This window comes from Ahaetulla prasina, chromosome 1 (assembly GCF_028640845.1).
Source record: "Ahaetulla prasina isolate Xishuangbanna chromosome 1, ASM2864084v1, whole genome shotgun sequence".
Taxonomy (NCBI): domain Eukaryota; kingdom Metazoa; phylum Chordata; class Lepidosauria; order Squamata; family Colubridae; genus Ahaetulla; species Ahaetulla prasina.
In genome coordinates this window covers 83,229,608-83,517,965 of record NC_080539.1, presented here as the reverse complement: position 1 = coordinate 83,517,965, position 288,358 = coordinate 83,229,608, and the positions used below count along the sequence as shown (strand labels likewise).

The 288,358-nt window shown below is 38.6% G+C and overlaps 3 protein-coding genes across 7 annotated transcripts; 2 read left to right on the top strand and 1 right to left on the bottom strand.

The window, feature by feature from the left end:
* Window positions 1–69,716: 69,716 nt before the first annotated feature.
* On the top strand, window positions 69,717–194,288 carry SLC35F3 (solute carrier family 35 member F3). Of its 2 annotated transcripts, XM_058166309.1 has the most exons (8): window positions 69,717–70,068; window positions 70,878–71,104; window positions 178,893–179,217; window positions 184,273–184,492; window positions 187,754–187,879; window positions 190,692–190,884; window positions 191,948–192,037; window positions 193,552–194,288. In XM_058166309.1, exons 1-8 carry the CDS (start codon window positions 70,016–70,018, stop codon window positions 193,794–193,796), a joined length of 1,479 nt encoding a protein of 492 aa, XP_058022292.1. In that variant the 5' UTR covers window positions 69,717–70,015; the 3' UTR covers window positions 193,797–194,288. The 2 variants fall into 2 exon arrangements, with proteins under 2 accessions (XP_058022292.1, XP_058022302.1); XM_058166319.1 differs by lacking the exons at window positions 69,717–70,068; window positions 70,878–71,104 and adding an exon at window positions 170,342–170,580.
* Window positions 194,289–199,306: 5,018 nt separating this feature from the next.
* Window positions 199,307–205,144, top strand: LOC131189844 (cytochrome c oxidase assembly factor 6 homolog). Of its 4 annotated transcripts, XM_058166387.1 has the most exons (4): window positions 199,449–199,815; window positions 200,318–200,657; window positions 201,979–202,133; window positions 204,782–205,144. In XM_058166387.1, exons 3-4 carry the CDS (start codon window positions 201,990–201,992, stop codon window positions 204,875–204,877), a joined length of 240 nt encoding a protein of 79 aa, XP_058022370.1. In that variant the 5' UTR covers window positions 199,449–199,815; window positions 200,318–200,657; window positions 201,979–201,989; the 3' UTR covers window positions 204,878–205,144. The 4 variants fall into 4 exon arrangements, with proteins under 4 accessions (XP_058022380.1, XP_058022370.1, XP_058022351.1 ...); XM_058166397.1 differs by lacking the exons at window positions 199,449–199,815; window positions 200,318–200,657 and adding an exon at window positions 199,307–199,442; XM_058166368.1 differs by lacking the exon at window positions 200,318–200,657.
* Window positions 205,145–205,814: 670 nt separating this feature from the next.
* TARBP1 (TAR (HIV-1) RNA binding protein 1) lies at window positions 205,815–248,885 on the bottom strand. The gene is made up of 30 exons (XM_058166280.1): window positions 246,354–248,885; window positions 244,035–244,132; window positions 243,477–243,546; window positions 241,558–241,706; window positions 240,216–240,268; window positions 238,715–238,812; window positions 237,638–237,773; window positions 237,456–237,552; window positions 235,372–235,461; window positions 234,863–234,998; window positions 234,285–234,378; window positions 233,126–233,298; window positions 230,602–230,699; window positions 229,810–229,971; window positions 228,176–228,366; window positions 227,590–227,839; window positions 227,313–227,501; window positions 224,956–225,152; window positions 224,659–224,730; window positions 220,239–220,359; window positions 215,366–215,476; window positions 213,901–214,050; window positions 213,538–213,624; window positions 211,151–211,347; window positions 210,185–210,266; window positions 208,597–208,768; window positions 208,183–208,374; window positions 207,473–207,597; window positions 206,788–206,924; window positions 205,815–206,135 (listed from the first exon to the last, which is right to left on the bottom strand). The coding sequence occupies exons 1-30, from the start codon at window positions 247,234–247,236 to the stop codon at window positions 205,976–205,978; spliced, it is 4,770 nt and encodes a 1,589-aa protein (XP_058022263.1). The 5' UTR covers window positions 247,237–248,885; the 3' UTR covers window positions 205,815–205,975.
* Window positions 248,886–288,358: the final 39,473 nt, after the last annotated feature.

Genomic DNA, 288,358 nt, shown 5'->3' with positions numbered 1-288,358 from the left:
CTGTGCTGATGAAAATACTCTGACAGATGGAAATGCAAAGGTCTTGGAATTAAAGTCGAGGATCACCATGAAAAAAAAATGGAACTAAAAAAAAGATCAAACTCATGACAGGTACAGCAACCAGCTTTGGTATTGACAATGAAGACACTGAAGTAATGGGTGGCTTTTGCCCTTTAAGATCAACAATTGACCATAAAGGATGCAGCAGTCAAGAAATACACCATAGACTAGCACTTGGCACAGTAGCAATAAAAAAGCTTGGAAAAGATATTCAGATGCTGTGATTAATTTGTCTATACTTAGAAAGATAAGAATGGTGATGCTTTGAAACTGAAAGCCAGAACTTAGGGAGAGAGATGTTGAACCTTGATGTTGGTGGACATCATTTTACAACAGTTCTGCTTCTACCTAAGTGGACAGGTCCAGCTGGAGATATGGTGGGGGATGGGGAGAGAAGGCACCTTCAGTTGCTTCCATATATGGTGGTACTTCAGATCTCACTTCTCTTTCTTTTCTGTTCAACATCCTCATCCTATTCTATTCAACATCTGCATGAAACCATTGGAAGAAGTTATCCATTATTTGGGGGCGAGGTGTCATCCATAGTTGTAAAACTCCAAGGACTTCCAGAAAAAAGCCAGGTCTTAACAACTTTCCAGTTGTCAAGTCATAACGATGGGGCCATTGTTATCTCAGACAGTAAGGAGGGAAGTCCCTATAAGTAATAACCACCTTTAGGCCCCTTCTCGCTTCATCTTCCGGAGTTAGAGACCCTGATCAGGCATTCTCTGACAGGCTGGGCAGAATGGGATAATGTTATTTATTTATTTATTTATTTATTTATTTATTTATTTATTTATTTATTTATTTATTTATTTTGTCACAACAGTACATGTAACTATCATACAGAAAGGTTATATAGTATATAAAGGTATAAGCATATATATATAGGAAAAAGAAAAGAAAAACAATAGGACAGGAACGGTAGGCACGTTTGTGCGCTTATGCACGCCCCTTATGGTCCTCTTAGGAATGGGGTGAGGTCAATAGTAGAAAGTTTTTGGTTAAAGCTTTTAGGATTATGAGAAGAGACCACAGAGTCAGGTAAAGTATTCCAAGCACTGATGATTCTGTTACAGAAGTCATATTTTCTGCAATCTAGATTAAAGCGGTTGACATTAAGTTTAAATCTATTAGTTGCTCTAGTATTATTGCAATTAAAGCTGAAATAGTCTTTGACAGGAAGGACATTACAATAGATGATTCTGTGAGTTAAACTTAGGTCTTGTTGAAGGCGACGGAGTTCCAAGTTTTCTAAGCCGAGGATTTCAAGTCTGGTGGGATAAGGTATTTTATTGTTTTCAGAGGAATGGAGAACTCTTCTTGTAAAGTATTTCTGGACACGTTATCATTTTGGGTAACCAATAAACCTATTCTGCAAGGGTATAATAGGGTAAGACTGATTGGAAGCAAGTGGGCTGCTGCACAATGGACAGTTTCTGAGTGATCTTCATGGCCACCCATGACAAATTGCAGTAATCTAAATGAGAGATGACAAAAGCATCAGTGAGTGCCCTCAGGACATCCTGTTCTACTAGACAAGGCTGCTTTTGTGGCACGAGGTGATACTGAGCAAAGGTCTTCCTAGCCGTAGCCACCACTTTTTCTCCAAGAACAGGATGCTTTTCAAACTAGGCTTTTTTGATGGATAAGAAAAGTATTTCTATCTCATTTAAACTTTCTAGACCTAGCAAGGACCTAACACAGGAACAAGGCATTTGCTCCATGTCCAACAGATAATGCCTTTTGATCACTGGTGCATTGTCAGTGGAATTGTATTCCACAGCAGGTTTTATAAAGGTCAGAGGGGGGAATCACCTTGTTAACCCAGGTCCCATTCCAGGAGAACAAATAAGACAGGAATGGATGAAGCATCCCTCAATGTGCTGATCCTTGTTATATAAATAATTAAGCCCAGGTATCTGACCTTTGTTCAGGAGTATAACTTGGTATTCAATATCTTGGAGAGGGCCACAGTTATTTTTTTTTCTTTTCCATGCTTTTTTTAAAAAGCAACAACAACCTTGTAACCTCCATTCTTGAATTGTTTTGCAATTTCCTTATTATAATCTATTTTCTTATTATAATGCTATTCTTATTATACTCATTATAACAGGAAAGACCCTTTAAATTTTTGCAGTTTCCTGGATGCTGTGGCTGAGTTTTTGCAATTCAGCACATGTAGAATGTGTAAGATTGCTGCCTGGATATTTTAACAGCCCTTTTGAGCAAGACGGATGAGAAGGAACGATGGATTTGGTCAGATAAGAAGAGGCTTAATTCTTGGCGGTCTCCAAAGGAATTAAGGAACTTTTGAGGGAGAAATTACATAAAGTGAACAAATAAGAAGTGTATTTTGAAACAAGATCATTAATTTAAATTCCTTTCATCCTTGCTTAGATCTGATTAGTAGCACAGCCTATTCATATGTGAGCCAAGTTTTCCAGCCCCATGTGTATTTAGTGTAAATATAAACTTGGCTTTACCCATATTTGCTCCTTAGTGCACAATACATGGACCCATAAAACCTCTACCAAGGGGGCTATAAGAAAGTCTTTTGGAGGAGTTGTAACTGGAATAAGACAGCACAAAAACTACAAATAATAGGCTTGGGTATTTAAGCACGGAGAAGAGGTTTCTAAATATCACTTTTGAAGTTCCAAGTATTTTAAATAGGTCACAAATTTATACAAATATTGGACTCTAGAGATAGTTGGTTGACAAATTAGAGACATTTTACAGTGGCAAACTATAATCACATTATAGTTCATCACAGGCTTTTAATTGCTGTGCTGTCATAGCAGATAGGAAGGACTTCCTGGACAAAATGCCCCCCGCTAAAGATTCTGATGACAAATGTCTGTGAGAAAAATAGCCCTGCATGTGCACAATACATTTGGACATAAAGTTACATTGCATACCATGCAGTGGTGCTGCTTTTGCTATTTAGCCCATACTATAAATATCATGCTAGCAGACTGATGTGTTCCAGCTGCCACTAGTACGGGACCGCCTACTGCCGGCTTCTATCTCCCATCGTCCGGTACGCTCCCACAGAGAGGGACTCCTCAGGGTGCCGTCAGCCAAACAGTGTCGACTGGCGGCCCCCAGGGGGAGGGCCTTCTCTGTGGGGGCTCCGACCCTGTGGAACGAACTTCCCCTCGGACTTCGACAATTACCTGACCTTAGGACCTTTCGCCGCGAACTTAAAACTTATTTATTTCGTATGGCTGGACTAGCCTGATTTTTATTTTTATTGGATGGGTTTTTAAAATTTTGTGATTTTACAGGGGAGTACGTTTTTTAACATTTTGGGCATTTAAATTAGTTTTTTAAGGGATGTTTTTAATTATTGTGTGTATTTATATTTTATCTGCCTGTTCACCACCCTGAGTCCTTCGGGAGAAGGGCGGTATACAAATTAAAATATTATTATTATTAGTAGTAGTAGTAGTAGTAGTAGTAGAAAATGACAGGATTATTTGCCAATAGACTGAATATCTATTCTGCTGCATCAAGTCGGAACTGTGAATCTAGGAAGACCCACAAATTGTGCACCATCCTTTAATGGGGAAGTACTATCCTGTTCAAGAGTAATGTTGTAATATCTCCAGATCTGGTGGTCCAAACACCCACAGCCATTCAGTCTTGGTAGGGTTGAGTTGGAGGCAGTTCGCCCCCATCCAAATGCACACAGCCTCCAGACACCAGGAGAGAACCTTGGTTGGTAGCCTTACTTGACTACCCTCAAGTGATATAATTGGGTATTTTGGATGATGCTTAATCTCAAACTGGTGGACGATCTCACCCAGCGGTTTTATGTATTGTACATGTTGAAAAGGAAAGAAAACAGCTATTGTTGTTGTTAGTTGTGAAGTCATGTCTGACCTATCATGGCCCCATGAACAATGTTCCTCCAGGCCTTCCTGTCCTGTACCATCCTCTGGAGTCCTTTTAAACTCACGCCAACTGCTTCAGTGACTCCATCCAGCCACCTCATTCTCTGTAATCCCCTTCTTCTTTTGCCTTCAATATTTCCAAGCATTAGGCTCTTCTCCAGTGAGTCCTTCTTTCTCATTAGGTGGCCAAAGTATCTGAGTTTCATCTTCAGGATCTGGCCTTCTAAAGAGCAGTCAGGGTTGATCTCCTCTAGGACTGACCGGTTTGATCGCCTTGCAGTAGAATTCTGTAACACTCCACCAAGGAGGAATCTAGGGAAGAATCTCTGTAAATTCCAGAAAACAGAAGAGAATCATTATAAAATGATGTCCCATTTCTCACCCATGGAGCCAGCTCAGAAGGATACCATGATCAACAGTATTGCAAGCTGCTGAAAGATCAAGAAGCACAAGGATAAACGTATCACTGACATCTCAGCTCTTCTATGGTTATCAACAGGCATGACTGAAGCGGTCTAAGTATGAAATCCCAGCCTGAACCCCTACTGAAAAAGGGTTTAGATTGGTTCTCATCACTCAGCAGCTTTCCAAGAAAGAGAAATTTGGAGATTGGTCAAAAGTTATCAAAGGATTCAGGAATGGCTTCTTGAGGAAGGGGTCCACCACCACTTCTTCCAAGGCTGGTCATCAAATACTAAGCATAGGGCCAATCATGGGTCCTCCTTAGCCATTTTCATAATCCAGAACAAACCTGGATCTAGTAAGGGTCTCTGCCTTCCAAATAGAGACCAGATCATTTTAAACAGAGCTGTTGGATGACTATCAGTGGGCATAATAAGGGCAGAGAAACATTGACATTTCACTGCCATCGTGAGAAATTCCTAACATGGGCTCTTACCTGTGTCTGGTCAGATTTGCTTCAAGTCTTCCTCTGACAGGACTCCAGGCATCACTGCATCTCCTGGAGCTGCTCGGTAAACTGAAGTTCAGCCTGGATTTGGTGCAGAGCTGCATAGGAGCAATTCAGTCCAAGGCCTCAGCAATATCCCATTCCAGGCAGCACTCAGGGCCTCAGTTGAACCACTCATCACACTCTTAGGCAAAACCTCAAGCTCTCCCTCTGGAATCCAACTTGGTCCCTCAAATCCTTGAGGCAGACCCATTGAACAGTCCCATCTCCCTGCAGGGTGGAGTGACTCTGATGAGGTGGAAGGGAATTGGGGACTGATCTGTCCAGGGCAATAGATTGATGTTAATGCCCTCCAAGTGGTATATCACATCTCAACTGCCTGAGACAAAAACCATATGTGTTGGGTCATCAATTAAATCTATGGTTGTTAGGGAGATATCTGAACACAGCATTACTGGGTGGCTGATTGAAAACCCCAAAGGATCAACAGCAGTGGAGACTATCCCCAACCCAACAACAGAATCTAGCAATTCAGGCAGGGGAGTATACCAATAGCAATCCCAATGGTTCCCTTTTGCTCAATATCTGTAGAGTGGAGCCTGTAATGATTCACAGATGACAACATCCCTCCTCTCCTCTCCTCTCCTGAGCTCTTCCTGCTACAGAAACTGAAACCTCAGGTGGGCACATTTCCAAGAGGGGAATCCCTCTTGCAAATGAATCAAACAGTTGATACTCATTGAATCTTTCTGGCTGGAGGTAATTCTTGGGTGGAGTTTTGCAACCTGAGGATAAGCATACTTTGCAACCTCAATTTCCCCTATGTATTGACTTCTCCTGAGAAAAAATGAATTTGCCCTGGCAAATTAAACAAACAAGCCAATTCTCAGCTGAGATCTGTTATTGGATTTTCTAACTCTTTTTTTTTGATCTGCAATAAAAGAATGCCGTTTTCCTTTAATAAGGATCATGCTTTGTTTCAGAAAGTTTTAGAATTTAAAGGAACTGCCTGCCCTTTAAATTCATTTAAATGCAACTAATTGGACATGACTGAATGGAAGGGGACAATTGTGATACCTTGAAAATACTTCCTCTCTTCTATCAAATTAAAACAACAATCCAACATTAACCTTTGGAGGGACTTTGGAAGCAACATCTAAGATTTGGGCAGTGGGGGCTGTGTAGCCTTATGATTTTAGATTATGCTCCCCAGTGTATAGGAATAAGAAGGAATTGTTTGTAGGGTATAAAAAGCTGTTGAATTAAAAGAAGAGAGCAGGCCGTTACCATTTGTCTTGCCAGCTGGCAATTCAAGAGAGGGAAAACAGCTGTACACTTCATGTAATTTCTTATTGAGAAGAAATATTGAAACTATATACAATTTAAATTTATTCACCTTTAAAAAAGCATTATTTATGCATTTGTTTTATTTGAATGATTTATATGGCCACCCAACTCACAGCAGTGACTCTGGGCATCATAAAAAGATTAAAAACCCATGTCATTTTATCATTTAAGGCTAATTTCCACATTTCAGAATTCCACTCTTCTATTCTAAAAATCACATCTAATTTCCAATATCTAGCTATTATAATTCTACCTATTATAATCATAATTCTAATCAATTCTTTTTCATATTTTGTTAATTCTATTTCCTTAATTACCAACAATAATATAGTTTCCACTCTCAATATTATTGCTTTCCCCATCATTTCAAATGTCATTTTCTCCAATTGTTGCCAAAACTTTTTAACCTTATCACATTTATACCACATATGTTCATAAGTCCCCAATTCCATCTCACATCTCCAACATTTTTTACTAATTTTTTTATCCATTTGTGACAATCTTACTGGAGTCAAATACCATTTCCAAACAACTTTATAATTATGCTCTTTAATCCTTATAGATAAAGTTCTCATAATTCTACTATTCCAATTCACATTCCAATCTGACTCTGGTATTTCAATCTTAAGTGTGTATAAAGAAGATATTTTCTGGAAGATTTGGAAACCATTCGTGGACTATGCGCTTGGAAAATTGGACGCTTCGGTACCTGTACCTCGAGAACGGGGATTTTGGCAATCATGAGGACATATCCGAAGACCCAAATCTTCCTTTTTTTTATGTATAGCACAAGGGTGTAATAATGTATTTTCTTTTTTGTTTGTTGGAAAAAAGTAATAAAAAAAAAAAAGATTAAAAACCCAACAGTTACGAATAACAATTTATGGTGCCTAATGCGTTCTAGTCATAAACTCATATCCATAACAAAGCTTGTCTAATCTCCTGGCCCAAATACCTGCAGAAATAGCACCTGGATACCCCAGGAGGATGCTGTTCTCAGGGTCCTTGGTGCTCTCTGAGCATACTTGCTTTATTGCAGACATTACATTATCCTAACTAGGTAACATCATCAATGCTAGTAAGAAGTGCTGTTCGTGGTCAGTTTATATTTTGGTGGGGACGCTCTTAGACATTCTTTGATTGGGCTGTTTACTGATGGCAGTTTCTTGATTGGGGCATTGCTTACTTGATTGTTGGACTGAAGTTAACCTTGAAGTTAATCTACGCTGTACTACAAGACAGGTACTGTCATGGTTTAGGTACCACGTCTTGGTCCAACAAGATGACATTGTTTGATGGGACTCAAAACATGCCCTCTGCTGGATCTAATGGTGAGAGTAGAAACAATGGAAGAAACATGGTCTCTTCAGCTATGCCTTGTAGGCTTTATAGGTGACAACTAGCAACTTTGCATTACACTCAGGAGACGATTAGGAACCATGCAGCTCATGGAGCAGCTGTGTTATATGGGCATAGTGAGAGACACCTGTAATGATATGTGGAAAAGACATTGGGAGACAGGATGAAGAGATGCTGCCCAGGGAATAGCAATAGCAACAGCCCTTAGACTTATCTACCGCTTCACAGTGCTTTACAGCCTTCTCTAAGCAGTTTAGAGTCAGCCTTTTGCCCCCAACAATTTGGGTCCTCATTTTACCAATCTTGGAAGGATGGAAGACTGAGTCAACCTAGAGCTGGTCAGGATCGAACTCTGGCAGTCAGCAAGATTAGCCTGCAATACTGCATTATAACCACTGCGCCACCATGCCTCTTTTAGATGGACAGATATGAAACAGCTTAAGCCACAGCTAGATAATGGGCATAACAAAAAGTCTCAAAAGAATAATCCCTAAGGCTGGTGATGGTGGGAGAAATTTACTTTTAGTCTTGGAAGATTTTGTTAATGTACTTTTACAATAAAGTAGAATTAGATTTTCTGGTAATGTTTCCTGTCTGCTCTATCCAGTAAGGCTAACACCACCAAAAACTACCCTCAACAGAGTTTCATTTACTCTGTGTGTGTGTGTGTGATATGCAGCAGGAACTTTTGCTGCTACTTCATGAAGATTCATTTTGTTATGACTTCCTCAGTAACATGGTGGATTGAAGATGGCTCTATGAAAAGCGAAGCGGATGACTATGGCTAAGAACTAGGAGTCAACAAGTTGATTGGTTCCTTTGACCCCCCCTCTGGAGAAAGAGAAGATGGGAGATTGACTATGTTGTACACTGTCTTAGGTGTAAAGGTATTTACGCATGTAGTAGGTTGTATTGCTATTATCCTTCTCATCTTCACTTTTCTCATCTTTCCTACTACCTTCTCCTATTGGTATCTTATTTATCACTTGCTTGTATATTATGTAACTATGATTTTTTATGACCTATCACTTTGTTGTTTGCATGTACACTGAAAGCTTATGCACCGGAGACAAATTCTTTGTATGAATTCCAACCACACTTGGCCAATAAAGAATTCTATACGGTTATTGTTTGTGAGGAGTTGACAAGGCAGTCGTCTCCAGAGAATAGATGAACTGGGTGATCAGGGACTTTGCCATTCTTGCTGCAGCCTCAATTAGAGCCTTTAAAGTAGGGATGCTATTCAGCAGGTTCTGACAGATTCTCGAGAACCGGTAGTGGAAATTTTGAGTAGTTCAGAGAACTGGCAAATACTGGCTGGCCCCAGAGTGGGGTGGGAATGGAGGTTTTGCAATATCCTTCCCCCAGGAGTGCGGAGGGAATGCGGATTTTGCAGTATCCTTCCCCTGCCATGCCCACCAAGCCACACCATGCCCACCAAGCCATACCCACAGAACAGGTAGTAAAAAAAATTGAATTCCACTACTCCTAAAGGACAGTACATTTGCACTTCCTTTGCTAACTACTTTCAGAAACCTCCTAATATAACACGGATCTTCCCTTTTCCATCTTGTTCGCATGAATGTACTACAGTTTATTTAAACAGAAGTTGTCCTCACCTTGCCCATGTGAAACCATAGCCACTATTTTTATCTCTCCATTAATTTTACCTAAACCATCCTAAGTTATTTGGAGAAAAGATCAGTCAATGGAAGAGAAGTAGAGAAAAGAGTAGGAGGAGGTAATTCTTTTACATTTATCCCTTTATTGTTTGAAAGGTCCCATTTGCTTCCCCCTCCCCTACTAAGCACGAATGTGGCTTACTGTAGACTTTGCAGATGCTCTTAGTCTTTTTGTGATATGCAGCACTATAGAAAAGAACATTGAGGTTCTTCAAGGAGAACATATTGTGTGCAGCAACTCTCGCTGCCTGTTTATAGAACCTAAAGAACATTTGGGCTCAGTAATACATCTCTCCCAATCCTCTCTCCAATAAATTAGGTTTGGAACTGTCTAATTAAAGATGAAATAGTCTTCACCCTGAAGTCTACATGGCCTCAACCCTGTTCCATTTTCAAAAAGGCACGATAACCTGGCTTCTTCAGCAAGCCCCAGGAAAGAGTAATTTGTGATCCTGCTTTTTGACCTATGTTTTATGTGGTGTGTAATTGGTTATAATGTGGATCTCAGCAATATTATTTGTCTCATCTGTTGTTCTTGTGTTGTTGCTTTAATTTTAATTATCTATACTCTGTAAGCTGCTTAGAGTTGCAGCTATGATTAAGGCAGCCTGAATAATAATAACCCTATCTGAAGAATATCTCCAAATGAAGTACATGGGCTCCTATGTTCGCAACCAAATGTATTGTAGCTGTGCTAAAATACTTTTTGAATCTCACCTACACCTATAGAATTGTAGGAGATATAAGCAAGCATTTCTGCAATACATTTTCTAGCTCTTCACGGTTTTTCACTAAAGAATTATATCGCAATTTTTTTTCCACTTTGTTTTTTGAAATATAAAAGAACAACATAGCCCTGGGCGTTATCTCTGTTGAACCTAATATAGAAACTACTAGTGTTGTTATCTGATCATCACTCAATAGATACTCCAGAAAACTAATATTCTCTGCTCAGACCTAATGACTAAATACATGAATGACATTCTCTGCTATTTTTCTTTGAAAGTTTGACTAGATGCTGGTTAATGGAGAAATCTTCTTCCATTTTAACACTACCATATACTCAAAATGTATTCTACATTTTCTGACTTGATTTACAAATTCATTTCTCTTGGATATCAATATTTTTCCCTCTTATTTCTTTGCAATAGGCTCTTCCCAAAGCTTCCTGCTTTTTTCTTGTCTGTTGCCAGCCTGTTGTTTAGCTTATAATCAAAAACTTATGTTAAGTGTTAGATAATTAATCAGTGATAATTAACAAATGATGAACGAATCTTTTCTTTTATGTACATTGAGAGCATATGCACCAAGACAAATTCCTTGTGTGTCCGATCACACTTGGTCAACAAAAAATTATATTATTCTATTCTATTTGCTGATTGGCTTAGGCTTTACTGACAGTTTACATTTCATTCTGCTGTTACCAACTCGTATTCTTGTTTTCTTTCCCTTCATTTGAAATTCAATGTTGCTGCATTTAGTCGTTTTCTCCTCCTTCTTACATGCTGTCCCTATCATAAGATAGGACTGAGTTGAAACGAATGAAGCTAATTATTTCAACGTTTTCAGCAGTACCAAAGTATCCCCTGATAGTAATGTTTAGGAAAAGATTAGATTTGGGGGAAATGAAAAGAATTACACATGCAACCTGAGACCAATTGGAGATCTGACCAGCTGGAATTATCCATGTGGCTGATTGAAGGAGCATTGCTCTTACTCTCAAATTGATTTTCTTTTCCCTCCTGACTCAACTACAAATCCAATGGTTGCACAGTGTCACAACTTCACATTGATTTATGATCAGAGATTGGATGGATGGCTCCATTCTAAGAAAGAGAAAAGAGGCATAGCTAATAATACAGCACCAATGAGCACAATGGCTCAGCGGTTAAGACACAAGGCTTGTCAGCTGGAAAACTGACAGCCCAGGTTTGAGACCCGAGCAGAGCACCACGTGACAGAGTGAGCTCCTGTTATTTGCTCCAGCTCCTGCCAACCTAGCAATTCTAAAACATGCAAATGCGAGTAGATAAATAGATATTGCTTCATCAGGTAAGGTTACTGCAATGCTTTCCGCATTTTCATGCTGTCTACATGATGACAAAAAACATATTTCAGACAACGCTGGGTCTCTAGGCTGAGAATCATAGATGAGCACCGACCCCTTGAGTCACAATGGGACAGGGGGAAACCTTTAAACCTTTAATCACAATCAGCAGGCTCCACACCACAATCAGCGGTAAACAGAAAGGGTCTTGGGTTGCAAAATATTTACTCACTTGGCCAATAAAAATTCTATTCTATTCTATTCTATTCTGTTCTGTTCTGTTCTGTTCTGTTCTGTTCTGTTCTGTTCTGTTCTGTTCTGTTCTATTCTATTCTATTCTATTCTATTCTATTCTACTCTACTCTCTACCAATTCTAGTTTTCCCGCAAAACTAAAAATGGATGAATATTGTGTGCTTAATACAATGGATAACTCAGGGTGCATCCAAAGTATCTTTCCACCAATGGAATGGATGACACTGGCAAAATGAATGGCTCTACTTGCTACAGCTGAACCATTTTTTCCTCACATATTCTTTACTTCTATCCTTATAGTATTCAGCAATTTTCATTTCCATATTTGCGCAAAGAAAAAAAAAGATTTTAATTCAGACTTATTGAAGCTTAAAATAACAAACATTTAGTAAGCTTCCATGTCATTGCATGTTCCCAGTTGACAATCTCATTGCTTCAAGCATAATCCACACCTGTTAGAGATGAATTAAAGAATACAAACCAAATAACACAAGCAGAAGCACATGTTTTTATAATTCATAAATAATATCATAGTGGGGCAAAGCATTTTAAAGTGTTATTTTGGGCACAATTGTCTTTGTATGTTGATTACTATCTATACTAGGGGTCTCCAACCTTGGCAACTTTAAGCCTGACGGACTTCAACTCCCAGAATTCCCCAGCCAGCTTTTGTAGTAGTAAGAAAAGCTGGAGCAGCATTTTAAATTTATGTTGAATTTTGCAGGAAACTTAGGAGAAAACAGAACAAAACCTAGAACAAAGATTGCAATTATATCTACACATTACAGAAGCTGAGAAAGAGTAAAAGGACTATAACATTGCAGTGATGTTACTGTGCATTACATGGGAGAAAATCCTTTTGAAACAGCAAACAATCCCCTTAATATCCAAGCCAGGCGTCTCAAATTCAAATTATCACAAGTGCTACACGAGGACTAGTTTGTTAGCATGAGATTGCAACACTAAAGCCTTTTCATACATGGATACAAAAGTCGGCAGTGACATGAAGGGATCACGCTGAACCATTAAACATCCATTTATTAAAAACATGATACATAAAGCCCCTTGCTGTGAAGTAGAGATCTTTGTAAAAATGCCATTTCATTTTAGACACTCAGCTAATGTTTGGTTTTACAGAATTACCAGGCTGATATGTAATGTTGTTTCAAGATCATATCTTGTTGTTAGTTGCGAAGTCATGTCCGACCCATTACGACCCCATGGACAACATTCCTCCAGGCCTTTGTATCCTCCACCATCCTCTGGAGTCCATTTAAGCTCACGCCGACTGCTTTAGTGACTCCATCCAGCCACCTCATTCTCTGTCGTCCCTTTCTTCTTTTGCCCTCAATCTTTCCCAGCATTAGGCTCTTCTCCAATGAGTCCTTCCTTCTTATTAGGTGGCCAAAGTATTTCAGTTTCATCTTCAGGATCTGGCCTTCTAAAGAGCAGTCAGGGTTTATCTCCTCTAGGACTGACTTGTTTGTTTGCCTTGCAGTCCAAGGGACTTGCAGGAGTCTTCTCCAGCACCAGAGTTCAAAGACCTCAATTCTTTGGCGCTAGCCTTTCTTATGGTCCAACTTTCACAGCCATACATTGCAGCTTGGAAAACCATGGCCTTGACTATACGCACTTTTGTTGGCAGGGTGATGTCTCTACTTTTTAGTATGCTGTCTAGATTTGCCATAGCTTTCCTCTCCAGATCATATGTAGGTGATGTAATATTGGAAAACATCCTACCATCCAAATCCTGTTTTTCATTTTCTTCCCTGGCCTTGCTAAGGAGAGAAAGTTTTCTTCTTTTCAAACTTTTCCTTGCTTGCTTTCCCTCCTAAAGGAGAATTTGGGGGTTAAGCTACATGATCCTAATCCAAATACAACTTTTCAGGGGTGGGGGAAAGGAAACACCAGCTTAACTATCTGGCATCAAATTAGGCACCTTCCCGTCCTCAAATACTCTTCTCAGGAAACAAAATTGTCAACTTGGCCATAAAACACTTAGAACATTTAAAGAGCCAACAAAAGCTGGAATTGATAGCAGGAGAACACAGACTCTGTGAACAAGGGATACTTTGATGAATCCCACTGTATAACAGCAACTCCAAAAAGAAGCTGAAGTATTGATGCAATATTGCCTCATTCGTTCAAAGCTCCCACTGTCTTTGTATTCCTATTCCACTACCTAGAAATAAAAGTCAAGGAATATAGTGATGTCTTGGGTTATTTGTGGCCATTGTGAAACAGCATGCTGGATTAAATAAGGTGGTTAGATCTTTTGTCTTCATCAAGTAGGTATAAGGCTAGGCAAGTTTTTTCATAGGAAAATTTGTGTTTCTAGTGTACAGGCCTATTTCATAAAGCCCTTTAATTGTTTTATAGCGATAGTTGTTTAATGTGCAAAACAATGAATTGGTCAGAAATGTCTGTTACCCTCAGGATTAATCTCATGCTGTTGTTTTCCCAAGATGGTACTTCTATCTGTAAAATTTTGTGCATGCGCATGGTCTCATTGTTGTGTTCGTGCGTTGCCTCACTTCTTGCTGTTGTTTTGCAAATACAACACTCATTATAGTAATTGCATCCTGAATTGCATCTGTTTCATGCTCATTGTTATATGCACCTTTTTAAAAATTGTATTAATCTTTGGGGATTTTAAAAAAAATTTTTTTTACAACTTCTGCAGGCAAGTTGTTCCACTTATTGATTGTTCTAACTGTCAGGAATTTATTATTATTTAAATAGCACCAGGTTAATTTTTCATTTCCTCACCAAGTCATGACACTGAGAAGTTTGATACAAATATTTTATATCTTTCTTACTGGAGAAAATACCATTATTTTCGATACAATCTCTGTCATGGTTTTACAATCATCTAAACACATGACCCAGCACAAAAGCCATTGTTGTTTTGCATCCTATTCCAAGTCTCTCTTCAGATAAGGATTTAATTTCATTAAAGAGCACCCTATGCTGGCACATCCACAGTAAGAATTTCATAGAAATAGATCTGTTGCAGTGCGAAATACATTTGTTCTACAATCTGGTCCAGATTGTCCAATACTTTGTCCAGACAAAAAAAAATGGATGATGGAATCTGTTCTTCTAGACTTACTATTTTGGACAAGCTTGCACATTCTCGGAAGTATATCAAGTTCACAGCTTAATTTCATACTATCTGTGGAAGCAGCAACCGGGGAACACCTTCCCTGCCCCCCCTAATATCAGTTGGAAATTCAATTATAACCCTGTCTGGAAAAAACAGCATTGGGAGTACTACAGGCATTACCTTTCAAATCTGCTCAGGAACAAACTGAGCTCCCTGCTAATCAATCAACAGCACCACTGAGTGTTTTCCTTCATTAATGAGGACCCAGATTGTTGGGGGCAAGATGCTGATTCTGTAAACCGCTTAGAGAGGGTTGTAAAGCACTGTGAAGAGGTGTCTAAGTGCTATGGCTATTAATGGTTCATTCCTTTGTTATATTTTATCAATCATTAATTCTCTAGTTGCACCTTATCTAAACTACTGAATTGAAAGGCTTGTAACTTGATCTATAAATACAAGTCCTTGCCTAAACTACCATAGTCAGGTTATATTACCTCAGTTCTGTCTGGTTGAAAAGCCTATTTTTATTTTTATGTATTAGACTGACCGGATATGTAACATGGGAAGAACTACTCTCACCATTATGATCCAGCCTATATATTATAAAATATGCCTAAGGTCCTTGGCCTTTTTATGACCCATGTCCTATTAAATCCCAAAGGGAGAGACACATAACATGCACAACTACTCTCCTTAAAATAGTTTTAAAACTCTATTTTATATAGTTTTAATCATGATATATACAACTTTTGTGATATGAGACAAAGTTCTGAGAGGTTACACAAAAAATTAAGAGGACTGGTTGCTAACACCTAAAGTTTACAGCCTTCAATTCTTGTATGCTTGGCCTGAGACCAAAGTAGCCATCCTACTTGTTTTGTCAGGCTACCAAGAATTAGGCTTTTCCATAACTTGGGGAATTTCTGCATATTAAGAAGAAGAAAGAGGAGGAGGAAGAAGGAGGAGGACTTCACCCCATTTCTAAGAAGTCTGTAAGGGGCGTGCATAAGAGCACAAACGTGCCTACCGTTCCTGTCCTATTGTTTCCTTTAATTATATCCAATTAATATAGTTATTACATACTATACTTATATAAGACTATACTTATATAAGACTACTTCAGCTTTAATTGCAATAATAAAGAGCAACCAATAGATTTAAATTTAATGTTAACCGCTTTAATCTAGATTGCAGAAAATATGACTTCTGTAACAGAATCATCAGTGCTTGGAACACTTTACCTGACTCTGTGGTCTCTTCCCATAATCCCAAAAGCTTTAACCAAAAACTTTCTACTATTGACCTCACCCCATTCCTAACAGGACCATAAGGGGCGTGCATAAGAGCACAAACATGCCTACCGTTCCTGTCCTATTGTTTTTCTTTTCTTCTTCATATATATATATATGAAATATATAAATATATATAATATATAATATATATATATATATATATATATATATATATATATAGGCATATATATACACCTCCTTATATTTCCTCATATATATGTTTATATACTATATAATCTTTTGTGTGATGTTTATATATATTGTTGTGACAAATAAAAAAAATAAATTTTTTTTTAAAAAAAATACTTTGGCCTCAGGCCAGTTTTACATCTGCTTAGGAGCATGGTACATTTGGCACCATCAAGTGGATGGAACTTTATTTGCATGCTCTTGAAGGCCATTCATGTTTTCTTAAACAAAGCTCTGAAGAGAGTTTCCGATAAGGGATGACCTAGTTCGTATATAAAGTTCAGGAAGCACACAAGTCTTCATAAAGTAGCCTAGAAACCAACCATTTTTCATTATACACAAAAACAATCAGAGCTAAATTCTGAAACATGGAAGTAGAAATTAACAGCAAGTGTTTTTCCCACCTTCCAAACTACTATTACCAGACAAGTTTATTTGTCCTCTGTAAAATAACTTTGCTTTGTAGATGAGCGCTGTAGCTTGTGGGGGCAAGGTGTACATTTGATATTGGAAGCCCATGTGTTCTTACTCTATTCACTGATTGCATTATGTACTACAAGAGCTAATTGTGTATTTGTTCCTGGTTTCATTCTCCTTTATACACTCATTTTTGTTTCTGATTGATCTTCCTGTCTCATCAATGCTCATCCATGAAATCTTTGTGATCTTGCCGTAGTGATGATCAATGCAGAATTTCCTGAACAATGGCATTTCTCACTCAGCTTATCCCATGACACAACTCACATGATATGTTCGTACTTGAACTGAGCTTTTGCAAATGCAGTGGCTATTCTTGGAATCTCCTGGAGGCTCAAAGCTTGCAATATATCAATGAAAGATGAAGTTCATGGTTATCAGCTATACTATGACACAGGAATAAGTAAATATTATACAGCTGGTGTTTTGTGACCAAAAACAATTCCAAATTGATGCAAAAATTATGATCAGTTTTGAGAAATTATGACCATACTGCTTTTCAAGTACATAGTAGGACCTGGAGAACTCAGTTACAGACCTGAGACACATAACTGAGACTTGCTCAAAACACAGTTATTCTGAATATAATTAGTGTTCCAATAATATCACTTGACAGAGTCAGGAGGGGTAGTTGGCTAACCTCTTGCTCAATGAAAGCATCCAAGACAGATGTCTCTCTAGCCCTCACTTGAACATATATATAGACCTTCATTTCTCTGAGTAATTGGGTTTGTGTCAGACTTCTCTTAATGTTAGGAAGGGGTTTTTTTTAACTTGCCCTCAGAATCTGCTTGTCAGCATGCCAGGACACATTTGTGGGTGACAGCAGAACAGCTGGGAAATGATACAGATAAGAGGAGGGCAGCTATATAAGCTTCATAGTTAACAGTTGTATTGGATAGGTAAGTCTGATAAACAGAATGCTGGATATGACCAGCCTTCAAACTGACTGAACAGGAAATTTTTATTTTTTTAAAAAAGAAAATTCATATATATACACCTATTTTCATTTTCAGATATTGGTCTGATATCTGTCTTCATCGACTGCTTTTCTGCATTCAGCTTTGTTAGTGGCAATATGTTGTGTTCATTTTTTTAAAACAAACACTCCATCTTGTGTGTATTGATCACCTATTTCTTATACATTTTATCAAGTATTTTTCCTTCAATTAATCAAAGGCCACAAAGTTACTATCCTATTTATGGATATGAAAAATGTTTGGATCTCACGTGACCACTGGGATACCTCAATGGTCATGAGTGTGAAAAATGGTCTATTTTTATATAAGAGAGAGGATTCGGAATATTATGAAATATGGAATAAAATGTACATTTGGCACAAAAATAGAAATCAGAACAAGAAATAATAATAATAATAATAATAATAATAATAATAATAATAATAATAATAATAATAATAATAATAATATTTCTTGTTCTGATTTCTATTTTTGTGCCAAATGTACATTTTATTCCATATTTCATAATTTTCCGAATGTTTAACTTAATACTGATGAAACTTAAATTAAAATAACTGAACAACATTAAATAAAGAGATGTAAATATAAATGAATATAAATATGTAGATAAGAAAGAACAATGAATATTATAATATGGCCTTTGATTAAAAGTGATTCTTTTCCAAGCACAATTCTAACAGTCTCTTCAGAACATTTATTGAGGTAAGAGGCATAGGGTTAAAAAAAGCATCCTAGCCACAGAACTGTTTTCAATTTAGTACCAGTATATTTCAGGGGTGAAATCCAGCAGGTTCTGACAGGTTCTAGAGAACCAGTAGTGGAAATTTCGAGCAGTTTGGAGATCCGGTAGTGGAAATTCTGAATATTTCAGAGAACCGGCAAATACCACCTCTAGCTGGCCCCAAAGTGGGGTGGAAATGGAGATTTTGCAATATCCTTTCCCCAGGAGTGGGGAGGGAATGGGGATTTTGTAGTATCCTTTCCCCGGAGTGGGGTGGGAATGGAGATTTTGCAGTATCCTTCCCCTGCCATGCCCACCAAGCCACGCCACAGCCACAGAACTGGTGGTAAAAAAATTGGATTTTACCACTGGTATATTTCCGTAGACATATAGCCAGAGGCTTTCTGGCTTTCTTTGTAATCACTTTCCTGTGAACTGGTAAGGAGGCAGGTTTCTTCACTGACAACAGGAAAGCTTGTAGCTGACTGACTTCCATGACAGCCTCCTGAACCTTCAGTTGCCTGAGAATAATATGTTAAGGCTATATTTGAACACATATCTAGTGCTCATTGGAAACAGAACTCAGCCCAGGTAATGGGTTTCAAGGATAGAGCAGATGTGTGGAGTGAAAAAGGAATGCTTCTGATGTACCAGAAGGACCTCTATGCCTATATCCTGTCAATCAGGAAACTTGACAAATGGTTAAACTTCCAACTGTCTATATCTGACCAGCCCCACCTTATCACTTATTAAGAAAATCAGTTGATGGGGTTTTCCCCCCTTCTAGGCAGGTGATAGTCAACGGCAGGAGAAATGAAGCCATAACAATCACCAATCACTTGCCTTAAGCATCCTACACTAAAACCGTAAGGCAGTACTTCATTATAGAATAGAATTGGGTTGTTGGGCCAGCAAATTTCAAGCCAGCATATTTTTTCCGCCACTCAAAGATTGGCGCAGTAGACTTAAACACAACCATCTAGATGTGCCCTAGATGGCAGCAAAGTCATCCAGATTTTTAAAACCCAGTTTTGCTTGCTCTAATAATTGCTTGGTCTTATTTACAGAGTAACCCTATGTAGGTGAATTCAAAGGAAAATCACCAACTCAGTAGTAAAATTTATTCCCAGAGGTATAAGCCTCCAGATTCTGGGTGAAATACCGGGGAGTTCCTTCTTGGCGCTTATTATCACAATTCATCAAATTTAGAGATCACCCACCTTTGCAGCTCAACTTACATCACCATGTTAGTCTAGTTCAGAAAAGAGGAGTGACATTTCTTAAAAAGCAACTGTGATGCCAGCATATTACCATATTCCTCTGCCTGTGCTATTCGGATTTATCTGAACTATAACCAGCGAGGCCAAATGAGTTGCTGTCTTCAATGCATCTGGAAGCCATCAGTTTAGGGAAGCCATTCTGCTTGTTTGTCATAAGAGCACACAGGGAATGCCATTTAGGCTGCCAATTGCTTGTTAGCCACATAGCTGCAGAAGTGCAAATCTCAGGATTCACTGCAACCAGGACAGAAAAGGAAGGACTTAAGAGAGATGTAGGCAAGAGAGACAACCTGAAGAATAGCACAGAACCTGTTAAAACTGTTACGTCATGATCAGTGGTGGGTTTCAAAATTTTTGAAGCTGGGACTTGGGAGGCAGAGAATAGATGGGGACGGAGCCAGTCAGAATTATTACTACTGATTCTCCAAACTACTCAAAATTTCCGCTACCGGTTCTCCAGAACTGGTCAGAACCTGCTGCTCTCATCATGATGAGTTTTAAGTTATGAGTTCCTCTGGAATCTACATGAAGAAGAAGACGAAGAAGAAGAAGGAGAAGGAGAAGGAGAAGGAGAAGGAGAAGGAGAAGGAGAAGAAACTAAAAACCAGCAACAAAGGTGGGATCCGAAATTGAAGTAACTGCGACAAACAGATAATGAATGTGCTCAATAAAAAAATTGCCAAATTGCATCAATGAGCAACATCTCTATAGATATCTGACATGTACACCTTATGCCATGGGAAATGAATTTGGAGTTAGACAAAATGCTGAAAAAAGGAGTTATAGAAATACAGACAGGAATGAATTTAGTGAACCATTGTAGCGATGAATGTACCAAAGAAAGATCTTCATGAAATCCATTTTTGTATTGATCTGAATATGGTAAACAATGTGGGAGGAGCATCCTATTTCAATAATAAACAATATTTTCCATGCCTTATAAGATACAAGCATTATTGCTAAATCAGATGTCACTAAAAGGTTTTTGGAAAGATTTTGGCACCAACATCTCACAATTTGACAACTTCTATTACCAGTATGTAGTGTGTTGTTAGACGTTCTGTAAAATTGTATTTAGACCGTTGAGTGTCCCTAAGGCTTATCAAAATGCATTGGATTTTTTTATATATATAGTGGCTTCTTGATGTTGTCTGATATATGGATATTGTTCACCATACAGAAGTTGTGGAATAGCTTGAAACAGACAGATGGTAATTTTTCAGGGACTTCGTGCACAGGGCAGATAGAGAACAAAAGCAAATATTGCTTTGGTTTTGAAGTGATTGTTATATTAGGGCACATCCAGTCGAAGGAATAAATTTGATCCAAAGAAGGTGGAAGCTATTCCGCAAGCCTTAATTGCCGAGAAATTGGATTTGTCATGTTCTTTGCTAGCTTGCATCTCCTGAAATCTATTTCTAATTCAGATAATTCAGAACTCCTGCACCTGCAATAACAAGAGGGAAGCTTAGAAATGGCGATATTATTATGTATGATCAAATAATATGATGAATGGTATTTGAGTAATATATTAAAACATGGAATAATTAGATAATAAGACTACAACTTAATATAAGTGTGTATTATTATTAGAAATATATAAGTTGGTTGAATGTAATAGGTAAAGGTAAAGGTTCCCCTCACACATACGTGCTAGTCGTTGCCGACTCTAGGGGGCGGTGCTCATCTCCATTTCAAAGCCAAAGAGCCAGCGCTGTCCGAAGATGTCTCCGTGGTCATGTGGCCAGCATGACTCAACGCCAAAGGCGCACGGAACGCTGTTACCTTCCCACCAAAGGTGGTCCTTATTTTTTCTACTTGCATTTTTACGTGCTTTTGAAACTGCTAGGTTGGCAGAAGCTGGGACAAGTAATGGGAGCTCACTAGGGACTCGAACCGCTGAGCTGCCGACCTTTCGATCGACAAGCTCAACGTCCTAGCCCCTGAGCCACCGCATCCCCTTGAATGTAATAACTATTATTAATTTTACTAGTTTTATTTGTAGTAGAATGTGTGACACACTGTTCACGCACTGATATGTATATGTAAACTAAAATAAAAAACATGGGGCAGGGGAAAGAACTCCTACATCATCTGACACTGATCAGCAGTAACTGATTCTGGCTTTGAGAAATTGAAAACTATGCAATCAAGGTCTTTTGATTATAATTTAAAAACATAAACTTTGGGGAACTTGGTGCTTCTAACTCAGGAAGATAAAGCATCTTCCTCTACTTCAATTTAGGATCAAACTGCTGGTTTACATATAGTGGCTTTTGAGGCATGCCCATTAAAAAAACCTGATTTCTCAGAAAGAATGCTTTGCTTTCAATATATTGATTGATGTAAAAAAAAAATGGCCCCAAACAACTCCTGCTGCATTACAATCATTTAAGTCTATTGCTGCTATACTGGGGTGTCAAATTCATGTCACCACAAAAGCGTCACGTGATGTATTGGGACTTTTTTCCCCTTTGCTAAACTGAGCATGGGTGTGACCAGTGCATGACGCATCTGGACCGCGGGCCGGGAGTTTGGCAACCCTGTACACCATGATCTCTTGCTACAGAGTGAATTGTTATATCTGAATCTGAAGTGTGCAGATGGTTACAGTTATCTCATAAGATGCACTAAAGCATAATGTATAGCAAACAGGTTCTGTGTAGTATGTTTTCTTAGTTGAATGTGGAGTCAGATGTGGAAATACTTGACCACAAACAAACACCATTTGCATTAAATGGGAGAGAAGCTGAACAATGGGACGCTAATCCACCGATCATTGAAATAAAGTTAGGTCGGCTGTTCATATATTGGAGTTTAGAGTTCTGTTTTGTGAACAGGGACACGTTCAGGGTGATTCAATCTTTCTTGAAATATTGACAAGAAAAATAAAGGTGAATAGCAAAAATTTACTAGATGTTCAGTAGGCAAGGAAAGTTGTTCTGAATGAGAGATTGGTCCCTATAAAATGGTATAGCCTCTGATAAATAGCATATTTTATTTTTGGCCTAATTGAATGTTGAAGCCATAGGGTTGTTGTTGTTTTTTAATTTAACCATCTTGCCAGAAACATGGCCAAACCAATTTGGTACACAGGCTAGTTTCATATAGACCACGGGTATCAAACTTGCATTGTCACGGTGTCACGGTGTCATCATGTGATGTATCAGGACTTTTTTCCCCTTTGCTAAACTGGGCGGGGGTGAAGCCAGCACATGATGCATCCAGCCCATGTGCTTTCAGCAGGTTCTGACCAGTTCTGGAGAACTGGTAGCGGAAATTTTGAGTAGTTCGGAGAACCGGTGGTAAAAATCGGACTAACCCCGCCCCCATCTATTCTCTGCCTCCCAGGTCCCAGCTGAGTGGGAGGAAATGGGGATTTTGCAGTATCCTTCCCCTGCAGTGGGGTGGGAATGGAGATTTTACAGGATCCTTCCCCTGCCACGCCCACCAAGCCATGCCCACCAAGCCATGCCACGCCCACTAAGCCACGCGCACAGAATCGCTAGTAAAAAAATTTGAAACCCACCAGTGGCCCACGGGCCATGAGTTGGACATCCCTGATATAGACTGCTTGGCTTTCCAAACAACACAAAAAGATGGCTGAACATGTGCTGAAAGATGAATACTAGCATGGCAGTTGGTGTGTACAGTTTGCCAGCAGTTATGAGGGTGGCAATGTCTGAATTTTTCCTCTAGTTGCTCAGCCCCTAACAGTGTATAAGTAGACCCTTTATCCAAATATATCTCATCTAGACTCCCCTCCACAATTTAAATACTATACAGGTAGTCCTCAACTTACAACCATAATTGAACCCAAAATTTTTGTTGTTAAATGAGACATTAAGTGAATTTTGCCCCATTTTACGACCTTACTTGCCATAGTTGTTAAGTGAATCAGTTGTTAATGTATGCAGATGTTAAATTGGTAACATGGTTATTACATGAATCTGGTTTCCCCAAAAGGTGATCATATCCCTGGGACTGTTCTGTCCCCCTTCTCACCTCACAAATAAGAACGCATGAGCGAGCGTCTAACAGTCATTTAATTTACAACTGACCTGAATTTCTTTTTGTGGATAAAAGACTTGGCAGTTGCAGTTCAAAGGCCTGCCAAGTTACTTATCACTCAGCAGAGACGGGAGTCCACGTGTCAGAAGCCGTTGCCGGGACAGCCAAGAGTTCACAGAATAATTCCTTCACACAGTCCAGGCTTTAACTCAAAAACAACCAATCCGAAGTTCACGCTTCGTAGTTTTTGTCCATCACAGGGGCTACGGAACAACTTAACCCGCTTTTATCCCCTGTGGGGTGTGGCTCAGTGACTCAGCAATCTCTGGGCCTGCCACACCTCTTCCTTTGCTGCGCACACTTCTCCTTCCTATGCTGTCTGGGATCAATCCAGGATTGATCCTCCTCGCCCTCTATCTGTGTGGGCTCTGACATGCCTTCTTCCTGCCCTTCCGCTGGCACCTGAGGTGTTGCCAGAAAGGAGGGACCTTGTTGGCTCTTCTCCCTCACTCTCCTCCATGAGGACAGGTTCGGGAGGCAGAGTCACAACAGCGACACTACAACTGTCATAAATATGGGTCAGTTACCCGCATCTGATAACATGACCATAGGGATACTGAACAGTCATAAATGTGAAAAATGCTCATAAGTTACTTTTTTCAGTGCCATAACTTTGAATGGTTACAAACACTGTTGTAAGTCAAGGACTACCTGTATTTTATGTAATTGCCAAGTGTTCCGTAAATTCTTATAAAAACTCGGCTTTAAAAGATTTGGATTGTGAACTGCACTGCATTTTCACAAATTCTGAAAATGCAGTTCAGAGTCAACATTTTTTAACCACAAGCTGATTCTGTCTAAACTTCCTCTCTTCATTCCTTTCTAGCAGATGTGCAGTTGGGAAGATGAGGGCTATTCAACAGATGGGTTATTTCATCTGTTATATGCTGCTGCTGCTGCTTCCATGCACAATACAAGCCTTTGTTTATTGTCCTTGGGAGGCCTGCTAGTAAGTCATTAAAGAACTGCTTATTGCTAAAAACTGTGTGGAGGTCCTGGTTATAATCCAAGCTGGTGACAGTCAACCAATCAGAGAATGAACTGCTTTGGAGAATGATGGTTAGTACCACAAGTTGCAACACTGGTGCTAGATATAGGAATAAATATTCTTTGGAGTGAGAGGGTGAGAACTTTGCTTACTTGCAACAGTGCCATGGGTATAGCAATAATACTTAAACTTCTATACTGCTTCACAGTGCTTTACAGCCCTCTCTAAGATGTTTACAGAGTCAGCATATTGCCCCCAACAATCTGGGTCCTCATTTTACCAACCTCGGAAGGATAGAAGGCTGAGTCAACATTAAACTGGTGAGACTCGAACTGCCGAACTATTGCTGGCAGTCAGCAATCAACAGAATTAGCCTACAAAACTGCATTCTAACCACTGTACCACCATGGCTCATACTAGTATCTAGCTGCTGGAGTGTATACTCCTTGAATATTTGACAAAAGTCTTTATTCATCTCCTAGGTCAGTGATGGTTAACCTTTTTGCTATTGTGTGCCAGGAGGGGGGGCCACGTGTGCATGTCCACACCCATAATTCTATGTACCTTGGCTCCACACATGCACGCGTGCCCCCCTGCTTCCCCACTCCTGGCACGTGATGGCCCAGTAGGCCCGTTGTTTTCTCTCACCTGGCTCCAGAGCCTTTCTAGGAGTCTGGTCTGGTGGGACTGGAAGTTGGCAAACAGGCAGTTTTCAGCCTCTGGAGGATCTCCGGGGGGTGGGGGAGGCCGTTTTTGCCCTTCCCAGACTCCTAGAGAGGCTCTGGAGCCAGGTGAGAGAGAAAAATGGGCCTTCGCCACCACCACCCCGAGGCCTCCGAAGGCAGGAAACAGCCTGTTTCCCTACTTATGGTGGGCCCAGAAAATCAGCTGGCTGGCGCGCTGAGCTCATGTGTCCATTGATATGGCTACGCATGCCACCTGTGGCACGCGTGCCATAGGTTCGCCATCACAGTCCTAGGTGCTCACTGCTTCTCTGCAATAAGCAGAGTACTTGTATGAATCTGATTTTATCTGGTGCAAATTTTTTACTGCCATTAGCAATTTGCCTTAACTTGGGTAAACTCAGCCTCCATGGCAGGCTTCCAAGCTGGCCAAGCTGCTTCCCTTTGTAGTTGCTTCAATAATGCCCAGGATTATGAATGATTCATAATGCCCAGGATTCATTATGTAACCCAACCACTGTTTGATATTTGCCCATGTCAGTCAATCTGCCAATCTGCCTGAAAGGTCATGTCTAATTCCTGATGAAATTTCCCAAACTCGGTTGTTTATATTTATTGACCTTGGGAAAATATATGGAACATGCACATACATAGTCTCTCCTGAACCCCAGAGTTGTGAACTTGTCTCATAGGTTTTGACTATAATGCAGTGGGTCCTTGGAGGTCATCTATGACTGGAGAATAATGCTTTGGAGGGAACCCCATTTTCCTCTGCGAGTACTAGGCCCTCTCTCTCCCCTTTCAGCTTTTCACTATCCTCCTCCTCCTCATTCTCCAAATAAATCCCTGCCAACAGTTTCCATCCTTTGACCATTGACATGGTATGGGAAGAGAGAGAAATGAGGCTATGGCACACAAGTCCAACACATCCTCTTCTCCAGGGAGATCTTCCATTAGTGAAACTGATGATTTAGGCAAGGTGAGATATTTTATAAAGGAGGAGATTTTTGGAGGATATAAGCACATTTGCTCTGTAAGTACTCAAATCTTCTCTCCTCCTCTTTCCTAAGGTCCTTTTCTTTATCCAAACTGCTATGGAGATCATTAATTTGGGGCTACCGTTTCTTTGTAATCACAATAGCTCCCCATCAGTGGTGAAATCTTAACCGGTTTACTACCGGTTCACTGGCTGCGCATGTGCAGTGCGCACCACGCACCAAATGCAAGGTGCGCACGTGCATGCAGTGCAAGCCACAAGGAGGCATGGGGTAAGTAGAACAGCACGCGTAGGGGGACAATCAGCTGTGGTGCACAATCTTTTTTTTTTTACTTTTAAAAGCATTTTTTTACAATTTATTCGGCCGAATAGCTTGTAAAAAAAATGCTTTTAAAAGTAAAAAAAAGGCTCTGAAGATCGCGTGGCTCAGCTGTGATCGTCAGAGCCTCTTTTTTGAACCCTTTAAAAGCATTTTTTAAAAAACCTATTCGAACGAATAGGTTATAAAAATGCTTTTAAAGAAAGAAAAAAGGCTCTGACAATTGCACAGCTCAACTGTGATAGTCAGAGCCTCTTTTTTTACCTTTTAAAAGCATTTTAAAAAAGAACCGGCAAGCGGGTGACCGGGCAATTGGGTGGGCATGGGGGAACAGGGAATTTTGCTACTGGTTCTCCGAACCACCCACCGCCATCCCTACCGGATCAGCTGATCCAGTCCAAACCGGGAGCATTTCACTCCTGGTTCCCATTTTTCAAAGGTAATCAGCATTTTGATCCCCACTTTCTGAGGTATTATGTTCCCCTTTAGGTGTTCTATATCCTTTAAAGCAGGGGTCTCAGCCAGCAAAGCTGGCTGAGGAACTCTGGGAGTTGAAGTCCACAAGTCTTAAAGGGACCAAGGTTAAAGGACCTGCTTTAAACTGAAGGGTCCCATAGATGTAAATCTCTGTCTACCTGGCAGTATGGATTGCCTATGAAGCATTTATATTTCATGTTCTGTGCAACCCTTCAAATACAGCTTCTCTGTTCTTTTGCAGCCTGCCTGTCCCATTTTCCTATCTGCCTTGTCCTTGCAACACTAACTCTTATGATGCACCCCCTGCATTAGTCACTATGTCTACCAAACATCTGAACATCATATGCCCACTCAAAAGACACAGTCCACTGGAGCATACATGGCCATCAATCCTCATTGCTTTCTAAATGGAGAGATTGTCCAGAAATAATCATTCACCTCTGGTCAGTTGCAGCTAGGAAACCTCACAGGCAGCTTTGGTAAGCAGTGGAAAGTTTATAAGGAACCATGATAGTGCAGCGGTTAGAATGCGGTATTGCAGGCTGACTCTGCCCATAGCAAGGAGTTCGATCCTGACCGACTCAAAGTTGACTTAGCCTTCCATCCTTCCGAAGTAGGTAAAATGAGGATTCAGATTGTTGGGAGGCAAATATGCTGACTCTGTAAACTGCTTAGACAGGGCTGTAAAGTACCATGAAGCGGTATATAAGTCTAAGTGCTATTGCTGTTGCTATTGCTATTATATAGAGACAAACACAGGGAGAAAGCTTCTTGCTTATGCCCACTTACAATCTCTCTCCAGCTCTGTAAGATATTTTTCCCCTCTTGCTTTTCATGGTGGGGAGGTCGAGGTGGTATCTCTTCCAACTCTGCAAGCGAGGGTAGCTGAGTGGAAGAGATATCCAATTTTGGTATATAGCCACGAATTTATTAAGAGAAATACCACAATTCAGTGAGAAACAGCTTGAAACAAATAGCCAACAACAATTGTCACTCCAACATCCCCTTTCTTTTTTTTAATAAAAGTTTCTTATTTTTTTTAAACAAACATACAAACAACAATACATCCTTAATCATTCAGTGTTTCATCTAAGTGCATATTTTGTGTCTTCTACTCCATCCTCCATCATTTTCATATTATATTTCTATCATACCTTTATTTTATTTAGAGCGTTACATTCTTCCCAAATTTCTTATGTTTATATTAATTCATCAATTATCTGAATTTTTATATATATATCACTTCTCTAACCATTGATATAATTTCCCCCATACTTTAAAATACTCTGATTCTTCCTTTTCTTTAATTACCAATGTTAATCTATTCATTTTTGCACATTCCAATATTTTCTTAATTACTTCTCCCTCTAAAGGAATTTTCTCTGCTTTCCAATTTTGTGCAAATACAATTCTCGCTGCAGCTACAATATGTATAATCAAATAAGTATTCTCTTTACTATATTTCTCTGGTAAGATACCCAATAGGAGCAGTTCATGTTTTAAATCAATACGTTGTTGTTTCATTTCTTCTAGCCATGTTCTAATTTTAATCCAGTAGTTCCTCGCTTCTGGACATGTCCACCACATATGATAATACGATCCTGGTATCTGATGGCATTTCCAGCATTTAGCTGATTTATCAAAAAAAGCCAACACAGTTCTGGACTGCATAAACAGAGGGATAGAATCAAGATCACGTGAAGTGTTAGTGCCACTCTATAATGCCTTGGTAAGGCCACACTTGGAATATTGCATCCAGTTTTGGTCGCCACGATGTAAAAAAGATGTTGAGACTCTAGAAAGAGTGCAGAGAAGAGCAACAAAGATGATTAGGGGACTGGAGGCTAAAACATATGAAGAACGGTTGCAGGAACTGGGTATGTCTAGTTTAATAAAAAGAAGGACTAGGGGAGACATGATAGCAGTATTCCAATATCTCAGGGGTTGCCACAAAGAAGAGGGAGTCGAGCTGTTCTCCAAAGCACCTGAGGGTAGAACAAGAAGCAATGGGTGGAAACTGATCAAGGAAAGAAGCAACTTAGAACTAAGGAGAAATTTCCTGACAGTTAGAACAATTAATAAGTGGAACGACTTGCCTGCAGAAGTTGTGAATGCTCCAACACTGGAAATTTTTAAGAAAATGTTGGATAACCATCTGACTGAGATGGTGTAGGGTTTCCTGCCTGGGCAGGGGGTTGGACTAGAAGGCCTCCAAGGTCCCTTCCAACTCTGTTGTTATATTATATTATATTATATTATATTATATTATATTATATCTTTAAACACTTTTGCCAATTTTTCAGGTGCGATGTGCCATCTATAGAACATTTTGTATTGATTTGCTTTATATGCTGTGGACATGGTTAATTTATAATTTCTTTTCCATATTTGCTGCCATTTGTCTAACTCAATTGTATATCCAAAATTCTTAGCCCATGCTATCATTGTTGCTTTTACCTGTTCTACTTCTATCTTAAAGTCAAAAAGTAATTATATAGTTTTTAAATCATTTTTTCATCTGTTCCTGTGAGTATCTCATCCAGCTCTGTCATTTCCAAGTAAAAACCATATAGTTTAGCATCTTTTTCATATCTTGTTTGTATTTGTAATTGCATATAGCAATCCATTTCAATCCCTTGTTCTTCTATTTCTTGTTTCATTTCAATTCCCCCTTATCTGTTAGTATATCTTTATATCTAAGAATAATCCCCTTATTAATAATATTTGGATATATTAACACTTCCATTGTAGATAACCATATTAGTATTTTCAAGTAATATTTATGTCTAACATACTAATAATAATGAATTTCTTACAGTGTCTTTGAAAATAACTGTGCATCTTATTTTTGCCGTACTATAAAAAAGCATGCCATCCCAATTGTAAATCATGTCCTTCCGAAGTTAATAGTCTTGTATTTCTTAATTCAATCCATTCTTTCATCCACATCAATGCCGCTGCCTGATAGTATAGTTCCCAATTAGGTAGTCCAAAGCCTCCTCGAAGTCTCGCATCTTGTAACATGCTTATGTTAATTCTTGCTTTTTTCCCTTGCCATATGAATTTCATTACTATTTTATTTAATTGTTCAAAATATTTCTTTTCACTTTTATCAGTATTGTTTGAAATAAAAATAGAAGTTTCAGTAATATATTCATCTTAATTATTGCAATCCTTCCCATTAGTGATAACTGTAGATTTTTCCATTTCTCCAAGTGTTTCTTAATTTGATTTTCAGTTTATAATAATTATCCTCTTTAATTGTTACGCATCTTGAAGTTAATTGGATTCCTAAGTATTTTACTTCCTTCGCAATCTGAATGTCTAGTTTCTCCAGTAAGTCTCTCTTCTGTTTTTCTGTAATAATTTTCACTAATATTTTTGTCTGTTCTTTATTTATTTTCAGTCCTGCCACATCTCGATAGTCTTCTATTTGATCTATTAATTTTGGTCCTGTTATTTGAGGTTCCTCCAAGATAAATACTAAGTCATCTGTGAAGTTGACTTGTAGTTCATATTCTTCTTTTTTTATTTTCAATTCCTTTATTTCTTCATTTTGTCTTACATTTCTATTTAATACTTCTAATGTCAATATGAATAATAATGAGGATAAAGGGCATCCTTGTCTTTTTCCTTTCATTATATTAATTTTTTCTGTCATATCTGCATTCATCATTACATTTTCTGACTGTTTTTATCATATTTATGAATCTCCCCCCCCAATGTCTATAATTTGTAATTGTTTTATCATAAATTGCCAATTCACATTGTCAAACGCTTTTTGCGCATCCAAGAATATCATTGCCATTTGCTTTTCTGAATGCACTTTGTAATATTCCCCTTTCTTAAGCAACTTAAGTTCACTCTCCATTATTTGCTCTTGCAGAGTCAGTTGCCAGGAACGAGTGACGGCTGTTCAGGGTCACAGCTCACTTGAACTTCCACCCACTGAATCTCGGACTCACTCCTGCTGAGCCTCTTAAAAGCTTCCCTTAAATTAAATCCCAATCAAATATCCCCAAATGGGTTCCCGATGGGAAAGAAAAAGGGCAAAGCAAACACTGCAAATGGCAGGGAGGTGTAGTATTCTGTCTCTTGACTTTTTGATCCTGACAACTACACCAAGCTCTAGCAGGAAAAGTGCTCGCTTAAATAAGGAATTAAAGTGTATGGGGATGAATGCAACAAAGAAACCCTTATTGCTACAACTAGAGTGCTCACTGGGCTTCTTGCCAAAAGAATGCACAAGAGCCGTGTGTAGACCACAAGGTTACAGGTTATACACCCTCCCAAATATTACACAGGAATTACAAAAAGCAATGTAAATAGCATCACATTGACAGCCAGACTGAAGAATTGGATTAGAACATAGGTGATCTTGCTATGAGCAGACTCATTGATTCTAAATTCTACTCTTTTTTTTTCTACTGAGACTAGCACTTTCTAACACAAACACAATCCTTTATTGTACCCATCAATCTTTTCTCGCCAAGGAAAAGACAACAACCTGTTTTTGTTATCTGTCTCCTTCCCCTCCAGAATCAACAGACAATTTCAGTTTATCTGCTTCTTTTGCTGCGCAATTCAAAATCCCTCAGAGCAATCATTTTTATAAGGATAAAAATATTATTTATCCCCTATGAAGTCCTCTTGAGTGCCCTATGGATATACAGGTAGTCCTTGACTTACAACGGTTTGCTTAGTGACCATTTTAACTTACGATGGTACTGAAAAAAAGTGACTTATGACTATTTTTCATACTTACAACCATTGTAGCATCCCCATGGCCACGTGATTTATGTTTGGATGCTTGAAAACTGACTCACATTTATGATGGCTGCAGTGTCCCGGGGTCATGTGATCACCTTTTGCAACCTCCTGACAAGACAGGTCAATGGGGAAACCAGGTTCACTTATCAACCATGTTACTAATTTAACAACTGCAGTGATTCACTTAACAAACTTCTCACTTACCAACATAAATGTTGGGCTCAATTGTGATAGTAAATTGAGGACTACCTGTAAAGCGTGTGTCTGTAGGTGTGCACACATCCGTGTGTGCTTTCTCTCCACAGAATAATATGAGGTTTCCACTGGAAGGAGGGAGGGGTCACAAAAGTCAAGATGGCAGCATAATCCATGGCATAGGGCCGGGCTATTTACGGGACCGCCTACTGCTACCGAATACCTCTCACCGACCCATGCGCTCTCACAGAGAGGGACTCCTCAGGGTGCCGTCGGCGCAACAGTGTCGTCTGGTGACGCCCAGGGGAAGGGCCTTCTCTGTGGGGGCTCCCGCCCTCTGGAACGAACTCCCCCCAGGACTCCGTCAACTTCCGGACCTCCGAACCTTTCGTTGCGAGTTAAAACTCACTTATTCATCTGCGCAGGACTGGGTTAGTTTTTAAATTTATGGGTTTTTAATGGGTTTTTATTATTTATCCTAAATTTTTAATTTCGGCCAATTGAATAAGTTTTTTAATTGTATTTTAATTGTATTTATATTGTAATATTATTGTGTATTTTTATCTGGCTGTGAACCGCCCTGAGTCCTTCGGGAGAAGGGCGGTATAGAAATTTAAATAATAAATAAATAAATAAATAAAAATAATCATATAGTCAAAGCTGTGTATTTTTGACATGTGTCATTGCACCTATAAAAAGCAGTGTAGCTTCAATTACATAGTTGTGGTTGCCACCTTGGCTCTTTTGACACACACAACGCACCTCTGGATAATCCTGCCAGAAATCCAGCTGGTTTCTTTGAGAATGTTAGAAACATACACTAAAATTCCTGAAGGCAAAATTGTAAGACAGATGCCAATTTGACAGAAGATTGCAGTTAATTAATTGTACTTCACATATTCAGATTTGTTTGGCACCTGTAGGTTGCTTTTACTGACAGATGCCTCTCACAAGATACTATGCAAGAAATTTCTAAGCCTTGAAACCAAATATTCTATTGCTGCCTTTCAATAAAGATAATCTGTCAAGATTAATTTTCCTTTATGTTTTGGGGTGGGTTTTTTTTTTTTTTGAACCTTTCATTCCCTAGTGAAGCAATTAAATCCCTTAATGACAACTATATTCTTCATCTCAGAGTATTGATCCCCACCACATCATTGCCAGATGACGTGTTGAATTCCACTTTCTGGAAAAAGCTAGTCCCATTTAGCTGTCAATAGCATCAAAAGCAGCTAATATCAGATAAGTACATGATGAAATCTGCAACTTATCTGTTCTATATTCATAGCTATTTATTTTCTATTGCGGCGGTCACCAACTGGTGGTCCGTGGACCACTGGTGGTCCGTGAGAAAATTTGGGTGGTCCACAGAAAAATTATTTGCATTTTTTATATTGCACTAAATCAGGGGTCCTCAAACTATTGTCTCTGGGCCAGATATGTGCAGTGAATGTTTGTGTTGCTGCAGAGAGTCTCCCCCTTCGGGGTCTTTTTGTGTGGGTAGGAGGGGGGCAGAAATTCCAACTTGGAGTCTGCTTCAGCCTCCTGGTGCAGGGCTTTGGGCAAAGGCTGGAGAGAAGTGCCGCTGGTGGCGAAGAGCCGGAGGGCCTTGTTCCAATGAAACTGCATCATGGCCTGGAACTGGCTGACCATCTCAGCCCGCTGAGCCTCCAGGCGCCAGTATCTGGCCTTGCACTCCCGCAGGTCTTCCCTCTGCTTGGAAAGCCTATGCTCCTAGTCCTCAGTGAGGTGCTTCTACTGAGCCTCCTTCTCGGTCAGATCCAATTTGAACTGAGCCAGCTGTTTTGCCAATTCTTTCTCGTGGTGGCTGCTTAACTCCAACAACTGCTTCCTATTAGGACCCTAAGGAGCCTGAGTGGTGAGTAGAGGCTGAAAAGGTGCCCTCAACATGAGTGACATCCAGTGGTGGGATTCAGGCAGTTCCCACCACTTCGGGAGAACCAGTTGTTAACTTTCTGAGTAGTTTGATGAACTGGTTGTTGGAAGAAATCATTAAAGCAGAGAACTGGTTGTTAAATTATTTGAATCCCATCACTGGTGACATCAAGTTGGCCATGCCCACCCAGTCACATGACACTTGCCATGCCCACCCAGCCAGTCATTAGGCAGATCATATTAGTGGTCCGCGGGATTTAAAATTATGAATTTAGTGGTCCCTGAGGTCCGAAAGGTTGGGGACCCCTGTTCTATTCCATACCCTTCTGCATCCTGTGTATAGGCTACTCCACTACTTATAGTTTTTAGTAGGAGGAATGTTTTTAACCCTTTGCCATCTTGCAAGGGATCCTGTTTTATATAGAATAGACTGAGCATGCTTGGGATTAAGCTACACTACGGTTGTGCATGGCATACCAAATACACCACAACTAACTGGTATTACTGGTAGATTTTCTGTTAACAAAGAATATTTCATGTGGCAGAGGCTTGACTGGTAAGCTAAACTACATCTTTTTTTACTAAAAAGAGTCATGTCAAAAGCTTTGAAGGGCCAGACCCATGATAAAGTAGCTGAGAGCAAGATGACTTCATCTGGAGTTGCTTTATGTTTTTCTTAGATCTTTAACCGATTTATCACTGTTTCTTATTCCTTAGCTGCACCTTCCATAACGCTGATTCCCCCAAATCAGGAAAAGCATGATGAGTGACTCAGAATGAATATACAATACTGCACGTATGTTGTTCCTCTTCTAAGCACGTGCATTCTGCAAAAACAGGTGCCTAGTAGAATGTGTGTAAACATTTTGCATGAATCAAAATCCACGTGTGGATTTTGCATGGATTTTTAAAGCATGACCAATACTGGCCATCATTAGGGCATTCTCTGGATTTTGTACTATACAGGATACCTTATGTAAATTTCTTGAACACCACAAAAGAAATATTAGTTATAAATGTAGAAATCCACTTCAAAATCAATTCCAGTTTGGAAATATTTTTAGCTATAAATCTGAACATATAAAATATGTTTAGAATACTGGTTTAAAAGTATTTGTGTAGAATGCATTTCTCCGCACTCTTCAATAGCTGTAATTAGTATTTAGTAGGAAGGTTTGTGGCATGCAGGTAAACAGATGAATTCAGTATAAACTTATCCCATACAGCATTAGAAGACCTAGGTTCTAAATTATTCTAAAGAAACGATGGTACCATGCACCCCAACATACAGATTATTTATTATGTGGATAAATGTTCTTGTTGACTTGAATTAAATTGTACTCTCAAGTTCTAAGCAATGCTGTTGAATGAATACAAATCCTAAAGATAATCAAAATATTAGATGTAAAGCTATCTCTTAATAATATCCAAAAGTTGGTTAACTGACTGTAGTTTTGTATCTATAATATCCCATGTATTATTGCGTGCAGTATTGACCTTCTAATATTACTCCATGATCATTGCTAAATTGGATTTCAGCTTGCTAGAGAAACTAATATATGTTTAGCATGTAGCTGCCTTCTCTTAGGAATGAGATCATTCTTTGTCTTTTAAATAGAATAGAACAGAATAGAATAGAATTTTTTATTGGCCAAGTGTGATTGGACACACAAGGAATTTGTCTTGGTGCATATGCTCTCAGTGTACATAAAAGAAAAGATACGTTCATCAAGGTACAACATTTACAACACAATTAATGGTCAATATATCAATATAAATCATAAGGATTGCCAGCAACAAGCTATAGTCATACAGTCATAAGTGGAAAGAGATTGGTGATGGGAACTATGAGACGATTAATAGTAGTGCAGATTCAGTAAATAGTCTGACAGTGTTGAGAGAATTATTTGTTTAGCAGAGTGATGGCCTTCGGGAAAAAACTGTTCTTGTGTCTAGTTGTTCTGGTGTGCAGTGCTCTATTGGGTCATTTTGAGGGTAGGAGTTGAAACAGTTTATGTCCAGGATGCGAGGGGTCTGTAAATATTTTCACGGCCCTCTTCTTGATTCGTGCAGTATACAGGTCCTCAATGGAAGGCAGATGTCTAAATGTCTAGAAGCATCATGGAAAATAATTAACTGTTGATTTTCTCACTCCAAAGTTTGCAATCTTGGTAGTGTCATGGCTTAGGACTCAGACTTTGCCGAAGCTACTTCAACCTGTGGAGTATCAGCTTCAGGAGACACTAAACCAGGAATCACCTAAGGGTGTTTAAATACAGGCAACATCAGACAGCTGGAGCAGTCAAATGCCTTGTTATGTCTAATGGTGCCTATGTTTAAGGACCCTTAGGTGATTCCTGGTTTAGTGTACTTACTCTCCATGAATAGAGTGGTGAGCAAAACAAAGATGCTCAATGAGGCTTCTTGCTGTATAACAACGAAACTATTTTAATTGATTTTTTTTTATTTTGTATTTTTCGCCAAACATGTATTTTATGATAAATACATGAAAAGGATACGAATAAAAGAAAACATTAGGACAGGGACAGTAGGCACACTGGTACGCTTATGCACGCCCCTTACAGACCTCTTAGAAATGGGGTGAGGTCTACAGTAGACAGTCTAAAGTTAAAGTTTTGGGGATTTGGGGAAGAAACCACAGAGTCAGGTAGTGCATTCCAGCTGTTGACAATTCTGTTACTGAAGTCGTATTTTCTGCAGTCTAGTTTCAATCGGTTTACCATGAGTTTGTATCTATTGTGTGCTCTTGTATTGTTTTGGTTGAAGCTGAATATTTATTGGCTGGTAGGACATTGTAGCAGATGATTTTATGTACTATGCTTAGGTCAGACCGAAGACGGCAAAGTTCTAAGTTGTCTAAGCCCAAAATTTCAAGTCTGGTGGCATAAAGTATTTTGTTGCGAGCAGAGGAGTGGAGGACTCTTCTTGTGAAATATCTCTGGACTCATTCAATTATATTAATGTCTGATATGCAATGTGGGTTCCAGACAGATGAGTTGTATTCAAGAATTGGTCTGGCAAAAGTTTTGTATGTCCTAGTTTGCAGTTCAATATTACCAGAGAAGAAGCTATGCAAGATTAGGTTAACAACTCTTAATGCTTTTTTATCAAAGTTGTTACAGTGAGCTCTGGCACTTAGCTCATTTGAGATGAGTACTCCAAGGTCTTTGACCGAGTGAGGGTCGTTTGTTAGGTAGTATGTTTTGCCAACGTGTAAGACAGAGCATTTGTTGGTTGAGATTTGGAGTTGTCAATTGTTTGATCATTCTGACACCTGGTCAAGATCTTTTTTTGTAGAGAATTGGCTGCCACCTGATTTACGAAGCAGCCCTAATCTTAGTTTCTCCATTGGAAACAACTGCCTGATTTCCCGCTCAGGTATGTCATTCCTGTTTTGCTCATGAAACTTTGATCTTGAATTGACTGACAAACCTGACCTGGCTCTCTGAATTTTGATTGGATTTTGACTTCTTTTCTGCCTGCTTCTGTTGAAAGCAAAACCAGCCAGGCAAGCTTTCTTTCCAACAGATTAGTTGATTTATAATCCTTCCCTTGTCTGCTGTTTTCTTCTCAGCCTTGAGTAAATTGCTATTCTCACCTTGCATCTCTCCGTGTGTGTGTGTGTGTGTGTGTGTGTGTGTGTGTGTGTGTGTGTGTGTGTGTGTGTGTGAATTTGAAGCCTGAAACAGGACAGGTATCTGTTGTCCTACTTATACAATAAATCAAGATCCTAATGGGTAGACATCAAATAGAGTATGCTGGAGCAATTTCCATCATTTTCTCCAGGGAATGCATTTTCCCCTCCAAAGCCCATGTAGTACCATAAAGCAATTCCTTCAGGATGGTAATATGAGACAGGAATAACTTTGATACTGCCACTGGGGCTTCTGTTGACACTAGCTGGACCAGCGGTTCTCAGCCTGTGGGTCGGGACCCCGTTGGGGGTCGAATGATGATCTGCCAGGGGTCGCCTAAGACCATTGGAAATATGGGAAGTATACTTGCGAATCGAAGAATCGCGCTCCAATGGTTGACTCCACAAGCCAGCTGCAGGCTCTTCAAATCGCTAGCCGAATTCGGCTTCAGGCGCGATGAATTAAAAAAGAGAGAAATCTTTGCTCTGATGTCTCCTTCTCAAGCCAGCTGCAATCACTCCCAATCGCTAGCCTAATCTGGCTTCAGGCATGATAAATTTAATAGGGGAGGAGCCTCCGCTTGAATGCCTCCGTCCTCAAGGCAATCGCAAGCAGTTCAGATCGCTAGCCAATACGGCTTCAGGTGTGATAAATTCAAAACGAAAATAATTTTATGGTTGGGGTTGCCACATCGTGGGGAATTGTATTAAAGAGGTCGCCACATTGTGGGGAATTGTATTAAAGGGGTCGCAGCACTATAAAGGTTGAGAACCACTGAGCTGGACAATTGAAGAAAGATTCAATTCTGGGTTGGATCAATTTTCCATCTCTGGATGTGAATTTGAAATTGCTTTCAAATTTTCAATTTTGAAATTGTTCAAAATGGGCAACTGTAGGAGACAGTTTGAACTTTACTTGCTCTCCCTCTTAGCCAAACTGACACTAGGGCTAGGAGTAAAAACATTAAAACGTGCTTCCCTTCCTCCCTCACAAAAGGTCACTCTCATCAATATAATCCTTGCTTTTCCAAATTACCACAGCTGTCTGTGGTTCATGGGGGCTGAAACTCAAAACATCTTGAGAGAAGTCCCAAAGGTGCTTTTTCATGAGGCAACTGGACTTTGACTTAGATGTTTCACTTCTCATCCAAGAGGCATCTTCAACTCTGACAGGTTAGTGGGGAATGGAAGGATTTATATTCCTTGCAGACAGCTGATAATCTGCATCCTTTCATAGAGTTGTTGCATCATTTGGAGGTTTAGCTGTGTCCTCAGGGTCACCTGAGTAGTGCTCCTGGTTCCTATAGTCTGCAATTTTTTTCCTCTGGAAATCCATTTCTACTCCCACACCATTCAAAGGGTGTTCATCCCAAATTGTATAGCTAAAAGTCTGTAGAGCTTCTCAGTCATCCAGGTCATGGTTGTCCCATGGTTGTCCTGAAAAAGCACTTTTGAGACAGCCATGACCTGGATGACTGAGGATCTCTACAGAATCTTGAGAGAAGAGGCTGGTTTGTGACATAAATTCAGCATAAGAATTTTTCAGACATCTTGTTTTCTAGTCGACAATTGCTTGGATGATTCAAAGGATATTCAGTGGAATGTATGTGTTAGTATGGAACAGAAATGAGATGGTCTTGTCTTTCTTGGTAGACCCTGTATTTCATACTAGGTGAAATTGTCCATTAGATTTGATACAGACATGACGGTCTTCTTTCTCCAACACATGCATTCCATTTTCTAATTAACTGAAGATAATAAAACTATACCCACCCCGATTGAAATGGTATCATCCAATGACAATTTTTCAACCTTATCTGCTCTTTCTGTGAATTAGCCTCAGAAATCATGTGCAATATTTTATGGAACTGTGGAACAGGAATTACAAAATCAATGTGTTTCCCACACAAACAAATACCAATCTGCCCATTTTGCGGATTCCATTGATATTTTTTTTTTTACAAAACATTAAAACAGTGAAATATCTTTTTTTCCTTATTTGCATATAATTAGTGTCATGTTCATTTTTAGTTTGTACTTACCTGATACAAATGGTAATTAAAGCTCTGCTGGTGTGTCACTTCAACAGAGTTTCCAGATGCTTATTGCTCTCTTTCATTTGCACATGTATAGGGTAGACTAGAATCGGCCTTTCTCTTTATTCTACCATGTCTTTTGTATTCTTAACTTGCACAGTTATTATCAGTGAAAGAAAGCTAACATTATCTCAGTAAAAAAATGCTCCTAATGTTAGGAAGGCTACAATTGCTAAAATGGTGCATATTTATAGTTTTATTATCTTCAGTTAATTAGAAAATGGAATGCATGTGTTGGAGAAAGAAGACCGTCATGTCTTTTTTGGTAGACCCTGTATTCACCTACTAGGTGAAATTATCCATTAGGTTTGAAAATTAAATGTATCTCTGTAGAATTCTGTCCCACATCCATAATAGAATAGGAATCACCAACATCTCAGGAGTAGGGAGGATAAAAATACACTTTAGCATGACAGGCTGCTGGAACACATAACAGCAACATGTCTCTGGAAAGCAAGATCAAAAAATTGTGTCTCACTTATTTTGGCCATGTTATGCAGGGGAATTCACTGGAGAAAGCAATTATGTTTGGAAGAGTTAGCAGTAACAGGAAACCTGGCCATCAAAGAACCTGGTGGCTGGATACTATCAAAACTGACACCAGCCAGAACTTAAAACAACTCAAAGAAATAGTGCAAGATCAGAAGCTGTGGAGAGACCTGCCCCATAGAATCGCCAAGAGTTGGACATAACTGAATAGATAACATCATGATGACAGGATGATGCCAGAAGATATCTAAACATGTTTCACCTGCACTTGGATGTGACCACATATTTGTCATTAAAAGCTGTGAATCTAAGAAAATGTTTGGCTATTTGGAAGTGGTCCATTCTAACTTACCTAGATAATATTGGCTGGATTAGCAAGATAATAAGGTTTGTATTTGGATGTGTAGTATCTGTTATCAGTTTCATCAGATAATTTCTTATCTCTGAAGAGAGCCAACTACAACTTGGATGTCAGCCAATACAAATGCAAGTTAGGAAGCCAACTACTGTAATTATTTTGGTCCGTTTCATAGTATAGTGCTCTAATCAATATAGAACTGATTGTTAATTCCAGAAATGAGAAGTCTTTACAATGAATAAGATGCTGCTGCAAGACTTGAATCTGGGGAAACAGCAATTAGAAGAATAGGGAATGGAGCGAGACAGAAAGATATGCAGTTTTCACTATACTGGGGAGGCTTCACGGCACGACATGTTTACTGGACCCGTGTCCTTCCTGGCTGGTACTGGCCACTCAGAAGGTGACACGAGGCTGGCTCCAGAGGATTATCAACGCTTCTTTGTTGGATGGGGTTTTCCCTGCCGCCTTGAAAGAGGCGGTGGTGAGACCCCTCCTTAAGAAGCCCTCTTTGGACCCAGCTATTTTGGGTAATTATCGTCCGGTCTCCAACCTTCGCTTTGTTGCGAAGGTTGTAGAGAGTGCCGTGGCGCGACAGCTCCCCCGGCACCTGGATGAAGATGTCTATCTAGACCCGTTCCAGTCCGGCTTCCGACCCGGATACAGCACGGAGACAGCTTTGGTCGCATTGGTGGATGATCTCTGGAGGGCCAGGGACAGGGGACATTCCTCTGCCCTGGTCCTATTAGACCTCTCAGCGGCGTTCGATACCATCGATCATGGTATCTTGCTGCGCCGGTTGGGGGGATTGGGAGTGGGAGGCACCGTATATCGGTGGTTCTCCTCCTATCTCTCTGACCGGTCGCAGACGGTGTTGACAGGGGGGCAGAGGTCGACCGCGAGGGGCCTCACTTGTGGGGTCCCACAGGGGTCGATTCTCTCGCCCCTGCTGTTCAACATCTACATGAAGCCGTTGGGTGAGATCATCAGTGGTTTCGGGGTGAGATACCAGCAGTACGCTGATGACACCCAGCTGTACTTTTCCACCCCGGACCACCCCAATGAAGTTGTCGAAGTGCTGTCCCGGTGTTTGGAAACTGTACGGGTCTGGATGGGGAGAAACAGGCTCAAGCTTAATCCCTCCAAGACGGAGTGGCTGTGGATGCCGGCACCCCGATTCAGTCAGCTGCAGCCGCAGCTGGCTGTTGGAGGCGAGTTACTGGCCCCAAAGGATAGGGTGCGCAACTTGGGTGTCCTCCTGGATGATCGGCTGTCGTTTGAAGACCATTTGACGGCCGTCTCCAGGAGGGCCTTCCACCAGGTTCGCCTGGTTCGGCAGTTGCGCCCCTTCCTTGATCGGGATGCCTTATGCACAGTCACTCATGCGCTTGTTACCTCTCGCTTGGATTACTGTAATGCTCTCTACATGGGGCTCCCCTTGAAGTGCACTCGGAGGCTTCAGTTAGTCCAGAATGCAGCTGCGCGGGTTATAGAGGGAGCTACGCGTAGCTCCCATGTAACACCGCTCCTGCGCAGTCTGCACTGGCTGCCTGTGGCCTTCCGCGTGCACTTTAAGGTGTTGGTTATGACCTTTAAATCGCTCCATGGCTTAGGACCTGGGTACTTACGGGACCGCCTGCTGTTACCACATGCCTCCCACCGACCCGTCGCTCCCATAGAGAGGACTTCTCCGGTGCCGTCCGCCAAACAATGTCGGCTGGCGGCCCCAGGAAGGGCCTTCTCTGTGGGGCTCCACACTCTGGAACGAGCTTCCCGGGTTTACGCCAAATACCCGACCTTCGGACATTTCGTCGCGAACTCAAGACTCATCTTTTTATCCGCGCGGGGCTGGCTTAAATTGGGATTTTAATTGTAAATTTATTAATCTTAAACGGGGTTTTTTAGCATGGTAAATTTTAATCATGGGGCTAATTTAAAATAAGTTTTTTAAATCGTATTTTAAACTTGTATATTGTATTGTTGGTTTATTATGCCTGTACACCGCCCTGAGTCCTTTGGGAGAAGGGCGGTATAAAAATCAAATCAAATAAATAAATAATAAATAAATACTGTAATGTATACAATAGATGTCTTTTAAGACTGGCCGGTTTGGCTCAGAATGGCAGCTGAAACCAAAAACAGATGGTGAAAGACTAATATTTGGAGATTTGGAGATAACTTTGTTAGCCCAAATAAGGAAAATTTGGGAGAAGGGAAAATGAGAAATTGAGATTTATGTTAAATGTTCAGGTTCAGTGAAATGTAAAGCGATGATTTCATGGGAATTGTAAGTTGTAGCATTCATTTTGTGACAGGATGGGGCCTCTGCTTTCCACTTATATGTAGCATCACAATACTGTAATGAAGAGTCAATAGTAGGATAATATTGTTGATCTTCAGAATGAATCCACCCTCAGGCAGAACCGATTTATATAGATTTTCTCATTCACTTCAATGGGATGGCCAAGCCTAGATGCAACACACAAGCGGTCATATCGGAACTGCTGTGCATATAAGGACCACTGGGTTGGCCAATAGCTTAAACATTCAAAGATACAAATCTGCTTCTTTCATTTGCTCAAGTTGCTCAATGACTTCATAGCTTATTGGATTAGTGCATTGGGCTTTTTAAGCTAGGATTCTCACGATTAGCCTGCAATATCCCCTGGATCACTAGATTGCTTCAAAGAAACTCCTTGCTTGTCACCTGGTATTTTGGAGCCCAGACATGGTAAACCTTTACAAGCCACTTATCTGAATAAAATTTGAGACATGGTCTTTCCTTCAGTGTTGCGCATGTCAGAAGATGCAAAGATCCTTGTCTATATAAAAGCCAGGTTCTCCTTTTACATCTGAATGTTTCCAACTTAATAATGGTGGCTTGGGGGAACCAAACTAGGTCCACATTCTGGGGTTGCTGTTGCTGGTTTTTACTTTGTGAGACAATTTAAATCTGAGATTCCTAGTTAAGACATAAAAGGGAACTCTGGTTACCAGGGAAGTAGGTAAAAGGAGGCTGGAAGAAAGATTTGGCTATAGGGGACAAACTAGATCCACAAATATTTCCTATATCATTTTGACATTTGATAGCAATCTAAGGGTTCTCTGTATTCTGGAGTAAATGTTTGGCATTCTATGTTTTATTCATTGGCTCTCATAGTAGTGTAGGCAATGGATCATCTAGATCAGGGGTGTCCAAACTTGGCAACTTTAAGACTTGTGGACTTTAACTCCCAGAATTCCTCAGCCAGCAAATTTTAGAGCAGGGGTGTCAAAGTGACAGCCTGCAGGCCCAGATGTGTTATTTATTTATTTTATTTTTATTTATTTATTTTTGTCACAACAATATATGTAAGTATCATACAAAAAGATTATATATTGTATAAACATATATATGAGTAAATATAAGGAGGTATAAGCATATATATATATAGGAAGAAGAAATAGGACAGGAACGGTAGGCACGTTTGTGCGCTTATGCACGCCCCTTATGGTCCTCTTAGGAATGGGGTGAGGTCAATAGTAGAAAGTTTTTGGTTAAAGCTTTTAGGATTATGGGAAGAGACCACAGAGTCAGGTAAAGTATTCCAAGCACTGATTATTCTGTTACAGAAGTCATATTTTCTGCAATCTAGATTAAAGCGGTTGACATTAAATTTAAATCTATTGGTTGCTCTTGTATTATTGCAGTTAAAGCTGAAGTAGTCTTTAACAGGAAGGACATTACAATAGATGATTCTATGAGTTAAAATTAGGTCTTGTCGAAGGCAGCGGAGTTCCAAGTTTTCTAAGTCTAGGATTCAAGTCTGGTGGGATAAGGTATTTTGTTGTTTTCATAGGAATGGAGAACTCTTCTTGTAAAATATTTCTGGACACGTTCAATTGTATTGATGTCAGAGATGTGGTGAGGGTTCCAAACAGGTGAGCTGTATTCTAGTATTGGTCTAGCAAATGTTTTATATGCTCTGGTTAGTAGTGTAGTGTTTTTGGAAAAGAAGCTACGCAAGATTAGGTTTACAACTCTTGGAGACTTTTTTGCTATGTAGTTGCAGTGGGCTTTGGCACCTAGATCATTTGACATGAAAACTCCAAGGTCTTTAACGGGATGGGGGTCATCTGTAAGGTAATGTCCATCAAGTATGTACTTAGTGTTTGGGTTCTTTTTTCCTATGTGTAAGATTGAACATTTGCTGGTTGAGATTTGGAGTTGCCAAGTTTTAGACCAAGCGGTTAGATGATCAAGGTCTTTTTGAATGATAGATGTATTGTCTGTGGTGTTAAATAGTTTGACATCGTCAGCAAAGAGAACACAATTACTTGAGATATGGTCACAAAGATCATTGATGTATAGTATGAAGAGTGTTGGTCCAAGGACGCTGCCTTGAGGAACGCCACTCTTGACAGGAACAGGATTTGATAGAGCATTGCCAATTTTGACCACTTGTTGTCTGTTAGACAGAAAAGCAGATATCCATTTGTGAAGGGGTCCTGAAATGCGATAGGATTTAAGTTTTAAGAGAAGTTTATCGTGTACTACTGAGTCAAAAGCTTTGCAGAAGTCTATGTAGATTGCATCTATTGTTTTGCCTTGATCAAGATTAGTCGTCCATATGTTTTTACAGTGGAGAAGTTGTAAGTTGCATGATAATTTTTTATGATAATTTTTTAATTTGTTATGCTCAGGCCACACCCATCCCAGCTCCACGAATGGGAAAAACATATCAAAATGTCATGTGACAGCAATGTGACACAGCGAATTTGACACCCGTGTTCTATAGCCTTTTGCTTTGTTTCTCTGAGTGACGGATATTTCTTTCAGGAGAAAGAGATTATTTATTTAATAAAGACTTCTTTTAAGGTAGTTTTTAACAGCTGTTCCTGCTATGAATTGGAAAAGACTGCTGTTAAAAAAAACTATTGGCTGTTTTTGGCTTCAACATGTAGTTATATTAAAATAAGAAAATTATTTTAATATAACTACATGTTGAAGCCAAAAACAACCAATCAGGAAATATCTTAAAAATTTCTAGTAGTAACAGGTACTCTCCTGGGCTTTGCTGGCTGTCTTTTAATTTCAGTATTAGTAATCTAGGGTCCATTAATATGGATATTAATATGGATGTCTTTAATACATCCATGCCCATTAACGGTTTATTTGATATTCTAATATCCTCAAATTTCTTTTAAAAAGGATTTCTATGATTCAGGTGAAATCTGTGCTTCAATTATCATTTTTATTTCTCTTTGGCCTTGGGAAACTAATTCCTAGAGTTTTATACCATTATTTTGTAAGCATGACATTCTTAATTCCTCCCACCGGCTTTTATAATACTCTTGTTTCCTCCTCCATATCACTGTTTGATACTTCTGGCATTTATTCTTTGCTGCCTCTACCCTATCAGATGATTTATCCCTCTTAATGTGTCTGAGTAATCTAGTCAGTGCCTTTTTCATGTCAACATTTGTGGTTAATGTTAATCCCAAGACTCTGGTTGCAGTCCTTTCTCCTTGACAAGGTTTACACACAGGGGTAGAAGATTGCTGACCACTTCCATGTATATATATATATATACCAGTGATGGCTAACCTTTTTTCCCCTTGGGTGCCAAAAGTGCATGCGCGTGCAATAGCACGCCCGCATGTGCCCACACCCATAATGCAATGTCCCCCATGCCCGCCCCCCTGCACATGCGCACCCAATCCCCCCCATGCTCTTCCCCACGCATGTGCATGCGACCCCCTCTGTGCCCCATTTTGGGCCTAGCAGGCCTCCCTGAAGCCTCCAGAGGCCGGAAATGGCCCGTTTCCAAGACTTCCAGTAGGCCCATTTTTCACCCGCCCAGAGCCTCCATGCAAGCCCTGTACTTCCCTGGCATCAAAATGGATTGCGTGGAAACTCCTGGAAGGGGCAGGGCAGCATGGGCATGCGCATGTGTCTCCCGCATGCACGGCAGAGACCCAAAACTCAGCTGGCTGATGAGAGGCGGCTGCTCATGTGCCTGCAGAAATGGCTCGGGGTGCCACCCTGTGGCACGCGTGCCTTAGGTTTGCCATCACAGATATATACTGATCATATTTTCTGGATTTTGAATAAGCCTGACCCTCTACTGTAGTACTGTCAAACTAAATAGCACTGATCTTACATTTTCAGCCAAGGGGGAATGTCTACTTTAATCATTTCTGATTTGTCCTACTGCCTTCTATATTGTGATTCTCTTGTACTACATCATTTCGTCTGCACAGTAAGACTAAGCCAATAGTAAGTGATGACTCTCTCTGGTTAATCTATAATGTCAAAACACTGTACCACCAGGATCAATGAGGGGATATAAATATGTAATCAACAACAGTTACCAGTCTGTGGCTGACTGATGTATGAGAACCTCCAGACGGATCCCATTGTGATGCATGTAAAATTGACCATTCATAATTTGTACATTGAATAGGGTAATTCTAATCTGCATTTTATCGTGTGATCTTATCGTGTGACATGCAATCTAGAGGAAAAATGACCTCCATTTCCAAAAGACCTCTATGTTTTAAGTTCAACAAGCATTTAAGTCCCTTGTCAAATAATGTATCAGTTAATACCTGTTCCAGGTTATTCCAATTTACTTGTTGTCTGCCTGGCACATAGAAGCTAATGCATATTAACATTCTCCCTTTAGATGTCAACTTCAATATATGAATTTCATTCAGTATCACAGCTTCCAAGTTTAATTTCTCCCTATCCTCATGTCAAGATGTACCGCAATTACATTCATTAAACCCCCACCCCTTTGGTATGCTCCATCTTTTCATCCTTCTTGGCCCATTTGTACAAACACATATCACCAGCTCATACAGTCACATTATTTCCCATCAACTTTGTACGGTCATGAATTGTAAAAAAAAAAAAAAAAAGGCAAAGTAATCTTTATGGATTTTCTATGGTTTATGAGCAGCTGCTGGAGTGACAATTTGTAATCATTAGGGATACACAGGAAATTACTATACTGTCTATTGACATGGTGGAGGATTTTAAATTAAGTTCTGCCACAGCTAGAATTGCTAACATGATAAGCTTCAAAACTTCAGTGTTCTCAACTGGCTCCAAAGGTTAGGCATATCTGCTGGGGGATATGACTGTGGTGCTACCACCTCCTGACATTTGGAACCCTTTGATAAACACCAAGGCTGGCAATCACTGAAATCCTTGCAGGAACAATTGATGTGGTGCTGTTGCTTCAAATTCTGAAATGTCAGGCTGATGTGTAAAACCCGCTGAAATACAATAGCATTTCAAACAAATCCCTTTTCCAGCACTAGTTAATGTTTAATATTTTTTTTTAAACAAGGCCTGATATTCTCAACAGCTATAAAAAATATTTCACAGCAATCCTGACATTTTAAGATTTAATTTAGATGGCTCTAATCAAATATAGATCTCAGGAAAAACACTGATAACTCTCAGTGGTTAAAGAGGATGGGATAAAAATATTCTAGCCAAAAATGCCTTGGTGCCGGATACAAAGATTGTGACGGCTAATTTAGTAGCTTAGTAAAAACTAGATGTGCGAGTTGAACTGAAAATTTGTATTTGGTCGTTTCTGTTTACCGTATTTTTTGGCGTATAAGACACACCTTTTTCCCCCTGAAAAAGAGGGTGAAAATCTGGGTCCGTCTTATACGTCTTATACTCAAACAGAGTTTTCAGAGGCTGAAAAAAGCCTCTAAAATGGAGCTTCAGAAAAAAAGCCTCAGAAATGAAGCTTCAGAAAAAAAGCCTCTGAAACAAAGTTTCAGAGGCTTTTTTTTCTGAAGCTGATTCGGAGGCTTTCAGAGGCAGAAAAAAAGTTTTTTCTGAAACAGAGTTTCAGAAGTTTCAGAGGCAGAAAAAAAAGCAAGGCACAGAGCTCACTACCAACAAACCTGTTGCTAAAATTCACCTCTGGGAACAGCTGATTAAGGGTATTCAGATAGGCCGATCCACCCGCCAATCAGCTTTTTTCTTATTTTTCTCCCCAAAAACTAAGGTGCGTCTTGTACTCCTAAAAATACAGTAATTTGTAATGTGCACGGGTAGTCCTCAGTTAACAATGGTAATTGGCACTGAAATTTCTCTTGCTAACTCATGAAATTATAAAGCACAATGTCATATGACTGCATTAATTAGCAACGGTGCTCCCAGCATTCCTTATTGCTATCGTTAAGAGAGGATTTCAGGTCATTAACCTAAGCGGCTTGCAAGCAGACAGGCAGACAGGAAAGTGGCTATTTCAGGGCAGGGGAGGGGGTGCAGATGAGGCATAGTGACAGCATGCTGGGGCCAGAGGGGGCTGTTTCCAGGTGGGGGAGAGTGTGAGCGACTTACAGAGCGACTTGTAGTTTTTCCTGCTGACTTAACTTGTGAGAAACCAGCAGGGAGGGTCTTAAATGGCAGTCACGTGACTGTGGGACTCTGAAACCATCATAAGTAGAAGTCAGTTGCCAAGGGTCCAGAAATTCTAGGATCAGTTGTAAGCATCATTCGTTCAGTGCTGTCATAACTTCAAATGGTCAGCAAATGAGTGATTGTTAAACAAAGATTATATCTATTTTGAGAGGGGAAGGGTTTTCCTTTTTAAAAAAAGAGTATTGTTACGCCTACTGCTCACTCTGCACTTTTTCTGTATCTCCCACCTCAAGGTGGCAGCAGTCAAGCTAGCCAAACATGGCTACTTTCTAGCAATAGCATAACCATGATTAAGTGCCAGACTAGGAGGGCGTTCGGGGGTGGGGGCACAAGAAAATTATTTTTAGTCCTAATGCTGCAATCTATATAGTTGGTGTTATATAAGTGTGAGTGTTACTTTCAACCTTAGATTTAGAGATATTTGAAAAACCTGGTACTTTCAATCTATGGCAGATCCTTCATATTCCTAGTCAAACTTGGGGCTACTCTACTGGCATTCTGATAATTTTCCCCAAATTACAGTTCTGAGGTTTCAAGGAAACATGCTGTGATGGTGAAATCAATCTTGGGCTTTAGTTCATTCTGTCCCCCCATTTCACCCGGTAATAACAACACAAACAATCCTGCAGACTAATGAAGTATGATGGAAGTGTACAGGACGAAGTATTCCAGACGCACACTCCCCCTCATTTTTATAAAAATGGAAATGAAGCTGCTCCATTTCAACAAGTCTATATTCCTTTGTTCCAGCCTGGGTAAATAGAACATTTGTGGGGTGATTTGGCTCACATGTTTCTAGCACTGGTTCACGCTGAGACAAGCTTGTATCTCCCAGGCAGATTCCTCCGAGACTCTAATCAAACTTTCTTTTGTCTCCAACTATAAGTGACACATCAAATTTAACAAACATTCCTTCTTTTCTTTAACACTATTAAATTTTAGATACTGTGGTATTTCTTTAGCCTATTCAGCCATCATAGTCTACCCACAAAAGAAAATGCATATTTTTTTTTACATATCATTATAAAGTGGTATTAACACTTCACGTGATCTTGATACTATCCCTCTGTTAATGCATCCTAGAACTGTGTTGGCTTTTTGGGAAGCTGCAGCACACTGTTTGGCTCATATTTAAGTGATTGTCCATTAGGACTCCAAGATCCTTCTCACAGTTACTACTATTGGGCAAGGTACCTGTGCATTTGGTTTTTCTTGCCTAAATTTGGAACCTTCCTTTTTTTATTACTGAATTTCATTTTGTTAGATAGAGCCCAATGTTCATGTCTATCAAGATCCTTCTATATCTTGAGCCTATCTTCTGGAGTGTTGGCTATTCCTACCAGCTTGGTGTCATCTGCAAATTTGATGAGTTCCCCATCTATCCCCTCGTCCAAGGCATTGATAAAGATATTAAAGAGTACTGGGCCTAAAACATTTTAGAGTGATACTGTATAGAATGGATATTTTATAATAAATATCTTCTACTCTAATAGGTAGAAAAGACAAACCTGACCCTTCCAGCTGGGACAACTCATGTGGGCAAGGAGGTAGATGGGGAAAGTGATTATGTTTCTCTCCTCTACTTCTCAGTGGCTTCTCTTCCAGAATCTCATCACAAAGAAGAAGGACCAGACTGCCATTCCAGGGGATAGGACATGCCACCAAGTGAAGGAGGAACACTCAGTCCCCACCCACCCAATTTGCAGATAATTTAGGTGTCTCCCTTCATAACTAGCTTACATGGCGATTAGTGGCATCACATGCTATCCCAGTCAAAAGACTGTGGGAAGAACTTGGCCTTAAGTGCTTTCCTAAAAGCCAGTATAGTCAGGGCAGTACAAATTGGAAATGGAGGGGGAAGAAGGTTTCTATTCCAAAGGGCAGGCTCAGAAACAGAGAAGACATCCCTCCTGGTTCCATATGCCCTCCTGACATTGTTTAATTGTTGTGCCCCAAAGCATGCCAACTCACTCTGATATTGTAGGTTGGGCAGAAACAATTGGATTACCCAATTCGTGTGCCATGAAGTGCTTTATAAATTATGACCAACATTTTGTGCCTACTAGCAACCAATGCAGCTGTGATATCTGGAAGTATTGAAATGCTTCCAAAATGTAATATTCATACTACTGCAGTGGTGGGTTTCAAAATTTTTTACTACTGGTTCTGTGGGTGTGGCTTGGTGGGCGTCGCATGGCTTGGTGGGCATGGCAGGGGAAGGATGCTGTAAAATATTCATTCCTACCCCACTCCAGAGGAAGGATACTGTAAAATCTCCATTCCCTCCCACTCTAGGGGAAGGTTACTGCAAAATCCCCATTTCCTCCCAATCAGCTGAGACTCGGGAGGCAGAGAATAGATGGGGACGGGGCCAGTCAGAATTTTTACTACCAGTTCTCTGAACTACTCAAAATTTCTGCAACTGGTTCTCCAGAACTGGTCAGAACCTGCTGAAACCCACCTCTGCACTACTGCATTTTGTACCAGTGGTACAGATTCACTTACTTTCCCTACCAGTTCTCAAATGTGGGTGCATGTGCTATCTCTGCACATGTGCACAGCCTTCTGTATATGTGCAGTAGTCGCACATTATGTCTGGGCAGGTGAGCAGAGCCTCCTGCAGTCACCGCTACCGGTTTGCACGATCCGGAGAGAACCAGCTGAATCCCACCACTGTAGTGGTAGTTTCTAGATGATCTTCAAGAACAGCCTTATGTAAAATACATTATATTATAATGCAACTGGTAGGTAACTAATATGTGAGTGATCATGAGAGTTACACTATATTTTAGGTGCTTTTCAAAATTACTTTATCCTATCTCCCAGACCACACCATAGTCTATATACTTCACCATTATGGCCATGAAGAACAAGGAATGGCAAGCTATCTGGACTTCAACTGCCACTTCATGATCAGATCCATCATAAACTATCACCATAAAAAGATGCCCTTTCTTTGACCTACAGAACAACCACTTATCCCTATCCAGCTATCAAATCAAATCAAACTTTTATTGTCAATCACAAAGGAAGTTCCTGTAAGTTAGAACACCAAATACACATTATGAATCACTCCATCTGCAAAGCGGATTCATAGTCTCACCCAAAAAATTCACCAAGATGATGGTAAGGACCATTGTAGCTCATCTTCATTCCTAAATACATATACCTTCCTAACTTCTTAATCCAGAAAAAAGGAGCATCCTTCAACCAGCATAAGCACAATACTAGACAGAGAAAGAAGGCTTAGCTTGCCAAAGGAGAAAAAAGACATCACCCAGCAGTTAGTTGTATTCTTTTTTGAACCAATTGGATCCACGGCTATCTCTGGTCTCCAGGTGATAATTTACCTGGTTCAGACTTAATATCATGGGTGAGATTCCTAGCCTAAGAAGTACAAAATAAGCCTGCCTCTGCATTGTGACCCGGTCCACCAGACAATTATTATTTAATATATATAATAATAATTGCTACCAACCTGCCTTCTATTGAGGACCTGTATACTGCACAAATCAAGAAGAGGGCCGTGAAAATATTTGCAGATCCCTCGCATCCTGGACATAAACTGTTTCAACTCCTACCCTCAAAACGACGCTATAGAGCACTGCACACCAGAACAACTAGACACAAGAACAGTTTTCCCCCGAACACCATCACTCTGCTAAACAAATAATTCCCTCAACACTGTCAAATTATTTACTAAATCTGCACTACTATTAATCTTCTCATCGTTCCCATCACCCATCTTCTTCCATTTATGACTGTACGATTGTAACTTTGTTGCTGGTAATCCTTATGATTTATATTGATATTGATTGTTTCTGATTGCTTATTTGTACCCTATGATTATCATTAAGTGTTGTATCATTAAGTGTTAAATTGTACCCTATGACCATCATTTGTGTTGTAAATGTTGTACTTTGATGAAGGTATCTTTTTTTTATGTACACTGAGAGCATATGCAGCAAGACAAATTCCTTGTGTGTCCAATCACACCTGGCCAATAAAAATTCTATTCTATTCTAAACAATTATATCCCTCTGTATCCTTTTATTAACCTTTTACCTTAGTCATATTCTTTATCAGGAGGGTGTGCAGAAAATATTTCTAGAAAGAATTAAGACTCCCTTGGATGTAAGATTACACCTATAGAATAGCATAGCATAGCATAGCATAGCATAGCATAGCATTCTTTATTGGCCATGTGTGATTGAGAAAAGAATTTGTCTTAGGTGTATATGCTCTCAGTGTACATAAGAAGAATAAAATACATTCATCAAGAATAAAAAGATACAACACTTAGTGATAGTCAAGCTTACTAATAAGCTATCAAATCGTACTAGGAAACAAAAACAATAAATTGAAAGATACAAGCAACATGGTTATAGTAATAAGTGGGAAGAGATAGATACCAGTAAGGAAGAGAAGAATAATAGTAATGCAATCTTAGTAAATTATTTGACAGTGTTGTGGGAATTAGTTGTTAAGCAGAGTAATGGCATTCAGAAAAAAACTGCTATGCCTCAGGATTCATTCTACTGTAAGAAAATAAAATATTGGATACACATAAAGTATTTTTTTACAGCAGAGTCAGGACACTTAGCTTATCCATATATTACTCAAAAAGCGAGTAAAGTCCCATTGGGCTCTGTGAAACTTTGCAACAACTAACACATCATTCACTTATCTCTCTTCTTCTTCGACTTCTTTCTTTCTCTCTTTGACCTTCCAATTGGCCCATCAGAAGAAGCAGAGTTGAAACAGTAGTAAGCTCTGTTTCCAAAGCAAGAGGGAAGGAGATACCCACTTTGCCTCTGTGTAAAAAACAGATTTTGATAAGTATAGTATACAAAACAATAATTTCAGAATAAATTTTTTTGTCTTGTCTGCTTCCTTCAGCCTTTCAGTGTATGCCTGCTCTAGTTGGAAAGGAAAGATGTCCATCTTCCAACCATTGCCCAGGTGAAAATTCCCAACCAGTTCTCTGTGTGAGAGAGATGCTACATTTCTCTTCCTGGAGTTATCCCAAGTAGTAAAATGCTAAGAGAAATCTAATTCCCACAGGAAAAGGGCATGGATTAGAAATGCCCCCAGGATGGCTTGAGAGCTAATGCTCAACCTGAGAAGTAATTTAATGTTACCTAATTGAGAAATTAAATGATGCAGCATAAATCCTGCACATGGCCTAGAGAACTAGGAGCAAAGTATTTCACAGCTCTCTTTTATGCCACTTGCATTTTTTTCAATTGGTCCTGAGATATCCTCAGGCTGCCAGATGGTTTTGGTTGCTCTAGTAAAATCAGATGTTCTTGCCTTTTCTCCAGAAGTACTAAGTGTTTCATGAGGGCAGGATTCAAAACAGTCTAGCTGTATTTGTACACATGAGGTTAAGCCAGGATTTTAAACCATGGTTTGTTGAATAATCCATGATGTCTGGTTTATAGATAAAGCCAAGTTATAATTATGGGCCTGAATGTCATGTTAAGCCAAAAAACAAGCAAATAACATGGCTCAGCAAGGTGTACAAACACATTCCAAGGCAGCCTTCCCTAATTTAGTCATGCTTTATATCAGGGGTGAAATGCTACCGGTTTGGACCGGTTCGCTTGAACCGGTAGCAGCGGTGGCACAAAGCTCTGCCCACCCACCTGGACACTGTTACTTCCTGGTTTTAATCCTCTGAGCATGCAGAGCGTGCACTTCCAAACCAGTAGGAAAGGTAAGTAGATTTCACCCCTGCTCCAGATGTGTGAATTTTTAGTCCAAAAGATCTTATATAAATGTTTATTGCTGAGAATTCTTGAAGTTCTACACATCTGAAAGAAATATGCCTTGGAGAAAGCTGGTCTAGACTACAATCCTATGTCCACTTTTCTAGAGCAACTCCATTGAACATGATGACTTTTACTTCTGAAAAACATATTTAAAGATTTCACTTTAAATATATAAGAATAGTTTAGTGTATAGTCTTTTATGAGTCACTTAATAATACATATTCTCAGAAAACAACATTTCTGCTGTTCGATGTAAGACCAACAAGTATCTTTATTGGCCTGTTCTATTAGGACTTTCTATGAAAGGAAAATTTGCAGGTAGGAATCCCACTTTTGATTCACATTTACAGATTAATTTTTTTTGATGATCATCAAAGCAGTCTGCAAATGCTTAGACTAGTCCTCTGTGCCTGCTAAAAATATTGGCATGGGGGAGAAGATGGATTTAAATTGAGTATCTTTACTTTCCATTAAATGTAAGCTTGCATAACTATTATCCCATTATTTTCATAGAGAAGCTAAAGAACATCAAATAAGTTCTTGTAATTCCCTCAGAGCTTTCCTTGTCTATTGGGGCACAGTGGCTATAGTGCTGGGTTTCAAATTATTATTTCTATCTATACATTCAATGTGCAAATTATCTTTCAACCAAATGTACTCCCTAAAGCTGGCTGATGTTGCAGTTGTAATCTTTTGGGACGACAAACCATCAGATCCAACTATTTTTAAAAAAATGATTTGTTAAAAATGTTTTTAAAAAAGAAAAAAGTTAACTTCAATGATTTTTCTACTGTTATCAAAGTTTACATTTGTAGAATGGAATTGCTACTCTTCATCCACCCACTGCTTGCTGGTAATCCAAAAGGCATAGTTGGCAATCCATTAGATTTCAGTGTTTGGGGTTTTGTTCTCCCAAAATCTATTTTTAAGATTCATAAATCTTATTTATTGATAAATCTTTCTTACAGAGATGAGATCTGCTGCCATCTTTTTGGCTTTCTGGAAGGGCTTAAAACCTGGCTGAATTGGTTGACCTGGAGTCCAAGCCAGTCCTGTGCTGTTTGTACTCTTGGTATCTGGCCTTTATTTGCTATTAATTTCAATGCTTTAATATTTATAACTTTTATGGCACTGTAAGATGCCCAGGGTCACTTTAGATAGTTAGATGGGTGACATATACATTTAATCAATAAATAAGGTCACCAAACTGGATGACTCTTGCACAGCTTTCAGCAAAAACACAAAATAAATTAAAAAGACAAGAAAAACAAAACCAAACCACATAACAATAGACAATATATAAATATCAAAGATAAATGGCAATCAAGCACACAACAGAACAACCACAGGGGGAGGGGGAACTTCCACTCAACTGGCTTCTAATGCCTGGGGAAAGAATTAGGTATTAAGAGCTTTTAGAAAAGTAAGTAGAGGTGAGGTAGGTCATATATTGAAGAATGAGGAGGGGGAGATTATTCCAGAGAAAAGGCGCAGCCACCAAAAAGTCCTGCTTCCTAGAAGACAAGATTTAAAATAAGGAAGCTGCAGGTGTGTCTATGGAGATTCCCAGTCATCCAAGTCTTCTACAGAACTAAAATGAGCTTCTTGGATGAGAAACAAAATGTTTCAACCAACAAACACCATGAAAGTCCACTGGCCTTTTGGAAAAAACACCTTTATGACAAGGAAGCTGGAGCATGCCCTTCCTGAGGGAGCATGTGGGATGGACAGATATTCTTGGGAAAAATGGGATCCCTCAAGTAGATCCTATGCCCTATGCCTGTTGTCATGACCCCATTGGAGCCAGAGTCCTCGGAGGAGGACGAGCCGGAGTGGGGGCTCATGGGGGTCAAGGGCATGGCCTCGTTGTCTTCCGAGGAATGTGGGGAGGAGCAGGAAGACACAACCCTGGGACCCTTGGGCTTGGGACAGCTTGCTAGCAGGGATGAACAAGGGCAGGATTACCAAGAGGGGGCAGGCAGTGGAGATGAAGAGCGACGGAGCTCAGGTGACGAGCCAGGACCACCCACTCCTGATCCCCAAGCATGGAGCGTGGAAAGAAGGCAGGAACAGTGCAGGCTGGCCTGATGATTCAGGAGGAGAGCACCCCACCCCTCTTCACAAGGCACACCTGGGGACTGAGACTTAAGGAAGATGCTGTGGGGAGGGCGCTTGTTGGGAACAAGCACTGAATTCATGGAGTTTTGTATGCTGTTACCAATGTCTGCAATTCTCTGGACTTCTTGCCTTATTGCTGCCTTGTTCCTTTGCTTTGTAGACTCATTGCCTTGTTCCTTTGCCTCACTGGACTTCTTGTCTTGAAGCTGTTGTGCTAACAGCATTTTGCTGGACTACTCGCAGCCAGAGGCTAATGGAGGTGTGTGTTAGCACTTTTGCTCCGGGGCTTGCCATAAACATGGGAGCGCTTTGGGTAAAGTTGGAGCAATAAAGGGAGTTTGAACTATCAGCTGGCTGTGTTGCTTTGTGCCTTGCCACAGGTCATCACACCTGTCTCATCTTTGCCTGATCCTATGCCCATCTTGTCTTGCCTGATTTTTTACAGCCTGGATCTGAAAGCTCTTAATAGAGATAGATAGATAGATACTGTAGAGATAGATAGATAGATAGATAGATAGATAGATAGATAGATAGATAGATAGATAGATAGATAGATAGAGATAGAAAGATTAGAGAGAGAGAAGAAAAGAGAGGAGAGGAGAGAAGAAGGAGAGAGAGAGAGAGAGACAGAGAGAGAGAGAGAATGCTACCTACTCATACTATTCTACATAGCTTATATGTATAAAACTAAAAAAGAACCTTCCATAAAATTTCAATAAATTCATAATAAATAGAACTATTAAGTATCATTAATAGAATACAGTTCTAGAAGTACTTTAAAAAGAAAATAAAGTCTGATTTATCATGAGACAGTTAGTAACTATACAGTCATACTAGATGGAAAACAATTCTGAATAGAGACAACAAAGAGGAAATTGTCAGAGTATATTCATCAACTGGAATAGGACATGGTAACAAGGTCAGCCAATGTATAGGCATAGCAATTAAGTCAATGAGGGATTTTGGGGAGCTGAGACAGACTGGAGCCAGGGCGTGTCTTAGTCTGCACCTTCTGAGTCTGTGCAGAGAAACTAAAACTAGTCTGCTCTGCTGAAATGAAATCAAGCTTTTGCTTTATCTTTTATATGGATCATGAAATTGTCTAGAAATTGACCAAAAGCATGAAGGGTCACTTTGCTGGTAGAACTGTTCAAGGCTTCCAAGTTTAGGCAGGGCAACGCTAGATGGGAATCCTTGCTGATAGCAAAATGGCCTGTCATTAAGCCTTGATGCTTCAGTAGCACAAAACTTATTAGATTTGAATTGCGCACTAGCAGAGCCAGAAGAAAATCAGCTTGGATGTTTTGTTTATGAGATCCCAAAAGTGTGGTGACAATACCCAAGTGACACAAATGTTGCATGTGGAAAGTGATATGAAATGTATAATTGCATTCTCCGTATAGTTTCATCATATATATTCAATCAATATTTATTCTCAGGATCCTGTTACATTCTTTCTGAGTCCAACTATGGTCTATTTGTATACTGTTATTGGTTGATCAGAAAAGTGAAAGAAGGGGTGGAGTAAGATAAGAGAAGTGAATTAAGTGGACTGAACCATCAACTGGCACAATTTAGACCTGACAAATGGAATCAAAATGAAAGGTACATTTGTCTATTATGATTGCATGGCCGGTACTAACGTAAGCAGACCTGTACACTATAATAGCACAACAGTAACATAGTATATGATGACTTTAGAGAAATTAAATACATATTTAAAATTATTAATTTATGTTTCGACGCATGAGTGCTTAATTAACAAAGATTTATTTAACTGACTAATGGTTCTCATTTAAAAGTCTTGGGTATTTTCTGTAGAAATCCTTGGGGTTGAAGAAGAACAGCATTTATGGATATAGAACCTGCAGATTAAACAAGTAATCAAACAATTTAAAATAGTTTTACCCAACTCAGTGCCCTCTGAATGGCTTGGATATCATCCTATAATCCCAAGCCAATTGGCACTAATTAGATTTCCTCTAATTAAACGCAAAAAAAAAAGACTTCAAAGGAGATCATCAGCCCTTTCCATCTGCTCAACTCCTGATAATTATGGCTTTTTTTTTTTACATACAGTGACTATTATTTGCATGTTAAAAATACGTATATTAAATACAATGCTTCATTTAATGGTATGCCAAATTTGACCTTTAACTGATCTCATACATTTATTATGAGCCATAGGCTATGAGAAACAGATGTGCCCACCCACAGAGCTTCACCAATGAGTAGGGATCTGAGCTTAAGCTTCCCATCATTAATATATTAAACGGCAAGCATGGATATTTTTGTTTACTTTTAAATGGCATAAAGCATGAAGAACGTTTGCCTATTTTAATACATGGGATCAAATGGCAGAATTGTCTGGTTAGCCACGGGTTCCAGGAACATTTTATAGATTTGTTCTTGGCAGTGGTGGAATTCAATTTTTTTTACTACCAGTTCTGTGGGCATGGCTTGGTGGGCGTGGTGTGGCTTGGTGGGCGTGGTTTGGTGGGCGTGGCAGGGGAAGGATATTGCAAAATCCCCATTCCTTCCCCACTCCAGGGCCAGCCAGAGGTGATATTTGCCGATTCTTCAAACTACTCTAAATTTCCACTACCGGTTCTCCAGAACCTGTCAGAACCTGCTGAATTTCACCCCGATATAAAGCATGTATATTATAAAGGAAGGAAATATAGTCATCTATAGTCTTTGCACTTTGTACTGATAAAAAAATGGTACTGGACTGTAGACCCAGTGTTGTGACCCAGGCCCAAGTAAGTAGTAGGAAACTCAGTCAGTGAAAAAACAAACAAACTTTATTCGAACAGCTGAGAATTACTTCAAACTCAGAGTAGTTCAACTAAATTAAAGCAAATTCCTCCCAACACAAATTCCTCAGTCCTATCACAAACCTTGGTCCATTTAGGCAAACTGCCAAAGGCCTTTCTTGGCAAACCTTCAGAAGTCACAGATACAAAAATAAATGCAAGAAGATGAAGCTACCAATGTTGTTTTCTAGCAAAGCCCAAACACCATTGCTGGTCTGTTTTAAGCCTTATGGGAGGGGCCAATCATCTCTTGGCCCTACTCCCAAGTCGTCTTCTTTGCTGGAGCTGCTCTTGCCTTCTGGCAGCTCTTCTCATGCGTGCATTAGGAACAGCTTCCTCCTGTTCCTCTGCATCACTACTGTCAGTCTCTGGAGGCTCTGGAGTCCGCACCTCACTCCCCGATGGCCCTGGCTCCACTTCAGCCTCATTGCTGTCCGACTCCGTTGCCAGATCCACAGGCTGCTGGCAGACCACAACACCCAACTGTGTTTAAAGATCAGCAAAAGAATCAGAGAAGACATTCTTATACTAGTGATAAACTGTTCTATCATTGCCTACCATTGCCTGCTGGATCCAAGGTCTTCTCCTTTAACTGTCCCTACAGAATTTAAGATTCAGCATTAATAGTAAGGAAAATCCAGGCACCAGTTATCTATGGTTTGTCATGAGACCAAAGGTATTTGAAGCCTCCAGTCAAAGATCCAGCTAGAGTTACTAGACAAATGATCAAGAAGCTGAGCTATAGGATCTCCTTTTTAGTTTCTACAGCACTACTGAAATGAGAATATAGTGCAGGGGTCTCCAACCTTGGTCCCTTTAAGACTTGTGGACTTCAACTCTCAGAGTTCCTCAGCCAGCTTTGCTTTGCTAGCTGAGGAACTCTGGGGGTTGACGTCCACAAGTCTTAAAGGGACCAAGGTTGGAGACCCCTGATATAGTGTACTTTAAAAATATCAAATGTTTTGGTAAAACTTCATAACTTTTTAGTATAAATCTAGGACATTTTCAGATTGGAGTTTTGTACCTTTGGGGGATCACCACTGGTCCCAATTGTTTTTTCAACACCACCTAAATTGGGCCATTAAGTTGATTTCTGGTCAATGCTGGGGTATTGGAAACTGCAGAAACTCAATTTTCCTTTCAATGCTGATTGCCAAAAAGTGCTTTTCCGAAAGGCAACTTGATTTTCTTGTTGTTGTTTTTCCTTGAAAACATTTCACTTCTCATCCAAGAAACTTCTTGGATGAGGAACAAAACATTTTCAAGGAAAAAACTAAGAAAGTCCAGTGGCTTTTCGGAAAAGTACCTTCGGGACAAGCATGACTTGAATGATTGAGAATCTCCATAGATATTTGAATCCTTATGTGACCAACTTTTATCAGGAAGGTTCTGCTCATTAATTGAAGCTTTAAGGAAAAAGTATCTTCCCATTGGAAAGAATTATTGCTTTGTCTCCCAACAAATTATTGAGTTCACATCAGCCACTGCAAAGGAGCCTCAGCTATGCTTCTCTCCAGAGAGATTCAGCAACTTGTGCTTTCACCCAAAAAAGAAGACATGGGATCAATCCCCTGCACTCCACTTTATCTGGTGTAGGACTATGCTGCAATGGTTTCAGGTGACATTTACCTTCACAAATGCTAGACTCTTGGAATGTAATAAAAGACTTACGATTTTTGCATGGAAGGTGGAGATGAGGGAGGCAACTAAAGTTTCATTACTCAAAGACTCAGAGACTTGCGGGGGTCAGTACATGCTTATGGGATGTCAAGAGGAAAAAAACACAGTGGTTTAGAGCAGGGGTCTCCAACCTTGGCAACTTTAAGACTTGTGGACTTCAACTCCCAGAGTCCCTCAGCCAGCAAAACTGGCTGAGGAACTCTGGGAGTTGAAGTCCACAAGTCTTAAAGTTGCCAAGGTTGGAGACCCCTGGTTTAGAGTGTCTGTAACTCCTAAGAGTTCTATATTTGGAAATGACAGGGTAAGCATGTTTCATTGTCAACTGAAACCGTTACTAAAGACAATCCCACTCAGACAATCCTTCTCCCCCCAATTTAGGTTGGATCAAGTTTAGCATAGCTAATGTTGTGTAAATGTTCTGAAGAAGTGGAAAAGATGCTACAGCTGGATTCATAAACTACGCTGAGGCGGACTGCGATTTATCTGGTTGTGGCTTACGGTGTTGTGTGTCCCCAACCACTATGATTTTTAAAATGTGGTTTATTATGCGAACACAGCCCATAATTATATTGTTGAGCGAATCATGAGTCTGTGCAATGTGCAAAGCTGTAACATTTCCTTATTACAGGTAGTCCACGGCTTACGATCACAACTGAGCCCAAAATTTTCATTGCTAGGCAACGAGTTTTGACTCTTGTCTCATTTTACAATCTTTTTTGTTACAGTTGTTAAGTGAACCATAGCAGTTAAGTGAATCATATTTGTGTGCAAGTAATCAAGCCTTAATTCTTCCATTGCTCTATCAGCCTTTTTCAACCGAATGCCCTTCAGCTCTTACCATATCTTACAACCTGTTCATTGCTCATGCTGGCTGCAGCTGATGGAATCAGTAAGCCAACTTTTCCTCGGGGCAACACAATAGGGAAGGCTATGTCACATTGATTCTGAGAATCACCATAGTTTTTCAAAAAGTTAAGGTCAGGCAAGGGAAACAAAGCTGACAGTACTTGCTTCCAGTTGCTCATATTTTAACAACTGCATTGAGATTCTCACTTTATTATGCATTATTTTCTGTACATCATGCATTAAGTAGGAAGCGTCTGTATAATGTGTTACAAATGATGGAATCCAATAACAGTCCTCTGTCAGCAGAAAAGGAGGTGGCAGGAAACGGTTGGTAGGGGTGGAGTGATGATTGCCCTCTTCCAAAAGTTTTCTCTGAACCTTCAAAACCCATTGGAGCAGATATTCTGAGAGTAAAAGTGGCTGCAAGTGTAGAGAGAAAGTTCTATGTGCAAGGCGATATTGGTCCAATGTTAGATTCTACCTATATGTCTGATTCCGAACCAAATTCAATCCTATGAAAATACTTCTAAATGATTATTATGTATACATGGATATTGTCAGCCTTAAGAAATCAATATTTTTTGAGATCTTTCCAGCAGGAAATATTTCTTAGTCGTATGGGCAGACACACAGAAAACCAGCCTAACATTCATTTTTATATTATTTAATAGAGTAATTAGTATTAGCATACACAGCTTGCAAGTTTAAGATAGTTTTTAATGCACATGACATGTGTTACTAAGTATGAAAGGATTTTTATGTTGCTTTTCTTTAATCTGTAGTTTGATTTTTAATGGGCTCAAAATGCAACAAAATGTAAATGCTCCAAGTAATAATCAAAATTATGAACCGTCCTGATTCTTTTGTTCTGCCTGTTCAACATCATCAGAATAAATAGGAGGAAAATACTACAGGATAATTTAGAATTAAAGTTCACTCCGAAGGTCATCTGCTCCTGATTCTTTTAAAATGTGACTTGAAGCGTTCTACATATGCACAACCCATGCTGTTGCCAATCCAGTTCAGTGCCAAGCATGTTAATGAACCATTTTGGCATTCATTTGTCAGACAACAGGATCCACTCAGTATGAGAACATTTAATCAGGAAAACAATATACCAAAATCACCAGAAGAAACAAATGCTGCCAATACTAGTTTTGCAGTGGACTGGTACCAACTTGGGAAGAAAGTTGCTCACCTGTTTATAGCTTGGACTGATGCATGCCCTCTCAAAATGATGTCTTATTTCTAAATGATGATCATGCACTATGTTACAATTTTAAGTGTGCATTTGGGTTATTTCTGGAAGGCTTGGAGCAGTTTTCAGGCGAAGACATTGAAAATACACTAATGTCTTTTTTTGCTTACTTATTACCTTTATAATCCACTTAACCCTCAAAAGCAAAGCACAGTTTATTTCCCACCTCTGATTTCTGCCTTCCATTGAGGACCTGTATACTGCACGAATCAAGAAGAGGGCCGTGAAAATATTTGCAGATCCCTCGCATCCTGGACATAAACTGTTTCAACTCCTACCCTCAAAACGACGCTATAGAGCACTGCACACCAGAACAACTAGACACAAGAACAGTTTTTTCCCGAAGGCCATCACTCTGCTAAACAAATAATTCCCTCAACACTGTCAGACTATTTACTGAATCTGCACTACTATTAATCGTTTCATAGTTCCCATCGCCAATCTCTTTCCACTTATGACTGTATGACTATAACTTGTTGCTGGCAATCCTTATGATTTATATTGATATATTGATCATCAATTGTGTTGTAAATGTTGTACCTTGATGAACGTATCTTTTCTTTTATGTACACTGAGAGCATATGCACCAAGACAAATTCCTTGTGTGTCCAATCACACTTGGCCAATAAAAAAAATTCTATTCTATTCTAAAACAAGCCTGTGAAAAATATTAAGAATGAATCGATACTCTGTGCAATTATAGCTCTATTATAATTCTTGATTACATTCATTCTTTTTTGGATCATCAATCATCAATCAATAGCGAATACACAATAAGAAGTATAAATTATTTCTACAACTTCATTTATTGGCCATTAGCTTTGAAAAGCAGGAGGAAGCTTGATTTTTCCCCTCACAATGGCTAGAAAATATCTGACTATATAGATTAACTTCATGGTAGGTACAAAGGGTTTTTTTAAAAGTGAATTATAGGAATATCAGAATTGTGGCTAATTTAAACATAATTGGTTCTCTTTATAAGTTACCTCCTCCAGCAGGTATCCTTGGTGATATAATAAGTGCACAATTTTCAGAGGTAATGTTGTTAAATTGCTATGTTTTCTGCATGGAGTTTGCAATTTTAACAGACCAGGGGTTTGGTGGCTCCCCTTTGTTGGATACTTTTGGGAAGAGACTAGGCATCAATCTGTTTGGGATGAATCAATTCCTTTAATAGTGAGGAAAGGATTGAGCTCAGGGATCTAAATGATATTTTTCAACTCCAAGGTTCTAAGAGTTCATTATCAGCTTTGGACCTGTTAATTCTTATGATTCAGTTTTTTGGGACCTGCATTAATTTATTCACGGTTTAACTGGGGTGTATCTGAAAACAAATACAAAAATTCACATTTTTGAAATGTGGTAATTTCACAGAGCTAGTGAGTGGCCTATTCCTGCCTCAGGGAGTTTCTCAGCTGTTTTATTTTTCCCCATCTTTCAGAAGTTCAGCTACCTTCCTGTTGTTTTTAGCCTTTTAAGGCAGAAATAAAGAGAACAGGTTAGCTACAAATTTATTGGAAAGGACTGGTGAGCAGAAGTGCTTTTTATGTGCATTTATATATCTGAATATTTTAATCCACATTTCAACTCAAATATTTCCCATGGGAAAAAATAAATCTTAACAGCAGGGGGAATAATACAGCAAGCCAAACTCTATATCACACTTGGTAGTAAACATTCTGCTCAAAAAGAGAAGCTTTTCCAACCAAAGCAAAGCTCTAACAACTGGTGAAATTTTAATAATAATGACTTTTATGAGTCAGAGTAACAACAGGCAATAAGATGTAGAGTGAAGTTTCAGAGGGCTCCAGAAACCTCTACTTTAAACGTAAGAGAGCCATTGCCAGTTATACAGTTCTAGGTTAGATGAATAGGAGTGACATGATAGCAGTGTTCCTATATCTAAGAAGAGGGAGTCAACCTATTCTCCAAAACACCTGAAGGCAGGACAAGAAGCAATGGATGGAAACTAACGAAGGAGAGAAGAACTAAGGAGAAATTTCCTGAGAGTTGGAACAATTAATCAGTGGAACAACTTGCTTTCAGAAGTTGTGGTTCCTCCTACACTAGTGGTTTTTAAGAAGAGACTGGACAGCCTCTAGTCTGAAATGTTATAGGATTTCCTGCCTGTGCAGTGGATTGGACTGCAAGTTCTCCGAAGTCTCTTATTCTATTATTCTGAATAGTTCAACTCAACATACTGTAAGGCAGATTTCCCATAGTCCCACATGGTTCTAGAATATAAAAATCTCTGGGGCCCTCATCAGACATGACCAAAAGGTAACATTTACTTCACTACTGTAGAGTTAATTCCCTCCCAATAACTCATGAAAGAAATAATGAGGTGGATGAATAGCAATGTACCTTTTTTAGGCATCTATCTGCTTAGGAATATCCTTCTCCTGAAGCAAATTTCTCTAACCTGCAAACTTCTTGATTTGTGAAATTGCAGCTTCCAAGAGAATTCAAGAATTCAAGGGCTCCAGACCAGGGTTCTCCAACCTTGGCAACTTTAAGACTTGTGGACTTCAACTCCAGCATCAACAGCAAAGCTGGCTGAGGAACTCTGGGAGTTGAAGTCCACAAGTCTTAAAGTTGCCAAGGTTGGAAACCCCTGCTCCAGACTGAAGAGGGCTATTTTAAAGGTTCACGGATATTGAAGTGCTCTCTTTGAGATCTTAGAGAGTTTAATTCCATCTTACTCCAATCAGCTGAAAATGCATGCTCTATAGATGAAAGTGTGGGTCCTAAAGAGAAGCCTATTGAATAAGGCCAGAGAAAAGCACAAAAGAAAAAATCAATGTTGCCCAGGTGCTAGCATAAACTTCCCCATTCTAATCCTGTCTCGGATTTCAAGTCTCATAAACCTCATCATTCATCATGATGGCTGGAGTTGATGGGAATTGATGTCTAACAAACCTGGAGGGCACAGGCTAGAGAAGGCTGTGGTAAGTGAAGATAAGCAGAATTTCTTCTAATAAATTATTGAGAAGGTCTATGTATCGTGGCTGCTTGTTTTCTTCCCTTCCTGTTTGAAAACCAGCACTTTAAACAATATTCATGGGCAGCTAAATTATAAATTACTAGCCTATTCCATTAGCCTCGTATTCTCAGATGTTATAAGTTAGGTGACACAAAAGTGTTGTTGCCAGCAAAATATAGTGGTAATCCATTACATTTATTGCTTTAAAACCACTGTCCATGAAATTAGTAATTCGGCTGATATTTCATTCTGAATACAGCTGGATTAAAATAATGGGGAAATTAGCACTGCAGATATGTAATTTAGACTTTGAAAATAAGTTGTTTGCCCAGAAAGTCTTAGATTTGAGAAGAGAGATCATGAGCTAAACAGAGGGGGATTATGCTCCTTTCTCACAGAACGTAAGGTTTTTGCTAGTAAAAGACGGATTCATTCTGAAGCCTTGTAAACCAAATGAGTCAGGCTGGCCTGGAACTGTATTTTAGAGCAGGGGTCTCCAACCTTGTCAACTTTAAGCCTGGCGGACTTTGCTGGCTGGGGAATTCTGGAAGTTGAAGTCCGCCAGGCTTAAAGTTGACAAGGTTGGAGACCCCTGCTTTAGAGATTCCCCTACCCCTAACTGGAATCATGCATCAGGGCTGTTAGAGCAGCTGAGAGTTGCAACCGTTTTAGTCTTCTTGCTCATTTGTATTTCTGTTGTGCTGTACTCAGGCCCTTTAGCTTGTCCTCGCTTTAAAACAATAAACTGATTTTGGACTATGAGACAACATTGGAATGGTATGTCTTCAGCTGCCTGCAAGATTTGAAGAGAGATAATGTATTCATCTCAAGAGAACAATTCAGGATCCATTATGCTAACTTTAATTTCACACGTAAGGAAGTTTGGGCTCGAGATATGATGTGTGCGTGAATCTTGTCTTGCCTTTTCTGATACCCCAGCATCCAGTTTAGAACTGGATGAATTCTGACGCTTAATAAAATTAAATAAAGGAGTTTTATTAATGGGACACCTGAATGCAAATAGATGCAACTTAATAAAAATCTCAAATTAACCGAGTGTACATGTTCTTGTTTTTATAAGCAGGATACGAGAGAGAACATAAAAAAGGCAGCTGCATTTTCTGGGCCTTCAATAATCTTTAAGTCCTCGTTTCATGCTGCTTTTGTCCTCATCACAGTGCACTCATTTATTATGACATCCCAAGAATCAGGAGGTGGGCACAAACCTCTCTTAAACTCAGGACCGCGTCCATTCAGAAGCCTCTGCTGAAAGAGAACTGCAGAAGATGCTGTACTTAATGCATAGCTGGTTATTAGAGAGAACGGCAGAGCACAATGATGCTTTAGGGTCATCCTCACTTTTAAGATGTCCTTCCATGAATAGCATCTCAGTATGTTGTTATATGAACTTTATTGCCTCAACCAGAGTAGCGTCTTTCCGCTTTTGCTGATCCCCAAGCAAGCAGCAAGGGATATAAATCATTACGTGGACTCCAAAGGCTCCATGTTTATATGCAAGCAGAATGCATATGAGACTAGCCATGTTAAAATGATGGTGGTTGGATTACCTTGGCTCCTCCTTTGCAGAGCAGTTGCTTTATTTGCATTATTCTCAAGCCAAACCTTAAAATGGTTAGAAATAGGAGTGCAGCAATTGTCTGACATATTAGGCATATGCTAGTCAGGGATCCTCTCTACTGAGCAGCAAATGGCTTTTCCTTTAGATGACACATAAAAACGTTCCTCTGCAGACAAGATATATGGACAGGACTCCCAACGTTTCAAAACAGGGGTATCGGAATTGCTTGGTTTTAACTTGAGAATGCAAAAATAAACCACAATGCTGTGCATTTGACTGGATTTGGGTGCCGAATTCAAAATGCACGATCATCATCATCATCATCACAATAATTCAATAGTGAATACCGGTAGAGTCTCTTGGGATGTTCTCCTGCCCCCAAGCCCCATTGCAATGACTAAGACCTGTTATAAATAACTGTCCTCTTCAGTTCAATCTTGCCAGCTTGCATGTCATAAAATCTAGCAAGGTTATGTCCTATCCAACAAACTGCTACGCCCTTATGGCGTATCTGCAACTGCCACCTTGCCTTTGGTTTGGCTCAGCTGCCTCTGGCTTTGCCTTCTTTTGCGTGTCAGGTAGGAGAATCAAAAATAGAAAGATCCCAAGGTCAGGGGGAAAAAGGAGCTACCCCCCCCTTCCATTTGGATTTTCATAAAACAGGCAGGTAAAGGAAGCAATTCTGGGCTGCTCCCTTGCCTTTATGCTTGATAGCAAAGACTGTCACCTGGGCTTTCTATCTGGCAAAGGCTTTGGGCTGCAAAGCATCTTCAGTGAACGGCTATGAAGAGGACTGGACTGCATTAGGGATGGAAAGAAGTGAGGAGCTGTGTCATACCTATGGACACAGCCAGGATATCCTTTTTTCGGTTGTTGTTGCTGCTTTCACTCAGTTTTCTTCTTCTTTACTCTTTCAAAAAAACAACGCGGAGCGTGTCTTCCCCCTTACACCTAAATCGGGAGAGAGTTGTGGTACAGCGCTACAATCAGACGGCGCTCCAGGCGATGTGAGAAACGGGGGTTAGAGGCTGCAAGATGGCTGGCCCCTGTGCTCCACGCTGCCCACTCCTGCACCAAAGCTTGCAGTCCTTTTCGCGCCGGGGACGATCCATCCAACAGTATCGAGGGGGACTGGATCCAGCGATCCAACAGTTCACATCGTGACTTATCCACACCCGTCAGCGGGACAAGTTTTTGCTGCCTCGAGTAAATACAGTCAGAAATACGTCTAGGAACTAATAACTAATATATCTTTTTTTTTTTTTACTTTACGCGGGGTGGGGGGAGAGTAGGTGGGTTAGGGAAGAAGACGAGCGATCCAACCCTGCAAAACTCCTGAACGGTTCCTACCAAAGAAGGCTTTCTCGCCGCCTTCTCCCTTGCCTTCCTGCACAAACGTTCCCGGGCTCCCCCTATCGGCCGCCGCGCTCATTTCACGAAGAGGAGGAAGGCGGAGGAGGGGGAAAGCGGGCTCCCCCTCTGGCGAGAGAGAAAAACGACTGAGCGCAAAAGAGAGAGAGAAAGCGAGTGAGCGGGCAGGCGAGCGAGGGAGCGGAGTTGCCTGCGAGGAGGTCGGCGGGCGTTTTCTTTCCTCCACCTTCTCTCCGCGCAGCAACAGCAGCAGCAACAGCAGGTTGCAACCAGGCACCAAACGCCTCGCCTCGCCCTCTTGGTGCACCGGGAGACCCCGGCGGCTTGGAGGCAGACAGTCTCCGGCCGTTTTGCCTCCGCTTTTGTTCTTTTCGGCCGGGCGCTTTGCAACTCCTTTGCCGCCGCCGTGGCCAGCACAAGCGACATCCCTCTTCCCGGTCACTTCACGCCGCGCCTCTCTCGCAGTTTTTCTTTCTCGGTCCGTGTCGAGTCGGCCAGCCCGGGTCGGCTGCCCCTTCCGAGAAGTCTGGGAGCTCCCACTCCCCCGCTGCTCTTCCCCATGGGGATCCGCGAGTTTCCCAGCGGCACGGCGAGGGGCAAGAGCATGGCGATGTGAGTGTCCGGCGACGGCGGGAGGAGGGCGGGGGGTGGCAGCGCAGAGGAGCAGGAAAGAAAGATCCCCACCACCACAGCTCCGCTTCGGGCGCTCACCTCCCTTGCCCGCTGCCTCCGCTAGGGAGCCAAGGCGGGGGTCGAGACGCCGCAAGCCCCGGGAGACCGCGAGGCGGGCTGGTGGGAGCAAAGTTGCGGTCCTCGCTTTCTGGGCGCCAAGAACGACGGGGAGGCGGAGGGAGGGAATGGTGTGCCGGGAGGGCTTGCTTGCAAGTTGGCCTGGAGCTTTCCCGGTTAGCGCGGCAGAGGGGAGGGGAGGGGGGCGCTAACCGGGAAAGCTCCAGGCGAACCCCTTCCTCTCCCGCGCCGCGTCTCGGGATGCGCTGAGGTATCCCGGGGCTCTTCTGGCGGGCTCCTCGAAGCGAGCGCCGCTGAAGGACGTGTGTGTGTGTGAGAGAGAGAGACCCGGAGGGGCTGCCGGGTCCTTTGAACCAACCGCTGAGACAGGAGGGTCGGATTACAGCTTCTGGGAATGATGGTGGTGTTGTTGTCCAGCATGCCTGCAGACAGAGCCCCTGGTGGGAAAAGCTGTGCTAAGAGGGCATCGCTTTGGGATGACAGGTGCCTTCCTCAGTTTCCCCAATCCAGCTGCCTATCTTTGGCGGACCCTTTATTTTATTTTTATTTCCCCCCTCCTGATACAAATATTCCCGAGAAAGCTTGCATTGATTGCTTCCCGGTCTGCTTTGGCTGTTCCCTGTTTCTTTTCTTCAACCCATTGCTGCTGCTGCTGCTCTTTCCTTTCTTAGTGGCATGAGGAGGTCGCCTGATGTCAGTCCCAGGAGGCTGTCAGACATCAGCCCCCAACTCCGGCAGCTCAAATATCTGGTGGTGGATGAGGCGATCAAAGAGGACTTGAAATGGAGGTCGGTGGAAGACCTCACCAGCGCTTCCGTAGGACTCACTTCCATCGAGGAAAGGATCCTGCGGATTACAGGCTATTACGGATATCAGCCTTGGGCTACCAGCTATAAAAGTAAGTGCCTTGTTTCTGCCTTTCTCTTTCAAAGCAACATCCACCCTTCCCTCAGCCCCCCCCCCCTCTCTCTCCAACTTTTGGTGGGCTGTCTCCTGACAGGTGGAGAGAAAGGCTTAAATTGATAGTTGGAATTAACCCTATGAAACCTCGCCTAGGCCATAGCGATGGCAATTTACTGTCCTTGAGCTGATTTGCAGCTAGTCTTTTCCTCACAATTCCTTTCTGCCAGGCTGATTCCTCTGTGTGTGCCATACTTTTGTACACATGTTTCCATCCAGGGAGCTGATGGGAGAAACCTTGTTCTCTTTCAATGGGCATTCACCAGTGTGAGGATATTAGGAGTACGGATATGGCCAGCTAAACTTTCTGATGGTTAAGGAAATATATGACTATTATATATTCAGACTGAAGGAGAGGTTTCTGTTTAAGTTTAAGCTGGGCTCAAATAAGAATTTTGCAAAAGGCCGCTATAGTATAAAGCCATTTAAAAGAGAAGGGAGAGAGAAGGAAAGAGAGGGGAGGGAGGGAGGGTGTGGGAAATGTTACATGAAATGGTGACTGAAGTTTGCATCATTAATTCAAGGCTCTGATATTTGATAATTCAGGGAAATGTTTTTACAGCTAGATGATTTAATGAGCTGTTTTCCTCTTTGGATGCAACATATGTTGAATTAATCTACAGAAAATGAGCGATTAGTACCTTTAAATTAATTATATTAATTAGAGATCAACATAGAACTTTTGTCTATTTTAATACCCAAACTGAAATAATTGAATTTTTAAAATGCATTCAAGTTAATTAAGTGAGAATTTTTAAAATGAATTCAAGTTAATTAAGTGAGAATGAATTGGATACTTGGTATTTTAAACATAATAGTATGCTTAAAAAAACATTTTTTCTTCATATTTCCAAAGTTTCACAGAAACATTTCTCTGTTATCACAGAGTGCTGAAGTTTCATGCAGTATGTGTGTGCATGTGCTCTAGCATATATATTCTGAATGCATTTTTCCAATTCTGAGAATTGGCTAAGAAAGATACCCAAATCCAGCTTTGTGGTTGTATGTCTCTGCCTTACAGATGGTACATAACATCAAGAATGGTTGCCCATGTTTTTATTTCATTTCTTCACCTGTTGGTTCAGGAGCGTTTCCCAGGAGACTAGTTTGCCTATTTTGCATCCCATAATTTCCCATCTATTTACGCAGTGTCCTATTCTGTCAAATGAAGAAATGTTCGTGTTGAGGGTTTTATTCAATTTAAATATTTGAAATATTCAAATCTTTGGAAAATGACTTGTGGATTTCAAGAAGTTTGCAATATAATACCTACATTGGTTGAGGTTCTCTAAAACCTTTGCTGTTATTAATATCATGTAGACATGATCTCTGTGCCACAGAAACCCCAATCCATGTTCTTCCGCATTGCCAAATCTGCAGGGACACTCACCACCAGTTGATCATCCCTCTTTTACTTAAACTTCCAGGGTACCCTAATAGCTTTTATCTGCATTATCTGTTAAATAATTAAGATAAATTTATTTCTCTTAATGTAGCCCTTTTTTTCCTACATTATGTGAAGCTTTGCCCACAAATGATTGCTAATAGTTCTTGTTGTTAGGGAATGGTTTTAAGTTGTTCATTTTATTGGTTGCATTTTTATTGGTCAGTGAGCAAAATACAGTTCCATCTGTCTTTGCTCTGTATTCCTATCTTAATTCAACAGCAGATGTTCTCTCCTAAACATGTATCTGTTGGGTGTAATAGGCTTCAAAAGGCGTGAAAGTTATAAGTTATGACTGTTGGGATTGTTAAAAGAATGCCCACTGGTAATCCATTAGAACTGCAACTTTTGAGAGTCTTTTGAGTTTTGAAAGAGCTTAGAGTATTGGGATGTATTCTTAATTACTGCAGTCAACCACTATATTCATTGGGAAAAACAGCTATTATATCATTTTCTAAAGTAAAGAGACAGAAAAAATTGCCCATGCTTTTATAAAATTGATTAGCTACTGTACTTTGTTCTATGCAGAGGTGCTCAACACTTGTGTAAATAGGCAGCTGCCCCAATATTGTCTGTTGTGGAACAATGAAAACATAAGTTTTGTGCAACACACACACACATATATGTAGATGTAGATTGGTATTGATATATAGATATTCATATTCATTTATTCATCCAAGGTGGTACTGAAAGAAGGAGAATAGATGGCTTATCAGAGTAGAGTGCCAAATGAGAGGGAAAAGCACAGATCAAAAAGGAGAAATCAAAACTGGATCCTTGAACAGGTCCCAGGAAAAATGCCATTTCCTCAGTTTCACTGGTCCTATTGGATTGCTGAAGCCTGGCTGTCTTTCTCCATTGCTTCATGCCTAATGTACACAATATTAATAGTGCTTTAAGCAGCAAGAATGCAGGTTCTTAGGCAGACTCTGGCATAGAGGTTTTAGGGGTTTATGCAGTGGTGAAATCCAATTTTTTTTACTACTGGTTCTGTGGGTGTGGCGTGGTGGGCGTGGCTTGGTGGGTATGGTGTGGTGTGGCTTGGTGGGCGTGGCAGGGGAAGGATGTTGCAAAATCTCCATTCCCACCCCACTCTGGGGCCAGCCAGAGGTGGTATTTGCCGGTTCTCCGAACTGCTCAAAATTTCCACTACCGGTCCTCCAGAACCTATCAGAACCTGCTGGATTTCACCCCTGGGTCTATGGATGTTACTGCTTCCTGATCGCTAAATTCAACTTACTAAAAGCCCACTTTCTGTTCCTTTGCCCCAGATGGTTTCTGTTTTCTGACTAATCGCTGCTAGTTTTGTAAACTAATAACAATTGCAACTGCACTGCTTAACCTTAACTTTCAGGTTGAAATAATCCCACTTTGGGAAAGTTTTAGTGATTAAAAATAGGATAAATAAAATAAAGCAAGGTGACAAGCTAAGGGGCGTGTATAAGAACACAAAAGTGCCTACTGTTCCTGTCCTATTGTTCCCTTTCATTATATCAAATTAACATAGTTGTTGCATACTTTTGCTTATATATATGGTTTTTTTTTATGATGTGTTGTTGTTTTATGTTGATGTTTATGTATACTGTTGTGACAAAATGAAATAAATAAAAAAAATAATTCCAGAATAAGCTTGTCAGTTCAGTGAAACTTTGGAAAAGGGTAGTTTAGGGATCACAGGTTTCTGTTATGAATTTCTGCACAAATCTTAACCTTATTAAAACATATAACTCTTGTCTAGAAGGTCTTCGTGCTTTGAGAAAAGAATGAGAAAATATTAAATAATGTTATTTATTTATTTTATTATTTGTTTGTTTATTATTAGATTTATATCCTCTGCATCTCGCTAATATTGTAAATAATGTTATAATTAATATTATGTATTTCCTCTCCCTAAATATTCAGGTTTTATTTTATATTACATGCTGCAAGATTTGTTTGTGTTTCAATTTTTTTAAAGAGAAAGTAAACATTCATAATAGGCAAAACTGTATTTATGTTTTAAAGGTCTATTTTCCATTGTCAAAAATATACAGAAATCCAAGGAATATCCTCCCAGTAGTAGAATATATATTCTTGATTACATTCAGCAGATCTATTTTAGTCATAAAATATGAATTTGTAAATGACATGATTTTGATAATGAAATCATACTGTATAATCAGTATACAATTCTTTATATGCTAAAATATATGTGTATCAATATAGTCCTAATAATATTCATATTATAAAGCTTCCTGGAGTATTCATCTTAGGGTGAGAATATATCTTTATGATTGTTCATTAATAAATTTTTGGATAATTGTGTAAGGAAAGCGTTTTATAATAATACAAAAGAGAGAAGTTGGGTACATGCTGAGCAAATTTTTGGAATTATTCATAAGCATCTGCAGTTCATTAGAAATGTTAACTGAAAGACACCAGAGAGAATATATTTCTTTGGTATTCTGTTGGCACTTTTTGCTTTTGTTAGCAAAAATAGTTAGATTGCTGCATACATCTGTAGTAATTACTGTTGCATGCTTTTTTCTTTCATCTTTAAAATGAGTGATAACTTGCAATATGAATAGCCCTGTTTCTCCCATTGAGATAAATATTTTAATTGACTTCTGCTAGATTGGTCATTATGGGAAGGGCAGCTTCAGAAGCAGTCTTAATGTGTTGTTCTGACATAATGACTAATCGTCCTATTGACTTCATGTTGAGCAATTGTGGCTTGTCTTGATGTAATAAGAAAGGTCATGTCAGTGGCACATTTACAGCATGATTCCAGATTGCCAGCATGTTTAATTTGGCCTTGAAAACTAAGGTAACTAAAGCTTAATTGCAATGTGAATTTTTCACAACAGTTTTTCAGTCTTCTTGCATTCGTGGGATTTGAGGAAGAGTCGTATTGAACTTCATTGTTCCATAAAGAATGAGTCATAACATTGAGATACATCATACATAATTGATAATTATTTTATCAAGTTTCATTTTATTCTTGTGTAGTAATTCTTGGTAAAATCCATTTATATAGACTATTTATTTATTGCATTTTATACAGGTAACCTGAAGTCAACTCCCAAAGTATTAAAATATATTTTCAACACTAAATAAAATCAGAGTAAATCAGAGTCAAATACAAACATGTGGAATTAGGCAAAGATCATTCAGAAAAAAAAAGAAAGAATCTCATATTGATTATTATCTGGCTGAAATAACAACGTCAGAATCAACATTATCAGTGGAGTATTCCCTTTAATACAGAAAGAAAAAATATAGCGGCAGCTGATATTGTGAAATAACTGCTTGCAACCTATGGTGCTAAGCACAGTATTAACTGTAGATTAGAACTATATTTATGCATCATGGTCTAGTGCAGTTTTTTTAACACTTACTTAAACCTTAATGAAAATAAATACTGAAAGTAGAGCCATTTTGGCTCAGACTGAAAGACTTATCAAGTATTAGCATTCTGTCACCACACTGACCAATTAGATCGTTGTAAGTAGGACATGAGAATTAAATTTTTTATTTGACAACATATAAATCTTTTTATAGATGTCAGCCATCTGCCTTCAGCATTGGTCAGACTTTGACAGATTTTTAAATAGGTATTATCAACCCAATGAAATGATGCTTCCAGAATAAGTCTCTCGGCATTACCAATTTACTAAAAGATAAATGGAAATTCAATAAAGTGTATCACTCAATATGTTAGGGTCTTTTTACTAGGAAGTAGAAATTGTTAGTAAGTTTTAGAAGTAAAAATATGTAAAATGGGAACCTTAAAGTATTAATGGATAGACTATTACAAAAAATAAAGTTGGCACATAGATTTCCCAACTTTGTGTTTTTAGGTCCTAATAAAAATATTGCTTTGGTAATTCTTTACATTTATATCCCATAATTATAATTCCATTTATATTCCATAAAGGAATATAAGGTGACATGCTTTCTCTGTCATAGTCCCTGTCTTCTGGAACCTTCTGTCTTTAGAGATTAGGATGACCCTGACTGTTTTGGCATTTTGTGTGCCTGGACCTAAGTGTGCTAAGGGCCTTGTTTTTTGGCTATATTAATACACATGGCAATAGTTTTACTCAGCAACTATATATATTTATTTTGTACTGTTTTAATTGTTTTTATGATGTATACTCTCCACTTGATACAGATGCAGATACAGAAATCAAATAAAGAAATTTAAATGTCTTCCATCCCTTTACTATCAGTTATTATTTATACATTTCTAGTGCTAATTTGCAAAACTTTAATTTGATCAATTGTCCAACAAGTAAATCTGAAACACTGTAACATAGCTGCATATCAATATCTGGCAAGCTGCTATACTCATTTACCGGAATGCTTTAACAATAGTTATTGAAATACAGACTACGCTGTTATATTCAGATCAACAATTCTGAAGTATTTTGTACTAAATTTTTAGATTGTACAGGACAGAAACGAACAGCCTAGGAAGCAAGTAGCTTTCCCATCTGCCACCTGTTGGAAGGTAATCTGTAGGCGGCTGCTCCTTATCTATCGGGGGATGTGAGAGTTGCAGTTTATGTAGACATTCAAAAGGAGTTTAATGATATGGAATACATCTTTGAAAGCAAGGAACTGTGTTAGTATATATGGAAAGTAAGTCTCAAGTGCATTTTCTTGGAAAAGGTCAAAAACATATTTCTGAACAGTAGTTACAGGACAGTGCTGAAGCTTACAGATGAAATATTTAGCAATAGCACTTAGACTTATATACCACGTCACAGCAGTTATACAGAGTCAGGCTATTGCCCCCAACAACCTGGCTCCTCGTTTTATCGACCTTGGAAGGATGGAAGGCTGAGTCGAACTTGAGCCTGTGAGATTCAAACTGCCAAATTGCAGGCAGCTGGCAGGCAGCAGAAGTTGCCTGCGGTACTGCATTCTAACCACTGTGCCACTACGGCTCTTTATTTAGGGTGAAGTGTGGTTTTAGTTGATGACAGACATTATAGTTTTAATAAACTAAAGTTGTAGGATCTGGGGAATTATCAAGTGACTTTAGAGAATAGAGCATGGAAATAGTTTTGGATTACTGGCCCTGCCTTTTCCCTCCTTGAAGCTTGCAGACATTGGCTATGCAGTGGCTGCCTTTAGAGCTATCTTTATATAGTTACAGAATATGACATTGCAAAGTGATGCTTGGCCAATGGCCATTACAAGAGAGTTTGAATGCACTTGTGTTTTCTTAGAGTGAAAAAAGCAGCTTCTTGGTTAAAAAAAAAGAATGTGTGAAATCCATGAATAATAAATTTGCTATATTCATAAAATTGTTATTTCTCACAGGCAGTACCTACTGTAGTTTGTCAGCATTGAAGCTGTGCCCACATCCAATTAATTTTTTAAAACGAGGAATTGCAGCAGTCGTAACAACAACAATAACACCAAAATTCAGTTTCAGTAATAAATCACCTGAATGGTTAATTTCGTCACTCTGTTTTCTTTTCAATCAAAATACCAGCTTGATACAATAATGTGTTTTTTTATCTGTTTTATATACTGAAAATTTGCTCTCAGTACCACCATTGCATTTCATTATAGCTGTCTAACTATACAAAGAGCAGAACAGACCAGAGAAAAAATATCTGAAGAAATGGAAATGAAGAAGGATATGCAAGCTTTGTGGTAATGACACAAAAATGTTGAGGACTAGACAATTTTTTATTTTTTTTTGCTTAGGCATAATCCAATGAATCCTTTATTCCCCATAGCTCTTTCCATTCCTATTATATATTGTCCATGTCCTTGTGTGACTTTTTCAAATTTCTCTTGAGGCATTAACAACACCCCCCCCCCCCGGTATCTCTTTCTTACTTGCAGCAAGAGTATTGCATAGGAAAAAGTGTCAAATGTTGGGTTCAGTGGGATGTGTTATTTAGTCTTCCAGAGGAGATAGTAGTTGTGCTATTCCTGTCACTACATTTCATTCTTGGCTTTAAATTTTGTGTGTGTGTGTGTGTGTGCGTGCGTGTGTGCACGAATATGTATATGTATATCTATATGTATACATTTCTTTTTTCTCTCATTTGCAAAAATAATCCCAGATTGCGGAAAATGGAAAGGAACTTGGGTGAAAGTGGTTTTTTGGGGGGGGGCCTCTGAAAACAAATTGTTTTTTCTTTGTTCTACTGAATTTTCTTATCAGCTTACTCCATTAATTGGTTCAGTGAAGAATGCTATAAGTATTAAATCATAGGAAGTGTTATAATTATTCATTAATACATATGTATACTATTTTCCTTCAAATGCCAAGCACATTACCATGCGCTTCATAAAAAATGTTAAAAGTTGTCATAGGATACTTTCATTATTTTGTTTAACTACTCAAAATTTTCTGAGATATGTGGGCTTGGGAAATCCTTTTAGTTATCAGTAAAGTTATTGCAGAGCAATAGAAGTGTAATAAACCATAAATTGGGTCTTGGGAATGGATTGAACTGACAAGTGTTTGGAATGGACTTAGAATAATTACGGTTGTAGAGATTGATCCTTGGGTGATTTATTGAAATTGCTGCAGTTATGTATGGCTAAATTAAAGTCACTTTTTCTGTTGTATAACATATACAGTGTGAACTTTTATATCTTTCTTCACTTTAATGAGCCACAAAAGGATTCATTTTTAAAATGTCTGTAGGAAGACAAATGCCATTACATCTTTGCATATAATACCTGAGTTTACCACCTTTCACACTTGATTATATTCACCTTTAAACTCTTAATTTAATGATTCACTTTACATTTTCCCAACTATAAAATATGCACAGGAAAAAGCTGTAATTACGAGACAATCTACAGTCCTGCAGTGCTAGCTGTAGGACAGAGAATCAAATGAGAGGTTTGCAATTTTCTGTCGCAAGATTTGAGATAAGCCTCATTGAACTAATTGGGATTGACTTCAAAATAGGCATGCATTAGATTGAACTTTTAAGGTCAAGAAATATAATGTTAACACTCTGTACATTCATTAAGCAATAGGACTAGCAGTATAATTAGAGGGAGAAGGGTAGCTGCCTCAAGCATCAGATTTTGGTGGTTATGAAAGATCAGCAAGCTGTTCGGTATTTAATGTATTATTTTATTATGTATTATTAACACCAGGAGGCTAGGGTGTGAAAAGTTGATAATGGCTTTTTTGTGGAAAGCTTATATTCAGAAATTCATGAGGAAAAATCTACCAGTGTGGTCACTAAGGGTCAACAATGACTTGATGCACATAATCAATCATTATATTCAAAAACAGAATGTTTGGCTATAGGAAAGGAAGGCAGCAAAAATCATGGCAGCCAGAAAATTTGTGATGAAAATTAATGCAATGATATTAGAGCTCAAGAATTCTTATTGTTATTCATTCAGGTAATATCCATGACTTCTGCTAAAAATAAAAAAAAATGTCAGTTGAGCTTCCAGTCAGCTCCCCTTGTAAATTTTTACAGTTTCTATATAAGAATGTGATATTTTATAAAGGGCAAAGCATGCTAGATGAAAGCACTCCATTTTAGGACAGAAACAATATGTGTTCTTCCCCCCATTTTCCCATAAATTATTTAGTTGGAAAACAACAACAATGGACATTTTGACAAAAGGGCTGAGAAAGCAAAACATGGGATAAATATATTTACATTCCTGGTGCTCTTGTTATGAGGGCAGTCATCCTATTTATATTCCAGGAATCCTACAAAGAACAATACCTTCAGTGATGCAGGCCTTGTCCCCATACAAAAAGGGTGTGACAATTATGAATCAGTATCTCTCTTGTGTGTTTCCACAGTGTGAGGAGAATTTCAGCCATCTTGGAAAACCAAGCTGATTTATTCTACAGTCAATCTACGGTATCCCAAAGAAAATGTTGGTCAGTGCTATTTCCCATGAAAGGAACTTCAGTACTATCTGTTGGTTAGTGTTAGAACTGGCTCTGTTTATGGTCCCGCTTGTGTGTATGGCTCTGTACCAAATGTCAGTGGAGATTCTCAGTCATCAGGTCATGTTATCCCAAAGGTGCTTTTTTCAAAGGCAACTGGACTTTGAAGACATTTTGCTTTTCATCCAAGAAGCTTCTTCAGCTCTGACTGGATGGTGGGGAATTGAAAGATTTATATTCCTTGCAGACATCTGGTCATTTGCAAGACCACTCTTGAAGACAACAAAGTCCACATTTTGGACACGTTTCAAACCAGCAGTCCTCTCTGTCCAAAATGTAGACTTTGCTGTCTTCAGAAGATTCACCTTTGTTTCTAAAAGCATGCAAATAACCAGCTGTCTGCAAGGAGTTTAAATCCTTCCATTCCCCATCATCCAATCAGAGCTAAAGCAGCTTCTTAGACAAGAAGCGAAACATCTTCAAAGAAAAACAAAGTCCAGTTGCCTCTTGAAAAAGCACATTTGGGACATAGCTCTATGCCAGTTTTTCTCACCTTAAACCTTAAACCTGGCAACTTTAAACATGTGGATTTTGTCTCCTAGAATTCCCCAGTTGCAGGTTTTAAAATTGCCAAGTTTGAAAAACTGAGGTTTTTTTCTTCGAGGTTTTTTTAATTGAGCTTTCTCAGTGATGGCACCCCACTTATAAATTCCATCCAAGATATGTTTTATTCATCTGGATATCTCTGAGATAATACGTTGCATGAAATAATACCTTGTCCTTGAAATAAAATGTTTCTTACATTACTATTTGCTGTCAGTGTTTATACAAGTTTGTATGTGGGTGTAGGTTTTTCCACTTAGATTCTATGTGAATGTTTCAATTATTACGCAATGATGTACTTTCATGATTTTGTGCATCGTGTTGTTTTAAGAGGAAGGATTGCATATAAATAAATAGTAAACATTGATGCAATTGTGCTCTTAGAACATTTTTTATTCAGCTACACCTAAGAGAAAATAGTATTGAATAAATTAAGACTCATCAAAATTAGCATTTATATCACAAAGCAAGTTTGGTTATATTTTCTGTCAGCAATATTCACTGAATCCTGGCTAATCCTATTCTGAATGTCTTTGAAATGCTGTAAATTTTATTGGAATAGATTGGCATTTTGTATGTGAAAGTATCTATATCTTTTAATGAGTGTGCTAGGAAGGAAGATTCCATTTATCTTGTCACATTTCTACATAGCCTTAAGGGGAGCGAGCAGTATTTTCTGCAAAAACAAAGAAAAATTTGTGAAAAAAAATTGCTACTGTGGCACTATCTTCATTACATCAATAAAGGAAAAGGGATTTAAAATTCTATGTATCAGGGCACAGCAAGCAATCTCTGTATGCTGATACATACCGTAGCAGAAAGCATTTATAAAAATAAGTCTAATACTAAGAGCTGAGACCTCTATTAAAATTGATTGATTTGTATGTTGAAAGTGGCAATCTGTCTTCAGTGATCAAATAATGAATTCTTTTTATTGTATTCCGTATATATTAAATAGAAGAAGCAAGTGATATTTAGCTGCAGAAAATATCCATTGCCTACAATGAAAGATGCTGTTGAAGAAGCCTGCGCAGAATTGTACTCTTAATAAATAAATTAGTAAAAGCACTGAATATCAAGTAAATCCATGACAGCCAGTGAAAAACCTGTATGTGTCTGCTGGGAAATAACTAGGCAAAAGAGCAAAGAACGGAGAAGGAGGAGGTGGCTAATGAAGAAGACACGATGTGTGGTTAAATACAAAAGGGAATAAAGATGTCATAAGGAAAAGGGAAGACTTTGTATACAAGTCTTTTGTCTCTAGTGTAAAATGCAAAGTGCTGTATAGATCTTGAAAGAACTCAATGCTAATCTAATGATGTGTTAGGTCCTGATCTTAGTGTCAGTATTAAGTCAGAATTGGCACAGAGAAATTATAGAAGCAAATAAGATAATGACTTGCACTACAGTAATATTTGTTTTATGTTGATGGCATAAGGTCTGTTGCGGCACTAGATATCTCCTTAAGATCTGGGAGCTGGGAAATAAGGGAAGAGTTGCCTCATAGCCCTGTGAAATAATGTAATCCAGACCAGTATTTTTCAGCATTGTGTTAAGAATGCTGCAGCTGTTTTCATTCTGCAGAGGTCATAAATATCAGACCAAGAGCTTTTGGTTCATGTTTCCTAATCAGCAACTTTAATAAGATCAGTTGTTCTGCAATTACAAATTAAAATTCTCCGTTTATCCAGGAAATTTAGAAGCAAGTGTAATTGTGATTGAGTTCAAGAAGAAATAACAATTGGTTTGCGCCAATTACCCGACCTTCGGACCTTTCGCCGTGAGCTGAAAACGCATTTGTTTATTCAAGCGGGACTGGCTTAAATTTTTTAATTCTAAACTTTTAATTCTAAACAATTTTAATCGGGGTTATTATTTATAAATTTTAAGGGTTTTTAAATTTGATTGTTTTAATTTCGGCCATTTATGGATTATGTTTGTTTTAAGTTTTTGTTTTAATTGTACATTGTGTTGTTTTTATACTTTGGCTGTACACCGCCCTGAGTCCTTCGGGAGAAGGGCGGTATAAAAATCTAAATAAATAAATAAATAAATAAATAAACAAAGAGCAGCACTGGGTAGAATACTTTTGCAGGCTAAGTATTTGTGCCAGTTAAATTAAAAACACACCCACCATACCTAGTAGGTGCAATTTTTGATCAATAAGATTAAATTTGAGCTTTAACTTAAAAAGAAATAATGATGTATGAATTATCTTTGATTAATCATAAGCTTGCATTGACTGAGGTAAAACTTAAAGCATATTTAAGTATTGGCGTTATATCTTACAGAAATAAAGTACTAGATTTATTTATAATATATCAGTGTTCTCCTTATTGCGTATATGTGTATTAATATAGGGACATGACTGCAGAAGAGAGGGAAAATCAGGAAATTATTATGATTTTACCTGAGGCAGGATAAAAGTTTAGTGTTTTTTTTCAAAAATGGATTCCGAATTATAGCCTGTGATTTTCTGGGGTTCTGTATTGTTTTTTCCCCCAATTATTTATAATCTTCTTTTCAAAGAAGCATCGGGATTGTCCCATTTTATTCTTATATGATGCAACAGTGAGAAAGTTTAGGCCAATCTTATTATCTGAAATCACCCAATCACCTTCCACCTGCTTTGAATTCCATTTCTCGGGTCCCTGTTGGATTATAATTGTACCATATTGAAGCGACAAGAATAATATATTTACCCTACTGCTGCCAAATTTTAACTTCAAAATGGGTATATTACATGGCCATTATGCTGTCCAGAGACTATATTCACTGGATTTCATGGCAAACCTCTCATTTAATTACATCTCTGTGTGTAGGATGTACTCCAAATGCTCCAGTCCATTATTCTGATGAACTCCCCTATTGTAGGTGGTAAAATAGGCACCTGAAATAGAAAATTAAATTTTAAGGGGTTTTTGAAGCTTAGTAAGCCATCCTAAGCCTTGCAAAATCCAACTGCAAGTTACCTGATCAAGAAAGCAATGGTTATTTACAATGGTCAGCTGCCTCTTATAGTGGTGAAGCAGTTCATTATAAACTCTGATTAATAAGCTTTCTTTTTCTATAGTAATGTAGGACATAGCTATCTAGAGTTCATTTGCTGGTACCAGATAAATAATTGACCCTCAAACAGAACTATTTACAACAGAAGCAAACACACAACTAGTAATTGGACAGGCAGTTTCCATGGAACACTATGACTGGCTTTTCAGGTGCCACCATGTCATGAGAAGAAACAGTATTGAATTGTGAGAAGTGCAGCCTTGAGGCATTTTGACAGAGCCTGTGTTTCTATATGGAAAGAAAATTGCAGAGAAAGATCATAGAGTGAAAAACATACAGTGTCACTAAATATGGCTGCAAATCCTCTCAAATAGTATCAGGGAGAAAAAATTAATTCTACCAGGTCCTGATTCCCTCTGCCATGATAAGGTTTTATATGGGATAAAAGTTTCGTAGATTATCCCCAGAGACTTCCATGTGCAGAGAATGGAATGAGGCAGGAAGACTTGCAATGAGAAAGGAGAGAAGAAATAGCAAAAGCCATTTCCAGGTCTGCCTTGTTGGATGTGGCGCTCAAGAAAAGCACATGAAGCCCACATAGAGGAGGCTGTACTTTCCTGGATATCCCTTGTTTTTATGATGACTTCCATCTCGGGGAGATACTATTCAGGAAATATAATGCACTGCAAAGATATTTATTTATGGGAAAAGCCTCATCTTCCTTTGGTTAAAGAAAATAGTATTAGGGTTAATATAGGACATTTATATTGATACGATACAATATTTTTGTTTTCTTCTTCATACACAGTTGTTAAGACATTGCAAATTAAGGATCTCAGTGCAATTCATTTTATGAGTTTTATTAGCCAAAGAAAAATCACAGTAAAGGGCAAAATTCACATAAACAGGTCCCCCCGGGAAAGCACTTAGGAGCACAGACAGAGGCTAAGTTCACACATAATAGTAAGGCAGATTTATATAAACTGGGATTGTGTAGCAAGCAATGGTCATCCATTTAACATACAACATCAGCCACAATTTTTAAAATGTGATTTCTGACTTAACCATCAGTATGAACCAAACATTCTAGTTAAATATGGCAGGTGGAAATAAATTTCCTATTTTTCTGTCTGATTGCAAATATTCTGTGCTAAATTCCTTTTTCTAAGTCTTATTGCACCTCCAATGTGTAATTCACATCTAGGCAGTTTCAGACCAGTCAGTTTTCTTCAACTTACATCATAATAACTCGGTTGTTATTTATTTATTTATTTATTTATTTGATCGTATTTATATACCGCCCTATCTCCCGAAGGACTCAGGGCGGTTTACAGGCACTTAAAAAACACATAAACACATAAATACAATATAAAAACAGTTAAAAAACTTATTCTAAAAGCCCAAAAATTAAAAATATAAAAATAAAACCCAATTTAAAACCCATAAATTTAAAATCTAGCTCAGTCCTGCGCAATTAAATAAGTGTGTTTTAAGCCCGCGGCGGAAGGTCCGAAGGTCCGCAAGCTGACGAAGTCCGGGGGGTAGTTCGTTCCAGAGGGTGGGAGCCCCCACAGAGAAGGCCCTTCCCCTGGGCGCCGCCAGACGACATTGCCTCGCTGACGGCACCCTGAGGAGTCCCTCTCTATGAGAGCGCACAGGTCGGTGAGAGGTATTCGGTAGCAGTAGGCGGTCCCGTAAATAACCCGGCCCTATGCCATGGAGCACTTTAAAGGTGGTCACCAAAACCTTGAAGCGCACCTGGAAGGCCACAGGTAGCCAGTGCAGTCTGCGCAGGATAGGTGTTATGCGGGAGCCACGGGGGGCTCCATCTATCACCCGCGCAGCTGCATTCTGGACTAACTGTAGCCTCCGGATGCCCTTCAAGGGGAGCCCCATGTAGAGAGCATTGCAGTAATCCAGGCGAGACGTCACGAGTGCGTGAGTGACCGTGCATAGGGCATCCCGGTCCAGAAAGGGGCGCAACTGGCGTACCAGGCGAACCTGGTAGAACGCTCTCCTGGAGACGGCCGTCAAATGATCTTCTAGAGACAGCCGTTCATCCAGGAGGACGCCTAAGTTGCGGACCCTCTCCATCGGGGCCAATGACTCGCCACCGATGGTCAGCCGCGGATTTAGCTGACTGTACCGGGATGCCGGCATCCACAGCCACTCTGTCTTGGAGGGATTGAGCTTGAGCCTGTTTCTCCCCATCCAGACCCGTACGGCCTCCAGACACCGGGACAGCACTTCGATAGCTTCATTGGGGTGGTCCGGTGTGGAAAAGTACAGCTGGGTGTCATCCGCATACAGCTGGTACTTCACACCGAAACCACTGATGATCTCACCCAGCGGCTTCATGTAGATGTTAAACAGAAGGGGCGAGAGGATCGACCCCTGCGGCACCCACAAGTGAGGCGCCCGGGCCGACCTCTGCCCCTGTCAACACCGACTGCGACCGGTCGGAGAGATAGGAGGAGAACCACCGATAAACGGTGCCTCCCACTCCCAATCCCTCCAACCGGCGCAGCAGGATACCATGGTCGATGGTATCGAAAGCCGCTGAGAGGTCTAATAGGACCAGGGCAGAGGAACAACCCCTATCCCTGGCCCTCCAGAGATCATCCACCAACGCGACCAAAGCCGTCTCCGTGCTGTACCCGGGCCGGAAACTGGACTGGAACGGGTCTAGATAGACAGTTTCATCCAGGTGCAAGGGAAACTGATATGCCACCATACTCTCTACAACCTTCGCCGCGAAGCGAAGGTTGGAGACCGGACGATAATTACCTAAAACAGCCGGGTCCAGGGAAGGCTTCTTAAGGAGGGGCCTCACCACCGCCTCCTTCAAGGCGGCCGGGAAGACACCCTCCACCAAAGAAGCTAAGTGTTAAGTGAATCTGGCTTCCCCATTGATTTTGCTTGTCAGAAGGTTACAGAAAGGGGATCCCATGACCTTGAGACACAGCAACGGTCGTAAATATGAACCAGTTGCCAAACATCTGAATTTTGATCACACGATCATGGGGATGCTGCAAAGGTCATAACTGTGAAAAACGGTCCTAAGTCACTTTTTTCAGTGCTATTGTAACTTTGAACGGTCACTAAATGAACTGTTGTAAGTCAAGGACTATCTGTAATGTTTTAATCTCTGAAATTTAGATTTGGATTCATTTTGGAACAATCAAATAGGGGATACTTTGTATTATGGTAATTTCTATTTAGCATGATTTCTACCATTACTTACTGCCTGATCCAAGAGAAGATTGCAGAACCAATAGGGAATACAAGTTAATACCATCCTCAGCCATAGAAGTGAGTGATAGTGAGCCTGTTTATCTATTTTAGCCCAACCCACTATGCTGGGGAAGAGGGGACAGGGAAGGAGAGGGATAAAATTATAGCTCAAGTATTAGGTATGACATTGAGTTCACCTATTGAAATATAAGATGTAATTTGCTCCACTGGAACTTAATATATTCAAGGCAACAATTGAAGAATTATGTTAATATATTAATACACTCAAGAATACATTAATACATGGTTAATAGGAGAAATAAAATAAAATAGTTGATAGCCAAGTCATGGATTATTCATATTACTTGTGGTCCCATTGTGATAGAGCAGTTTTTTTCTTTTCTCGGGGAAAATTGTGTCCGATATTAAAGGATTGACAGATTTCTTGTTCCAATGTAACAAATTTCTTGCTTCTATTTTTCCAAGGTGAAAAAAAAAAATCCAGCAATTGGACACTGCATTCAATTTTTACATGGTTTTCTTGTACAAGATGAGTAACATTACCTGTTCTTATTCACTACTAAGACAGTTCTTGTTTCACGGCTCAAATGAGGATCAAATTACAAACAGATATACTTGTATTTTTCATGATAAAAATAATTGATAGTTAGCCATAGTCTGATTTTTAAAACTAGTGAAAGCTTTTATATTACCATATAAAGATTCCTTTAGAATTTCCCCTATACAGTATTACAGCTTTGTACACAAAGCTGTATCTGTAGATCTTTGAATGTAAGTATTAATAGAGCCAAAGCAGTAATATTAACAATAATAAAGAAATATCCTCTCATTCCTTTAGATTTCCCACCTCTCAATTTTTCAAAGGAAATGAGAGTGAAAAATGAGAAATTTCACTTAGTGAAACTTAATAGAAAACATGATGCACTACTGACTTAAGACGTAAAAACTATAGGAGCATTAAGGGATAGATTTTTTCAGTACCATGGACAGGTTTCAAAAAACCAATGCTGTAGCACTTACTCCCACATGAAATAACTCAGTCCTTAAACTCTTGTTCAGGCCACAGCCTCTTGCTGAGGCATACAGAGGAGTTTGTTATCTCTTCCAGCTCTTGTTATTGGGCAAACAATGGGTTCTTATTAATATTTGGCTTAAAGATACATTTGGTAATTAGGTTCAGTGGATCATTGACACCAATCCAATGTGGTGTCTTTCTGCTGTGTAATCTGGATTGGCCCACATTGTCCATCTAGCCCCTGTCCTTTTTCAGTCCTTGTCCAGATTGCCAGGAGACTGCATGATAAAAAATTGTATCCATTAATAGAACTGGTCAGAACCTGCTGAATAGCACCTCTGGTAGTAATATGTAATGTAACAGATTACTGAAGGTATGGTATATGCAAGAAATATTTTTTCTTGATTTTTCATTCTCTCTATGTACATAAATTATTTCAAAAATGCATAGAATAAATAAAATAAAATTTAATAATACATTACTAGTTGCATTAAAATTCCATATGATCCACATTAGGGATTCAAAGGATGACATAGAAAAGCTCCAATCTAAGTGTTGCAAATCTCTTTTGCTTGTACCTTCTTCAATTTCTGAGGATATTTTTTTTAGAATTTTTTTTAGAAATTGCAAGCAATTTAATAAATTCAAAGACCTCCCAGCTTCCCATTATGATCCTTAGCTGGTGTGGTGGTGGGGAATTGGACCTGCCATTTACTTCACCTAAATTAGTTATCTCTGATTGCTTGTCTTAGAAAATATAGAGATGCAATTGGTTTATTTCTTTACAGAACTTATATGACTGTCTATCAGGATGGAAAATTGTTGATGAAAGTTTGACTCTAATAATACTTGGAGAAATACTTTGAAGGTCCCCGTTGTGGTAGTCTGTCAGTTCCCGCATCAGTGGTGGGTTGCTACCGGTTCGCCCCAAATTGGGGGGCTCCACCCACCCGCCCGGACATCTCTGCGCATGTGCAGAAGCTTCTGCTCATGTGCAGAAACGTTGTACATTTGTGGGAGTGCGCATGCATCCACGAGCGAACCAGTAGTGATGGGATTTGAATCCCACTATTGTCCAGCATACTGTTTCTCAAGCTGATCATTGGGATCATTCTGGAAAAATCTACATTCAGGGTACGGTAGCAAAAAACCTCCTTGATTGGTTGTTCCCCAGGAGTAGTATTCTGCTAGTCTTGGGAAACAAGCAACAGTGTTGTTGACTGTTGACAAAGTTCCATTTAGTTAGCATGCTGAGAAATATTGATAGACTTTTCCCTTATTAATCATCTAAGGCCCAGGACAAATGCTTAGTTCACTAAGTGATTATGTTTTCCATCATAGATCTTCTTGATCGTCTGTATGAAAGAAAGCAGCATGAATAATTTTTTTCTCCCATAAATTCTGCAGGTCAAAGTGACTTCTCAGCATTTGTGGCAGATAATGGAGAGATAATTCTCTTAATTACAGTCTCTTTAACAAAAATTGTGGGGAACAGCTTGTTCTTTTTTGCTTTCCCTTCATTTTTTTCATATTTTAAATTTAATATTTCTATTCTGAGGTGCTGATTGTGTATTTTAACATTGAATTTGCTGTCTTAAAAGTATTTTTAATCACTTAAATTTTGGGTTTGAAGAAATTACCTTTCAAAATAAACATCTCTGCATTTAGCTTTTCATGTAAATTGGAGGAATGTGTGCATGCATATTTATATATAACGTAAATAGATTACTGAGTCTTACTGAGTGTTTTGGGCGTAATGGACAAATTTTGAATTCTGAAAATGTTATTGTTCATTTATGTTTCTAATATTATGGGAGGATACATATATATATCTCACTTCCTTCATTATGCTATTTGTGCTAGGTGCCTTCTGCAGTTTTTATCTTCCATGACACAACCATGCTGTTCAGGAGGATTCCCTGAAACTTTGAAAGAATCTGCAAGAAAGACAAATTTAAGAGGAGAACTCAGAATAAATGGTGTTAAATTTATTGAATTCAAAATTTAATAATTTGTAGGAAAATCACACTTCAGACTGAAAGACAAAACGATATTCTGGATTTTGAGGTTTTTAAGGTATCTGTTTTGGAGAAGGCTGTGTTGGCATACAACAGTCCAGCACATCTGGTGAACAGTATTTGGTGGATATTTCTTTGGTACTTTTAGATGTTACCATTTTTAATACATGACCATTTCCACCTGCAACAATTACCATGCTGCAGGATCATTTATGTATCATATATTGCTAAGAATAAGCTTCCTTGTACTCACCTCCTGGATCCTTCCACAAAACATACTTAGCAGTGAAAGCGCTTGTACTCACCTGCTAGTTCTTCCATTTGTAAATGCCACTAATGGGTCAACTTTCAGACCGCTACCCACCTCTGCAGGGAGACGGAATCAATACGTTGGTTCTGTCCCAGGCGCTTGATGGACCCTGAGAGGTTCCTGACAGAGCTTGGACCGTTTCCCGAGAACCTGGCCCACGGCACGACTGAAGAACTAGTCGCGGCCTGGGGACAGGCCGCGGCTGGAGCTTTGGACCGTGTCGTGCCTTTGCGGCCTCTAACCCGGCATCGGTCTCAACCAGCTCCTTGGTTTTCTGAGGAGCTGAGGGAGATGAAACGCCGGAGAAGACACCTAGAGAGTGCCTGGAGATTCAGCCGTTCTGAGTCTGACCGGACACTAGTTAGGTCCTTTACCAGGACCTACCTAGTGGCATTGAGGGATGCGAAGCGTTCTTACGTTTCCTCCCTCATTGCGTTGGCAGATAACCGCCCGGCCGCCCTATTTCGGGTGACCTGCTCTCTCCTTCAACAGGAGGGGCGGGGGGACCCATTGCAAGGGCGTGCCGAGGAGTTTAATGGTTATCTATACGATAAAATCATTCAGCTTCGGGACGGTTTGGATCAAAATTGGGTAGATCCGGATGAGAGTTTCGAGACCCGTCTTGTTGAGGTGGTTTGGGATAACTTTGACCCTGTGACTCCCAAGGACATGGACAGGTTGCTGGGAAGACTGAATGCCACCACATGTTTACTGGACCCGTGCCCCTCCTGGTTGGTGCTGGCCACGCAGGAGGTGACACAAGGCTGGCTCCAGGGGATTATTAATGCTTCTTTGTGGGAGGGGATCTTTCCCGCTGCCTTGAAAGAGGGGGTGGTGAGACCTCTCCTCAAGAAGCCTTCCCTGGACCCGGCTGTTTTAGGAAATTATCGTCCGGTCTCCAACCTTCGCTTTACGGCGAAGGTTGTAGAGAGTGTGGTGGCTTGTCAGCTACCCCAGTACCTTGATGAAACCGTCTATCTAGACCCGTTCCAGTCCGGCTTCCGGCCCGGGTACAGTACGGAGACGGCTTTGGTCGCATTGGTGGATGATCTCTGGAGGGCCAGGGATAAGGGTTACTCCTCTGCCCTGGTCCTATTAGACCTCTCAGCGGCTTTTGATACCATCGACCATGGTATCTTGCTGCGCCGGTTAGAGGGGTTGGGAGGGAGTGGGAGGCACCGTTTATCGGTGGTTCTCCTCCTACCTCTCTGACCGGACGCAGACAGTGTTGACAGGGGGGCAGAGATCGACTCCGAGGCGCCTCATGTGTGGGGTGCCGCAGGGATCGATTCTCTCGCCTCTCCTGTTCAACATTTACATGAAGCCACTGGGTGAGATCATCAGTGGTTTTGGGATGAGATACCAACTGTATGCAGATGACATGCAGCTGTACTTTTCCACCCCAGGCCACCCCAACGAAGCTATCGAAGTACTGTTCCGGTGTCTGGAGCCGTACGGTTCTGGATGGGGAGGAACAGGCTCAAACTTAATCCCTCCAAGACGGAGTGGCTGTGGATGCCGGCACCCCGGTACAGTCAGCTACAGCCGCGGCTGTCTGTTGGGGGCGAGTCATTGGCCCCGATGGAGAGGGTGCGCAACTTGGGCGTGCTCCTGGATGGGTGGTTGTCTTTCGAAGACCATTTGACAGCCGTCTCCAGGAGAGCTTTTTATCAGGTTCGCCTGATCCGCCAGTTGCGCCCCTTCCTGGACCGGGATGCCCTATGCACGGTCACTCATGCTCTCGTTACCTCTCGTCTGGACTATTGCAATGTTCTCTACATGGGGCTCCCCTTGAAGAGCACCCGGAGACTCCAGCTAGTCCAGAATGCTGCTGCGCGGGTTATTGAGGGAGCAGTTCGGAGCTCCCATGTAACACCTATCCTGCGCAGACTGCACTGGCTGCCTGTTGTCTTCCGGGTGCGCTTCAAGGTGTTAGTTACTACCTTTAAAGCGCTTCATGGCTTAGGACCGGGATACCTACGGGACCGTCTACTGCCAACGTCTATCTCCCAACGACACAGAGAGGGGCTCCTCAGGGTGCCGTCAGCCAAGCAATGTCGGCTGGCGGCCCCCAGGGGGAGGGCCTTCTCTGTGGGGGCTCCTACCCTATGGAACGAGCTTCCCCCTGGACTCCGACAAATACCTGACCTTAGGACCTTCCGCCGCGAACTAAAAATCTACTTATTTCGTCTTGCTGGACTCGCTTAAATTTTATATTATCAAATTGATTTATGGGTTTTAAATTTTTGTAAATTTTAGAGGGTAATATTTTTATCTATAAGTAGCCATATTAAATAGGTTTTTTAAGGGTTGTTTTTAGTTTTGTATTGTTGTTTTCTTTCTGTATTTTATTTGTGGCTGTACACCGCCCTGAGTCCTTTGGGAGAAGGGCGGTCTATAAATAAAATAATAATAATAATAATAATAATAATAATAATAATAATAATTATTATTATTATTATTATTATTATTATTGTTATTATTATTATTATTATTATTATTATCTGTATCACAGCCAAGTGTAACATGACATAGAAGTGCAAGGCTCTGACTTTGCCCCTTAAAAAAACAACAACATAGAAAAGAGAGCTGTAGTTTGCTTTTACTTTGTTAGAGCCTTTATTCATTAGTTTAATTAAGGTAGATAATTCAGACTCCCACATTTGCATAATCTGCACAATTCAGTTTGCCAAGCCATAAGTGGATTACTAACTACACCCATTTCCAGGAAGACTTTGTCGAGTTTAAGAGATCTGAGGGCTGAATCTGGATTTGGGAAAGAAATGGAATATCTCTTTTTTTTTAAATTAAATTTTTATTAAATAAACATTAAAACAATGGACACAGTGTGACCAGTGGTGGGTTGCCCCTGGTTCGGACCACTTTGCAAGAACCGGTAGTAAAACCAACGGGAGGCTCCGCCCACCAATCTGGACGTTGTCAGGAAGCTTCTGTGCTTGGTCCTGTTGCAAACCGGTAATAAAGGTAAGTAGAACCCATCCCTGAGTGCGACCATCCTGGCTTTTTCATTTCCATACATATTTTAACATAACTACAGATCCAATTCCTACTCATCATACATTATTACTTTGATATTATAAACATATCCCTTATCCTCATTTGAATATTTGTCTAAGTATTGTCCAGTTTCAGTTGTACAAATCCTCAATATTTTCTGTTTTGATTCCTTTTCCTCATTTCCAACCATTGGACATTTTGTTCCAAATTCCATAGTACTCTGTCTCACCTTTATTTTTAAGTTCTAGTGTTAGTCTGTCCATTTCTGCACAGGCCATTATTTTTTTATTATCTTCTTCAGAGGGGGTATCCTTATTTTTCCAATTTTACGCATACACCAATCTTGCTGCTGGTATAACATGCAGCATTAAATATATCAATTCTTTACTATATTTCTCTTTTATAATTCCTAATAGGAATAGTTCTGGCTTCAAAACTATATTTTGGTCTAGCATCTCTTCCAACCATGTCTTTATCTGACCCCAAAATTCCTTGGCTTTTGTACATGACCACCATATATGATAAAATGATCTTAGCGCTGAGTTACATTTCCAACACTGCGGTAATAGATTCTTGTTCATTTTTACTAATTTTGTAGGCAGAAGATGCCACCTATAAAACATTTTATATAGGTTTTCTTTGTACCCAATGGCTAACGTTAATTTCCTATTTCTCTCCCATAAGTCTTGTCATTTATCCAGTTCAATATTGTAACCAAAGTTTTTGGCCCACACTACCATAATTTCCTTCACTTGCTCTTCCACCGTTTCATATTCCAGTAGATATTGATAAGTTTTCTTTGTCACCTTTTCATCCGTTCATAATAAAATTTTATCTAGCATCATTAATTCTTTCATAATACCCCATTCTCTTCAATCTTTCATATAGCATGATTGTATTTGTAGGTATGCCCACCACTCCAATTCTATTCCTCCTTCTTGTAGTTCTTTTCTAGATCTTAATTTCCCTCTTTCATTTAATATATCCTTATATGTAACTACTTTTTCCAAATTAACGAAATTTGGATTTACCAACATCTCCAGTATTGTTGTGACCCAAGTAGGTAGCAACAAACTCAGTCCGTGATAAAATAAACTTTATTCGAACAGCTGGGAATTACTTCATTCCCAGCGTCGTTTAACTCAAAGGAAAACAAAGACCTCTCGAACACAAATTCTTCAGTTATCACAAACCTGAGTCCAGTTAGGCAACCTGCCAAAGGCCCTTCCTGATAAATGTCCAGAAGTTACCAAAACATGAAGCAGAGGACGCAGCTACAACGTTGTTTTCCGGCAAGCTGAAACACTGGTCCTGGTCTGTTATTAAGCCTTATGGGAGGGGCCAATCATCTCTTGGCCCTACTCCCAAGTTGTCCTCTCTGCTTGAGCTGCTCTTGCCTTTTGGCAGCTCTTCTCATGCGTGCATTAGGAACAAGCTCCTCCAGTTCCTCTTCCTCACTATTATCAGTCTCTGGAGGTTCTGGAGTCTGTACCTCACTTCCCGATGGCCCTGGCCTCACCTCAGCCTCATCGCTGTCCGACTCGGTTGCCAGCACCGTAGGCTGCTGACGGACCACAAGTATAGAGGCAGGCCGGGATTTCCATATAGTTCTGTTGTTTAACTTTTGTCCAGACCTCAAGGAGAGCTTGTCTGATATGATGCCTTTGGAAGTACTGGTGGGCCCTACCATCCCATAAAAAAGCATGCCATCCTATTTGCATATCATGCCCTTCCAACGTTAGTAACCTCCTGTTTTTTAAGCTTATCCACTCTGTCACCCATGTGAGTACGGCAGCTTGGTAATATCTTTCCCAATCGGGCAAGCCGAACCCTCCTCTTTCTTTGGATTCTTGCAGTAATTTTAATTTAATTCTAGGTCTCTTCACTTGCCAAATAAATTTGGATATTATTTTGTTCAAATTTCCAAAATATTCCTTCTCTAATCTTATGGGTATGTTTTGAAATAGGAAAAGTATTTTTGGTAAGATATTCATTTTTATTGTTGCAATTCTCCCCATAAGAGAAAGTTGCAGATTTTTCCATCTCTCCAGATCTGCCTTAATTTGATCACTTAATTTATTGTAGTTGTCCTCTTTAATTGTTATACATCTTACCGTTGGCTGAATTCCTAGATATTTCACGTTTTTCACTATCTGAATGTTTATTTTCTTGGTCAAATCATCTTTCTGTAGTTTATTTATTTATTTATTTATTTTGTCAAGTACATACTCGATAATATATATATAAGTATGAATTGAGTACATACAATTAAAGGGAACATTAGGACAGGGATGGTAGGCACGCTAGTGCTCTTATGCCCGCCCCTTACAGACCTCTTAGGAATGGAGTTTTAGACATATTTTTAACTATCATTTTGGTTTTTTCCTTGTTTACCCTCAGTCCAGCTACTTCCCCATATTCTTCCAGTACTTCCATAAGTCTCAAACCAGATTGTAATGGTTCTTCTATGACAAATACAAAATCTGCAAAAGCTTGCAATTTATAAACTTCCTTCTTGATTTCCAATTCCTTAATTTGTTTATCCTTCTCTAGAGAAGTAACACAAAGTTTCAAAATTCAGAAAGGTACAAGGCAAGGGTGCCCGTTATCGCCATTACTGTTCATATTAACCTTAGAGGTATTAACGAGAATAATTCAGAAGGATAAACAAATTAAGGGATTGGAAATCAATCAAAAAATGGAGTATCTCAAAATACAATTAATAATGAGAAAATGATTATTACAGGGCCAGTCCTATTATGAAAAAGGGAATTTTAGCCCTTTGGCCTTGCATTTTGGGAAAAAAGAGATTCAAATGGCTTTCAGAGTCTCTGTATTAATGAATTTGTTATCTAAATGAGTGATAAAATTTGGGCTTATCCAGTTTCCAACATGGAATTTTTTTTGTCAACTTGTATGCCACCTCAATCATGAATGACTTAAATGGCTTACACCTTAGGGTTGAGAACAGTAAATAACAGCTAAAGTCAAGCAGTACCAAAAACAAAAGCAACACATGCTCTACATTGTGGACAAAAACAATGGAAAAATATTTCTCACTACTATCAAGGAGCAGGTCTTTCCATCCCACTCCAGGGCCTGAGAAAAGGTCCATATAGGCTTTCTGATGCCTAATAGGATTGAGCCTTACAAACCCCATGAGACGGGCTGTTCTACAGGACAGGTGCAGCTATGGAGAAAGTGCTTCTCTTAGAACTTCAAAGGTGTGGTCAACTCTTCCAGATCTTATTCCAGTTTCTATATACTAATCTCTTTCCTTCTTAACAATAAAATTAACTAATGAGAGCCATCTTGACTTTTTCTGCATGGATTGTAGCGTTTTAGGATAGGGTACATCCTAAAGGTACAATATACCCTAGAACTTACTGAATTTTTTTTTTGAATAATATATTCTAAAATGGATGTTCATATTACCTATTGCTGAACAATTGAGAAAGCTTTTAAGTAATTAAGGAGTACTTGTCCATGCCTTTAATGCAAAATTAATATAGTTTCATTTGTCTTAATGGTCTCTAGCAGATACTTTAAATATAGTACTATTGTATACACTGCTATTATAAAAGTGATTTATATCATGCATGCAGCTATCATTGAGGGTATTCATATATTTAAAGCAAATCCATTTTTTTTCAAGGTTTTGGAAAAATATTCTGCAACAAATTCTGATATTTGTTGTTGGTTATCCTTGAACTCTCAAGAAACATTTGATGTGTTTAAATCTTTTTAAAATCAACAGATTGAGCACATGTAGTCAGAAGTGGATGGGAAATGAGGTAGTTTAGCTATAAGCAGTATAGATTCTTACACATAAAGTGCTTATACACTGCAATAAGCTGTAATATGGTTTATTTAGTTTTGGCTTCATTTGCTATGTAAATCCAACTATTGTGGTTTGCCAACATGGGGAATGACTTTGCACATTGTATGAACTCAGCAAGTTGTGTTTTGTTGACTAAACAATAGCTAGGCAAACCATGCTTTAAGTTCTATTTATTTATTTATTTTATTTATTTATTTATTTAATTTATTAAATTTGTATACCGCCCTTCTCCCGAAGGACTTCAAGTTCTAGCCAAATTCTTCATCTTTGTTTGGACTCAGAAATGCATATCATCCACAAAGTATTTTTTTTTAAATTTAAATCCTTGTTAAACTATATTCCATGCATCTCATTTATTTTTAGTTGTCAAAATGTTTTATTGTTTTTTTCTGGAAAAGAAACTAATATATATATATATTTCCCAGTGGAGGGACTACCCGCCATGCCTCCTTGTCTCACAGCTTTCAAATGACTTAACTTGGGAGAAAGGTCATGGAATGTAGGTTTGCCAGCACGAACCTCTGACTAGATTTATTGCTATGAATAATTGGGGGAGGGGGAGCCCTCCCTGCAATGCTGATCTGCCACCATAGAGAGAAGAAGGCTTTTCAGACTTCTCAGTGCAATTGTTAATATTGTCAAAAGCATTCCAATCAAATCCTCATTTTAAAAACCACAAACACTGAAGGAAGAGAGAATAGTAAAAAAAACAAAAACCAATATATATGGATGCAATCAAGTTACATTCAAATAAATTAGTGTCTTGGCAGAGTGTATGTTATTTATTTAATGCATAATCTTTATAATAAGTTCATAAAGAAGACTCCCTGCAATGTTTAGTGATAAGAAAGCAGAAAATAGTACATATCCGGCTCCTTTAAAATACAATAGCAAAATGTTTTCCCCCTCACCATAATTTTCTTCTAATTTTTAAAATCTCAGGCAATTGAACATTATAATATCAATAGTTAAAGGGAGATGTGACAGCATGTCACAGTGCAGAACTCTCTGTTCTCCTGTCATGTGTCACTAAAACGTTCATGCTGGTCTTTGAGGTTGATAGCATTATCTGGAAGAAGTAGAGATAACCCATTTTCTCACAGGCTGCAGCTTTCAAGTTAAATATACCTAAGTTTTTAATCTTTTCTCATAGGACTTGATTTCCAACCCTTTCACTATCTTCTCTGGACTTGCTCCAACCTTTCAAACCTTTTGAACCCAGGATATTTTCCAAGGCAAAATATTTTTTTCCCCTTTTCCAATGGGAAGAAGTTGAAACAAGAAACTAAAGAGAACTCTGCCTTACCACCAGCACAATTACCCCCTTACTTAACTCTAAGCGGGAAAGGAATCTAAAAAAAGCAAAGCATAAATTTAGTCAACATGGTGGCATTCATATTCCATAAAGAGATAGCTAACTTTAAAACGCTTGGATATAGACACAAAAATCAAGCTTTGTTTTATTACTGTTTTCATATTGGTTATCACAAAGGCTGGGTTGTATGTGCGCGCGTGTGTGTGTGAATAGAATAGAATAGAATAGAATAGAATCTTTTATTGGCCAAGTGTGATTGAACACACGAGGAATTTGTCTTGGTGCATAAGCTCTCAGTGTACATAAAAGAAAAGGTATCTTCATCAAGGTACAACACTTACAACACTTAATGATAGTCATTGAGTACAAATTTAACACTTAATGATACAACACTTAATGATAGTCATAGGCTACAAATAAGCAATCAGGAAACAATCAATATCAATATAAATTGCAAGGATACAAGCAACAAAGTTACAGTCATACAGTCATAAGCGGAAGGAGATGGGTGATAGGAACGATGATAAGATTAATAGTAGTGCAGATTTAGTAAACAGTTTGATAGTGTTGAGGGAATTATTTGTTTAGCAGAGTGATGGCGTTTGGGAAGAAACTGTTCTTGTGTCTAGTTGTTCTGGTGTGCAGCGCTCTGTAGCATCGTTTTGAGGGTAGGAGTTGAAACAGTTTATGTCCAGGATGTGAGGGGTCTGTAAATATTTTCACAGCCTTCTTTTTGACTCGTGCAGTATACAGGTCCTCAATGGAAGGCAGATTGGTAGCAATTGTTTTTTCTGCAGTTCTAATGATCCTCTGAAGTCTGTGTCTGTCTTGTTGGGTTGCAGAACCGAACCAGACAGTTATAGAGATGCAAATGACAGACTCAATAATTTCTCTGTAGAACTGGATCAACAGCTCCTTGGGCAGTTCGAGCTTTCTGAGTTGGTGCAGAAAGAACATTCTTTGTTGTGCTTTTTTGATGACGTTTTTGATGTTAGGTGTCCATTTTAGATTTTGCGATATGGTAGAACCTAGAAATGTGAAGGTCTCTACCGTTGATACTGTGTTGTCTAGTATTGTAATAGGTGGAAGTATGGAAGGGTTTCTCCTAAAGTCTACCATCATTTCTACAGTTTTGAATCCGTTCAGTTCCAGATTGTTCCAGTCGCACTACGAGGCTAGTCGTGTGTGTGAGAGAGAGTGAGCAGAGGAAAAGAATCTGACTTGCTTAGCTGTTAGATAACTACTAATAAAATACTATTTGATTGTTTTATATGCCTGAAAATGAAATCAGTAACTTGTCTAATTTTGCCACTAAAACAAGTACTGCCTTCAGTTGTCACAAAGCCCTTGTAACAGGGTAGGTTCAAATCTGACCACTTGTAACAGAGAAAAAGTAATCCTTTGCTATTTAAATTATCCTCAGGTTTCTATAATTAAAGCTTTCTGTGTAGTCAGGCTGATTGATGAGCTACTGACATAATACAAATATAGCACAAAACTAGAAAACTTGTTTTTGTGAGTGACAGAGGAAATTGTAGCGTATGGTGGCTGCTTTTCACTGAGACAGCATGTTGCTTCATGAAGCAGTTTTGAGGAATTCATTACTGTGAAGTATCTCCTGAAGATTTGTGCTAGTATTTGTACAAGAACTAATCTGGTGTAGAGGTTAAAGTCATCAGCCATTCAGTTGTGTCCAACCCTCGGCCATTCTATGGATCCGCATTCTCCATGCCATTCTGTCTTCAACCACATCCTTCAGAACTACTATGGTCATCCTTTATAGCGGGGTCTCCAACCCCTGGTTTGTGGACCTACATATCAGCAACTGGGCCATGCAAACAAATGAAGCCCCATCCACGAGATGCAGGCAACACATGAAACCACACCCCCTCCAGTCACGGAAAAACCTCTCTCCATGGAACCAGCCCCAATACCCCAAAGGTTGGGGGCTGCTGCTTTATAGCATCCAGCCAACAGTACTAGGGTGGCCCCTTCTTTTTCAGCTGATCACTCCCAGCACGATTGACTTTTTGAGTGAGTCAGTTCATATGACGTGCAATCCATGGGATGTGTAAACAGGTTAAAGCATAGAAACCTGGAAATTGTGAGTTCTAATTTGGCCTTACATATAAACCTAGCTGAGTAACTGTGGGCCGGTCAATTTCCCTCATTCCTAGAAAAAAGGCAATGACTTCCAAAAAATATTGCGAAGAAAACTGCAGGGACTAGTCCAGGAAATCACCATGTCAACACTGACTCAAAGGGATTAACAGAAATGCACCCAGCGCAAATGTTCTAAATGTCTTCAATTTCCCAAACATAAAGGAACACTTACTTAAATCACATCACTGCTTAATACCTTGATCCAAAGACCAAACCTATTAGCATATATGTTTGTTTTCTTTAGCAGTCATTCTTTCCATCACAATATGCCTCCTTGCTTAAAATGCAGACTGATATCTGTATAGAAGGAAGAGTGAAGTAAAGCACTCTTTCTTTCATGCTGAATCTAAGTGCACATATACAGTAGAGAGTCTAGGATAAGTAACACTGTACAGAACTTTCAAAGCTGCTTATTTAAGAGTGAACAGAAGCAGTTCTGTTGCCTGGATATGCTCTGCTTATGAAGCCACTCTTCTCTACAGATTCTCCAGCAATATTCATCAAAACTAGAACATGCAGAAAGTGATGGACAGGAGACAGAGGTCATGCCCAGGGCTTCATTGAAGCAAATCACCTTGCCTCAATAAAGAAAATTACATTGACTCTGCTTTTCAAGTTGAATTGTTGTCACCTTGTACAAAGCTAATTATAACACAGATATAATGAAAGATATAACATCTGACATTGCTGACTTTCTTCTTTATTTGCTTGACTTACATTAGGAAAAATGTGTTTAAGTATATCAAATGTGACTACTATAAACAACTAGTTAGAAGAACATGAAAAACGTTGAGGGAGATGTTTCACAAATTACTGATACTCTATAAGGATTTGGGATAGAATAGAATAGAATAGAATAGAATAGAATAGAATAGAATAGAATAGAATAGAATAGAATAGAATAGAATTTTTTATTGGCCAAGTGTGATTGGACACACAAGGAATTTGTCTTGGTGCATATGCTCTCAGTGTACATAAAAGAAAAGATACATTCATCAAGAATTCTAAGGTACAAAACTTAATGATAGTCATAGGGTACAAATAAACAATCAGGAAACAATATCAATATAAATCATATGGATACAAGCAAGGAAGTTACAGTCATATAGTCATAAGTGGGAGGAAATGGGTGATAGGAACGATGATAAGATTAATAGTAGTGCAGATTTGGTAAATAGTTTGACAATGTTGAGGGAATTATTTGTTTAGCAGAGTGATGGCATTGGGGAAGAAACTGTTCTTGTGTCTAGTTGTTCTGATGTGCCGTGCTCTATAGCATCGTTTTGAGGGTAGGAGATGAAACAGTGTATGTCCAGGATGTGAGGGGTCTGTAAATATTTTCACAACCCTCTTTTTGACTGGTGCAGTATACAGGTCCTCAATGGAAGGTAGGTTAGTAGCAATTGTTTTTTCTATTTATCCTCTGAAGTCTGTGTCTGTCTTGTTGGGTTGCAGAACCACCTACAGTAAACTAGAGTAAACTAGTAAAACTATAGTATAATAAACTAGGCACTGATTATATTGTCCTAATATACCCTCCTAATGCAGAAGATTATGTGGATCTCAACAAATTATGGCAAGTTCTTAAAGAGATCGGAGTACCAGACCAACTTATTTGTCTCTTGAGAAACCTATATGCAGGTCAAGAAGCAACAGTGAGAACTGGACACGGAACCACTGATTGGTTCAAAATTGGGAAGGAGTCCAGCAAGGCTGTATACTGTTGCCCTGCCTATTTAACTTACCGTATTTTTTGGGGTATAAGAAGCACCAGAGTATAAGACGCACCTTAGTTTTTAGGGAGGAGAATAAGAAAAAAGCTGATTGGCAGGTGGATTGGCCTCCCGGAATACCCCCAATCAGCTGTTCCCAGAGATGAATTTTAGCAAAAGGTTCCTTGGTTGTGAGCTCTATGCCTTGCTTTTTTTTTGCTTTTTTTCCCTGCCTCTGAAACTCCATTTCAGAAAAAACTTTTTTCCTGCCTCCAAAACAGAACTTCAGAAAAAAAGCCTCTGAAGCTCTGTTTGGGGGCTTCTTTTCTGAAGCTTCTATCAGCCTCTGAAACCTCCGTTTGAGAAGCTGGGTAGGGCTACATTCGGAGTATAAGACGCACCCAGATTTTCACCCTCTTTTTGGGGGGGGAAAGGTGTGTCTTATACTCCAAAAAATATGATATATACAGAGCACATCATGAGAAAGGCGGGGTAGATGAATCACAAGTTGGAATTAAGATTGCCGGGAGAAATATCAACAACCTCAGACATGCAGATAATACCACTCTAATGGCAGAAAGTGAAGAGGAACTAAAGAGCTTCTTGATGTAGGTGAAGGAGGAGAGTGCAAAAGTTGGTTTGAAAGTTGGCTTCAACATTAAGAAAACTAAGATCATGGCATCTGGCCCTCTCAGTTCCTGGCAAATAGACGGGGAAGAAATGAAGGTAGTCACAGATTTTATTTTCCTGGGCTCCAAGATCACCGCAGATGGGGACAGCAGCCAAGAAATTAAAAGTCGCTTGATCCTGGGGACGAAAGCTATGGCAAATCTAGACAGCATACTAAAAAACAAAGACATCACCCTGCCAACAAGGCTATGGTTTTCCCAGTTGCAATGTATGGCTGTGAAAGTTGGACCATAAGGAAGGCTGAACGCCAAAGTATTGAGGCCTTTGAATTATGGTGCTGGCGTAGATTCTTGTGAGTCCCTTGGACTGCAAGGCTATCAAACCGGTCAGTCCTAGAGGAGATCAGCCCTGACTGCTCTTTAGAAGGCCAGATCCTGAAGATGAAACTCAAATACTTTGGCCACCTAATGAGAAGGAAGGACTCACTGGAGAAGAGCCTAATGCTGGAACGATTGAGGGCAAAAGAAGAAGGGGATGACAGAGAATGAGGTGGCTGAATGGAGTCACGAAGCAGTCAGCATGAGCTTAAATGGTCTCTGGGGGATGGCAGAGGATAGGAAGGCCTGGAGGAATATTGTCCATGGGGTTGCAATGGGTCAGACATGACTTTGTGACTAACAACAACAACAATAACAACAACAATAATGCAGAAGTATTAAATTAACTACAGTTCTTGAGCAAGAAGGGATAAATAATAGATAAAGGTTGAATAGTGTATGCAGAATGAGTAACATTCAAAGATGGAATGAAATTGAAACTCTAATGAAGTTTTGAAGCTAAACAGTTCTACAAGAGCACTGCCTGGAGTGCAACCTGTACTACAAAAATATCGTAACAACTAATGCTTATGGGTAGAATCTTAGTTTTTAATATTTTTGTGTAGCAATGTGGCCTGTCAATGCTTTTTTTTGGGGAAAGCAACAATAGTCATACCATCACAATAGTTGGGAGAAAATGAGTGTGGTTTTAAAATTGGAGAAAGTAACATGCTACTGGGATACTAGTAACTGGGATACTGGGATAATAATGGGACGCGGTGGCTCAGGGGCTAGGACGTTGAGCTTGTCGATCAAAAGGTCGGCAGCTCAGCAGTTCGAATCCCTAGTGCTGCCGTGTAACGGGGTAAGCTCCCATTATTTGTCCCAGCTTCTGCCAACCTAGCAGTTTCGAAAGCACGTAAAAATGCAAGTAGAAAAAAAAGGGACCACCTTTGGTGGGAAGGTAACAGCGTTCCATGCGCCTTTGGCATTGAGTCATGCCGACCACATGACCACAGAGACGTCTTCAGACAGCGCTGGTTCTTCGGCTTTGAAACGGAGATGAGCACCGCCCCCTAGAGTCGGCAATGACTAGCATGTATGTGCGAGGGGAACCTTTACCTTTACCTAACATGCTACTTATACTATCCTGATAGCTGAAAATGCAATGATATACAAGCTTTCATAATGAAGGCGAAGGAGCACAATGAAAGTAGTGACAACAGGTGCAGCAATCTCCCATCAAGTTGACAAGGAGATATTGAAATGGTAGATAACTTCTGGTTATCATAAAGAACTACATCTTTATGATGTAGAACTTGGTACAGCTGCAATAAAAAGCTTGGAAAAGATATTCAGATGCCATGATCAGAATTCTGGAGACAAGGTTTTTCCCCCCTGTAGCATTCTATATAAGTGCAAGTTAGATTTTGAAGAAGCAAGGTAGAAAGAGTATTAATCCTGACCTGTTCAAGGCTGACTCAGCCTTCCATCTTTCCGAAGTCAGTAAAATGAGGACGCAGATTCTTGGGGGCAATATGCTGACTCTGTAAACCACTTAGAGAGAGCTGTAAAGTGCTGTGAAGTAGTATATAAATCTAAGTGCTATTAATATTTTTGAATGTTGATGTTAGAGAAGGCATGAGACTACCATGGAGAGTGACGATACTTGATGGCACATAATTAATCAGTCCTTCGTTTATTCTCTTCTTAGCCTTGTTTACTATAATTAAACTCATTGTAGGTTTATTAAGAATTATTTGTTTCCGTGACTTGTAGGTCAGGATAATAAAAATGTAAAACTCTTGTAAGAGGTATTCAAACAAATCCATGTTTGGGTAAGTAACATTGCTTGTTCACTTTCTTTTATTGCAAAACTGGATTTGCTATTGGGAATATACTCTTAGGTTTGTTTTGTTTTCAAGGCACACACTCCAACTGCAACTTTATTATTTAATTCTAAAATTCAAATAAGCATTGTATTGCTTGGAGATCATGGATCCCAGCATGACACCTAATAAGGAGGAAATACTTTGACAAATTCTTTGATGCTTATTAAACTCTCCAATCCTTTATCTTCTCTTCTCCCAACTGTTAAATGCAATGAGAAGAAATATTGTTTTAAAGACATCAGGGAGTGGATGGATATAGGTAACCATCATTTTTCCTTATTTCTCTTTCTAATCACTTGTTTGTTTATGTATTCATTTATTTATCTCTCACTTATAGTGCTACACCAGAAATCTTTAGCAAAGATTTATCAAAGGAAAAAATAAGTCTAAAACTAAAAGTAGAAAATAGTATTTAAAACCTCTTGCTAGCAATAAAGTATAATAAAAAACAGTATGTTTTTTTAAATGATGAAAATGAGAAGAAACAATTCAATTACATATTTATCGTTATATTAGGATGAGCTTATAAATTCAGGAATTTAGAAACTATGTACTGTTCTGTGCATCCATTGACTGCAGCTTCAGCTGAAGGAGTAAAACATTTAAGGAGTTAAACTTTTGACAAAGAAAATAATGTACTATTTATTTTTAACTAATGTTTATTTGACAGATTGCTTTGTTACTGGTACTCTTGTATCTTCAAATATGTTTTAATTTACAAGCTTTAAGATTGCAACAATTTAGACTTTGGCTAAACAAATATTTCAGTTCAATATTGCGATGCAACTTCTTATTTCTAAGGTATATAGTGTTACTTTTAATTGCTCATCTTTGGATTTGCTTTCCATTTATTAACAAGTACGTTTCTAACCATGACAATCCTTTTATATGCAAATATACAGTTTTATATACCTTTTTTATGAGGTTTATACCTCATATGCCCTTTTTCTTCCATTTTGAAAGTATTTACTTCCTTCAAAACTTCTCCCAATCCCCTCATTTTTTAGACACTAATTTTATGTATTCAGATCGAATGCAGGAAACACTGCTGTTAAATTCCAAAATCATTTGCATAGATTCTGTCCAAATCAGTGATCCTGTTCTGTTTTGTTTTCATCCAATAGGTCTTGGATATTTCTCTTTCATGGACCATATCATTATTTTTGTTGGGTGTTTTCTGGTGATAATATTATATGTTTAATTTCAGATGTTGATTTCATGTATTTTTAGTCATATTTGAAAATTCAGTTCTGTGCATAAAGATATTTAAAAATGTATTTATGAATTTGACTGCTAAAAGTAACATTTTGTTGTAGAAAACAATGCGTGGTGCTTTTTCCAGAAGGAAACTGTGTATCCTTCAATGTGGAAAAACTTTTCTTTTTGGAACTTCATAATCCTGGGTGAAATCTATTTTAGAAAGAAATTATTAGGATATTGCCTCTCAGTTTATATTCATGATTATTCAGAATAGATTATTGTATGTTTGCCTTGCCAGAGCAGGCTATAATATTTAATCAAAGTCAAACTTTGCCTTGGAGTATATTTTGAACCCTTTGACCCCTTGTCTTCACTGCTCATCTCTTTGGAAAACATGGCAACCTTACAAAGACTGAATGAAATTAAAATTTTAACATGTGTGCAAATATGTGGAAAGCGAGGAGATAAGTTTACAACAGTTCCTGAAGGACAGTCTTTATCAGCTCTGTGGGACAAAGACTATCAGTCCATCAGGAACAATAAACTGGAAAGGAGAAGGTGGCAGTAGTGACAATGGCAAAGTATTCCTTATTGTTGCCAAGGAAGCTTCATGAAAGCATCCATGAAATCACCAAGAGTTAGAATACACTTTACCTTTGAAATAAGATTAAACACATTACTGTGTTCTTTTACTGATTTCTTTTGAAATTCTGGCTGTTCAATGTTCCACCGATGGAAGCTTTTTGCTATACTTTTCCTCTCTCTCCTTTGCATTGCTGTAAAGGAAAGTGATGGCTGTAAGCTGTTGCCATTGAAAAGATGTGGGTTTTTTTTATTTTGTCACAACAATATACACAAGCATCAACATAAAACAACAACACATCATATAAGCATATATATGAGCAAAAGTAAGCAATAACTATATTAATTTGGTATAATGAAAGGAAACAATAGGACAAGAACGGTAGGCACTTTTGTGCTCTTATGCACGCCCCTTATGTGTTGATACCCTGGCTGCCTTATTTCAATGAAATAAGAAAATATAGATACAGGATAAAAGAAATTATGTCTCTTTTCCAGAGGAAAAACAAATAATAGAATCATTGAACTGTAGAATTGGAAGGTAGCGTTGGGGTGATCTAATCTAATTCTTTCCACTGTACAGGGAAGCCACTTACAACAGTTTGGCTATCCAGACTCTTCTTAAAAACTTCCAGAAACAAAGAACCTATCATCTTCACTGGAATTCTACTCATGTACAGATTTTACAAGAACTTGTCTTTAAATCTAGATACTTATTTTTGGTTTAAATGTCTGTGAAAATTACTCCTGAAAATCCTCCCTTATTATTGTATCCCTTTCTATGTATCTGAGCAAGAACTTCATATTTTTTTCTCAATTTCTAAACTTGATTTCTTCTGTAAGAAGTAGATACCATTGATAATAAATCTTTTACTGGAGATGTGAGTGTGGTATTCTCTCTTTCCTTAAGGAATTTGGGAGGATGCATTAAATTTACCTGGATGAGAGTTTGTACTGCTATTTTATAAGTAAACCAAAGTATCATTTCTGAAATGTATTAATTATGTTATTTCAGATGTAGATAATCTAATAAATCATTTTATTCCTGTATCAATATTTCTATAAAACTGAATGCTTGAAATGAATTCATTGCCTACTACAACTTAATATTTGTGAAAATGGAAATAGATCACTTTAATTTTTTCAAGGTAATCTCCCAAGGGAGTCTTTATGACTCCATAGAAGTCTGGCACAAACCGCAATAATGTGAAAATGGTGTGTGTCATTATGTCAAATCTCAGCTTTTCCTCCTTGTATCACAATATCACAAACAAATGCAATGATGTAATGTATATTTTGCTATCCCCCTTCCTCCCATGAAAAGCTTTATGGTACATTCCAAATTGCTAGTACTAAGGTTTATAAGCTGACTTCATATGTACTATGTTTCATCCTCATACTGTTTATTTATTTATTTTTGTTTCTTCATCCAGTACACAAACTGAGAGGCCTTCAATTGACATTTTCAATTATTAGTGAACTGGCAAATTATAGATTTTTGGTACAAGCCAGAATCTTAAAGCACACCTTAAAGTTGATTTAAGATCCTGGCTGTTTTATATTCTAGTACAGCATACAGTGTTACCCAATTCAGACTTGAAAAGAAACTATTATTAATTAAGCATTTATGGAATAATTATTGTGGCTTATAAAAAGAGAATAATTGTATGCATGAGCATAGTTCACTCACATGTCAGCATATTAAGCTAAAATTTGATTAACTAAACAAAGCCAGTTTAGCTGGAATGTCATCAGCGATGTTTTCAGTCCAACACCCATTTCAACAATTCAGTAATTGTATTCAGATAACTTAATGTTTAATTATTCCTATTGAAGATACACCTTCAACATATTGAAAATTGGAATGTTTCCAACTAAATTATTTTGTACATCTCCAAGTCCTATAGTTGCTTGGCAACTGCAGCAGAAAATACAAACTTCATTCTGCTTTTTATCTAAAGTACAAAATGATTGTTCATTGTGTGAATTGTCTTTCAAATGCTCTTTCATCCAAATTTATTTCCCTTACAATCCCTTGATGCACACATTTATTCACAGACAACTCCCCAAATCCAGAATGCATTAGGTAAGGATGATAAATTCATATTTCCCTAAGTACTTTTAGCAGAGATATCAAAAAATGGATCTTACTGGTGTAATGATATCTAAGTCTAGCAGATTATTCCCCTTTGTTTTGATAAATTATTATTGTATCAAAGTTTCAATCCCTCATTCCCCACAACTTTTATATAAAGTCACTAACATACATAGCTTTTTATCACAAAAAAAGTCTCAAGTGAAGCTTTAATGGCTTGTGATGGCTTCCTGGACCTATTCATGTATTTTCTTGGCAACAATATAGAAGTAGTTTGGCATTCTTCCAGGATGTTTTTTTCTAATCTCCCATTCCAGTTTACAGCCTTTGACTTTACTTAACTTGCAAGTCCAGACAAGATCAGTTAGGGGCTGCTATCTGCTGAGACTTGTGCACTATAGAGGTCCAGATACATAAATGATCTTTCATATCACTTGGTGTCTCAGTTCTTGGAAGAGTCTCAAGCAGTACAACAACATACGGTATTACCAAATGTGTTACTTCTTACTTGACATAGCCATTATACGATTCCATCATACCATCCTAATGCTATGCAGTGTATTTTTATATTATTTATTTGTTACATTTGATAAAGTTAGGCTGCTGCAATCAAGTCATAAAATTTGAACCATCAGCCTTTTGTTATAAACATTATCCTTTCTGTACGTATATCTCCCTTTATCAGTGGTAGGTTTCAAAATTTGTTACTACCGGTTCTGTGGGTGTGGCTTGGTGGGCATGGCATGGCTTGGTGGGCGTGGCTTGGTGGGCATGGCAGGGGAAGAATACTGTAAAATCCCCATTTACTGCCAATCAGCTGGAACTCAGGAGAGAGAGAATAGATAGGGGTGGGGCCAGTCAGAGGTGGTATTTACCGGTTCTCTGAACTACTCAAAATTTCTGCTACCAGTTCTCCAGAACTGGTCAGAACCTGCTGAAACCCACCTCTGTCCTCTATGTATTGTTCTCTAACGTAAGCAGCTTCACTGTTGCAACATTTCCCCAAATTGAAGGTAGGGTTGCTTGGTTGCCTCCCTCTTTTTATTCCCACCACTCCAGCTCCACAATGACCGTCTTGAAAAATGACAAACAGAGCTGCACACAGTACTCTAGATGCGGCAAACATCATAAATTTTTATAGTGGAATTATAGCATCCCGTTTGTTGTGTATCCCATTTCTAATGACCCCCAGCCTGGAATTTGTGTTCTTTGTAACCACTAACTTCATTATGATCTGACTCCACTGGAATCCTAGCATGTATTTCGAAACTTTGTGTGGTTTCAATGCATTTAGTGCTTCAAGGACTATGGAAGATACTGAGTTGCAGATGTAAATTTGGAAGTCATTTACCCACAAAAACCTGTGGCACAATCATCAATTTGGAACTATTTTTTTTTCTCCTCATAACTGGATTCCTTGCAATATTATTTACTTTGAATCAGTTCAGTCTCAGTGGAAGATATTTTTAAAACAACAGCAGAATTCGTTTGCTATGAGTTTGATTTACTTTTTGGCAGTATTTTTGATTTAATCATTTTTCTTTAGTTGATTTGAACCACAGCATTTAGAGGTTTCTGAGGAATTATTTATGGCCAGTAACTATTCTCCATAAAAAGTTGAAGGAATTTGATGAAATTCAAATTGGTGATTTGTGTGACTCGTGGAATAATGGGATTGGATGTTATAGACTTGGTAAACAAATAGAAAGTGGTTTTAAACAATATAAAATTGATTTTCTATTGTCATAAGGTTAATACAACAAAAACAATTCATTTGTGTATATTGGATACCTCCTGAAATATTCAGTAAAGGTTTATTATAATCATGCTGTTGTTAAAGAACTAATTCAAGAGTTAGGATATTAAACCATATTACAGATTACTATATTACATTTTATTTATATCTAATAGAACTCTGGATCTATTGTTGTACATTAAAGGAATACATATTCTTTTGGCTATTTCACCAGCTTTCAGAATCATTAAAATATCAAAAATTGTGGATTATTAATATTTGTATTAGTCTTCTTTGCCTTTTTCTTTTAACAGAGCAGTAGGATGAAAACTTGAGCAATGTGGTCAAAGTTTTTAGAACTGGTCTTTTATAATTTAATTTCAGGTGTCTTCTTTTTTTAATGATAAAGCATATCCATTTTGAAGTTGTATGTATTTTTTAACACTAGACTATGTATTTTTCTTTTTCTTTCATTGATTACTTTAACTGAATAAAAAAATTGAGAAACAATATTTTTAGCACTGTTTATTCCTTAGTTATAGCTCAACTTTTGAAGACATTATAGATAAGTCTATATAATTTCTTGGCTGTGATAGGAAAGAAATTTGCCATTGCCACCTTATAGGATTTTTATTTACTTCCTAACCTAAATATGTAGCTCTGGAATTACTGCCTTTTAGATAGAGAACTGGAGTAAGGAATTTATTACCATCAAACCAACCCTAATTTATATGTGAACCTAATGTGGGAAGAGTGAACGAAATGGACTTTGATTTTAAAGTATTAACTAAACCAAATTGTTATTGGTTTCAAGTCTTATTATTTATTTCATACTAAAAATAAAAGTTTTAATATGAGTATTTTCAGTGCTATACTGCAATAAAATAAATGTTAAATACAAATTCATTTTGCAAGATGCACCGTTGATCATATTGTTTTCAGAGGTAATCAATGTGTTCCGTATTCTAATTTAAAAACAAAAATATTGCTCCTAAAATAACAATATTACAAATACCGAAGGAGTTAAATCAGACTTAACAATTGGCAGAAAATGCAGCACGCTGCTTTCAGGGATTTTAGGTTAAAAAGGCACAGGTTTATAGAGGGATTTATGCTTTGCAATATGCTTTTAGGGATGAACACATCAAAGTAACATACAGCAACTGTTTGAACCTCCCTTTACAAAATGATCTTTGTAATCTCTAAATTTTAACTGCAATGTAAATCTAATCCCTGAGCTTCTGAAGGCCATTGAGGATTTATCAGCATTTATTTAAAACATTGCTAAGTTATTGTTGTATTAGAAGCTGCTCACCACAGTTCATTTACAACACATACTTGGAAGCCCGTACGTTGGGTCATGGCACCTGGTTTTCTTTTCTTGTTGATTCAAAGTATTTTGCTGCTTATCCAGGTAGCTTTCTCAGGCTGAGCAAGTTAGTTAGTGTATCTATCTGTCTGTCTATTTATCTATCTATCCATCCATCCATCCATTTATTTTTGATGGTGCCCATCTCCCCTATAAGGTAACTCTTACATATGTTCTACAAAGACATTTCATTTCTCACCTAACCTGGATTGGCTCATTAGGTGAATGGGCAGAGAGTTGCTGGGATATAAATGTTCCAATTCCTAAATCCTTTACCCTAGGTGTGTGGTTAATTGTGGGCTCCTTGCTGAACCTGGGAAGTAATCTTAATATTCCTACACCAACAAAGGTGACTTCTACAGACAGAAACATGGCTTTATCTATCTATCCGTCCATCCATCATCTATCTATCTATCTATCTATCTATCTATCTATCTATCTATCTATCTATCTATCTATCTATCTATCTATCTATCGGAATTCTAATAGGAGTTACACAGGTACTTTAGACCATACTGAAAATATACAGATAACTTTGGGCGAATATGTTGACAAGTTGCATTGGAACTTGTGTCCACAAATACACTAGGTTCTTTTATTCTCACCCCATCATAACTGCAATTTCTCTTTATTGATAACAGTTGGATACGAAGTTTGAGTCTAATGTTGTGATGACAAATGCCAGGCACTCTCTCTCAGCCCAACTCACCTGACAGGGTTATTGTGGGGGAAATTGGAGGAGGAAGGTGTATTGGATATGTTCACTGCCTTGGGTTGCTTCTAAAAAAAATATAGGGACTCAAATAAGTAAAATATGAACAGAGTCAAATCTAATTTATATGAATATTACATTGCTTTTCTAATTATTTTAATTCAAATCAAGAGATAAGAGTACCCCAAGAAGTAAGGTTTGATGGGGTTTGCCATGTGAATATATTGTTTATGTCTTCTGCTCATGAGTTTCAGCCCAACAGGTTACGGTAATGCGTGGTAAATCTTATTTGCCGTCTGACATTATCACTTTTAGTTCTTCCTGTTTGTTCCCCATATTTGTAGAAATGCTGGAGTCCTTGAGTCATGCAATTTGAGTTATTTACATCAGGGATCTCCAACCTTGGTCCCTTTAAGTCTTGTGGATTTCAACTCCCAGAGTCCCTCAGCCAGCAAAGCTGGGAGTTGAAGTCCACAAGTCTTAAAGGGACCAAGGTTGGAGACCCCTGATTTACATTATCACTACCACTATCCTCCATACTGCTCCTAATCCTAATTCCAAGCTATGGTACTGCATTACTTTTTGGGCTGTCTTTGTAATTCTCCACTGGATTCAGATTAGTGAGATGGTTTCCAAGAGCCATTCATCTTGGAAATATGTCTCCAAAATTCCAAATGAATTTGGAATTCCATTTGCATAACCAGTATTCATATCCTCTTTTGTGCGGTCACATGTGTCAACAGGAGGACTGGGGAAAACACAACATGTGTCTGAAGCGATCTCATTCTCATGTCTAGCTCTTACTTGTTTCCACATGAATCAGTAGAATGGGGTCTTTAGTTTTGGGAGTCTGCCTTTCATACCCCAGAAAGACAGGACACTTCCCTTGACAGAATATCTGAATGACAGATTGTTTCTTAAGTCCTTCTCAGTAAAAAATATTTGATTTCCAACAAAAAATACTTCCTTCCTTTGCTACCAAATTGTGTCCCTCAGCAAGTTCTTTGTAGGTCTAATTTAAGAGACCTGTTCCCTGGTAATCTTCACTTTGTCTCTAGCCCTAGGAAGCCTGCAGTTGTACCATGTATAGTTTATGCTGTTATGGGGGGAAAAGCAAATATGACAGACACCCTGCAAATCACAAGAGTGATTCCCTCTGTCTCTATTTTCTTTTGATGAAAATCAAAGAGCAATAACAAAAAGTACCTCCCTTGCCAATTTTTTCTTTACTCTTCCAGTTTGCTAGTTAGGTGAGCTGAGTCTCTGGGAGCTAATTTCATGCCACTATGTTTCCCAAAACTGCCTCAGCTAGGCCAGCAACCAGCAGTATTCCAATCACCCCATAGGCAACCAGCAGCACTCTAATCAACAATCTTTTGGTTCTGCAACCCAACAAGGCAGACACAGACTTTAGAGGATCATTAGAACTGCAGAAAAAATAATTGCTACCAACCTGCCTTCCATTGAGTACCTGTATACTGCACAAATCAAGAAGAGAGCCGTGAAAATATTTACAGATCCCTCACATCCTGGACATAAAATGTTTCAACTCCTACCCTCAAAACAACACTATAGAGCTCTGCACACCAGAACAACTAGACACAAGAACAGTTTTTCCCCGAAGGCCATCACTCTGCTAAACAAATAATTCCCTCAACACTGTCAAACTATTTACTAAATCTGCACTACTATTAATCTTCTCATCGTTCCCATCACCCATCTCCTTCCACTTATCACTGCTGTATGACTCTAACTTTGTTATTTGTATCTTTATGATTTATATTAATATTGTTTCCTGATTGCTTATTTGTACCCTATGACTATCATTAAGTGTTGTACCTTAGAATTCTTGATGAAGGTATCTTTTCTTTTCTTTTATGTACATTGAGAGCATATGCACCAAGACAAATTCCTTGTGTGTCCAATCACACTTGGCCAATAAAAAATTCTATTCTATTCTATTCTATTCTATTCTATTCTATTCTATTCTATTCTATTCTATTCTTTCCCTTTCCTTGGTTCTTCCTTTTCTTCTTCTTCCTCAATCTTTGCTAATCCCCTCTCTTCAGTTGAACTCTCCAGACAAACTCAAGTTTGAGCTTTCTACAGGGAGGGAGTAGGGAGCTCACAGTGGCAGCATCTTGGCAGAAGCTAAGCGGGTCAGTCCTAGTTATTACTTGGTTAGGAGACTTCCGGGAAATATCAAAGCAGGGGACTAGTCAGGAAATGAAACGAAATCTTGAAAAGCAGCAGGGGCAACCCACTTTTCTAGTGTTACTTTTATCAACTACAGGATAATATCCATCAGGTCACCAGCAGCTGAGCTAAATATTAAGAAGAGTTTATTTTTTTTATTATTTTTTATTTTAGAGGATACTTAGATTATGATCACAGCAAATACTGAACACTTAAGGAGCCAGGAACAATTCAGTATGTCTGACATACTGAAGACACTATGTTTTCTGAAGATGGTGGGCACACAATGCACTATTTTCACACTCCCAACTCTGTGTCTGTCCTGTGTCTTGTCTCTCTATATCTCAAAATTGTATTTTCAAAACTTTTATGGAATATATTGCAATGCTACTGTGGAATATTTATAGTAGAAGAGGGAATGAAGGCAAATTCTCCTTTTACAGTTAAAGCTATAGCTTTATGAAGCTGATATGAAAATCAGTTATATATCAACTAAAATGAATGAATAAATAAACACATAAGTATTTAAGAGATACATTCAGTATTCTATTCTCTATTATTAGCCGATTTTAGTTTCATTGGCAAAGGCAGGATATAAATCCAATTAATGGTAGCAGTTGTAACTGACAAGCATTGTAATTTTTCTTAGCAGCTTTTGAGAATTTCTACTTAGACTTATTCAGGAACCTTCTTTGATCTCTTCCTTCCGATTTCTGCTTGCAGTTCAAAAAGCTGGTTGCTACCTTTTAGATTCCTAAATCACTTGAGGTGGCGGTATCAAAGGATCTAATCTCAAATAGGAATCAAACTCCATTGCAAAATAGTAGCATTATGTTCAAACTGGGGTAGAAAGATGGCTGGCTGAGAGGTGGAAGGAAGCTTTATTTCTACGCCTAAAACCTACAGTTCCCCATGTTCTCCACAACCCCTTTTCTCTTTCTGCTGCTCAGTAAAGATATTTTTTATTTGGGGTTTAATTAAATCTTGACTTGTATATTTTTACTTGATATTTTTATTATTTGCCTCTTGTTGATGGATTAGCTTTTACTACCACCATTACAACAAAAGAATAAAACAATCATAAAATAAATCTATACAATCTCTGTGGTTACCAGATGTTGTTTCAAACTTGCCCCAGTTTGTCAGTGTAATTTCCACCTGTGAAGAAAAGCGTCGAAATTATTCCAGCAGACAATTAGAGTGAAAAAAATCAATCTACTTATTGACCACCGTGCCTTTTAATGAGCCATAAATGGGTCTTACCTTCTTTTGAAGTAAGGAAATAGGCAGTTTAAAGTTAATACAAACCTAACAGCTCCAGTTACTTAAGCTTTTCTTTTTCATTTTCTTTTCTTTCTATAGTGCGATGGATCATTGCTTAAAAGCTGCTGCCTGTGAATCTTTTCTATCTTTTAGATTCCTTGGTATTCTGGATTTGTTCCAGAACATCAGCTATTCTTCCTCATTTTCTTTTTCTTTTTTTTGAAATTGTGTGTTTGACTATATCTCTTCCTTGATTCTTTAAATCAGAGGTAGGGAACAATGGCTGGCTCAGGAATTCTGGGAGTTGAAATCCACAAGTCATAAAAGGGCTGTAATTCCCACCTTTGCTTTAAATAATGGGCATCCCCTCTCAGTTGAGGGTCTGCTTGTCTGTAGCTGTTTTCATTTTTGCTTTTTTCAAATACAGCATTAACTTTATGTATAGACAGTATTTTCTTTATTTGCCATCTTGCTTTGCTAAATTAGCTTACAGATTCTGACTTTAAGATTAATGCCTTCACTGAAACAATTCTTCTTTGTACTTTAGTGAACCTAATTGGAAGAATACATAATCCTTGTTGTCATATCTATTGTCACATTTTTTTTTAAAGAATTGTAAAAAAAATGAAATAAACATTCTTCTTCCACATTTCTTCTAAGTACCTTTCTGTACATTGCCTTTATCTCCTTGTTGTTGGGATACAGGCAGTGACATGCAAGATAATCTTTAGATTATACATCTTGGCTTTGGAGAGGAGCATGATAACCTTATGCCATCAGGCTCAAATTTTTGGGCTTGGACAACCTGGAACTACGCCGCCTACGGTCTGACCTAACCATAGCACAGAAAATTTTCTGCTACAACGTCCTACCTGTCAATGACTACTTCAGCTTCAACCTCAATGATACATGGGCAAACAATAGATACAAATTCATTCTCAAGGTCCAAACTCAATTGCAGAAAATACAACTTCAGCAACAGAGTAGTCAATGCCTGGAATGCTCTACCTGACTCCGTTATTACATCCTTAAACCCCCATGGCTTCAACCTTAAACTGTCTACTGTGGACCTCACCCCATTCCTAAGAGGTCCGTAAAGGGGGCGTGCATAAGCGGACCAGCGTGCCTTTCCTACTGTCCCAGTGGTGGGTTGCTCTCGGTTCGGACCGGTTCTATAGAACCGGTATTAAACCGGCGGGAGCCTCCACCCACTGACCCAAACGTCATCAAAACTCTTCTGCATATGCACAGAAGCGTGTGTGCACTTGCTCTGCTCGTGTGCGGGCGCGAACCGGTAGTAAAGGTAAGTAGAACCCAGCCCTGTACTGTCCCCATTTATTTGTACTCAGTTCCATGTTTATACTTATACCTGTTATCTTGTACATGTTTGACAAACTAAATAAATAAACGAATATGCTTGGAATACAACTAGCCTTAGACAGCAGAGGCGAGCTGATCCAGGCAAGTGAGCGAGCCAGAGACCAGAGGAAGCACCAGAGTGTCAGAGGATGGTAGAGGGAAGCTTAGCAGGGTGAGCAGAGGTGCACATGAGAGCAATTAGAGCAGGCTGATGGCCAAAGCGAAGGACAGAATGAGGGGCATTGAGATGCCAGGCCAGAACGGGGGAAGAACCTAATTGCCTGGAGAAAGGGACAGAAGGATCCAGACTCTAGCAGCCCTTTCAGGGTAGTGCTACATATGAAAGGATTAAACTGTTTGTCATAAAGATTCATTGATGTTATCAAGTTTTTGTGAGCATGCATAAAAGTAGATATTTATAGGCTCCACTGAAAAGATAATGAAAGAAGCAGGGATAAGTCCTGAAAAAAAAAAAAGAAATTGTGATGACTGTGATCAGAGAAAAAGGTTATTCTATTAGATCAGGGGGTGGGGAATGATGGCCCTTTTATGACTTGTGGACTTCAATTTCCAGAATTCTGGGAGTTTAAGTCCATAGGTCATAAAGGGGCCATCATCCGGTACCTCTGTATTAGATAATCGAATAGACTGAGATAGTGGAGCTTTAGAAAAAAACATTGAGCCATTTACAGATTCAAAACACCAGTATCAATGATTGCTTTTTAAAATCTCTATTTCAAATATATATTTTAAAGTATAAGTCACTTCAGATTCAACAAAGAAAATAATCTAAAAACATGAATTATCTTATAGTATGTGATGGATTTAAGAACATTAGTGAAGTGAACCTTGGGAAAGAGGGTGTGGAAAAGACACTTGAAACGGAGTGAAAAGAATGACTTTATATTTGGCACAGAAACTTGTGGCATATCCTCATGGGAAGGTGCATGGTTGAACTATCAAGCTGTGAAAGAGAAAAAGTAATTACTGCAATAAGGAGGACAAGAGATGGACATTGCGTAATTGTCAGCCCCATTTGAGTAGAGCAGACCAGGAAATCAATTCTAGAAGAAGGCAAAAGCTACTTTTATTGAGATAGGCTGCCATAACAAAATTTTGCAAATCTGATTGTGCTATAATTCCTCCTTCTTCTTATACTCCAGTAAATCAGGGGGGAAACTTCCTGAACTGCTTCCAAATGTAACTTTCTTTCTCAGGATTAATATATATAATTTCATTCCCCTTTTTTCTTGGTAACGATTCTTGCATATTTCTGTCAAGTTTGTCTTCCTTTCTCTCTACAATAATGTGATTAGAAAGAACTAGGTAGTTGCAAAGAACGTAGTCATGGAGAATATGGAGCAGTGAAAATTAAAAGAGGCAGAGAAAATGAGTGTGATTTTAATGTTAAAATATAGATATGGTATATATGTAGGGTGGTTTGTTTAAGTTTGCTATAAAGATTGTATCAAGAAAGTCACAAAAGTAAATGTAAATTAAGATAGATAAACCGAAATCATGCAGGCAAATATTACTATTATTATACAAATATAGTAACAGAATCCTGCAAGTCTGAATGTGATTCCCTTCTCCCTCCCTTTGCCTTTATGAGAACTAGGGAAGGTCTTGTCTGAAATACAAGTAGTCCTTGACTTACAACAGTTTGTTTAGTGACTGTTCACAGTTACAATGGCACTGAAAAAAGTGATATGACCATATTTCACACTTACAACCATTGGTCACAGGATCAAAATTCAGAAACCTGGCAACTGACTCATATTTATGACATTTGCAATGTTCCAAGGTCATATGATCACCTTTTGTGACCTTCTGACAAGGAAAGTCAATGGGGAAGCCAAATACAGATATACAAATAGGATGAGACTATTGCCTTACACAATGTAAGCCGCCCTGAGTCTTCGGAGAAGGGCGGGATATAAACGTAAATAAAATAAAAAAATTCACTTAACAACTGTGTTACTATCTTAACAGTCACAGTTATTCACTTAACAACTGTGGCAAGAAAGGTTATAAAATGGAGCAAAACTCACTTAACAAATACTTCACTTAGCAACATAAATTTTGGGCTCAATTGTGATTGTAAGTTGAAGACCATCTGTATTTTCTCAGGTTATACTTTTGCCCTAGCTCAAGTCTCTTTTATCTGACCATTGTCTTGATAAAGGTTCTTCCTTCAGTCTCTCAAGTCCATCCCTTGGCCACTATAATTTATGTCTGAGGAATTACTTTGTCCAGAAGGCGTTTGACAGGAATCTGATTTAAAGTGTGGGATTTAGATGTTTGAATTTTATTCTCAACTACCAAAGCCCAGAAAGCAAATTGATCCTTTCTGTTTTAATATTAATACAATATATTCACCCATGTAACTCAAGTAACAAGCAGGAATGAAGAATGGTTTCTGAAGCTACATAGAATAGAATAGAATAGAATAGAATAGAATAGAATAGAATAGAATAGAATAGAATAGAATAGAATTTTTATTGGCCAAGTGTGATTGGACACACAAGGAATTTGTCTTGGTGCATATGCTCTCAGTGTACATAAAAGAAAAGATACCTTCATCAAGGTACAACATTTACAACACAATTGATGGTCAATATATCAATATAAATCATAAGGATTGCCAGCAACAAATTATAGTCATACAGTCATAAGTGGAAAGAGATTGGTGATGGGAACTATGAGAAGATTAATAGTAGTGCAGATTCAGTAAATAGTTTGACAGTGTTGAGGGAATTATTTGTTTAGCAGAGTGATCTAACCACAGTTGACCCTGAGGCAAGTAACGAATATAAAATGGGAGACTAAATCTGCCAAGCAAGGGGAAAAGTGAAGCAGGGGCTACCTTATCACAATAATTGGAGTATTCAGTCAGGTAGAAACAGAATGCCCAGCTTCCCTTCTATGTGGGTTACACAGAGGAAAACACAAAGCCAAGGGTCAGCCTCAAGGTCCAGTGTATATGCCTCATTTAGTGAAGTAATATTGGAGGCAATATTATGTAATTAATTACACAATATGGATTAATATTTTTTCTCTCTGCTTCTATATAACCTTCATTGACCTTTAGGTTCTCAGTTCACTTTGTCTGAGGCTCAGTGATCACTGCATAGATAGAAAATCAAACTCGTATCTCTAGTATTCAGTTTCTTATAGTGTTTTAGTGGAGCAGCTTTTTCCTTTTGACAAAAGATAATCTGATGATGAAAAATATTAAAGTTTGGAAAGGGCTGTGTAATTCTAGAATGGTCAGGGGATGTGCCAGTCAATTTTTTAGTCTAAAGCAGGCAATTAAAAAATGTGAATGTGAAAAAAGTGCATTGTGCATATATGTTGACTTAGACCAGGTATACAGTTAAGTGAATAGACATGAATTATGGAAATTTTGGATAAATATATCAAAAGTGGTTAGGAGTGGTATATGAGTGAAATAAAACATGAATGAATAAATGAAATGCTTAATGAATGGCTCTTCATTGAGCAGAAGTTAAGAATACACTATGTGGTTTAATATATTTAAGGATAAATATATATGTTTTATATCTGGTGCAGTGTTAAGTTGCCCCCGGTTCAAACCGGTTTTATAGAACCGGTAGTAGAACCGGCAGGAGGCTCCGCCCACCAATCCAGATGTCATCATAGGTGATCTGCGCATGCGCAGAATCTCGGCGCGAGGGAAGCAAGTGTGCGATCCCATTGCGAACCGGTAGTAAAGGTAAGTAGAACCCACTCCTGATCTGATGGTGTCAGAGGCTTGTTGATTTAAAAATATGACTATGCATGTATATTTATAAGCAGAAGGTACTTCTGTTTGCTTTGTTTATTGGCTGAGAACCAGAATGATTTGTAGTGGATCTTCGATCGTATGATGCAACAAGGAATACACAATTCAGTTTATTTAATATCTTGGTAACTATGTCTGACAGGGGAAATGGAGATAAAGATTGCAAGTTGCATGTAACTGGCACAAAAATGGAAGTGAAAATGAGTTAGTGGACAGAAAAGTTCCAATATGTACAGATGTGAGTGGAAAGGTAATGAGTAGTTTATGGATTATTTCAAGAAGTAAATGTTTCCCCAAAGCATTTAAAATGTTTAAATCTAACAACATGCTCTACTTTAGTGTACAAAGGTGAGAATTGGATATGTCAGAAAAACATGAAAGTTGAATGCAGAGATAATGGGGTAAAGAGGTATCTATGTTAAAACAAGAAGATACAGACTCAAGAATGAATGATTACTGGATGAATGTGGACAATATACCAAAATGGAAGTGACTCATTTGGTCTTGTAGAGAGAATGAATTAGGTTTGAAGTACAAAGTGGAGGGAGGGAGGGAGGGAGGGAGGGAGGGAGGGAGATGGATGGAAAGAAGGAAGGAAGGAAGGAAGGAAGGAAGGAAGGAAGGAAGGAAGGAAGGAAGGAAGGAAGGAAGGAAGGAAGGAAAAAAAAGTTGTAGGCCTGACAGAGTTGACGACATTCTAAAAAAAAGACTAATTAAAAGTTTAAAGAACAAAATGCATTGTGTTACTCAGTTTATGGACACTGTAGAATATTAAATAACAATGATTTACAATTTACAATAGTAAATACGGGAAGCTATAGTGAATAATGTTCTAAAATAGATTTAGTAATATTTACACTTCCTTTATTCTTTTGTCATTAGGTTCCATTGCTTACTGCATCAAAAAAAAATTTCAACACTTTATATAACATTGTTTGCCCTGAAAGGCCAAATGGGTAAAAATATAGCGTACATATGTATGAATGCATAGAAATACTTTTAAGGCACTTTAAAAGTATAATTACCATCTCAATGATATTTGGTTCTAATTTCAGGCCTGCATTAGGCAGAGGTATATTGTCACTTCAGGTGACAGATGTTGGGTGGTATGAAGAAAATACCAGCAGCCCCTAATTGGTCCTTTACATTAAAGGACAGAACTTAGTCATCTAGACAATCTGCACTGCATCCCCTAAGTTAGCTAACTGCTCCCAAACGGGCTGGAGGAGGCTGTCCCAATCACCAGTGTTGAAATATGATATAATTGCCAATCTGTTTGGTTTCAGTACATGTAATAGGAAGTGCCAAAATGGCAAAATGTCTCTGGTATACACGTCATTGTGCTAGCATCTGAAGGCATATACAGCAATCAGGAACCCTTTAACAATGAACAAACTTAGGAAGTACTATTTGACTTGCTTTATTTATTTAATCAGGTTACTAGAAGAACGAGAGAGACAGAGAGCGCCAAAATAATGTTTTATCACACTGTCCACCATGAAATATATCCTTGCTGTTACAAGAAATGAAAGCACTTCCACTTAATCTCTTCAGTCGTTTGGAAAAATCTAAAAAAAACAGAGTTAAAGTAAAAATTAGAAATGGAGAAATAAAATTTAGTAACAAATTCTTTACTAATTTGAGGTCCAAGCAATCAGTTTAATTATAATTAATACCCCCAACATTATTTTTGTTAATATATTAAAATATTTAAATTCCATAATAATGGTTTAATTTAATATATCAAAAAGTCAGTATTCCCGATTAGGCAGCATAACTTAGTCTGTGATTATCTCAGAATAATTTAGAGATGCAATTAATCATCTTAACAACTTGTATATCTTCTTGCTCCCCATTGACTGAAAAAAGTATAACTTAAATTTGATTATTAACAACTCACACCAAGCTGCCAGTCACAGCATGTTTGGTGGTAAGCATGCTTTTCCATTGATGACTTGAAACTGCTGCCTGCTTTAAATAATGTTCCCCACTGTTATATCAATAATGCTGTTGTTGATGACCTTATCCACTTCAGAACAGGTAATGGTCTCCACTTAGTCAAACTCATTTTATCATGGGACTGTCCTCATGATTTTTATTTTTTTTTACCAGTTGCTGGTAGAAAGAAATGGGAGAAATATATATTATAGCCTATAATATATACCCTATCCTGCTTCCTTGGCACCAGTTCCTGAGTGTGTTCTAGACTGTTTCCACCATACCTTTTCATTCTGGTTTAATGTTCTCCTGTTGAGTGAGGTGAGATGTTTCCCAGTTTTGCAAGAAGCACCACCGCTGAAAAGAATACCGTTTCATCACTGCCTAGGAATGAAGTGAGCACTCTAAACCATTGTCACAGAATTCAATCCATTCTCAGTTATACCAGGGGTAAAATCCAGCAGGTTCTGACAGGTTCTGGAGAACCAGTAGTGGAAATTTTGAGCAGTTCGGAGAACCAGCAAATACCACCTCTGGCTGGCCCCAGAGTAGGGTGGGAATGGAGATTTTGCAATACCCTTCTCCCAGGAGTGGGGAGAAAATGGGGATTTTGCAGTATCCTTCCCCTGGAGTGGGGTGGGAATGGGGATTTTGCAGTATCCTTCCCCTGCCACGCCCACCAAGCTATGCCCACCAAGCCACGCCCACAGAACCGGTAGTAAAAAAATTTGAATTCCACCATTGAGTTATACCGTTTGTGTAGTCAATTGTTGAATTTCAGGATCCTATTTTCTGTTCTTGTATCTTCATCTTCCATTGAAAGAATTGATTAAAGATCTAATATTTGTGCTCTCAGTTTTTTCAGCTGTCTGCCAAGGTTTTTGGTTTCCAGAATTCCTTTAAAGGCCTCTCCTAACCATTTAGGACAGGGGTGTCACACTCGGGTCATCATGGCATCATCACATAACATATCATGACTTTCCCCCTTCGCTAAAACAGGCGTGGGCGTAGTCAGCGCATGATGCATCTGGCCCGCAGGACGCGAGTTTGACACCCTTGATATAGGAGATTTGTCCCCTCATGGAGAAGAGGTTGGTGGATTTGAACCAGCTTAGAGACCATAGACTTTCTGCAACATTGTACCGTGTCTGCCTAGAGTTTCCTCAGTTCTCCTTAACAAAAAATCACTTGCCACCATAACACGTCTTCTTTTTTTGGAGGGTCTCTTGAATTTCTTCAATTAATGAGAGTCCAAATTTCTTCTACACTGTTTTGTGGCATGGAAAACAGTGCCTCCTCCTTAACCTCCCATGATGAACTCTGTTGCTGTAGTACTGCAACAATTGCTGTACTATTGAACAAAAACATATCCTGTAGGAGTCTCTAATGTATTTTCCTGGGATTTATTTCTATATGAACATATATAGGATTGTACTGGAAGACAGCATGCAGACTGAGCACATCATAAGTACATAAGAGTACGCACTATTGGAAATAGTGGAGGCTCATATATGAATTAATTGCATACGATCATCTCTCTCAGGATGATTTGTTTTCACTTTAGAAATTACTATATGTGAGTTGAGAAAAATGGCTTTGGAGTCCAGAATTATTGGAGTTTTGGGGTGACAATGCAACAGTATAGGATAGAGGCTGAATGCAAGCTATTTTTTTTTCCAAAATAAAAACATGAAATCTGTATTGTTGTTCTCTGCCTCATTCTCTAGTGAACAGATTACCAGGGTTTTGTTGTACTTCAAAGGATTGTCTAACCAAACATGACAATGAAGGAAAAAGGAATTAGCATACACTTCAGCCAGTATGTCTTTGACACAGCAATTCTATTAAACTGTTTTCTCTTTCCAGTCTAAAAAGTGATTTATGTTTGTATTGATTTGTCAGCAAGTTGGAAGGAAAACAATTCAATGAGTTACTTACCAAAATATTTTGATATGCCTGATAAAGGCTAACATATAAGAATATGGAACCATCTGCAAAAGAAGATAACAGTGCCAAAGTAGCTTACATATCTATCCAACTTCCTCTTTTATGATGAAAGTAGTATTCTAGTTTAGAGAATTATCAACTGAAGGCCCAAGGGTGAAATTTACCTCCCAAATATTATTAATCTGTTTCCAGATGCCTGTTCAAAGGCAAAAATATCAAGGCTATGATATTATGATAGAGAAAACTCTTTTTGATTTGAAGAATTGGCTATTCATAAATCTCAACAAATGATGCTGAGATTTCTATCCGAGCAAGCAGGTAAGGTATTTGTATGTGTATGTTTGTCTCTCTGTGAATTCATTACTTGATTAAAATTGATAATGTTCTTGTAACTGTTTCTTGTTATTACCTCTACCGACTTCAATATATGATTCCCCCTTTAGGTGGTCCCAAATTTCATGTCTTATTTTAAAAGAACGTTAAAGCAATCCTAAAGGTGCATCTTGGAAAAGGGAAGCTTTTCCAAGATGTAGAGAGAAGATTCAGTAGAGAGAAGATTCAGAAATCAGTCCTAAAATCAAATTTTAATTTCTAGCTGAGTAGCTAACTTTGAGGTCTGGCACCTTATGTCAGAATTTGTGTCTTTTTCCTCTGCTACCCTGGAGGGCAAGGTCATGGCTCTAAAATTCACCCAAGTGAGTGCCTTAAATACTTCCATATATTTCTAGAATATATTCCATTCATGGTAACTATTGGGAATTTGTGTTGATTATGGTGCTATACAAAATAGATTGGCATCATTTATCTTAGCAAAAGTGGAAGCCACTGTCCACCGACCATCTTTGAAGGGCAGAAATGCCACATGTCGTCTTTTTCCCGTTCCAACTAGGAAGGCATCTGCCTTTCCCAGCGATGTGCCAAAAGCAATATTTTTTCCAGCCTGTGTCAGCACAAGTGGCATTGCCTCGTTTGCCTGTGGCATTTCAGTTGTCATGGGCAAAGACGTCCACCACAACTGCCAGGTGGAACGTGTGCTGTGATGGGATTGCCCCCTCTCCTCCAATCAGTGATGGTTGGCCCTTTTTCTTCTTTTCAGACAAGTAAAAAAACCCTAATGTTTGCTTTCTTCTTTTGTAACACACTTGACAGAACAGTGTTCACAGATGAGATGTCAGCGTTCGGGCTCTTTCTTCTCCTCAGCCAAGGAAAAAGTGGCCTTTTCCTTTCTTTTACCAGTCCATCAAAGGATGCACCAGAAGGGAGGTGTCCAGTACAAGGGCAGTCAACAGAGGGGAATTCATACACAATTTCTATGAATAGAAACCACATATCCTGCCCAAAACAGCTGGTGCTTGCCAAAGAGGAGCAGTAAAAAAAAAAAAAAAGGCCATTGGTTGGTGTGGAAAAAGTGGTGTGGACAGAGCATGAAGTCATTTCCACGACCAATGTGGAGGAAGGTAATGAAATGTGGGAATGGGTTTCTTAGGAGAGCTTCATTTCCAATTGGTTTGTGCCGAGAAATCAAGCACCTGCAAAGAAATCCATTTTTTTTTACTACCAGTTATGTGGGCGTGGCTTGGTGGGCGTGGTGTGGCTTGGTGGACGTGGTTTAGTGGGTGTGGCAGGGAAAGGATACTGCAAAATCCCCATTCCCTCTCCACTCCTGGGGAAGGATATTGCAAAATCTCCATTCCCACCCCACTCTGAGGCCAGCCAGAGGTGGTATTTGCAGGTTCTCCAAACTACTCAAAATCTCCAGTACCGGTTCTGCAGGACCTGAAGCTATATGCAGAAAAGCCTTCGCAGTACAAGCATCATTTTTATGACTATTGTGTTAACTATGGATTCGGTTATATATCTTTTTGCTACATATCTTTTTGCTACTATTATGTTTCTTTTTCAAGTGGGAGGGGCTTCTTGGCTTTACTTTGTCTGCAAGCTGATCAGTGGTGTGTTAATAAATGTATTTAACCCCTGGTTCCATGGCCACGACTTGCTGTGAGCCCCCCAAACAGTTGATTAGTGTGCTAGAAAGCCAGGTTCATCTCTGTACTCAACCAGCTTGCAAAATTCCTGAATATTTAACAATTGGCTGTCATGAGCCAGTATGAACTGAAGCAGATATAGCTGAGAACAGGGGTCCCCAACCTGTGGACCATGACCCACTACTGGACCATAGCCTAATCACTACCGTGCCACGTGAGTGGCTGGCTGGTGTGTATGCGTCTACACACAGACAGCCCCACTTGTGCGAACATTGCCACAAACATTGTGGGCAATAGCTGCCTGACACACGGTCCCACTTGTGTGAGTCTTGTGGGCACTTTCCATTCCACTCGCGTGAGTATTGTCATTGGGCCCCACTCACGTGAGCATTGTCATGAGCTCTCACGATCCTATTCGCCTGAGCCTCATTGCAGGTGTTTATGGCTCCACTCATGTGAGCATTGCTGTGAACGTCACAGCTTCTTGTGTGCACGAACCTGCACATGCGTCTACCCCTCCCACAAAATCATCCCCTCTTTTTCTCCTCCCCCTGCTCTGGGTCGCCAACCTGGAAAGGTTGAGGAACTCTGGCTTAGAATGTTTAAAAGTAGCCCAAAAATGTCTAACCTTCCTTCAACAGGAAAAAGGCATGGGTCTATACCTATCTCTACTGTTTCTACTCACTCCCAAGGGAACTATAAATTGGAGTAGAAATCATCTACAGGCATTTGTGCAGTCTGTAGTAAACCCAAACATAACGTGGTGTATATTTTACCCAGTCAAAAAGCCTTCAATGCATGAGGCATGCATTTTGTGGAATGTTAGTTGTTTTCTTGGTCACCTTTATCCAGTGAATCTTGAAGCCAGCCCACTGGCAGATATATTCATTGAACAATAAATACAAAGAGGAGTCCAAATATTCTAAAGCAGGGATCTCCAACCTTGGTCCCTTTAAGACTTGTGGACTTCAACTCCCAGAGTGCCTCAGCCAGCTTTGCTGGCTGAGGGACTCTGGGAGGTGAAGTTCACAAGTCTTAAAGGGACCAAGGTTGGAGACCCCTGTTCTAAAGCAGTTGAAATATTTTATATAGAGAAAAGGACATGTATAAATTTTATGTACAGGTAGTCCTCAACTTACGACAGCAGTTGAACCCAAAATTTCTGTTGCTAAGTGAGACAGTTGTTAAGTGAATTTTGCCCCATCTTACGATTTCTCTTACCACAGTTGTTAAATGAATCACTGCAGTTGTTAGGTTAGTAACAGGGATGTTAAGTGAATCTGGCTTCCCCATTGACTTTGCTTGTCCGAAGATCATACAAAGGTGACGACGTGACCCCGGGACACGGCAACCTGTCATAGATATGAACCAGTTGCCCAGCATCCAGGTTTTGATCACGTGATCCTGGGGATGCTGCAGTGGTCGTAAGTGTGAAAAATTGTCATAAGTCACTTTTTTCAGTGGCATTGTAACTTTGAATTCTCACTAAATGAACTGTTGTAAGTCAAGGACTATCTGTATTAATAAAAAAGCTGCTTTTCTCTGCAGCTAAAATGGTCCCATCAATGCACAAGAGAGAAGTATAGGGTTAGAAAAAGAGAACTTACAGGAGTACTGAAAAATACTGTATCTTTAGAGGAAAAATCCTAAAATACTTCAAAATCATACTGGGGCAGAGCATAATCAGTGCACATGCAATGCCAAGGAGCTTTCCAAGTCAAAATAATGGAGTAAACAATTGGAGTTTAAAATGGTGAAATAGAGTGATTGGCTGACCGTACTTTGAAGAGGACGAATTCAGCACAAAATGTTGCTGCAGGATTCATTTGCAGGAATATAACTGTAGGCCTTTTTTCATCAGGCCTAAATCGAGGTGTATCATCAAAAATATTGCAGATTTTGTTTAATAATTTCTTACTAAGGAAAACAGAGGTGAGCTCTTCATTTCATTCAGCAACACATGGCATTTATCTAATATGAAAGTGGCAGTGGAAACAGATGGCTTAACTGCATAATGCTTTTGTCTTGGGAATCCTTTTGGACAGAATGAAGGATTTTAGGGAAGTAATTAAGAAAAACCATGAACAACAGAATCTGTGCAGATGGGCAGGGATAGAATTATCAACAGAATTTGAAGTATATAAATGCTATGGATGGATGGATGGATTGATTACATTCCATCAAGTCATTTTTTTTTACTTCTAGCTATCCCTTTGGGTTTTTTGGTAAAAATACATGAGTGGGTTTGTCATTCTCTTCTTTCATGCAATATGAATTGATCTCTTGGCCATTATCACTAAAGCAATTGTCTGCCTCTGGCATCTTGTTATATCTTTGCTGCTTGTTGCAAATACCCGCTTTTTTAGCTGGGCAGCTGGGATGACCGTCACACCTTGGGTGACCCTAGTGATATAGGGTGATATACTCTTGGCGTACCCTCCCAACATTTCCACCATCATGATAAGGCATCATAGCTGGACTTGGAGGGGAAGGGGAATATTATCTATTACTAACTATTTAAAACAGGAAGAGATTTATTTGTATTATATTTCATATTTCTAAACCACCCATCTTCCTCAGAGGGATGCTAACTCTACACTGCCTCAAAGTAGTTTGAGTTATATGTCACACGATATGAATATATTTAAAATACTACCGGTATTATCAAAAAGAAAGACTGTTAAAATATATTTGGTTAGTTTGAATAAGATAGAAAAGTTAAGGGCATTAGCAGAGACGAATGGAATTGCTGCTACACGCTCTTCACATATGAAATTAATGAAAAATAGTGGTGAAATTTAACTATGTATTTATTTATTTATTTATTAAATTTTTATACCGCCCTTCTCCCTAGGGACTCAGAGCGGTGTACAGCCAGAAGATAAAAAACATAAGAAATATACAATTAAAACAACAATTTAAAACCGAGCATATTAGAAAATGGCCAATTAAAAAATTTAAAATTTAAAACTACAAACCCTAAAATAATAAAACCCCGGTTAAAAAGATTTAAAATTATTTAAAAATATTAAGCCAGTCCCGCTAGAATAAATAGATGTGTTTTCAGCTCACGGCTGACGGTCACAGCTCAAGGTATGTACTACCTACATACATCGGATTTGCTTACATTTCATAATAAAGGAGCTTGTACTACATGCCCCTAGTACAGACATGTCAAACTCAAGGCCTGCGGGCCAAATCTGACCCATGATGTGGTTAGATCTGGCCTGTGGGGCTACTCTGGAGACAGCAAGGGGCCAGCCCCCACCACCTTGACATTGGCCCACTCCAGCCTGGCCAGGCACTCCCCCTGGTCGCATACACAGGAGGTGATGAGTCCATGGGGGCTGGCATCCCCGGTGAAAAGGAAGCACTTGTGGTCTGTGGGGCCAGCAGGTGAGACTGGCCGGTGAGTGGGCCTTGGAGGTGGCGGAGGCACTGGTGGAAGGCGCAGGGCTCTATTACTTGCTAATCTACAACAACTTCATGGCGGCCACCCAAGGCTAGGACATAAGTCGTAGCCTCAAATATACTATAGTACTAATTTTAAAGTTTAATTCTTTATAGAATTAAATTAAAGACCTTGATTTTGTGTCGGAATGGTCAAAAAATTGGCAACTCCAAATCTCAACCAACAAATGCTTTGTCTTACACATTGGCAAAAAGAATCAGAACACAAAATACAAGCTAGGTGGACATGACCTTGTAGATGACCCTCACTCTGTCAAGGACCTTGGAGTACTCATATCAAATGATCTAAGTGCCAAAGCCCACTTGTAACAACTTCGCCAAAAAGGCATTAAGAGTTGTAAACCTAATCTTGCGTAGCCTCTTCTCCGGTAAGATTACACTACTAACCAGAGCATACAAAACATTTGCTAGACCAATTCTCGAATACAGCTCATCTGTCTGGAACCCACACTGCATATCGGACATTAATACAATTGAGCGTGTCCAGAAATATTTCACAAGAAGAGTCCTCCCCTCCTCTGCTCGCAACAAAAGACCTTATACCACCAGATTTGAAATTCTGGGTTTCGAAAATTTAGAACTACGCCGCCTTCGGTATGACCTGAGCATAGCTCATAAAATCATCTGCTACAAGGTCCTTCCTGTCAGTGACTACTTCAGCTTCAACCACAACAATACACGAGCACACAATAGATTCAAACTTAAAGTGAACCGCTCCAATCTCGATTGCAGAAAATATGACTTCATAACAGAGTTGTTAATGCCTGGAATGCACTACTAGACTCCGTGGTCTCATCCCAAAATCCCCAAAACTTTAACCTAAGACTGTCTATTGTTGACCTCACCCCATTCCTAAGAGGTCTGTAAGGGACGTGCATAAGAGCACCAGCGTGCCTACCGTCCCTGTCCTAATATTCTCTTTAGTTGTATTCATTTTATGTATTCAATTCATGCTTATATATATTATTTAATATGTATTTCACTAAATAAATAAATAAATTCCTTCCATTGTGCAAAACTATCTGCTACTCAATAGGTAGTAGGCAGAATAATATATGGGCTCTGTTTGGAAGTTAGAGAGTTGGAAATGACAGGCTTTATATCTTCCACGTTTGTTCAGATCCCAGATTAATTTAACATGGATGTGAACTATTCTTTAAAACTCTCAGGTACAGGTTATATGCAGAGCCGTCACTGGAGATAGTGTGTTGATGAATTATAAAATTATAAGTAACATTTTACAATATATAAATCTATTCATGTAAATAGGTTATTAAATATTCATTTGATGTTACAAAGACTAAATGGAAGATGATAAGACTGTTGATCATATTAGTTAAGGTGTGTATGATTGTTAGTATATTTAAAATACATTCTGAAAAGGAACTTTCTACACTTCAATTTCGAAAAAAATATCTCCTTTTATATATTATTATTATTATCAGACCTTAAATCAGCTAGTCAACTTTCTGCTGGAAAGCAAAATACCTGATGTAAAATTATTCAAGCTAATGTCAGCTTTCTCTAGTGGCTGAAATGTTAAGATCCCCTTAGGTATAACACTGGGTTTTAAGATGACCAGAATCATGAATAATTCTGCATTCTCTGTGTACTTTATCCTAAATAAATTTTGAATACTTTAGAGATTTAGACTACTTTTTGGTCCAAAACAATATTAGTTATTCCAGTGATTAATTCGCTGGCATACTTTCTGTTTTTCTCTTTTTTTTTCTTATTTTGCATTCATTGCATTCATTTTTCTTATTTTGCATTCATTGTGCAAGCTTCTGCATAAAAACATGTGCTCTGCCACTAACATCTAACAGGTAAAATCATGGTACATTTATTCCTAAACAAACAAACCTCCAGGTCTACCACAAGTTTAACTACATAACCTATCCTAAAATACCTTAATTTATTATTTCAGTTGCAATTATTAGACTTAATTTTTTTTTAAATTGGATTAATAAGTGAATGAATTTGATAATGGAAGAAGGCGAAATTATGTTTCCTTGGTTTTGCCATGGGGGAAATATCTTTTGATAATGATCTAGGTTTGAATGTGCAAGATAGATTGGGAGTCTAGGCAATGGGAATTGAGTGGAATGTGTTCGATAAGAAAAGAAGATTAAGGGAGACTTGGGAGTTATTAAACAGAAAAGGATTGGCTGATAGGCAATGGGAAATTGGAGTGAACAGGAGGAAAGAGGAAGATATAATTGATTAGACCAGGACTGGAATGTGACAGTTAATCCTTGAACAACAGTGGAGGCAGCAAGGAGTGAACAGAGGCAGAAACAGAGCTTCCCTCTTGGATGGTTGCTGTTAGCCTAGGGCTGTGATAGCGAACCCTCTCTATAGGCACATGTGCCGTCGCCAGTTGCTCTTCTGGTTTCATGCATGCACATGGACATCGGCCAGCTGGTCTTCGGGGCTCCCATGTGTGCAAAGTCCGGCATGTATGCGTGCACCAGAAACCCAAAGACCAGGTGGCCAGCACACACATGCAACACTAGTTAGCTGGTCTTTGGGTTTTCTGCACTCTGATGCATACGAAGACCATCTGGCTGGCGTGAGCCCAAGGACCAGGTGCGTGCGCCCAAGGACCAGCTCGTCTTCGGGTTTCCGATGCTCCGGTGTGCGGACGTTCTGGTCTGGGCACTTGGTGCCGAAAAGGTTTGCCATCAGTGGCCTAGGGATTCTATTTTGAATTAGATGGCTAGGGGAAAGACAGCAGGGGTGACCTATATAGGAAAGTTGGGTCCACATTGTGGACAGTGACTTGCTGGAAACTGGGGTAAGAGATGAAAACCAGGGCAAAGATTAAAGAGTAAGTGATGTGGGCAGCATGGGTCTGAGGCCAGAGAAGTGAGATGCCAGGAACTGACAGCTGCTCTGGTGGAGGTCCCTGGTGGTCAAACTGCTAGTCATATCTGAAGACCATCAGTGGAAGATTATACTGGCAAGTCTGGAAATTCATTTCAAAGGCTAGATTTGAATTGGGACATGGACTTTGAGATCATGCTCCCTTGGTTAGAGGAGGAAAAGGAGCTCCACATAGTGAGAGAAAACAGAGAGAGGTTTAGGTTCTAGGATAGTGGTGCATAGGGATCCTTTGGGAACTCTGGGTAAGTTGCTGGAGGATTTCATATGACGAGCTCAAGACCTTTTTATTCCATCGTGCGGGGCTAGCCTAACGAAATTTTAATGGGTTTTTTTATGAAGGTTTATGATAGTTTTAATCTAATTTGGTCAATTTTAGAATCAGTTTTTTAATATGTTTTTAAAATTTTGTTTATGTTGTTTTATTTTTGGCTGTTAACCGCCCTTCGGGAGAAGGGCGGTATAAAAATCGAATAAATAAATAAATAAATGACGAAGCTTTAAGAGCTTTAAGAGTCTTGGGTTATTGCCTCAGGTATCTGCTTCAGAAGGATTTTTAATGGTTTTTTTTGGGGGGGGGCGGTGTACAACTGTTTGTACAAATGCTTAATGTGCCTTTCTGATGAATTTTCCCTGCTTGGAAAAGGTGGTAGTGAGTTTTCTCTTGAAGATGCCATCTCAAAATCCTGATACTATTAGACAATCTGTTCAATTCTCATCCTTTCCATTCTGAGCAAGTTTACTAAGAAGAGAATGAAGAATGAAATGCAGAGGATTCTAGAGGGTGTGGATTATTTATATTCCTGCCGATCTAAATTCAGGCCTGGATATGGAATGGAAACAGTCAACCTTCTTTAGCTTCTGTGAAAAGCCAAAGTCAGTTAGATGCTGCCACCTGCTGAAGTATTTTTATACAGAGCAAGGAACAGCTGGTGGGAAAAGGCTATTAAGTGGGAAAGTAATAATTACAAAAAAGTTGGATAAAGAATGCTATTTCATTTTTAGGTTAACAGAAAATCATAGGTCTGCCTTTTTGAATGAAATTCTCTGTCTTTTTTTAATCTGTTCCTGGGTGATTATATGCGTTGAATATGAATATCGCAGTAGGTTATGAAAAGAGAGTGTTGCGTATAGCAGGCTACTTTATGTGACATATTGTAAGTATGCCAAAATTGAATGCTCTTTTCAACAGGCTATGACAAGGCAACAATTTATAAATCTGAAAGAATTTTCAAAGGTTTTGTCGTTCTTATTCCTTATCAGAAACTTATTGAAGCTTTAACTAATGCTTTGGATTATATTCCTTTAGCAGTTGAGAGATTTTACAGGGTATTTTGTTAGAGACTTTTCACCCAATTTATACATTATAAGTGATTATGAAAAGATTGAATTGAATATCAAGAAATGCTGACTGGATCCAGTGAGGCAGAAATTATTATTTCATCTTTCTTATGCATTTGTTTTTATATACCTTGAAGTTCTAAAGACTCCTGACAGTTTACAGCGATGAAAGCATAAAACAGTACAGATGGAATGAATACATATGAAAAATCAAAACAATATCTACATTAGTACAATCATCAGAAGTCAATTTTGACTATTGAATTAGGGCCAAGAGAGCTGCTGAGCCGATCTCTCAGGGAAGGTTGGTTTATACAGTATCCCTTTTCCATTCCCATTGATTTCAATTCTCATGAGAGGAGCAGAGAAAGCAATGCCATTTACAGATGTGAATCTCAGATTGATCTGAGAGGGCAGTGGGTCATGCATAATTTTTATTTTGCAGTTAGACGCCGCTTCTTCTTCTTGTGTCATATCCGTCATCGGATGTTGGCGATCATATTATTATCAAAAGCCGCACAAAAAAGTTCTGTTGAGTTTTGTCCAAACCACTCCCTTAGATTTTGAAACCATGATGCCACTACATAAAAAAAATACTTGGAAGTACAGTATTGATTATCCATGTTTAAGTCCTAGTATCCATAAAATATCTTCCAAAGCCATTCGTACGGTTAGCATTTGTGCAAAGGAATGATATTGGCTCTTTTGGGTTCTCATATCCTTATCAGTGTTGGAAGGCAGATAAGAGTAACAGAATCTTGAAAGTTTGATCACTTTTGTTTCCTCCTGTCTCCCTTTTCTATCCAGCCTGAGTCAGAGAGGAGCCAGCCCAAGTCTCTCCTTATTATTATTATTATTATTATTATTATTATTATTATTATTATTATTATTATTATTATTATTATTACAACAACAACAACAACAACAACAACAACAACAACAACAGAGTTGGAAGGGACCTTGGAGGCCTTCTAGTCCACAACAACAACAACAACAGAGTTGGAAGGGACCTTGGAGGCCTTCTAGTCCAACCCCCTGCCCAGGCAGGAAACCCTACACCATCTCAGACAGATGGTTATCCAACATCTTCTTAAAAATTTCCAGTGTTGGAGCATTCACAACTTTTGCAGGCAAGTTGTTCCACTGATTAATTGTTCTAACTGTCAGGAAATTTCTCCTTAGTTCTAAGTTGCTTCTCTCCTTGATTAGTTTCCACCCATTGCTTCTTGTTCTACCCTCAGGTGCTTTGGAGAATAGTTTGACTCCCTCTTCTTTGTGGCAACCCCTGAGATATTGGAACACTGCTATCATGTCTCCCCTAGTCCTTCTTTTCATTAAACTAGACATACCCAGTTCCTGCAACCGTTCTTCATATGTTTTAGCCTCCAGTCCCCTAATCATCTTTGTTGCTCTTCTCTGCACTCTTTCTAGAGTCTCAGCAGACTACTCCCCTGGGTGAGAGGGGGCCTTATTACTGGCCCACTTGGCAATCAATAGCAAGAGCTGGGAACAGGGCCATTTATGGTACAATGAATGGGCACAGTTCAGGAGCAGAATGCAGAACTGGTGTGAAACACAAAGGACGCATTTCCCAAGAGCAGCTTCCCCCCCCTCCCTCCCATCATATCTACCTCTGCCCATCACTACCATGATGTTTATTTTATTTATTTATTTTATTTTATTTTATTAAATAAAATAAAAATGTGTTACTACATTCATCTTCTTGCCCTAGGTACACTAACTTTCCCGGGCCTTGTTCTTTCCTGAGATTGGAGAATCCACCTAACAGGAGATGGGCTTGAGGAGAAGTTTTCTCCCTGCCTTAATCACTGTGGTATAATGGAAAGGGTCCTACCACCCCCACCCCCTTGAATAAGGGTTCCAGGATTAAGTTTCTTAATGAGCAAGTTCTAAACACACAAAGGCTTAAACACCCCTGATCTCATACAGCAATAAAAAAAATAGCTAGCTAATTTGATTTACCCATTTACTTCTGCTTGGGACTCAGCAATCCCTTAGCCCCCACCACCGCAGCCAACACCCTTCAACTTATCCATACATATACCATATCACACCACTTCCCAGGTTCACACCTGCTGTTATTGTGCAGCCAGAGGGATAAATGACACTCTCAAACCACTCCAAATACTACCACTGCCCTTCCTTCCCATCTCCTCATTTGCAGGGAGAGCAGGACCCAGTCCCTCACACTACCCACTGATATCTACTCTGGTGCTAAAAAGTCTGTTCCTTTTCACATCCAGATCTTGGGCTATTATAAATGAAAAAAATACAGAGATATACTGGCATTAGATATGGAACACATGGCATGCTCTGTTTTCTCTCTGAGTCCAGCCCCCTTATGCAAAAGACAAGGTGGCTTGACAAGCCTTGCAGCAGCCGCAGGACTCAAACTAATCTTTCTGCATATGTGCTGACTGGCTCCATCCTGCTCCAACAGCTATTCTACACTGTCACCCAGGTGCCTGCACCCTACAGAACACTGAGGTCAGACATCCCTAAACCGCTATCATAAACTCTCATAGGGAGATCAGTCTCTACTGGGCTCACTGCCAAGGCCATTTAGTTGGGAATCGTTGCTACTCTATTGCCACCACTCATTGATTGATCTTCAACAGCTGATTGTCTGTGCCTCTAACCCAACATTGAACTGATTGGCAGCACTGGCATTGCCCTACCACTAGCTCTCCAAATGAACCATTCAACTGCAGAGTCCTGTCCAGTTCTCAATCTGTTGCAGGCTACCAAACTATCAGGAGTCCACCCTGAAGCTATCTTCTGCAGTCCTTGTGAACCTTCACAGCACCTGCTTACCAGCTCAGAGGATAACTGGAGACCATCCAGACCCTCCTCAAGTCTTCATAACATACACACATCATCTCTATCTTATTCCACCAGTAAACTCACATGGCCCCTCACTAGCTCCAGGCTTGGCACCATTATGAAAAACACTACAGCGTAAATTAATCAGTTTTTTCTATATCATTTTGCTTAATAGAATCTGGTTGTGTCATTAACTCGTCAGATTTAATTGAGGGCTCCTTGATGCTCTCTGAACTTGGTTGTTTTCTTGCAGAAGTTTCATTAACCAAACTAGGTAATATCATTAGTCAGTAGCGGGTTGCTACTCGTTCGCCCCGGTTTGGGTGAACTGGTAGCAGCAATGGTGGGAGGCTCTGCCCACCCACCCGGATGTCATCAAATACAATCTGCGCATGCGCAGAAGCTTCTGCACATGCACAGAAGGGGTGCATGCGCGAGCAAACTGGTAGCAAAAGTAAGTGAAACCCACCCCTGTCATTAGTACACTGATAATGTTGCCTATGTGGCAATGACACATCTGCAAGAAAACAACCAAGCTCAGAGAGCACCAAGGAGCCCTCATTTAAACCCTGAGCTACAAATATTCTCCTCTATCAGATTTAATTTTCAATAATTTATTACGAACAAAATGTGTAGCTATTTATGGCATAATATAGTCATTCTGCGTACAAGAAAAAACAAACTTTCATTTGTGTCAGTGAAAGGAACAGGTTTGTTTATTTGTTTGTTTATGTTTTCAGACTGTCTACATTCCTTGAAAGAAAATGAAATTGCTTTTTATTAGTAATATTCACATTCTAAATATTAGTAGTATTTGTATTCTAAAAAGTCTCTTCCTGTCTTTCTTTTTTTTATTAAAAAGTTTTACAAAAAAATCCCCCCCCCCATATCCACCCCCTCCCCCTCCCTCCCCCCCAGAGACTTCCCAGAACCGAATACAGGGTATAAAATTAACAATCATAAATTAAAATACAACGTAAATCATAATCCATAGTCACTCCTTTCTCTAAAACCTTAGCTCCTCTTCCAGAAACAAGAAAGTACATTCTTCTTCAAGTCCATTATATATCAGTCCATTCCACTCCTAAAATCTTCAGAATCTTCCGATTAAATTGGTATTTCCAGTTCTTCAATAAAGTACATAGTTTTTAATATCCAATCTTCATCGATCAACGCCAAAACAACGTTCCATCTTCCAATATTCATCAGGAATTCTTTTATAATATCTTTCTTCTTTAAACAGTCTCTCAAAAATACTTCATATTTCCAACTTAAATTCTTAAATTTTACTGTCCAATCTCCAAAAATAAACAATATTCTATCTTCTCATATCTTTGGTATCACTTACATACATCAAATAACATTGCTAATATTAATATTAAACCTATATTGTATCCACAATATGTCAATTGTAATAATTAGAATCTTCAATTTACCTTACATATGTCAAATAACATTATTGAAATTACTCCTATAACTTATATCCAAAATATATCAATTATAACAATTAAGTTCTGTTTAACCTAGTAACAACATTACATCCATAAACAATCTCTCAAATATAATATTTAAAATTACACATTTATATCCAAAATAAATCATTTGTAAAGATTAACCATAATCAAATTTATTAGAATTAAACATTCTCCCTCCCCTTATCTTTTATGTTACATCTTTCCCACCATCTGCTCACCAATCAACTTAACATCTAGCAATAAAGGATTTCCAATCTTTAATACGTTGGTATAGAAATCTCTTTAAAAACTGTATTAAGAAAATACTTTCTTCCTTTATAATTCACTGTTAAGCCAGCTGGAACCTCCCATCTAAAATATATCTCATCCACTAAAAAGGCAAATTCTTTTCTCTTTCTTAACATTTTAGGAGGCATTTCCTTCATCATTATTATATCTTGTCCTAATATTTGAAATTTATTTTTATAAAATGCTTGTAAAATTCCATACCTAATCGTCTTAGTTGTAAAATAAATAACCACATCTCTCGGTAAACGCTTCTGCTTTGCCAACCAAGAATTAACACGATAGATTTTTTCAATATTAACTTCAAAATCTTCTGGTTTCACTCCATCTATCTGAGCAAAGGCCTGAGTAAAAATCTCTTTTAAATTTTCCTGCCTACATTCCTTTAATCCCCTCACCCTTATAGCATATTCCATTAATCTATATTGTAATATAGGCCTTTCTTCATCTGCCCTATCCACCTTAACCTGAATATCATCTATTTTATTTTCTAAATTCAAATTAATTTGATTCCTTTGAACTTCCTCTATTTTCCTTTGCAAATCTAAATTAATTTGGTTAAGTTCTTCCAGTCTTTCCTCCGTCTGAATACTAGATACCAATAATGGCGTAATTGAATCCTTTACCTTTTTCATATCCCTCCTCTCTCTTCCACCATATCTTTAAAATCCAATATTTCTTTCTCCATTTCATTAAATTTTTGATCTATTTCTAAAAAATGAGCTTCCATAAGTTCCTGTAAAAAATTCCTTAAACCTTCCTTGATATCTTCTTTTAATTTCCATATCTGAGCTGAAGAAATTTCCAAGATTTTAGTAGTAGTTAATTCTGTGTGCTTAAGAGCCATTTTTAAACTGTATAATCTACCAAAAAGAAAAAAATAATAATAAACTTTTCTTCTTAAACACTGTAATAGAAAAAAATGTAAAAAAAAAATCATAAACAATTCTAATTCATTCCATTTAAAAATATTTTGTTATATTCTTCTTATAGGTTCCACGCCAGCAATTGTAGTAAGCATTTCCTTAACTTTCACTTCCAATACACAAAACGCCATTTGCATTCAATACACGAAACGCCATTTCCTTTCTTCATCTCCAGTCTTGATTACAAATATATCTTCTGATAGGGAGTTAAAATCTTCTTACAAACAAATGCCAATGCTCCTGTTTCTGCTCTGTCCGCGTTAGCAATCCATCACATATCCATTTCAGTCACGGAGATGGGCGCTGTTTTTTGTTCCGCCATTTGGCAGAAGCGTTCCGGATTCCGGAGCTTTTCTCGGGCTATAGAAGGAACATTCCTATCAAGACTTCAGAAATTTCCCTGGGGCTTTCCTGGGGGCTCTACTTCAGCCCGAATGCTCACCTCTCCATCTTTGCCCGAGGGAGAGATTTTCAAGCTACCAGACAGCTGATTAGTGCTGTCTGAGCGGCTCTACGGAATCATGGAGCTAGCGGTCTAAAATAGACTGCCATCAACGAAGCAGAGCCACCGGAAGTCGAAAAAGTCTCTCTTTCTTGTTGTCCCCATTTTAGGTTTCTTTGAGGGAAAAAAAGGGTGTTTCAAAATTTTATACAAATAGCATCTATCTCTCCATTTTGACAATAAAGATATTGAAGTGGTGGATAGTGTTTGCTTCTTAAATATGGCTATCAACAATAAAGGACCCAGCAGTAAAACAAACAAACATGTCACAAACTAGAACTGGATAGGATAGCAATGAAGGTCTTAGAAAGAATATTCAGATGCTGTGGTGTCTATATCCCTACAAAGATCAGAAATATAAAGGCTAAGCTTTATCTGTAATACTCTATGGAAGCAGAAGTTGGACTTTGACGAGGATAGAAAACATTTTTTGAACTTTGGTGTTGGAGAAGACTTCTGAGAATGCTATGGATAGCCAATGAAACAAAAACCATGTATTGTAGAACAAATCAACTCAGGCACAAATGACTGAAATCAAATGACCATATTTTGGACTCATGTGAAGACCTACCTAGCTATTTTGAGAAGCCTGTAATGTTGGGAAAGTGGAATAAAGAGAACCAATGGCAAGGTGGATGAAGTTGATTATACTGGTGACAGATACCCTGTTGGAAGATCTAAAGGGTCAGATTAAGCATAAATTATGCAGGAGAATATGATCTATGTAGTCACAATAACTTAATGGCACAAAATCAATACAGTTTAAATTGTAAACATTAGCATATAGTATTTGTACATAAACTGAAAATACAATTACAGTGCAAATACTTATTTTTGAATGTATCTTGGTGCTAACTGTATCAGTACAGGTCAATACAATGAAAAAACTAACAACAGTGTGTGAGCAGTCGTCCAAGCTACAAAAAGCTAAAACACACCATGTAAGTAAAAAATGCTGATCATCCATTATTCTTCCAGAGTTAACAGGAGATGATTACTAATTGATTAACTAAATTATCCCCAAAGAAAAGCTCATTATCCACAATTCAAATCCTCAACAACTTGAATACAATTAAGCAGATAGGTCCCCTCAGGGCATTTTTTCATTTACCAAAAAAACAAAAAACAAAAGTAGTGAGAATAATATTTCCTTGTTATTCTGTTGCATTCATTCATTATTTCAATAGATCTGTGCAGGAGAATTTCTGACACAGTCATGATCTCCTTTCCTGTGTAACAGCTTTCTTACAAAAATATATCTGGATAGTCAAAGTAACTAAGATGGTGGGGAAATACAGCACGGATTGCTTGAATTCAATTGCTTCGAAGACATCACAATTTATTTAATCCTATTATATAATAATAAATTAGTATTTATTTGTATCAAGTTTGAGTCATTGCATCCACAGCATGGAAAGTAATCCAGATTTCAGAAATCTTCTTGATGCCCCTCCTCCAAACCTCCAAAGCATATTTAATTTGAATAGAATTCATCATATCTAAGAGACAGAAGATACTGAGACCATAACAACAAAAAGCTTCTTTTTCATTTTTCTTCTAGATCCATCTAATTCAGCATTTGTATTCCATATTGGCAATCAGGTGAATTTGAGAAGCCCATGGAGTCTGGAGGGAAGGGCAATAGCTTCTTTTATTGATGCTTGAAGTGACTAGCATTTATGACATTCTGCCTTAATTCAAAAGGCAGTAAAGAATCTTTGATATTAGTACTCATTAAAAATCTGCTCTTCCTTGAACCAATTTAGCCACTTTTAAAATCCATCCAAATTAGCTGCTACAGTACTGGCCCAACTGCTGTTATGAATTCTGCAATCTACCTACTGTAAGAACTGTGAAAAAAAAGTATTTCCTTCTTTGATCCCGAATCTCCCAGCATTTAGTTTAAATCAGTGGTTCTCAACCTTTATAGTGCTGCGACCCCTTTAATACAATTCCTCATGATGTGGCGACACCAACCATAAAATTAAATTTTTTTAGGCAGTGATCTCAGTGCACCTCAGCAGCCGCAGAAGGGGGGGGAAAGCGGCAAACTGTTTTTTTGAATTTATCGCGTCTGAAGCCATATTGGCTAGCGATCTGAACTGCTTGCGATTGCCTTGAGGACGGAGGCATTAAAGCGGAGACTCCTCCCCTATTAAATTTATTCTGCCTGAAGCCAGATTAGGCTAGCGATTGGGAGTGATTACAGCTGGCTTGAGAGGGAGACATCAGAGCAAAGATTTCTCTCTTTTTTAATTCATCGTGCCTGAAGCCGAATTCGCGATTCTTCGACTCGCAAGTATACTTCCCATATTTCCGATGGTCTTAGGCGACCCTTGGCAAATCATCATTCGACCCCCCAACGGGGTCGCGACCCACAGGCTGAGAACTGCTGGTTTAAATGAAAGAGCTTGAATTGTAACACTACGAGACAAGAGCAATATTTCTTTCTATTCACATTATATCCAACTAATGAACTTTCCTATTCCTCAGGTTTATGAAATGATTACAAAATTGTTGAATGCCTTTCCAAAATTTCTGCCTGATTAAGTTTTCACTAATTTGAAACAGTGAAACAGTATAGAGACCTAATTTATAAAAAGAGACTCAAAATTTAATTTCCTTCCTTCCTTCCTTCCTTCCTTCCTTCCTTCCTTCCTTCCTTCCTTCCTTCCTTCCTTCCTTCCTTCCTTCCTTCCTTCCTTCCTTCCTTCCGTGTACCTTCAGGTCATTGTTGAATCATGACCATTTTTCTTGGCAAGATGGCAGAAGTGGCTTGCCATGCCTGCTTCTTAGGGCTGAAATTGAGTGACTGGCCCAAGATTATCCAGCTGGCTTTGTGCCTAAGACAGAAATTGAACTCGTGGTCTCCCTGTTTCTAGCCTGGTACCTTTACTATGAGATCAATATGTCTCTCTCTCTAATATGCTCTCTAGCCAATGATAGATGTACACCTGTTTCTGGACATGTTTCTGAGTACTATCAACAAAATTGGTAAAAAGCGTTTGATGTGTCAAGAATTATTACCATCTTCATCCCCTGGAATTTAGAGGAAAGAGTTTACAATTACTGAATTGTGAGATATTAAATTCTGTCTAATGTGTTCATTAGTGTAAAGCAGAGTTTAACCATTTATATTGTAGTAGTTAATTAAACTGTCTCCTGGCACTGGCTTACAGTGTCTATTTTGGCTGGCAGAAGCTTTGTAAAGTCCCAGACATAGATTTTATTCATCTCAGCTTCACCAGATTGCTTTAACAGTAAATACATGGCATTTGACTTAAGCTAGTGCCTCTCCATACCCTATGTCATTTTTTAAATATTTTTCTTCCTAACTATCGAAACAGCATTTACCTTATTACAGCAGTGGATAATCATTAGGTCATCAAAATTGACATTTCTAGAAGAATTGAGCTCCACACAATGGGTAAATCAATCGAAAGAGCGTGGGGGATGGAAGAGTGAAGGTTTGGAGGGTTTTGTTTTTACTATGATGTATTGACAGTATTTTAAGGGCTTACGCTACAGTTTGCCCATGTTTTCTACTTCAGATTGGCAGGAAATCTTAGTTTTCAGCTGCATAACCAGAAGGCATTCCAATTACTGTAAAAATGGGACTTGAAGTGAAAGCAAGACTGCATAATGAAACATGTTGAAACAAAGAATTTAAATCATGCCTGCTAGGGTTTTTTATTTTTCTGTCTCTGAATCTGCTTGTAATTTTTGTTATCCATCGATCTATCAATTCTTTTCACCTTATTTCAAACAGTTAATAAAAGCAGTTTCAGAACCTGGAGGGGAGGGGGATTAATATTATTAACAAGGTAGGGAAAGCATACAGAACAAGGCATATGTTTTCCTTTATAAAAAATAATAGCCTCTGTGCACGCGTGTATACCCATGCATGTGTATATGGTATGTGACATGGGTGATGTGAGTGGAAAGGAGAAAGAAGAGTACTATGAATGAATGCAAGCAGAATGAAGAGTATACAGCATTTTGAGACATTGCACAGCTCCATTTCTCAAAGCTGCATCTCTGAGAGAAACATTTTTTGGAATGTTTTCTCCATAGATCCAAGCTGGATCTGATTATATTCAACCAGACCTTTCTTTAAACATCTTCTCCTCTCCCACCAAATTATGTCCCACTGCAATCTGTCTTTGGACAGCTTTTGCTGATATAGACAAAGTACCATACTCTTTACCCAATTCCAGTCCAGTGTTCTATTGGAAAGAATAATAAGAACTTTCAGTTTTCCTGAAAGTGTGTTCCACATTTCGTGCAACAGTAACAACAAAGAGTGTGAAAGATAATTCGCTATATTTTAGAAATGAAATGAGATCACATCTGTGGTTTCTTCAGTAACTGCCTTAATCTTAGGGAGCTGGCCCTGGAGGTGTTTTTTTACAGGTCTCCTGCATTTGTGATATTACTGCACTGGGAGTTTTACTCTCAAGAAAGTTGTCCTTATTTTAAAGGGCCTGTTCTTTCTTTAATTTATGCTGAAACTTTATATTGCATAAGATAAGAAGCCTCTGGAGTAATCAGAGTTTCTTGAATGAGATCTATTTTATGTCAGGTTGTTTTTTTCCTGTAGCTGTAGCAATAGCTTCCTTCCCTCCGTTTTCATTTGAATAAGTAAAATCGTAAATTAAACATTCAAAAATGGGAAAGAGGTAGATGGGAAGCTGAGTGCGAAGTACATAGAAAATGTGTTGTTACAGAAATTTCCTTTTACATGAATGATTCAAGGATATGTCAGCAGAAATGAACTCATACCTTTCCCATCTGCAGCTCTGAAAGTGCAAAACAGTGGGGAGAGCAGCCTGGGAGTTGTTCCCAGAAAAAAAGTATATGTTACCCTCCACTAGATTCAAACAATGGCTACTATAGCAGCCAAATGATGCAGTGATTCAGGCATGGATGTAAATTTTCAGAAAGCGAAGTGCACTTTTGTGAAAATAAGTCTGCCCCTGTTTCCTTGATTCTGAACAAGCATGCATAGAAGCAACTTTTGGAAATACCTCTCCTATTCTTATCTCCTCTAAATTTGGGGAGCAAAGGAAACGAAATCCCAGCTTGTAGTTTCTCATTTAATCCGACCTGCATTTCTACTCAATGTATACCAAAGGCACCAAGCACGAATACATATGCAAACATTCAGGAGCTGGAATTCTATCAAGAAATTTTGGGTATTGTTGTTTAAATACCAGTATATGCTACTTCTTGTAATAGGAAACACCAGTCAGGTATTATATAAGTAGATGTGAACCTGGGTATCCATTTCAAGGAGGAATAGCCATGGAGAGAGGATCCCAGCAGCTGGAGAAAGCTCAGAGTAGCCCGAATTGTCTAACAGGAGCTGTACAATTCCCAATGCCATCACCAATATTGAGGTGTCATAGATCAGGGGTCTCCAATTTTGGTCTCTTTAAGACTTGTGGACTTCAACTCCCAGAGTTCCTCAGCCAGCTTTGCTGGCTGAGGGACTCTGGGAGTTGAAGTCCACAAGTCTTAAAGGGACCAAGGTTGGAGACCCCTGTCATAGATCATTCATATGGCAAGAAGACCTTGTCAGGGGAGAAAGGAAGGTGCTACATCAAAAACGGGAAGACCTGAATGCAAAGATATACTGGCTCTGCAGTGGGCTGGAGATGTGATGGTGACATCATCAGGCTAGTTCTTTAAAAAGAGTGGATTAAACATGTTTCTGCTGCAATTAGCAGGAGACCAAGACCTTCACTTTATTTTTAAAGTAATCACGTTCCTTTCAGTTCATATGGAGCAAGGATGAAAAGCAACAAAGCCATGCAAAATACGAAGTACGGTAATTTAGTAAGAGCTGGATGTCAGCCTGGATTGCTTTCCAGACATGTAGGTTATTAATTGCCAGGTTTCCCAACTCTCATTGCCATTGATGAGAATTCTAGGGGTTGAAATTCATGCATCTGGATAGTACCCAGGATGGAGAAGGTTGAGATAGAGTTTCAACCTTCAACTTGATCCTGATTAGAGTCAGGGCTCAAGGCAGATTTGGAGCAGTGCTGAGACTGAATATCAGTTAATGTCCTTAAAACTTAAAGTTTCAAATTAGCTTCAGTTGTATACTTAGTATTTGGTAAAGTGTTTTTAAATGTTCAATCTCTGTATTCTGACCAAAAGAAAAAAGAAAAAAAAAACCAAGAAAAAAACTTTTAAATGATTTTTTTTTAATCATTTAATATATGCATAAGATCATGCTTTCTGTAACTAGGTGTTGTGTCTGCGCCCACCCGAGCCGGGGCCCCTGCCATAAAGTGACTCGGAAAATGAGGGGGAAGGGCCATCAGGACTTACCTCTGGAGCACTGGCTTCCCTGGCTCAGCTCCAGGAGCCAGAGGCAGGCCAGGTGGAGGAGATAACGAGGCCTCCATCCCCTGACTCTTTCCCACCCGCCAGGCAATGCCTTCAGACCCAGCTGATGGCAATCAGGCCTGGCTGGACCCTAGGTTTCGTAGGCAGAAGAGGCGGGAACAACAGAAGCAAGGGTGGGACAGGCCTAGGAAGTACTGAGTCATGGAGCCACACCCCACAGGATATAAAAGCAGCAAGGGCTGCTATACCCCTTTGTGGCAAGCAAATCAACTGCTTAACTAGAGCTGAAGTACTGTTTGTTCCTGGTTGACTCATCGGCATCAAGAGAGATAACAGAGACACTTGGCAGACTCTCGCTAGTTTGCTGCCAGAAGCTGATAGTTGCCAGCTAATTAAGTCATCGCTCGGACTGAGGCGAGGGGGACAGAACACTAGGCTTCTTTCAATGCTGGTAGATAAATAGAATAGAATAGAATAGAATAGAATAGAATAGAATAGAATAGAATAGAATAGAATAGAATAGAATAGAATAGAATAGAATAGAATTTTTTATTGGCCAAGTGTGATTGGACACACAAGGAATTTGTCTTGGTGCATACGCTCTCAGTGTACATAAAAGAAAAGATACATTCATCAAGAATCCTAAGGTACAACACTTAATGATAGTCATAGGGTACAAATAAGCAATCAGGAAACGATATCAATATAAATCATAAGGATACAAGCAACAAAGTTACAATCATACAGTCATAAATGGAAGGAGATAGGTGATGGGAATGATGAGAAGATTAATAGTAGTGCAGATTTAGTAAATAGTTTGACAGTATTGAGGGAATTATTTGTTTAGCAGAGTGATGGCGTTCGGGAAGAAACTGTTCTTGTGTCTAGTTGTTCTGGTGTGCAGTGCTCTATAGCATCGTTTTGAGGGTAGAAGTTGAAACAGTTTATGTCCAGGATGTGAGGGATCTGTAAATATTTTCACGGCCCTCTTTTTGACTCGTGCAGTATACAGGTCCTCACTGGAAGGCAGGTTGGTAGCACTTGTTTTTTCTGCAGTTCTAAAGATCCTCTGAAGCCTGTGTCTGCCTTGTTGGGTTGCAGAACCAAACCAGACAGTTATAAAGGTGCAGATGGCAGACTCAATAATTCCTCTGTAGAACTGTATCAGCAGTTTGAGCTTTCTGAGTTGGCACAGAAAGAACATTCTTTGTTGTGCTTTTTTGATGACGTTTTTGATGTTAGGTGTCCATTTTAGATCTTGCGATATGGTAGAACCTAGAAATGTGAATGTCTCTGCTGTTGATACTGTGTTGTCTAGTATTGTAAGAGATGGAAATATGGAAGGGTTTCTCCTAAAGTCCACCACCATTTCTATGGTTTTGAATGTGTTCAGTTCCAGATTGTTCCGGTCGCACCACGAGGCTACAAGGTTAAGAAATAGCAGGAGAAGCTTTGTTGACGTATCTAACTCTAATTTCTTGCATTTCTAGTAAATAATGATGGCCAAGCTAGTCTACAACAATTCATTATCAAGAAATATTATGATTATCGTTAATATGATGTGTATCTGTGTCTCTCCGTTTGAAAAGTTAGGTAGTGTTCAAAACATTATGTTATGTTTTGAACACAAGATGGCACCACAAGAACACTTTCTCTCAGCTATACTTTCTGTAGGCACAATATTTTTGTTTTGTTGTAATGTCTTTTCCAAATCTTTTCAAAGTTATGTAAAGTGGTGATATTTATACATCAAGATCTGTGGTACCAATATTTAGTGTATACTGTATTTGGGTAGGCAAATCATTAGGGCTTTATAGCGCATTAATCTGAAGACAAAATCTGGGACATGGGGACAGGGGAATACATGAAGCCCCTGTCTGTAATTTTTTAATTTCCTGGAACCCCACTAACTTTGCAGATATCTGTGCAGTTATGGGAGGAAACACATCTTTAAGGATGTTCCCAGAGCCAGCTTTTAATAGAAACTCAAGGTAGTTGTTGCGATTGTAAAACCCTAACTGAAGTAAACCAAAACACACTGAAAACTCAGAGCATTCTGCAAAGTGAACAAGAACAAATTCAAGAATAGCCAGGTTCCAGGTAAGGCTGTAACAGCATACATACAGGCAAAGATAGGGAATTAGAATTTAATTTGCCACAGAGCTGTTGTTTTTTTTATATAGTCCTGACTACAGGTTTGATTAATTAGTTGAGTTGTGTTTTTTTCTTTCAACTAGATAGCTTGCTTTCCTTTGTTCTTAATTGAACCTGCCTCTGGGCTCAAAACCTTGGTTAGCTTAGCTTATAGCCTACATCTATGTTTCCTCAGGTGCATTATCTTCACTTAAGTTCCATGAAGATTCAGACTGATTCCCTAAGAAAGAATTAAGAAATAGGTGCTTCATGAGCTTCCACTTATACTTACACCAAGAACTTTCTTTTTTTGAATACAAACTGCTTTAAGCCCTGGAATTTTGCCTGGACTCTGTGCTTTAAATGTCTAATATGGATATAAAAACAAAATAGCTGCAACATGTCATTCAAGTGATAGCCCTTGGAGTACTGTTCATTCTTTAGGTTTGTGAAACCATAATTAATTATTTTGCATTTTCATTTCCCATTCACAGATGCTTGTTTTCCTCATTTGTCCTAATATTGTGGGTCAGGGAGGGTTATTTGTGAAGAGTTGGTAACATTTCTCATTTAATCTCTGTTAAAGAAATCATAAAAATTTACCACCTATATCAGGATTGTCTAAAGTGGTCAACATTGATTCTCAAGAGTTGATGGGACTTCTAAAGAGGAATATTATTAAGGTTTGTTGCACAGTCAGCCATACATTTAGACTGAAATTGGCATTTTTATCCATCTATTGAGTCCTTCCCAAGTACTTGGGATAAGAAAAATGATGATGATGTTGATGCATAATATTATTAAAATAGAATATTTTCATATAATAAATGATGGGTCAATGAACAATCTAAAATTTCATGAAGAGGTCAATTAGCTGAAGAGTTCAGAGACCCCTCACCAGTGGGTTCAATCAGGTTCTTGTGAACCAATAGTAATGGTGGCAGGACGCTCCGCCCATCCGCTCGGATGTCATCACGGACAATCTGCGCATGTGCAGAAACCCGTGCATGTGCTCCCATTACAAACCGGTAGTAAAGATAAGTGGAACCTACCCCTGCCCCTCTCCTGTGTGATAGGTGGTTTATAAGTGTATTGCAACATCAACGAAGAATTATGAAGCAAAGGCCTGGAAAAATAGACATCTCAAGGCTGATGTCTATCTTTATCATGAGAAAGCTTGCATTTAAGACTGATCCAGTTAATTAATGACATTTATTAAGGCTGAGTTTTAGTCTCTAAAATCCCAATAAGTCACTTTTATATCTTCATCACGTTTTAGGGAAAGCCAAGTAGCCTGAAAAATCTGGGATGTTCTCTTCCCTTATATAGAGCAGCAAAATAATATTCTGATAAGTATCCACTGTAAATTATTTAGTATTCATGTGAGTCATGCATGTACTAGACCAAATGATATATTATGCCAAGAGTGTACAGATTCTGCATAAACCAAGAAGAGCAAGCTTTGATGTGGATTACACTAGATTCAACTTGTAAACCTGAACTGAACAACTCTAAAAATAATGCTATCTATTCTACTAACTATATTGTAATCAGATCACCTTATTTTGGAGGCCTGTAGAAATAAACAAGATTGTGCTTTGTGTTCTCTTTTAAATGCAGCTGCTAATATCTAATCTGCATCCAGAGAACCTCCCATTGATTGATAGAATTACAATTACAAAATTAGTCATGGGTTGCAAATGTCACTAAGCATGGTGTTTTTGAGATATCTATCTATCTATCTATCTATCTATCTATCTATCTATCTATCTATCTATCTATATATGTTTTCTGAGATTTTCGCGGGTGTTTGTATGTAGATCTTTGGTTATTCGGGTTTTCTCCCGCGTAAAATTGGAAGTGTCTTGGCGACGTTTCGACGAAGTCTCATTCGTCATCTTCAGGCTTCAGCTTCGTGCTTCTGGGAGCAATGTGTGACTGCAGCTGTTTCTTCCTTTTTAACTGCTAGTGGGGGTTTGAACTGATTGGGTGGGAGCTTGGCTGTGCTCTGATTGGATGGGTGTTGTTTTTTTTTGGTGCTCTGATTGGATGGGGGGGTGTCCTCTTTGGGTGGGAGCTTGGTTGTGCTCAGATTAGTCTGAGCTGCAGGGGGATTTGAGCTGGTGAGCTGCACAGCTGTTGTCCGGCTTCGTGTTCGCGGTTGTGCCACATCTTCACAGTGGGTGTCAGTCTGCTGCATGTATGGATTGGAGGGGTTTGAAATGGCCAATGTTGCAGCTGTGGTCTGGCTTCTGGTCCTTAATCGTGGTTCATGATCAGTGTGGGTTTGGGTCTGCTTTCTGGGTGGATGTGTGGTGGTGACATCCTGTGTGGACCTCGTGAGTGTGGGTCTGGTGTCATTCCTCGTGTTAGGGACACGTTTGTCAATAAGGGCAGGTTTCCAAATGGCTGGTAGGCGGGAGGTATCATCTCTTTTGTTCATGCTGTGTGGGCGTTTTTCCATCTCGATGGCTTCTCTGATTATTCTGTTGTTAAAATGTTTTGGCGATGTAGCACAACCACGAACGCAAAGCCAAACAATAGCAATGCAACTCACCAATTCAAATCCCCCTGCATCTCAGGCCAACCTGAGCACAACCAAGCCCCCCCCTCAACAGAACACACCCCCGGCCAATCAGAGAACAGCCAACCCCACCATCCAATTAGAGCATAGCCAAACCCCCAACCAATCAGAACACACCTCCATCCAATCAGAACACAGCCAAGCTCCCAACCAATCAGTTCAAACCCCCACTAGCAGTTAAAAGGAAGAAACAGTTGCGATCATACATTTCTCCTAGAAATACAAAGCTATAAGCACCTAGCCTGATGATAACGAATGGGATTTCGCGAAACGTCACCAAGATACTTCCAATTTTACGCGGGAGAAAACCCGAATAACCAAAGACCTCCATACAAACACCCGCGAAAACCTCAGAAAACAAATATATATATAACAAATATATTATATATATATTTGTTATATATATATTTAAAACAAATATATATATAACAGCTGCAATCACACATTGCTCCCAGAAGCACGAAGCTGAAGCCTGAAGATGACGAATGAGACTTAGTCGAAACGTCGCCAAGACACTTCCAATTTTACGCGGGAAAAAACCCAAATAACCAAACACACACACACACACACACACACACACACACACACACACACACACACATATATATATATATATATATATATGCTAAATACTGACTTTTATAAATGTGTGCTGTAGTTTTAGTTAATAAGATTTTTAATTTTGATTGTTAGGTAAATATTGGACTCATTAATTACACAATGATTAAATTAAAAAGATTCATTATACTGCTAATGAAATGCTCTGAAGGTCTTCCAATTTTTCAAGATAAATAATGTGAAATGGCAGAGAGATTGACCTCATTTTTGCACTGATCATCATAATCAAAATAGTCAGTTGTTGCTTTTCTTACATTATTTCTATGCCTTCCAATCTATTTATCTTGGGCAGGGAACTTGTGTTTTGCTTATTTGAAGAATGTATATGGCTACTATCTCACATAGTGCTGCTAGGTGGCTCACAGCAGCCAATTAAAAACAACAGAATAAAAACAGAACAACCCTTCCCAACAGGTGCCTGATGGACCAAACCTACAACTTTCACATTGTTGTTCATGCCAAGGGGGTCATGGGGAGGTCAACTGACTGAAAAAGCCTGACTTGAACAAGTGGAGAGAATGCCATCAGAAGACCATCAGAAGACCTTTCCTGAGTAGCATAGATGAAGCTGGTGCCCAGGCTTGGCATGTGCCTTCCAGCCTCTGGAGTGTCCAAGAAAGGATGTTGATCACACTCTGCTCCCCATGACATCTCCAGTAGATTCTATCAGGTGACACTGCAGATGAAATCACTAGAAGTAGAATAGCTGTGAATGACCAGAATATATCATAAGAACTGTTATCCATTAAACATCAAAAGGTATTGTGCAATCTGGCATTTTTGTGCTTATTGAGCAAAACTTAAGGAAGGTTTTGGTCATTTCTGATAGCAGTGGGATTACTTCCTTAGCATGCTTTCATTTTGATCCTGCATAAAGGAGATTTCATTTTCAAATTTAAAAATATTTTTATTTGAATAACATATTGGAGGAAATCCCAAAGGTGCTTTTTTTCAAGAGGCAACTGGACTTTCTGGTTTTTCTTTGAAGACGTTTTGCTTCTCATCCAAGAAGCTTCTTCGGCTCTGACTGGATGGTGGAGAATGGAGTCAGAGCAGAAGGAGCCTCTTGGATGAGAAGCAAAACCAGAAGGTCCAGTTGCCTCTTGAAAAAAGGACCTTTGGGACAACCATGACCTAGATAACTGAGAATCTCCATAGGCACACTGGAGGAAGGAAAGTGAAAGGCTCAGCACTCAAAATGTATCAGTGTTCAAGTTTCTGCTTTTCAAAAGTAGTATTTTCATTTAAAAATGTGGTTAAGTGTTCAACTTAGGGCCTTACTTAGGGCCAAAACACTATTTTATTTTCAAAATCTTATCGTTCAATTATGTCCAAGTAGACACATCTCAGGAGGCCTTCACCAATCAGGAAGGACATGGTGGTCTCAAAAACCTTGTTCACTTCCTTGGGAAGTAGGCGATCCACCTTTTTACATATAACTGACTGTATCTCAGGCAAATCAACCAAGTCTACTCAATCAGAAGTCAACTCAGAGAAAATCTCAGCAATTTTATCCATCAGATGCCTAGTGTACTCCTCAGAAGCAGCCCTTCCAAGCCCAAGAGAGAACGGGTTACTTTAAAAAGTGCCAATGGTCAGCTATTTGCATATGCAATAAGAACAAAAAAATATTTTATATTTTATAACTCTTTTTGTCACAAAATAATCCACTACTATTAATCTTCTCATCGTTCCCATCACCCATCTCCTTCCACTTATGACTGTATGACTGTAACTTTGTTGCTTGTATCCTTACAATTTATATTGATATTGTTTCCTGATTGCTTATTTGTACCCTATGACTATCATTAAGTGGAGTACCTTATGATTCTTCATGAATGTATCTTTTCTTTTATGTACACTAATAATAATAATAATGTTTTAATTTGTATACCGCCCTTCTCCCGAAGGACTCAGGGCGGTGAACAGGCAAATAAAATACAGACAGAAACATACACCATAATTAAAACAACCCTTAAAAAACTGATTCAAATATGCCGAAAATTTAAAATAACATTACACCCCATACAAATTACAAAAGTTAAAACCCACAATTAAAATTTAAAATTTAAAATCAGGCCAGTCCAGCCATATGAAATAAATAGGTTTTAAGTTCGCGGCGAAAGGTCCTAAGGTCAGGTAGTTGTCGGAGCCCGAGGGGAAGCTTGTTCCACAGGGTAGGAGCCCCCACAGAGAAGGCCCTCCCCCTGGGGGCCGCCAGTCGACATTGTTTGGCTGACGGCACCCTGAGGAGTCCCTCTCTGTGGGAATGCACCGGACACTGGGAGATAGAGGCCGGCAGTAGGCGGTCCCGTAAGTAACCCGGTCCTAAGCCATGGAGCGCTTTAAAGGTGGTAACCAATACCTTGAAGTGCACCCGGAAAACAACAGGTAGCCAGTGCAGTCTGCGCAGGATAGGTGTTACGTGGGAGCTCCGAACCGCTCTGAGAGCATATGCACCAAGACAAATTCCTTGTGGGTCCAATTACATTTGGCCAATAAAAAAAAATCTAATTCTAATTCTAATTAAATCTTATGAAATGAGACTAAAAGATGTGGGAATGTTTAGGCTTGAAAAAAGGAAGAATAAGAGTAGGAATGATCTTGTCAAGTACCTGAAAATACATCACATAAAAGAATTGCATAAAAGAGTTGTCTGTTGTTCAGGACTGCAGGGCGCAAAACAATGGATTTATATGACAAGAAGGCAGATTCCAGTTGAAAGTTATGAAAAGCTTCCTGCTGGCAACTTCAAGTTTTGAGACCGCATTTCCTTAAAATATGAGGAATTTACATCAAATTGTACCATTTGATTTGATTACTCTAAACTCAAAAGGACATCTGGCTAGTATTACCTGAGTTAAGAAGCAGAATATTTTGTTTCTGAACATCTGTTTACATCTACATCTACATTTTGTGAGGCAGAGTTTGCAGTGCAGATTTGCTATATACCAGTATATAAGATGAGTGCATAATAAACATATAACTAAAAAGAAAAATATTTATAACATAGCAGTTTATTAAATAATAGTTCAGTCAGTGTGAATTACCAAAAATTTTCACTGGCTACCTTCTGCCAGAGAATCATATGCAGATAAAACATGTGGCCTATTGCTGTGCTTTCTTCCCTAAATTAATACCCTGTATTGAGAAACAATTGAAGTTGACTTAAAGGAATATTATTTGAAGGCATAAAATTTCTCTCTTCATAACCAAGAGTGTGGGAATAAAGTATATACCGATTTTCACAAAGAAAGGTTATCAGTATTAAAGGTGTTAACCTAATTAAGCACAAGGCAAATGCTGCCTAGAATACTGTGTTGCATTGTCTTGTTTAGCATAAAATAAATAATATTTTGTTTTTGCAAGTCCTTTATATCCAAGTGATGAAGTATGTCCATATTGATTAATAGTCTGAAGTAGGGATACTGTCAATGGTTCATTAATTATTTCAGTTTATTTAAATTAAGTTTGTTCTTCAAAGATGAGACTATAAACTAGTATTCTAAGAGTCACTGCTATGGTGACAAAATCCACATTGTATATGTGGATACCCAGAAGAATGACTACATTGCTTATGGAAGATAGTGAGAAGCAGAACTGTGTGTTTCTCTAAGCTAGGGTGTCAAACTCATGTTGTCATGGCGGCGTCATGTGAGATATCGGGACATTTTCCCCCTTCACTTCGGGTGTTGGCGTGGCCAGCGCATGATGCATCCGGCCCACGGGCCACAACAGCCCTACTCTAAACAATCCCTACAGGAACAACATTCAGGTAGTCCTCAACTTGAGACCATTAGTTCAGCAATCATTCGAAGTTATGATGGCACTGAATAAATGATTATTATGAACAGTCCTCCGAGTTTTCTAGCCACTAGGATTGTTGGGATTGGTGTCTCTTAGCAATACAGTTGTGTTTTATGTCCACATTGCTTAGTGACAGAAATTCTGGTCCCAACTGCTGACATAAATTGGGGGCATATTGTTTATAATATGCTTGAGTTTATACAATTTCCTTTTCTTCAGCTCTCTATTTTTTATTTATTTATCTATTATTTATTTATGTCGTGTACCTATTCTACACAAAGAGCGGGCAACTTTTGCAGCTTGCTCTTCTTTCTCACAAGCATTTATTTTGCTGTTATTGCCTCAATGCCACAGAGGGAAAAACAGCAGTCATCTGAAATCACGTCAAGGAATATCATTTCTCTGCAGCCTCTGAGAGGTTCTCCTGAAGGGTTTATAGAAAGGGAGACTGAAGTCCCCTCCTCCAGACGTTTGTGTATTTCATCTACATTAATGGGATGATCGGTACATTTCACAATGATGTTTTTCTTCCATCATTGCGGACGTACAGTGATCCTGTAATGGCAACAAATTCAACTGCTGCATGCATGAAAGAGAAATCCTGGAAATTCATTTTCTGACCAACGTCAATTTCTTTAATGTGTTGTCTGCAGCCGAGAGGTGCTATTCAGCAGATTCTGACTGGTTCTAGAGAACCGGTAGTGGAAATTTTGAGTAGTTTGGAGAACCAGCAAATACAACCTTAGGCTGGCCCCAGAGTGGGGTGGGAATGGAGATTTTGCAATATCCTTCCCCCCAGAGTGAGGAGGGAATGGGGATTTTGCAGTATCCTTCCCCTGCCGTGCCTGCCAAGCCACGCCCATCAAGCAACCCCATGCCCACTAAGCCACACCCACAGAACCGGTAGTAAAAAAATTTGAATTCCACCATTGCTGCAACCCCACTTCATTCTTTTGCTGTTTTTAATGTTTTTAAGCTGTTGTTAAACAATCTCTAGCTATCAGGGGAGCTCCAGTTGAATGAAACCATTAAGCTTGTTTAATGCAAAACTATCTCTGGACTTCATTTACTTATGCAGAAGAAACAGTAACTCACTACTTTCCTATGTTGTTGTTCAAATATAATAAACAATTTTTCCTCAGAGAAAAGTCAAACACTTAATGGAATCGCAATTATCTCAGCAATTATATCTGCTGAAATATGACTATATCTAAATTGGAAGACAGCCAACTATATACTTTATCTCTGTTCTGGCAGATTCCATGGGGGTGCTCTGGCTATAAGAACCATTTTTTTGGCAACAAGCTACATAGAATTTATGTGTATTATGTGAAAAAAATGCTTTGAAAGGCTGGATTAATGAGTCAAGAAACATCAGAGAGTGAGACAGTGTAGTCAATCCAGGTTATGTGCGCTCACAATTGTTCCGCCCTCAATTGGTTTTTTTCCTCTATAGGATGCCAGTTAAAATCTGAATAAAAATATCTGGAACCCAATAAACAAATACAGGTAGTCTTCGACTTACGACCATTCATTTAGTGAGCATTATAAGTACAACAGCACTGAAAAAAAGTGACTTATGACCATTTTTCACACTTAAGAGCATTGGGGCGCACCCAATGGTCATGTGATCAAAATTCAAAGATTTGACCACAGAAATTTATTTATGATGGTGGCAGTGTCCCTGGGTCATGGGATCATCTTTTGCAACCTTCTGACAAACAAAGTCAATAAGAAAACCAGATTCATAACATAACATAACATAACAACAGAGTTGGAAGGGACCTTGGAGGCCTTCTAGTCCAACCCCCTGCCCAGGCAGGAAACCCTACACCATCTCAGTCAGATGGTTATCCAACATTTTCTTAAAAATTTCCAGTGTTGGAGCATTCACAACTTCTGCAGGCAAGTCGTTCCACTTATTAATTGTTCTAACTGTCAGGAAATTTCTCCTTAGTTCTAAGTTGCTTCTTTCTTTGATCAGTTTCCACCCATTGCTTCTTGTTCTACCTTCAGGTGCTTTGGAGAACAGCCCGACTCCCTCTTCTTTGTGGCAACCCGAGATATTGGAACACAGCTATCATGTCTCCCCTAGTCCTTCTTTTTATTAAACTAGACATACCCAGTTCCTGCAACCGTTCTTCATATGTTTTAGCCTCCAGTCCCCTAATCATCTTTGTTGCTCTTCTCTGCACTCTTTCTAGAGTCTCAACATCTTCTTTACATTGTGGCAACCAAAACTGGATGCAATATTCCAAGTGTGGCCTTACCAAGGCATTATAAAGTGGCACTAACACTTCACGTGATCTTGATTCTATCCCTCTGTTTATGCAGCCCAGAACTGTGTTGGCTTTTTTAGCAGCTGCTGCACACTGCTGGCTCATATCTAAATGGTTATCCACTAGGACTCCAAGATCCCTCTCACAGGTACTACTATTGAGCAAGGTACCACATATACGGTACCGGTGCATTTTGGTTTTTTTGCCTAAATGTAGAACCTTACTTTTTTCACTGTTGAATTTCATTTTGTTAGATAGCGCCCAATGTTCAAGTCTGTCAAGATCTTTCTGTAACTTGAGCCTATCTTCTGGAGTGTTGGCTATTCCTGCCAGCTTGGTGTCATCTGCAAATTTGATGAGTTCCCCATCTATCCCCTCATCCAAGTCATTGATGAAGATGTTGAAGAGTACTGGGCCTAAAACAGAGCCTTGGGGTACTCCACTGCATACTTCCCTCCATGTGGATGTAGTTCCGTTGAGGACTACACGTTGAGTGCGGTTGGTCAGCCAGTTACGAATCCATCTGGTGGTAGTGCTGTCTAACCCACATTTTTCTACTTTATCTAGTAGTAGGTTATGGTCTACTTTATCAAATGCTTTACTGAAGTCCAAGTAAATTATATCGACAGCATTCCTCTGGTCTACTAATTTTGTCATTTTGTCAAAGAATGCGATAAGATTAGTCTGGCATGATCTGTTTTTGACAAACCCATGTTGGCTTTTGGTTATTACTTTGTTTGCTTCTAGGTGTTCGGTGATTGGTTGCTTGATTATCTTTTCCAGAATCTTCCCCGGTATTGAGGTCAGGCTGATAGGTCTGTAGTTTCCTGGGTCTGTTTTTTTTCCCTTTTTTGAAGATGGGAACTACATCAGCTCTTTTCCAGTCCTCTGGCAGCTCCCCTGTCCTCCAGGATCTTTGAAAGATATAGTTCAGTGGTTCTGAAATCACGTCTGCCAGTTCCTTCAGAACCTTGGGGTGTAATCCATCCGGTCCTGGTGATTTGAACTCGTCTAGGGTAGACAGGTGTTCACTTACCATTTTCTTCCCTATTTTAACTTGTGTTTCTAATCTGTTTTTTATAGTGCTGTTTTTGATAGGTTGGATTGTTTTTTTCCTTTTGTGTAAAGACAGATGCAAAATATGAGTTAAGTAGATCTGCTTTCTCCCTGTTGCTTGTCATCTTCTTGCCACTTTCTCCCAGCAATGGGCCAATTGTTTCTTTGACTTTTTTCTTGTTTTTAACATGTTGGAAGAAGCTTTTTTTGTTATTTTTTACTTTTGTCGCTAGCCTTTGTTCATTGTGAGCCTTAGCTTTTTTAGATATTTTAGAAAAAAATATTACTTTTGTCACAACTAATTTATTTATTTATTTATTTATTTATTTATTTATTTAATCATATTTATATACCGCCCTATCTCCCGAAGGACTCAGGGCGGTTTACAGGCACTTAAAAAACACATAAACACATAAATACAATATAAAAACAATTAAAAAACTTATTCTATAAGCCCGTTAATTAAAATATAAAAATAAAACCCAATTAAAACCCATAAGTTTAAAATCTAGCTGTTTGTGATTTTCTTGTTTTATTTGCTGCTCTCTGATTGAATAACATGGTTTGATTGAAGTATACCTGCTCACAAGAGACTTCAAATTAATATTTTCATTTTTAGGAAGTAACACATTGTATAAAAATTGTCTACCTCTATGGCTATGTCAAGTTTTTTATTTTCCAAAACATAAAGTTTTTCATTTGCAGGTATCAGGCAAAGTTCAACAGAAAGCTGAACCGCCTCATTATCACACCCTTAGAGTAGGCTTATTTTAGTGCTATCAAAGTGAAAAATCAAAGTGAAAATGAGCTGTTCAGAGTCTGGAGATTTCCATTCTTCAGGAATGTTAAGAGGATAAATATATTCTCCCAAAAATTCTCCTATTATTTATTATCATCAGGTTTTGAACAGTGAATTTCATAATCTAGCATATATCTTTTTTTCTTGGAAACTATTTTATTGTTGCACTAATCCCAACATTCATCTGTCTTGAGATTGAACTGTTTCCTAAATATTTTATTTTCATTATTCTAAAGGACATATCAATATTGTCATTAATTTTGTTCTATTTCATTTCTGCTTCTGGTATCCATTTCCATTTTTCTCTTGTATTCTCTATTTTACCAACCTTCTTCCAGCGAACTTGTTGGCCAACCTAAACGTTTTCCTAGCTCCACCTTTCATGTTCATAATATTTGGGAAAAATACAGTATGCTTTTCTTTGATAACTTCTGCAAGTTATCCTTTAGCCATGGCATTAGTCAGCAAAATCTCATTTCAAATGTACTATCCCTAGCTGTCTCTGACCAATAGTTTCCATTTGTTCTGATATCTGGATAATAAATCTGATATCTTCTTCCATATAAATAATCTGATATCTTCTTCCATATAAATATACCTTAATGTACACATTTTATAGGATCTCTGCTGTTTAAATAAATTTAGGCTTGTATAGAACAGTTATATTTTATAGAATATATTTTATAGTTATATTTTATAGAAATTGATTTGATGAAATAAATATATATATATTTTTATACACTTTCAAGCAGAAAATGTTCTGAAGATCTCTAATGTACATTTTTCCATGCAAAAGGGCACTGCTGAACTCCTTTTTATATTTTACTTCCAAGTAGTGGTTAAAGGTTCAAGAACTAATTATTTAGGTCTAGAACAAGGGCCAAAAAGAACAATCTTCTTTGTAAGAAACATGCTGATACTTTCTTGAGCTTAGATGAAGCAATAAAATATTTTTATATTTTCCTTTAAAACATTTCTTAACCTTCTAAAAACAGTAACTCAAAGTTATAACAGCCAAAGTTATCGAAGATGAAGGAGATTCCAAAACGTATATAGAGCCCATCTTTGTTTAAGCAACCACAGCAGAGAGATATAGATACTATATTGTGTTATGCCCCTATATATGGGGTTTTATATCTTCTCATCGTTCCCGTCACCAATCTCTTTCCACTTATGACTGTATGACTGTAACTTTGTTGCTGGTAATCCTTATAATTTATATTGATATTGATTGTTCCTGATTGCTTATTTGTACCCTATGATTATCATTAAGTGTTGTATCATTAAGTGTTAAATTGTACCCTATGACCATCATTTGTGTTGTAAATGTTGTACATTGATGAAAGTATATTTTCTTTTATGTATACTGAAAGCATATGCACCAAGATAAATTCCTTGTGTGTCCAATCACACTTGGCCAATAAAAATTCTATTCTATTCTATTATGTTGCTTCTACCACCAGCAGCAACCCTGCAGGGTACAGAAATTTCCATATTTTTATAAAATATGGAATCTCGTGTATAAAAGTCTACCCCTAATTTAATTTACCCCCAAACTAACTAGTTAAAATGTAAACAATCAGGACGAATCTGGTAGTATCTTTTTCAACTAGCATATGTTATTAAAAGACACAAATGTTTGTGGTGCATCTGATTAAATGAGCCGCAACTCATGGAAGCTTGTGCCTAGAAATAAAATCTGTTAGTTAGAAAATACTCTGCCAGGTTCCTCCTGGCTTTTTTTCCCTACCATACACTAAAAAAGATTAAAAGATATACTACATATGGAGATATACATTAAGTCAGCCATCGCCAAGCTGGTGCCATCTTGATATGCTGATTAGGCATTCTGAAAACCATCACCAGTAGGTTTCTGCAATAGTAACTCATGTCATGAGTATCAAATGGTTGGTCTACTGCATCACATGCTTGAAGACACAGAAGGACATAGAATAAAATAATTGCCTGCAAAAGTTGTGAATGCTCCAACACTGGAAATTTTTAAGAAATGTTGGATAGCCATTTGTCTGAAATGGTGTAGAGTTTCCTGCCTGGGCAGGGGGTTGGACTAGAAGACCTCCAAGGTCCCTTCCAACTCTGTTATTATGTTATGTTATGTAATAGGGTTGGAAGGAATCTTAGATGTCTTCTAGTCCAACCTCCAAGCCTTCTAGTGCAATTGCTACATTGACTGCCAATAAGGTTAGAGTTGCACACTTTTGGGAAGAATGCTTGTGTGCCAGATTGCAAAGGTGGTTTTAGTGACAATTGTCAACTCTCAGCCATTGAACTGGTTTCATGTTGTTGGAGAGGCAAGTCAATAGAATTCTCTATGGTCTACATTATGAAATTCATTGTTCAAAACCTGATGTTAATAAAACTGAAAAACACAATAATTTTGAAATAAAGCTGATACATAAAAGTGCTTGTTAGTACCTATAAAGCACTGGGATGTATCATGGACTACCTTGCCAAATAAGGATCAATCACAGAGAGGAGACCTATTGAGAAGGCCTCCCCCACTGAAGGTCCAAGAAGTTTGGTTGAGATTAGTTGTTTCTGGGAATAGCACAAAACTCCCATACTTTGGAACATAATGTCCCAAAAGTACAGTTGGCCCAATTCTTGTGACATTTAGGAAAGCCCTGCTGTCTGTTTGATTTCAATGGCGCTATGGCCTGTGGTGAGCTTTTGGATCCTTGCCTTCATTATACATTAAATTTAGTTAATTCATATTTTTTAAATGTATGCATGAACTGTGGAGCCTCAGGTTGTTAAAGTTTAGGCACCCAGCTAAAATATCTATAAATCTAACTGTAAATCTAACTTCCTTAATTATTATTTTTCATTAACTTCCTTCCATTAATCACCGTGATAGCCTTTCACTGTTTAGTAAATAAAATAGGCTGATTCAGGGTTTCCTTATTGTTTATTTGTTTCCTGGAGTATTGGGGGAAATTAAAAGCCTTCAAACTTTGCCAATTTCCCTGAGACTGCGGGGTGGGGCGGAGAGTAAATTCAGAGGAGAGTCCCATGCTGTTGGAGATAAAGGTTGGCTTTTTTCTAAGAATTTTTTTTAGGAAAATCCATGACTTTGCACAGCAAAAAATATTTCTCATTCTTGCAGTTCAAATGCTAAAGATCTATGAAGTGGATATGACGTAGACAGGTTGTTGGGGAGGCTTCACGCCACGACATGTTTACTGGACCCGTGCCCTTCCTGGCTGGTACTGGCCACTCAGGAGGTGACACGAGGCTGGCTCCAGAGGATTATCAACGCTTCTTTGTTGGAAGGGGTTTTCCCTGCCGCCTTGAAAGAGGCGGTGGTGAGACCCCTCCTTAAGAAGCCCTCCCTGGACCCAGCTATTTTGGGTAATTATCGTCCAGTCTCCAACCTTCGCTTTGTTGCGAAGGTTGTAGAGAGTGCTGTGGCGCGACAGCTACCCCAATACCTGGATGAAGATGTCTATCTAGACCCGTTCCAGTCCGGCTTCTGACCCGGATACAGCACGGAGACAGCTTTGGTCGCATTGGTGGATGATCTCTGGAGGGACAGGGACAGGGGTTATTCCTCTGCCCTGGTCCTATTAGACCTCTCAGCGGCTTTTGATACCATCGACCATGGTATCTTGCTGCGCCGGTTGGAGGGATTGGGAGTGGGAGGCACCGTGTATCGGTGGTTCTCCTCCTATCTCTCCGACCGGTCGCAGATGGTGTTGACAGGGGGGCAGAGGTCGACCGCGAGGTGCCTCACTTGTGGGGTCCCGCAGGGGTCGATTCTCTCGCCCCTGCTGTTCAACATCTATATGAAGCCGTTGGGTGAGATCATCAGTGGCTTCGGGGTGAGATACCAGCAGTACGCTGATGACACCCAGCTGTACTTTTCCACCCCGGGCCACCCCAATGATTTGTTGAAGTGCTGTCCCGGTGTTTGGAGGCCGTAAGGGTCTGGATGGGGAGAAACAGGCTCAAGCTTAATCCCTCCAAGACGGAGTGGCTGTGGATGTCGGCATCCCGATTCAGCCAGCTGCAGCCGCGGCTGACTGTTGGAGGCGAGTTACTGGCCCCAAAGGATAGGGTGCGCAACTTAGGTGTCCTCCTGGATGATCGGCTGTCGCTTGAAGATCATTTGACGGCCGTCTCCAGGAGGGCCTTCCACCAGGTTCGCCTGGTTCGGCAGTTGCGCCCCTTCCTTGATCGGGATGCCCTGTGCATGGTCACTCATGCGCTCGTTACCTCTCGCTTGGATTATTGTAATGCTCTCTACATGGGGCTCCCCTTGAAGTGCACTTGGAGGCTTCAGTTAGTCCAGAATGCAGCTGCGCGGGTGATAGAGGGAGCTACACGTAGCTCCCACGTAACACCGCTCCTGCGCAGACTGCACTGGCTACCTGTGGCCTTTCGAGTGCACTTTAAGGTGTTGGTTACGACCTTTAAAGCGCTCCATGGCTTAGGGCCTGGGTACTTACGGGACCGCCTGCTGTTACCACATGCCTCCCACCGACCCGTACGCTCTCACAGAGAGGGATTTCTCAGGGTGCCGTCCGCCAAACAATGTCGGCTGGCGGCCCCCAGGGGAAGGGCCTTCTCTGTGGGGGCTCCCACACTCTGGAACGAGCTTCCCCCGAGCTTACGCCAAATACCTGACCTTCGGACATTCCGTCGCGAACTGAAGACACACCTTTTTATTCGCGCAGGGCTAGCTTGAATTGAATTTTAATTTTAAATTTTGTAAATTTGATTAATTTTAAATGGGGTTTTTAGTTCTTGGCATATTTTAATTTTTTCAGGCTAATTTTAAAATAAGTTTTTTAAATTGTATTTTAATTTGTACATTGTATGTTTTATTTTGCCTGTACACCGCCCTGAGTCCTTCGGGAGAAGGGCGGTATAAAAATCAAATAAATAAATAAATAAATAAATAAATAAATAAATAAATAAATAAATAAATAAATAAATAAATAAATAAATAAATAAATAATCAAAACTGAAGAAATAAAGGGAATGATGAGAATTTGTCTGTGGAGCAATATGAGATTGTCTATGACCATTTTTTCTTCTAAAGGCTCTTCCATACTTTAACACCAAAGTGCTGTTAACATAAAAAGTATGCTAGCTTAAAGAAGTGCTAGGCATAATGCAGACCCCTATTTTCCCTTGGGGATTAATTAAGATGGAGTTCTGTCCACACAAAGAGCTCATGGGAAGAAAGAGGTAGGATGGGGGACTCCTCTTGGGACAAATTAATGTCAGCAAAACACCTGCAGATCTTCTTTTATCAGCCTTCCTATCTTATGGAGATTTGCAATGCAAATTATCAACCTTCCCTTCTCGTTCTGTTTTTCCTGCACCCATATGAAGAGAAATGGGAACGATGACAAATGGCTTAGCAAAGCTTATGCCAACAGGAATGGAAGAGCATTTTGAAGTGTAGTATGGAAAGTTGGCAGAAACCTGCCTTCACAGTAGGCCTCGGGATAGATTGAAGACAACACTGGCCATTCATGTCCTCAGCCTGGGATAGTAGGTGTCTTCACACTGGGATAAGCAGGCTGTGTGAAGGAGTCCTAACTGACTCCTTCACACTAGTAAAGTATTGACTACTAGTAGAGTATTTCCTTAGTTTAGCTAATCTGATACCCTGTAGAGCAGGGGCATCAAACTCATGTCATCACAACGTCATCACATGACGTATCAGGACTTCTTCCCCCTTCGCTAAACTGGATGTGGGTGTGGCCAGCACATGACGCATCCAGCCCGCGGGCCAGGAGTTTGATAGCCCTGCTGTAGAGGAACAAGAATATTTGATTGATTAGTTGATTGATTGATCTTGGGTTACCCAATTCTATCACAACTCTGAATGCAGAACAATTTAAAACAAAGTAATGTTAAGCAACACACAAAGATGTGTGTAAAAATAACACAAACTCTAACAGACTAATCATCCCATAAGTGGACTGCACCCCCAACCTCTAGACAAGGTTTGGGGAGTAGCCAGATTTTAAGGGCTTGTTTATGTAAGGTCATGTAACTTTCTGAAGTATCAATAGTGTCTTAAGAAACAGACTGAAGATACCTGGTTGGGACTCTTCCATTGTGACCCTCTGTATGTGTGTGGCATATTAGTATTTCTGCTTGAAAAATAGCTCAGAGTAGAGTATGTATTTGCAGCAAATATAGTTTATAATGAAACTTTGAAAAAAAAAATCAAAGGATGCAGGAAGTAATTATGTAGAGAAGATGGAGATTTATCAGATGCAATAAAAGAGCTGCCACAAAAGGATCTGGCAGAAGAAGTAAACGAACTTTCATAAGGATGTCATTCCAACAAACGAGAAGCCCATTGAATAAGAATGATGATCAGAAGAGAGGTATAAGATGTTCCACACTGCTGGAATGTAGCTTGTAACAGAAGCCAAGAAAGTTTAAGAAACATGATAGAGATATAGAAGCAAAAGAAGCTGTATATAGGAGATGAGAAGAGAATAGGTCACCACCAAAGAAGAGAATTTACAGATAGCATGGATCTGCAGGGTTAGTTTTAGGAAAGATAAAGTTTAGAATGAACTAAGATTGGTAAAGAGAATTCTAAAAATTGATAAAAAGAATTCCAAGAACAGCAAAAAGGGTTTTTTTTCCTGATAACTTCAAAATAAGAAGCAAAAATTCACAGCCAGTAAGCAGCATAAATGTGCAGCCCACTAGTTCTGCAGCCATAGAAAAGCATGCCAAATTTGCTGCTCCAATTGCCAGTTCCTATTCTGCATTCATAATCGAGCGTTCAGTTTTAATGCAAGACGAGGAGAGTGCATTCTCCTATTGGTAGCTTCATTTTTGGTCCTGCCTGCTGCCAGGAAATCCAATCACCAATTGCTCTCTTTAAGATGTAATGGGATAGTCTGACAAACATAAGGTGATATTTTAAATGATGGGTTTGGCCACTTGTCACATGGTCTAAATAGCAAGTTGCAGGTGCAGAGGTGCACCCATGCCTGTGACCTGTCTGGTGGGTTAATTCTGAGAACTGGTTCAGTGTTCCCATATTCAGAAATAGCCCAGAGGAAGCAGAAACATGGAGTGAAGCCATATAGTGCTCCTTCAGTGCATCAGTAAAACTCACTCATACTTCTCCATGTAATAGATTTCACCCTGTCATCTAGACTTTTTTTTTACATGAATTTAATGTCCTTTCAAAAAAGAGCTAGTTTGGTGTTTATAAATCGCCCAACTAGCTAATGGATTATAGCATGGATTCTGGGGAGCAGATTCCGGAGATGTTCTCTTCTTGATATCCCTATCTGTTGGGTTATAAGCATGAAAGAAGAGCATAGGGTACAGAACTATACAGAATAACAGAGTTGGAAGGAACCTTGGAGGTCTTCTAGTCCAACCCCCTGCTTAGGCAGGAAACCCTATACCATTTCAGACAAATGGTTATCCAATCTCTTAATAAAAACTTCCAGTGTTGGAGCATTCACAACTTCTGGAGGCAAATAATTCCACTGATTAATTGTTCTGTCAGGAATTTCTCCTTAGTTCTAAGTTGCTTATCTCTTTGATTAGTTTCCACCCACTGCTTCTCGTCCTACCTTCAGGTGCTTTGGAGAATAGCTTGACTCCCTCTTCTTTGTGGCCACCCCTGAGATATTGGAACATTGCTATCATGTCTCCCCTAATCCTTCTTTCCATTAAACTTGACATACCCAGTTCCAGCAAGCGTTCTTTAAGCTATGGATGACTTTAAGCTACCTTGTTTGTGGATATTTTTTTTTTATTTTTTTTACATTTATACCCCGCCCTTCTCCGAAGACTCAGGGCGGCTTACAGTGTATAAGGCAATAGTCTCATTCTATTTGTATATTTTTACAAAGTCAACTTATTGCCCCCCCAACAATCTGGGTCCTCATTTTACCTACCTTATAAAGGATGGAAGGCTGAGTCAACCTTGGGCCGGGCTCGAACCTGCAGTAATTGCAGGCTTTGTGTTCTTAATAACAGGCTGTTCTTAATAACAGGCCTTACCAGCCTGCGCCATTCACCGGCCCACCGGATTTAGGGTGAATGAAACTTTATGAGGTCAAATCACACAAAAACAATAACCAGGACACATTCATGCCTAAGGCAAGTGGATATGAAGAGGAGTCCATGGTTAATTTTCCCTCTTGCCTTTTGATTGCCAAACTTGTCTCATTTTTGAATCTAACATGTTTTAGTTTCAGCAAAGTATTTGACAGTTCCCCATGACCTTCTTATTAGCCAGTAGTTAAGTAGAATCACAGACAGAACAAAAAAAAAATACAAGTGTTCCTCTATGATTCCTCATCAGATTGGAGGATGGAATTTTGTAAATTCTGGATGGTTGAGTCCTGGGTCTTATATGCATCAGCATTTTATTAATGTTTTGAGTTTTCAACAGAATTTGAGACAGGGTTTTCAGCAGATACAAAATCAAGTGAGAGAGCAAATACCCTGGGAAGGCAGTTGTGGAATCCAGAAACATCTCCCTACATTAGACAAATGGTATGAAAACACCACACTTAAATTTAAGACGGACAAATGCAAAAGTTCTTTACTTGGGAAATGAATCAGAGCCACAGGAATGGGAGATACCTGCCTTTCTATTGCAAAGAAAAACAAAAAGTCTCAGAACAAGAGTGGACTATGAATTGAGTATGAGTCAGCACTTGGCTCTTTCCAGTACTGTGGCTATAGGATTTTCAGACCATACATACAGACCAAACACCAAAAGGTGTAGCATTTTTAATTAATTTATTTATTTAATGAAACTGCCCTCAAAATGCAGTTTGCCAAATGGCAACGGTACAGTTTTATTGCCTTCGGGATAACCTTTAGCGAATATGACTCATATACTGCAGAGCTCTGTGAAACGTAAAGCTCCACGAGTTGACGGCTGAGGCGAAATCTCATCTTCGCGGGGCCCCCTCCCCACTCCCCAGAATGGCTTTTGAGAAGCTCGCCTTTCTCTTTCTGGTCCGGTGGGGAAGTGGGTGCCAAGCCCTCGCAGGGCAGACGAAGTGTGGTTTTATGTGTGGGGTTTTTGTTGTTGTTGTTGTTTTTATTTTGAGGGCTTCCTTCGCTCCCACGGAAGACCCCAGGATGCCAGCAGCCGGCGAAGGGGCGTGGATTGGCTCCGTGACGTTTTGTTTGCAGCAGAGGGAGAGAGCGTGCGAGCTAGGAGGCGGCGAAGAGCTGCAGGGGCAGCGGAAGGCGCGCGAGTGAGGCAAGCTGGCAGCCGCCAAGGCGGGCTGGTGTCTTTTAACGGGAAAGGGGAGCCCAGCGCTCAGCCGCCACCGGCTTCAGGATGTAGGCGATCGACGGAAGGGCTCTTACTGGCAGAAGGGCTCATCATGAAGAAACACTCGGCCAGAGTAGCCCCTCTTAGCGCCTGCAACAGCCCGGTTCTTACTCTCACCAAAGTGGAAGGTAAACGCGCCCAGCCAGCCAAGATTCCGGGCAGGTGGTTTGTTTTTTTTTCCCCCGGGACAGAAAGAGCTGCCCGGGGAGGGTGACAAAGGCGCTGCCGTCGCTAAGTGGCAAGGGAGCGGCCCGCCCGCCGCGGGGGCAAAATGAAGCTCGGAGCGGTTTGTGGGTGGAGGGAGACCCGGCTGCACCTGCCCAGGTTCTCCGGGACGGGCGTGGTATAAGAGAGAGAGAGAGAGAGGTTGCCCCGGGGAAGTCGGAGAAAAGACGGATGGGCTTCTGGGTTGCCTGCTGCAGTTTCCCCCTCCCTCCCCTTCTCTTGCGAAGGAGGCATTGGGGGGGGGGTGCAATTAGGGCATGCTTGACTTGGTTCCCTTTAAGGGAAGCTTTCGCCAATGCGGCTCCGCTGTCCCGGGGAGGTGAAAGTCACCTTTTCGGGGGTGGTCTGACTCGCCTTCTCAAGGGACCGGAGCCGGCCAGGCGCCCCTCGCTCTCTGGGCCGCCGTAAGTTCTCTGTTCAAGCGCAGGGGCTTCCCTGGCATAAACAAGCCGGAGAGGGTGGCGCGAACCTGGCGCATTGGAAGAGGAGGAGGAGGAGGAAGAGGAGGAGGAGGAGGAGGGCAGCTGGCTGGAAGATGGGTAAAGGCTCCGCATTAGGCTGTGGGGGTAGTGGATGAGGTAATTTGGCGGATATCCATTTGGAAGCGCCTCTCGGGAAAGAACTCCGCATTCCTCCTCAGGGAGATGCCCCTTCTTTTCCCTCTCTTTCCCCCCCCCCCAAAAAAGCCCCGGTTCGCCCGCTCTCGCTCTTGGGAGGGAAGGGCGACTTCTGGAAACACTTTAGGGCCAGCCAACTCTCGCTGCTGTTTTAAAGGAGGGATGCGGACCGACGTGCTCCGAGAAGACCGCTAAGGTCATTGCCCAGTTGACGGGACTCGAGGCAGGCCGTCCCCGTTGGCAGCCCAGATTCGCTGCACTTCGGAGGAGGGGCCGCCGCCGGTGCCCAAGAGGAGCTTCGCCGTAAATCAAGCCGGGCTGCAGCAGCCGTTGAGGAGATGTTCTTTCGAGACCTGAGGAACAACTGAATTGAACGGGTGCCCGAAAGGCAGCCGGCAGCCTGGGGAGCGGCCCGGCGAGCATGGGGAGCTTAGAAAGAAGAGCCGGTAGGAAAGAGCCGGGGAGAGAGTGTGTGTTAGTTGGATGGGGACGAGGAGGGCTTGTGGCGTTGTGGTGTTGGGTTCCAAAGAATAAGAAGTTTGCAAGTTGTGGATTGGTTTTGCTGGTTGATAGAAACAACTTGCCCGTGGGATAGGATGGCTACGAAAGAGGCAAAGGGATTAAAAACTAATCGTTGAACAGGAAAGACATTGATGGGAGGGAAAATAAGTGTGTTTGGGATTTAATAATAGTGGTGCTTGCTGGACATCTAGAAATGAGGAAAACAGATTAGAATAGGATAACAGAGTTGGAAGGGACCTTGGAGGTTTCTAGTCCAATCCCCTGCTCAAGCAGGAAACCTTATACCATTTCAGACAAATGTTCAGTCTCTTCTTAAAAACGTCCAGTGTTGGAGCATTCACAAGTTGTTCCACTGATCAATTGTTCTGAGACTTTGAATTAGAAGAAGAAAAGTGGTGCTCCACTCCGGGCTGATTTACTTAGAGATATGTTGTGCTGCAGCCTTCTAGATTTACAATACAACTCTCAAATGTCAGCCAGCATGAGTAATTTGGAGGGTACTAGGTTGGGGAAGGAATCCATTGCTCTGAACCATCACTGTTATTATATGGAACTATACAGAATTACGCTATTCTGGAAGGATTCCACTTGTTTTCAGGGGAAGGGGTAATCATTTAGGTTCATCAAGCAAATATATAATATCAAATATATCATAGCCACCAGTTCATCATCCATGTCTTTCTTGTGTTAGTCAAATATTTCAGATCATATATGCGTTTTATTATTGGGTGGGAATACAGAAGAACCACACATGAGAAGACATATTTTACTGTGTATGGAGGCATTTTTGTTACTTGCTTTCTTATTTATTAGTTGGCCCAGGCCAAACATAAATTGTGGAATAGATTTTGCAGGAAGATATGACAAAAACTTAACAACTTCAACTGGTTGCTCTTTCCTTTGTTTTCATGAAATCATTTTTATTTTATTTGGACACGGGGACAGTCAAAATGTTTTCCATTGATTTGCATTGTGCATCCCAGCCTTAAGACATATTTTCTTATTCTTTAATCTTGTTCATAAAATATAAGAATTTCCTGCATTCTGGTATGCAACTGCTGCTTTTAGAGATGGGGTTTTCCTTAATCATTGGGGGGTTAGAATGTATAACAGCATCTCATGTATATAAACATTAGTCTACAAATCTAATTTCTATCTCCACTAGATAACCTGACTGTTTGGGGAAAACCTGGCAAGGTCAGACTTTGTGAATATTTGGATGGAAGATCATAGGAAATCTCAGGTCTATAGCTTAGATTGGGAAATTTAACATTCCCAAAGACTGACAAGACTTTTACATATTATTGCTGGGAAAATAATATGCCTGCAATCATTAGATGTTAGGCTTGATACAAAGGATTCTACATTTTACGTGTGATATGTTTTTTGTTAGGTTAGGCCCACAAAATATAGCTTATTAGAATGGGCATATACTCTTTTTCTGTTGTCCTGTTCGTTTGTTGCCAGATTGAAACTAGCGAACGATGAAATATTCACTTCAGATGCAGGATAAATAATGTTTCCAATCTACTCTGTCATGGATTCTTCAAAACGCATTTTGCACTATCTTTTGGAAACACTTTTAAAATTCTTTTGTTTGTAATCTAGGCATGCCTAGTTTATGATACAGTTACATAGGATGCTGCTGCACTGCATATAAGTGAATATGTTCTAGAAAACACAGTTGTTTTTCTCAGTATTTTCTCTGTGTTTTATTTTTATAAAAACTATATTATGCCACTCATCTTGCTTAAAAGTGACTGTATGTTATAGAATAAAACAAAAGTAGTAGCATCGACAAATGTCTTCAGGAAATATGTGACGTTCCTATGCTAACTTAGAAGAAAATCTGAAAAAGAGTTATGAAATAAGCCTTTCTATTAAATTAAATTTAAATTTACTTCAAATTAAAAATGTGTAGTTAGGAATGAAGCTATAAAGAGACACTGACTAAAGACATATAATATAATTCTCTAAAATGTAGATCAGATGTGGTTTAACTGCATTCCGTCATCCCCAAATTGGACTATAATTCATAAGACATGCACAGATTTCAAATCCAACAACATCTGGAAAGCAAAACATTCTCTATCCCTTTTAATTCTTTTCTGTCTTGTTATTAACATCCATTGCCAGATCCCTTGACCATTAAAAATGAATCTATCTTCTATTTTGGCAATTATCTTGTAGTAGCATTTGTATTACTTTTTACATTGTAATATATTTATTTTACATATAATATTTATACATTTATATTTATTTTTCAAATTTTTAAGTTGTACTCACCTAAAAAATGATAACCATCTTAAAACATAAACCAGGAATTAATTATTAAAACATTTAAAATGTTAAAATTTAACAGGAAAACAGCAAGTCAATCCATGAAGGCAGAATAAAATAACTGTCTTCATCACTTAAATCTCCAGAAGTATAAGGGACTCCTGGACCTCCCATAGAATATATCATAGGGGTGATGTGCCTTCCAGCCTTACCTCTCTAAATTCCTGAACAAAGGAAGACCAAAATATTGTTTCCAGGTTAATCTCACAGGATGGGCTGACTAGATTTGGAGAATGGTTCCATAGGAAACATGGATGCAGGCCATGTAGGGCTTTATAAGTCAACCCTTTAATTTAGTTCATGGGGCATTCTGTCCACTACCAGCAATATACAGGAGCAAAGCTGCTGAAACAGCCCTTATTTGTCAGTATGCAGGCTATCATATTCTGCACCATCTGAAGTTTCCAGATAGACATCAAAGACAGCCCTAACATATTGCAGTAGCCCAGCCTCAAAGTAACAAGGACATGAATGATGTGCACTATAACTTCCTTCTACAGAAAGGACTGCAATTTAATTTCACATACATTTATATCCCTACTTTAAGACACAGAACTCCAAGATTTTTTTTTTAATACAAAATGAAAATGAAAAATTTTAGGTGCATGATTCAATATTCCTGTCTTTAATATCTCGTATTCTTAATTGTTTGTAATTTTAATTTTATTGTAAAATGAAAATGACTTATATTTTAGTATACAAAGAATTAATATGTATTGTAGAAAGTGAATATTGTCAGTGTCAAGTATAATTTCTTTTAATCTGGTTTCTTTTAAGGAAGTAGATTCTGCTGATTACCAAACTTCTTCTTTGGGCTATCTATTCTTTATGGTCTTTAAAAAGCATTTTTCACTTGTAAATTAATGGGTAATTTGAATAAGTAGCTTTAAAGGTAAAGGTCCCCCCCCCCACTGCACATGTGTCTCCTAGAGGTGGTGCTTATCTCTGTTTCAAAGCCGAAGAACCAGCGCTGTCCAAAAACATCTCCCTGGTCATGTGGCCAGCATGACTCAACGCCGAAGGCGCATGGAGCACTGTTACCTTCCAACCAAAGTGGCCCTTAGTTTTCTACTTGCATTTTTATATGCTTTTGAACTACTAGGTTGGCAGAAACTGGGACAAGTAACAGGAACTTACCCTTTTGGTGCTAGGGATTCAAACCACTGAACTGCTTACCTTCTGATTGACAAGCTTAGTGTCTTAGCTATCCACTTAACAACAAAATTTGTTTCTCTGAAATTTTCATCAAGCTTGCATATATAAAATACTAGTGAATTTGCCCTCAGAAAAGCTCTGTGATTTATAGTAGGGCAATATCTTTGTTGGGATATTTTTGTTGAGATATATATTTTGTTGAGAGCCAATTTGGTGCAGTGGTTAAGGCATCAGGCTAGAAACCTGTGACTGAGTTCTAGTCCTGTGTTAGGCACAAAGCCAGCTGGGTAACCCTAGTCCATCACTCTAGTCTAGAATGAGTGCAGAGAAGAGCAACAAAGCTGAGTAGGGCACTGGAAGCTAAAACACATGAAGGACGGTTGCAGGAATTGGGTATAAAGAAGGACTAGAAGCAACTGGAATTAAGGGGAAACTTCCTGACAGTTAGAACAGTTAATCAGTGGAACTATTTGCCTTCAGTGCTCCAACACTGTAGGCTTTTAAAAACAGATTGGACAACCAATTGTCTGAAATGGTACAGGGTTTCCTGCTTGAACAGGGGGTTGGGCTAGAAGACCTCCCAAGCCTCTTCCAACTCTGTTACGCTGTTACCTGCTGCTATTATTTGTCTCAGCCATAAGGAGAAGGCAATGGCAAACCACTTCTAAAAAAAACCTTGCCAAGAAAAAAGGTGCAGGGACTTGTTCAGGCAGTCTCCAAGAATCAGACATGATTGAACAGAAGGAAAAATTCTTCATTAAAGCAATTTAAGGACACTAATGTTATAAGAAATAATTACTTTTAAAAATAGAGATTTAAATAAAAGTACAGAATGAATGGAAGATGTTGGGTCACCAGGCAAGCTTTTATTGCTACCTATTTCTAAGTTATAGGTGAATCTGCAACTTTTTCCCAAGCTTATTACCTCATTGATGGCTCCATAAAGCAACTATAAGTGTAACACTGGTAAGCCCATTCACTCTACAATCCTCTGCACACAGGCGACTGAAACTAGCTGCCCTCACACTTCCAGAAAACCAGATATGGAGCAACATCTTTGCTTTCTAAGTAAACTAAGCCTGATAACAGACATACTGTAGAATGATTCTCAGCATATTCCTTTTGACAAATGAGAACAAAACTTAAGTCATTTTGGAATCCTAGCCTCAAAAAAGGAAAGGGGAAACAGAATCAAAGGTTTTCCCAGCCTTACAATTTTTTGAAAGAGATTGGGGGAGATCAAAGATTGCTGGAAAAGAAAGAATGGAGGGGAGAAGAGTTCTGGATTGAGGTCCCAGAGACCTTCAGAAGTCAGCTGAGATAAACCCAACACTGAAAAGCACAAGGCGATTCTCCAGGTCTGCCTTGGTTCATGATAAATAGAACTAAGTTAGTTTGTCTACAGAATAAAACTGATAGAGGGAGCTCAGAAATAAGACCAAGATGCCCCAGGGATGCAATGGTTACTGCATCAGTAGTAGTTACTCTACCCACAGTCTGGAGTTCGATCCTGATCAGCTCAAGGTTGACTCAGCATTCCATCCTTCTGAGGTCATTAAAATGAGGACCCAGATTGGGTGTATTATACAAAACATACACATATCCAGAAAGTGCTGTAAAGCACTATTGGGTGATATGTAAGTCTAAGTGCTAGTACTATTGATGTAGATAAAGGAATTAGGATGAATTGCTCCTAAACTTCTGATTAAAAAATGGAAATCAGTGAGAAATATTCAATAAACACTGAATCCAAGAGTAAGATGGATCAATAAGTTAGGATGCACTGTCTGGAATTTGTGCTTTGTTTTCTAGGGCTGCACCTGCTTATTTCTAGTAATTGTATCTAATAACTTTTGTGTATGATGTCTAATGCATTTTGTGCAAACTCATTTTTTGTAATTGTTTTCAATCTTAGTCTCTTTGAGCCATAAATCTGTTCATTATAGATTACTCTCCCCCACAGCATTTTATTGCGGATATTTAAGCCACTGTTTGTGATATTATATTAGTACTTCATGCCATATTGCATTCGCTTATAATTGTTTGGAGCATAAGACTACCTAATGTTAAAAATGTCCTGTTCAAGGCTGAACAAACACATCATAAACTGTTAACTGAGGAGGAGTATTTCAGCCAATTAAATACCGGTAAGCAGGCAAAGAGCCAGCAATGCAGATGCACACCCGTTTTGGGAAAGATGGAGAACAGGCACAGAACAGGGCAAGGACAGAACAGGAGCTACAATGTTCAGTCCAGAGTCCAGTATAGCACAGGTTCAAGGTTCAAGGAAATGGGGTAAGGCAATGACAGAGAGGCAACCAAGGTTCATAGTTGCTGGTAAAACATCATGAAATCTGTTGCTTGGGCCATACACTGCCCAATAGCTACTGGGCACAAAATTCTGAGTCAGTGTAAGTAAACAAGGCTTACATTACTCATCTTTATGAAATGGTTGTTTTGTTTCTCCAATGTACAGACCTGCATGTCTTGCTAGCAGATCTGTACATTGGGGAAACAAAACAACCATTTCATAAATGCATGGCACAACATAGGAGAATAAACCCATCAGGTTAAGGTTCAGCAGTCCATCTGCATTTAAGAGACAAAGGCCACTCTTTTAAAGAAAACAGAATCCACATTTTGGATATAGAGGACTGCTGGTTTGAAAGAAGGGTCAAACATCTATGTCACATTGAACAACCTTCTCTCCACAGAAAGGGATACAACATAATCTCCAATCTACAACAGTCATTTCAGCAGTTCCAAGAAGACTGTATTCAGGTCACTCTGAGGACACAGATAAACTTCCAAGTGGCCTCAATGACTCTTAAAATAGGGGTGTCAAACTTACGGCCTGAGGGCCGGGTGCATTATGCGGTGGCCATGCCCATGCCTGGTTTAGCGGAGGGAAAAAAGTTATGATACATCACGTGACAATGCTGTGACGAAGCAAGTTTGACCACCCTGTAAAAGAATGCATAATTGTAGTACGAGTGTATGTTTATGCTATGTTTTCTGGTGTATAATTAGGTGCAAATAAGTGCAAATGAAAAGGCACATTTTGAAGTCATCTATTGCTTCCCTAAATAGCATAGTGTGCTTTTGCTGTTGTGAGAGCAGAAAAACATTCAACATCTCGTGCTCAAGATCATTTTCATAGTAAAGTGATACGTGTGGTATTGTGTGTCACATGACTTCTGCACTGTAAATATTTTTATTGCTTGATTTAATACTTGGCATATAGGTAGACACAGAGTAAAATATTTTTAAAATGTGTGTATGCAGCTTGCTCATTTTTGTGATTAGGAATATAATAGATTTTTAAGAAGTATGGTATTGGGCTTGAACTCATATATATTTAGTTGTACATAGGGGGGGGGGAAACTGAGTTAAGAAAGTTCAGGAAAATCCCTTGGTATTATTCTATTGCATAAGGATACTCAATTATTTTCCTTTAATTGTGAATTTAAAGCTGAGATCCACATACGATTCCACTTCAGGCTTGCTGCTTTGAAAATAAAAGGATGCAAAATATACATCATTTAGTCTAACTTTCACCCTCTTTCTTTGCTTTTTCTCAGGGGATGAGCGCTCCCATGATTGCACAACACCAGCAGAAGCTCAGACACAAGCTGGGATGGAAGCTGGTGGAAGAGGGAGCCCATGTTGCCAAACATGCTCCATGGTCCAGCTTAAGAAAATCTTCTGGGGAGTAGTGGTGGTACTTGGCGTCTGCTCTTCCTGGTCAGGTTCAACCCAGCTAGCAAAACTGACCTTTAAGAAATTCGATGCACCCTTCACTTTGACGTGGTTTGCAACAAACTGGAACTTTTTATTCTTTCCTTTGTATTACATTGGACATGTTTGTAAGTCAGCTGAAAAACAATCTCCCCAACAAAGATACGGGTAAGAGGGAGTTGTCATATTTTGCTGTGTTGTCATTTATTCCCTTCTTAGATGTTTCATTAAGCTATTTGGTAAAAAATAGGGACTGTAAATTACTGGCCCAAATATTGGAAGGGAATAGATGGAAGATAAGGGCATTGTAGAGGAAGGCAGGATTTATATTACACATTTCTATTAAAAATAAGTGAAATTTCTCTAAGTGAACATCTACACACTCTCTTATGCTTTTTGTTGCTGTTGTTCATTTGTAATTGAGCTAATTAAAATAATAATAAATAATTTAACTGTCTTTTTCTTTATGGCAAAAGATAAGCTATAAGATATAAGCTATCAGATAAAATATCTTCTCTCTAATTGTCATAGACATCATTACACACATTTGTGTTTAAGATAGACATGGATTAGATGCAGTTTAGATAGATTATATACTCTTTATTAGTACATCTATAGAGTTGATATACTCTACAAAATGAAAATGTGGCAACAAGAATGTGTTGCTGCTGCAAGTTTCCATCTATAAATGGGAGACTTGTCTAGATAATTTACAAGGTGCTTGGAAGGCTGTTCACATCCATTGGCAGATGTTTTATACTGAATTAAAGTGAGCAAGGTCAAATGCAAAACTTGAAGAGAAAAGCAGTGGTGATGTAATTAACCATTATATGGTAAATAATATGCACATAACGATGGAAAAATATCCCTTCCACAATATGACAAGATTCAATTTTCAAATTAATATGAATGCTTTATGGTAAGGTTTATCATAAAGACACATGAAACATGATTACAGTAAAGAGTTCATAGCATCTTGGGTTGATCAGAAAGAAGCAGTAGATGAGTAGTTTGTTTCTGGGCACTATCTAAACATTGGACATTTGTATTCAGAATCAATCCTCCCCTCAAAGTTGCTGATATATTTTATTCTCATCACATGCATTGAGAAATATTGCTCTGGACAACAATGTTTCACTGGAAGACTTGTAGAACTGATTCATATAGGATTTGTATTGGAGTCCTATTAAGATTGATAAATTTTAGAAAACAGGAGATTGAAGTTAAAAACCAGTGGCTCTGCTGTATCTTTTCTTGCTTCATTCCAAGCTTTTTAGTTTTAGGGGTTAATGCAAACTGTGGTTAATGGCTAACCAGAAGTCATCAACTGCTTACATAGGATTCTTCGAAACCTAATCAGACTTATATAGGCAAAGTAGGAGTGCTCTCAAAATATCAACATTTTGAAGGTTTTGAAACAATAATTTCTGTTTTTGTGCTTATTCAATTGCCTTTTTGTCTAATGATTCAAGCCACTACAGAAGAGACAGCCCCCAAGGAAAGGAAGTAAAATACTAAAAAGAAATGTGATTTTGAATTAATGTGTCTGAAAAGATGGGTTTTTGCATGGCTCCAAGGAAAAATACCTTGCAGCATTCAAATCCAAAAATTTACATATAATGCAACTCAACTTTTGCCTGAACATACAGCACCAAGCAATTTATGTCCCTTCAACTTTATTGATCTTCAGCTTCCAGCTACCTTATCCAACATGAGCAATAATTAAAAATCTTAGCATATTTTTTCCAACATCTGGAAAGGCATTTCCTTGCTTGCAAATCGTAGGTCCATCAGAATACAGCTAGCTTTCAACATTTTATCTGCTTTGGTATACACTTAAATATTTTGGGAAATTTTACTACTGCTATTTATTATTTGTTTTGCAACTGCAATAGGCAAACATGTATATCATCACTGATGATTTGGCTTGCTAATGGGAATGATAAGAGAGTCAGTTTGGTAGCTAGTGATTAGAAAGAGAGAGACCGTGAATTCTAGTCCCACCTTAGCCATAAAAGCTAGCTGGATGACCTTGGGTCAGTCTCTCTCTCAGTCCAATTCACCTCACAGGATTGTTGTGGAGACACTAGGAGGAAAGTATATGAAAGTATAGATATGCTTGTTGTCTGTCAATATCATAATCCCTTGAGGAGGAATTTGTCCATCTATATTACAAATATATTCTATGGTTTGCTGTTTAGATAGCTTTAAAAGCAGACAGGACAAATAAGTGCTGAATGAGTATATTTATTGATTAAAATAATGCCTCCATTTCAGCAGTATATTAAGATATAGTTCTCATTTGTAAGCATGGTCATCTGGTAGGCCCTTAACATTTGTCTTATTCATTTTCATTCACATAAGATGATATTTTTAAAAAGGCAGTATAATATGAAGTTAAACTGATTGGATGTTTTGTTAATTTTGAGGGGGTTTGTGCTGCTGGTGTGTTCTAAGATGGGATTTGTGGTTCTGTTTTTCACAGACTGATTCAATAATTAATATCATAAAATGGAAAAAGAGAGCAACAAATATCAGCCAACTGGCCTTTTTATGTGAAGTTACTCATGTTGTAAATTGCATTATATCACCTTCTGTAAGGAAAACATACTGCTGTAATGAATGTGAAGTTCCCTTTCAAAAGATTTACACACTGAAATATTTAGAAAGAAGTAGCTGATTTACGGAGAAGGTGCTGATCATCCCAGTAATGGGCAGAGAAATGTCAAAAAAACAAAGCAAGAGAGGCGGGCCTTTACAAGAGTGGACAGCTTTTTCCACTCGGTCTGTATCTTTTGGGCTTTGGTTTCCCTTTTAGGAAGCTGATGCAAATCAAGCCATAACAAAGGTTAGACCATGGAGGACCAGCCCGTATCTAGTGAATCTAGATAGCAAGCTGGACTCAGTGAAGGTAATTGCAGTACATATTTTGTTACTTCATTATCTTAAGGGCTTAGATGTGTGCTAGTATGAGATCCTGTGAGATCCATTGATCCAGTGAGATCCTCACTGAAATAATTTCTCCAGAAAGCAATTGCTCATTCTTTCTCCTTTTTATTTTCTTCTCTTCAGTTTTTCTGTAGGAATCTGATTTTATTATACAGGTAGCCCTCATTTAGGGGACCACAATTCAGATCAGCAACTTGGACATTAAGTGAAGTGATCATTAAATGAAACTGAAACTCAGCTTTCCTTTGCTTTAAAGAGCTGCGAAGGTCATAAATTTGAGGACTGGTTGTAAAGTTTATTTTTCATTACCGTTGTAACTGCGAACAATCACTAAACAAGGGCAGTCTCTACATGAGGATTACATGTATATAATTGAAATTGAATTCTGTGACCTGGATGACTGAGAATCTCCATAAGTTCCTTAGTCATTCTGGAAAAGTGACTTATACTTTAGCAATAGCAATAGCACTTAGACTTATATACTGCTTCACAGCGCTTTACAGCTCTCTCTAAGCGGTTTACAGAGTCAGCATATTGCCCCCAAGGTCCTCATTTTACCCACCTCAGAAGGATGGAAGGCTGAGTCAATCTTGAGCCTGGTGAGATTTGAACTGCCAAATTGCAGGCAGCCAGTAGGCAGCAGAAATAGCCTGCAGTACTCCACTCTAACCACTGCGCCACTTAGCACATGATCCCCCAGTAGGCCTGGCAACTGCAAGAAACAGGACTTCCCTCAATCTTTCCTGACAAGGGGCAGTGAAGAGAAATTCTCTGGAGTAAAAAGGGTGGTTTCTTCATGCATATTGGCTCTTCCCAGAAGTTGCAAATTGGGTGGAAAAAGTTGTGGATAAAGGACCTGCCTGGCCACAGGAATCAATCAGAGCCCATGCCATCAGATCTTCTATATCCATCCACATACATCCCTTTACAACTGTGACTGGTTTCTTCCCTTCCCTGTCTTCATTAGCACAAACTCTTGATTACTACAAAAGCAAAATTGAATGGGCTTGGGCTGACTGATTTGATCTCGATTTCAAAATGGGAAGATACAAACATGTTTTATGTTCATAGACTTGCCTTCTCTCTCTCTTCTGCTTTAATGTAGAATGGTTCTTTCCCCCCTCTTTAATAGAAAGAATTTAAAAACTAAGAATTAACTTTGTATCGGCCAATATAAGGCTTGTTTATTGCTACAAACTATTATTTTATTGTATCTCATTCCAATTATTTCTTAATGAAATTTGCTCTGTGGGCATATATAATAATTATTGAGTGGGATAAGATGATCGTCCCTAGAGTCTTCTGAATTGCTTTTGGTATTTTTACCTAAAAACCAATGACGCACTAAGATGAATGCTTTTTGAAAAATCTTAAAATGTATTTGTGGATTTAAAAAAAAAAAAAAGACAATTTCATTATCTTCTAAAATCTTTTCTAGGCTCAGACACGTTGGCCTTTACTTTTGACTTAATACATGCCATGTATAGTCTGGATAAAAGCAACAAGATTTGAAATACATGGCATTGTTCATACTGATTATGTTTTCTTTGGACTCTGAACATTTTGTTGGTATAGACAAGTGAAGAAAGAGGATTATGTGGTGTGTGTGGTGTGTTTATGCACACACATGTGCATTTGCGCACATGTGTGAACGGATGGTGAATTCGAAAGACACTGCCACCTGCTTTCCCTTTTCTTTGCGACTAATCAGAAATTTAATTGTTCAAAATTTGTTCTGGTACCAAAAATGCTTATAGTTAAAAATATAAGTTTCTTTTAAATTTGACTGATTTATTAGATTTATAACTAGCTTTTAGGTTTTGATTTAGGCCTTAGATTTTAGCTATAAAGCAGCATTAGGATTAGATTTATAATCTGATTCAGGGGCTCAAGGGAATATGTATGTAGTGTTCTCTCCTCCTATTTTACTCTGCAAAGAAAACCCTGTTCAATAGGTTGGTCTGAGAGAGAGTAATTGTTCCAAAGCTAGCCAGTCAGTTTTTACTTATTATTAATTCATTCAATTTCTATAGCTGCCCAACTCAACCAAGTGACTTTGGGTGGTTTACAATTCTAAAATTATAAAACAATTGAAACAGTAAAAACATCCAGAAAAGTTTCCATGACTGAAGGTGCGCTAGAGGTTTTTCACTCAGTCTTTGATCTGATTCATTGATGGTTAACAATGCAGCTAATACAGAATAGGTCAATCTTTAAGATGCTTCAGATTCTTGATGTACTTCCTAAGGATCTACTGTTCTTTTCTTCTTTTAGGGAGTGTTGTCGGTTTTTTGGAGACAATGGCTTGACACTGAAGGCATTTTTTACCAAGGCAGCACCTTTTGGTGTTCTTTGGACACTCACAAACTACCTGTACTTACATGCAATAAAAAAAATAAACACTACGGATGTTTCCGTATTGTTCTGCTGCAACAAAGCTTTTGTGTTCTTGCTTTCGTGGATTGTTCTCAGGGACAGATTCATGGGAGTGAGGGTAAGTGGTTAATCAACTCTCTTTTTTCTATCACCACCACCATTGGTACAAGTACACAACTTTTGCTTAAACATTTATAGCAGAGTAGTATAAATTATTTAATTTTATGCATTAAAAACTGATTTCATGTTGTACTTTAAAGTTGTTCTTAAAATTATTGCTATATTATCATTGTATCTTAGGTTTGGCTTTCTTTAAAAGTTACTCAATTTTTCATCTTGAAACAGGTATCTTTTTTCTGAAATAATTTTGGATGCATCACAACTGTGGGTAATATACAGTATACAAACAATACAATACAAACAACAAGCATCTGGAAAAATAAATAAATTGTAACAAATCCATCATCCCAACTCTATCCCAAGGCCTGGAGGAAGAGCCAGGTTTTAAGAGCTTGTTTAAATAAACAAATAAGATCAGGTTGGAGGTTATGAATTTCAGTCCTGATAACGATCTGCCATATTAAAAGAGTTTATCTACAGAAGGCTTAGTGCAATACTTGATTAATATTAATTGCACATTCAGAGAACATGTTGTATTTGTATCTTTGAAATAGCTCAATGAAACTGAATAATATAAATATGAAATACTATTGTTCTCTTGACTCCATTGGCTTCTTCTGAATGAATGCAAACAGGTTTTGAACTTCAAAGCTCTTCAGAGTTTTGAATAGCAATAACAAAGAGACCCTCTCTCTTTATAAGTAGAAATATCTAACCTCAAGATTCTAATGCCCCCAAGAGGCATTTTTTAGCCCTCTGCTCTGTCTAATTTTTATCATGTCTTTTAAATTAGCCTGTTAAATTGGTTTGACTGTATCTTAGTTTTCTTTTCAAGTAATTTGCTACATCATATTTTTTTCTCCTAACATTTTGTTTGAACTTTGTTTGAAACAAAGTTTTTTTTTTCAAACATTTTGTTTGGGGAAAAAAAAAACTTATACTGTGAGTCAGCCTAAGGACTTACTATTATTAAAAAGCCTATCAGTGTTGAAAATAATAAAATAATATCATTTTCTATGATCATGAGGCCTCCGGCTAATTAACCAAATTTCATGAACTGTCCTTTCCTTTAAGTTTTATGAATTTTCATGATTGGTTTCCAGTTGTTTCTCCATTTAAAAAAAAATCTGGGTGCTGCTTCAGTGGATTGACACTCATCCTTAATTATGATGATGGCAAAATTACAGAACAAGCATTGTGACATCACAATTTAAGCTTATATTTGTCTTGCTATGTTGCATGCAAGTACCTAACAGCAGAGTCAAATCACAGTATTGCATTGCAGATTTTGAAATTTGCCTCACTTGTCCTCTCAGAGACTTTAGGGTGTATGAATGTAAAAAATTTCCTTCAGTTGACGAGCACATTGCTGTTCTGAGAGCTATAATTCTCTCTGCCAAGTTACAGCAATAGTGAGAGGAAGCTCCTTTAAGTGAGGCAAACAAACCAATAAGGAGAATATTCAGACCTTAATGTCTCACTAGCTATTTAAAATATTTACCAATATTTGTACAAATATTTTTGTAATAAAGAACAAAGTGAGTTCACATTTACTTTGATCTGTTTGACTTAGAAGGCCAAAAGGAAAATTATTTACCTTTTTAAAAAGTAATGTTAACTTAATTTGTAAACTCAGGAAATGTAAGGATTTTTCTTGCCAGGTACTACTTACATTAGGTAGTTCAAAGTCAAATAGTTACAAATGTTGCAGCTTTTTTGTGGTACTACTGTGATCGATACTGCACAAAGAGACTGCAAGATAGAGGTTTTCTACGGGTTTGGGAGCTGAGAGACGATGGGATTAGCCAATTTGCTTGCAAACACAGCAAAGAAGTTTCAAGGACACAAGTTCACAAAGCCTCACTTTCTAATGGCTTTTAAAAATTGCTCATTAACTATTTCTAAACTATTAGACACCTTCAGAATTACGAGTTTGAAAATGCTGAGTGAATCTGCCTTTAATCCTGAATAATTTTAATCATAAATTGAAGAATTTAAAGACTCTGAAATAAATAGCAAAAAGTTAAATAAGAATTTGACCCTAGAAAATTATAAATGGACAAAATTGGAATATTTAAACTTTTACAGTAAGTTTGGAATTAATTATAAAGAATTATGAGAATCTATTTCATGGGAAATAGATTGTGTTTTCATTTTTACAAGACACAGCAAAACAGTTGTTAGTGATTTCATGATTTTAAAAACTGAACACTAGTGGAGACAAACGTTTTAGGCAGAGGAAAACTTTCAAAATTGTAAAATGTTGCACAACATTATAACAATAAAAATACTGAAGGAGGCCTTTGAAAAATTTAGTCAGAAATTAGCAACAATATCTGTAATGTGTGCTTTTATAGATATCCAGAAACTGTTATAGACAAAACGACAAGTATAGAACAAATTTTATCTGACAAGATAAATATAGTATTGGATTTACAAATGACAGGCTAGTAAAGATTATGTTTTGCTCAATCTAAAAAGAAACTAGCTGACTTTTAAAATTTAAAACAAATGACAAACCAAGAGATTTATCTGGATATTTTCCTATTGGATTTACAAAAGAGTCTTGTTAAACCCTTGAAGAATTCTGTACAATTGAACAAAGAAGAAATGATGAGAAATCAAATCCTACTATACTATCTGAACTGTAGAATGAACTATAGATTATATCTATTAGAAGTAAAAAGAAGGAATATAAAGTTGGCTTATTTGATCAAGGTTAAAACAAGATATTTTGTTATTTCTGGCAATTCTTTATGAACTTTCTGAAAAGATGATGCTTTATCGATTTGTCTGTAGATAAGGGATGAGATATGACATGAAGAGATAAATGTTTATAACCTTAGAGGAAATGAAGTATCACTACATTTCAGTGAAATCAGCATATTCAATGTATTATTTTGTATTACTTTTTCTACAATCCTACTCCAGGTACCCTTTCTGAGGGTTCAGTGTTCAAACATATAGATCTGATATACAAAACTGTTCACAAATTAATATCTCAGTAATAGTATGTTGATATATAACTATAAAATGGAACTCCTGCTGATTTTGCTTTTTCTCTTTAGTAGCTTTGGTTTAATCTCTCCAAAGGACAATTGTATCTGGAATATCTCATTTGAGTTAGGCTTATGAAAAAAATTCTTAGTGCTGCCTAAAGTCTTAGGGAAAAACACAGTTTAAAGGTGCCTTCTGTGTTACCAGGGGCTAGGGGGACTTTAGAGTCCATTAACATTTTGCTTCTGTGTATCCAAAACAGATTGTCGCTGCTATACTTGCTATTGCAGGGATAGTTATGATGACTTACGCAGATGGATTCCACAGTCATTCAGTTATTGGAATAGCACTTGTTGTGGGATCTGCGTCAACGTCAGCTCTTTACAAGGTAAGTATAATAGTAGTCTTAAGGTTCATTAATCTACAGGTTTGAATTTTGGGTATACAGCCAAACATTGCGTGGCCAAATGTGTCCAAGTTCTATTTTCAGTTCAGTTCATTCTCTAAAGAGTCCTGTTTTCACAGCTTCTACAGAACTAAAGTTTCACATAGACTAGAGGTAGTTGAATCAGGTTATTATCCCTATGAGAACTAGTGTAGGCTTTCACAGCTGGTATCTGTTGGACAGTGTTGGGCTTCAGCGTGTACTGGCTGTACCTAAACAACAGATTTCTTGATATTTCGCCAGCAATGTAGACTGGCTGACTTTGAAGACTACCTTGCCTCTGAAAATGCCAACTATAGTTGTTGGCAAAACTTCAGGAAATCTGTTATCTTTACTATGGTCACTAAATCCTGAGGCTCAACACTACCCAATCTATTGAAACTATTTCAAGAAAAATTGTTCACACTGACTGTATGTAAAAAAAAAAAACCTGTGTAAAGGAAGAGATCCTAGAGCTGCAGATGGACCAGATTCTGCATCACTTCCACTTCTACAACTCAGAAAAGAGCTTAGAAGTTGGTTAGTGAAAACTGCTTACAAGCTGCTGGTTTATAACACAATACATAATAATAGGATTAGATAAATCCACTTCTGTAGCTTGTATGAAGAAGGAAAGTGAGTGCATGAAAGAATGAGATTATTTTATCTACTGATTAGTGGAGACATTTTACATCAAAATGGAAATGTTTTCACTTTGGGATCAGGAAAAGGACAATAGGTCATAAGGGATGGATAAGAAAAAGGCTTTTAATTTCTGTTCCCCATTCATCCACTATGACAAAAAGTTCAAAATTAATCCAAAAATTATGCAATGTTGGTATTATTTGAAAAGCATGTGTGACTTGCACAATTGTGCTTTTATACAAGGAGAAAGTTAGATTAGATAAATTTTGAAAGAAAGGGAAGAAAGAGAGAACACCATTGCCTTATACCAAAGGAATATTCCAGCATCTCTTCTTAGTCTTCAGTCTGGGTATATAATGACTCTACCATTAAGTAATGGACATCGATGTTCATAAGAAATGCTTAATTGGAAATTTTGGAGATTAGTCTCATTTGGACACATTTTGCAGTCATGCTTTCATGAATTTCTTAGCATAAGGAATAAAAAAAATTAAAAAATTAAAGCAAAACTTTAGGTTGAAAGTCATTCTACTCAATGGCCTTTTGATACAGGAATGGGTGGGTTACACATATTAATATGTAATATGCACTGATTACCTAGGGTATATTTGTTTATAAATCAAAAAGCAACTCTATTTATTAAGAATAAGAGATATGTATGAATGTATGTATGTATGTATGTACGTATGTATGTATATATAAACATTCTTTCCTGAGAATTCAATGAACATTATCAGGAACCCAAGCCCAGTAAGCTGATTGCAGCACTAATATAGATTTTGTTTTCTGTGTGCCAAGGACTGTTCAATAAGAGTTCAGTTACACACCAGACCCTGCAATGGAAGTGTCTGCCACCAACTGGTGATCTAAATATGTTCTCTTAAACCTTTTTCTTCCATTGAAAGGCATCATTTCTTCTCAATGTTCTTCTCCATTGCCTACCTTCATTTAGTGACACAAAAAAGGTTGTGCATATAGTACTCATTAGGTAACTCAAATATAAAGATTTCAAGGACATGCCTGGCCAGCATTCACCTGAACATATATATCTGTTTTTCTATGACATGTGTTTGTGATAAATCAGAATACTGGCGAGATAACCAAAATAAAGCAAAGAATTAAAAAGTAAGGTTAAAAGGCTGAAATCTTTTCCCCCTTTTTAAAAGGAAACAAAATGCAAATACAAAGGTCCATATTAATTGGCCATACAGAACTGGTTTTTGTATGTAAGTGTATGTAAAAATAGAAGTCAGGTTTTACATTAATATTCTATAAATGAAACTTGTTATAGCTTTTTAAAAAATATATTCTGAAATACATTATCTGAGAAGTACACGGGAGCAGCAACTCGTTCTATGCAATGGCATTTTGTTAGCACATCAATCCAACCCAAAGTAAAAACACAAACAAACCACGAACCTCTACTGTTCATTGTAACAATTTGCAGTCATTCTGCAGTCAAGAGCTAGGGAAAAAAACAAATTACAGGGAGTGATCAAAGGATGTTATTAGGATAAGAATCATTTCAGCAAGAACTGCCCAAGCATTAATAATTTAGTTTTGAGTTTTATGTGCATGTATGAATAGGAGTAAGAATAGACTGAAGTAGCATATAAATCCAAATAAATAAACAGATAAATAAATAGCAATGACATGTCTAATTAATAGAAAAATACATACAGTAGATTTTTAAGTACTGCTAGATGAACATTACACTGATTTCGTATTTAGCATATATTTCACAATAAAAGTATTTTTTTTTCCTGGTGAACATTTCTAGCCAATCTTCAAGTCCAATGCTTTCAAACAGTTTAATATGAAATTGCTTTGCCAAATTTACAGAAGTCTGCAGGACGTCCTGGAGACATTATATTTAATGTACTGTATAGCCTCTCTTGAGTTTCCTTCCATCTTTGTTGGAAATGACAGAATAGATCCAGAATGGATTGTAATCGAAGTTGTTTACCTGAAAACTTCTAGCTTTTTCTGAATAACAGTGTAAATAACATATTGTCCCTCCCCCTCCTTCTAAAGTGTAGAAATACACTTTAAGATAAGTGTTTAAAGAATTTCTTATCATGTATGAACTATAGTTTTTGCTTTTCAAATTGTTTTTCTCTTTCTGTTACAGGTTTTATTTAAGCTTCTCCTGGGTAGTGCTAAATATGGAGAAGCTGCCTTATTTTTGTCAGTGTTAGCTGTTTTCAATATCCTTTTTGTTACCTGTATTCCTGTCATCCTTTACTTTACCAAAGTTGAATACTGGAGTTCTTTTGATGCCATTCCTTGGGGAAGCATTTGTGGATTTTCAGTCCTATTATTGAGTAAGTAAATGTTGCTTAATTATGGCATCTTTGTAAACAATTATGTTGGACAGTCTTAAGAAAAAGAGACTGCAGATCATGCTTAAAACCTACTTAATCAAATCTAATTTAATCTAATCCTATGCAATCTGAGGTTTTTTTTGTTTAAAATGCTGCCACTACTCCTAAGATATTAACAATGGTTTTTCATGGTGCCTAGCAGCTATTGAGAAGTACATTGCTTCCAAAACTAAGTTTAGTATATTGCCATAATATCTAACAATCATTGTAATTTTATCCTCCATAATTTGGCTGATATGGTTGTTCTAAACCTGACATTTAAAAAACTACTGCAAGTCTAAAAATCTAAAAGAAAAGTAACAGATTAACCTGTCATACGGATAGTAATTTGGTGAGTAAATATATATAATAATGAGTGCAATATGTTGTATTGATAACTATTATATCCTTTTAAATTTGCATTTAATAGATTTTTTGACATTTATTCAAATGTATTCTCTGGGGATTTGGGGGATGCCTAGGAGCGGTTACGAGGTAGCTGCAGCCTTTTCATCCCATTTGGCGTTGTCCTGTGGTCGAGCAATCTCCTCTCTGGTGGTTGGACGTGGGGAGTGAGGTCCTATTCCTATCCTCACCTCTCAGTAGCCATCTGTCTACCTGATGGTGGGTGCCCATGGTGGTGGGTTCTAACCGGTGTTACCACCGGTTCGCTTCGTGCACGCGCTTTGTACATTGTAAAATAGACAAATTAGTCAATTAAAAACTATTTTCACCATAAATACATGCAGAATGCTTTCTGAAGTAAATTTAATTTAGGAGGACAGAATGTACAGGTTTGAATAAAATAAGTAAGAGCAATCCTACAATGAATAACTGGCACTGGATCCAGGTTTGTTTCTTGGCATGGGATAGACAGTACTTTCAGAACTACTGTATTTTGATTTTATTTGCAAAGGTTCATATCGATCTAAATGTGGCTGCTTAAAATAAACTGGTTAAAGCTGTAAAAAGCAGATTTAAATAAAAGTAATTCTAAAATGGAAAATGTTATTTCTTATTTCAGCATTCAATATTATATTAAATTTTGGGATTGCTATTACATATCCTACTTTGATATCTCTCGGGATTGTACTAAGCGTACCTGTAAATGCTAGTAAGTATACTTATTAAATCATATAGACATACATGCACAGGCTGATTAACAAATTATATATAAATCAAGATGTACATGTTTTATATGTAAAGTAGAGTACATTGTATTTAAATAACCAGAGCTTTATTTTAGCAAATGCTTACTACTTTCAATTTCATAACATTAGCCTTTTATAGCATTAACAGTAAAGGTTAATTTGTCTAAAATATTGATTTCAAGATTATTTGCAGTTTTTCTCTCAATACAGTATTGAACCTTAGAACATCACCCATTTGCTTCAGAAGACAAACAGCAAGGAAATCCCTTAGTGATCATTCTCATGTGGAGTTTGGAAAGTGATGATTTGAAGTATTAATTTCCTACTTCATAATGTCAAAATATTCATATTTTGTTTATGAATCAAATGTTTAGTAAAAGAATTTATCTTTTTTTCCTTTGGTGTGTATCTGGCCAGTTTCTATTGGCTGCTTTTGGTTACAAAATTTTCCCTTGGCGACATCTAGGGGTGCTGTTGGATGGTTGTATCATCTAGCTTTCTAGGAAGCTACCTACATCACGACAACCACCTCCATTGTGGCATTTTTGGAAGCACAAATTAGAGGTCCATATATTTTTGTGTGCTCTTGCAGTGTTTGATCTCATTCAAAATGTGTGTTTGATAATCTTAAAGAGCACTTTAAAGAACATTAGAACATTACTCTCTAAAAATAAGATTAGCACTCTGCATAGAAAGTCAATTGTTTTGGAAAGGTAGTGTTTCTAAAGTATAGAGTTCCTGCTGCTAATGCAAAAGAGGAGGCATGCTTATTAAGTTTTTTTAATTTGCTCAGACTATAGACTTGATTGCTCAATTTCACATCTTAAACTTCATTGGCAATAGTTGCCATAATGACAAGTGGTATGATTACCAGTCACATCCACCAGCAATTTCCAGAAGCTTTCAGATAAGGAAAGTTATGGCAAGTATACTACTCAGTTCCTACTCAGAGATCCTACTTGGTTATAAAGAGCAAGATCACAACAAAAATCTGTCTGCACTAGTGCCCTTCTTTTATATAGCAGGAGAGTTGGTGGACAACAATCTTAGAGCAATGATAAACCTTATCTGTAAACTGGCCAGACCCACTTTATAGGGGAAATGAGCAACAGAAACATTTAACAAATAAAAAAAATTGACAATCGTTAAAGCATTATTTGTGTTGTCTGCAAAACAAGGACATTTTGATGCAAGGTGAAACTAGCTCTGAACTAACCCAAGTGGAATGTAGAGAGTCAGCAGTCTGGTAGCCTTGACCTGGCAACTATAATAGACCTTTCAAAGAAGAGAAGTCAGACACCTCAAGTCAGTTGATAAATGCCTGATTCCATTAGTAATGTTCAGTTTCATACAACTTGGCTGCATTTATGGGCTCTTGGTTTGTGAGAATGAAATCCAAATCTTTTGCTATTGCATATGTACTACTTTGATATGTTTTATTCCATCTACGATGTTATCTGTTCAATATTTTATGCAGTTGTTGATCACTACTCGAGTGATATCGTCTTCAACAGTGTCCGTGTAATTGCCATTGTCATAATTGGCTTGGGCTTCCTCCTGCTGCTTCTACCAGAGGAGTGGGATGAGTGGTTAATAAAACTCCTTACCCGCCTCAAAGTACGAAAGAAGGAAGAAATTCCAGAGGGAAATGGAGACATTGTTTCAGGATTGCAAAATAAAAGTAGAAGAACGCGCCCCTCCATGTCATCTTTCACACATTAATATTATTTTATGAACATTCCTTAATATCGTATATTTTAAATCATAGTTTTTTCTTGCAAAGCACATATGTTCAATACAGTAAATATATACAGATGTACAGTTTTTATAATAATATAGAGTCCAAGGCATCAAGTTTCAGCATCACTAAATTGCTTGCACTGTTTCACATTCAACTTTCACTTGGAAGAACCTCTCCAAAACATGAAACTCTTTTTAAATGAATGTAATGTATAAAGTAATGATATTTGCATATATGATTTTATTGATAAATCATGAGATGGAGGGCATACATTTTGAATATTATGTACTGAATAATACATTGCACACTGTGATTTATGCGTGTGTGCATGCACACACACAAACATATATATATATATAAATATACAAACACATATATGAGAAACAAACGTTATGCTTATGTCATAAGCTTATTTTTTATGAGAGCTGCACATGAAACATTTGCAAATGAACCAAAATAAACTATTTTTGGGGAAGAAGGGGTGGGAGGGTGGGAGAGTGTTTTGTGAAGATAAGTGCACTTGGTGCCAGATGAAAAGAAAGTAAAAATGTTAGGTTTGCACTGAAGCATGTGGGTGTAACTATCAAGAGTACCAAAGTACCATCACCTGGGCATTACTCTTGAAAACCCCACTAACATGAATGGGAACAGTGCAAGAGTACAGGATACTTTGTACGGTGTGTTATTTTTGCACACATACACTGTCTGCCTCAGTGGAGCTTGTGCAAAGGAAGTTCTCAGGGGGAACAAATTTAAGTGTGCATGATTGCAGTCTGCGCTTAATATCATGCAAAGGAAAATACAGTGCCTTCTTAAGAATTCTAGTCCATTGTCTGTATAGAAATAGGAAACCTTGCAAGTTGCTTGTATTGTTTTTTCAACATGAAGAATGTGTTCCATAGACACAGTGCTTTTGAAATTCACAAAGAAATCAAGGAGTGCCTACTTCAAGCTGCTGATTACTGGGAGTGCAGACTATTTGTGGACTACTATGTCTTCTGTTGCGGCCAGATTTACTTCCCACTTGCACAGATCTGGAGATGCTCCTGACCTGTAATTCTGTGAGGGGAGAATCATGCCGTACATCCAAGAACCATGCTTAAAAACGAACAATAAAGTTTGCAGCTGTTCGGGGAAAAATGTGTACAATATTGAAAATATAAGTGAATTGCATTTGCTTTTATTCATTGCTATTTTTTTAAGGACATCGAGATACTTACATCAAACCTAAAACTTTTTACAAAACTTGTGAGCACCATGCTGTTTACTTGTACAATTTGGTTTGCCATTGGATTTCTATCTGTGATAGATGATGTGGTATGTGCAAAGAAATAGGCGATGGTGACAGTTTACTCTCTTTGAAGTTTACATTGCTGCATTCAAAATGGAAAACATTATTTTTAAATGTTGCCATAACCCAACAGTGTATGCTGTCTCCTTGGCATTTTTGGGTCAGTTGGAGGTGGCACTCACTTCTAAACTTTTTACTGAATCAATTTCTGATTCAATTATCTGCTTGACAAAACGAATAAAAACTACTGCAACTTCATATCAAGACAATTGCTTTTGTTTGCATTTCTGTTTTATAGTGACTTACATTAGTTTTACTTAAAAAAACCTGCATAAAAATGTGAAATAAAAAGTGGAAAAACAAGTACTGTCAAAGGTTTTCTCTGGGTTATAGTAATTTTCTCATCCTGCTTAAAACAATGTTTTAAATATAGTTTTTGGATTTTTAAACAAGTTATGTTAGAACTGGAGATTAGCACATCTTTGTCTAGTGATTTTGACAAAAATCTCAAAACAATTTGTTGCTATTACAGCTTAGTGACATCTACCTCACATGTTCCTATGCTTAGATTTTTTTATGGTTTCTTTCCCATTAATATGTATCAAATTCTTTATTATCCCTCTATACTTGAAATTCCTTTCCTTTATCAGCATATGTGAGGAGAATAAATAAATGCAAAATATTGAGAATTAAACTTTTCCCTTTAGATGAAAAATCCTGAAGAATGTAGCTATGTACCGATAATCAATTTACATATTAAATCTTGAATAACATCAGATTTGGTATGGAGAAAAATTGTAGAGTACATTTGATTCAAGGTTCCTGATTTTGTTAAAAATAAGGTGATACATGATTTTAAAGTAAAAATATCACTATTGTATATGGAAGTCATTAATCACTATTAAAAACATCAACTTTTAGAAGAATATAATTTGGATAATTCAAGTACAGACCTTTACAGCTGATCTGGGCAATTGAAGAAATTCATTTTTTACCAACCTCACAAATAGTTTATATAATAACATAAATCACTGCATACTTTTTTCATATTTAGTCATTGATTTTAGGGTTTTAGAATCAGGGATTATTAATTAAGGATTTTATATGCTGGGCACAATTGAGTCAAAATTAACCACTTAACATCCCATTTATTATATTGGAAGAAAATTAGATATTTATTTAGATACCGTTTCCCCCCAAATAAGACATCCCCTGATAATAAGCCCAATCAGGTTTTTGAGCGCATGGCAATAAGGCCAAGTGCTTATTTCAGGGTTCAAAAAAAATATAAGACAGAGTCTTATTTTTCGGGAAACACGAGTATTACATCTATAAATATTTTAGAACGTTTTCCTTGTAATAGAACAGAATAGGGCTAATATCATTAAAAGGTTATATATAACCAAATATTTCAGGAACAAGAATGATTAAAGATAAGAGGTCACATTTATTGATCTATCTATAGATCTTTCATCTATGGCAGAATGACAGCAAATAATAGTATTGTGAAGGATTTCTTAGGTCATCTAGTTCAAGCCATTGTTATTACAGGATTCTCAATGCAGAGTCCAAATAGTGTGCTTAAGAAATGGTCATATCTTAAATATTTCCAGTAAAACAAAATCTACAACTATCTCTTGCCCAAGGCAGTTCCTTCCAGTAGGGCAGATCTCTTTGTAAAGCCATTTCTCCTGTTTTAGCCAAAATAAGCTTTTATAATTTTCATATATTAGTTCTAATTTTCATATATTAGTTCTAATTTTTGCTCAAAAGGTAGTGGATCAGCCAACCGTCTTTACTTTGAATAAAAAGCAGCTAGTCGCTACATTACTGACTAGAGCAGATGTTCCTCAGATCTCCCTCCTTTCCAAATACATGGTCTCAAACAAAACATCTTTCCCATCATCCACTACACAATCCTTTTAGCTGACAATGCCAGAGTGAAGACAGGCCCTCTGAATGCAAAGCTTGTACCTCACTGTTTAGCTACAATCCATTTTCAAAAAGAGAAAACGCAATGCTAAGTATCTTTGAAATCACAAAAGCTGAAACTTGCAATAGTTTCCTGGGTGCCGAAGAACTATAATGCCTTTGAATTATTATGCAGACAAATGTGCCACATCATCAGACATATTCAACAGTATTTAGCAAAACAAAAAACAAAAAAACCACCACCATGAAGAAAGTGGAGTTTCTTCTCACCCTTCACCGGTGATTATTTTTTTCAGTCCAAGTGATTTAGAAGTTGGGGAAATGTACTTCTTAAAAAAACAAAATGCTAAAGAGTCAAAGTAAGGAATCTGAGGTTCGAATTCTCACTTACCAATGAGGCTTCCTGGATGAGTTGGGACCAGTGGTACTGTTTTCATCCAGCTTATTCCCAGAGATATATCTGGGTTCTAAATGAAGATAAAATGAGGGTGAACCTTATTTGTGTTATTTTTTTTTCAAGGTTTATTGGGTTTTTATTTTTAAACATATATCAACATCAATACATGAACAGTGGCCTCTGGGTATGATTCATGTTAATACAAATAACAACAGGCAATTGTTACATTAATCAAATTTATATCATCTTAATATTAACATATTTGATTATTTTAAAGTACTGCTAGTTATTCAGTATTTCAATCTTCCATTCTAATGTCAATGATCTTGAACATACATAATAATATCATCTTTCAACCTCTCATCTTTCCATCTAATTATTACTTATTTTCAATTTATATAGAAATTATAATTATTAATATTCCCTCTAATTCTTATTTCTATCTCTATTCTGGCTTGTAGTTAAGTCACTAATCCTAATGTTAAGAGACATATTTATATTAATACATGGTCCTTTATATAAAGGTGATCTTATTTGTGTTATGTTGAACACTGGATTCTTAAGGCTCAGAGGGAAGGTATAGATGAAATAATAAAACATTTGATCTATATTTTCAGCTGAAAGAAATCTTTTAGCTCAACATATGACACCTCATCATAATCCATATAATTCAGCACTATAATCAGGACTTTGAAGAATAAGGAGTTTTTAGTATAATTATATGTATCATACAATAAAGGAAAATTTATCAAAATGATTAGGCAGATCAACAATAACACCATCAACACAGAATGAAAGTAGTAATGTCATCAAAAAACCGACAACATATCTTCAGACAGACAGATTAATCTCTACTCAGGAACATTTTTCTTGTTTATATCTTTAGCTGGTATTATTTATTTCGCTCTTGTATTTTTGTTCTTTGGTTTATATTCTTGCCCAAAGTCAAGTTGAGCGACGATATAAACCTTAATAAATAGGCTTGTAAAAAAAAATAAGGCTTATTTTAAATTAAAAAAAACACTCTTGGGTTTTCCAATGCCCTTGACAAAGCAAATAAAATTTCTAACTTCCCAATTGTTAGCAACTCCCTTCCCAACGGAAATTCCAAACGTGCTTTTTCAGGAGGCAACTGAAACTTTCTTGTTTTTTCTTTCGAAGACGTTTCGCTTCTCATCCAAGAAGCTTTTCCGGCTCTGACAGGATAGTGAGGAATGGAAGATTTATATTCCTTACAGACAGCTGCAAGGAATGACAGGTGTCCTTCCATTCCCCAGTGTCCTGTCAGAGCCGAAGAAACTTCTTGGATGAGAAGCGAAACGTCTTCGAAAGAAAAAAAAACTTTAAGAAAGTCCAGTTGCCTACTGAAAAAGCAACTTTGAGCCAACCATGACCTGGATCAGAGGTCTCCAACCTTGCCACAAACGTGCCGTTCCTGTCCTATTGTTTTTTTCTTTTCTTCTTCATATATATATATATATAAATATTAGGAGGTATAAGCATATATATATGCTTATACCTCCTAATATTTACTCATATATACGTTTATATACTATATAATCTTTTTATATGATGTTATGACAAAATAAATAAATAAAGGAAGGGGGGGAAAAACTCCCAGAATCCCCCAGCCAGCAAAGCTGGCTGGGGAATTCTGGGAGTTGAAGTCCGCCAGGCTGAAAGTTGCCAAGGTTGGAGACCTCTGACCTGGATGACTTGAGAATCTTTACAGACTTCCCAACGGAAACTTTCTGCCTTCCCACCTGTACAAAAGGAAACGGGGGCCTGGCAAATTTCCTAGCTAAAGGTCGCTCGGGCCAAGTGCGCATGCGTGCTAGGTAACAGACACACACGCGCACACACAAAACCGCACGTTCCTTCCTCTTCCCCTCCCCCCTTCCCCAGGCTCTTTGCACAGCCTGCCGGTTGAACGAGTAGCATCTCCGCTTCCGGTGTGGTCGATAGAGACGAACATCCGGGGACGTAGCTGTTCCGGAAGTGCGCCAGGTAAGTATCAACAGGACCTGTGAAGGAGAGCGTCGGAAGGGCGAGCGGGCTGCGGCCCCCTTTTGCACGGGGACGTGATTGCATTGGCGCTCGCCTCAAAGGCACCCGTTGTATTGGCGCTCGTTCTTTGTCGAGAGCGAAGTCGAGAAGACGTGGAGGAGATTTTACTTTTTATTCAACCCCCCCCCCCCGAGGGACCGGTCCCTCTTGAACCCTCTGCAGGGGACGCGCACCTTACTTCCCACGGCCAGCTTTTGGCTTTGTGGCTGAGAGAAGGGAGGGAAAGGCGTATCCCTACTACTTGACTGCTTTTTCTGATAGCGGCGAAGGAGTTCTTTGTAACCGGCTTCACGTGGCGGTGCAGCCGCAGGTGGTAAGTAGCTTAGAGCAGGGGTCTCCAACCTTGGCAACTTTAAGACTTGTGGACTTCAACTCCCAGAGTTCCTCAGCCAGCTTTGCTGGGAGTTTGCTGGCTGAGGAACTCTGGGAGTTGAAGTCCACAAGTCTTAAAGTTGCCAAGGTTGGAGATCCCTGGCTTAGAGACTTTTCACTGGACGGTCCAGCCTTTCTCTGTGCCTTTGCAGATAGATCGCATTTCCAGGGAAACAAAAAGCAGAGAGCAAGGAAAAGCAGCTCCTGGAGTACAGAAGACTGCCAGAATCGAAGGGATATTTGTGTATGTGTGTGTGTGATTACAGGTAGTCCTCGACTTACAGCCACAATAGAGCCCAACATTTCTGTTGTTAAGTGAGACATTTCTTTTGCCCCATTTTACCACCTTTCTTGCCACACTTGTTAAGTGAATCACTGCAGCTGATAAATTAGTAACCTGACTGCTAAGTGAATCTGGCTTCTCGGTTCATTTTGCTTGTCAGGAGGTCGCAAAAGGTGATCGCATGACCTTGGGACACCGCAAGTATGAACCAGTTGCAGAGCATCTGAATTTTGGTTACTTGATCATGGGGATGCTGCAAAGGTGGTAACTGTGAAAAACAGTCATAAGTCATTTTTTTCAGTGGCGTTGTAACCTTGGTCACTAAACGAACTGTTGTAAGTTGAGGACTACCTGTACTGCTGTTGTTTTCATTGAACCCCTGCATGCAAGTTTGGCTCCGGAACTAATAACCAAATAGTGTGTTTTAAATGAGTCGTAATGATCTAATACAAACTGGACATGGCAGTGGAATAGCTTGAGACTCAAATCCAACCTCTGAGGTAAAAGCAAAACTCTCACCTGGAGAAAACGTGAAATATAGCAAATGATTAAAAGCTCTCAGGTGACCCATACCTGGGATGGACTGATGGCATTTGAAGTAGCAATAGTCCTTTTGTTGCTGTGCTTTGAATAGATCAGAGATGTACAAGGTGGTATTCCAGGTACATTAGACCAGATGCCCATATGCACTACATAGGTGCTATGGGCCTTTTTCCTGTTGAAATGCATGTGCAAGACGGAATTTTCAAATGGGCTTGTATCAATTTTTAAAATTTTGTTAATAGCCCCATTTAGATGACAGACTTATGGCATTAGATTAACTTTCCTGTTCCATCTGTGAACACATACCTTCTTTGCCAAGTAAAATTTAAATGCTGCCCCATTGATATCTGTTTGGAAGTCCAATTGAATGCAAGTATATGATTGACACCCTCAAGTTTCCCCCCCCCCCCGGAGTTTTGTATTTACTTTTTCAGAGTTTAATCTCTTTATATGGAGAAACACATTTTTTTCTTGTCAATATAGCTGACATAATTACATGGTTGCCTTCTGAAAGACTCTTGTTATTTTCATGTATACTTGGAGTATAGTGAGTGATAATGATTCAGTGAGTTGTAAAAGCCAGATTAGGAAAGATGAGGTATAATGTGTACCTTTACCGTATTGTCTCCCTATCCCCTCCGCATGAAATGACCACCTAATGTCATATGCTTATTCATGCATTATTTCTTTATGTTCACTGTTATTTAGCCTTGTACTATAGATTTTTATGTTTAGCAATCAGAACCAAAGTGGTATGATGGTTAGAATTATTGGATTAAAACTCCGGAGGCTCAGATTCGAAACTGTTTGGCAAATTAATACTATATTATTGTAGACCAGGCCAAGACAGAGGGAGGGGTTAAACACGTCATCCGTCCCTTCATGACCACAAGAGATCTAAGTCCAGCCCATCTTGAATTCCTTTATCTACCCCAAGTTGCTTTGACCATTAGTAGTTTAGATTCTTGTACAGAGCTTAAGATTGCAATAAATTTTAATACCCATTTGAACTGCCCGGATGTCCTGATTTCCCTGGCGCTTGACAGTTGTTAAGAAAATGAAATGAGCCAGGGTTAGCTCTTTTGCTCCTTTGCATCTTCAGAGGTAAGTAATATACAAGAACACCCTGATATGCAGAAGACACTTACAACATTCAGGTACATATTTGAAATAAGCACACCTAGAATTGAAGACTAGTTTCCAAGGATTTTGTGGGTTGTAATTTAGAGAATTACAAAAAAATAATAATTAAGAAATATTTCATCTTCAATTCTTTAGGAGTTTCAGAAATGTCAGCACCATCTAAGAAAGAAAGGAAAGCCTGCTGGGATGCCCGAGATTTTTATTGGAAATGCTTAGATGAAAATATGAAAGATATATCAAAATGTGACAAATTGAGGTGCTCTTTTGAAAATTCATGCCCACAGCAGTGGGTAAGTATTTTTATTCATTTTTATACACACATACCTAACATGATAATTTCTTTTTGGGATATGCAAAAGGCAATAAAAGAAAGAAATAGGGAACAAACGAAAGTGGAAGTCAAGAAATATAGAAAAAGGCATTCAAAGTACATTGAAATTTCACCACCACTGTTCATTATCTCCATTCTTGTATGTCTTTGCAAACCATCCTTACTTCCACATCTGTATACCTCTATTTAAATTATTTCCAGAATTCTGTCTGAAAGCTTTACAGATACATTAATAAATAAGCATTTGCAGTCTTCTTGACCTCTTGGCCTTTGTACAGAGAAGAATGGCAGTGTTCTGATTGTTAGGCAGGTTAAATGTTGTGCAGCAACTCCATAAGGAAAATATATATTTCAACATTTCTGCAGCTGCAATACTTACTCCCCCAACCTCACCATTTTTCCAGAATTCTCATAGCATTAATTTTCACCCATTTTGCTTGAATTCTAACAGATATATTTTGCTGTTAAACATGCTATCATTTATATACAAATGTCCATAAGTACCCATTCCCTTCCGTTTAATTTGAAATCACTTCATCACTTTTATTCTTTCCATTTACTTTTCTAGAAGTTCCTTTTTCTTAGCCATTTTCATCCACTCCGCACTTTCACTTTACATTGGTTTTTCTTAACCATACAAAACAAAGCCTTTTTGGTTACATAATTTGTAACTATCTTTTTTGCATTACACGTCTTGTTCTGTCCCCATTTTGCAGCATTATCACCCCCTAGGCACTTTCAGCATTTTATTCTCCCAACCATCCTTTTCCATGTTTTCCATAACTCCATACTTCATGATAAGTCTTTTCTATCAGTAATAAGAAGCTTATGTTTCATCTTATGTTTACTTTCTGTTCAATCTATTGGGAGATTAATCTACCACATGAATATAAACATTGAATTGGATGAAGTGGGGCAGAATACAAGGGTATTCTTGTCATCTATATAAATTGCAGTGCTATAGTTATAGTGCAAACAGTGAAAATCACATTACCAGTACAATGCTGGAAGAGTAGAGATGTGCATCATTTGGATCTGAAGTGTGCTGTACCTATCAGCAGCTCCTTATAGCAGTTGCATACTTTTCCTGGGCTTGAGAGGTTGCCCAGAAAATATGACTAGTATTGCCTTCCCACCTCTGTAATGGACATAAACAAGGACTTTCCTAATGTCTCAAAAAAAAAAATATTGCAGTATAGAGATCCTTAGCTTGGGTTTTAAATGTTCAGTCCAGATATAGTGGAGAGTTCTCTAGTCATATTTGTTGATACATGCTTAAATAGAATTTTTGGGACATGCTTTGTTTATTTTGCTCCTGGAAGATGGCCTTTTATGCATTTGTCAAGTGTATTTTTTCAATAAATTACAATTGTAGTGGAGGGAAAAAGAATAAAAAATAGGAGGTGTAAAAAAGAAAAAGAAAAAAATGAAATATATTTATATTATTATATTTATATTATATAATATAGTTAAAAAAGGTTTTTTTTTCCTATATGCCATCTCTTATCTATAAACAAATTCTTAAAAGTCTTGAAATTTCATGTCAGAAGTCCATTAAGGATTATCAGAAATAACATCTTTTTTTAACTTCAGCAAAATAAGCCACATTTTTATTACTTCCTTTTAACAAGTTTGATCTTTAGTCCCTTTAAAGTAATACATAGAGCTTCATTGGCTCCTTCTCACAAAATTTTTAAAGGTATTAACAAGCCTCTTTTTGTAAATCCAATATAAAAAAAATTATCCAGGACAGTTTTTGGGTTTATACAGATTTTTTAATTATTAAGACATTAGCAAATTTCTTTTGTATGTCCAGTGTAGCATCTTTTTTGATACCATTTTTTTAGCCTATTATTTTTACTATTTCCTATTTCCACTTTCAGATTAGTCTGTCTTCACAGGTGAAACTTATTCATCTTCCCTAATGTCTTTTAAGCATTGTCTATAAATACAGACACTCCTAAAAGTAACTTCTGGGTCCATCATTCAAAAATGCTCTTCAATGTGACCAGTATTAAAATATTTTGCTTCATTCTGTATTTGTAAATTGAATTTAAGTGTTCTTCTCATTTAAGTATAATCTTTAGTTCCTTCTAGTTTTCCCTAGTGTCCAGTCTTTAATTTCCCATCATATGCTTTTTTAAAAAGAATTAAAAGCATTTTCCCATGGGAAGGCTTCTTATAATTGCTTCTTATAATTAATACAAAAACTTATTTCAAAACCATCTGCTTGTAATTTGAAATAGAAGAACCACTTGTAATTTGTAGCCAATGCATAAATCGTTACTAAGCTAACTACTTTCTACATAGTTACAAGAATTGTGCAAACCTTGCTCTGCAACACCTAGGAGCAAAGAAAGGAAGTACCAACATTAGAGCAACAATGTCTTTTCCTAGGTTGCAGAGCTGTTCACTCCATAAGTTTCTTCTAACTACTTCAGTATGTATTGAAAATTGATTGAACATTAGTTTTTGAAGATAGATCAATAATAGTGCACTAAATTAAATCTTAAATGTCATGATGGGTGTAATATTTTTGTACTTTTATTACTTTAGGCTTTTACTGAGCTGGTTGACTTGCTAACCAAGTGATTTTATTCAAAACAGGTTAAATACTTTAACAAAAGAAGAGATTATTTACAATATAAGGCACAAATGGAATCAGGACAATTTTTGCCTTCAGAGAAAACAGAGAAGTCATAGCAACTAGAGAACTTTTACAATACTGTACACAAGGGAAGTTGCAGAAAAACAGCATAATTGAAGAACATAAATGTTGGCACCAACAATGTCCTATAAATTTTAAGACCTGTTCTTGTTTATAAATCTCATACTGGCCTGAAAGCTCCAGCTTCCATTATTTGAAATCTTATTGGAGAGAAGAGGCACTTAGGAAAATATGCTTACCTTTCACCACTAAAAGACTACACCATCAATAAAATCAAAATAAATGAACTGTATAAATTCAAATACTTGTATCATGTTTTCATTGCAAATACTCTCTTCCAAAAGTTTCCCCCAATGTACCGGTAAAGTAATGTTAATGTACTGTACTGGTCCTTTGTATAAATTACATCTTGAAGAAGAATCTTTATAATGATCAACAGTAACACCCTTAAGTATTTCATTTTGATTGATCCAGGTGTATGGGAGATCACTTTATTTAATATGTTGAATTAAAATTTGTAGACATATACAGTTTTTAGAAACTGATCAGTTTGAGTTAATGCTGGATTTGGAAAACACCAAAAAATACTCGAGTATATGTTTAAAAAAATATCCCCAAAACCAGTGCCAGAAAACTGCATGGTCATGACCAAGTGCAACAAGAAAGACACTAGAATTGTCAAATGGCAGGTTGCTATATTGCTATAGTGCAGCATCTTGATAATGTCCATTTTTGATTCGTTAGTGACCACACAAATAGATTTTCTCCATAATGAAGTTAATGGAGTAAATTTATAGTTATATAGTCCAGCAACAGCATAGAGGTTGCTCTTATTAATTTTTTGACAGATCTGTGGAGTTGCAGAAATTAAACTCCATCCAATTGTGCTGCAAATGAGTAATTATTTATCACCACTTTCAGAACTATCAAGTAGTAGTGTTTACAGCATCAGAATTCACCAGCACCAAAAACTGCATTAAAAACCATTTTAATACTGTCATGGATTTAAAAATTAACATTCATTTTGTTTAAAATAAAGTATACAAAATCTAAGACATAATTAAATTGTAGCTATAGTCATTTCAGGGAATTTATAGCACCATCAGCTTCAACAAAAATTAAACATTTTATCTTCATTCTTTTTCCTTGGCCATCTGCTGTCTTGTATATTCCCAAATGAGCAAAGCACCACTTACATGGACATTAAGTGAACGAATAACTCCTTGCTGAGGAATTTCTACACAAGTGTCCAGGTGCTGAATTACATTTGCTGGAATTCCCTCATGTTCATTTCTGATTTAAAACAAAAAACAAAAAATGCATTACATTAGCAGAAATGGAAGACTGCTCAATGGCAGAACACAAGCTTCACATGTAGAAAAAAAACCAAGTCCAAATGCCAGTATTTCTAAAACCATATCTCCCTTGAATACTGTAAAATTGCTGATAATATTGAGCTAGAAAGATCAATAACTAGATTTGTATATTTTCATTTCCGCCCTCCTACTTCAAAATACTATTGGACTTTTTATTGGAGGTCCGGGCAATGGACAAAAATCAATAAATACTAACAATAAAGCAGGCAGCCATTTGTACTTTAGTATGGATAGCAATTACTGTAGCAATTTGTGAACTATCATTGAGAATAATGTGATTCGGACTCAAAACTTTCTTTTTAGAACTTATGCTAGGTACAATCAAGTACCTACCAAATATAAGTGTCCTAGTTTTATTCTGCATTTTATTTGTACTGCAGAGATAGTACAATTTTCAACCTATCTACTATCAGTATGTGGCTGATAAATCAATAGGGAATGTAGCTCTCTAAGGGAAGGTACTGCAGTGCATAGGCAAAACTGTTTCTTTTTATTTTCTGAATGGTTATATCAGTATTCTCTACCCAAAATATATTTGAAAATTTTATTAGAATTAGATTTTTTGTTACCCCAATAACAACAGGGATTTCTCTGGAAAGGAGTATTCCATCAAATTGCAACTTTTGGCTGTTTGCTCCACCCCTATTATAGAATAGCCTTCAGTTTTCTTCTGTTCCAAATATTCAATAAGCTGAAATGGCTTTACCTGTAAATTTTTGAAAAATGAGATTAGTATTAGGGTTTGAAGTGTGTACTTTACATTAGCACCCTAAGCAAGATATAGCATGTTCTGACTGAATAGATCTATCCTGGCTAATACTATGTAGACGGAAACCTTTTCCTTTTGATTAGACGGATCAAAATGCTGGCCAAGTTCAAGAATGGTAAACAAGTCCTCAGCTTGGTGCCATTCATAGCATTTCACCAATAACTAAATACGTTAGTTAATTTGGTGTCTGATTCAGAAGAGCTGCCCGTACAAAGCCCCAAAGTGAGGCTTACTCTTTCCTCTCCTTGTCTGCTAGAATTGACTATATATGAAAAACCCACAATTATAATTCTCCTACTGAAATCAAAGAGATAATAATGCTGGACTGTCCCTTTAAATTTTGCAGCTAATATATAACGCCATAAAATTTATGCAGATCAATTTATAGTGTCCAACTTGATGCAACTAGGTGAAAACTAGGAAGAGACTCTATACCAATTAACTTGCAAGTCTGTGACAGAACAGGGAAGGTTTAGTTTACTCACTTCAATAACAGAAAGCCATTGTTCAGCAGACACGCTGAGATGTTGGAATTGCTTGTCATTTATATAACGGAGGTTGCTAACTGTTAAAGCAGAAACGCCGAAGATTTCACACGTTCGACACAAACCTACAAATTAAACAGAGCTCTTTCAATACAAAATTGATTTCCTCAACTGAATGGTGTACATAAGTACCAGGGAAGGAGATTCAAACTGAGGCTACAAATATGCAGTGAGAGTCTGTGTGGTGTGGTGCTTAAGACATCAGGCTAGAAACTGGGAGGCCATGAGTTCTAGTCCTGATTAGCCTGAGTAACCCTGGGCCAGTCATTCTCTCTCAGCTCTACAAAGGCAACAATGGCAAATCTTGAACTACAAAGTTGCCAGGAATCAACTGATTTGAAGGCACAATAAATAAATAAAATAAAAATAACCTTTAAACCTAACCTTTAAAATCAAAGATGCACATTGCATAGGACAACTATTCCTTAAAATAGCCTAACATAGGTATTAACACAATTAAGAAAACGAAAGACATTTCTCTTTTGTGTAAACAGTTTGAAAATTAAATTATAAGAACCTATTTCGTCTTTTTAAATCCTCAAATTGTTTTCTAGGCTAAACTAGGTTTGTTACGCTGTAAATAGAAGGCATACAATGTAAAACAAAACAAAACAAAACCTATAAGTAGTTTAAAATGAATAAAAGTTTACCTCCTAAATTGGTGGGTTTATCAATGAGTGAAGCAACTACAATCAATTTTCTGTTTGATTTTCCAAGTTTAGTGGCACGATCTTGAAATATAAGCTCCAGATCCAAATCAGGAACACTGACTTTGCAAGGGATAATTTTTTTCTGAACATTCATCCACCGCCTTTCATTATTGGGCTCAGCTAAGTTCAGTCCTGAGAGAAATTACGTAATTAGCTAAATGAAATCATCTCTTTAAGAATCTCAGCATTCTAGGACTTAAGTACTTAGGACAAATATAGTCTGCGTGCTCAGTAATTATGCTCTTAAATATCATAACTATATTTTAGAGTCTTTATAAAATATGTATAACTATTCGACCAGCACAAATTATTTCCTAATGCTGTTTAGCTTCTGATGATCGCTATTATCATTACCGATATCTTGCTGAGTCCAGTCATTTGGCTTAAGGTCAAGAAGTGTAGTTTGAGAATGGCGGGATGGAAAAGTTGAACTCAATGGAATATCTCTGAATGCCGTAAATTTAGAGAGAGAGATCCATTCCTCTTCAGGAGTTTCTGAAAGGCGTGGCAGCGTGTAAAATATTGTCTAAAAAAATAATATTTTGAAGTATCAACTTCCACTTCAATGTAACATATTTTCAGCAAAAGCCAACTAATGATGCTTGTCTTGCTTCCAAGTAGCTGTATATTCTATATCTATAGAAAAACCAGTTTCTGTCAAAGTGATGATTAAATATGCTTGAATTCCAACTGGTTTTAAAGGCAGGTAGCAAGGGCCCATTTAAAAATCTGTCGCTACCAGTTCGTTCGTAGGCGTGCTCATACTCTCACATGTGTGCGACACTTCTGTGCATGAGCAGAAGCTTCCAGGCGGGTGGGCAGAGCCTGCTGCTGCTACCGGTTCGCCCAATGCAGAGCGAATCGGTAGCAACCCACCACTAGCAGGTAGGCATATTTAACCTTAAAATGGAAGTTTTAAAATAAGCAAATAATTACTTTTCACCTTCCACAGCTCACAGTATACACAGTATAATATAAACTTCACACAAGTACAGTATTCTGCACATTGAACTTTGCTTGTTTAAACTGAGTTTTTAGCTCTTATGGCTTCAGAAGAAGATTTGGAAAACGTAAAATATTTGATTAATGCTCTAAAGTCAAGATAAACTCGTTCAGGATTTCCAGCATCTGGAAAGCAAGTCTTAAGCCATAATATTTCTAAATACAATATTCATTTACTTTTAGAATCGATACAAATGAACCCAGTGGGGCTTATTTTTAAATAGGGATGGGTTAGGTGGCTTTTGCTTATTCTGCAAAGTAAGGCTACAGGTGGAACAAAGTTTTGATGTTTTTATAAAAATAACACAAATCAGCTTGATTTGAAGCAGCACACAATGGCTTATTCAGTAAAAAATATATATAATAGATTTAAACATTTGCTTTTCTATTAATAATTGCTGCAGGTTTTTTATACCAGATAATATGGTGCTTGTTTACTTTTTAGGTGTTTAAAAAATCCTATCTCTGTCCTATTGTTTCTCCTAAATAGTTTACAAAGGTTTAAACAGGATTATTCCCATTTTTTGCCCATACCAACATTGTGAGATCAATTTAGTGTTTTTTCAAACTTGGCAAGTTTAACATGCGGACTTCAAGAACCTCCAAACCAATTATGATGGGGATTTGAAATTCATACATCTTAAAAGTTGCCACATTTGAAAAATTTGAGTTAATTTAAAATAAGATTTTGATGAATTAATGAAAGTGTTTCATCTAATTTGAATGTTTATTTAATATGATTACTCAATAAATAATGGATTAATGGATTAAGGCAGCAAGGAATCCTATCAAATCAGCTGTGCTTTATGACATTATGGGATTATTTAAAGCTGTGTCTGCCTGAAATTTATTGAAAACTCTTACAATGCTATTTCTTGGTAAAGCAGATACAAAGATAGGCAGAAAAAAGTTATTTTAAAATGCTGAATTCTGTCCTTACCTCAAGACAGTAATCCTTAAGTGGATGAAAATATTCAAAGAAAAAATGTTTCTGGATGCGCTGCCAATTCTTCTTAGCATTCCTGCAGATGATTTTTTTAAAAAAGGCATTAAGATGTGATATAACAGAAAACATTCTGCATAGACTATTCCTGTTTAAAAGTAGATTGATAGACTGGTTACATGCCACTAAGTCACTGACAACTGAATTTAATGAACTTATTCCAAGATAAATGGCTGTTGGATTGCAGCTTCTTATGGTATCAATTATGTAGAATAATTTTTGATTGTTAATCACAGTCCCACAATGATATAAAATGTAATTGACAGTATATAAAGGTTTACAGTATTTAAAAGTTTAGAAAACAGCATGTAGTTTGTCACCGGTAGGTATAATAAAGAATAGGTCTGTAAAAAATAACTTTGGTACAAATGCATGAGAAGTAATCATTATATTGGGGTCACTGTGGCTCAATTCTCTGTTATGATATCAACTCTATTATGGGTACAGGTAGACTTATGATCACAATTGAACACAAAATTTCCACTGATAAGCAAGACAGTTAAGTTAATTTTGCCACAGTCATTAAACGAATCACTGCAAGTATTAAGTTAGTAGCATGATTGTTAAGTGAATTTGCTTTCCCTATTGACTTTGCTTGTCAGGAGGTCACAAAAGATGATACATAACATATTTAAGGGCTACGAGCATCCTAAGGAATTCAAAATCCAAGGTAATAATAATTAATAAGGTAAATATAATTCCTCAGAGTTGAGATACAGTGCCCTCTATGGGACTGTTTATGATTGCACTGTAATTTCTTTGGATGTCTTTGTGACAAGAGATTATCATTAAAGTAATACCAAATTGCTCCTCAAACCTATCCAGGAATCAACTAAAAAGTCTTTTTACCATTTCATGAAAACAAAAAGAACCATACTTTAAATAAAAACATGCACTACTAACCCTGTGCCATGCATGAGTTCCACTTGATTTAGACTACATTCTATAATTGAAGTTAAAGTATCAAAATCGTTCACATCTGATGCTTTGCACATTCCCCAAATTTTTTTAAGTGCAATCAAAGCATAAAGCCGAATACTAAAATTGTGATGGAAGCACCACTGCAGGACAACAATTAGCGCTTTCTTCAAGGCTGATATCTAGAGAGAGAGAGAGAAACATACTTTAATCTTTGACTCTACTCAGCAAAGTAGGAAGATACAGAAAATAAAATTCATATAAACTGCTATGAATCTAGATGAACTGGCCCTGTAAAAATTGAATACATTAATATTCTCTTTAAAAATCCTAAGTACTTGTGATACTAGGATATATGCTAATGTCTGGGGAGGGGGCGGAGAGAAAAACACTATTAAATGTTGGATTCACACAACAAAGTTAAATGCTTCATATCACTTAATATATATCATATTTTCTATAGGCCAAAGGAAATAATTTGCTTATATCAGCACAGATATAATAGATGTATTAAGATGCAATGAATTAGCGCTTTAAAGCTTTATTAATTAAATTAATTAAACAAATTAGTAAAGGATTTGGTTGTCCTGGTGCTATCTATGATGGCCCTATGCTGTCTCTATACCAGATGCTTATCAAACTTACTGACACTGGGAGACTTCCTATGTTATTTGGTCCCTGAAGGAAACAGGATACTAGATTAGATATTGAGGCCAAACAGATCTTTGATGGGTTTAAAGATGTTCAAGGAAAATTTCATATCTATCTAGACCCGTTCCAGTCCGGTTTCCGACCCGGATACAGCACGGAGACAGCTTTGGTCGCGTTGGTGGATGATCTCTGGAGGGCCAGAGACAGGGGTTATTCCTCTGCCCTGGTCCTATTAGACCTCTCAGCGGCTTTCGATACCATCGACCATGGTATCCTGCTGCACCGGTTGGAGGGATTGGGAGTGGGAGGCACCGTTTATCGGTGGTTCTCCTCCTATCTCTCCGACCGGTCGCAGACGGTGTTGACAAGGGGGCAGAGGTCGACCGCGAGACACCTCACTTGTGGGGTGCCGCAGGGGTCGATTCTCTCACCCCTCCTGTTCAACATCTATATGAAGCCGTTGGGTGAGATCATCAGTGGCTTTGGGGTGAGATATCAACTGTACGCTGATGATACTCAGCTGTACTTTTCCACCCCGGGCCACCCCAACGAAGCTGTCGAAGTGTTGTCCCGGTGTTTGGAAGCCGTACGGGTCTGGATGGGGAGGAACAGGCTCAAGCTCAATCCCTCCAAGACAGAGTGGCTGTGGATGCCGGCACCCCGATACAGTCAGCTGCAGCCGCAGCTGACTGTTGGGGGCGAGTTATTGGCCCCAAAGGAGGGAGTGCGCAACTTGGGTGTTCTTCTGGATGCACGGCTGTCGTTTGAAGATCATTTGGCGGCCGTCTCCAGGAGAGCCTTTCACCAGGTTCGCCTGGTTCGCCAGTTGCGCCCCTTCCTTGATCGGGATGCCCTATGCACAGTCACTCACGCTCTTGTTACCTCCCGCCTGGATTATTGCAATGCTCTCACATGGGGCTCCCTTGAGATGCACTCGGAGGCTTCAGTTGGTCCAGAATGCAGCTGCGCGGGTGATAGAGGGAGTCACACGTAGCTCCCATGTGACACCTCTCCTGCGCAGACTGCACTGGCTTCCTGTTGCCTTTCGGGTGCATTTCAAGGTTTTGGTAACCACCTTTAAAGCGCTCCCTGGCTTGGGACCTGGGTACTTACGGGACCGCCTTCTGTTACCTCATGCCTCCCACCGACCAGACGCCGCACAGAGAGGGCCTTCTCAGGGTGCCGTCCGCCAGACAATGCCGGCTGGCGGCCCCCAGAGGAAGATCCTTCTCTGTGGGGGCCCCCACTCTTTGGAACGAACTCCCCCCTGGTTTACGCCAAATACCTGACCTTCGGACTTTTCGCCGCGAACTGAAAACATATCTGTTTGTTCGTGCGGGGCTTTCTTAAATTGTTTAGTTTTAACTTCTAAATTTCTCTTTGGTTTTAATTGGGGTTTTTTAGATTCTTAATTATTTTAAATTCGGCCACATTGTATAATAAGTTTTTTAACTGTATTTTAACTGTATATTGCTTTTTTTTATTCTGGCTGTACACCGCCCTGAGTCCTTCGGGAGAAGGGCGGTTTATAAATCTAATAAATAATAATAATAATAATAATATTATTATTATATTAATATATAATTATATTATTAATATTATTAATAATAATAATAATAATATAAACATACAATAATAGTCTCATCTGGATGGTACCAAGAGCAGATAACAGGATTTATTTTCTATAACCAACTTTTTTAGTTTCAAACAAAAGCGCTTACTTTTTCAGATGTGTTCTGGAGAATTATGTCAAAATGTGACAGGACTGCTAAAAATGTGCAAATGCTAGTTTTAAATTGATCTTCATCCTGAAAAATAAGTCCTGTATTAATGTCAATTATTTCTCAATTTGTAAAAAAACATATTGAGACTAATAAGAATCATTCTTGTCTTCCTAATACTGAATCCTAACTACTCTTATTCTGATGCAGCATATATTTTTAATAATAATAATAACAACAACAACAACAACAACAACAACAACTCAATGGAGTATATTTTCTAACAATCTTGAATGCAATTTTTATAAAAACAATCCCTTCTTTATTTATATTTTACTCATACCTTAATATGTAGTTACTTACATAATTAAAGCAATTCCAGAATTTTTGAAGATAATGAGGAAATTTGTGTAAAATCAGAATGATATTCCACTCTATTAAATACTTTACTGATGCTTGATTATTATTATGTCCAGCTTGAAGAATCCTGTCAACGATTCTTGATAAAAGATCCTAAATAAAGTATCAGGAACCAAATCGGTTATAATTTAGATGACTTCATCATATTTTACCAGTATTTATTAAATTGATATCCTGCTTTTCTTTCAGAAGTTTAAGATGAATGTCACTGTGTGAGATGGAGAAATGTGTAAATGTGACAAATAAATAAATAGATAAAATTATGTCCCAAGCATTGCCTTCTATTAATTTTCCGATAACCACCAGCATGTGAAGTCTGCTGAACTATGTTGGCTCATCTAGAACCAGGATCTCTTAACCAACATAGTATATGTTGGTATATCTTAACCAACATAGTATATGTTGGTATATCTTAACCAACATATTGTACAGGTTTCCCCATGTACAGCTGCTTTCCTCGATATTTCTTCTCTCCCTAGATGACACACACATTTAAAAAGTGATATTTTTCTAGCAGTACCTTGCACTATATCCACTATAATTATACAATTTAAATGTAAGTTTCTTCTCCATAGAAGATCATTGTCATTCTAAGCAGAGGATCACACATTTTTTGTTGTTTCTATTGAACAAAACACTTATTCCAAACTGCTAAGTCAAAAGGAAAATTCAACTGAGTGAAATTGTCATAATTATTTCTCATGCCTTTAACCAAAAATTACAAACTAGCAGCCATTTTTGCAGAGGCTTGAAGTTTGGGCAAGGTGTGTTTGCCTTCCCTCCATTAAAGCAAAATTGCTATACATGAGAACACAACTTCGAACTGAATAGAACGGGTAGGTCATTATTGTACATTATCACCCAGCCGATAATCAGAAGACAAATCACAATGAAATATAGAAAGGCCAAAACAAAATGAGTGAGCCAGAACTCACTTGGGGATGGTTATATTGTTGGATTAGGGCCAAGGAAACTCTGATTCAAATCTACCCTGAACCATGGGAACACACTGGGTAATTTTGTGCTAGTCATTATCTCATTCCAATTTACCCTGCAGGGTTGTTGCAAATTGGAGGAGGAAATGCTATGTATGCTACTTTGAAATCCAGGATGAAAGGTGGGATATAAGTCTTAACAAATTAATGCAAATCAATAAAACAGTTGAAGATTATGATCACCCTCAGTGTACAATATGAGGAAGGGAAGAGTTCTACAAGTAGGGTTAGACGATTGACTGGAAGAAGATCCCATGACCTCAATTTCAGATGGCAACTTAACTATTTACAAAACAATAGGCACAACATGCATTTATCCTCAGAAGAAATCACAAAACAGTCTTAAATATTTATTATAGTATTACATATCTATAACACTATTTTAATAATCACAAGTTCGAAGTGAGCCATACCTCATCAAGCTTTGGAAACAGAACTAGCAATGTCTGCCACAGGCGATTTTCAATTCTATGTTGTAAGGAGTTAACATAATAACGGACTTTTGATTTGGACATTAATTCACCCTGCAAAGAATATAAATATGAATACTTCTAATTTCAATCAAACAACAAATGCTATAAAATATCTCACATACTCTTATAGGAAAAGAATTGACTGAAGTAGTTAATAACAAAAGTTAAAATTGTCCTTTATTTTATGATGTTACAACATGCAAACTATAAAATGTGCTATGGAATGAAATGGAAGGTGACTTTCTGAAGCTTTGCTTTATCAAAAGTTATTTTGGACAAAAACCCACATCAGATAGACTACTAGGCAGGAATTACCATGCAATAATCCCCAAACTGGCTGTGTGTGCATGCGCGCATGTAAGTTTGCGCACGCGAACACAGAGTTGCCCCAGTGTGATTGTTCTTTCCATCTTCATAAGAGCCAATATGAAGTGCTCTAAAGGCAGAGCGAGGCAAGATTAAGGGCTCATGCTCCCATTCTCTTTTCCAATGAGATCAAGGAGGAATAAAGGAAAAGAAAAAGATTCCCATTGTGGCCAATACAGCAGATGATCCTCTACCTTGCTTCCTATCTTCACCCTTTTTTAGGTTTGGCTCACGGGTTTTCTTGGCAAAACTAAACATATGTCAGGCCTGGAAACCATATTAAACTTTAGGTTTCCAGACGCTGCCACATTTTTATCTTGAGGGGAGGAGGGGGGGTTGAGGGGTATGGTAACATCCTTCCAGCAGTCAAGGTCGGATGGTGTTCACGTCTGCAGGAAGAGTGGCAAGAAGTTACTCGAATGAACTTTGCTGACGATGTCAAACTATTTAACACCACAGACAACACTTCTATCATTCAAAACGACCTTGACCATCTAACCGCTTGGTCTAAAAATTGGCAGCTCCAAATTTCAACCAGCAAATGCTCAGTCTTACATATAGGAAAAAAGAACTCTAAAACTAAGTACATACTAGATGGACATTACCTTACAGACGACCCCCATCCCGTTAAAGACCTTGGAGTTTTCATGTCAAATGATCTAAGTGCCAAAGCCCACTGCAACTACATAGCAAAAAAAGCTCTAAGAGTTGTAAACCTAATTTTGTAGCTTCTTTTCCAAAACACCACACTACTAACCAGAGCATATAAAACATTTGCTAGACCAATTCTAGAATACAGCTCACCTGTTTGGAACCCTCACCACATCTCTGACATCAATACAATTGAACGTGTCCAGAAATATTTTACAAGAAGAGTTCTCCATTCCTCTGAAAACAACAAAATACCTTATCCCACCAGACTTGAAATCCTAGGCTTAGAAAACTTGGAACTCCGTCGCCTTCGACAAGACCTAAGTTTAACTCACAGAATCATCTATTGTAATGTCCTTCCTGTCAAAGACTACTTCAGCTTTAATTGCAATAATACAAGGGCAACCAATAGATTTAAACTTAATGTAAACCGCTTTAATCTAGATTGCAGAAAATATGACTTCTGCAACAGAATCATCAGTGCTTGGAATACTTTACCTGACTCTGTGGTCTCTTCCCATAATCCTAATAGCTTTAACCAAAAACTTTCTACTATTGACCTCACCCCCTTCCTAAGATAGCGCACAAACGTGCCTACCGTTCCTGTCCTATTGTTTTTCTTTTCTTCTTCCTATATATGTTTATATGTGTATATACTATATAATCTTTTTGTATGATGTTGTGACAAAATAAAATAAATAAAATAAAAATAAAATAAACTGGAAGAACGGATGGGAATAAGGTCAAGGTTCCAGAAATACCTCTTCTGCGTAAAAGAGACTCGGAGGCATCTTTTCTTTTTCTCAAAGTCCTTTACTAGCATGAGGAGACTGGCACACGATGAGTGCAATTCCCAAAACTGAAGTTCCGGATTCGTTTCCCCAGTTATACAAACCCCAATAGTCCCACCCCCCTGACCCCTCTGACGATCACACGGTCCCACGTTCTTCCAGTTCATTCGAGTAACTTCTTGCCACTCTTCCTGCAGACGTGAACACCATCCGACCTTGACCGCTGGAAGGATGTTACCATACCCCTCAACCCCCCCTCCCTCAAGATAAAATGTGGCAGCGCCTGGAAACCTAAGTTTAATATGGTTTCCAGGCCTGACAACATAACTCACTGCTTTAGCTATATAAAAAGGTGGGATAGCAGTTCTCTAGGTCAGTGTTTCCCAACACTGGCAACTTGATCTATGGACTACGATGCCATCCGACTTGAGGACTTAACATCCAGCACTATTTTGTCAATCATTTTATATTTTCTAGCCATATAGTTTTCTTGGTAAAAAACAGGGAATGGTTTACTGTTGCCTTCTCCCATCCAATATGAACTGATGACTTCGCTAAAGTGATCATCTGCCTCTGGCATCTTCCTATATCACTGCTGTCCAATAAAGGTGTCTGCTTGCTTTAACTAGGTGACTGGGATGACCTTCACGCATTGAGTGCTCTTGCTGGTAATATACACTCTTGCTCATTCCTCCCAGGAACACTGGGATGAGTCAACCCAGCAGACTTTGGGGAAAATCAGTGAGTACCTTCTCTAAATATCAGAAAGCCAAAGGCAACGAAGAGGATGGAACAAAGGCAGGCTGAGGCTGTCAGCTTGGAGTCAAAGGATGAGGCCCGCTGGCAGGGCATGATGATGAACATAGGGTAGCTAAAGAAGCAGTGGGAGAACACAGAAGACTGTAGACTGGGACTGAATTTCCTCTTCAGCTAAAACTCACAGGGAGACTTTCTAGTACTAGTTTTCATAGCCATGTTTCATGACAGACTCTCCTAGTAGTATCTAAGAAACAATTCCCCCATCAAGCAGCCTTTCCTTATTGTCTCTCTGCCAAACCAAGATGCTACTCATCTTATAGAGGTTCTACCTTCCTCCTGATTCTGCAGTCATGCAGGGCCAAACTCTTCTTTCTGAAGAAGAGGAACTATGCAAAATGGCTGGGAATCAATGAAAGATCACCCAAAGGTGATATCTGCCCCCCATTCCATCTAAAGCCCACTCTTCACCTTTAATTGCAATAATACAAGGGCAACCAATAGATTTAAACTTAATGTAAACCGCTTTAATCTAGATTGCAGAAAATATGACTTCTGCAACAGAATCATCAGTGCTTGGAATACTTTACCTGACTCTGTGGTCTCTTCCCATAATCCTAATAGCTTTAACCAAAAACTTTCTACTATTGACCTCACCCCATTCCTAAGAGGACCATAAGGGGCGTGCATAAGCGCACAAACGTGCCTACCGTTCCTGTCCTATTGTTTTTCTTTTCTTCTTCCTATATATGTTTATATGTGTATATACTATATAATCTTTTTGTATGATGTTGTGACAAAATAAAATAAATAAAATAAAAATAAAATAAACTGGAAGAACGGATGGGAATAAGGTCAAGGTTCCAGAAATACCTCTTCTGCGTAAAAGAGACTCGGAGGCATCTTTTCTTTTTCTCAAAGTCCTTTACTAGCATGAGGAGACTGGCACACGATGAGTGCAATTCCCAAAACTGAAGTTCCGGATTCGTTTCCCCAGTTATACAAACCCCAATAGTCCCACCCCCCTGCCCCCTCTGACGATCACACGGTCCCACGTTCTTCCAGTTCATTCGAGTAACTTCTTGCCACTCTTCCTGCAGACGTGAACACCATCCGACCTTGACCGCTGGAAGGATGTTACCATACCCCTCAACCCCCCCTCCTCCCCTCAAGATAAAAATGTGGCAGCGTCTGGAAACCTAAAGTTTAATATGGTTTCCAGGCCTGACAACATAACTCACTGCTTTAGCTATATAAAAAGGTGGGATAGCAGTTCTCTAGGTCAGTGTTTCCCAACACTGGCAACTTGATCTATGGACTACGATGCCATCCGACTTGAGGACTTAACATCCAGCACTTTTTTGTCAATCATTTTATATTTTCTAGCCATATAGTTTTCTTGGTAAAAAACGGAATGGTTTACTGTTGCCTTCTCCCATCCAATATGAACTAATGACTTCGCTAAAGTGATCATCTGCCTCTGGCATCTTCCTATATCACTGCTGTCCAATAAAGGTGTCTGCTTGCTTTAACTAGGTGACTGGGATGACCTTCACACATTGAGTGCTCTTGCTGGTAATATACACTCTTGCTCATTCCTCCCAGGAACACTGGGATGAGTCAACCCAGCAGACTTTGGGGAAAATCAGTGAGTACCTTCTCTAAATATCAGAAAGCCAAAGGCAACGAAGAGGATGGAACAAAGGCAGGCTGAGGCTGTCAGCTTGGAGTCAAAGGATGAGGCCCGCTGGCAGGGCATGATGATGAACATAGGGTAGCTAAAGAAGCAGTGGGAGAACACAGAAGACTGTAGACTGGGACTGAATTTCCTCTTCAGCTAAAACTCACAGGGAGACTTTCTAGTACTAGTTTTCATAGCCATGTTTCATGACAGACTCTCCTAGTAGTATCTAAGAAACAATTCCCCCATCAAGCAGCCTTTCCTTATTGTCTCTCTGCCAAACCAAGATGCTACTCATCTTATAGAGGTTCTACCTTCCTCCTGATTCTGCAGTCATGCAGGGCCAAACTCTTCTTTCTGAAGAAGAGGAACTATGCAAAATGGCTGGGAATCAATGAAAGATCACCCAAAGGTGATATCTGCCCCCCATTCCATCTAAAGCCCACTCTTCACCCCAATTTTAAGAAGCAGAAGGAAGGGCGATTGGCAATTAGGGAAATGGCAATTCAATAACATTCCTGTTCATATGACTGTTTTTATAGCGAGAGCACTATAAGCATATTCTTACTTTATCAAGTAGTTTCATGACAAAATCTCCTATAAATTTCTTATGCTGCTTGTTTGATTCATCCAGTAAGCAGATAAATTTGATAGCACAAACTCGCACATAATGGTCATCTCTGTTCTTACTGTAATATATTATGGTAATTATGTATCAGAATTAATTTTTATGCTTTTTGAAATAGTCTTATACATTTAAATTTATTCAGTAACCACATACACGCTTACATTTCATTTCACACTTACACTTACTAAGATATCATGAAAACATTCCCTTCATTTGCACGTATTTATGGAGAGCCAGTTTGGTCTAGTGGTTGAGGCTCCAGGCTACAAAGTGGAACTGAGTTTAAGTGCTGCCTTAACCATGAAAACCAGCTGAGTGACTGAGCCAGACTCTCTCTTTCTCAGCCCATCCCACCTCAAAAGGTGGTTGTTGTGGGGAAAATAGGATATAATACTCAGTACTAGAAACAAAAGTTTGCAGCATTTTATATTAATGACTGGTATTCTTTTAAACATTAACTATTTTTAATACCAGTTAATTTTGAAAACAAAAAAGACAGACTGTCTCCATACTAAGATTGAAACAAAAGATGCCAATGAATAAACTTCAATATCTTTTTTAGGTAAGATAAAACTAAAAAAAAAATCTGCTTAGTTCAGCATTCTATCCATGATTAACCAAGTCATAAAGTCAAGATCTAAAATCTTGATCCTATCAAATCTATCTTAGCTGAATTCAAAGGAATCCAGCATATCTATATTTTTTGATTTTGACTACTTTTTCCCTGTGAAATGACTAAGCAGCTTTTTTGATACTGAAGTTAGTGTTCAAAAAGCTAGACAGCAATTATAACTGCCTCACACTTTTCACGGTGAGCTCTTAGCAGTCTAGAATTAAACATATTTAACTTTCATACCATAGTTGTCTGAATTTTCAGTAAATGGACTTGGCAACAGAATGTGTGACATCAGTTTTCACAAATGTACAATATTGGGCTTAAGTTTAATTAATTAGAACCCCATATTTAAATTAAATGTGAGCAAAGCAATATTGGGAAAGAGGCTATATCAAATTATAGTCTATGAAAATACTATATATATATATTATAGTCTATGAAAATACTATATATATATATATAGGTCTTTGGTTGTTCGGGTTTTCTCCCGTGTAAAATTGGAAGTGTCTTGGCGACGTTTCGACGAAGTCTCATTCGTCATCTTCAGGCTTCAGCTTCGTGCTTCTGGGAGCAATGTGTGATCGCAGCTGTTTCTTCCTTTTAACTGCTAGTGGGGGTTTGAACTGATTGGGTGGGAGCTTGGCTGTGCTCTGATTGGATGGTGGGTTTTTTGTGCTCTGATTGACTGGGGGTGTGTCCTGTGTTGGTGGGGGCTTGGTTGTGCTCAGTTTAGTCTGTGTTGCAGGGGGATTTGAGCTGGTGAGCTGCATAGCTGTTGTTTGGCTTTGTGGTCGTGCTACATCTTCATAGTGGGTGTCAGTCTGCTGCATGTATGGATTGGAGGGTTTGAAATGGCTAATGTTGCAGCTGCGGTCTGGCTTCTGGTCCTTGGTCGTGCTTCATGATCAGTGTGGGTTTGGGTCTGCTTTCTGGGTGGATGTGGTGGTGACATCCTGTGTGGACCTCGTGAGTGTGGGTCTGGTGTCATTCCTCGTGTTAGGGACTCGTTTGTCAATAAGGGCGGGTTTCCAAATGGCTGGTAGGCGGAGGTGTCATCTCGTTTGTTCATGCTGTGTGGGCGTTTTCTATCTCAATGGCTTCTCTGATTATTCTGTTGTTAAAGTGTTCAGTTTTGGCGATAGTTCTGGTCTTTTAAAGTCAATATCATGTCCTGTGACTTTAAAGTGTTGGACCAGGGAAGAAGTTGGTTCCTCTTTTGAATGAGTTCTTGTGTTCTTCAATGCGCACTTATTCTTCTGTTGGTTTGTCCAATGTATGTGGTGGGGCAGGCGGTGCATGGATTTCATATACGATATACTCGAGTATAAGCCGATCCGAGTATAAGCCGAGGTCCCAATTTTACCCCAAAACTGGGGTAAACTGGGGACCGTATGTTTCAGGGTGGAAATGAGGCACCTACCGGTTGGGAAACCTCCTCCCTCAGCTGAGAAGGCTGGCGGCTCCCCGCCCGCCTCTCACTGCACCGCAGGGCTTCAGTCCGCAAAATGTGAAAAAAGAAAAAAAAACTTGAGTATAAGTCAGATAGACCCGAGTATAAGCCGAGGGCTTAAAAAAAAAAACTTGAGTATAAGTCAGATAGACCCGAGTATAAGTTGAGGGCTTTTCAGCACAAAATGTGCTGAAAACTCGGCTTATACTCGAGTATATACGGTACTCCTTGATTTTCTAACTCAATTTTGTCTTTGGGGTTTCTTAGGATGGTGGATATTTTTCTGTTTGTGCAGAATGCTGTCTTGATGTTGTGTTTGTGGAGGATCTTGCTGATTCTGTCTGTGGTGCCTTTTATATATGGGAGGAGGGCTGTGCCGTTTTCTTGTTCTCTGTCTCTGTCCACCCAGAAAGCAGACCCAAACCCACACTGATCATGAAGCACGACCAAGGACCAGAAGCCAGACCGCAGCTGCAACATTAGCCATTTCAAACCCCTCCAATCCATACATGCAGCAGACTGACACCCACTATGAAGATGTAGCACGACCACAAAGCCAAACAGCTATGCAGCTCACCAGCTCAAATCCCCCTGCAACACAGACTAAACTGAGCACAACCAAGCCCCCACCAACACAGGACACACCCCCAGTCAATCAGAGCACAAAAAACCCACCATCCAATCAGAGCACAGCCAAGCTCCCACCCAATCAGTTCAAACCCCCACTAGCAGTTAAAAGGAAGAAACAGCTGCGATCACACATTGCTCCCAGAAGCACGAAGCTGAAGCCTGAAGATGACGAATGAGAGTATATATAAAGCGTCGCCAAGACACTTCCAATTATATAAGAAAGCCTGAACAACCAAAGACACACACACATATATATATATATATATATATATATATATATATATATATATATATATATATATATATATATATATATATATATATATATATATATATATAGGTCTTTGGTTATTCGGGTTTTCTCCGTGTAAAATTGGAAGTGTCTTGGCGACGCTTCAAGTCTCATTCGTCATCTTCAGGCTTCAGCTTCGTGCTTCTGGGAGCAATGTGTGATCGCAGCTGTTTCTTCCTTTTAACTGCTAGTGGGGTTTGAACTGATTGGGTGGGAGCTTGGCTGTGCTCTGATGTGGGTATTTTTTGCTCTGATTGGCTGGGGTGTGTCCTGTTTGGGTGGGGGCTTGGTTGTGCTCAAATTAGTCTGAGTTGCAGGGGATCTGAGCTGGTGAGCTGCACTGCTGCTGTTTGGCTTCGTGTTCGTGGTCGCTACATCTTCATAGTGGGTGTCAGTCTGCTGCATGTATGGATTGGAGGGGTTTGAAATGGCTAATGTTGCAGCTGCGGTCTGGCTTCTGGTCCTTGGTCGTGCTTCCTGATCAGTGTGGGTTTGGGTGTGCTTTCTGGGTGGATGTGGTGGTGACATCCTGTGTGGACCTCGTGAGTGTGGGTCTGGTGTCATTCCTCGTGTTAGGGACACGTTTGTCAATAAGGGCAGGTTTCAAATGGCTGGTAGGCGGAGGTATCATCTCGTTTGTTCATGCTGTGTGGGCGTTTTCTATCTCGATGGCTTCTGATTATTCTGTTGTTAAAGTGTTCAGTTTTGGCGATAGTTCTGGTCTTTTAAAGTCAATATCGTGTCCTGTGACTTTAAAGTGTTGGACCAGGGAAGAAGTTGGTTCCTCTTTTTTGAATGAGTTCTTGTGTTCTTCAATGCGTGCACTTATTCTTCTGTTGGTTTGTCCAATGTATGTGGTGGGGCAGGCGGTGCATGGGATTTCATATACTCCTTGATTTTCTAACTCAATTTTGTCTTTGGGGTTTCTTAGGATGGTGGATATTTTTTGGTTTGTGCAGAATGCTGTCTTGATGTTATGTTTGTGGAGGATCTTGCTGATTCTGTCTGTGGTGCCTTTTATATATGGGAGGAGGGCTGTGCCATTTTCTTGTTCTCTGTCTTGGGTTTTAGTGGGGGGTTCTTTTTGGATTAGTTTGGTAATCTTATTTCTCTGGAATCCATTGGATGTTAGTACGTTTGTGAGAGTGTGTAGTTCGGTTTTTACGCGGGAGAAAACCCGAATAACCAAAGACCTACATACAAACACCCGCGAAAACCTCAGAAAACAAATATATATATATATATATATATATATATATATATATATATATATATATATATATATATATATATATATATATATATATATATATAAATATAAATATAAATATAAATATAAATATAAACTATTATAAAACAAGTTGATACTAACCTTTCTGTAACAACATTTGCTGCACATTGATCTCCAAGATTTTCAACAAAAGCGTACACCTCCTGAACGAGTCTTCAAATAAATTTACATTTAAAAATGAACACAAAAAGGAAATTAAAATAGTGTTAATAATTTACTATTGATTATGCTATCAATCACCATAAATTCACAGCAAAACAAATAGGATATTTTATTCCCAAGAATGGCAGGAGTTTGCTGAGTGTGTGACAGCATAAAGATAAAGACGGTGAGAAACAAGCATGCATAGTGTGGTTTTTATTTTGCTCTGGTTTGTACCTTTGATCACGCCTGAAAATAGTTCCAAACAAACAAGCCTCAATAAGGAGTTCAATGTAGTTGCCAGCATTTGAAAAGGCATTTTCCACAGTAGTTATTTCACCAGGAGGAAATAGCCAAGACTGACAGCAATGGCTTACTAGAACGTTAAAGATTCCAGTCTTTGTAGATGAAAGTTCAATCATTTGAAATATAATCTGAGAGAAGGGAAGAAAATGTAATTGACTGTAGAACAAATAAAACACATAGATTGTATTTCATGTAGATATGAAATAGTCAAACAGGAGGATTCCCCTTTCCTCTTGTAGTTATTCAGACCTCCTTTAAACTAGTTCCCTGGAGTTGGGTAACCGCTAGTGCAGCAGTTTCCAACCTTTTGTGGCTAGGCAGCCTGGCTGGGGGGGGAGGGGGGGACAGGGCCGTATGAGCAGCGGGCACAGCATATGCATGTGTGTGTGCACATGCGCCAGCCCACTTCTCATACAAGTTGAACTGCACAGGCATGCATGTGAGCCGGCCTGCAACTCCCTCAGCCTGGTTGTGAATAGGCCATGGCCCAGTAGTGGGCTGCGGGCCCAGGGGCTAGGGACCCCTGCTCTAGTGCACATCTGTAAAAGTTGAAATAAAAGGTGGAAGAGAAGTCCAATTATTTGAATGGAAATCTGCTTGGCTGACATTGAATGATTTCTCAAAAAGCTTTATTTTAGGACCTTCTTAAAATAAGTAAGCTTTCTTTTCATGGTTATATAATAACTGAGTTCTATTAAAGCAGATTAATTTAAGAAATTAAATTTTACCTGATACCATTTGAGTTATATTTTCTTCCTACACTCTTAATTTTTTGACAATTTCAATGTAACTTCTCTAGCTATCATGGATGAACTCTCTCTTTCAAGAGAGAAATATAAATATTCTCAGCATAAATCATTAACTATAAACTTCAGTCGAACTAGGATTAGTACCTTTTCACTAAAGAATATAAAACAAAAACTGAGGAAGCAATATACTAGGAGTTATTTCAAAGTAAAGAATTGGATACGTACAAGTGTTTTCAACATTTAAAAATGTTTCCTAAGATCAATTCATCCCAGGGATATATATTTTATGTAAACCTGATGCAACTTTACATGGAGATTTCAGGGAAGTATTATACTGGTTGAAGTAAGATATTTATTTATTTATTTTATTTATTTATTAATCAAACTTATATACCGCACCATCTCCCGTAGGACTCAGGGCGGTTCACATAGTTAGACTAACATAGTTAGTCCTCAACTTACAACTGATTGTTTAATGACAGTTCAAAGTTACAATGGTCTCAGAGAGTGCTTTATATCCCATAAAGCACTTCCAGACACCATAAAACATCAAGCTGCCTTCCCCTCCCCCACCCCTCCTTCATTGCATTTTGGGTGCTTGGTCACTGACTTGCATTTACAACTGGTTGCCAAGCGCCCCACAATCATGTGATACAATCTGCAATCTTCTCTGTTGGCTTCCCTAGAAAATCAATTGAGAAGCCAGCAAGAAAGGTTGCAAGCAGAGAAGGATGGAGGTGATGGGAAATTTTTCATTTTAAAGCTCATCCCATAGAGCCGAAATCTTCAGCAGGCAGCTTTTTGGCTCTTTCTACTTAATAACTAGGGAGATTGCTTATTGACCGCAACCAGGAATGCTGTGATTGCAGTCACTGAGTGAAGCAGTCATATGGGCATCACTTAACCACCAGCAACCAAGATTCCAGTCTTAATTGTGGTTATACGTTAAGGACCATCTGTACCTAGACAGCATAACTGGAATAAATTCATAACTTTTCTGTAGTTGTAGCCTCACTGCAGAACTAATTTTTAATCAAGAAGCTTGATTCAGCTGCCCAGAGTCACTTTTCACTTTTTTTTATGGGCAGCATAAAAAATTAATAAATAATCAATTCAGACACTTTTTATAATCCAAATGAAGGCGAGCTCTCTATAAATTCTTGCAGTGTGGAATTAACCATTTTTAGCTGTTTTCTGCTGTTGGAATATCTGGATATTTTTAGTTTGGATTTTATTGTTTCAGTGCTTGCTTGCATTAAAAATGCCTTGTTTAAAATTATATGATTAAATAAATGTATATTGTTACATTCAATGTCTGTGAAATATGGGGATGAGGGGATGAGATACTCAACAACAGATGAGACTGTTGAAATGAAACTGGTACCTATCATTTCCTGGTGAATCAGAGGCTTACTGAATTAAAGCTCAGGCAAAGAGAAGCAAAAGATGCTTCCATGTTTCAATTTTAGTCTATATTGGTTCATCTGAATTCAGTAATTAAAAATATACAAGACACAACAGCAGTTTTAAATATTTTACCTCTTTTATCTTTAGGTATGCTTCACTCTTGAACCTGGCTGCAGTAACAAGAATTTCAGGATCAAACACAAGTTGAATAAAAGCTTTTAAATTAGGCCAAAATATCAGTTGTGTGTTGCTAAGAGAAAATATTATTTTCCATGACATTTCAAAGGCTTCTATGCATAGAGATTCAGAGGATTCCATAAGCTAAAGGCAAGCAGAAATCACATTTAGTTCAAGACAAGACCAAATTTAAAATACATAATAAAATCCTTCATTGTTTTGTAAAAATTACCTTGGAAATAAATATTTTCATGCAGTGAAAAACTGGTAAAACATGATCAGAAGGAAGAATCATTATTGCTTCTAGTGCAGACTGTAACATTCTTTTGTAGTCCTGAATATCATAAAAAGGTTGTTCTAAATGTTTACCCTTGGAAAGATTTTGATAATTGTTGAGAACAAAATGAAGACAAACCCACTGATCATGTATGTAACGTGCTACAATTTTCCCCCATCCTTCATGAGATGCTGCTTCAACTGAACTGTTAAAAAAAAATCAGATTACAATGTAAATTTTAGTAATATATTATTATATATATAATAACAAGATATATTAAAAGTAAAAGAAATAGAAGTGGCAATTTCTGTATTAGCACAACCTGCCAAACCTATATGTAGAAGAACATACATTACATAAGTTTTCTCAGGTTTTAATTAAGCCCTAAAAGGAATAATAGCTAGACACCAATAATTAGAAAGTCATAAAAACATCTGTAAAATATTTTGATGTTAAAGGTAGACATTAAAAGGTAGACTACTACTAATGTAATAGTAAAATATTTCAGTAGGAAAAAAAAAATGTTGAGCAATATATGTACCTATTTTGTTCCATGTTGTTAGGCTTCTTTAATACATGATTAAGTTGGGTGCTGAAAATAGCCGTTTTAAGGGAGTCAACAGCTGGTAGAAACTGAAGTTGAAGGTCTGGCTTCTGATCCATAATTTCACAAACAACCCTTAATGCTGCCAAACTTACTACCTTCTGAATCTGTTCTTCAAGTTTTATGTCCTATAAGGTGTAAATACAATAGTCTGGTTGTGTTGTTGTCACTTTTAAAAAAACCTGTAAAATATGTCCTAATTTGAACATAGTAACAAATGTACTAATTTGAACATAGGTATCATTTCCTTGGGGATGTGGTGGCTCAGTGGCTAAGATTCTGAGCTTGTCGATCAGGTCAGCAGTTCAGCGGTTTGAATCCCTAGTGCTGCGTAACGGAGTGAGCTCCCATTACTTGTCTCAATTTCTGCCAACCTAGCAGTTCAAAAGCACGAAAAAAATGCAAGGAGAAAAATAGGGACCACTTTGGTGGGAAGGTAACAGCGCTCCGTCCGTCTTTGGCATTAAGTCATACCGGCCACATGACCACGGAGACGTCTTCGGACAGCGCTGGCTCTTTGGCTTAGAAACGGAGATGAGCACTGCCCCTAGAGCCGGAAATGACTAGCCCGCATGTGCGGGGAAATCTTTAGCTTTACCTAATATTTCCTTCTCTGATAAACAAAGTTAAACTCCTAGCTTTCTTAATCTGGCAAGTGGGATAGAAGTAAGAACCTTATCAAGCTTCCTTCTTCCCCAAACCCATATAGTTTTAACAATTATTATAACTAATTTAACTCATGTTGATTTGAAAAGGTCTACTCTAAATACAATTCCTGATCCTGATCCTATTTCTTCCAACAATTCAAATTATGTACAATCAAGAAAAAAAAAGAGCAAGCCTGGAGTCATTTGTACACAGTTTTAATACCAGAAAATCATGATAACCACCCAGCTTTATTAGGCATACCAATATCATCTTATCGATTTCATAACATTAAAATGTTTTCTATTTTTTGTATTACCACAACACTGCAGTGTTAAAACTTTATTTGTTCCTCTGCCAATTCAAAAGCATCTCCATGCAGTAAGTGAAAACACAGGAGAATTGCTTAATTTATGGTACAGTATTATTTTCACTAATTTAATACTTCTGACCCATTATTGATCTACAATTGTGTAATAGAGTATTTAATTTGGTTTAATATTTTATAAAGCTTCATTCTGAGATACCTGTGCTTATTTTGACAATATAGTTACCATGTATACTGAGTACAGCAACTAGCTGATTCTGACTGATGGTGTTATTCAAGAACAGCTGTTGCTGGGGTTTTCTAAGAGTTAACATACTGGCTCTGTGTGACTCTGCCAGTGATTTCTGCAGGGGGGGGAGGCATGGGGAGGGGAAGGGGGGAGAGGTGAGCCTAAGTTGAAGCCTTGCCCCCTATTTATGTGTGGCAAACTTTTTTCTAGTTAGCAAACGTTGTTTAGGGTTTATTATCTGATATTGGTTTAGATACTAAACCAATAATGCAGATGTGGCAGCATCTCCCCCAGCATCAACAGGGAAAATCCAGTCGATGCAAGCTTTGGTTCATTCTTAACTATAGGCCATTGTAAGATCAACAATACCTCGTCATCATGCATCTCCTGCAGATTGTAGAGAGAAGTATTTATTAAAGATGAGACAAAAGTGGAGAGAAATGGTCCTTTTCTCCATCCACTGGCTGAATAGAAATTCATTAGTTCTGACAACACTTGCAGATATAAATTACAGTGTTCCAGATGTGACATCTAAAATGAAAAAAATAACTTTCTTATCTTTGCAATAACAAAAAAAATACAAAAAATTGCACATTACTATAAGACACAATATACTGATACAATTGTCTAAACAAGTAATTTATGCATGCCGAATAAGATTTTTAAGCTCTCTAACTGATTGGCAGCTGTGGTCTTGTAATGCTATTGTAATGCTTTTCCATTTCCAAAACACTTTGCCACATTGTATAACAACTAGCACTTTTTGGCACAGAAAAGCCTCTCTGTATTTTACTGGATTTTCTAAGTTGCAATGAAACATAAACAGAAAACTCATTTTTCATGATATATGCACAGATGTGCAAGCAAGAAATATATTTGAGCAGCCAACAATGTCCTTATATTAACTTCTAGACATATTATTACATAACATTTCCACTGTTCCACAGCTAATCAGTCAGGGCAAATTACATAAATCAATATATATTAATTATTGTATCTGGATGTGTAATACTAAAATAACTATTTTACAGATTAGAAAGATTTTAAAACTGCTACCTACTATAAATGATTGGGGACTTTTTAAATATTCCAAATAAGTTCATTTCAGAATACAACTTACTACAGGTGTTTGCCAGACTGGTTTCGGCACTAAATACTTACAATATTTAGTTCATTTGCAGTAAGTCTTCTGAGGAGAAAATCCAAAATACTTTCGGTGGCGAGCATAATGGACTTCTGGAGAAATACTATTATTTCATCTATATAAAGAATCATTACATTAAAATATTTAGAGTACATTTTTGCTTCTAAGGCTAAATACAAATTGGATTTAGATCATTTTACCACCATCATTTTAGCTAAACATACAATTAGGTAAGCAGGAACTAAAAGGAAGTTCTTTTTTTGCTGACATTTTTCTAATAAATAAAAACTAGAAAGTAGAATTCCTTTGTCCTTCCTCTCTCTGAGCTTTCTAATTGTCCTCCCTCTACAAAGAACAGATCTAGGAATAATGCTTCTCTCCCCATTAGAAGAAAAATGGTACTAGAACTTTAGACACCCAACTAGATAATTTTAAACTATTAAATAAAATATATATTTAAAGCATCTTTTTATTCTTACTTATTTTAACAGTTGTGATAATTCAGAGTGGCCAAAACAGCTTTATGGAATACTTGTCTAGGAAGTGTGCTCAGATTTTCCCTCTCATCCTTCTTTTGAAAAAGCACCTTTGAGGCCTAGATGACTGAGAATCTCCATATTTTTTTATTTATTTATTTATTTATTGTTTATATTTATATACCGCCCTATCTCCCAAAGGACTCAGGGCGGTTTACAGGCATTTAAAAGCAATAAATACAATTCTAAAAACAATTAAAAACCTTATTCAAAAGCCTAATAATTAAAAATATAAAAATTAAAACCCAAGATAAAACCCACAAACTAAAATCTAACTCAGTCCTGCGCAGTTAAATAGGTATGTTTTAAGCTCATGGAAGGTCCAAGGTCCGAAGGTCCGGAAGCTGACGAAGTCCTGGGGCAGTTCATTCCAGAGGGTGGAGCCCCACAGAGAAGGCCCTTCCTGGGCGCCGCCAGACGACATTGCCTCGCTGACGGCACCCTGAGGAGTCCTCTCTGTGAGAGCGCACGGGTCGGTGAGAGGTATTCGGTAGCAGTAGGCGGTCCCAGATAACCCGCCCCATGCCATGGAGCGCTTTAAAGGTGGTCACCAAAACCTTGAAGCGCACCCGAAGGCCACAGGCAGCCAGTGCAGTCTGCGAGGATGGTGTTATACGGGAGCCACGAGGGCTCCTCTATCACCCGCGCAGCCGCATTCTGGACTAACTGCAGCCTCCGGATGCCCTTCAAGGGGAGCCCCATGTAGAGAGCATTGCAGTAATCCAGGCGAGACGTCACGAGTGCGTGGGTGACTGTGCACACCCGACAATCTGAGGTACAGTGGTCTCCCTCGGCTCCAGACTCTCTCTAATCACAACCGCCACCCCCCCACCCCTACCCTGGGCTCTCGGCTGATGAAATGCACGGGAACCTGGGGGGCACATCTGCACCAGGGGCACGCCCCTTCTGCGCCCAACCAGGTTTCCGTAATGCCTATAAAGTCCGGCACCCCTGAATAAGGTCGTAAATTAGGGGGGCCTTATTGGCCACGGACCGTGCATTACATAACATCAGCCGAAGGCCCAGGCTCTGAGGGTCTTGACTATCCGGGGAACGGGAGAAGTCTGAGGGCTCGGGGCGCGCGATCGCCTGCAAATATCGAGCGCGCGCCCCCTTAACACGATCCGAGCCCCCGCTTCTGCCAAATCTGCCCCTCCCCCAAACCGTGCAAATAGCACCACCCTCCACCAATGGAACCTGAAATCCCCCCATAACCTTCGGACCTATTAGCTCACCGCCACGAGCATGCGCAGGAACTGGTACCCCACCCCGCGGGTTTCCCCCAACACCCGCCCTACCCCTCCCACCCCTTAAAAAGCACCTTTGAGGCCTAGATGACTGAGAATCTCCATAGACATGACAAGATAGAATAGGATGGTAATGGCAAAACCCCAGAAGGATGAGAGGGAAGAACTCTCTGCATGTCACGTTTTCACCCTCCCTGGCCCCCAAAAGCACCCCGCAAGCCAAAAACCGGTGCGCTTTTGGTGAAAACAGGACGCATAGAGAGTTCAGGAGGCCAAAAATGGGCCTGTTTTTGGCTCGCAAAGTGCTTCTGGGGGCCAAGGAGGGCGAAAACGGGACCGGCGGAAGCTAAAAATTTTTTTTTCTTTTCTTCCTCTAAATCTAGATTTTAGTCCAGTGCACCTTATAGTCGGAAAAATATAGTACTTAGATGAGAGGGGCTGAACCTGAAAGACATGAATAAATGAGGTTCATTAAATGATCTAGTATTTTGGAATAGCATAAATTTGGGCATCAATGATTTGCCTTTCTGTAGGAATAGAAAATTGTAGATTCAAAAAGTTTTGCCTGTTAAGCCTCAGATCCCAATTCACACCTTATGGTGCTGGAATGTCTTTGAAATGGCTGGTCAGGTAACTACAAAAGTGATTGTGTGACCTCATCTTTATTATAGGGTAAAGTAATTTTCATAAACTGTATGTTGTTATTCTAATTAGAGGATCAAGAATAATAAAGTTAACATACTGAAGATACCACTAACCAACTTCTGGTCTAGAAGTTTTGATTGAACAAGTCTGCATTATCTTCAGTAACAGTTGTAGGCTTTTATCAGTTTTCAGTGATGAGATGTAGGGATTAGTGCCAAGTTTCAGCAACACATCCAGCAGAGGATTTAAGAGAGCCTTCAGGCCAATCCATTTGGTGCTGCTGTCACTAAACAAAATAAACAATAAAAAGGGAATCATAGTCTTATACTGACTTCTGGAAAGTAAAACACCTTTTTCGAAAACAGAAGGTGTCACACAGCACTGAAGTCACACCTACATCTGCCAAACAGCAACTAGGAAAAAATCACCGCAGACTATATTTTATTATCTTGAGAAGTGTTAACACCAGAAGACACTAGTTTTGGCACATTTCAATTCTGAGTCAGGGGCATCATTTGTAGAAAGAGAATGGAAAAAAAAGAGACACTGAATATTTAAATCAGACTATTATTTTAAGAATATGTTACAATCAATTATCAGAAGGAGAAAAAAATCCTTAAATATTTCCAAAGAAAACGAATATTAGTACCATATTTTTTGGAGTGTAAGACACACTTTTTTGGAGTATAAGACACACTTTCCTCCCTAAAAGAGGCTGAAAATTTGGGTGCGTCTTATACTCCGAATGTAGCTTTTCCAAAGCTTTTTTTCAGCCCTAACGAGGTGCTAGCGAAATCCTGCTCCCTCCGGCTCTCAGTTGTGAAGCCTCAACTGTACTTTAGACGCTTTTTTTTCAGTGAAGCAATCTTCCATGCTTTGCCTGCTCCCTCTGACTCTCAGCTGGGAAGCTTTTTTTCAGCCGTAACATACTAGCGAGTGAGGCAATGTCCGTGCTTTGCCTGCCTTTCTCATTGCATCTCTCTCCAAAGATCAGTTGTGCTTTAGAAGTTGTTTTCTATCCCCAAGTAGGGGATAAATAACGCACGCACACTCTCAAAACCAGCAAACTAATGTGCTAAAAGCTAACCAGACTAAGGACACTAGCCAGATGAATACCTGGTAGGCAGATTTTTTTTTCCTATTTTTCTCCCCAAAAACTAAGGAGTGTCTTATACTCCAAAAAATACAGTAAGTTAGAAAGCCTCCCTGAATTCTGACGAGACTGGTCCTTGTTAGTCTATTTTGCATCTAATGGAATAATCTTATACTTACTTATATATGTGCCTTATCTCTTCCACATCTGCAGCTACAAGAATCATTGTAGCCACTCGTTTAGCATCAAACCAGTCTGGAAGACAATCTTCTGCTGTTATGGGGGAAAAAAAACCCTTTTAAATATGAAAAGTTAGACAGGAATGCAGGTACAAGTATATTTTAAAGTTTACAATTTCTCAACAAAAATTCTCAGTCTGGCTCAAAATAAAAGCTGTTGTATGTAGAATTTAAAACACTTTTTTAAAAAATTACACACATTGATATTGAGAAGCTGCAAGAAATTTCTATTTTAATTTTGGTTTTGCAAATATAAAATTTAATATTCAAATTTAGTATTTTTTTTTCAAGATGAGCAACTGACCATGGCTGCCCAATGAGAAATTAGTTCCACTTTTGAGTATTCTAATTACTTATTAAGCAAGTAGTGCTAAATATGTAAGTTTCTTTTTCTCTTATATAAAATTATCTTTCTTGAAAATTTGTAATAAGCCCAATGGTGAATGCATTCTACATTAGGAATCAACTATTTTATAAATGTGTCCCTATTTTAACATTATTATTTACATGATACTTACAATTAGTAAGAGGTGTTTTAAGATAGTCCTCCACAAGAAGCTGCACATAAACACTTAATGCTGTTTTATCTTGTGGGACTTCGTAGTTTAAAGTCTTTTGGAAGTACTTGTCATTTACGTGCAACCAATCACAAAGCTGAGCAAAACAAAAATTAAACACCATTTTTATCTCTTGTATCATTTTTCTAAAAACCAGTAAATGCAACTACATAGTAGTACGTTAACCTCAGTGGGAGGGTAGAATAATGTTAAATCATAGACAAGACAGTTAACACAGCAGAAATGCTGATTCATCCTGAATTCAACTAGTGTAAGTTTGCAATTTGATATTATAAACCTAGCATCGTGGTTACATCTCCCAGACAAATGAGCATAAGAACATGGGGGGAAATGTGCTATGCATATGGGTCCTAATCAGAGTGCTATCGTATAATCCTTCATCATGAGATTAGCAATCAGCAAACGAAATAGTTATTTCTTGGTTACATAATATATTTCATTTTTCTCACCATTCTCCACAAAGCAGTTCTTCTTCCTAGAGACTCCTCTGGTTTCAGATACGTAATGAAGTTTGAAATATCTGAGAGGGATACTTTTTCCTAAAGAAATGTAATCAGAATTTACTACAATACTGGAAAGTAAATATTGAGTTAAGTGTTACTTTAACAGATAGAATATTTCCATATTGCAGGTCTCCTTTCTTTTAACTATGTAGCATTGCCTTTTTTCATTTTTTGCCATTGCCATATTTTTCTTCAAGAAATACTAATTCTAACCACGTTTGACAATGTTTTACCAAAACCTTATTTAGTAATGAGCTTTTAATCAATTAAATTAATCTTATCTTTTTAAAAAGGCAATCCAACTTAAATTTATAAATAATTTTTGTGGAAATAGTAGATTTTAGTACAATATTTTGCTCCGAAACTCATTATAAAATTATCATATTATCATTCTTTTTAAATTAACAGAAATGTTTATTAAGTGCCTGCTGTTACAAAAACCAACTTGAACACATTTTGTCGCTCTTAAAAAATTCTGTCCTTTTGTTGCTGAAGAAAGTGTTTTGCTTCACTTGTCCATTTGCTATTTCTTTTATTTGTATGAAATGAAATGTAACCCAAGAATGTATTAGAATATTAGAACTATATTTCAGACAAAATTGTTCAAGAACCAACTTAATTTCCACAGTCAGCATATTTTCTATCATGAACATTAAATTTCAACATGCAAACTGCTAATATATTTTGGAGCAAAATTCTTCATTGCATGGTCACACAGAAGAGCAAATTGGAATTATTTTCAAAAAACAACAGATATAAATAAAACAGCAATCAGATTAGTTTTCTTGAACCCAGGTTATAACAATCCTGATACATTTATGATGTACATAAATTTGGCTTAATAAGGCCAGCTTAATTCCTGACATATTTTATACCAGGAAGAACAAATCAAAGTCTACCGTTTCTTGGTAACTTGCAGTACCATACCTTAGACCAGCGGTCCCCAACCTCTGCAGCCTGGTGGCCTGGCTGGGGGAGTGGGGAACCAAGCCATACAAGCAGCAGGTGCATGCACATACGCAGCTCAACTTGTGCGAGCGACAGGTGGGTGTGCATGTGCATACACACAGCTCAACTTGCGCAAGTTGAACTACGCATATGTGTATACATGTACTGCCCCCCTCCTTGTCCATGTTTAGCTGTGCGCATATGCATGCCCTAACCCACCACTCACACAGCCCAGTTCCAAATAGGCTACAACCCTGTAGTGGACCACAGCCCGGAGGTTGGGGACCCCTGCCTTAGACATAATAATGTAGTCATGCGGTTGTTGATTTTAATGCAAAATAAATGTACATATGAAAACTGACTTGTCTGTTTCCTAAAAAAAAATTGATGGCTGGGAAGATAATTTAAATAGAAATATTTCAGTTTGGGTTTTCAACAAGTTGGGACTCTTGCATTTTTAAAGGAAAAAGTTTTATCCATGAAAGCACTAGAAAACAATTACCATATTTTTCAGAGTATAAGACACACCATTTTCCCCCAAAAAAGAGGGTGAAAATCTGGGTGCGTCTTACTCTGAATGTAGCCTCTGAAATGGAGGTTTCAGAGGATGAAAAAAAAGCAAGGCGCAGAGCTCACAACCAATGAACCTGTTGCTAAAATTCACCTCTGGGAACAGCTAATTCGGGGTATTCCAGGAAGCTGATCCACCCGCCAATCAGCTTTTTTCTTATTTTCCTCCCCAAAAACTAAGGTGCATCTTATACTCCAGTGCGTCTTATAGTCCAAAAAATACAGTAAGTGTATGTGACAAATTGCCTTTTCTAAAATACAAAAAAACCCCTATCAGGATTGGAATACTTACTACAAAAAATGATAATTGTTATTCTATATAGCCAACATTTAATACTGTTTAAAAACTATTCTTACGCATATTAACATTTTTATTTATTTATTTATTTATTTATTTATTTATTTATTTATTAAATTTGCATGTTAAATTTTAACATGCTTTTGCCTGTTTCTGCTTTATTTTTTCCTTCAGTACATTAAAGCAAACATTTGTTTAAAAATATACTACTTACTGTATCTATTAAGTGTATAGCTGCTTTAAGTAGAAAGCACTGAGCAGCTCCTCGTAGAAGAATCTGATGTGTGATCATAGTACACTGCAGAACATTTCTGTAAATGGATCAAATACATGTGTTGGAAACTCAAACAATGAACTGATAGAGAAAATTCACAGAAACAAAATTCAGAACATCACCTTAATGCAAGGAGCCCTTTGCTATCCAGTGCTCTACATTGTGGTATATGTGCCAATGCCATGGAGAGAAACAAAACAGGAATAGCACACCAGTGCCTATTGCTCATCTTCTGAATAAATTTTAACAAAAAGCTCCCTTTAAAGAGAAAGAAAATAGCATTGTTATCATATTGAAGATGGAGTCTAGCTTTGATTCTATATGGAAGCCACAAGGACTTTTTGCTTGAGATTAAAAGAAATGCTATATTAATTTTGGTATTTGACAATTAGAATTGTTTACGATTATAGAAGTACTATGTAATAATTTCAGATCACAAGGTTACTTTTTACTTGTAACTGTATTAAATAAAGTAGGAAGCTATTTTTTTTCTTTTTTCCCATTATCCTTTGCAATATGTCCCTTCCTATTTTTCTCTCCATTTATATATTTAATGAAGTATAATAAAAATAAAGCTAATTTCAATATGGAAATAAATACAGGAATAAATATATTTTCTCAATCACAATTTAGATTGTAATCCTCAGATCTATAGAATCTCTTCTAATCCTAGCCCTAAAGGCAGATTTTTTTGACCTGGGGTATAAATATACAGCATAACTGAGAAAGAGAAGGTTATGAAATAAGATAAGGCAAGGCTAGGCAACAGTATGCTGTTTTACTGGTTTCAATTTTATGAGTGTTTGATATCACTTGTGCACTTTCCCTATCATTCCCAAATTCTGAGCCTCATTACTAGAAAAAGAAGAAACAATTTAACACAGTAACCACATTCGTGAAATTCAGCAAGTGATTTGGGGTTAATTTTTCTCTTTCAAAAGGTCACGGCCTCTCTAATGCCATTTTTGGTACATGCCAATAAAATCTTCTGCATTATGGGTCTGCGCCTGCCCCAGAGACTTAGTGATATCACTAGACAAATCGTGCACAAACACCAATCCCCATGTAATCATCATCATCAAATTCGTATCTGACTTTGTAACAAAAATAAAAATAAAAGCCAGTAGTAATAATAATTATCCTGAAGCAGAGAACTGACATTTATGCTATTCCAAAATAATGCCATTAACTACACATACTTTTTTCACTTTCTGGAAGGCTTGTGAAGAAAGTCGCCATGAAATTCTGCAAAATTATTCCTAATGGTGGACAAGTGCCCATAATCTGACCTGATACCCTGTTAAGTTAAAGCAAATACATAATTTAAAGAAATTCAGTCCCAAGGCTACAATTCAATTTTATTACAATGTTTTATTGGGTTATCAAATAAATTTGCAGATTATCAAAACCTTAAACAGAGATACGTTTCATGCTGATAAATAACTAAAATATTAGAAGAGTTCCCACAGTATTCATTTGGTCTGATTGTGAGGTAAGGGTAAAGCTGATTTCTGTGCATCCTGCTTTCCCTAGTACAGTGATGGCTAACCTTTTTGCTATTGCGTGCCAAAAGTGGGGAGAGCACAGGAAGGTTGCGTGCGTGTGTGCCCACACCCATAATTTAAATGCCTCCCTGCGCATGCGCACATCACCCCCCTGTGCTCCCCCCGCTTTTAGCACACGACAGCAAAAAGATTACCAGTGGGCATGGTAGGCCCAGTTTTCATTCTTCCCAGGCTCCGGAGGCTTTCTTGGACCCTGGGGAGGGCGAAAATGGCCTCCCCCACCCCCCCTGGAGGCCAGAAACGGCCCATTTTCCAAATTCTGGAAGGCCCGAAAATCAGCTGGCTAGTGCACGCATGCGCACTGGAGCTGAGCTAGGGTAACACTGAGCTAGGGCCTCTGGTGGCTCAACAGGCTAATGCAGCCTGTTATTAACAGCAACTGCCTGCAATATTGCAAGTTCAAGTCCCACCAGGCCCAAGGTTGACTCAGCCTTCCATCCTTTATAAGGTAGGTAAAATGAGGACCCAGATTGTTGACTTTGTATATAGTATACAAATGGATGAAGACTATTGCCTGAAATAGTGTAAGCCGCCCTGAGTCTTCGGAGAAGGGCGGGATATAAATGCAAATTAAAAAAAAAAAAGTGCATGCTCACAAATATGACTCCGCGTGCCACCTGTGGCACGCATGCCATAGGTTTGCCATCATGGCCCTAGTAGATTCTCAAACTTAAAAAAAAAAAAGACTCATCTCCCTTGTTGGAATGGGGCAAACTGTAGCTCAGAGAGTTCTGCAGGACAACAGTTTCTCAAAATTAGACATTTTGCTTGAGCAGAATTCCCATTCATTAAAGCTGCCTATGGGAGAGATCAATTGCATCCACTATGGCCCTTGACCTCTCAAAAAAGATAAATGTGGCTACTTCTGAACTGACAAATGAATTCACTAGCACTAGTGGCATCTAAGAGAGCTATTTTCTGGAGTTTCTCTTACTTCTTTTCTCACTGTGTTAAATGTAGGTGTGTCAAATATTAATGAGGGTGTTGATTTTTTTCTCCTCCCTATTCTGACTATAGTTCAACTGCTAGTAAAGATAGATACAAATATGCAGTTTTCCCCCAAAGTGCAATAAAAGCTGAAACCAAAAAAACTTATCTTCTCTTACTGAATTTTTCATCAAAACAATGTATTTACCTGCTATAAAGAGAACTTTCTGAGAGAGCATCCATTAAAGGGCCAATAATGAACTAAACAAAAGAAATTAGATTTTCATTAAAAGAAATAAAACAGACATTAATTGCAGTTTATTTGTTCTGTAGTAGATATCTTTTTAGATATAGGCATAGTACAATTAATCAGGTAAGAGTTACTGTATTTTTCACACTATAAGACGCCTCAGACCATAAGCTTTAGAGGAGGAAAACAAGAAAAATATAATCTGCCTCTGCCTCCCATCCATTCTGGCTAGCATCCAAACAGAAAACAGCTTGGTCAGCTTCAGCACGTTATTGCAGCCCCAGCATGTGGCTTGTCAGGGTTCTGCTCCGTTGTGCCCACCACCGGTCAACTGAGCAGAGCTGCTCCCGCCACCGGGGAACACTGGAACCTTTGCTGCCGAGCAGTTGATTGGCAGTTAGATCAGCCTCCTGGAATACCACCAATCAGCTATTCTAGACGGCAGGGATGGCTGCTGCTGCCACCTACTGCCGCTGCCACCTATCACCACCGATCACAGCCGCTGCGCTGTTCACTGCCACCACTGATCGTCACCGCCATTCGGCAATCAACGTCAATTGGCAGCGACGGTAGCAGCAATGGCAATCCCCACCGCCTAGAACAGATCGGTGGTATTCCAGGAGGCCAATCTAATGGCCGATCAGCTGCTCAGTCGCAAAGGCTCCAGCATACCCCAGCAGCAGCGAATGGCAGCACTGGTGACAGATGGCCACCATCAACCCCCTCCTCCCCCGCTGCAATATTCGCTCTATAAGACACACATACATTTCCACCCACTTTTTTGGGGGGGGGGGAGTGTGTCTTATAGTGCGAAAAATACGGTAAAATCTTCAGGTAAGATTATACAAGAACACTAGCTTCAACTTCTGAACAATAAGTAAAGGAATTATGAAGCAGTTATATAAAAAGACTTAAAACATTTTGTCCCAAGGGGATAGTGGCAACAGATAGCTAGGCCTTGTTTAGAGCAGTGGTCCCCAATCTTTCCGGCTGTGTGAACCAGTAGCGGTGGCAGTAGAGGGGGAGAGAGGGGAGGGTTCCACATGAGTGGTGGGCGAGCATGCATGAGCAGCTTCATTTGTGCAAGCAAGCGCACCCTAATCACACAAATGAAGCTTCACGCACACATGCTTGCCCACTGCTCATGCAAGTGGACCTGCATGCGCACACTCACCCGTCACTTGTGTGCCCTGTTCCAAACAGTCCATGGCCCACTACCGGGCTGCAACTCGGAGGTTGGCGATCCCTGCTTTCGAGGATTAATAAAAAGTATCTTATATGGATAGGCAGTAAACCTTACCTCTGAAAATCCTTGTGATGAGGGAAGACGTTTTCTTTGCCAGATTTCAAGAAAGTGAATGACACTTTCCTTTGCCAATGTCTTATTTTCACTCTCAAACATTCTTTTGTAAATGCACATATGCCATGAAGGATGGAACATCCAACAACCTGTTATTAAAAAACAAATATGTAAACTTTACATAAACTATTTCACTTGATTGCCTCTCTGTACAAATAATTTAATTTGTAAGAGCTGATTGTTTTATATAGTTTTAAAAATTATAAGAAACATCACAATAAAAATAATCTACAAAGAAAAACAATGTTAAAAATGTGGACTGCTTGAAAAGGATCTCTTGTCTCATCCTTAATACTGTAGTGGTTTATACAAGACAACCAGTTACTTAGATAGTCATAACTTAAACTAATCAAAACTTTAAAGATAAAAGATGAATGGAGAGATTAATATCTATCAATGTAATGTAGTAGTTATTACTAAGTAAAACTTCTGGATGCAATATAATTGAATGTAGAGTTCAAAAGTCACACTAGAGGAGACAGGACAGAGTGCCACTTCCCTAGCTAACAGTCGTTTTCCTAGGGTAGCTGAGGAAATATTGGGGCTGGCATTGGACAACCTAAACATTTTTATTCTGCAGGATTTCACTAAAGAAGCAAAAATGACATAGAACATTATCTGATCATCTAATCATTACGGTATAGGAGTACTGAGGACTGTCTAACTGTCTTGTCAATCTCACCCAGTGATAATTGGCAGATGTCACAAGCTGCATTAAATCATTAGTTGCAAAATGGTCAAAGATTGCTTAGCTGAAAGTTGGTTTCAGATGCGCAGCAAGGCACATTCTTAAACTAATGTTCTGTTTGGGTACAGCTGGCACCAGGATGGTGAAACAGTGGCCTCCAATATCAACGTAAGAATAGAGAATGGGGTTAGGGAAGGGATGTCAATTCAAGGCCTGGGGGGCGGATCCAGCCTTCAAGGTCCTGAAATCTAGCCGGCGGGGCTGCCCTGGAAACAGCAAAGGACTGGCCCGCGATGCCTCTGGCAGTGAAAATGGAGCTCAGGAGGGCCACAGGCAGCCGGAAGCTGCAGGAAGCCATCGCAGCTGAAAATGGAGATCAGGAGCCCGTTTTTGCTGGCAGAGCGCTCGGGCCACCACAGGCCCCCCCAACACAAGTGACGTCAAACTGGCCACACCCTCCCTGGTCCCCTGAGGTCAAACACAACCCTGATGCAGCCCTCAATAAAATTGAGTTTGACACTCCTGGGTTAGGGCTAGTGGATAAAATGAAAGTACTGATATGGTCCAAGGTCTACTTACAATCAGACTAGGTCAACTGGCAAAAATGCTAAGTTAGGAAAATCCAAGCAGCAAATCTCTGAGCAGCCCTTGAGACTATTCCTGCCCCAAAACTCTAACGCATCTAGGTCTACACTGGTTTGGTAAACCAATACCAAATCTTATCCTTAAATTCCTTTAAGGAGGTGCTTATGAGCAGTAAAACTATTTTGCAGAATGGACAAGCGTAAGAAAAAACATAGCATGGCTCTGAGGGCCAGATCACTTAACTGTGAACCAAATGTTTTGCATATTCTATAAATACACAGAATGATTGCCTTGTGGATAGAAAGGTGGGATATATAGCAAATTAATTAATTAAAATGATGATTTTATATTTCATTCAACCAACAATGTAATCTGTAATGGGGAATAGGGGAAAAGATGAACTAATGTCAAGACTGAATGACTTCTTATAAGGGCTTGCATTTTTATATGTTTGTTACCAACTACAAAGGCTAAAAATATTTCTAAAGGTCCTGAATAATCAAGCACCAGTAAATTTTGCAGAACTGAAAATAAATTCAAAAACTTACTTGCTGATACTAAACAACATTAACAGGACTTATCTTACCCTTTTCTTCTGATATTGCAAGTTCATACAAGCTATTCAACTTTGGTAAAACTGGCTTTATTACATGTATCTGAAATTGGAAAACAGAAATTACAATATTAACATGCTTTATAAATAAAAAGTATAATCATAGTTAAGAGCTAGATATCAATCTTTTAAGACCTGCATAACAGTAAGTGATGGGCGTCATGAAAATCTTAGCATAAATATTCTATGTAATTCACCCATAGGATTTCCTTTATGTACTTTACATTTTAAGTAATTCTGCTTTTAAGTCCTTTCAACAAATTTTAAGAAAAAATATTATTACTAGGTTTGAATCATTCCCTCTATTTTCAAATTCTATCCATGTTCTCTGAAGGTAAAGCAATAACTTCTATAAATGTTAATGTATCTATTTATCAATAAAATAGTTCTGATATCTCAATTCCTGCCTTCATCTACTTCTTGTATCTTATAACTATATCAAACCCTCACATAATTTAATATAAATTTAGTAAATACTGTAAATAAATTTTGTTTATAACAAAACCAATCCTTCTTAGCAATTATATTTACCTGATTTCCTTCCAAAGTCTCCATTATTAAAATATAATTTTCCCAAAACTGAGTAAATTGATCTTTTTTTTCAGCACACCACCAAAACAAACAAGATCCTATAAAATACGTAAAAAAGATGTTTTAGTCTTTTAAGCAAAGATATAGAAATAATCTTATGCCTAAATTAATGTCAATAACACAATAATGCAACCTCTGAACCCTTCAAATAATCATAGAAAAAGTCTCAGTACAACTTGTCCAAGTCAGCAACCAGAAATAATGCAGTAAGAGCATAATTCTCTCTTTGGAATTCTCAATGTTTTATCATAAAATGATACATTATATATATCTATATCTATATCTACCTACCTACCTACCTATCTATCTATCTATCTATCTATTTTCTGAGGTTTTCACGGGTGTTTGTATGTAGGTCTTTGGTTGTTCGGGTTTTCTCCCGTGTAAAATTGGAAGTGTCTTGGCGACGTTTCGACGAAGTCTCATTCGTCATCTTCTGCTCGTGAGCACGAAGCAGTAAACACCAGCCTGAAGATGACAAATGAGACTTCGTCGAAACGTCGCCAAGACACTTCCAATTTTACACGGGAGAAAACCCGAACAACCAAAGACACACACACACACATATATATGAATTATTTATCAATTATAGCTTTTATGTAAACTGAGAGCTTATGCACAGGACAAGTTCCTTGTGTGTCCAATTACATTTGGCCAGTAAAGAATTATATATTGAATGAAATTGAATGGGAAAGAACCCCATTCAATTTCTCTCTCCCTCTAACGAACAATATACTGGTACTGCATTGATGATATGCCATCAATTTGTTGTCAGCTCTTACAATCAGATAGATTTTATCCAGGATAATCTATTCCCAACATGGCCCTTTAGGTTTCCCAATGATATACCCATTGCCACTGCAATTGAGTCCATCCTCCTTCCCTACCCGCCCCTTCACCAGTATTATAGACTTCTCAAACACTATTACTATCTCAGCCCAATAAAATAGCTAATATTATGTAGATTGGAAGCTTTATTGCACCTCATTTGTTATTCATAGATAATTCTTTTTTATCAGCATCCATCACATAGTTATAACTCTTATATAGTTCCCAACTAAGTTGCATCCCAGAGGAACAAGTATGAAGCGGGTTCTCCTAGAGCAATGTATTAAAGTTTGACAGGGCAATGCGACAATGAAAAGATGTACTACTATAATTTTCTTTTGTTCTTAACCAATTTTTGGCTTACCTCATTCTATTTAAAGCTTAGGCTAGCATTTCCATTCATTGCTTTTAATGCAAACCCAAGTTCATTCTTAATGAAGTATTAACTTCACTAGCAACTGAATGAACAATGAACCAATACTGTAGTCCTCACTCCCCTTATAGTTCTATCCATCTTCTTTTATCATGGGAACCTTTAAAAAAGCTATTAATCTATTTCTGCACATGTCTTGTGACATGATCTCGGACAGGAAAGAATAATAGTTCTCTTAAACAATCTATATTATAAATCCTTAGTTACACTTTTTGCCCTTATCTGAGAACATTTAGAAAATCCATAGAGGCATATTGCCAGTTTTCTCAACTACATTTACTGATATCCTCCATCTTTGACTAAATTCATTCTATTAATATACCTACTATTGACTTTATTATTATCCAAAGCAATATTTGATTAAAAAATAGTTCCAGCAATTTGGACCTCCTGATCCAGGATTTTACGCATCTCAACTAAAATCCCACCAAATACTTTTTTTCAGTCTATGTAAGGAGTTTCAAACACTCTATCCTTTTCACACAGGGAAGGCATTTTGACTGCTATCTTCTGCAATGTTTCCAGAATTATTATACTTTTTTGCCCCCCAAATGTGAACAGAATTGTATATGTTCCAGATACATATCTGCCACGGATCTGTATAAGGCCATTACAATTTTGGGTCATACAATCTTTTCAGTTCCTTTCCTAATGATCCTGACCATAGTATTTGGCCAATTGTAATATTATCCAAATTTAGCAAAATTGACCAAGCTGCTTATGGAATTTCAGAGTAGAATGACTGTGGAGAAATGGTTTGATCATCATTTATTTCTCATTTATGGTCACCTAATGTTAAGTACCCTCTGACACCTGCAAGATTCTAAATGCACGGTACTCCAGATTAAAAGAAATTTACTATGCCATTCCAAAACCTGTCCAGCTGGTCTTGGGCTGGAAAGGCAGCACAAGCACGCTTTTTCCCACAATCATTTCAGATACTAAACGCTCGCTTTGGGCTTTGGGTTTAGCATAGGCCACTCAGAGCCGATAGATACCATTGCCATCGTCCAGGCTACACCTGCACTCCAAGGCCACTTTGTCAGATGCATCGACGGCTTTCTTCAACAAATACCGCGCTCTTTTCCGGCACAGAGCATCGCTCTCGGACAGGCCCTTTTGCACCACTTCCCAAAAGTTGCAAGAAAACCTCGCATCCAGCAGAGAAGCCGCCTCGCCGCCATCCGTGACCCCGTCCAGTCGGGGAAAGAGGACGTCGGAGAGGGCGCTCAGGACGAGCAGAGTCCGGTTCACCCGCGGGGCATCGGCGAGGGGCGACAGCACCAGGCCTTCCCAGATGATACTCAGGGCGGCGCCGTTTCTTCCTAACGCGGGCAACAGCCTGCCGCCCACCAGCAAGGCTTTCTCTTCCTCCCGCTCGTCTTCTCCCTCCCCACGCAGCAGCTTCAGGGCGGCCGCCACGGTCCGCCTGAGCAGCGCGGGATCCTCCAGCCAAGGCGCCGCCGCGCACAGGACCTCGACGCTGCCCTCCATTTGCGAAGCCTGAATCCCGGCGCAGGTTTCCAGAACTTCTCCGGCCAACCGCTCAGCCAGGCGGGGTCCGCAGACCGAAACGCAGGAACGCAGCACTCCACCGGCGGCTGTCACGAATCGCCGCCACCCCTCCGGGCTTTCACCCGCCGGTACGCCGTTCCCGCTGAGAAGCGCCGGGAGGCAGCGGTGCAACGCCAGCTCCCGAGCCGCCCGTTGCGCCTCTTCGCCCTGGTTGCGCGGCCCGACACGTGTCGCCCGTTCCAAAAGGAAACGCAGCGCCTCCGCTCGCTCGAGGGTGAGCGCACCCTCTTCGCCGCACACCGCCCGCAGCCACGCACCCCAACCGGGGCACTGGGAGAGCAGCGCGTCGGCCAGCACCGCATCCATGGCGAAGGGAAGCACGCGGCCTTGCAGTCAATTAGCGCGCGGCCTGCCCTGCCCGGTACTTTTCCCCAGCAGCCTTTGCGCTGAAGGTGGCTATAGAGAAGGGCTAGCCTGGTGATAGGTTTAGCTGCGCTTGCTAGGTTTGTTTTGGCGAGGCTTTTTCCCTTCGCTATACTAGACCGCTGTGAGGCAGGAATTCAGCTGGTGAAGCCGTTCCCCTTCTTGTATTGCACAGTATCGCTAATTTATCTAATGCATGAGGTACGACTAACACTTATAAACAGAGTAGGACTAGGTTAAGGATTTTGGTTAGGGAAGGTGAAGCCCGGTACCTTAAGCCGAGGAAAGAAAACCCTTTAGGCAAAGTAAGGATTTAGCCGGCAAAAAGTATTAATTGCATAGAACTTGTCAGATTCGAATGTTCACTCTTTGTTTGTACACTTAACCGCTAGTTTATAAAACAGATTCCAAGATTACGATTGCATTATAATAAGAAGCGAAGTTCTTATTGATACTTTACTCGGCAACCGGCTTATGATACCTTATAACAAGAGTCTTCAAACTTGGCTCTTTTAAGACTTGTGGACTTCAACTTCTAGAGTTGAGAAACTCTGGGAGTTTATTTATTTATTTATTTATTTTATTAAATTTTTATACCGCCCTTCTCCCGAGGGACTCAGGGCGGTGTACAGCCAAGATAAAACAGGAAATATATATACAAGTTAAAACATTTAAAACCTAGCAAATTACAAAAAGACTGAATATTAAAATTTAGTTTTAAAATTTTAAAAATATTAATAAAACCCCAAATTAAAATTTGGCACTATTATGCTAGTTGAAGTCCACAAGTCTTAAAAGAGCCAAGTTTGAAGACCCCTGCCTTGCTTGCAGTGGGAGTTGCTTGGTCCTGTCTTAATTCCTGTGCAGCCCTTGGGGGAATCCCAATATCCCATACATTAGGGTAATTTTATACACTGATGATACTAAGTTTATGTGCGCCTTTGCTGTGAAGATAGTACGATCTTGTGCTAAAAGCAAAATGTATGCAAACTAAGGTCTTGTGGTGGAGATAGGTTCATATAAGAATAGGTTGCTTATAAAAAATGGTTATTTACATTCTTTAGATGCAGCTCAAGAACTCAAGCCATGTTTTTACACATAGCTCTATTTGCAATTTAAGAGAAAGGTTGTTGAGTTGGCTTAATACCTTTACAACCCAGAATACTGCAAGTAGAAAAAATAGAATGCAAGTAGAAAAAATAGGGACCACCTTTGGTGTTCCATGCGCCTTCGGCATTTAGTCATGTCATGTTTAGCCACATGACCATAGAGACGTCTTCGGACAGCGCCGGCTCTTCAGCTTTGAAATGGTGATGAGCACCGCCTCCTAGAGTCGGGAACGACTAGCACACATATGCGAGGGGAACCTTTACCTTTACCTAGGGGACCCAGATTACTCTTAATTTATACATGTTACTTTATTTTTCTTCTGTAATCAATCTATTTGGTATGAAGTGAGCATTCAACCATTTCCAACATTTTTTTATAAAAATAAAATATATATTTTCTTCTATTTGTCCATATCGTGATCTTTTGACAAAACTCAATTTTTGATATAGCAAAAGTATGTTTTGATATAAAATGACCTGCTAGAAAATCAAATAGACAAAATCCATACTTGGTTTTTCAAGTAGCTTATATGCTACTTCATTTTATAGAATGGCATAATTGGTAAAAAGTAGTTGCATTTTTACCACACAAGTAAAATATTTTAGGAGGATGTGTTCAGCTATTAAAGTTTCTAATTGTTGGCTCAGTCTAAGACATTAGAGGTAGACCTATTCTTTGATTGGGCAAAATATACTCAAGCTGTAGCCCAAAATGCTGGCTTTTCCTCATATTCTGCAAAACTGAGGCTATCCAGGAAAAAAAAAAGTTGTTGAAGACCTGTCCAACATTCAAGCTGAACATTTTCTTTAGAATCTATCTTTAAGCTTTCTTTTTACAGAATAATCAGGAGTCTGGTGGCACATCTTTCTGACATTGTTATTAAAAAGCATACATTTTTGTGAGCTGCATATCACTGCAACAGATGCATAGACTGGCTAGAACGGGTTCCCAACTCACGGTCCATGGACTGGAACCGCTCCATGGTATGCCAGAAACGGGGCCACACAAACAAGGGAAGCCCCATCCCAACCAACCCCCCTCAGGTCCATGAAAAAACCTCTCTCCACAGAACCGGTCCCTGGTGCCCAAAAGGTTGGGGGTCACTGAGCTAGAAGACTGATACAGAATTTAAATTGATGAAAGGCCAGGGAAGAAAACTCGCATAAAAGCTTTAAGCAATTTCAGAAGGTTTCAACGAAAAATGGGTTTTAACATATTACAGTTGTTATTACAGTTGTTTTGGTAAGTATTTGTAATCTGTCTTAACATGCAGTCCGCATAATCAAGCTTTTCTCCACGTTCTTTTCCCCCTTCACATTTCTCTTCCTTCATTTTCCTCTTTATTCCTTTTGCAATAATCTTTGAACTTGCACTGACACCCAAAAATATGCAAGTGGGTAGAAAGTAAACATTTTTAAAGAGTGGTTATGACCCCCTCTTTCCCAAGCTGGTGGAAAGGGGGTAGTGTGAAAATCCTTTGAAACAAGTTTTATCAGAGAGATGCCAAAGTTTGCTGAGTGCTGTATACAGTAAAGCCTGATTGTTCTCTGTGTTGTAGTGTTTGCTTTTCAAAGAAGTAGCAATCATACCTGGAAGGGAATGAGTTTCCTGTAGAAACCTCTGATCATTTGACCTGATCTTCACCCTGCGGAAGGAATTGCTATGTGGGGGGGGGGAAGGGGGAGGAGGACCTGTGAAGCTACAGCCAGAAGGAAATTGCAAAAGCAGGGAGGAATTTACAGGCTTCAGGTTGGAAGAGACATCATGGTGCAGCTTTGATGGAATAACTTCAAAAGCAATTTACTGCCTGCCTAGAGTTTTGCAAGCTAAGTTAATAAAAGGAAGCGGTTCCAAACACTTCAGCTCTTCCAACTTCTTCATGTAGTTTCAGATTGTTCATTAATCCACAAACATTTATTATATGAAAATAATTTAATAAATACTACTTCAACTGATAGTGCCATGAATATTATTAACTCAAAGCCACTTTTTCTTGTGGCTTACTATCCAATCCCAGGTAACTCTATCTTGCCACTGGCCAGCTCACCTTCAGGACTAAAGACTAGCATATGTAGAGCTCTGTGGAGGCCCCAAAAAGATTAATTAAGCCCAAGTGACCTTCAATCATTTATCAACCATCTGTTGAGTCCCAGACATTTACTGACCCCCTTTTGACCTCAAGTCATTTATTTACCCCTTGGATAGTCCCATTGACCTGTGAGTGTCAATATTAACTACTTTGGGGGACCCTAATATAAGGCAAGGAATAATATGTGCTCTAATACCCACAGCAGCCCAGGCAAGAAAAACACCCTTTTCTAATTTTTCCTGACTTTCATGAGAGAAATAATTGGAAGGGAGGAACAATATCAAAATCATGTTTTCCCTATCTCATTCAAAAACCAACCTTGCCTGTCCTCAAATCAATAAAAAAGACAAAAAGAATGGTTCAATGAATCCTCATTTTCACATGGCCTCTAAAAACACAGTTTTTTTCCTTCTGGATGCAATGAGAAGTAAGCAAGCAAACTCATCTTTTTTCATTAAAAGATAAAGTTTTGATTGTTTTGTTTCTTTTTAAAAAAAATGTGTACAAATTATTTACTATTTTCAGATGCCCCGGTACTGCAGAGTTTGGTAACTTATGAACTGACTTAAGTTATACTGTATTGCTTTGATTTGGGATTCTACATGGCTACTTATCTTCTAGTATTGCTTTTTTCTTAGTGCATTATTTTTTTGTATCTTTATTGGTGAAATGAGAAAATTATGAGCCCTTGGAAGAAGAGGTCTGCCAGTGATATTTAATTACTCTCTTCCAGTTCATAACACATTACTATGAGATTGATCTGGCAGAGAATTATAACCAGCATCTTGGATTGCATTCAGAACCCCAGCTGGCAGCAGCCTACAAAGCAGTGGTGAACATGGCAGGAGAAGGATACTGCAAAATCTCCATTCCCACCCCACTCCAGGGGAAAGATGCTGCAAAATCTCCATTCCCTCCTCACTCCTGAGGGAAAGATATTGCAAAATCTCCATTCCCACCCCACTCTGGGGCCAGCCAGAGATGGTATTTGCCGGTTCTCCAAACTACTCAGAATTTCTGCTACCGGTTCTCCAGAACCTGTTAGAACCTGCTGGATTTCACCCCTGTCGCAAAGCAATGGAGGCATGGGTAGTGCATTGCAGTGGTCCAGTGAAAGGGAAACAGAGAGCCAGCTTGGTCTAACAGTTAAGGCACTAAGTGGGAGAACCTGAGTTCATGTCTCTTCTTAGCCATGAAAGCCAGCTGGGTGACTTTGGGCCAGTTACTCACTCCCAGCACAACTCACAGAGTTGTGGGGAAAATAGGAGAAGAAAGGTGTGTTGGATATTTTTGCCACCTTGAGTTATTTGTAAAATAATAAAGGTGGGATAAAATGAATGAATGAATACCCTGGTTTGGGAATGTATGGAACTGACATACCACATAAACCTGTAAAAAGACCCGCTTGGCCACAGCTGACACCAACTATTGAGTAGGATCTATAAGTCCAAAAGGACCCCCAGACTGCATACCAGTCTTGCATGTGGCAAGACTGGTATAATACACAATTTCTTAGTAGTAAAGAAAGTAGTAAAGAGTATAAGACACACCCCCAAAATGGGTGGAAAAGTCTGTGTGTCTTATACAGCGAATATTGTGGCGGGGGAGGGAGGAGAGTTGGTGTGACACCAATCAGCTATTTTGAACGGGCCGCTGAGACAATGCTGAATGGGTGGTGATGAATGGGCGGCGGCAAACGGGCCAGATGGATGCTGGGACGCAGAGGCAGATTTTTTTCTTGTTTTCCTCCTCAAAAGCTAGGTCTTGTAGTCCAGAGCATTTTATAATCCAAAAAATATGGTAATCCCATTAAAGATTAAAGCTATGATGTCCCCAGAAGCAGGAAGCTCAAAGTTATATATGTCAAGACTGAGCCCAAATATGTTCTTCCCCATTCAGGTCCTCATAATCAGGGGTCTCCAACCTTGGTCCCTTTAAGACTTGTGGACTTCAACTCCCAGAGTTCTTCAGCCAGCTTTCATAATCTCCTGGCTCTTGATCAGAACTTAGTTAGCCCAATTGGTCATCATCAACATACTGATGACACCTCAGCCCAAACTGTTGGTAAGCTCAGTGGTTTCATGTAGACTTTAAACAAAAGGGGATAGAGACCCATGCAGCACCCACAAGTGAGGGCTGCGGACACAACCTCTTTTCTCAACACTGATTGAAACCTGGCACAAACCTTTGCAAAACAGTACCTTCCATTCAATTCCTGAACTGGTCCAACCAGCCATGACTGATGCCACTGAAAGCCGCTGAGAGTTCAAGGAGCATCAGAATGGACATGTAACACACATTCGTTGTCAAGGTCATTGACAACTACAACTATGGCAATCTCCATACTTGATGTTTATCCTGAAACCCAATTGAAACTGAATCTATGTAACATCTGGGCCACTACGTTCTCCCATTTTTATTTTTATTTTTGCTTGGGGTATGCTTTTTAGAATTCATTACAAAACAGAATCATAAAATGCTGTATCATTCTTACAACAGTAGGTGTTGCTGTTGTCAAGACTTCTTTTTTTTCCTAACTTCCTGTTCTTACAAAGAGTTTGTTTCTTAAAATAAATGGAAAAATAAGTGTGTCATGGAACTGCAGAAAAAACAATGACTACCAACCTGCCTTCCACTGAGGACCTGTATACTGCACGAGTCAAAAAGAGGGCTGTGAAAATATTTACAGACCCCTCACATCCTGGACATAAACTGTTTCAACTCCTACCCTCAAAACGACGCTATAAAGCACTGCTCACCAGAACAACTAGACACAAGAACAGTTTCTTCCCAAACACCATCTCTCTGCTAAACAAATAATTCCCTCAACACTGTCAAACTATTTACTAAATTTGCACTACTATTAATCTTTTCATTGTTCCCATCATCCATCTCTTTCCAGTTATGACTGTATGACTGTAACTTTGTTGCTTGTATCCTTACGATTTATATTGATATTGTTTCCTGATTGTTTATTTGTACCCTATGACTATCATTAAGTGTTGTATCATTAAGTGTTAAATCTGTACCCCATGACTATCATTAAGTGTTGTAAGTGTTGTACCTTGATGGAGATAACTTTTCTTTTATGTACACGGAGAGCATATGCACCAAGACAAATTCCTTGTGTGTCCAATCATACTTGGCCAATAAAAAAATCTATTCTATTCTATTCTATTCTATTCTATTCTATTCTATTCTATTCTATTCTATTCTATTCTATTCTATTCTATGTAACAGAAACAGATGTCAGCCTGCGAGTGAGCAAACTAGCTATCTCTTCAGACAGTTACTTATGCCTCGATATCATAATGTCCCCGTGCGGGTTACAATTTTCTGCCAGATCAATCCTGTAGTAATGTGTTAGCTAGCTAGATGCATAATAATAAGTTGTAAATCTGAGTTTTTCAAGCATTTATGGCTATTTAAATGTGTATTTTTAAATATATGGCCTATAACATTGAAATGCCTTTTAAAATAAAAATTTCAAAGATAGATTCATATTGTTATCTTTGAAGAATCTGTCTATGTGAGAAGTTTTCTTAAATAAACTATGCATTTGTTATAAAAGTCGTTGCCTTTTTTAGAGTGACGTCTTTTAGGTAAACTTTGCCAAGTAGCCCTTGTACGTCTATTTAATTATTATTCAAGTCCTGTGCTAATCATATTGGAGTACAAATATACTCCACAGTTCTCAATCCACAGCTACAGTCTTCACGTCATTCCATTTTAGATTGGTGTTTTTTGGGTCTTCCTGAAATGTTTGGTGCCAGGTTTTCTTTGGCCTTCCCCTTGTTCTCCAACCATCTGATAGTGTCCAATTGATTGTGGTCTTTGCTGGACGTTGCTCACTCATGAGGAGCACGTATCCATCAAAGCACATTCTTCATTCCCTTATGTCCATTTTATAAACATGTATGCCATTCACCAGAGTCCATTAATTGAAATGTTCAAAAATTGTATATTTTATCAGATGTATTACTATATTTTGTGCCTCAGACATGAAATGTCAAAAAAAAAAAAAAAAGATGCAGCAGACATTATGTCAGACTATGGCTAATACCGGCCAACTTCCTAATGCATCTACTGTGTTCAGAAATACATGGAAAATGAAATATGACATGATCACCGTACATTGCTCATGTCCCTGTTTCTCATTCATGAACAGAATAAGGAAGTATGTCACTCTTATTTTTCCATTGGTTAGCAGTAATTTGGCAACCATTTTGTATCCCCTGTAATGTCAAGATCAGCCTTGAAGTTTTATCTCTGAATGAGCATGATGTGCCGACAATCAGGGAGAGCCTTCAGAACCAATCTACTGAGCCCTCCAGAGGGTATGACTGCCCTTGATTCTTCAAAGGACACTTCATCCATATCAATATTTAAAAAGCATCCTTATGCAAGCTTCCAACACATATCAACAATGTATAGCTGCAAATTAAGTGTACATTTATCCTTCCTATAGTTATTATAATTCTCTCGCTGTTTTTTGTGAATAAAATATCCATAATGCTCAATGCTGATAAATAATGAATACTGGGAATAACACACACATCCTAAGTACACAACCATCATAATGAATAGTTAACATTCTTCTGGATTTCATCTCAGAGTTGGCAATTGTGGAACAAGCCTGGAGCTTGTTATGAAATATTTCAACTCCTGAATGCATTGCTAACATGAAGACAGTTACAATCAAACTTGATTCAAGATATTCCTTTAGGATCAGTTCTAAATTTATCAGTAAGCTCATACACACAGAGAAAGCAATGTAGTCTCACCAACTGTTTTTTTCCCTTTCTTTAATAGACTCATATCTCTGAAAAGAAATGAAGTGTCATCTTCTGTCTGACCCATAGGAGATAGTATTACTGCCATATGGTTAGAATGAATAGCTATTGATCTGATAAGTAGACAGAATCTCAGAGTCTAATAATATAACCAAAGCAAATTATACTGTTACTACAAAGTGCACAGGAATTGCTTGGAACCTCAAATATGAATCAGCTGTAAAATTATCCTATTCAATTATATTTGCTTATTGAGTGGAAAAAATATCACATAGGAATTTTGAAGCATCTCCTTGATTCTTATGTTAACATAGTTATTCTTGATTTATTCCTTTTACTAAACAGATGACTGGTTTTTTAGTCTTGTAGCTGGCTGACATGGTCTCCTAAAAGTTAGAGATACTATAACTATCAAAAGTTAGAGAACGGGGTGCCTCTCTTGAGGAGTAAGGACAGGTACGTCCAGTATATATGCATATACATCTGAACAAAGTGTATCTGCTATGTTCTATTGTAAAATCCTCTTATTCATGGCTGATGTTCATATGAGTTTCAAAAATTATGATATATCACTGTGTAGATATAAAAATGGTGCAAAACATTTAGTTATTTCTCCTGTTCTATACAGAGGTGGGTTTCAGCAGTTCTGACCAGTTCTGGAGAACCGGTAGCAGAAATTCTGAGTAATTCGGAGAAGCGGTAGTAAAAATTCTGACTGGCCCCGCCCCCATCTATTCTCTGCCTCCCAAGTCCCACCTGATCGGGAGGAAATGGGGATTTTGCAGTAACTTTCCCCGGATTGGGAAGGGAATGGAGATTTTACAGTATCCTTCCCCTGCCATGCCCACCAAGCCACACCTCCAAGTCATGCCATGCCTATCAAGCCACACCCACAGAACCAGTAGTAAAAAAATTTGAAACCCACCACTGGTTCTATAGATAGGTTTTCACACATTGTGCTTTTTCTCATACCATTTCTGAAATAACAGGAAATTCAGGGAGTAGTAGCACTATATGATTCCTTTGGATGAAAGTGCACTGTAGATTTATGATGTTTTTATTCCATTTACTCTGTTTATACATGCGCAAGCAAAACAGTGTAGTCAAAAATAGGTGCTTTTACAACAGTCACTGCTCCCTCTGAAACCTTGAGAAAACTCCTTCACTCTGAATTTTCTCAACTTCAAAATGACGATTTTTTTTCATAATCTTTCCTAAAAGCCCATGGTTTTTGATGCAACTTAAAGCTTCTTCAAAACGCATCAGGTTGATAAATAAAATTTATTTCCCCTCTTGGAAATGTGTCCATTCAGATTTCAATTCTGGCATTGCTCACATTCCCAAGGCAGGGGATGAAAATGATAGCTGATGCTCAGTAGGTTTTGCCAGAGGCCTCTTCTGCAAATAACCAGATGTCCTGTTCATGAGATTGGCTATAAAAAAGATGGGACTGCTGCTGTTACAGAATATCCTGCTCAGCTGCACAGTTGCATCCCTGCCTAAGCTTGCCATTGGAACCCCTCCCTACCCTGCTTATAGTGTTGGGAATTACAACTTATCTTTTTTGGGGAAAGATCCAGAGGCAGCTTGTGAGTTTATGGTTACCATGGCAACCATGGACTTGTTGCAAATCATGGGAAGCCACGTGCTAGGCCTAGTTTTCATCTCAGAACAGATGAGGCATAATTTGAGGGTGAGTAGATCAAGTTCAATTCCTTGACGTAGTCAGATCACTCTCTGTTTTCCAGAAACCTGGAGTTTGGGTGTGCTCCATGAAATCTAGTTAATACTGGATAATATGAAGAGGCTTGAATTATGGAATGTTTTGTTGGAATAGGACAGGGGTCTCCAACCTTGGTCCCTTTAAGACTTGTGGACTTCGACTCCCAGAGTCCCTCAGCCAGCAAAGCTCTGGGAGTTGAAGTCCACAAGTCTTAAAGGGACCAAGGTTGGAGACCCCTGGAATAGGAAATTCAAAGTTGACTGCTGAATGTACTAAATGGTTTATCATGGAAGTAAAGCATATGTATGAACAAATGGAATTTTAAATTGTTCACAAGGAGCAGGGAATAAGCCAAAGATATGTGATATCCATGCATACAATAAACAACCAGAGATAAACTTCCTAAACAATGCTTGAAGTGATAAGTGAAGACAAGAACATGTTTGCAGTTTTGTATGTTATATTGCTGGCTGAGAACAAAATTAACATTAGATAGTTTATATGCAATTACAAGTATGAAAATTAATGCGTCAAAGGCCAGGGCACTTGTGTTTGAAAGTAAAAATAAGTGAATGACTGCAAATTATACAAACATAGTGAAAAATTAGAGCAAATTTATGGATTTATGTCTCAGCAGAATACTTAGTAAAGATGGAATAAGGGATGGAGATATTTTAAGAAGTATAAATGCTGGTGGACAGATAATGGTTAATATGTGGCCTCTTGCAAGGAATGAATGTTCATTGAAAGAAAAAAAAATGACTGTGTCCACTTTGGGTATGTCAGAAGAAATAGAAAAATAAGAGAAATGCACTGGAAAGAGGTTATTGGGGAAATGTGGGTGATAAACCAAGAAGTGATAGAGTAAACAGTGAGTGGATGATGAATGAATATGGATTGAATATAAAAGTGAATGACCAATATGAAAGGTACCAAATGAGGACCAAATCATAAAACAAATATTCACTAAAAGGAAAAAAATGAATGAGTCAAGAGGAGGAAGAAGACAAGGTGAGTCATAGCTTGATGGAACTAATAAGATACTAAAACAAGACAGATGTGAAGTTCTACAAGAGAAAGAGCAAATCTATAAATCAGAGGGTAGACATAGTGAAAGCAAGGCTGGTTCTCAAGGGGAGAAAGATATGGATAGGCGTATTAATAGTATTGATGCAAAGTTGTTTGCTTTCTACTTCTTACACTTGACATAGTGCTCCATACCCGACCAACGATTATTGTAGTATGATGAAAAAAAATATAGTTTATACAACTGAGATTTTGGTCGAAATTATAGCTCATACCCAGCAGGTGGCAGAAGGAAACTATCAAGGCTAGTACACGCAGATAAAAAGCAGTCCTTCTATTGTATTTAAAATACACTTTAAAGAGGGAAAATTAACTTCTAATATTCATAGCCAGAAATTCAATCCTAGAAAGTTTGCTTTATTCTTTTTTTTTGCTATTTATTCCTCCATCTCTGCTGGGGAATTATATCAAACTACTAAGGTAAAAAAAAGACACATGGGACAATTTCAAAAACACTTTTCCCAGCTTGGTCTCCTTACTTGGTTATATCCCCAATATTGGAAGCCAATTGCAGCTGGAGACCACTTGGAAAAAAAGTGGCTCAAGAAACAATTTGAAATTCACTAATATGAGAATATGCTCAAAGTAAGAAATTATGTTTACTGATATAAACTGAATAGAATTATTTTAAAATACTTAAGATATTTCTGAGCAATAAATTGTCAACAAGGCTAAAGACTTATTTATCTTATGCTAAAATTAGTGTTCCTTCTGCTGCCAAAGAATGAATACTTTTACTGCCTTATAAGTTTAGGATACCACTGCTAAAGGCTTTTCATGAGTGTGAGAGCAGGTAAGGGCATCTGCTGGGGAAGTCAAGAAAAGGCAAGATGGTAGCCACAACTGCATGATGAAAGCCTTACTCATTTGATTCAGACAACTGGCAGACTTTATGGGAAAAAATTTAAAAATCACATTAACAACTTCATCTAAGGAAAATTTATATAAGATGTTTTATAGGTGGCACCTCCCCCCCCCCAAGATTAGCACAAATTAATAAGGGAAATTCTTCAGCATGCTGGAAGTGCGAGATGGCCACTGGGAACTTCTACCATATTTGGTGGGAATGCCCAAAGGCAAAAAAATATTGGAATCTAAAAAAAAGAATTGGTTGGAAGAAATTTTGTTAATAAATATAGAAGTCAAACCGGAATTTTTCCGGTTTGGGAACGACAGAGGGGAAATACAAGAAAGATATAAATTGTATTACTGCGTATACTTACAGCGGCATGGATAGCTTTTGCTCAGAAGTGGAAAGAGAAAGATACCCCAACTGAAGAGGAAATACTACTAAAAAATTTCAACTGTGCAGAAATGGATAGACTCACCTTGGAACTCAAGGATAAAAGCGAAACATTGTACTATAAAATCTGGATAAAATTCTATGAATGGTTAGATAAAAGGAGGATAGCCGAGACAAATGTGTAGTGTTAGACTATATCTATATATATCTTTATATCTATCTATATATCTATATCTATATCTATATCTATATATGTTATAAATGGGTATGTGACTTGTATAAATAGGTATATGTATGTATAGATATGTATAATTGTATAGAAATAAGGTATAGAAATAAGGTATAAATTATTATTATTATATTATGTGTAAATAATATATAACTTAGGTTTAAAAAATATATTATTATATTATCATTAGTTTATTATGTATTAGTTTAAAGTGTTGGAAGATGCTTGGAAACAGTGATGTCATATATATGTCCAATGTTTTTAATTTTGAATTATTAATAAAAAACTTTAAAAAAAGAAAGAAAGCCTTACTCGTTTTCATTTCTGGGGGTAGAAACGGCCCTTCTCTGGGGATAATCCAAAGATGAGCTTGGGAAACATTCACTATACCCTCATATTCCTAGGCAACTGGCTTATTTATTGGTTTATTTAAAACATTTATATAACTGCTTTCTTATATCAAACTCTGGAAGTTTCCCAAAGTTAGCTGCCCCTATTTAAAGAGAGAGAAAAAAGGCCAACTCATTTCTTTCAAATTGCAGTTCTTGCATTTTTACAAAAGTCTGCCTCTGAGCTGCCTCAGCAGGTGGCACCATCTTGGCACAGAAGCTAAGCAGGGTTGGGCCAGGTTAATACTTGGATGGGAGATGAGCAGGGAATCCCTGGGCTGGAGGTGAGGCTGGAAAATTGAAAAGCATATTGGAAGTGGCAAGCCACTTTCCCCAGAGAAAAAGAAACCAGTTTGGTGCTGCACTAGAAACTGAAAGACTATGGGTTCTAGTCCTTCCTTAGGCAAGAAATCCAGCTTGGTGATTTTGAGCCAGTCACTCTTTCTCTCAGCCCAACCCACCTCATAGTGCTGCTGTTGTAGGGAAATTAAGAGACAATATCATCAGTGATGTATGCCATCTGTAGCTGACCAAAAGTAAAGGAAGAATTAAAATGTACACCGTTTCCCCGAAAATAAGACCCAACTAGAAAATAAGTCCTAGAATGATTTTTTTAGGATGTTCGTAATATAAGCCCTACTCCCAAAATAAACCCCCAGTTAAGATTGTCAGCCAGATGGATGCATTTAGTACCGTATTTCCCGCAAAATATGACCTAACCAGAAAATAAGCCCCAATGTGTCTTTTGGAGCAAAAATTAATATAAGACCCGGTCTTATTTTTTGGGATAAACACAGATAGTAAAGCTTGGTACCAAAAAAATCCCTGCATAGCTGTACCTACGTAGTCACATGGCCCTGAAGTTGATTAAGACAAGGTGTCCACCTTGACTTGCCTCTTGGGATATAAAGACTTAACAGAATTAATCACCATGAGCAGGAATGACGGGTCAGGAGCACGGAGGCCAAATGCCAAACCATCAAGAGAACTAAACAACTGCTTCAAAATATAACTGCATACTCATTCAAGATGTAGCTTGTGTGAGAACTTCCCTTATGATTTTATAGAAATCACTCTCAAGTCTGAAAATATGAAGTGGCTTGTTTCCTCGTTCCAGTAGCCCTTCCAACCTGAAGCCAGCATCAGGCAGAATTGAATTTAAAGTCTACTGTAACCCCCTCCCAGAATAAGATTGCAACAAAATGCAGATTCCAAGGCTTCACCACGTGCCACCATACTTCTTTGGTCTTTATTTACTATTTTGTCTGATGGGGGAAAATGGAGAACTCGAAAGCTTGCAACAATATATATACAGGGAGACAGAGACAGATACTTACATTGAGTTGGTCTAATAAATGCTCTGATACGTGCAATGTAATGTTTTCAAAGTATCATATCCGTCTGATGTTTTTAAAACATATGGTCTAAATCTACATTAGCTGTACAAAGATGACCATTGGAAGGGAGTGAACTTTGACATTCTTTCAAGGAAGACGGATCCAAATGGAGATGCATGTTTCTTAGTCTAGCATTTGATCTGTTCGGTATGTTGTCCTCAAGTCTATTCCTGATACCAGAACAGGTTGCAACTAGTCAGTAAGTTGAAACAAGAGCTACTAATTGGCAGGTTTTAAAGCCTAAGGGGTAAGAACAAAAGGCTTTCCACATGGCTTTAATATAGGAGTCCAGATGCCCTGACTCAGCACATTCTAATCCAACCCCACAGTATACACTACAAAAAGCTTTATCCCAAACTTAGCCTTGCAAACTTAGCCCAAACTTACAACTGATAAGTACTCTTGAAGAAACCAAGATAGGATGCTAGTGGCATCTCACTTCAAGTGCAGGTCTGCCTCATAATAAAAAGCAGAAGTTTTTTTCAGGGGTATTTTCCCAATTATGGCATTCACAGGCATGAACTGTCTAACCCCACAGACAGGTTAATAATAGATTCCAAACCACTATGTTTATTTCATCAAGTTATGATTCAGGAAATCAAGCGTTATTACAAAATGGTAACTAGCAAACTAGGCCAACATTTCTTTAAATTGAGAGGATTCTTGTTAGGCTACTGTGTAATTTGTCAAAATTATACCACCACCCCCCAAAAAAAACCCTCCTTTGCAGGAAAAAAATATTCTTGCTGGAAAATGTCTACAAATTTTTATTTTGTAGCAACATCTTGACTATTGTACAGAAACAAAACCATAAAATCTCAGATGTAAAAAAAAAGTCAAAAACAGTTAGTAAAAGGGAAAAAGATTTTGCAGTTAGTTGCTAAAGGACATATAAAAGTCAGAGAATAAGCCATGTCCCAAAATCTAATCTAATCATTTACAAATTAATCCACACAGGATAGATTGTCTTGAATTTGGTGAGTATTCCAAGACATATTCCCAAGTAAATATGTAGAGAACTCTGGCTCTAAATGTTGTAATCTAAGTAGAGGGTACACTAAAGTCTATTGTAAATAGTGGTATACTTACAACTTGACAATAATTGTTTGGATAGGAATAGGGATAGAATGTAAACTGGAAGCATCTGTTCCATGCCCACATTTGGCTAACATGAAAACATACATCTGCTGATTCTGCAAAGATTAGTTACTGCAGGCCTTATGATTCCATTGCAAATTATTTTGCTGTGAAAGAGGGCAGTAATTGTTTCATGCCAATCATACTTTGTGATTACTTCACAGGAAAAAAAAAAAGATCAGAAGACGAAAGGAGATATTCCAGTTTATCCACTAAGCCCTGTAAAACAAAATAGCCTAAAATATACTGTATTTATTTATTACTCACTAATTTCTTATATTTCTTGAAATATCCCCGAAATATATTCATGCCAATCCAGGAACACACATGAAGCACTACACAAAATACTTTTCTCAAGGGAATCTGCAGAAATTACAACTAAGTAATTTTCTTTCCCCTCCCTTCTCAACAAAGCCAGCATCCAATTATTTAAGAATTTCAAATTCTGAAAGTAAACAATAAATCAAATAGCATTTTCAAGAACTATTACCTGCAAATACTCTGTTCTAGGATCCAAACATAGATATCCTTTATAAACAATATATTGTGGTCAATTGTGAGGTTCAGGACAAAATAGCTAAACACAGAACATCCTTCCCCCCCACCCCATAATTACAATAGTTAAAAACTAATACAAATTTTAAAAGAATTAAAGAAAGAGCAAAATGTGCAAAGGAAAAAAAGCCAAAACTTGCATACACTCAAAGTATGATGCAAGCACAGGACGGACTAGAAAAAACAATTGTAATTTGGTAAGGCTGAGGAAAGAAGAAAGGGAAAACAGTGGATACACTGGATGGACAGGATCAAAGAGGTCATTCAAACTTCCTTTGGACAGATACAGATTATTATTGGAGATAAGATGAGATGGTGGGCCTTTGTTCATTCAATCACCAGAGCAATTATATTACACATGGCTAACTATACAGCTCTGATTTTGTGTGCATTGGAGCGAGAGATCATACTATACTATACATTTTAGTAAAGCTTCATGAAACTTACCTTCAATATTTCACACTATTGTGGAAGCTAGAGGTCACTGTAACCACAATTTTAGAAACCGGATGTGCTATTTTTCAAGATACTATGTTTAATGTGCATTTCTGACATGAAGTAGAACATACAGCTCTTAAGAAAAAGGTAAAAAAAAACCAAACCCATTATTTCTATTCTCTAACCTTACAATGTTGAAAGACTGTCTAGAGGCACCTTTTCTACAAGGACATTGTCGCTTCAAGCCAATGATTCACTTTCCTTTAACTTACATGTACATTTTCAAGGCCTCTGCCATTAAATCTTGATACGCTTTTAAATTAGACTTGTGGCTATGGGACATGCTGCAAAATCTGTCGCCAAAGTGTTCCAAGAGAAGGGGGGGGGGAAAGAGTTATTAGCATTAAAGATTTAGGAATGTCTGTTGACATATTAAGGAAACAACCTCAGGGGACAGCTGACAAGACTCCAAGAAACGTTACCAAGGGAACAGTGACGCAAGTGCATTCCATTTTTACAGGCTGGCCTGCTGCCAATTTCCCTCGCCTGATGTCTGATGTAATGCTGAGCTCGATCTGGGTTAGTGCTAACTATCAACCACAGCAACTCACTCTGCTGCAATCAATATTCTGAAGTGAGAGGGGTTTTTTTTTCTCACAAGACAAAAAAGAGACAGAGAAAAAAAAAACCCAGCCAGGACTAAAGACATCCGTAATCATGTAAAATGCATCAGGAGAAGCTATAGGGCTTGCAGGAAATTAGCCTAATGCTTTTGCATGGATGAATGTTGACTCCTGCAATCCAAACATGTGGAGCTAAATATGCCAGGCTCCATTTACAGCCTTGTCCCTGGGAGAGCTGAAAGTCATTGTGGTTTTGCAGTCAAGGATAAGGGAGTGCTTGGGTAGGATGGCACAGAAATGGGAGAAAGCGAACAGCATAAATCTGGAAAATACAATATATTTTAATCAGGTAATCTTTGCACTGTTTTAACATCATTCCTCAAATTAATAACTATTCAGCAAGCTTTGTACAAGCCAATACTGATTAGAATGACTGAGCTGCCATGAGAACTATAACACTCCATGGTACATGGCCATTACTTCATGGGGCATTGGGGCAACCCTTTGGTACTATCCACATATGGTTTTAATTAGAAAAGATGTGATTGAATTGCTGCTGCTTCAGTGTTTTATCTTTAAAAAGTTACGTTACACGCAAGTAAGTTTGCTCTGTTAACAGCTCACATTCCCATCCTTTATTTTTTCCAAATAGCATGGAAACAAGTGGGAATGTTTTAAGTGACAGCGCTGGAACTGTTCTTTATTAACCTTTTGGAACCCTACAGATAGTCCTCAACTTATGACTTAACTGAGCCTGGAATTACAATTTTAAGTTGTTATGGTGATAAATTGAGCACCCGTGTGACTGTGAAGTAATTTTCTGGCTTTTTTCATAGCAGATGTTAAACAAACATGGCAATCATTAAGTAAATGCCACGGTCATTAAGTGAATGCCACAGTCATTAAGCAAATACCACAGTCATTTAGGAGTTTTTTGCTAGAAACCTGCAAAAAATGCCAAAAACAGGCAAAAATATCATGAATTGCAATCACATGATTGAAGAACACCATGAGAGATCATAAAGCTCAACTACACAATATGTGGACATATGATTGTGAGAGGCAATGTGACATTTACAACAATTGGGATACTTTATAGTCCATCTTTATCTATTCCATGGCCATCATAACTTCACACATTTATGATCAGTTGCTAAGTGAGGGCTACCTGTATCAAAATATTAAAGAAAATGTGGTAGATAGGCTATGCAGTTGACTTCAGCTGGATTTTTTTTAAGAAGAAAAATCTAGTAGTGTCATAACTCAGAATAGTTATTGTTCAAACTTGCTTAATTACTAGCTTACATTAAATTGCAAAATCTTATAGCTGACATTTACTCCCTCGGTCGCATGGATAGTACTTTGTAACAATTAAGCAACCAGACCACGTCCTATATGTGATACAGCTTCAAAGCAGTTGGCAATCATTGACTTATTGGAAATTATATAAAGGAGTCAGTGGGCATCTCCCTTTTGTTTGAATTACATTATGTTTTGTGTACAAGAAAAAGAAGACAAAGCAGAAAGTTGAAATTTTACAGCCTTAAAGGATCTTAGAGCAATAGGAGTAGTAGGCATTTGTTATTAAATTTCAACCAGATGTTTACCAAATTGAAAACATTTTGACCTTTTTGGCAGACATCAGAAATAGTGTAATACTGAAAAAAGATAGCCCGGTGTTACCATTTGTCCCATGCCAAATAATATTAATTTAAACATTTGGGCAGGAAACTTTTGGCAGAGTCAAAAATTAACTGTTCATTTTAGATACCAAAAAACCCACAGAAAACCAGTCATGTGTGTACTGAAAAGAAAGAATCTAATATTTTAAACCTTTCAAACCATTCAAACCTTTGAATTCTTAAGACAAAAAGGACATAATCATTCAGCGTGATTCAATAGTTCAGCTTTCCCAAACTCATTGGCCATGATTTTGGGCATTAAATGAATTATAGTTCAATCATCTGGAGGTTGCTAGGTTGAAAGAAAGCTATTCCAGTCTTGATTTTCTTTTGCATTTTGAAAATGGCTTTTTTTTTATCAGATTAAGTCTCTACCAATCAGTTACATCAGACCCCAGAAAAACTCCTGAATTCTTTGACTACTGTACTGAATATGTGTCAAGTCACTTAAACAAGATCTGTAGACTAAATGAGAGCAGAGGCCCCAGGAATATCAGTGTTTATGCCCATATATTAATTCAAGATAAATTACATCAGCAACCTTCAAAAGAGGCCAAGCCTCCGTAGATTCTTTCACAGCTGGGTATAAAAACTGCTAGTGAGTACTTGATTTTTACATGTTACCAGCATGTCTTGCATAGCAGTTTTCTTAAACCAAGTCTTGACAGGTAGCAAATTAGGAAGCAAGTTTAATATTCCATTAGAAATGACACAGGTAACCACAAACCACATGCTGAGTAGCCCAGGTTACCCTATGAAAGCTTATTCCTGCGCACATTTATTAAGAGTTCCTGACCAATAAATGCTGAACTCTGGAGATAGTCTTTGTGCAGTGCTCCCATTTGCTATGTCTGTTACTACAGTCTAAAATGGACCTGGTTTCTTTCACTGGAATACAAAATATCACAAAATCTCTTATATATCTCTATATATCATCTCCATCTCTATATATCATAAATATGCAAAACAGATTCATCCATTCCATGAGTTAAAAATTTTCTGCTTCATTTATTTCTGTCCACTCTCTTCTCCATTATTCTCTTCTGTTTTAGAACATAGACAGATAATAAAGATCTAGACTGATGTGATTCAGATCAGTGAAATAATTCAACTATATTAAATGCATATTCCATTGCAATTTTGCATATAATCGATCATATATCCTTGTAATACAGGTATCCCCTTCCTTGCTGGACACTGTCCTCTTCAAAAGCCCTTGAATTCAAGTTTTTACTGTTTTCTGAGCAAATTGTCCATGCTCCAGAGTAGTTCAGTTTAACCTAAGTCACCAAATAGCTAATCAGTCTGAAAGGCTACCTAAATAATCCTTCCCAGATTCCTGATTTCTCTACTTGATAGCTCTAGGTTCGTAGTCTTCAGCTCAAAGCTGCATGAATTGTTCTATTGGAAGCCTTCCTATTTATTCCCAATACAGAAATCCTAACCAGGAGCAGACACTTCTGCTTGCAACTACAATTTAAGTAAAAATCAAATCAGCGTAGTTAGATTGCCGTACAGAGAAAACACGAAGGTTGTGAACAAGTCTGCCTAGGTTTCTAAGCAGGCACATAGTTGCCTCCAGGTAGGGGTGTGCATTAAAATATTGAAAACAAAATACATATCATGTCAGTGCCCTACAGGGTGTATTGCCTTAGTCTCTCTCTCACATACAAAATGATCCAGTTAGTATGACTCAGATATTATCATGCAATGCTTCTTACTCATAACTCCTCCACCTTGTTTGGTGTCATTTTGATATTACAGCATGCCTCAGAGAAAAACTATTTGAAAAAGATGATGATGTCAATTAAAAACAAGAAGTAATTTTAGTCAAACAACCCAAGTCTCATGTATCAACAAGTCCTTTTCATGCAGATACTCTTCATATTAACCTGTGTTGTTTATTCCAATTCTCTATAATATAAGCCATGGACTAATTAAAGTATGCAATAGGTGAATTGGATTATCACCCTGCTGGTTTATAGTAACACTATATTTTCTAACTCCTGTTCCTTTCCTCCAGTATCTTTAACAGCTCATGGCAGGGATCCATTTAATAATAGAACATATCCTGCATTGATAGTGCCAGGAAGAAAGTATCACCTGTTGGATACCTGCACATAAGAGATAAAAATGACAATCATCCTGAAGTGAGTTTAAAATGATTACGCAAATACAAATTTGCATTTTATTTCTAACAAAGGTTAAAATCAGAAATCAAGCATTAACAGGAAAATAAGAAATGACAATTGTTTGCATTTCCCCCCACCCCAGTGCTTTCCAAGTATATTGTATACACTAAAATGAACAAATGTTTAAAATCCAAAAGATGCAGAAAAAGATGCATATTCTCAATGACATTAAACATTAAAATGACATTAAACAAGCCATGGTAAAGCTTGCTATCTTATGCCAGAAACCTCTACGATGCCACATAAAAAAGCCTTCTGGTGTTCCACCTTCAACATTTGAATAACTGGTGTGGTGTGCCAAAAAGCTGACTCAGTGGGAATCTGGGTGGACATGTGAAACATAAATGCTAACACAAAGGTCAACACTGGCAAGTAAGTACATTAAATGGACACTCCCTTTAGGGTATGTCTTCTTACACCCACACATCTCACCTAAGAAGTAGTTGTTAAATACAAGTCAGTTCTCGCACTTTGATCTGTGTGACAACATCTTGGCTTACCAGTAGCTTAGCCCAGTGCAATTACGGAAGTATTATAATGAAACAGTCTCCAGCCAAATGGAAGAGTCTGTGAAGGATACAGAGTGATTAGGTTACATATTTGTGCCTTATAAAGGACAATACAGGTAGTCTTCGACTTACAACAGTTCATTTAGTGACCATTCAGAGCAGGAATGGGTTCTACTTACCTTTACTACCGGTTTGCAACGGGAGTGATTGTGTGTGCTCACTTTGCTTGTGCACGCACTTCTGCGCATGCACAGAAGCTTCTGCAGATTGCCAAATATGACATTAGGGTGGGTGAGCGGAGCTTCCTGCCGTTTTTCCTACCGGTTCGCAAGAACCAGAGAGAACCGTGAGCAACCCATCACTGATTCAGAATTACAACAGCACTGAAAAAAGTGACATGATCATTTTTCACACTTAGGAGCACTGCAGCATCCCCATGGGCACATAATCAAAATTCAAACACTTGGCAACTGACTCATAATTATGATGATTACAGTGTCCTGGGAGTCATGTCATCACCTTTTGTGACCTTCTGACAAGTGAAGTCAATGGGAAAGCCAGATTCTCTTAACAACCATGTTACTAGATTAATAAATGCACTGATTTACTTAACAACCATGGCAAGAAAGATTGTAAAATGGGGCAAAGCTCACTTAACAAATGACTCACTTAGCAACAAAACTATTGGACTCAATTGTGGTCATAAATTGAGGGCTATCTATAGCGGGCTTTTTGGACTGTAGTAGATCAATATCAAATACATCACACAATGCCTGATATATGAACATAGTCCTTAAGATAAATCTATTGTTATGCCCCTAACCCTCCAAAACAGCTTGTGCCTATGAAAGCATCTCTTGCAGAGCTAACTGCAGCATTCGGTAGTCATTTTCAACAAGATGAGACAAAGAATTAAACACCTTCCCAGCATGCCACAACACCAGTGCAAGTCTCACTGAATTCAACTGAACCCAATTACATGTCATCAGGTGGAGATCCTGTAAGCTTCCCAGGTATTATTATAACTATAATGTTTATTGAACGGAATAACATGTACAATGAATCATATTTCCTCTCCTTGGTGTACAAATATGCACATACCTGGTTTCCTTGGTTATTTAAAATAAATTTTAACCATAAATTTGATTATTAAAAATTCATCTTAGCTCTTGTGTAAGTGATGTACAGTGAGATAACTAATTTAACAAATGCAAACATGTTTCCAATTTCTAACAAACATAAAAACAACATAAGTAATGTAATGACCATTTAAAATATTGAAAGAAAAAGGAGACCAATGAAAATTATTCAACTCTAGGCCATCCTAAAAGTAAAGTTGAAGAGAGAATTTCCAGAATTTAAAATTTTTGTCTTCCTAGCCTCAGCTAGAAAGCTGAGCATAAGGATATTCAGGGAAAAAGCAACCTGAAGATGACCTTGGTAGGCCAGCAGAAGGATATGGAGAATGTCCTTCAAATATTCTAATCCTGAACCATTAAAATTAAAGTAGATGTCAAACATACTTAATGACATGGATCTGAGTCCAGGAAAACCCAGTATCATTACAAATGAGTTAGATGCCACATGAAATTCTTCAAGCAGCAAGAAATACAACACAACTTTAGATTAAGACATAGAATAATGGAGTTTAATGATGTATACCAGCCACCCCCGACTTGGTGACTTCACAATCCTGTAATTACTAGTAGCTAAGACACACAAACCCCTGGAGTTCTGGTTATATGTCTTGTAGTTCAAGAAACAAGTACGGCAGGCTGCTCTATACCCCTAAGCATTAAACTAAAAGTGAAGAAGAAATGCATATTAGCATAGAACTTGCAGCTCCGTCAGAAGAAATACTAACAATTCCAATATAAATTCTGGTTAGGAGCCAACCTTCACTTTCTACTTTTCATCTTCCAGCTCCCAATGGTAGCTATTGGACTTGCTATGATTTTCGGAACAGAGATCCTCACCAATCCTTGCAGGTGTGAGCAGGCAAGGATGCTGATTCAGCATACCTGGTTACTACAGGATACAGTAACAAAGCCCCTCTATCTGGAGACACCCTGAGTTTGCTGAATTAGTTGTCTGCTCCTTTGAGGTGCTGCCTTTTGTGCTAGACCAAAAGTAGAGAGGTGGAGATGGCTGTTTCTCACTCCTGTCCCTGGTATCTTAGACTACATAACAATAATTCCTTAGGAGCATTTCCATAATGCTGCTTTTTGGGTAACAAAGACACTTTCTGAATTGCTTTCCATAGTTTGGTCATTGGATCTTGAATGCAAGATAAAGCAAGTCTTCCCAGTCACTAAAGCTGAAACATGCAGTGCCTCCTTGTTGAGAACTGCATCATAGATTTGTCTCTTCATTATACAAAAATATATACCTACAAAGCTGCCTAGGCTTTAACCTGGATTTGCGTTTGTATAATATTCCTTGAGGGTTTTCATCATCTGATAGTTCCACTGGCTTTAAAAAGCAGAGATTTAAAACCGGATAGTTTATCTCATTTTTAGTGATGCAGCAAATCAGTAATAAAGTATATAAGATCTTTGTTCCATAAGTGCTTTTGCATACTCCCAAATTAATTTCTTTTTAGGACTGATTTGCTGCATTACTACTATTTATAGACTCATCTCTTCTATCTACCGTAAATAGTGGGCTACAGAAGGACCAGAAACAACCTTTACATTATATCTGGGAACTGTAGCAAAGCAACATCTGCAAGACACTACTGTACTACTGTAGGATACTTGTAGACATCCCTGATTTTTCCTCCCAGGGATGACTCCTGCAAAGTGTAAATCAATATACACGACAGGATGGACAAATTGGAAAGGAAAAGAATGCTGTGTCTTGGGAAAGGTATTGGGACTGGAACTGGGAGATCCAGATTATGAGTCCTCTGGTTACCTCCATCACCCCCAGTTTATCACTGATATAGAGCAAACTGACTTTCTGAGAAAAACAGGGGTGTCTCAAAAGCTCACCTGCTTGTGGGTGTTCTAAAGCAGGGGTCTCCAACCTTGGCAACTTTAAGCCTGGAGGACTTCAACTCCCAGAATTCTGGGAGTTGAAGTCCTCCAGGCTTAAAATTGCCAAGGTTGGAGATCCCTGCCCTAAAGAATTATGAACCAACCACAAGCTTAAGCCTTAAACAAGACATCACCCTTTTCCTCCTCCTCTTCAGAATCTTATCTGTCACTCCATGCCTGATTCTAAAGGCCCAGACTGATCCTGAAGACTTGGCTTAACTCGGATGGACTATGTGTTATGTCCAAGAGTTATGGGAAGAGTGATTTTAAAAAGGGGGGAGTACAGAAGGAAACAAAATATGACACCTTACCCTCTAATGTTATTCATGCTCTTGAGCACATTTTTCTTGGAAGGAAATGACACCAATTCTACGTACAGTCAAATGAATTCTTAAGTTAAAGATTTACTCATAAAAATAATTTGCAAGTATTCTGCAAGTTACTTGGCAGGGACCATTATATAAAATTAAGTTGCCTAATTAAGTTGTTAGTAAGAGACCCTGGGTTCCTGTTTCATAAAACACATGTTTGGGTTAGCATACCCAACATGGCGATCGGGAAGCCCTCCTCCAATTCTGCTGCCTGGAGAATTTAAGGGATTGCAGTCCAAGCAGATCTAAACAATGACAGGTTAGAGAAAAATGCTACAGGGTGGTCTGTAATCTGTAGCTAGGATGGAGAACAGCTAACTTGGCAGGCATAAGGAAATACCTCCTTATCTCTAAGCCGGTAAAAGTCTCGCCTCTTTATACATCTCACACAGAGAGAAATGAGCAAAATAATCACTTTGGATGGGAAATTTTAGGCAACTGAAAAGAAAGATGAGCAACAGATAGGTGAAAGGCAGTGCTGCTAGGATGATTCTGATATGAATCCAACAAGCATCTTTTCCATGAAGCCCATTGGATTCAAGCTGCAATGGAGTTACAATGGGGACACAGAACTTGAAAATTATTTTTAAGAAAAGGAGTTATTGCATTATTGGTGGAAGGATTGACGTGTATGTGTGTGCGGACACAAGTAAATATATAATATACAGATGAAAAGCTACAGGTTAGAGAAAGTGACACTGGAGGGGTTGCCCATTTATGGGACTTTTTATCTTGAGATTTCAAACAATGAGACTTTGTGTTGGTTTATAATATGAAGGGACAAATTGCTCTAAATCTGCATTCTCCTTTCCTTGTGTTTCCCCTCCCCCACAATTCCAGCCTTCCAAGCTGATAGCCCCAAATAGCCTCTAAAATATGACATCTTTTTCTGTGTAGAAGAACAATGCTAATCTTACAATAGTTTTGGCATACTGTCAGAATGTTTTTTCTAGACATATTGTTAGCCTTCCCTACCATATTTGTACCACTGTGAATGCTGTTTCATGGTTTTGTTTTGTTTTAGATTGTATTTGTAGCTCACCTTCTTGACATTTTTTTGATGAAGGACCCCTCACGAACACCCTAATAAAATAAACAATAAATCAGTCACACACAATGTTTTTAATTTAGCATATGCTTATATTTTTATATATATAAATTTTTATTAGACATATTTCAACTTTAAAAACCACATTTCCACTCATTACGGTGTTTAATATCAATATAACTTATATTAACATAATTTCTAATTATATAGATTACTATTCTGTGTATTATATAATCATTTAAATATCTTCTTTTAGATTATAATATTACAAATATATACCATATTTTCTCATTTTGATATACATATATTATATATCACATACATGTAAATGAGAGCCGATGGTTTTGCTGTGGTTTACCTAGGAAAGAGCACAGGGACCAGTAATGGGAGAACTGCTGGATATTCAGTACTATAATTGCCTTTATTAGTAAGCTATTATTCTTAATGTGAGTGGTTTTTTTTTTGTGGACTGACCATATGATAACATCACAGATAAGGGCAGTGTCCACAAGGCCATTTACACAAAAATGCATCTTTTAAATCCTTTTGGAATCCTTTGCAATCCTTCCTATTTTTCATTTAGGAGTGGCTTACTTACCATGTTCAGCCATAAACATCACATAATGTGTATGAGAGAGAGGGAGAAAGTTGACCCGTAGTAGAAAAGAAGCCATCCAGCCATTTCATAGTCTGCTGTTCCTACAAAACTCTACAAAGCAAATAATCCCAACAGTAAGTGTTTAAAATGCTGAAATTTATTAAACTAACATCAATCTGGACAAGTATCACTCCTTTTTAATTTTTGGTTTAAAAAATTATATACAAATGGGATATCCATGTAACTTGAAATCGTGTTTTTTATACTTGGCTAGCAACAATCCTCTCTCTTTTTCTGTGTATTTTCTCCCTTCCAGAGGAGTTTAAGCATGTTCAGTTTGGATAAATGTGGATCAAAGCCAGTTTTTTTTTAAAAAAAGCACAACTGTTTGCTGTGAATTATTGAGACAAAAGTTAATCAAAATCAAATAAAGTTTGATGCCTTTTCTTACTATTATTTTACTAATTTATATGTCAGTACTGACAAAATTTCAGCTCAGTTCTAAAAAAAAATATTCTCAGTATGCTAAAAATCTGAGGACATCCACTGCCAGATTTTCAGATTTTACAGTATAATCACTTAAGCACCATGCTACAAAGGTATGCAGTTGTATGATTCACACAATATTCAAAAATATGGAGCAGCTTTTGGGAAAGGCTTTTTTTTTTTAACAACAGGCCGATGAAACAAATTATCCTTTGTGTTGACAAGATGATTACCTTTCTTTCATATTTGTGGCTGCAAAGACATTGGCTTGACAAGCAGAGGTATTTTAATGCAAGATAAATCACGTTATTTTATATGCCTTTTTAAAGCATGAAACAATTGTCTTCCAGTCAGCTACCATTTTCAGATGCCAACCAATCTCAATTTAATCAGACAGCCTTCCTTTCAAGAAATTTCCAGGAAATAAGAGGTCTCTTCCACATGTTTTATTCCATGTAACTCAAACAAATGCTTTGGGAAGTTCCTACTAATTCACCGAAACGGTGACCTTGGCAACAGAGAAATGGAAATTTAAGTCAAAGATATTGTATTTCTTCTTAAACGTATAGACAAGCAAAGGCTTAAAAACAACCTCTCAGGAAGAGAGTAACTCATGTTACGCATAAAGGACTTGGCAGGCCTGAACACCGAAATTTCCAGAAGTGTTTGCGTGGCAAGAACTCAGTGCCAATCCACATATTTTAGCTACACTGGCTGGGCGCCCAGAGTACAAAAAAGCTGTGGGGCTGTGCAGTTCACTGGCTTCCCTGATGAGTTTCCATCCTGCAAGGCAACGCTGGCTATGTCTCCTGCTACTTAAATTGTTACAAAATACCAGATGTGCTTAAGAAAGACTAAGTGAATCCAAACCTTGGGTAGTCAGATAACCTATCATTAACGTTTTGGGGGTTTTTTTGTTATTTTTTTTTTAAATGCTGTCAGAGCTCCAGATTATTGTTTTGTTTTGTTTGCTTACCGCCCTCTTGGTAGAACACCCCCCCCCCCCCATGATGGGAACAAGACACAGGAGGAGTAGACAGTTCTGGAGCATTTGAAAACTTTGTTTACAATCACACCCCTGCACATCTGAACCATGTGAGAAAGCAAAGGCTAAGCAGATTCCCTCTGCACTCGGCACAGAGTCTGAAAGGCAGTGGAAAAGCTGCGGGAAGGAACACAGCAAAGCAAAAAGAACTGGGATCGTGTTTCTCTATCCCCGTGGAGGGCAGCTGAAGAAAATAACAGAGCTGTTCTGATTCTCTCCCCCTTGGACAGCCAGAGATCCCTTATGTGAAAAAAAAAAATTGCACAAACAGACCTTGTCTAATGGTAATCCAATCCTCCCAGTTCGCTAAAAGGCTGGATCATGTGACACTGCTTGTGCACACTTCCATGCGTTTTATGGACCGGGTGGCACACGTACCCCTCTCCAGCTGATCTCAATTTTAGAAATATTTTTTTATGGATACAAGGACTCTGTGAGTCAAATGAAGTTTCACTGCACTGGCAGAACACTAATTAGGTGGCCACCATATCAGTGAACTGGATGCTTCAAGAACCAACATTAGCAGGCTGGCCAAGACGAGCAGAGTTGTGGGCAAGCATGTATGCTGTTATCGTATATCCTAGTTAATCCTCAATTTACAACCATTTGTTATGACCGTTCAAAGTTACAACAGTGATGAAAAAGTGGCTTATGTTCGGTCCTCCCATTCATAGCCATATAGTCACATGATCAAAATTTGGATCCTTGGCAACTGGCAGATGTTTACAGGTGGTTGTAGCATCCCAGGGTCATGTAGTCACTATTTGTGACCTTCCAAGCAGTTTCCAACAAGCCAAGTCAATGAAGAAGCCGTATTTGCTTAATGACCACATGATTCACTGAACGACTACGATTAAAAAAAGTTGTGAAATCAGACTAAGTGATTCCATCACTTAGAGATGGAAATTCTGGCCCCAATTGTGGCCATAGGTCAAGGACTACCTGCACATTGATGCTGTGAATTCTGCAGTTGCTAGTTAGATTTTAGCACCACCAAACTAGGTTTCCTGTCTAAGCAGAGGGTTGGACTAGAAGACTTCCAAGTTCCCTTCCAACACTGTTATTCTGTTCTGTTCTGTTCTGTTCTGTTCTGTTCTGTTCTGTTCTATTCTATTCTATTCTAGCATCATGAACATGTTTTCCCCTAGGAGTACATGAAATAACGGCATATGTGCATTTGTATGTCTTCATGTTTTCCTCATTCCTCTTTTCAACTAATAATAGGCACCAAGAAATAGGAAAAACCCCACTCCCGGTCATGAGCTCCAAGGACATTTGGTTCCGCATTGAAATTGCTCTCTTGTTTGTAGATACCATCTGACCCAATATTTCTTTTAGGTAGTGGCTGGAGGCAAATTGAAATGCTTTGCTAAAGATGAAACTACTTTGAAACAGCTCTGTCCTTAGTCGCTTATTCTGAATAAGGTTTAATATTAGTTTATTTGGAGATTTCTCAGTTCCATGCCTATTTCTGCATTCTATACGTGATTGAGCTATAGCAATGGGACAACCAATTTCACCATCTTCCTTTATGCCCACAGGATATATTGGCTTCTTTGCCACTATGGCTTCAGATTGGTGGCTGTTCCTATGTCTCTAAGAATATTACCTGGTTTTGTTTTGTTTATGTAGATATTTCTATCTCAGTGCTGAGCATGCACCGTTCTATTAACATAGATTTCTGTTATCGTGAAATACAAACTGTAATTTCCATTTTTATTATTTTAGAAATATTTTTTATGATTTTAATGTATTTAATGCTATAAGCTACCCAGAGTCACTTCAAAATGAGATGGGCAGCAAATAAATTTAATAAATAAAATACAGTTCATATAACTTTAGACTTGGAACTTTCAACTTTTATCAATGCAAGCAGCAGGGTATTTGGTCATCGAAGTGTAATATCTAGCACGTCTGGACTATAGAAAGTCTCAAATTCTACTTGTGATTGAGTATGGTTGACGTTTTGCTGGGCAATATGGAAAAATAGAATTGCAATTATTTTACCTTTTAGATCAAATATTTTGCTCTACTTTTATAGGAATGCCATAAAAACCTCAGCAGCTGTGTGTGTTTTCTTACACCATTTACACATATAGTTTTAAAATGGTGGTGGAAACGGCCATTTTCTTCCAGTGAAAAAGTTTGTGGTTAAGGCTTAGCATTGTGAATGGAATAAGAAAAAAGATCACCATGTTTATCTAATTTGTTTTTATTACAGTTATTCTCCCTATGGGAAGAATGGCAAAACTGCACAGATTTGAAATTTGTCAAGAATCTGAACTGGAAAAATGCTTTTATTTTGTCCACTGCAGTAAAAGAATCAGTAAGAAAAGAGATGGATAAATTATACCGAGAAATGAAGAAGCAGCATAAATATTTATGCCCAAAATAAAAAAAAAAGTCAGAAGACAAATCTAGGAAGCATACCAAACCCAGCTGCAGCACTGTCCCACAACAAAGGCAGGCTGTGATGATGTGGATTCATCCCAGCAGGTGACCCAGTTTTGATTTGAGTTGAGTCACTACAGCCCAGAGGCAGCTAAGTCAACTTCTTGACTTGTTCTTTCAGTTGCATAATGTGCCAGTCAAGCATTTAGGAATGCAATAAATGTTTGCTCACAGGGACGCAGGTAAGCCACAGCAGTCTCTCAGACAAGCAGCCGAGGGTGGAAGTTGGCTACTTGCTTAACTGATTCCCACACAAAGGTTCTCACATGAATTAGACCAAGTCAGTTTCTGGGAAGGCCAATTCCTCCTCCCACTTTATATCCCCAAATGCTACAGCAACTGTATAATTGGTGAAGCCTTCATCCACTTCTAGGGCTGTGACATCATGGAAAACAGGTATTGATTCTGATAGCCTTTATATAAAGCTTTTAAAAATGATCTGCCAGTTTGGGGGACTAAGTCTTTCCAGGGTCGGTATACTATTCTCTTGCAGAATTTTCTGCATAGCTGTTCAAAAGAAAAAAAAAACCAGCAGAAAATGGAAAACTGCAGCTGCTTTTGTCAATAACTTCCTACATTTCAGGACGTATCTGTTGGTAGATTTGTTGGAAGACTCTGTCTTCCAATTCTAGCATGAAGCTAAATATTTCCTTGTTTAAAGGATCTTGTCGCTTTTATCCTAAGAACCAACCTGCTGCAGCAAAATTCTTTTCTTCTTCCCTTTTGCAAAAAATAGCTTCGCTATCCCCGAACCATTAAAGCTACTACATGGTGCAGAACAGACTGTGGGAACCTGGAGCCCCAAAAGATACCATTTTACCAGGGGTGGGCTTCAAAATTTTTTGCAAGGGGTTCTCTGCCCGGTTGCTGGGTGGGCGTGGTCATGGTGGGCGTGGCCTAGTTGGCCTCCTGCACCACGGTGTGTGTGTGTTTTTGCCCTCCTCGGGTTTCAAAGGCTTTTCTCGAGCCTCCAGGAAGCCGGAAATGGCCTCCCCAGGCTCCAAAGGCCCTCTGGAGGTCAAACTTCTGGTAGGTCGTTTTTCATCCTCCCCGAGCCTCCGTGCGTGCCCTGCACTTACCTGCATCCAAAGGCCCTCTGGAGGCCAAACTTCCGGTAGGCCTGTTTTTCATCCTCCCCGAGCCTCTGTGTGCACCCTGCACTTACCTGCATCCAAAATGGGCTGCGTGGGGACTCCTGAGAGGGGAAGGGAGGGGAAAGATAGGCAGAGCCAGCCAGGAGTGGGATTTGGGGGTTCTTCGAACTGCACAAAATCTTAGGTAGAGGTTCTCTCAAAGCCCTGTGAACTCCCAGCAGCCCAACCCCTGCATTTGACCCAGGAGGTTCTCCATCTAGTTACAAACTCCAAAGAATTTTTTTTCAAATTAACTTTAAAATGTGTGGACATGTCTTGAAGTCCAAACATCTTGAAGTTGCCATGCCTGAAAAACACCAATTCTAAAGGAAGCTGTTCTTTTGTCCTGCTCTGCCTGTTTAGGAGATGTGTAGAATTTGGATGCAGTGTCGGAATGAATATCATACTGCATGTTCTGACACTAATCAATTTATACTGTTATAACCTTTAAGAACTATATTTTGATCTTGTCTTACTGACTGACCAAGGAGCAAGATGGAAATGTTGAAAATGTGCTCTGTAATGACTGGATTCATACATTACAGTAAACTATTGTTGGCTAAAGAAGCTATCCTGGCCTGATTACATAAAACATTAAACTATAGCTTTCAAACTACAATAGCTAGTTTTACACACTGCAATAGACAAAACCCAAAACACACTACATTAGCTATAGTGCTATAAGTGAACCCCAAATTTTTCTTTTATAAAGATTTTGCAATGGAGAATAGCATTTACAACATGATTTTAGCAAAGGGAATTGAAGGATTTACTTCTAAGCAATGACATATTAGATTGTTACAAAACTAGCTATGCAAATAAAAAAATTATGTAAATCTGCTGCAGTATAGGCAATAGACACTTACTGAGAACATACACCCTGAATTTATCTTAACACCTTTCACAGGAATGATCTGACAATTATTTGAAGTGACTCATACTTCCCAAAACATACTTTCCCTAACTTTTAAACAACCCTTGATAGTCTGTAAACATTATCCGAAGAAAACTCTTTGTAAGAAAACTTGCACATTATTGAAGAAACCTACCTATATAAAATATACCTTTCCCAATCTGGAATTTTCTAAATGAATTAGTTTCCAGAAATGCTGCCTTGAAATGCTGGAGCCTGAAGTCCCATTCTGCCCACCAAGAAAAATGAATCCCATATTGTTCCTGGCTGAAATCAAAGCTCATTAAAACTCACAGATGATTACATAAACAGCAGCTCACACAATGCAGCTGCTTATACCCCTATAGTATATCCCTTTGTTGCTTAGTTGACTTAACTCTGATAAACACATTTTCAAGCAAAGGCCCTAAAACACAGAAAGATATCAAAGGAAACAGTTTTAATCTAAACCACCATTCTGATAGGTATTTTCAATTTGCAGGGTTAAAGCTGAACTGACTGACTGACTGTCTGTCTGTCCAGAAATTCTAATGCAGCTCTGTGACCCTTCAGTTGCTCTACACTGCAGGTATTATTAATTCAGGCCCTACAAATTATTTGACTGACTCACTGGACTCACATGGTCATTTTGTATATTTGTAGATCTGCAGCACTGATATTTTCTCTCCAGTTTGTGCAATATCACATTAAATAAATATTAGATAATGTGGATATGCTACATAATTACTTCAGCTGTTATTTTCTTCTCTTTCCAGGAACTATTGAATTGCTGAATGAATGCTGTGGAATCTAGCAGCAGGTCTGCAGTTAGTTTGATAAGCAACAGTTTCCAACCTGTTTACGCTGGTACTCTGATAGGTAAAATGATTTTACTGAACTTTATCTATAAACTAGAACATTATATGTTTGTGTTTTATTTTTATCCAGCCAATATTCAAAGCAGCTATTAAAGAATAATGCCATAATTATTAAAGCATAGTATAGTCATTAAAACAAGTGCAACAAGCTTTTCAACTTAAACCTCTGGCACTACTATACCATAATGATTAACTGTTAGAACAGGACAAAGTGTTTTTGTCTACTAAATATTTAAGATTAAGATTACCCAGCAAAAAATTTGGTCCTAAATTTTTAGGTCCTTTCCCCATTGTAAAGGTAATTAACCCGGTAACTATCCAACTTACCCTCCCTCGAATATTAGGGAAAGTACACCCAGTGTTTCATAGTAGCTTGTTGAAACCGGTTAGGGAATCTAGGTTGAGACCCTTACCAGCTGCTCCCCCCACACCTTTGGTAATCCAGGGGGAGACCCACTACGAAATTAAAAAGATCCTTGACTCTAGACTATACAGAGGTCGCTTACAATATTTGGTCCACTGGAAGGGGTACCCATTGTATGAAGCTACTTGGGTAAAAAGCTTTGTCAGTAGTAGACAAAGTGTAAGGTCACCATAAGCTCTGGAAACTCTTTAGGTGAGATTGAGCCACTGTCTTTCAACCCAATCTATTTCACTGGGTGGCTACTGGACCAAATGTGAATTTCATAAGGAATCCTTGGACTACCTGGGCTACCGGGTGTCGAACCAGGGGATTGAAATGGACCCAGGAAAAGTCAAGGCAGTATTGGACTGGCTACTGTGGGGACAAAAGGAAAGTAAGTCCTCTGGATAGAACCCCTTGAACTTTTATATTACCAGGACAATTCAGGTTGGATTCAGGAGACGCTTTAGAATTCTCTGTTTATTCTACTACATCTTGTAGAACCTAGTTTCATTGTGGAGTCCAAAGCTGAAATATAGAATGGTAGAAGATCATACAATGGGAAATCGTAAAATTAACCCTTGGAGGAGGAAGATTGGTTGGATTTGTTATTTGTTTGATTTTGGTAGTACTTTATGAAATGCAGAGCTTTCCAAAAAACATTTTAACAGGAAATTGGGAAGAGTTACTGATGTTTGAAGAAGTGGAGGTAAATGAACATTGTAATATTCCCATAGGAAAGAGAAAACCCTGAGCCTTTAAACATTATGAATAGTCCTAATATTTACATTTTAAAAAGGCTCAAAATAGCAAGTACATCTGTTAGAGTGCTGGACGGGGGCTGGGAAGCAGGTACAGACATGAATGACTGAAGGACCTCAAGCCAGTCACTGTCTGCCCATGTAACCTACCTCATCTAAGATAGGTTGTGAGGATAAAGTCTTCATTTTAGAGTAGAGTATTTGCCTACAGGCAGAAAGATAAAAAAAATAGCCAAAGTAAAAAAAATGTATCTTATGATTAATGATTGTCTACGATTTATGATCTATGACCTATCACTTGTTGTCTGTATGTACACTGAGATCTTATGCAATGGAGACGAATTCCTTGTGTCTCCATTGCATAATTCCTTGTGTCTCCAATCACACTTGACCAATAAAGAATTCTATTTTGTTCTATTAAAAATGTTGTGTATTGCTCAGAGTCACTTGCTTGGGAACTGGGTGGCTATATAAATTAGATTAAACACTCTCTAATATATACATACTTTTTCTTATCTTCTTTTGAGTGAAGAAATGCCAATTCTAGACTAGAGTTCTATTATATTCCCAGAACATAACTTTCTCTAGATATAAAACCCGTCACACAAGTCTTCTCATGACCACTCAAAACTGACTGATGACAGAAATGCAACCTTTTTTTTAATTGGACAAGCCTTATTGACACAAAAATGTGGAAAACTCATGCTATGGTTACTGGTCCTTTGTCACTTCACCACAGTTTGTTCCTGGAGAATGAGTTATTCCTTGAAAGCTTTCCTTGGTAATGGTTCTGAATATTCATCAAAGATTTCTTCTTGCAATTGAAAATAAGGCTTCTGATAATTCAAGGCTGATAGCCTAGTTATAGTACAAACTGTGCCATTAAAGACCTCTGCAAGTACAGCTACATTATTTATTCACCTACAGCCAAAATAGCTCTATAGTTAGCATATGATGTCAGTAGATTGTTTGGATCCCTGGAAAATAGGCCAGGAACCGCCTCTCACATGATACATGAAATCAGTGATAAGTTTTTCTCTTCTGTGAATGAAAAACCAGAAATGGGCAAGGTTCAAGAGAGTCTGGGAAGTGGAAACGATTGCTCAGGATCTCAAAATAAAATCAGGCATTTGGCATGTTTAGTTTAGTTTAATTTATAGTCTTTTTTTAGTAGTATATATTATTTATATATGTATGTATATATAGTGCTATAGTAGTATATAGTATGTATACACACACACACACACACACACACACACACACTGTAGCCCTGGGATTGTCTGGTGGTCTCCCATCTGAATGCTAACAGGCCTTATCCTACTTAGCTTTGGAGCCTATAGCTATGAGCTGCCGTTTCCCAATTTTATGGCTGAGTGCAATGCAAAGAATTCATAACAAACCAGCACTCTTGTTATTGGGCCAAAACCTAAAATATATATTGGTAATTCTCCTCAAGGAAAATATCCAGTTATTAAAAAATGAGTCTTACCAGTTTCATCTTTGAAAAATTTCCTCAGAGCAAGCAGTCCAGGAAGAAGGGAAGCTGTACCAAAAGGTTGGTCATGACTGTGATCAATTTATATAAAACACAACCTTGATTTGACAAGCAACACTGCACCATTTTGTTCCAATATTTTGGCACTGGGTCAGTCAATGGTTGTTTCATCATTTTTAGATGTTACCTGTACAAATGAATTTAAACATTTGAATACACAACAATTCCATTATCAGAATGCGTTTTTATGCTTAGTGAGAGTGAAGCAAATGAGATAAACCCTAGGAGGAAAGAGGGTTTAAAAAGACAAGGGAAAATGCAATCAATAAGTTGAATAGATTTCTTTAGTAAGAATGATAAATGAGGGAAAGTTACCCTGTAGAACCAGAAATAAATATTTAGTTGTTGATTTTTAGAATCTCCTGCACTGCAGAGTTAGTTCCCTATCTCATTTACTTTATAGTTCCTTTTCAGATGGATTAAAAATGATAGGCTAACTCAATCACCTCTCTTTAGGTCACAAAAGGATATATATCTCAGGACATTTATGGGAAAGAACTGGCACCTGATCTTCTCTTCTTTCAAAGCACCACTCCAGCTGCCAACTGCCTCAAAATCACAAGATTTTGAGAGGCATTGCCTCAGGAGTCCACCTTGAGAGAATTTCAAAGTTGAAAGCATTGAGAAAGTATATAGATAATTGTAGATCGAAAGCAATATACTTAATGAAGGCGTTTCCACTGTGGCCACCTGAAGGCAGAACCTGCTATTTCTAATTCTAAAGCCAGCACAGACTTCATCACATAGGAGAACCTTCACTCAACATTTAGATTTTTAAAGGCATGAAAGTTTTAGGCATTTTAAAGGTTAAGCGAAATTCAGGGTTCATGGGTTTTTTTTCTGATGACCCAGAGGAACAGACAAATTGTGTTCTGCTGAAGAACACAAAAACAAAAGCTTCTATGAAAGCTAAATCTTCTTGTTGAGTCTACCTCTCCAGGTCATATTTATTTCCACCATTGCATATGTTTCCACAGTGAGCACAGTATGGCCCTGCGGTGTAACTATCTGCCTCTAACCAAGGACAAAATAAGTGGTGTTGCAATCTCTCTTGTCCAGTAGGATAACTCAATTATACCATTTTTTCTCTGGACCTATTAACCCCATAGTGATTTCAAATGACCTATTCCTCTCCATGGAGATACTCTTCCCATTAATGCCCAGGTCATCCTTTGCAAGGCTTTTAGCTGTGTCTGCCATAGTTCCATATAGCAGAAGCCAGTCTAATATTTACTGCTTTTCATTGTAATAAAAAAAGCTTTTGGTTGATCTGCACTATGGTTGGGCAAAAGTACTGCTCATCTGGAAGAACTTCGCTTGGTTTCAGTACCATAAGAACTTGTGAATGCCTCCATTCACTTTAAATACATGTCTCAAGTATTTTGTTTGCTTATGAAAGCTAATAATGATGCAGAACTGGAATCATTGCTTCTTAAAATCAGTTTTACATGCATTCATTTACTTTTCGCCTTGGGTATATCTTCAAGGTATTACAAGATGCTTTAACAAAGAGTATTTGTCTACATAAAAGGGATTCCCTTTATAAGCACAGAGGAACATAGACAGTGTCTTTTATTAAAAGAAATTGTTCACTGAAATTGATGCATGGCATGCTTAACCATGACGATCCACTTTCTTGAGTCTGCAAAATACACTGAACCATAAAGGAACCCAATGCACTGGCTTTGCATATAACAGGTTCAAATGTCATTGCATTGTGAGTGATTCAGTGACTGTGTAAACCCAGCCACTGAGAAAGTACAACATTCCCATCGCAGATATTTCCCAGAATAGAATGAACAGGATGGCCCTTAGATACTCCTTTCAGAACCAAATGGTGGAGGGGAGGGAAGTCATAAGGAGACATGCACCAATGGCATTTCTTCCACCAGAGCCCTTGAACAGCATTCACCAATTAGTATCAACCAGTGGGGCTGGACTAGAACTTCCCTAGTCTCTAGCCAGCACAGCCGTTGTGTAGGAGTGGGAGAGTTGAAGTTTGGGAAGCTCTGTACATGATCCATATAAATAATTTGCCTGAGAATTTAAAGCCCTGAATCATTCCCTTTTCCTTATTTTGTCAGAAGTCATATAAGCAGAAGTTGGGGGTTCATAGGGGTTCAGGAGAACCTCTAGCTAAAATTCTGTGCAGTTCAGAGAACCGCCAAATCCCACTCCTGGCTGGCCCTGCCCCGCCCATCCCCACTCCCAGGAGTCCCGACGCAGCCCATTTTGGATGCAGGTGTTATGGTCCGTCAGCAGCCTACAGAGCTGGCAACGGAATGAGGCTGAGGTGCAGACTCCAGAGCCTCCAGAGACTGATAGTGAGGCAGACGAACAGGAGGAGCCTGTTCCTAATGTACGCATGAGAAGAGCTGCCAGAAGGCAAGAGCAGCTCAGGCAGAGAGGACAACTCGGGAGTAGGGCCAAGAGATGATTGGCCCCTCCCATAAGCTTAAAACAAGACCAGCACCAGTGTTTCAGTTTGCGGGAAAACAACGTTGTAGCTGCGTTTTTTGCTCTGTCCTCTGCTCTGACTTCTGGACATTTATCAGGAAGGGCCTTTGGCAGTTTGTCTAATTGGACTCAGGTCTGTGATAACTAAAGAATGTTTGTTTGAGAGACCTTTGTTTTACTTTGAGTTGCACGACGCTGGGAATGGAGTAATTCCCAGCTGTTCGAATAAAGTTTATTTTATCATAAACTGAGTTTGTTGCTACCTACCTGGGTCTGGGTCACAACAGGGCACACACAGAGGCTCAGGGAGGGTGAAAAATGGGCCTACCGGATGTTCAGGAAGGCTGGAAACGGGCTCGTTTCTGGCCTCCAGAGGGCCTCCGGAGCCTGGGGAGACTGTTTTCGCCCTCCTGGAGGCTCGAGGGAAGGGCAACCTACCAGACGTTCGGCCTCCAGAGGGCCTTTGGAAGCAGGTAAGTGCAGGTCACATGCGGAGTCTCAGGGAGGATGAAAAAAGGGCCTACCGGAAGTTCAGCCTCCAGAGGGCTTTTGGAGCCTGGGGAAGCCGTTTTCGGAGTCCAGGAGGGCAAATCCCCCCACCACCACCATGGTGCAGGAGGCTGACTAGGCCGTGCCCACCATGGCCACGCCCACCCAGCAACTGGGCAGAGAACCCCTTGTTAAAATTTTTGAAGCCCACCCCTGCATATAAGCTAGCATTTAAGTTATCAGGTTATTGTAATTCTCTGGGTCACATTTTCCTCCTCGACCCTCCTTTCAAGGAAGATCCCAATCTCTTCCTCTCCCCACCCTACCCCCCCCTGGAAAAGGGTCCCAAACATGATGGCCTGCTCCAATCTGTCCCAGGATCAAGCCACCTATGTGATAACAGCACCTATTAAATGTGATGTTTGCCTGGGAAAAAAAAGTTACTTCCTCCATAACCACCTTTCAAAAGGATGCCACATGGAATTGTTTGTTTTAAAGTCATCTTGTGCAATTATTTCAGGACAGCCAGGTTTAACAAGCATTTTAAATGATTTTGTGGCAAGAACATTCTACCCATAAAAATATCAAGAAGGATCAGGAAGCATACGGAACTATGTGCTTCTCCACTCCCCATCCCCATCCTGAAGGCACTAGGCAGGGCGGACAGGGTCAGACCAACTGGGAATGGAACAAATTACAGCAGAAAATAAGAGGAGAATACACCATCAGAGTTGTCACAAGAATCCACATGAATCCTTTTCTTCTACTGTCTTAAATATAATAGAGCCAGTTGCTATAGAAACTAGCGTAAAAGCTCCCTCGCATCAAAGCAGGGAGGCAAGGTCGAGAAATGAAAGGGACTATAGTATTTTAAAGCCATTTATAAGGGATACTAAAGAATGAGATTAACTAAATTCATCATTTGTACCCAGGCTCCATCACATTGTGATTTATATCACAGGGAGTGAAATGAAGAGGTGCAAGTCATACTGGTGAATTATAAGTCTGCAGTAAAGTGATTTTAACACAAGGTTAGATATTTTCAGCAATCAACTATGTTTACTACAATCCGGCTATCAAATACTTGTTTTTCAGAGCTGTGCACTGTCACCAAACATAATATGATCAGAAAGTAATAATAATTTATTTTCCACGACTCTGAAAAAATTGATTGTTTTCTACATCTTTAGAAGTTAGTGGAGATTTAGCTTCAGTCTTCAACATACACCCATATCTTTAGATGATATATATCTCCCTTAGGCACTGAAGGTGGCTGGGTGACTTTGGGCCAGTCACTCTGTCTCAGCCCTGAATTGGGTAGTTGAAAAACTTATATATGTCAGCTTGCCTGGAACTAGCATTGTAGATTACAGTCTGTAATTTTCATTGCTACTCTATCCATATTAAGATGGTTAATCCAGGAATATGGAACTTTTCAGTTTAACATATCCAGAAGCAGAGGTGGGTTTCAGCAGGTTCTGACCAGTTCTGGAGAACTGATAGTGGAAATGTTGAGTAGTTCGGAGAACCGGTAAATATCACGTCTGACTGGCCCTGCCCCCATCTATTCTCTGCCTCCTGAGTCCCAGATGATCGGGAGGAAATGGAGATTTTAAAGTATCCTTCCCCTGCCATGCCCACCAAGTCACACCCACAGAACCAGTAGTAAAAAAAATTGAAACCTACCACTGTCCAGAAGGCATCTACATGCAGAAGGATGAGTTAGGTTTTTAATACCATTTTTAATACAAAAAAAAATCAACATGCTTACAAATGTGTTTGGATTGATGTTTTGCTCTCCCAATACATGTGAAATATGATAAGTAAGAATCCGTATTGTCTTAGTCCACAAAGGGAGGGAGAAGAAAGAGGAGAAGAAAAGTAGTTTCTAGCAAGAATAAGACAGATACTAATCTAGCCTTCTTTGGCATGCACTGCACTGCTGGCACATTGAGCCTGCTGTGCTACACTTGAGAGATCCAAATTGCTATTCAAGTCACAGTGCCAGCGATAAAAGTTAGAAGGATAAAGCCCAAAGGAACATGTATCTTCTGACAGGGAAACTTTGAGTCTGCTCACCCCACCAGAATAATGATTAGCGCCTGTCATGCTCAGCCAGAGCGACTATAGTTGTTGTCACTTTTGCTGAAGCCTTTGAAAAGCAAAGGCTGGAGCCCCCAATTTGCAGTCTCCAAAGTATCTGAAATCATGACCATCTTTAATATGATCGTCAAAAGCTTGCAATCACTTTGAAATTCACCCTTC

Coding starts and splice junctions, on each gene's coding strand:
- SLC35F3 (XM_058166309.1), top strand. CDS start 70,016: ATGGGGATCCGCGAGTTTCCCAGCGGCACGGCGAGGGGCAAGAGCATG. Junction 190,885..191,947: donor ATTTTCAGTCCTATTATTGA/GTAAGTAAATGT, acceptor TTCTTATTTCAG/CATTCAATATTATATTAAAT. Junction 192,038..193,551: donor AAGCGTACCTGTAAATGCTA/GTAAGTATACTT, acceptor TATTTTATGCAG/TTGTTGATCACTACTCGAGT.
- LOC131189844 (XM_058166397.1), top strand. CDS start 201,990: ATGTCAGCACCATCTAAGAAAGAAAGGAAAGCCTGCTGGGATGCCCGA. Junction 202,134..204,781: donor ATTCATGCCCACAGCAGTGG/GTAAGTATTTTT, acceptor TATTCAAAACAG/GTTAAATACTTTAACAAAAG.
- TARBP1 (XM_058166280.1), bottom strand. CDS start 247,236: ATGGATGCGGTGCTGGCCGACGCGCTGCTCTCCCAGTGCCCCGGTTGG. Junction 220,360..224,658: donor GCAAATGTTGTTACAGAAAG/GTTAGTATCAAC, acceptor AATATATTACAG/TAAGAACAGAGATGACCATT. Junction 210,267..211,150: donor GAACTCATGCATGGCACAGG/GTTAGTAGTGCA, acceptor AATCATCTGCAG/GAATGCTAAGAAGAATTGGC.